This window comes from Pleurodeles waltl, chromosome 4_1 (genome assembly GCF_031143425.1).
Source record: "Pleurodeles waltl isolate 20211129_DDA chromosome 4_1, aPleWal1.hap1.20221129, whole genome shotgun sequence".
NCBI classification, from domain to species: Eukaryota; Metazoa; Chordata; class Amphibia; order Caudata; family Salamandridae; genus Pleurodeles; species Pleurodeles waltl.
The window spans coordinates 459,344,364-459,632,721 of NC_090442.1; the positions used below are offsets into that span (position 1 = coordinate 459,344,364).

The window sequence follows — 288,358 nt, forward strand, 5'->3', positions numbered from 1 at the left end:
TCCAAAACAATGTGCCCCATTCCAATGTGCCCCACTGCAATCCAAAACAATATGCCCCACTCCAATCTGCCTCACTCTAATCTGCCCCACTTTAATCCGAAACTATTTGCCCCACTCCAGTCTACCCCAATCCAATCCAAACTAATCTGTCCTTCTTAAATACACCCACTCCAATCCAAAACAATCTGCCCCACTCCAATCTGTCCCACTCCAAAATAATACACCCCACTCAATTCAATCCCTCTTACCGCAATCCAATCCAGCCCACTCCATCCCAATTCTCTCCCTCCAATCCACCCCACTCCCATCCAATCCAATCCACCCCACCTCTGTCACTCCAATCCAAACCATCCATCCCAATCCAATCAAAGTCACCCAATTCAATTCACCTCACCCCATTTCAATCCACCCCACTCCCATACCATTCACCCCAACCCAGTCCACCCTACCCCAGCCCGATAACTCCCATCCAAACGCTCACCGAATCAAATCCACCATAATCCAATCCATCTCACATTTCAAACCTCCCCAGTGCAATCCAATCCACCGTACTGCACCCAATCCACCCCAATATACCTCACTCTAATCCACCCCACTCTACTCCACTCAAATCCTCCCCACTACCTCACTCAACTCCAACCCACTATACCCTACCCACCCCATTCAACCCCACTCTACGACACTCTGTGCCACTGAACCACTTAACTCTACTCCTCTCTAATTCTATGACACTCTGCTCCCCTACTCCATTCCACGACACTCCAACAAATCCACTCTATGACACTCTACTCCCCCACTCCACTCTGACACTACACGCCACTAACATTTGGCCGTACTAAACAGCAGCCACACTGGTGTACAACATGGCAAAACACATTGCCTAAACCAGTAGTTCTTGTATCGGCAAAACCTATAGGCTTTGCCAATGCTTGTTCTTTCTTTGTGATTGTGTCAAATTATCCTGTGACGTATTTATTTCACATAATGTACTATTAATTTTACAGAATTGTACCAAAACACTGTCTTCTAATTTTAAAGGGGATTGAGGAAAATACATTAATCTATTCAGTGGCTTAAGTGCACTGTGTGTGACTGGGAAGCCTGGGTTCAAATCCTGGATTCACTGCACGACTAAATTGTGTGATCTAAGTCAATTCAATTAACTTTGTGTTTAATTTACTTGATAGCGATATTTGAGAGCATTTTCAAGTAATTCAGTTCAAGATGGACTGTGTACAAAAACGCACTTGTATGTTTTATTAGCCTGTAATGTTCCACGATCCATAACAATAATATTGGCCATGATGTAAGGTACACCAGATAATTAGTTCACTGTGTTCACTCATGGTTTTGTAAAAAGGGAGGGTTAATGAATGTTTTAAAGTTCATGTTTAGAAATTTCACTTCATATACATGTAAATATTGTGATATTATGTACTAAATTGAAACACTACCGTATGTTTTTTAAAGATTTTATTGTTGTATGCCAAAAGAGGTTGCATAACAGGATAAAAGCCAGGTAAGTAGCAACAAATTCCACCATACATTTACAGAAGAGCAGTGCTGCACTACATACACTTATGAAGAGTTAAGACGTAATTTTTGAATTTTTCTGTGTAACAATCTGATCCATAATGAACTGTCCCTTCACCCCTCCCCTTCCCAGTTGACGTTGCCTTGCCTATCAGCATGGCGAAGCAGAGCAATAATCCCTATGGAGCTTAGAAGAATGTGTTCTAGTGGAGGACAGTGTGTCAGCGATAGGCGCCCCTAGATCACTGCCTTGTGTAGTTGCCTAGATGTGGCAAGAACAACTAGTACATAGAAACTAAGAGTGTATGTGTTGGGTGATTTACAGGGGGAGAGATATTGTCGTTGGTGCAGTCTTTAAAGCCCTCCACCAAAATATTCCACTTCTGTACAATAAAATAGTTTCTCAGACCTGCTCATTCCTCTCTGTGTAACAGGGTGCTGTCAGTTCGAAACCAAGAGAGCGACACCTTGGTCCAACTTACCCCAGTCAGAGGAAGTGAATTCTTCCAGTGCAGTGTGATATTGAGTTCTGCTAAAAGAAGAGCCAGGTCAAGGAACTTGCTGGAGGGTTTCTTGAACTTAGGGCGGGGAATATGCCCAATAGGACCATTTCTGGGGAATTTGTTAGTACACGGCCCATCATGGTTGACAGCACCTTGAGAACTCTCTGGCAGTATGAAAGAATGTGGGGCAAGACCAGAGCACATGAAGAAAATTGACATCTATTTGCATACAATAAGGACAAATGCACCTATGCCTCCCTGGTATATTTTGGTAATTCCAGCAGTTGTAAGGTAGGCTCAGTTCAGAATAATAAATTGTATATACTTAAAACAGAGCAGTGGGATAGTTCTAGGACTTTTCCAATATTTTAGCCCAGTTCGCATCAAGCAGAGATTTAGCCATGTCACTCTCCCAGTTAGTAATGTTTCCCAACCTGCATGTCATAGGTTTTAAAATGTTTAGAAACAAAATCAAAATGTTGCTGTTGCTTTCTCTCCAAGAAAGATTGGGTACATTTGGATAAAGCAGATGCCCTTGAGACCATGCCCAAGGGCATTAATTACTATTGATCAAGAACATCATGTGCCACTTGAATGTAGCATTTTGAGAGGCAATTACATAAAGACCATAGTGAATAAATAGTGCTATGCAGAAAATAGTAAATAAATGTACTGATAAAGTTGTCTTCTTTAATTGACTTTTGTCCTGAATTTTGACCCTTTGCCCTGAATTTCTGTCCTGAATTTAGACACCTTTCCTTGAATTTAATACAGTCCTGTATTTGCCTCCATACCAGGTGGCCACCCTAGCACAGAAGGAGCATGTATTCCTTACCAGCCTTTGCTCTTGCTGTTAATGCGGACAAGTGACCACTGTTAATCGTAAATGCAATCTACGGAGAGTTTTCAAAAATCGTGAGACCTCGGTCATACACACATGCGTACACAAGTGGGACCTCACTGTAAACTGCCCTCTACAGATGATGAAAAGAGCAAAGCTGTGTTAGTCAAGTGGAATTATAGACGGCATTTTTGACCGGGAGCAGTAATGTTAATCGAATTACTCCCTCTAATGGCAATCATTGGGCCCTGTCTCAAAACAACTAGATCATCAATTCTGGCTCTGTGCATTAGGCGCGCATCCATACACAGTAAATGAAAAAAAATCAATACTTTAGGCTGATTGAGCTGGTGCTTTGCAGTAATCCAGTGCTGTGGCCATGATTAAGTGTGTGACTTTCAAGTGTTCTTCATAGTCCAAATATAGCTTAATTACTTGGATGATTTGTAGACGGAACCGCTGACCAAGCAATCCGCATGTCGAGAACCAGTAACATTAAATATGCCATATAGTGAGTAAACAAAGGTTATAGTCGGCACATATCAATCACTTGTGGTCCACAATGCCACGGTAAAGCCATAACCGATGATGTAATGAAGACAAGCCGGCTTATGCTTCCCTGCCATGACACAAACAGGTCGAGGCACTGAGGGCTGCGGTAGCTTAAAGGGTGGGGGCAGGAGGAAATTCTGCCTCACGCAGCCTCAAACTAAAAGCTATGACATGAATTATAAAACTGTGATTTTTTTATTTTTCAAGTACTTCTTCCTTAAAACATGATACATGTTTTTCAAGTACATATTAACAGAAAGGCGATAAGTAAGTCACTGGGTGGTCCAGCACAGTGTGACATAAGGCCTCGTGTAAACAAGGGACCAGGTAGTAGGCAGAATGGGTGAGTGATAACTGAATTTGTCGAGCCAGAGAAGGAGACAGTTTCCATGCTGTTCATCATCTATGGTAGAACATCAAATCTCCTGCTTCTGGGTTGAAATGTACTCATTCAAATATTTGAAGTCTATAACACCAAAGAAACTCTTTTAAAAAGTAGACAAGTCCTCAAAAATGATCATTCGGAAATGCACGTTCTGCAACCCAGATGGTGGAATTACCGCTTTAAAAGTACTACTGAATGAAAGCCCAGAAAAAGAAAATGAGAAAATGAAACAAATAGCAAAAAGATACATTGGAAAGCAAAAAAGGACTTGTCCTCACGCATCAGAATTCATACAAATGCACGTTTATATCTGTTCTCACAACAGGTGAGTCCTTTTCATGCGGTTTCCCTACTGATCTGTGCCAGGATACTATACACTGCTATCACTGAATTTAGCAGCACACCTTTTTGTAGTGCTAAACTCAATTATCTATCTAGACAACCTTCATCAATAAATAAACCACAAGATAGTAACTCCATGCTCACAGTATTTCTCATAAATGTAAGATCCCTTTGCCAAAAATAAATTACACATTTTAGAACTCGCTGACTCTCACATGCCAGATGTGTTATTTTTAACGCAGACATGGCTAAAGGAATCATTTCGGCCTGGTATAGCGATGACCTAGGTCAACGTCTAGTAACTTCTCCGGACCTTGGGACAGTGTTCGCCTGTGTAATTTTAACCAGGTTTGAAAGAAAGACAATTTCAAGCGCATTAAAAATATTCATACCATGACAGATATTTATCATTTATCGATCACTAGGGTTGTAGATAAAATGGCCCCAACTCGTTGCAGTCAAGTTCCGACCAATCAAGGAATATAAAAATAAAATGCAAAACATTAGAAAGAAAATGGAGAAAAAACTATGAAATGGTTATCAGAAGGACTTACAGGACAGGTATCATAGGTTACAAACAACAGATTAAATCAGCAAAATCCTCTTATTATTCTTTGATAATCATAGCATTAATAAAACCCTCTTGTGAACTATTCTCGATAATTAAATAACTCAGGGTCTGATTACGGCCTTGGTGGATGGAATATACCACCACAAATGTGACTGATATTCCGTCCGCTGTATTAAGATATCCATAGGGTATAAAGGAATCGTAATACGGCACACAGGATATTCGTCCGGTTTGTGACGGAGTAACCTCATCTGCCAAGATCGTATCCAGGCCCTCAGGCATCCCTCAGTTGAAACCAACATGCTCAAACCCTCGTAGCTCGGACATTCGGCTACCTTTTTTAAGGACAACCCCGGCTACACACATTCTCCTTCAGCTACTGTGGGACAAGAAAGACCGTCACAGGGAAGTACTTTTACCCCTCTTAGTGACAAATCGTCCAGGAACAGTTTGGTAACCTGAGGACCCTTACGCCCACCCCTTTCCCCCACCTTAGATTTCAAATCGCACCAGTGACAAGACTACACTGATTCTTACTAATATATGTACCCTTTCTTTATTCTCCTCAGTGTCGCCAACTTTGAAAAAGGTCACAATCACTCCTTTGCTGGAAAAATCTACAGCTGATCATGCAAAACTATCCAGCTACCGGCCCATATCCATACTTCACCCTTCTAGCCAAAATCCTAGCGAAAAAGGTTATTAGACAACTCTCCAGTTTTTGGAGGCATTCTCTGGCCTTCATTATACACGGTCTGACTTTAGAGCAGACTGCAGTACAGAATTAGCATTACTTGCTATAACTGATGATATCAGGCTGATTTTAGATCAGAGCAGATTGGCTACTCCGGTGCTTTTAGGTCTCTCAGCAGCTTTTGTCACTGTCCACCAGATCACCCTCATCTGCAGGTTAGCGGAAGTGTGGGCATGTCAGCAAGTTTGGAAGTGGTTCCACTCATTCTTACCAGGTACAATGCAAGCTGTTAATCTTTGACCTGTTCGAACCAAGCCTTTTGCCATAGGTTGTGGTGTTCCTCAAGTTTCTGCCCTCAGTCCGACGTTTATATGGCCCCTTTGGGCACTATTTTCTAATCTTTCAGCTTTAGGATCCTGTTGCATGTAGATAACACTGAAATTGCTGTTACCATAGCCAACAATGACAAGGCCACCAAACTGACTTATTCAATGTATGCCAACCAATTGCACACTGGATGTGTACAGTTGTCTGCAACTTAATAGTAGAAAGACACAAGGCCTACTATCTTGTAAACAGTCAGTTAACTGGTCTCCCCTACGGTGACCTGTAGAATGCCATGTTCCTGTCTCCTCTGGCGAGAATCTTGGTATTTGGTTTGACCAGCAATTCTCTTTTGAAACCCTTATCAAAAAGATCTCTGCCACATGCTTCTTGATTATGAGGATGATAAAAAATATAATTTGGACACCCGTAAAATGATAATGCAGACCCTCATTATGTCCTGATTGGGATGGAAACTGCTTATTCCTGTGAGTATCACAATATAATACCCAACATCTGCAGATTATCCAGAACTCTGTGGCTTAGATTTTTCACTGATATACCTCAACAAAAGTCCATCCGAAAAACATTTAAAGAACCTACCCAGGCTACCTGTTAGCATACAAATTCTCTTTAAAACACTCGTTTATGCTCTAAGAGTAGTTTGGAAGACAGGTCCTATGGAAATCAGGAAACCAAAATCATTCCCTGCACTCATGAGGGGTGCTTTGTGTTCTTCTGCCGGGCAAAACTAGGCAGTTTCCCAGAATCAAGTGCTCTAGATCCGGGGGCAAATCTTTCTTCTTTCTAGCTACCAATTCATGGAATTTGTTACCTCTAAAGTGAAAACCACCCAGAATCATGAAAAGTTCAGGAAACTTTTGAAAAAATAGCTTCTTGGTCTTCCTCTCTTTTGATGAATGTAGGCTCATTCAGTCCTTTCTAGCACTGAAATACATAACACTATATAAATGGTGTTCATTCTTTTATGGTATCTTGTCCCCAATTTGCTATTCCCATATAATTCAGTTACCTGCGTCAAATGTATCTCACCCTGAAGAGGGTAACCAGAATGTACCCAGAGACAAACCCTAAATGCCCGTGGAGACTGTGTTCACAGGCTGACTTCAACCACATGGTCTGGATCTGCCTAGAGATCGCAAAGTTCTGGGCTAACACAGTAGCACTGGTTGCGGAAACAGTGGGTAAAATGCTGACAGCAGACCCAATTTCCTGCTTGTTGGGAGTGATGTCAAATTTGCCATAAAATTGATAGATCTAGCCCATGTCCTGACTAAACAAGAGATAGCAAAAATCCCCTGCAGCTCCCCTGTTGGAGTCCTGGCTGTAAGACATCCACAAATGGGCCACATCAGAGGTTGATGTATGGCTCTCTCTACAAGCTAAAAAAATTAAAAGGCCCCCAAGAGATGCATGGGACACATACCTGGAAGCACTGACAGCTAAAACTAATGAGAGACCGCCGTTAAACCTCCAGGCGAGTCGCACCAACACACAACCCACAGCAGAGATACACTAGGAACCACATTTTGGGGCACCCCAACAGGTCCCTGCCTAGCTGTATATGTCAGGAGACTGCATCACTTCCCCATCCAATACCCTCCAACCTCCCCCTAAAGGCTGCCTCCACCCACCACCCCCCAACGAAAAAGGGACATACCAGTCAGTAGAAGATGTAACTGACAGCTCGGTGCGCAATACCCCAGTAGCGAATACACACATACACCTGCCCCTGAAAATGAGGGATGAAGAATATCTTGTGACACAGAACTGAGGCAAGTAGGACTGTGCCGAACACCCACTAGTTAGCCTCCTCAAAATTACTAAAGTTTTAAGTTGAGAGGTTGGGGTCCTGTTTTTGGTTGTAACTAAATAATGACAAGTGACGGCCTTCTACCGACTACAAGACAAATGTAGGCTGGGGGCCTGGGAAATGGGCACACCAACTATGAGAACTTGTACTCGATGATGTCACAACGGCATGTGCACTAATGTAAAGAGTTGATGTCGTACCAAATGGTCTTTGTAAAACGAAACAATAAACAATAATTTGTAAAGAAAATATTTATTCTTACATCAGATGTAAGAGTCTACCATAAAACCCTGATGGCCACCTGGTGAATTCAGGCCTACATTTGCCAACGTATGCCTTCGAACAGCCATTTGCTATAGAGTGGACACCCATGTACTCATAATAAGCCACTTTGTTTGCCCGCCACCCCCAGTCTAGAGATAGTTTTCAGGTAAAGTGCTGACCCAGGACCGGGATCATAAACTTGGATTTAGCTATATTCATCACTGAGTGATTTGTCCTGCAAAGCATTTTCAACCCCTTCAGAAGACCACGCTACACCAATGGTATCCTAGCCATGAGAGTGGTATCATGCACAACTATAAGCAGAGGAACGTATCCACTATTCATCACCACTGCACCTATTACTGCTCTGCCTAGCAATCAATTTAGTTATTTTATATATAAACTAAACTGCAGGCTGCAAGAACAAAACCTTTGACTTACCCCACCAATGAACTGGAAGCCATCAGTCAGTGTGCCAATTCTACCATATTACTCCTTTATCGCATTAGGCATATGCAACTCCTAAAATGTAGGGAGACGAGAATCTTCCAATACAATGCATGGCACTTTCGTCCATTTCAGGCATGCTACATACAAGCCAAGATCATCTGGGGGTTTATAAATGCCAACCCAAGCAACATTTTGCATTATAAATTTCTCTATAACTTCAGAGAAACATTTGTTGAGAGCTGCATATGCAGAGTAATGGTTACGTAACTATCCAAATGTTTATTTTCTGCTGAAATTGAGAAATTAACATGAAGTAGGATTTCCAATACAACTGCATGCTTAAATCGTAAACAATTCGGATGATACCTTGGAGAAATGAAAAATACAACAAAGGTCACAGAAGAACATGCAGTAACCACTGATTTATAACCTTTCTCATTCTTGCATTTCTAGGATTATTATGTACTCTTCCTACCCTATTTAAATGTTGTGGTATTTTACACCCTACCACCTGTGCTAGGAAGTTGTTCCTTGCAGCGCAACTGTCAGGAAATCCAAAAAGCAATTCAGTCTTGATTTTCTCCTGGACCCTCTTTGAAATTATAATCACTTGCCTTGCTTATTTTAGGGCATTGTTTCCTTAACAACGTAGGCATTGTCAAAACACACTTGTCCTGGAACGTCTTCTGGTAATCTCATCTCCAGTGTCAATTTGTCAAAGTTAGTACATTTAACCTCTTGTGGTAAAACATTTAACATTCTTCTATGTATGTTGTGATCTTTCAATGTAACTCTAAAGGCATTTCGTCTAGAACAGGCCACAATACTCTAGACTTCATAGAATACTGTGACCTATCTCATGAGGGCCCTTTGGCGCAAACCTTTACCAAGAAGAGGGGAAAGGAGACATTTTGGCAGCTGAGTCAAGATGATCAGGTTTTGAGATGGGTTGAGAAACACAGTGACCGCAAAGAGAGTGAGAAAATATTTAAGGTGGGGGAGGTCACATTGAGTATATTGAGGATCAAGGGGCTCCTTGGAGGATTTGCTCGCATTTCCCTGTGCCACTTTCAGGGTTGCCTGAGAGCGAGCAGTATGCTGCTGTGGTGGTTGATGTGCACGCTAAATGGTTGCAGGTAATTTTTTATCAGGGATAGTACCACTTCTAGCACCATGAGGATACTGAGGAGTTTGTTCATGAAGAAAGGGTATCCCTATTACTTTGTCACACACAATGGTACACTGCTGATCTTGCATGAAATTAAGGCATTGATAGAGGTTTGTGGAGAGAAGCATAGTAGAACGGCACTGTACAACCCTCAAGCTAATGTAATGTTTGCGAGGGAGAAAAAAAGACTGGCAGAGAGAGCTAACTAGCTGGTGTAAAAGGGGCATATGGAAAGCTGTGGGAGATACGAGTGGGTTTTTAGACAGTGAACACCACTACAGTGTTTTATTGATGGGTAGAAAGACTAGTATGCAGCTTGTTTCAGCCTAATTAAAATGTTTGATCAAAGAGTTTGGAAAACATGCTGAGAAAGAGTAAATGACAGAAAGATGTGTGAAGACAGGTGATTTGGTGAAAGTTAAGTTGGAAAGGTATGGTTTGGTGTTGTCCACGTTTTGAGGTTCATTCAAAGTGGAATCTGTTCATTGTAATTATATGGTGTTGGGTGTGGGTAAAACTGAGAGGGGGAGAGTTGAAATTGTCCTATTAATGAATGAGGGTTTGGGGCCTACACAACAGAGGGTATCGGGGGTGAGCATGACGAGGAATGCTGGTGGTATTCAGTTGGCGAACTGAGAAGTGATAAAGTGTGTCTGGCAAGAGGTGCTGAAAGGAGAATAGTCCATACTGCCCCAGTAAGGGTTGTTGATTATCTATGGGGCTGACTTTATTTGGTTCACCGGAGCCTTCCTCTTGTTTCGCAGGGAAAGTTTGGTCTGGTCAATTATTGAATGTCGTGAGGTGACAGAATTTGTGGGTTCTACAGTATATTTGCTTGTAATGAGGGCCGTTCCGTTGGTATCACTTGAGAGATGACCGGCACTATGGTAACACACTTAGCCTCAAGTTTAATACAGTATCTTGCTTATTGTGAACGAATCAATCCTCTTTACTACATTTTGCTGCCTGGATATATTTCTGGGCAGAAGGCTTGCACCTGAGTTACGATAAAGCCTCCTTATGTTCCTTGGCCAATGTGTTCTCCCCAAATACTATCACCGTGAACCCATCTCTTTGCTTTCACTGCAAGAAACTCTTTCCTAAAGCCATTGTTTTCACCCTTCAAAATTTGCAAGCTGCTTTTTGTATTCTAAACGGTTACCTCTTAGCTCCACTAAAATGTTACCAGTAAAATCACTGCATAAAAACTAATAATCGTGGTCCGCAACAAGCCACGGCCTTCTCACCTGTATGATGTTCATGTTATACCATTCTTTGAGGCCTGTTACCTATGACGTTCCAATTCACTACTTACTTTTGATACGTCCTTCGCCACCCAAATGGTTGATGTAGACCCAGGCAATATTTAAAGTGACAATAGCCGTATTTCATATGATTTGTAATACTTTACATCCAAAGCCATTCTTGGAATTGTTTTGACAGGACCGTCTCTTATAGAATCCATGCTGCGCAATCATCTTAATCCGAACTATTCCATAATTTATCTATGTTCTAAGGGGAACAGTGAGGTACCACCTCGAATTGTTGGATGAGTGGTAAACAAAACAAAATATGTTCTCATTATTTTATTGTATTATTCAATCTTTTATTTTGACTAAAGCATATTATCCGGTTTTGGCCACTTTTTTGTTGAGACAAAAACTGAGAAAACATTGCAAATGAGGCCCTGGGTGTTTAGAACACCGTGGAGGGTTTGTGTTTATTATGATTATAGGCAGCTTGCCAAAGCCATAATTGCTCAGGGACCTCTCAGTGACTCATTCCCAGAGATAGCTCTGCAAAATATGCAATTTGAATCAGAGCTCGGATGGAGGGAGGCAGAAACAAGGGGATCTCTGACAGGGCTTTGTGTACAGTGAAGATGTCACTGGTTTGCACTAACGGGAACCCTAGCAGTTCCAAGCAGCAACAAATCAGACAGATCACCAGGCCTAATGGGGAAACAGAACTAGTCATGATTCAGCATTCGTTAAAAAGACATATACAGATGATGTAGGGCTTTATTTAGGGTGCCTGTTGGCAACTATATGGTTAATAAACAAGTTTAAAGAGAAGCATCAATAATGGTTTGCAAGTTTGGAAGTATTATGAAACTGTAAATTCTAATCTTCATGTACATATGATAAGGAGAATCTACACTATTTTCCGAATTCTTACAAACTATTATGGATGCTTATGTATAACTTGTTAGATAACAGTACTTAAAAAGAAAAGTAAGGCCAGGTAGTTCATTTTTTAGGGTCGAGCCTGCGTTGCATGCGCTCACGCATGCGTATCGCAGCGAGACGCTTTAGTGCTTAGAAAAGGGCTCGGAGCCCTGTCGATGTCACGTCAGTGTTTTTCATTGGTTTGTGGGCTTGCCTAATATAATCTGCTTGCTTTTATTAGTCGAAGGTATGCATACGTCATGCCTTTTCCGGTGGCTAGCCCTCCTCGAGCGCATCGACCAAGTACAGAAAACATGCGAGGCTCGCTGTTTTCTGTCCGGCTCGTGGACTACTTTTTCTCTAATTTACTAGCCCGATTTCGCTTGGCAGAAGTCGAGCGCTTTACATAGTTAATTGCACTTTTTCGGGTTACGTACATAAATGCACTTTGGCCGATAGGTGAAAAGTCGGGTTAGGAGTTTACAACGCTATCAGCTCTAACATGAGCAAAAGCGCGACCCGTTGCATTGCAAATGCTTGTTTTGCTTTGCATACAATAATGCTCTGTTCGGACTCTAACTGATTACGAATTGTTATACTAATACTGCAGCACTGCCCAAAGTCTTAAAAGCTTTACCAAGGGCGGACGGTCCATGGTTGCACTGGAGCTAATAGCAGCTGGACTGGCAAGCTTTAAAGGTTTGGGGTCTGCTTTTATGCTGGTTTAGAGACACTTCTAAGCAAATTGTCACATTTCCCAGAGACATAACGCACACCCCCTGCAGTCCCTGCTGTACAGGGGTGGATGGGAGCCCACACTTCAAGGGGATCTCATTCGGCCTAAGGACTATCAATGTCTGTCACATATGGGAGTCCCTCACCATGGTTTGCAGGAATACCTAGCATTTTGCTTTACTTATCTTCAGTAGCAGTCTTTCTGGTGGATACTCTATCTAACCCCAGCTTCCTCACTTGTAAATATTCTCCAGGCCTCAGACGGGGTCAGAACTCTCTTAAAAGAAGTTCTCCTGTGTGGCAATAGGTGGAGGTGTGCAGCTCTGCACCAATGTCATTCTGCCCAAAAGTGACGAGGTGTACTGCATGTAAGTGCCACTCATGCACGCCGATGTCAGATTACAGGCAGACCATGCCCTCAGATGCAGAGGCCTTTAGCAAATTGGATGTATTCAGCTCTCTAAAATTGTTACCTTTTTAGGTGGAAAAGTTTGCAGAACGAGGAGATGGGAAGGTTGGTCAAGGATCTCCGGTAAGATAGAGTATCCACCAGACATATTGTCACTGAAGGTAAGAAACTCGTTCTTCTGATGCATACTTTTAACTGCAGATTTTTCATTTTGCAGTAACTGCCAAGATGAAGGGGCTGTGAATTGGCTCATACCAAAACGTTAGCATGAGTGAGCGCGCAAAATGCCCCTCTCAATGGACCTCACTGTTGAGACTGTAGTGCTTCCTGAACATATATACTGATGCTCACAGTCAAATGAAAAATGTCCAGGACAGGCACTCTGCTTGCTAATGCAATGGTAGCAGCTGTGGAGCTGGTGGATGGAGCCTGCAAACATGCTGGAGGCAGATACAAAGAACAATCCTTTGAGAGTAGGTCTATATTTTCACTGATTCAGACAATCCTAGAAAGAGCTGATAGTCGACTCAATGTGCCTTGGTATGATCAATGTAACAGCTTATTGGCCTCTTCGGGTCTAAATGATGGAGTCAATCTTCCTTATTAGAGGGATAAGGTGGAGCAAAGAATTCCATAAGAGTTTTAGCCTGCCCAACATGAAATGGAGTGACCGCTTTTGGTAGGAAGAAAGCTTGGTTTCTCACACCAACTTATCCAGGAAGAAAATAGTATAAGGCAAGCTGATAGAAAAAGCTTGCAGCTCATCACACATTACAGCAATGAAAAAGATTGTCTTTAACATCAGAATTATCAAAGGACAATTGTTCAACAGCTCAAAAAGAGTGCACATCCAAAAAGTGAGAACTAAGTTCCAATGCCACTGTGACATCACAAATGGTTTTGGTAGAACAAATTTTGCAAGTCTTTAAAAAATCCAATCACAGATGATTTAAAAAAGAAAGGCTGATCTAGCAACCACACAAAAGTTGGAATGGCAAATAAATATCCCTTAGCAGTACCCCAAAGCAAGTCCTTGCTGGACTAGGGAAAGAATAACAAAACCTCAGACAAATTTGCTTGCAATAAGTCAATTTATTGGGTGCTCTCCCAACACAAATTCGTCCATCGACAAGCATACACTGATTTTGTGGTGGGGAGCCTCACTGTCAAGATACATCAGTGATCTCAGGATGAAGGTTGAAGGAGGTCAACTGCCACTGCCCAATCTCCAAACATAGAGATGCAGATTATGCAGGTATGGGTGCAGCACCCTGCCCTCCTCCAGCAACAGAAGATCCTCCTGAAGAGGTAGCTTGTTTGGACAATCTATGCTCATGCCCACAAGTTCTGAGTACCACACTCTCCTAGCGCAATCCAGTGTCATTGGGATGACATAGGCCAGGCTTGTTAGGTGAGATATTCACCCTGTTCAAGCAGGGACCAAAATCCTAGTCAGGGTAAGTCCCAAGAAAACCTAAATTATCCTGTGCTCACCCTCCAGTAGCTTGGCACAGAACAGGCAGGCTTAACTTAGAAGGCAATGTGTAAAGTATTTGTGAAATAACTCATGCAGGGAAAACACTACACAAAAACTCCACACTAGGTTAGAAGAATAGATTATGATTTTATAAATAAAATAAGACCAAAACAACAAACATCCAATACAGAGATCCTAAGATATGTAATTTAAAAAATGTAGGTGAAAATAGCGCATTGAAGCTCAAAGCACTCACTGTGGTTATCTGGTCGTGCTGGACTGGGACAAAGTCAAAAGTTCAGGTCGACTGCGATGGAGTGGGGGCCAGCCACAGTGACCCAATTGGGGTCATTGAACACAGTACTGTAAATCCTAATGCGTGGTCTGCATGGCGTTAATTTGCAAGGCTCTGTGTTATCCAGCGTCGGTTCTGAGAAGCTGTGCGGTGAGGCTTTGAGGAGCTTGGTGTCACTTTGCATTGATCCCAGGAGGATGTGCGGTGAGGCTTTGCGTCGCTTTGTGTCAATCCTAGGGAGCTGTGAGGTGAGACTTTGCAGGACTTGGCATCACTGTGCATCAGTTCCGATGGGCTGGCAGCTGCGTGGGTTCGCGCTGCCCGGCATTGAGTCCGGTGAGGCTGGTAGCTGCATGAATAGGCTTTGCGTTGCTTCACGGCAGTTCCAATGAAAACCACAGAAGGTAGAGCACCTTAGGCATACTTCCAAGGCAGGGTAGACTCACAGCTTGTATAGTCCAGGTGGAGATGTTTCAAATCTTTGATGTCCCTGAGACTTGGGAACAGGAGGCAAGCTAACAAGCTCTTGGAGATCACTTGTGGTGGGTAAAGAGAGAGAGTCCTTTCAGCAGAGTCAGGGAGCAGCAGGCTGCAGGGCAACAAGCAGAAAAGCAGTCCAGTTGAGTCCTTTGTGCAGCACCGCAGTCCAGTTGTAGGTCCAGAAGTGGCTAATTTGATGGGGTCAGAGACCCAGTACTTAACCGTTTGGGTGCCTTGGACGAGGTGATATCGTCCAAGGCACCGGTTCCCGGGTGCCTTGGGCAAGATCACCTCGTCCTGCACCCGGGAATCCGGGGAAGCGCTCCCCCCATGGGCCCTCCACCCACACCCCCTGGTCATGAATGGAAGGGGAATCCCTTCCCCTTCCACCCCTGCCCACCTCCCCCCCAGTGACGTCAGCGCTCGATCGCATGCTGACAATCACAAGGCCTCCTCCCATTTCTCTTCCGATCACGTGGAGGAGGCCGGAGAGGCTTCAAAGGGAAGGAAATGAATTTCCTTCCCTTTGAAGTCTCTCTGAGCGTTTCAAAAGCCGGATTGTAAAGAAATCTGGCTTTTGAAATGCCAGACACCAGGAATTTATTTATTTATTTGGAAATTGGCATAAGGGAGCGACCCCTTGGGCAAATTTATTTTAGGCCATTTCTGCTCCCCCGGGGGCAGATCGGCCTATTGTTATTAGGTCGATCTGCCCCCGGGGCGGCAGAAACCTCTAGGCGCCAGGGCAAAAAAAAAATTGTGTTCTTTTTTTTGTTTGTTTTTTCAGAGATGGGGAGCGACCCATTAGGCAAGGGTCGCTCCCCTGGGGGACAAATTGTATTTAGACCATTTCTGCCCCCCTTCGGGGCAGATCGGCTGATTTTAGGTCAATCTGCCCCCAAGGGGGCAGAAACAACTAGGCACCGGGGATTTTTTTTTGCGCCAATGTCACGCAAGGAGAGCGACCCCGTAGGCAAGGGTCACTCCCGGGAGGGGGTGGGGGGGCAAATTTATTTAAGGCCATTTCTGCCCCCAGGGGGGGCAGAAACCTCTAGGCGCCAGGGCAATTTTTTTTGTGTGTTTTTTTGTGGTTTGTTTGTTTTTTTTTAGAGATGGGGAGCGACCCTTTAGGCAAGGGTCGCTCCCCTGCGGGGCAAATTGTATTTAGACCATTTCTGCCACCCTTGGGGGCAGATCGGCCGATTTTAGGTCAATCTGTCCCCAAGGGGGCAGAAACAACTGGGCACCGGGGATTTTTTTTTTGCGCCAATGTTACGCAAGGGGAGCGACCCCGTAGGCAAGGGTCGCTCCCGGGGGGGGGAGGATTGGGGGGGGGCAGAAACCTCTAGTCGCCAGGGCAAATTTTTTTTTGTGTTTTTTGTTTGTTTTTTTAGAGATGGGGAGCGACCCATTAGGCAAGGGTCGCTCCACTGGGGGGCAAATTGTATTTAGACCATGGGCAGATCGGCCAATTTTTGTTAGGCCTATCTGCCCCCATGGGAGCAGGACCACTTAGGCACCAGGGATTGGTGTGTGTGTATGCGTGTGCTTTCTTTAGGGAGGCAGCCCCTTGGGTAAGGGTTGCTCCCCATGGGAGCACATTAGTGTTGGCCATATCTGCCCCCCATTAGGGACAGATGGGCCTATTTTTGGAAGGCCCATCTGCCCCGAGGGGGGTCAGAAAGTCCACCAGAGGCCAGGGAAGTTTTTTTTCCAAAAATAAGAGGGTGTGGGTATGGCCATACCCCCACCCCAAATAAATGGGGCCAAAGTTGTTCTGCCCACTAGTGGGCAGATTGGGCAATTACCCCTGATCCACACCCCGGGGGGGCAGAAAGTCTACTAGATGCCAGGGAATTTTTAAAAAACAAAAAATATTGGGGTGGTGGCTACCAACCAGTATGGGCCTGGTTACGCCCCCACCTCAACTGAAGGGGGTAACAGTCTTTCAGCTCTCCTCCGCACTCTAAAACATCTTATCCCACAGCAAGCAAGAAGGCATTTGATTATTTTGGGTTTTAGTTTTACATTTGGGAACTTGGCTTACTCTCAAAATCGTCCCACTTGGAATGGTGAGGGCTCCACTTTATGGACTTTGGGACGCTGCCATGTAGAAAAATCCACAAGACCTAGACACATCTGAAAGCTAAACATCTGGGTGTTTCCATGGTGGTGTGTTTCACATGCACCCGCACCATTTTTGTACCCACAATCCCCTGCAAACCTCCAACTTTGCTGGAAATCACACATTTTCCCCACGTTTTTGTGATAGAAGCTTCCGGAATCTGCAGGAATCCACAAAATTCCTACCACCCAGCATTGTCTCATCTATACCGATAAAAATTCTGCTGCACTTGTCAGCCTAAAAATGTTTTTTTGCAAACTGCCCTTTTGGACCCCCTTTGTTCCCCCTCAATATCGACATGTTTTTGGCTCTTCCCTTTCACAAGCACTTGGCCCACCTACACAAATGAGGTATCATTTTTACTGGGAGACTGAGGGGAACATTGAGTGGTATGAAATGTGTCCCAGTGCGGAGATCCCACACAGAAATGTAGGGAAAATGTGATTTTTTTTAGCTAAATTTGAGGTTTGCTGAGGATTCTGGGTAAGAAAACATTGGGGGATCCACACAAGTCACACCTCACTGGACTCCCTCGGGTGTCTAGTTTTCAGAAATGTCTGGGTTTGGTAGGTTTCCCTAGAAGGCTGCTGAGCCCAGGACCGAAAACGCAGGTGTCCCCCTGCAAAAACAGGTAGTTTTGTATTTGATCATTTTGATGTGTCCACGTTGTGTTTTGAGCCATTTCCTTTCGTGGGCGCTAGGCCTACCCACACAAGTGTGGTAGCATTTTTATCGGGAGACTTGGGGGAACGCTGGGTGGAAGGACATTTGTGGCTCCTCTCTGATTCCAGAACTTTCTGTCACCGAAATAAGAGAAAAAAGTGTTTTTTTGGCCAAATTTTGAGGTTTGCAAAGATTTCTGGGTAACAGAACCTGGTCAGAGCCCCACAAGTCACCCCATCTTGGATTCCCCTAGGTGTCTAGTTTTAAAAAATGTGCTGGTTTGCTAGGTTTCCCCAGGTGCCGGCTGAGCTAGAGGCCAAAATCCACAGGTAGGCACTTTGTAAAAAACACCTCTGTTTTCTGTGAAAAAATGTGATGTGTCCACGTTTTGTTTTGGGCCATTTCCTTTAGTGGGCGCTAGGCCTACCCACACAAGTGAGGTACCAGTTTTATCAGGAGACTTGGGGGAATGCTGAGTGGAATTAAATTTGTGGCTCCTCTCAGATTCCAGAACTTTCTGTCACCGAAATGAGAGGAAAAAGTGTTTTTTTGGCCAAATTTTGAGGTTTGCAAAGGATTCTGGGTGACAGAACCTGGTCAGAGCCCCACAAGTCACCCCATCTTGGATTCCCCTAGGTGTCTAGTTTTCACAAATGTGCTGGTTTGCTAGGTTTCCCCAGGTGCCGACTGAGCTAGAGCCCAAAATCCACAGGTAGGCACTTTGTAAAAAACACCTCTGTTTTCTGTGAAAAAATGTGATGTGTCCACGTTGTGTTTTGGGCCATTTCCTTTTGTGGGCGCTAGGCCTACCCACACAAGTGAGGTACAATTTTTATCGGGAGACTTGGTGGAACGCTGGGTGGAAGGAAATTTGTGGCTCCTCTCAGATTCCAGAACTTTCTGTCACCGAAATTAGAGGAAAAGGTGTTTTTTTGGTCAAATTTTGAGGTTTGCAAAGGATTCTGGGTAACAGAACCTGGTCAGATCCCCACAAGTCACCCCATCTTGGATTCCCCTAGGTGTCTAGTTTTCAAAAATGCGCTGGTTTGCTAGGTTTGCCTGAGCTAGAGGCCAAAATCCACAGGTAGGCACTTTGAAAAAACATCTCTGTTTTCTGTGAAAAAATGTGATGTGTCCAAGTTGTGTTTTGGGCCATTTCCTTTCGTGGACGCTAGGCCTACCCACACAAGTGAGGTACCATTTTTATCGGGAGACTTGGGGGAACACAGAATAGCAAAAAAAGTGTTATTGCCCCTTGTCTTTCTCTACATTTTTTCCTTCCAAATGTAAGGCAGTGTATAAAAAAGACATCTATTTGAGAAATGCCCTGTAATTCACATGCTAGTATGGGCACCCCGGAATTCAGAGATATGCAAATAACCACTGCTTCTCAACACCATATCTTGTGGCCATTTTGGAAATACAAAGGTTTTCTTGATACCTATTTTTCACTTTTTATATTTCAGCAAATGAATTGTTGTATACCCGGTATAGAATAAAAACCCATTGCAAGGTGCAGCTCATTTATTGGCTCTGGGTACCTACAGCTGTTGATGAACCTACAGGCCATACAACCAGAAGAGTCCAGCTGACGTAACGGTATATTGCTTTAAAAAATCTGACATCGCAGGAAAAAGTTACAGAGTAAAATGTGGAGAAAAATTGCTATTTTTTTCACCTCAATTTCAATATTTTTTTAATTCAGCTGTTTTTTTCTGTAGGAAACACTTGTAGGATCTACACAAATGACCCCTTGCTGAATTCAGAATTTTGTCTACTTTTCATAAATGTTTAGCTTTCTGGGATCCAGCCTTGGTTTCTAAGCTATTGTGGTCACTAACTGGAAGGAGGCTGAAAGCACAAAAAATAGTAAAAATGGGGTATGTCCCAGTAAAATGTCAAAATTGTATTGAAATATTGGGTTTTCCAATTCAAGTCTGCCTGTTCCTGAAAGCGGGGAAGATGGTGATCTTGCCACCGCAAACCGTTTGTTGATGCCATTTTCAGGGAAAAACCACAGCTGCATTCTGCAGCCCTTGTTTCCCATTTTGTTTTAAAAAACTAAATTTTCACTGTATTGTGGCTAATTTCTTGGTCTCCTTCAGGGGAACCCACAAAGTCTGGGTACCTCTAGAATCCCTAGGATGTTGGGAAAAAAAGGACGTAAATTTGGCGTGGGTAGTTTATGTGAACAAAAAGTTATGAGGGCCTAAGCGAGAACTGCCCCAAATAGCCAAAAAAAGGCTCGGCACAGGAGGGGGAAAAGGCGTGGCAGCAAAGGGTTTAAACCCACATGTGTCTTTGAAGATGGGGTAGACTTCAAAGAGTGGTTTTGAAGTGCACCAGTTCTCCATTCAGTACAGTCCCTGTCTGCCAGGAGATCTGTGGGGGGTAATCAGTCCTTTGTGTGGGGTCAGGCCACTACCCTACACAAAGAGGGTAGTGGCCTGAGAGCCTCTCCACCCTTCCTGCCCAGGAAGACAAATCAGTATGCAGATGAATGCAGATGCAGTTGAGTGTCCTGTGTCTGTAGTTGTCTGAATGCACAAAAGGAGCTGTCACCCAGCACAAACCAGATGTGGATTGGAGAGGGGCTGTAAGGCACATAGAGCAGTAAGAGAAGAGAAATGCCTACTTTCTAAAAGAGGCATTTCTAAAATAGCAATGTTAAATTTGACTTCACCAGTAAATAGGATTTATCATTACCATTCCAAAGATATGAAACATGATGTAGCTACACCTTTCTGATCAGGAAATTACAGCTAAAACGTATATTAGGGAATCCCCAATGCTGGCCTATGAAAGGAGCAGGCCTCACAATAGTGAAAAATTACTTTGGGAGTCTTCAACTACCACGACCTGCCTTTTAGTACACTGCACCCTGCTTTGTGGATCATACAGGGCTCACCTTAGGGGTGACATATGTGATAGAAGGGGAGTTTAAGGCTTGGCAAAGGGTTTTAAATGCCATAGAAGGGGAGCTTAAGGCTTGGCAAAGGGTTTTAAATGGCAAGTTGAGGTGGTAGTAAAACTGCAGATCACTGCACTGAGACATGGTTAAGAGGCTACTTATGTGGGTGGCAGGCTCACTAGTAGCATTTAATGTACAGGCCCTGGGCACATACAGTGCTCTTTACCAGGGATTTATAGGTAAATTAAATATGCCAGTTGGGTAGGAGCCAATGTTACCATGTTTAGGGGAGAGAGTACACGCACTGTAGCACATGTCAGCTGTGGTAAAGTGTGCAGAGTCCTAAAATCAGGAAAAACAAGATCAGAAAAATGAAGGAAGGCAAGCAAAACGTTAGGGGAAGACAACCCTAAGGCTGTCAGGTCTAACATGGATTTTCTTGATCTTTTGAACTTGGGGCAGGAGAGGCAGTGGAGGAAGACATTCAGGAGTCTCAAGCGCCACTCTAGATGTAAGGCATCTCCAAGAGAGAGATGTCTTGGAAAGTCCAGCACGCAATAGTGCTGATTTTGTGTGTCCTCCGTGGTGGCAAAAAGATCGAGCCTTGATTCTCTCCATTGCTGGAAAATACCCTGCACCATCTGTTGGTGCACTTGCCATTTGTGATCCGCCGCTGCGTATGTCCACCCCTGTGTTTAAAGATCCTGCCAGTTGGTTTTACCAGCAGAGAAACTGCCTTCCAGGGGTACAGAGCTTACCCACTCAGGGCCCTAGACTCTACCCCACATTCCTTTTCCACACAGTTGTGGTGCTGTCCGTGAGCACCTGTACCAGCCTTCCTCTGATGGTAGGTAAGAAGGCCTTCAGCACTAAGTGAATCACCCTCCACTGTAACAAAGTAATGTTGAGTCTTACCAGAGACCATAGGCCTCTGAACTCCACCTCTCCTAGATGGCCTCCCCAACCCAGCAGTGATGCATCAGTATCCACCATCATCAGCTCTGGATGGGGTAAAGACAGGGAACTGCCACTGACCCCATTGCGCTCCAGTAGCCACCACTTCTGCTCTATTGCAGTCTCCTCAAAAATCTGGATACAATTCAACAGATTTCCTTGATGATGTGCCACTAGAGTTTGAGATCCCATTGCAGAGCCCACATGTGTCATCTGGTATTTGTAGTCAACCAAATGCAGGAAGTGTCTTCACTAAGATCCAGAACCGATGCTAAAACATCCAAATCATGGCCAAAATGTCTCTCTCTTCAGGGGAAAAGGCACAAAACCATACTGTATCCAGAATAGCTCTGATGAAAGGTAGCATCTGCGAAAGAGTCAGTTGTGATGACTGTGGCCAGCTGATAGTGAACTCCAATGATATTAGGAGGTTCACCATCATCTGGGGGTTGTTGAAGACTGTTTGGGGCAAGCCCACCATCAGCAGCCTGTTGCTAAGGTAGGGGAAGAAGGGTACCCCTGACCTCCGAAGGTGTACTGAGATCACCGCCATCGCTTTGGTGAATACCCGAGGGGCACTGGTGAGGTCAAAGGGGAACCACTATTCTGGAAATGGCCCTGGCCCTCCATAAAAGAAAGGTAGTGCCTGTGAGCCTCCTATCCTTCTTTGGCAGAAGGAAGTAATAGGAGTAAGACTAAGTTGCTACTTCTGAGGCATACCCTGTATATGGCCCCTTTGAGCAAAGCAGCCTGCACTACTTGCTGCAAGATGGACATGTGTTCATCGATCAGCCCCTGTGACGATGGTGGAAGGTGCAGTGGGGAGAGGAAAGAAATGAGTGGGCATAAACCAAATGGACAATTCGAGGACTCACTTTTACTGAGGTAATGGCTTGCCACCAGTAGAAAAAATATTGTGCCCTTCCTCCGACAGTGTCTCTGTGTCAACAAGGACACCCTTAAGATGTTTTGCACCTGCAGCAGCTGTAGTGGTAGAGGACTGAACTGCAAATCGTGCCTGCAGTCCTGAACTCGGACTTCAGGAACCTTGGCCCCAACCATGAAAGAGCTAGAAGACCTGCTAGACTGGAGGAGAAGTTGGGCATTGGCAAAATGGAAAACCTCCACCATGGCCACAAAAAAGGTGCAATACTCCTGGTGGACTAGTCCTGTGGCCCAACCCAGTAGGAGCCAGGAAAGTGTAAAATGTATGCTGCATGGCCTCGCTGAAGGCCTCTTCGCCAACGGAATAGAAATTCAAGATGTGCTGGGACCGAACTGAAAATCGGCTCCAATGGAGATTTGGAGCGAGACCAGAGGGCACGTTGACAACTTGTGCCCTCTCTGGAGTGAGAGTGGCAGGAAGAGGGCAGTTCCCACTTCTCGTGCTTCTTCTTTGACCTAAACCAAAGACTTCGACCACAACTATTATCTGCCACAGGAATGATTGCCGGAGCAGGAACTGGACCTTCGTTTCAACTATGACTGATTGCAGGGTGGAGTCTTGTGTTCAGTGATGTAAAATGTGGCCTCACGGACCTTTGGGTTCTTCTGGGAGCAGTTGTTGCAGACCTTAGCATTGTGGTCTGGACCCAGGCCCCATAAACAGACTTGGTGAGGGTCTGCCACATACATCTGTTTATGACAGCCTCTACATGTTTTTAACTCTGTTGTTTTTGGGTGGGGGGCATTTTCCCTTGCACTCTGGAAATGTTGGAAACAGGCTAGGTCAGATGACCAAGGATAAGCCGCTGATCGATATCTGGAGGTACAGAAGGAAAGGAACTGAGGTCAGCACCCATGGGTGATGTTCATGTGTGGCTTCACTCATAATCTCCAGAGTGGAAAGTATCAGTGTGCGGGAGAACTTTTCTTACCTCATGAAGGGCTTGTCAAGGAGCATCCAGGCGTGGCTGCTTGAAGCTTCTACCTGTTATGACTCACTTTGAGCAGAATTAACTTGAGGCCGAAATGTGACGAATATATTTTTAACAGAAGATGGAGAATAGAGTCTGAAAACGCATTAATATGGTTTATCACACATCCTGCATTTTTATACAATACTTAGAGTAACAAAGCTCTTTTTAGTTCTAAAGACATTCAGCTCCTCGCTTTCCAATGACAGACTGTGGTAGCACTTGTGGTGAAGGGGAGTATGAAAGCCACTGCCCTGCTCATTTTGACACGTGATATGTGGTCAGAAAAGCAGAAGGCCGGTATCTGCTGTAAATTAGAGTTTGTAAGAAGCATGTCACTGAAACATGGAAGCAGAAGACATGCAAGATGATGTGCTTCTGCTTTCTGAAGGATTTTCAACGAGCAAGTCAGAAGGTTAAGAAAAGGTATTACGTGACACCTGCATAGAAAGAACCCTATGTACATGATCAATGAGAAGCATAGAAGAAATACTTTGTATGAAGAACCGAAGCTAATCTATGCACTCCATTATTTAGCAGCTGCTTCTGCACCGTATTTAAAACGTACATGCATGGACTAGATAGATGTTTGCGTAATTGACAAAGTCTTGACAAAATCAACATATTGTAACACCTCTGAGGCCCTGTTTAGGAGTAAGGAGGAATTCCATATGCAGATTCCCAGCTACCGGAATTTCCTTCCCTGGTCAGTAGTTCTGCATGCAGACAGAGAATTGCCACTCAGAATTCCACAGGGATATAATACTCCCATAAACCTCCTCCTCTGAGCAGGTGGTAGATACACGTGGGGTCTGGGAAGGTAGGGGAGGCAAAGGGAAGAATAGACATGGCAGAGGGGAGCATTGCATAGTTCTCCATTGCTAAAGAAAATGTTTTTCAGGGACTGGAGCACGAGTCTTGGCGGCTGTATACGATTTTACTGGCCGCTAATAATAAAAACTGGTAAAACTGGGTCTGCTGTTTCCATCTTCCACGAAACTGGGTCTCGGAACACTGGGCCAGTTGTGATCAGGCGGAGCAGATTGTCAAACTGTAATTATGCTCCACCCGACCCGTAATCGGGCTGAAGTGTGCAGCACATCAACATAAAACGCAAGACCTGGGAGCACAGTAGCTCTGTGGAGCGTTTTCTATTAAAACACTTTGCTGCAAAATTGTTCTCTTTGTAATAAAAGGCATTCTTGTTTGCCATTTCATTTCTTTGGATCACAAACTTTGACTTTGCTAGGGCTAAGAAGAAAGGTTCAGTGCACTTCTGTGGCTGTAAAGACACCGACAGGGTCGGATTTAACAAACAATAGGTCCAGACACCAAAATAAACGTCCCCCACATTAGGGAAGCATATAGTTAAAAAGTGGTAATATATGGGAAATAGCCAGCAAAAACCAGCACCCCTGGCCATAAAACTGGCCCAAAACTGCAAAAAACGGAACTGATCTGTCAGATCAGGCCAACCCATCAGGCACAGTATGTTTGCTCTATAGGCCCTAGTAAGTATAGAATTCACGGAGGAGCATCACACCTCCCACTTATACGTATATTTACATTGCTTTCGTGCAGCACTTTCATCACACATTCAGGTCAAATCAGAACTATTATTTAATTCAGTCAATGCTAATGTGACCTTTAAATTAAGATGAACTCACACCTGTGTAGAGACCATGTAGCTACTGAGAAGCTCCACTCACTACGTTAATTCAAAAACGCAAAGAACACGTATTTAGTTCCAAAAATAAACACTGTAAATAATAAAATTGCATACTAAAATTCATCCACAATTTACAATGGAGGATGAGCATTGTGGAAGATCTTGGAGTAGAAAGGTTTTTCATTAATCCCATTAGAGAAATATATTGGAATTCTGGTGCCTCAATAAGGTTGGCCTGGTGGAGAATGCTCGTAGTCGTTTGGCATCCGCAAGGGTCTTAGGCAAGGCTCTGTCCTTGTACTCTCCCTCTTCACTCTCTACATCAAACAGTTCGAGAGGTAGCTGATTTCAACGTGCAGGAACATACCCCAACTTGGAAAGGGTCTCATACCATTGTAGGTTAATGAAAAGAGGTTTGCTCGTCACCTGCTCTCACTCTCCCAAGGCACAACCACTTTCATTTGTCATAAGGAACTAGGGCTTTTCCTCTTGGAGGACAAAATACAGACTCATGTATTCATGTTGTGGCATAGAATCTGGAACAATGAGGCATCAGCATTAAATAGCTCGATCACTGAGGACTGATTGTCTCTAGACTGCGGTCTTGAGATTCCTTGGTTGAGGGAAATTAGGCATATGGCCACAGCCCTGTCCAGACAGGTTTTGTTTGAAGACCTTGCAACTTTATCTTTGTTGGGTAAAAGGACAATTCCAGATATGTGTTACACATTGTTTGGTGCAGCATGGTGGGAAAAGGCCAGATCTTTGCCTTCCATTACTTCCTACCTTTTGCTGTTCCCTATCAATGGTCCCCAGCCTTTCTGGCTATTAAATGTACAGCACCATCTGCACTTTATCCTCCTGAGGTTTAGATCAAATCTATTTCACAGGTTAGTCTCCTTTCCATACTGTAATAATTGGGAACGCCATTTTGACCCATGCCCCTGTTATCAGGTCTCCCCATAAAGCACTTAACATATAGGGGGTCATTCTGACCCCGGCGGTCTGAGACCGCCGGGGCCAGGGTCGGCGGGAGCACCGCCGACAGACCGGCGGTGCCCCGCAGGGCATTCTGACCGCGGCGGTTCGGCCGCGGTCAGATGCGGGAAACCGGCGGTCTCCCGCCGGTTTCCCACTGCCCCGCAGAATCCTCCATGGCGGCGGAGCGCGGGATTCTGACACCCCCTACCGCCATCCTGTTCCTGGCGGGACTCCCGCCAGGAACAGGATGGCGGTAGGGGGTGCCACGGGGCCCCTGGGGGCCCCTGCAGTGCCCATGCCAATGGCATGGGCACTGCAGGGGCCCCCGTAAGAGGGCCCCACAAAGTATTTCAGTGTCTGCTATGCAGACACTGAAATATGCGACGGGTGCCACTGCACCCGTCGCACCTTCCCACTACGCCGGCTCAATTCTGAGCCGGCGTCCTCGTGGGAAGGCTGATTTGCCCTGGGCTGGCGGGCGGCCTTTTGGCGGCCGCCCGCCAGCCCAGGGCAAATCCCAAAATACCCTCAGCGGTCTTTCGACCGCGGAGCGGTATTTTGGTGGGGGAACTTCGGCGGGCGGCCTCCGCCGCCCGCCGAGGTTAGAATCACCCCCATAATGTTTTTCTGTAGTTTTTATTGCAAACCCCAATCTTCCATCCTTAAGCCCCCTTTGATTAAACACTCCATTAGACAATGCTCACAGAACAGACACTTTACTTCCTGCAACGTCTTGTATAAAGCCAGCGCCCCCTGCTGCCAGTCATTGCCAGGAGACCTCCACAAGCCCCCAAGGCCCCATGCTCGCAGGACCCAGGCTTCCAGTGCCCTAGAGCACTGTGCTGTTTTTTTCCTTCTCCTCCGGCTCTGCCGCTTCCCGTCACCTAGAAGCCCCTCCCTGAGACTTATTTAATGAAAGGTGCAGTGCGGGCGAGCCACTGGCAAGCCCTTCTTCACCTGTCCATGCCTGGACCACTCCCAGCGCCAGGAACCCTGGTCCTCCACACTCTTGGGGATACTCTGCTGGCGATCTCCACACGCTGGCCCCTTGACGAAACAACTGCTGCCTCGCATCACCTCACTCCACAACGGCATCCTTCACTTGCACCTACTGCCGGTTCACCTCCATCATAGGATTGACTGCTACCACAACAACTGCCACCATGCCATCCCTGATGGTAGAAACCTCGCCTGAACCACTGAACTGTCTCCTAATCAATTCCAGATCCCTCTGCAAACACGCCAATGAAATCTGGGACACCATCTCTGCCCTCACCCCCGATGTGACCTTCATTGCAGAAACACGGCTCAAGCCTGCATCCACCCCAGACATCACCACTGCTACACCCTTCGGTTACAAGATGAAACACTGTAACTGCACTAACAGACATGGAGGTGGCATCCCCATCATTCTCAGAGAATCAATTGGCTGCACCACCACTGATGACGACACCACAGTGTTTATGGAACACATGAACTTTCAGCTTTGCCGCGACGATAAAACCACCATCACCTACAGACCCCAAACCGGCCTTAGCGATACCATCACTGAATTCATCACCTCGCTCCCCTTAGAATCAGAACACTACCTGTTCCTGGGATACCTCAACTTCCACCTAAACGACCCCACAGGACACCAATGAGACCAACCTCCTCGAATGACTGAACAACCCAGGTCTCAAGCAACTTATACAGACCCCATGTACAAGGCAGGACACACCATAGACCCCATCTTCACGTTCAGCAACAGAATCAGGTACAGCCACACCACTGAACTCACCTGGTTGGACCACTCCATTGTGCAATTCACTATCACCACAGAACCTCCAGTCACAGTTGGACTAAGGTCACCCAGCACCAATGGAAAGACACCCTCAATGTTGTCCAATCCATTGTCACCCCAGACATGAACCAGGCAGTAGAGAACTTCAACTCCTGGCTCTCCAGCGCCACCAACCTAGTTGCACCCAACAAACCAGCCAGAATGCACAAAGCGAAGAAACAAGCCAGCTGGTTCACCCTGGATCTCAGCAAGGCGAAACACAGATGCAAGCAACTGGAAAGAAGTGGTGAACCAGTAGGAACAACACTGACCGAGCCACTTTCAAGACAGCCTTGAACAACTACCCCGCCAGCTCAAAGCCACAAAGCAGGAGGCCCTGACACACCGGATCAGGACCAGCGCCAACCAAACCAAGGAACTCTTCACCATTGTTAAAGAGTTTACCTGCCCGTCAGCGACAGACAATTAGCTCCCCCTCACGGGAACTGTGACGCCCTTGCCGACCACTTCCTTAACAAGATAGCAAACATTTACATAAACTTTGATCCCCAAACCACCGACCCCCCTCAGCATCCCTTCCACCACACCAGCCTTCCACCCACTCACCGCATGGGAACAACTCAGTATGGCAAACACAAAAAAGCTGATAAACTCCATCCACTCTGGCGCACCCACTGACCCTTGCCCCCCACCGATTGTTCATCCTCGGAAGAGATGAGATCAGCCACCAGCTTTCCACCATCCTCAACACCTCCATCACCACAGCCACTGATCTGAACATCTGGAAACACATAGACGTCAGACCCCTCCTAAAGTAAGCCCAGCGAACTCCAAGCCTACCATCCAATCACCCCTCTCTCATTTCCCACAAAAGTCCTAGAGAAAGACTTCAACCTCCAACTCACTGAATACCTGGAGAAAAAAAAACTACTGGACCCCTGACAAACAGGATTCAGAGCCAATCACAGAACAGAGACAGCCCTGATCACTGCAACCTATGACATCCGCATCCTTCTTGAAAGAGGAGAATCAGCCACCCTAATCTTGCTCAACCTCTCCGCAGCCTTCATCACCGTCTCCGACTGCACTCTCATCAGCCAACTGCAACAGATAGGAATCACCGACGGCATGCTCAAATGGATCACCTCCTTCCTTTCAGGACGCATCCAGAGAACCAGTCTCCCGTCCTTCACCTCTCAACTCAAGCACACCATCTGTGGTGTCCCTCAAGGCTCTTCCCTTAGTCCGACCCTCTTCAATATAATGACACCACACAAGGACATCATCAGAAAACATGACCTCAACACAGTCTCCTATACCAGTGACACCCAGCTCATTCTCTCGCTCTCAGCGGACTCCACCACGACCAAGACCAACTTCCACAACTATATGAAAAGCGTCTCAACCTGGATGACGAACAACTGCCTGAAGCTTAACACTGACAAAACTGAAGTACTGATTTTCGGCAGACAACCCCCCCCTCTGGAACGACTTGTGGTGGCCATCAGAACTAGGACCCACCCCCCACTCTGAAAGACCATGCCCATCACCTCAGCATCATCCTGGACAGTGATACATGAAACGCCAGGTCAATGTGGTCACTTCATCATGTTTCCACACCCTCCGCATGCTCCGCAAAATCTTCAAGTGGCTCCCACTCTGCACCAGGAAAACAGTGACGCAGGCACTCATCACCAGCAGACTGGACTATGGCAATGCACTACACGTCGGCACCAGCGCCACACTCATGAGAAGACTCCAGGCGATCCAGAATGCAGCAGCCAGACTCATCTTCAACCTGCCCAGGGGGATCCACCTCACCCATCACCTCAAAAACCTCCATTGGCTACCTATCCAAAAAAAGATGACTATTCAAACTCCTGACCCATGCCTACAAACCCTCCACAACCTAGGACCCTCCTACTTGAACCACTGCATGAACCTCCACCGATCCCCCAGAAACCTATGCTCCTCACACTAAGCCCTCACCCAGAAACCACTCATCTAATGCTGCTGCACAGGAGGTCACTCCTTCTCCTACCTCGCCACCAAGTCCTGGAACGCCCTCCCTTCCCCCTTCGTACCTCAACCTTGCTGACCCACTTCAGAAAGGGACTCAAAACCTGACTCTTTGACTGACACAGCCGCACAGCACCTGGATATCCGCTAGGGTGAGAAGCAGTGCTATATAAATACGGACTGACTAAACAATTGGAACCGTATATAGCTATTGCAGGTTGGTGATTGAAATCAGGAAGCCTATTGATCATCACTCTAAGTGAGTTGCCTGGATTTATCCTGGTTCTATTGGAGCACATAGCAGATTAATTTAGTTGAGGTTTTTTGTCTTTCCTTATTTGCACCCGCTGTTTGTCAAATGTGTTTATTCGTGCAGGAGGGTTATGAATTAGCACTTCCACGTGTACCGAAAATATTTTAAATCATGATGTTGCATCTTCCATGACATTTGTACTTGACTTACCATCTCCAATACAAATGTCTAAGTGAGTCGCCTACAATTCGTATTTTTGTAGAAATTATATGTTACAAGTAGAAATATCACACAACATTCCACTTGCTTATTGTTTGAGTCAAGTTTCATTTGGCACTAGAGGTCATGCAAAGCTATCTCGTGCTACTTTAATATAGCTGGCATTGTGTGGAATCCTATGGGTGTTTTCACTTTTCCCATCCCATTGCACCTCCTTTACATTCATGATCAGGGGTTTGGCACTACCTGACGCAAAGCTACTTAGCCTTGTGCTTGTGCCAACTTTCAGCAGAAAATACATTTTGAGTGGAGACGTTTATTGATGCGGATTTTTTACCCTAATGGGTCACGTAGTACCCTGCAAACTCATGGTGATTCTGGACCAGGGTTGATTACTTAGAAGAGGTTACTTTGAGTACCATCATATCACATGCCACCGTTAGCACCCAAGAGCACAGCAGAGAGCATAGTCTCAAGCTGAATTTGCTGTGAAGCAAGGAAGAACTGCACAGAATATTTTAGACAGATGCGATTATTCCTGTTCCTCGAGAGCAAACGTGGAATAGGAACTAAATGAATTAAAACAATCCAGCCTATTTAAAAAAAAGCCAGGCCCAAAACCTGTTGGTTCCATGATTGTGGTAGCTGAAAAAGACGAACAATCTGACACAATATGCATGTGTGTTGACATGTGCCTCATGGAAAAAAGCCACCAAATGAGGGTAGCCCCTCAACCCAAGAACAGACGACATGTCACCTGATTCCACTGTAGCAAAAAGGTTCACCAACCTGGATATGAATGTAGCCTACCACCTGAAGAGGTTATACCTTTATTTGAGGTAAATCACCACCTTTTCTATACATATTACTGTGGCGTAGTGGAAGGGGATTCGTCGAAACATCTGCACTGAGGGCTGCAATATACCTTATCCTTAGCATGAAAAATCATGTGAAGTGAGTTTCTGCTGGCTGAGAAAGACTTTGGATTGAGCATAGTGTATTTATGACTGCTAAATGCATGTAGACTTCAATTCCTCAATGGCCATGCAAAACGCCTGTTAAGAGAGTACTCCAAAATGCCAAAATGAACGCATGGTCCAGATTTACTAAAAGTTGGACAGCGCTGTATTGTACAAAGGGTTAAAATTATGCAGTGCTGTTTTTCCAAAAGGGTCACATGGTGATAATGTCATTGGCTACACTTGTGCAGAACCTCCTATGGCTATGACTTGAGTTTGTTGAACAAGAATGGCAACATTCTGGGGCACACCACAAATGATAAAGATCATTACTTTAGGCTGACGGTCAACCTCCAGAGATTGCAAGGAGTTAGACTCAAAATAAACTAGGCAAAATGTAAATACATGAAGCCATGCTAGAAATTGGCCACATCCTGAAAAGAGATAGATCTGAGGGAAGTTGAAAACCTGAAAAAAAGTTATCCGAGATCAGAGGTTTTATGGGCATAACTAACTTCTATGGTATATTCTTTTCCCTTCTGATTAGTCATACAGAATTACTAAGGCAGTTCTAGATGCCTGTCCAGTAATATCAGACACGAGAACATACATCGGCCAAGCTAAGAAAACCAAACCTGTTGAACATTCCGATGCCTGTGGGTTTGCAGCCATTCTGCTTCTAGAAGATGCTTAGCTCTGGATATGCAAGAACAACCTTGTCCAACTATGCAAAGGTAATTCTTGATAGAGTTAGGAGAGAATGCCGTTATTTGGAGTGATCAACACTTCTACCTCAAATCGTTCCCTACAACACAAACTCGAGCAACAAGCAGTGTTATCCAACAAAAACGCTCCTCTGGTGTTGAATAAACAAGTAACATTTGTCTGAAGTGCTCATAAGGGAAATAATGAACTGACAGTTAAGCAGTGGTTCATGCTTCCAGTTCCCTCTGCCTACAGATCCCCAGTGTTGTACCTGGTGAAAGTGAAGGTTTTGTTTGGGTGTGTGAAGGATCTTCTCATCTGCCCTGCTTCCTCCTCCTCCTTCCAGGAGTGGAAGAAAAGGGGGTGTCAAGTGACCAAGAAAGAAAAAAATCAGTTTAGGAATGTTAGCAGTGAAAGGGAGAAAGAGGCACGCAGATGAGTGAGTAAGCAGAGGTACAGTGGACAGGCAGAGGCAACTGAGAGAAAATAGCAGATGTAGGAGAGAAATAATCAAAGGCACAGATTTGAAAGAAATTGGCATACGGATACCCATATGTAAGGCAAAATGGCATTAGGATACGCATGGGTAAGGCTGATCTCACAGAAAGACAGGTGAAGGAAAATGCTGTAGCAGAGTAAAGCTCAGGGAGAGAAAGGAAAGCAAACAAAATATATTGGCCAGGGCAGGGAACAGCAAATACACACCTCCCTCAACGGTAAAAAGAAATTCCCAAAGTCATACACAATCATAAAGTTTAAGAATTACTCCACAGCGAAAACAATAAAATCCTAAGCCAAATCTCACTCGTGGAGGTCTCTCTCGGGGTTTTTGGAGAATGGCTGTTAGACAGAAACACACATTAATGACTCAGATGCAACGCCACTCACAGAACACCCACAAGCAAGCATTTATAAAGAAACTCCTTAATGTACAGAAGTACAACTACCACACACTAATCTGGACTCAAACCTATAGATGCATTTATCACCCTTCCGTTAACCACTACATGAAGAATTTATTATGTGTCCCAAGAGCTGTCAATGGCAGGACGGGGTGCAAAAACACAAAGACCCACTGCTCTTTTTAGTTGACAATGAGGACATTTAGAATCTTCTCTAAGTGTTTAATCAACTACGTGCCTGTGTGCATGGTAACATTCACAGATCATACAATAAGGTTAAATCTTATATTTATCAAATATTAGAGATAACGTGGCAATTTGTTATATAAATGGCATTGTCCAGTTTCTCAGCCCAGTGCCTTGCAATCGACATCGCCAATTGCTTGAACAGAATTATAGGATACTTGGAAACCCGGACCATGAAAGGAAGCAATTAATAACTGGGCACAATGCCCTAATTACATCGGGCATGATGCCATTATTACATTCATGCCCTTTTCTCTGTAAATGGAACCTTAAAGCTGAAGATATTTAAATATCTTTACTTGGGGATTCTAGTCTCTTTCTGGACTTTCATAAAAGACTTGAAAGTCCTCTGTTGAACAAATTGGTCTAATCAGATTGCTTATATTCAGAAACAGGTTCAACATCCACTGAACAGGTATGAAGAGGTTCACAACTGCATATACATTTGAACACTGACATTGTCATCATATATACAAAAAGTCACAATTAGCTCCTAAAAAATACCAAGCTTGTGCATAGTATTTCCATCAAACGCATGCTTTGCCTGTTTCTGCGTTCTCTAGCATAGAGTATCAAAAATATAATTGAAGAAGGTGAAATCTGAAGAACGGAAGACAACATGTTTTTTAAAGTTCAGTCATTTATTCAATTTTGAAGTTAAAGCACACTACGCAGTGAGAGACTGTCAGTAGCATGGGGGAGGGTGAAACAGGGGAGAGAAAGTAGGGGTTTGGGTGACGGAAGAAATGACGAGTCAGTGAATGTAATGAGTAAGTAGGTTCAGTAGTGAGAGTTGTAAATTGCTGGCGGATTCAGAGATGAAAGTGAAGGTTCAGGGAAAAAGAACTGTGATGCGGAAAAAGGGAAAACAACAGAACTTGCACTGAAAGCGCACATTGGCTAATAAGCGTTGAAATGTCTGTTTTCACTTACTTTAGCATCTTTGGTTTATTGCATCATGCAACTTTTATGTGCTAGGAATCCTACACTTTGGATAATTGTGCAAAAAGCATGTTTCCTTTACTAGTAAGCAAAGTGGAAAAAAGAGGTGGACCTGTTTTACGACGTACTCTCCAGCAAAACATCACAATAACCAACAGTGTCATCAACGTTCAAAGAACTGAAGACACAACCACTTGATTATACAAGTCTTTTGATTTATTATTAGTTTATTACAAAATAAATCTTAATCCAGTTTCTGAAAAAGTATCTGTGTCCCATAATTAAGGTAGAACTAGCAAAACAGAGCAGTATTATTATGCAATTGTCCAGCTGAAATAAATCAATTCTGTTTCAACCACAGTGAGAACAGTTCATTCAGTATAATCTTCTCAACCATAGTGTAACAGTTCATTCACTTTCAATTCCTCAGCCAATTATTCATTCAATAACATTTCCAAAGCCAACATGTTTCATCAAAGATTCGCTCCGTCAACACATGCTCTTTACATGATCCAATGTGCAGAAGTGTAGAGCACGGGTTGACATTTAAATTCTCTATCACTTGCTCCCAGGGGCAAAGGTTTAAGGGCTGTTGACCCGATGCTGCATTGGATCAGATGTGAATTGATCTTGAGAGCATATAGATTGGTGGGTCACACTCAAGACCACAGTCCTCTATACACTGACAACATTTTGTTACTTATAGCTGCTGACCCATGCCAAGATGTTCCACAAGTAATGGCCATGTTCAAGGAGCTGGTTCAAATTCTGTGTTTAGGGTCAGCTGCAGTAAGTCAGCTGTGGTAAGTCAGCTTTGTTTCTGGTCCAGCATTGCTCCACATGTCAACCGGTGCAGACAACCTCTTTGGTACTGACTGTATGACACTTTAAGTAATTGAGTATGGAAACGACCACTGGCATGGGATGTTTCATGGAGCTCAACCTCACAACGTTTTTAGACAAATTCAGAGAATATGCTCAGCACTGGAGTGCCCCTCCTTCTCTGTTGTATAGGGTGGCACTATTTAAAATGGGATCTCTCCTAAAATTCCTCTATTGTACCGAATGCTACTTACTGTGCTCCTGACAAGGGTGTAACAGAGGCCCCCACAGCCCTTGCAATGAGGTGCCCCAGGGTTCATTGTTTTGGAGGGGGCCCACTCACCCTGTAAGCCATGCCATTGCATGCCTTGCAAAATGCGTGCAATGGCATGGAATAAGAAATAGTTAAATGCTTCAGAAAGGTACTCTGTTTACCCCCAGCAGAACCTGTAGCATAGGGGAAGTGGGGCGGGGGGGCGTTCAGGAGGTCTCCATTGAGCCCAAGACCAATGAATATATGTGTAACCTGGCAGACACCGGGGTCCCTCATCACATTCTGCAGTGGGGGGTATCATTTTGAATTATGGCATTGATTCCTGGTGTACTTCTGAAAATTTGATGCTGCGCTCTATACTTTACTGTAGGGGCCTTATTACTGTATTGCTCAGAGTAAGATGGTGGTATTTATCTATCTGTGAAGCAATTTGAGCTTTCTAGTCTGGTGGTTGTAAATGAGTGGGTGCACTCGGCTGGATAGGTTGAACATGTGATGCTTGAAATAGCAGTCTTTCTACACCACATAAAGAAATATGATTGTCTCTCATCTGCAATCGTAACAGAAATCAAGGCCTGGTAAATCACTAGGAAATTTGAGGGGTAGCAAGACAAAATCACTCAGGAACCTCTTCTTTAGTTTGGAGAGGTACTGCAGGAGGTCTTTGGGTTGGGGGACTAGAGAGCATGGTATTTTTTTTAACAAGTGCTTTTATTTGGTTTTTCAGCAATCAACAATAAACACACTGGGCCTCAATTCATAGGACCGCCAAAGCTGCTGCAGGCAAAAGACTGCCAGTAATGAAGGTTTTTTGCCTGCCATAATAGGAGTGTTCTGCTGGGCCAGCGGGCAAAAACATAATTTTTGCCTGCTGGCCCAGCAGAACACTCACCACAACATTGACGCCGGCTTGTAATTGAGCCAGCAGCAATGTTGTGGTGCGTCAGGTGCAGCAGCACCCATCGCGCATTTCACTACCCGTAATTCGGGCAGTGAAATGCACGATGGGGCTGTGCATGGGGCCCCTGCACTGCCCATGTCAAGTGCAAGGGCAGTGCAGGGGCCACCAGGGGTCCCAGACACCCTCATTCCACCAGCCTTTCCATGGCGGTGCTTATCACCATGGAAGGGCTGGCGGATGGGGACTAGTAATCCCCAGGGCAGCGCTGCCCTGGTGGATTACAACCGCCGGGACTGCCAGGCTGAAGGCTGGTTGCAGCCTGGTGGTGTCGGCGGTTTGACCGTGGTGGTTCCGCCACGGTCATAATGGGGCGGTCGGACTGCCCTCTCTGCGGCGGTCCAACCGTCATCGCGAGGCCCATTGATTGCTCAAGGGTTCCATAGTGTCATCTTGAGTGTCCATGTGACAGCCACATCATACAGGAGGAGGAGAGGTCCAGGATGCGGGCCTCTGCGTGCAACAGGGGGCCCAGGGATGCAGCCAGGCCACATAGGCGATTCAATGGTAGCATGTATAGACCTTGTTTCTAAGGGGAAACAAAGTCGAGTGAGGGCTGGGAAGGGGTTGGAGACCAGTGTGCTGCTCGATGTGTATTACAACCGCCGGGACTGCCAGGCTGAAGGCTGGCTGCAGCCTGGTGGTGTCGGCGGTTTGACCGTGGTGGTTCTGCCACGGTCATAATGGGGCGATCGGAATGCCCTCTCTGCGGCGGTCCAACCGTCATCGCGAGGCCCCCTTGATTGGTCAAGCGTTCAATAGTGTCATCTTGAGTGTCCATGTGACAGCCACATCATACAGGAGGGGGAGAGGTCCAGGATGCGGGCCTCTGCGTGCAACAGTGGGCCCAGGGATGCAGCCTGACCACATAGGCGATTCAATGGTAGCATGTATAGACCTTGTGTCTAAGGGGAAACAAAGTCGAGTGAGGGCTGGGAAGGGGTTGGAGACCAGTGCGCTGCTCGATGTGAGGTGTAGTCATTGCCTGGGTATGGGGCTCGAATAGGGCTTAGTCATGCCGACAGTGGCAAGGTTAGAGGGAGAGAGAGAACCCATGGAGGGGAGTGTCACGGACATTTGGACAGAGGGGAGCGGTCTGATTCTGAAAGGGCTGTGTCACAGGATTCATGGAGGCACAGTGTCATCTCAGGTGAGTCAGAGGAAGTGGTTGAGGAGGGCGTCCCATGCAGGGGAGATGGGATGCCTCCTGATACGCCAAACCTTCTCAAACTGTAAGGCTTCGCCTTTGGCCATCCCCCACTGCCATGCTGCTCCATTCCAAGCCCTTAACCTGGGAGGCCGGGGCAATCGCCATTGATAGTGTGCTTAGTGAGGAGCAATGCAAGGCTAGCAATGCGTGCCCTGACCACCATGCGCTTCCCATGTTTGAATATGCTCAGGGTGCAGGCCAGTGTCCTGTGGATTGTCTGCCAGTATGCAGAGAGGTTAGGAGAGGACAATCGCATCTGCTGGAGGTCAGCCGAAAATTCATGGTATCATTGGAAGCCGAGGTGGGTCATGGGGAAGAAGCAGTTGAGCCGATGCAGCGTGAGGTATGCCTTATAGAGTATGGTAAATTGGATACTTTGAAATCAGGCATTGCAAGAGACTTGGTGAGGGAAGTCAAATACCCTATCCCATTCAGAATCCTGAAGCACCAGCCCAAAATCTGTGTCCCATTTGTCTCTGGGTGATGTGGGTGGGGTCCCTGTATGTTCTTTCATTGCCTTGTAAAGCCAAGTGATGAGGCGCCACTCTGTCCCCATGGTTAGCAGTGATTGTATAACTGAGTGAGTGGGATGCTCGGTGTCTACTATGGACCATTGGGTGCAGATAATGTACAGCATTTGGCAGAATTGCAGGTATTTACTATTAGGGTGCGCAAAGTTGTTGAATAAGTGGTCGATGGTGAGGAGTTAGCCATCTATTAATAGATCGCCCACAGTGGTATGACAGCAGTCATGCCAGAGTGTATTGTCTCTGGATGAGTGAGAGTTAGGAGGGTGCGGAAGACCCTGCAGGGGGAAAGCACAGGCTTAACGGGACCCCATGGCAAGCAAGGGCTAGCACCTGCCAGATACATTTATGTGGAATAGCCACTAAATGTGGTAGTTGCCGGGAATGGGAGTCCTTCCTGGGTAGCAGGAAGCCCTTGAGGATGGTGGGAGTGAGAGTAAGGGAGCCCGTGTCTGCGCATGTTTCAGGCAGATCACGCTGCTCCAGCCACCACGAGACACATTGAAGTTTGGCTGCCAGAAAGTTACCCTCAAACGAAGATGCGCCTGGACCGCCACTCTCCACAGGCAGCTGTAATTTCTGTAGGGCTATGCAATGGGGTTTATTGCTCCAGATAAGGTGTCTGAACAAAGCATCCAGATCTTGAAATAAACCGTGAGGTGGGACAATGGGAAGGTTGGCGAAGTATTGATGAAGGTGGGGAAGCATGATCATTTTGGAAATAGCTGTTCAGGGATGTGAACGTCCACCAGAGGTTGCCCTCCAAGAGGTCTACGGGAGCATGGTATAATCGCAACCCAAATATAGCACGGTGTCACCTCTCCACTCTAGTCGCCGCCCACCCAGCCAAACCTTGATAACTGGCAAAGAGCCCAACTAACTAGTAGTCTGGTTATGCGCGCAAATGAATGTAGTGTGGTATAAATGGGGGAAAGGTCCTTACGGACATCTCAAATGCAAAGGAGTAGGTCTGTGTAGAGGAAAATCATGTGGGTTTTGCCATAAAGTGGGAATCTCCAGGCCTCCCTCTCTAACCAAAGCCAGATGGCTAGAGGCTCCATTGCAAGAGCAAACAGGGTGCGGTGGGTGGGGGAGGAGGGACAGCGCTATCTGCCCCACTCCCCTGAGAACACTCAAGAGATCAACTGGCCCAATTAGACTCTAGATTTGGGGGTGGTGTACTGCAGTCACATATATGCCCAGGGCACCAACCAACCCCCAGGGTAGGCAGCACCTGGAAAAGGGAATTACAGGTTTCCACAGTCTTTTCTGTATATAGAATACAGCATGCCACATAGGAGAAGCAACGGGCTGGGCCATCATGTGAAAGAGGCTGTATGTATTTTTGGAGGTACACCACCCTGCGACAAAGCCATTTTGATCAGGGTAGACCATGGTTGGTAATGTATGGGCATATCGATCGGCCAGTATTTTCCCCAGGATTTTGTAATCTGTACCCAGTATAGTGATGGGGCCGTAGGAAGCGAGGGTAAGATCCAGATCTGGCTTCGGGAGTGAAGTCAGCACAAATGTGCATTGGTAGGAGTAGGCCCTTGACATGCAGAGCCTCCTTGTATACCTCGGCCAGGCAAGGGGGGAAAAGGGAGCTGAAGGCATTGCAATATTCACTTGGGAGACCATTCAGGCTGGGGGCTTTGTTACTGGCCAGGATACGGATGGCTTGCTTGGTCCCCTGAGCGGGCCTGGCGACTACACAAGTCACATGCTGGCTTAAGGCCTCAGAGGCAGGAAGGCCGTTGCTATCTTCATCCGGTGCTGCCCCGGCCATCAAAAGTTGCTGCGCTTGGCTCCAGTTGATGCCCGCTGCTCCCTCCGTGCTCTGAGAATGCAACTAGGGTTTTGTTGCATTATAATAGTGTGTGTTCCTTAGACTAGTTAGGAGCAGATCTTAGAGGTGTTTGCTGACTTTGAGCTGGGACCTTACCATACTCTGCTTATTTCTACTCTCCAAGTGCCAAGGCTTTATGCCTATGCATTCTTATTTGCTCATCAGAAACCTTCATTTGGTTTTCTGAAGCTAACACCGTAACTTTTATTGCTTAATTTGAATGTCATTCTTGCATAAACCTTCTTTTCATTTAGATTAGGGATTTTACTTTGTGAAACACATGGCTGCATATTCTGTGTTCTATTCGTAATTCCTGCCAATGTGCTATTTTACCTTATTTTGAACTATCACATTTTTAGATTACTCGAATCTGTAATATTGATTAAAATTTGAAAATGTAATGAATTAATGATTTAATTTAAACTCATTTGTTAATAAATTTATTTTAAATTCACTTCAATTCTCCTTGTCATTTCCTGTAAAGTCCCAATTGGTCTTTACTATTTACTGTTTATGGAAAATAATGTAAACAATAGCTCCTTATCTTGTCTCCTTGTTGAGTAACAACGGTCCATACGGTCAATGGTGGGGTTTGTATGATGCTTATACCCGACGTATGAAATACAAAAATCCCCACTCCGGCATTAGTTTGGAACACATTGGCCAGTATCAAGGTTTTACTTTAACTCTATGTTTTCAAATCAGGTTCCTGTTTTGTAGGCTTTGGTCTTTACATTTTTGTGTGTGACTGCTATATGTGCTTTCACTCAGGGAACATTTAAGTACCAACCAGAACTACAGTGTCTGTGATGTTATAAAGGAATATTGAGGCAGGAAATGACTGAGTTGTCTGTGACAGTCAGTGTGAGGCAGTTGAGAGTGAGGGCTAAGCTGAAGTTTGTATGGAGATGCACACAGGGTCTCTTATTGAGGGAAGTTTGGAAACATAAACCCACCCGTAAATCTTGCCATGGACAAGTCAGTAGAGGGATCCATGGCTCCTGAATTAATGAGAAAACTTGACAGAATTCAACTCTTATATCAATGTGGGGCTGCAAGGTGAGCCATAGACTCAGTTGCCAGGTTAACAGGTAAACCAATGAGATCCAGAGTCCGTGAAATTAACAAAAGGTATTATCCTTCAGCTGCTGACTGACAAGTCAACATGTAATATGAAAACTATGACAGAAAACATGGAATAGCATTGTGTTACAGAGAATATCTGACTACCATACCATAGAGGAGAATTATTATTAGCTGTAAGTTGTCTCGAGAAAATAATGTCATGAAGGACAAAGGAAACAGGGAAGGGTTGGTGAACAGAGAGCTGAATGGTTACATTTAAAAAAAAAAGATTTCTTGTGTTTTCTTAAGAGATACTAACCACAGAAAGACAATCTTCACAAAACAAAAGTTTCGTTATGGAAGCTCTTGTCCTAGTGACCAGTGGTTTATATTATATTTTTAGGGGAATTGAAATAGAAACTAACTTCAATGTGTGGTCCAAGACACCGAAACAGGGTACAGGTCTAGTTAATTTTCAAGGTAAAATCGTACCCGACTTAAATTAAGCTCTCAGGAGTTCACTTACCTTAACAGCATTTGTCTAGTGCCGATAACTAAGACTTGAAAGTGTTCAGTGTAATTTCAGGCCAGGTGTAATAGCGCAGTAAACCACTACTCACCACCACCGATGTGTAGGGTGGCGTTAGAAATTGGATTGTTGGTTGACAGGGGTGTGAGCCCGGGCCAAGGAGCAACCATAATCCTTGTCAGGGTAAGGCACAAGTCAAACCCAAATTTACCTGTGCTCAACCCTCTAGTAGTTTGGCACAGAGTAGGTAGGCTTAAGTTAGAGTCAATATGTAAAGTAGTTGTGCAACACTTCAAACTGTAATAAAGTGAAAACACCACACAAAAAGGATGCCACATCACGTCAAAAGCACAGCTCTTGCTTTAATAATAAATAAAACAAGAACAAAATGACAAAAATACAATCATTAGAACAGGAGATATTCCAATTTAAAGGTTTTAGTAAAAACAGTGCCAAAAAGCACAAAGCACCAACTGCGGACAAACCCACAAATGCAGGTTGACTGTGATGGAGCACAGACCGGCTACAGGGACTCAGTTAGGCCAGCTGAACAAAATACATTAAATCCTGGTTTACGGAGCGGTGCAAGGCATCGCACCGAAGATGTGTTGTGCAGCCGAAGTGATGCGTCGGTTCAAAAATGTGGAGAGGCTGTGATGCAAGGGTCTGTCTTGTTGTCGAGGATCCCGTTGATGGGGCTTGTGATGTGGTGTCCGGCGTTGAGGATGCAGTGCGATGTCAGAGCGATGTGTCAGTTCTGAGGAGATGCGAGTCCGCAATGCGGAGTCCGTCATCATTGTTAAGGCTGCCGTTGATGAGGGATGTAAGGGCCTACATCTAGGACGTGTCACACACTGGCGGGTCCAAAGCAGATGCAGGATGTGGCGGCACTGCAGGTCTTTGCGACAGGTCCAATCCATGCAACAGAGGAGGTGCAACAGTCCGGGTTGCGCGCACAGCAGAGGGGATGCAACTGTTCTGCTGGATCCATGTAGGCTGGCAGATCTCTTTAGGCTCACTTTCAAGGCTTCAGGACTGGGGTGGCACCACTTGACAGGACAGATTCACAGATGGCTGAGCCCAGGCGCAGATGCAAGGTTGTTGTAAGCCTGTTATGTCCCTGAGGCTTCAGATTAGGAGGCCAGCCAATTAGTCCGTGTAATACCTCTGAGTTCAAGAGATGCAAGTTCAGTCCTTCTCACCCAGGGAAGAGGCAGGAAGTCAGGACAGCAGAGCAGCAGTTCCTTTAGGGAAGTGGTCCAGCAGAGTGGTAGTTCTTGTAGAAGCACAGCTGTCCTTCTTCCTGGCAGAGTATCCACAGGTCTAGAAGTGTACTGAAGTGGTGGTGTCTAAGGTCCAATATACATACAGTTGTGTCCTTGAAGTGGGAAGAAGCTTCTAGAGGCATGCCTTTTCAGTGCACAGGTATCATGCCTTCCTGGCCCTGGCTCTAGACTAACTACCGGGGGTATGCAGTCCCTTGTGTGGAGGCAAGACACAGCCTATTCAAGTGTAAGAGGGGCTGGGCCCAGCTTCTCCCTGCAAGTGATAGTCCATCTAGTCTCACCTAAGCTCCCCATTGTGTGTGGCTGGCTAGGAGGAAAACACAAAGCCCAACTGTCACCCACACCTAATCATGTGACCCAGAGACAGGCTGCAGGTACCAAATAGCTAAGGGAAGAAAATGCCAACGTTCTAAAAGCTGCATTTTCAGAATTGTAATTTAAAATCCAACTTCACCACAGGTTAGGATTTTATATTGTGACTCCAGAAACACCAATCAAAAGTGTTTCCATTTGGGAATTGCACTTATAAAATCTAATAAGGTAATTCCAATGTTATTCTATGGGAGAGGGAGCCCTTGCAGTAGTGAAAAACAAAGTTAGGAGTGTGTCACTACCTTAGCAGACCTGAAACATGTTTGTAGTGCTACTTAGGTGGGTGGCACTGTCAGTGCTGTAGGCTCACTAGTAGCATTTAATGTACATGCCCTGGGCACAGGTAGTGCTACTTTACTGATGACTTACATGTAAATTAAGTGTGCCAGTTGGGTATGAGCCAATTCTACATGTTTTAAGGAGAGTGAACAAGCATGTTAGCACTGGTTAGCAGTAGTAAAGTGCACAGAGTTGGCAGTGGTAACGTGCGAGGTCTGAAGGCAAAATGTTCGGCAGAAAACCAAGCTAAGGATGCCAGGTGGCAATCTAACTCTTTGTGTTCTTCCTATGAGGAAGGAGCATATCCAGTTAAGGGATTTGGATGACGGTGCCAGGAGTCTTCTGACAAGTGTGTGGTGAGAGACTGTGTCGATGGCTGTGAAGAGGTCAATGAGGATGAGGCCTGTGGCCTATCCTTAGGTCCAGTATGGTTTGTATGTCCTCTGTGGCCGCGATGAGTGCAGTTTGGTGCTATGGTTACTTCTGAATCCTGATTGGGTGTGGTCCAGACAGTGTTGTAGTTTGAGGTGGCTGGTGAGTTGTTTGTTGATAACCTTCTCCCTCACTTTGGTTGGAGTTGCTCAGCCCCTTTGGATCAGCCAATCTTTTTTTGAGGAGGGTGTTCACTGCTACAGTAAGCGAGCAATCAAGAAAGCACAATTGCATCACAACTGGACTCAACTGAACCCCCTTTAAGAGTGCTGATATAATCCAGAAGAGGTTCAACCATCTTGGATTGGGAATAATTAAATAGATAATTACTTAAATAAAAAGAAAAATGTGTCCAGTTGAGGAACCTTCAGGATAGGTTTAACAAAAAGATTCCTAATGGAGGGTTTACAGGGTTTAAGCATGCTCTGGTTTTTGTAATGCTCTCCTGCATGCAGCGCTACTGAGATCACAGCAAGCAGGAAGGAAGTCACTATAAAATGCCCTGGGTGTGCTCTGTCGAGCCGAGACTTGCAAATGGAAGAAAGAAGGCCCCACAGGCTTACAGACAGATACTAAAGCTGGCACGCGGCTAGGAGTCAGTAAAGGAGAGGAGCTGTGGCCGAGGTAATACAAATAGACAATGTGATTGAAAATAAAGTTGTGTATGATGCCAAATGAAACTCCAAACTACCCCTCTGCAGTTATATGTTGTCTCTCCCTCCCCTCCTCAAAGAAAACAAATACTTTTTCTGCTGCTTTGATCAGCACCACAAAGACTGAAGTGTCATGGGGGCAAGCATAGCATGACCTCACTGCCCTCAATCCCCAAAAAACATACCTAGTGTCCACCACATAAACCGTGGTACTCTCTCTTCCCCAAGTATATATTTAAAAAACTGTCACAATAAATAGAAATCTCACTTTCCGAACCCAGCCACAAATTAGAAGTATCAAAAAACAAAGTGATGGATAAAAACACTTGAATTAATCTCAGCCACTGCTGATCACTCGGGCCACATTCCAATCCATCGTTTTTTGCCCATCATGCCACCTTAGTTTGGACCAAGCCATATCCAAATCAGCCCCCACACTGCTCTAATGGGAGCAGTCCAGCCCAACTTGCAAGGCCAGGTCCTCCCTGAAACGGAATACAAGTAACCCAGGACTGGTTACGTCCTTATTATGGGCTCATTAGCCAGGTACCCATCACAGTTAGGGCATCAAAATTATAGCACTGGGTTGCTTGTCTTCAGGGAGGACCTGGCCTGGCAGTTCAGGCTGGACTGTTCTCATGAAGAGCAGGATGGAGACTGGTTTGTATATGGGTGGGTCCAAACAGAGGTAGCATGGCGGCCGAAAAATAATGGAGTGGGATGCGGCTGAGTGACTACCAGTGGCTGAGATAAGTTCAAGCATTCGAGCCGTCATCTTATTGCTTTTGCATATGACGGCCTAAGTTTGCTGGGTATGTCTGGACATAGGTTACTGGTTCACTGTGCCATTGGAACCAAGCTATACCTGGGTAAACAGCCCTAATAAAAGTACAACTGGTCCTGGATGACTTGTGCTCCAGTTCAAGGACCTGGTCTGACAGTTCGGGCTGGACTATTCCTATGAGGAATAGGGTCAAGACTGTTTTCATATAGTTAGGTCCAAACTGAAGTGTCATAGTGGATGAAAAACAATGGATTGGGATGCAGCTCCAAGCGATTGCCAGTAGCCAAGATTAATTCAAGCATTCCATCCACCTTGTTGTTTTTCCAAAATAAACTCAGGCACTTGTAGCTTCAATATTATTTGAATTTGATATATTTGGAAACAAGCAATCTTTGGTTCACAGTAGAAAAGGGGAAAGTGTTATCGTTATGGAGTTTTTTGTAAGCTGTACCTTGAATATGCCATTGCATTTGATTGTTAAACTACATCTATTACATTTTAATGGTGTGCTAACACATTTCACCTAAAATGAGTAGTGAAAGGCCAATATCAAGGCATGAAGAGCTTGTTATTCATGCATTTCAAGCTTGAGAAAGTGGTTTACTTTAGGTTTTTACAGTGCAGGACAAGGATATTTGTCATAATGCCAACAAAGATCTGGTCAAAAATGAATTTTCATCAACAAATACAGTTCACTACTTAGCAAGAGAAAGGGAAACAATTATTTATCACAATATCACAACTTCAGACCTAAAAAAATTAAAGTAAACCTGCAGCCTGTTAAAAGATTAGGAGTCTCACTTATCACACTTCAATACACTACATCTCAACAATAGGAGGCTCACTTCAATAAACTACATTTTAATAGTTCTATTTTATAGCACAAGCTTAACAGATGTAATAAAGAGGATGCAAGGGTAGCAAAGGCCCTATCCTTCCACCCTCTATAAATGTTTGAGAAAGTGTAGAACTTAGACTAGTCTCAAGGCATTCGATAGGAGCAGTACAAAAGCGGCCACCCAAAATGAAAGCTTACAACTTGAAAAAATCCATTGCTATAAAACTAACAAAAAGTGTCCATTTCAATAACATTTCTCTCTATTCTACTTCCAGTATTGCTTGCTTACTCCTATGTATTGAATGCAAGTAAATACTGAATTTACAAATTATTATCTGACTCTCAGCATACACTACTGGGTATGGAGGCCAACCCCAGAGAGTTAGAATAGTAGCCTTTTATAGATACAACTTTGGGCTAGCAACGGGGTGTTCTTAATGCCCAATGTCCACAACCCTAGCAATGCCTTTCATTTATCTGCCCTCTCCAATACAAAACAAGCACTGGAAAAACCAAAGCATCTGGCACGCACTATGTGAAAATCTCAGTGTAGAGTTACTTGGGGAGACGTAGAAAGTGACCAGGCGAGTGCAGTGACAGGACTGTGATACTGGAGTGTGAAACCAGGGCTAAAAATCATCCTTTTGCTTTTGATAGCTCTGCACTGGCTGTGTTGCAGTAAGGAACTACTATACTGCAACACCAAAGCAATGATGTAAATCAATGACAGAGTGTAACCATCAACGAAATGGCACAACCCTGTATTGATCACATTAGCACTTGCAACAGACCACTGAATTGGCCTGTAGCCAGATCCTGGAGAGTACTCCATGTCCTCCTATTCTCCCCATTAATACCCTCCCTTCACCCACCCCCAAGTACAAGACGACGACCCTGGCATCATTCTACTCTTCGACACCTGTCTGTACATTTTTCTTCCTTGTCTAGAGTTGTGCTCTCTGCTCTGCCGCTGTCAGAAGCAGCAATGCACAGACCAGCAGCTCGGTGAGAGCTGCTCCTGAGCACAGTCTTCTTTTCCTGGCCAACCTGGATGTGCACAGAGGCGTCCATTTTTTCACTGCTCCAACAGCGTTCTTTTAAAACGGGTTTCAACACCACAACTGCAGATAAGAGGCTTGAACAAGAGCCATACACAATAGGATTGTGCTTGTTCAATGTTCCTGTGGCCCTACTTGTGTCCACTGTAAGCCTGACACGTTCCCGCCAACACCGATACAAAAGCCGTGGTGTTATATTCAGTGAAAGACCCATGATTATAAAGAAACAACAGATCCCTTGGGAGTAATGTTAAGGTTAGGCTTTTATGGCCACACAAATCTAATTCACACCCCTGTATACTTCAACAGTTTTTTAATCACTGTATGGTCATGTAGTGTATGAAAACATTTGCAACAGGTGCTCCAAAGGATGGTGCAATGAAAGTGATAAGTGACACTGGTGACTACAGTGTGCTGGTGATTTAAAAATAAACAATCCACTAACAATGCTAATTATTGTAGTATAATGATGATGAAAGTACTAAAATATTCAGATACAGCTCCATCCCTACAGTTTTGTTTTTGCTAGTCAATTGGTTGTTGCATCAATGCTTTGACTCTGTTTAATTTAAGGCAGTATCTTCATCAAGACAATAAATGAAACAGACCATTGAAATAAGAATTCCAAAAAAAAAAAAAAACAGGTACCTTGTCATCTAGGCAAAAAGGGGGAAAATATTTTCAATTATTATGGGTATCTTATAAGGAGGAATCTTGCCTTCCAACCACTGAAATAATCTAATGGAAGTTCTCTTGTAAGGACAGTGATTTTTTGCAAATCTATTAACAAAGATAAGAAATCTAGAATTAGGACAAAACGGGCCAGAGAGGTTACAAACGTATATCATGTGTCCCTGTCAGTTGGAAATTTGTTGTGCCATCTGAATTGTTCAGCCAGCCAGACAGAAAACATCAACCTTGCACATCAGAATGCTTGTGCCTGGAATAGGCATACTGTCAAAAAACAAACATTAACACCAGGATACACATATTTTATCAAAGATTGTTACCAACAAACACATGGCCCTGGAGCAGGAATAATATGCATGCATAGCGGGGATAATATGTGTAGTGTTGTGAGATTATGTGCGCTAGGATCCTAGCGGTTCTGGGCAGGCTCAACAGAGGAATTAAACAACTTGCTGAGAGTTGAAAAGGTGTGGTTATTAACAGTTATGACGTAATTAGAGTGCAGTGTGTGATCAAGCACTGGGGAATAGATATCTGTTAACGTGCTCTTCGTGTGGTGTGTTCATTTGCATGTTCCCTGGGTGGGGAGGATGCCACAACTGGCGATGAGTAGGGGTATGTACCCTGAAGAAACAAGAGTACTCTTCCTGAGAGTTTGCAACGATACAGCAAACTGCTTGTGTGTCACATTAGCCCAAATCGATAAGAAGCATTTTGAAATTGGAGTGTGTGAAGTCATAGCCCCACTTCAGCCCATATACGGCCCTTAAAGAAGTTTTAAGGCCCTGTGGAGGAGCGCATTCAAAAAGCCCACCAGAATCCGTTGGTAATGCAGAGAGAAGAATTCTGTGTCGCACCGTAACACAAAGCCTTCATTGATACAAAGCAAAATAAGGCAGTGACAGCCAGGTATGATGGAAAAAGCTAAATGCAATAATGATCAATGGTGAGAAACTGAACCATTACCCACCGCCAAGAAAGATGATGATGATCTAAGACCTCAGATCGGTGGTGACGGGCCAAATGCGAGCACACGGGCAGTGCTTGTAGAAGTTACAAGTCCAGGTGAACGACAGCAGCCATCTGAACAGCATATGCTCTCAAATGTAGTAGAAAAAAGAGCAGAGTACGATGCAGCTAGATTTCTGAAACCACCACCTCTATTCGGCACCGCCAAAAAACAAAATATTGGCACCAGGTGGACCGCAAGGATCAAGATGTATGATAACTTCAGAGATGCCTTAGAAGAAGTAGATAGTAAGAAAATGATTAAATATTTAAAGAACCTTTCCGGGGACGGAGTAAAAGAAGTGCTGAAGAAAATCTTGCAGACTGATGCAATATTGTATTGTCACATAAATGAAACATTGGGTACCAAGATGCAGAATGTCGACTATGAAAGGTACATTTTCAATCGAGTGAGAAAGCAAGCTGGTGAAACGATGGATGAGTTTATTGAAAGACTCGATGTGCTTATCAAACACAGTAAGTTTAGTGAATTTAATGATGAAGCCATACGCTCCAGAGTCACTGATGGATGTCTTTCAGAAGACGCATGTTGAGAGAGACGCTCAGTTTTGAGAAAATACTAATGGCTGCAAGAGCGATGAAAGAGCAGATCAATACGTTGCATATATGGATGTTGGGAAAGCAAAAAATGAATCGGTGTTGGCCATGAAAAGCAAGCACTAGTACAAGGTAGATACACGCAATTAGACATCTTCAAAGAAGAAAAAGTTGTGTTTCATTTCCTCATGAAGGTAAATGTCCATCCATAGGACAGACAAAAATTGCAGGAAAGAAATGATTCCTGACCCAGATAAACTGCAAGAACACGGTCAGCTACTTGCCCCTTCACAAGATGTCACCATGCTGCAAACCTTCTTAGGCATGGCCAGTCATTGCTCAAGGTACAATTGTGACTTTGTTATTGTGAGTGCCCCATTGTGAGATCTGCCAAAAAATCCCCTTTCCAGTGGTCTGCTGAATGTGATCAAAGCTTCAAAAGAATAAAACATGTGAATGAAAATGCAACCAAGATGGCCTATTTTGAGCCCAAGTTACATACTGAGACCACAGTTGATGCTAGCCCGGTGGGGCTGGGGATAATCCCTGCTCAACATAATGGTCATTCAAATGCACAATGTGGCCAATGCCAGTCGAAGCCTGTCTGACACAGAACGTGCCTATTCTCAGCCAGAGAAGCAGAGTCTGGCTGTAGCGTGGGCCTGCCAACATTTTCAAGTGTTTCTATATGGAAAATGTTTCACTATCATTACAGACCACTATTTTTGGAATCCAGAAAGCCAAAATGCCCCCTTGCATTGAGAGGTGGGGGGTTGCGACTGCAAGAGTATGACTATACAACTGTACCCAAGCCGGGTAAAGATCAGAACCCTCCTGGTTACTTTTCACAAGTACCACTACATCATCACAGTGCAAAATCCAAAACAAGTGAGGAATACATTAACTTCATTGTGCGGTCCAGCATGTCAGCAGCCCTATCGAGTGAACAGATTATTGCTGCTACTAATGCCGATGACAACTTGTTTATCCTTGAAGACATCATGACAATGTTGAATTTCAAAAAATGTTAAATGTACAGGATGAACTGTCCGTGACCAAGGAAGATGTTGCATTGAGAGACTTGAGAATTGTCATACCCGAGAGCCTAAGATAGCAAGTCAGTGCACTAGTCATGAAGGACACTGTGGCATTGTAGCCACCACAAGAGCCCTAAAAGTCCCCGTGTGGTGCCCGCACCTAGATGAGCAAGTTGAGAGGGAACTAAAACAGTGCCATCTTTGGAACTGCGTTTCCCCTAAAGTGACGCAGAATCCATTGGCCATGTCGGACCTTCCTACACAGATTGGGAAAGAGCTGCTGTTGATTTCTTTGTGCCCTTAGGAAATGGACATCATTTCAAGATAGTCATTGATGAATATTCATGCTTCCCTTTAGTAGAGGAGTTACCATTAAAAACCCATGACAAGGTCATCGAGAGGCTGGATGACATCTTTGCAGCTTGGGGGTATCCTCAACATTCTCAAATCTGACAGTGGTCTGCAATTCAAAAGCGAAGAATTTAAAGAGTTTCTAGTCAGACTAAATATCAAGCATCAAAAAAAGTACACCTCTTTGGAACCAAGCCAATGATATTGTGGAATGATTCATGGGTAGCCTAAAAAGGGTAATTTAACTAGCATTGTTCAAAGGGGTCGATTTAAACCACATCCTGTATCAAGTCTTCTGTGCTTATTGTTCATCTCCTCACTCCACAACTGGTGAGAGTCCTGCCACCTTGCTATTTGGGGGAGCCATTGGACTCAAACTGCCACAGTGGTCCGAGGCTTGAATAGTGATAAGCTTTGCGTCACAGATATTTCCCGAAAGTGCAAGATGAAAACATATGCTGATCGGCATCGACAACCTCAGGAAACAGTCTTCGATGAAGGTGACTGAGTCCTGGGCAAGACGAAACAAAAGCAGAAGACGCTCTGTCTGCTGACGATCCTCTAAGGGTTATGACATGCAAAAGACGCACGATGACAGCGCATCATCCCAGAAAGTCCATCACACAAGACTTGTTACACCTTAAGCACCTACCTCGACGTTTGTCAACTCCTGCAATTATGAATGAGGCTATCTCACCTAACTGTCCACATCAAGCATCAGAACCTGTGCCATTGGTCCACAACCACAGTGAAACTCAACCAACTCATACCACTCTATCTGGCCATCTTGTGCAAGCGCCTCAACCACTTATTGAAGAAATATGAGAGTGTTGTTTATACTTGTTATTTAACGAAGGGGGAGAGATAATATCGTGAGACAGTGTGAGCTACGACCCTTGTGGTTCTGGATGGCCTTAACAGAGGAATTACGTAACTTTCTTGGAGGTGTTATGGTGTGGTTATTAACAGTTATGATACAATGCAGTGTGTGATTGTATGCTGAGGAATAAAGATGTCTGTTACACAGCTCTGCATGTGGCGTGCTCATTTGCATGCTTCCGGGCTGGAAAGGGTGCTACAATATGCATGCTGGGCAGGCGGTGGGCGGCTGGAGTTGAGCCAGAGAATAAGACGGATCCACGTGTGCTCCAGAAGAACTCTTACACTTATGGGTGTTGCCAGCTGATGAGAGCGGCCACGCTCTTTTATTACTCAGTGGTTAACTGCTGCTGAATTACGGTGGTGATTCATGAAGTTTATGCAACTGTTTGCAAATAAAGGATACTATGCCGTCTTTAGGTTATGTCTAATGACTCTGCCTTTGCTATCCACGATACTAAGGGGAGCCCCCTCATTACACTAACCTCGACCCCATCATTGAGCAGCCGAAGGGGGCAGCTGCAGGGAGTGCTTGTAGTGCTCCCTGAACGACCACGCTCGCTGCTACCACTTCATACCATGCCTGATAGGTACACCCCCCCTTCCCTCAGCCACAGCCGCAGGATAAATCCATATATCTATGGCTGCAAGCTAATCGTCCAAGGATTTTCTTTTACAAAGTATCATTGTCACGCTTGTTAGTTCTTTGTTTTTGGTATAATAAACCAAAACGACACTCCGAGAACGGACTGGGTGGGTAAAGAAACGCCAAGGAATTGGTAATGGTGTATTACTCCTGACAGCCCTGTGGCACCCCTTCCGCTGACTAACGAGAGTCCCACTTCGAGTGACCCGCTCACATGGGGCTGCCCACTCCTGCGCTGCACAGTGTTTCTCCGGCAGGCGGAGCTTCCCTCCTCGGCGCCGGAGTCCGGATTTTTCAGGAGCAGGCTGGATTTCAGGAGCCATCATCAGCAGACAGCAGCACGTCCGGGGGGAGCTAAAAAAAACACCCTACCGGGGTAAAATGCACAGCTCGCTGCAGCCCACCCGTTAACACGCACTTTCCCCTGTGCAGGAGAAGGCATATACCACGCAGCGAAGATGTAGAAACACGTGGGCGAGGCCGTCACGGTTAGGCGTGGCACTAAAGCCTCCACCGCAGCCGGTCCGTCCGGTGAGGCTGCGTAGAGTGAGTGACACTCCACCCGGCAGGTCACCTGCCCCGCGAGCCGGGGAGTACTCCCTGGTGGGGAGCACACAGCCTGGAGCTGCGGCTCACGGGCGGCTGGGCCGTGCTTTTTGGGAGCGGTGCCGCGGCCTCTTCCGGAGCAGCAGGGCGGTGTCTTCTGAACAGAAGGGGCGTTCTTTAAGCCAGACATTTGTCTAACCAATCGCGGGGTCCACTGGGACGAACCGCCACAAAGACCCTCCTCGATCCACCCCGTGGCCTGTCAATCACTGAAATCAGCGTTGCGAGTACCCCCGGTCCCCTCTGCTTCACAGATTGAAGTTGGGTTGGTGGGAGTCGGCAGCGAGTAGGGGCAGTCGGATGCTTTAAAGTCTCCAGTCGAGAGTGGTAAGTTTCATGTTCGGGAAGCCTCGCCTTATTCAAATGTATTGACACGTTGAGTAGGTGGCATTTTTAAACCATTAGTCAGGTACCTGTATTAACATTTTGAGTGCTCATCCTTTTGTAATGTTTTTATTTTGTAGCCCAGACTTTTGTGTTGTCATAACATCGCTTGTCACTCGTTTTAAAGTTATTTCTATTTGGATTACAATGCCTTTATTAGGTGGTGTTGCATACTTTTTCCTGCGGATGCGCTCGTAGTACTGTTTTTCATATTGGTAATAGGCTGCGTTGCCTTTTACATTGACGGTATTTTGGCGCCATTGGCTATGCATCAAAAGTCAATCCTTGTCCATGTCATTGGGCATTTAGAGCTATTTTCTCTTTATTGTGGGTCATCCCGTGTATGTCTTTCTATTGTAGGTGTTGCAGTGTGATGTCTTAATTTAGCAGGTCAGGCTTTTGGAATGTTTACTTACTGTAGGTCAGTTAGCGGCAGTAGCTTTCGTGAGGTAGTGGTGTTTGCTTATATTGTGGGTCAGGCAGTAGGCTCATGGTTCTATATAAATATTGTCTTTGTATTGTAGTTCAGTAAGTGATGCTTTTGAACTGTAGTTATCTGTGTCGTTTTGTACTGTTCAGCGCATGGTATATTTATTTTGTGGGTCAGTCACATATATTCATTCAGTATTGTAGACCGTGTCAATGGTACCCCATTCTAAATGGAAGGTCAGGCACTAGTAACAAGATGCGGCTCAGTATTGCCCAGACATGGCCGAACGATTGAAATCAAAAGCTGCAAAACATACGCCCCATGATTGCTCTGACTATGACAATAGATGGGCGCGCAGCCCGCACTACCTATTTAAGTATGCAGGAGTGAATGCTAAGGATTGATTCAGCCAAGAACATGTTGCGTCTTGGCAGACAAGGTTGTATACATTTCCTGTGTCGATCTCTGCTGATTGCTAAGCCTTATGATTGTTAATCACGTTTTGCATTAGAATTCACCATAAAATGCCCCATTGGGAACGGAAACGTCAAGCCATTACGTTACTTAGTCTCCTTAAAAGTGCACAGTCGATTTGGTTTCTTTCGCAGACATTATTGTTTTCTTCCATCCGTGTGCACTTCTTTAAGTGTTGTTAACTGGTTCTGCAGCAACTTTGCATTTGTAGTCTCTTGGCTGGTTGATAACCGTGTCTGGTAACAACATGTTTGTTTGCTGTGACGCATCTGCTAAATGTATATACATATTTCATTTGTAAAAAGCAGAGGATGGCTTCATGGGACAAGTAAAGGGAAGTAAAAAAAACTAATGTAATCACGAATTATTAAACGTGCTGTAGGTACGCATTTGTGTTCCTTAGGTTTAACGTTACTCTGTCTTGTGATGCACAGTGGTCGTTCCGTTGCAGGGATGTGCTGTTGGCGTGGCTTACTCTTTGGCAACGACGGAGTATGAGGCAGCCCTGAATAAGGCTTTTGAAGGAGAAGCTGGGTCTTCCCCGCAGAGTATTTGCATACCAATACCTCTTGCTTGGTGCCAGAGTTCTGTGTGAAAGCCCCTGTCAAGTTCACCGAAACTGCTGGCCTAGAACAGGACACGGTGAATACACAACTTTCTACTGTTGGGACACAAGAGCTGAATGATTTGAATGAAGGAGGGAAACAAATGGCCTCAGCCATAAATGGAATCCATAATACTTACAAGGACTTGGGCTCCAGCGTGCCTTGCATCCCATGGCATGCTTGCAACATAGTGGGATACTACATTTTGTTGCATCAACCATGGTCTGCAAAAAGTTAGCCTGTCAGACACTGCAGCACCTTGTAGTTGATTGAACTTTGCTCCTGCCATGTCTAACGTTGGTATACCACCAGTTGTTGTAGTTGTGTTTGGGTACGTCAGTACATTCCAGCTGGGTACTGTCATCGTCTGCTGCCACAACGCTGCTCCTGCTCCAATTTAGGAAACAGTTGATAACTCACCTCTTTAAGGAACACTGCATCACAAATTACCGACCACAACTCAGCAGTATCTTCTTTTACTCCTCGACTTTACCCTTGCAAAGCTAGTCTGAAAAGTCAACGGTTGAAAGAGGTGGACACAAAGACCACCGTAAGTATACTGGAAACAATAGATCTGTTAAGACCACTGCATTGTCAACCTAGACCTAATGATAAGATGGCTGAAGAGATTTCCCGGGGCTTTATCGGGTGAATTTTGAGGCCGTAAAGTCAGGTATTATATGATGCAGTGTTTTGTGAGCCGTCACAAAAGCTTTAAATAGGACTCTGCCATGAGAATAGGTAGCAATTGCAGTAATTTTAAGGTGAGACTAGCATGCTGACATTTAGACAAGACAGCAACCAGGCATGTTGCAGCATTCTGTAAGTATAGGTGATAAAGCCATCCAAAGAGGTTAGGGAGAGTAAATTACAATAGTCAAATTTCAGCTAAAACTTTTACGAGTATGTTTGACCTGTTTTAGTTACAGACAATGATGCATACATTATGGCTTAGTACTGCACTACTATTTAGGTGTACGGTATTAAAATAGCGCCAACCTGGCCTAGTACATGGTTCAAGACTATGGCTATCATCTATTGTTTCAGCCCAAAGGAGTATTTTACTCTCACCTAATGCTATTAGCTGTTTTGCTGTTCCCTTCCCCTCCAATGGAGTCCATGCATTTTGATGCATGAGGAACTACTTTACAGCTCCCTGTCTCAATCTGTCATCTCTGCATTGTTTACATGTGCACAAATGCACACTTGTGCGCACCTCTTTTCGTGCATCAGCATGTGAAGCCCTAGCCTATTTGCTTTTTCAGTGTTAGTTTATTCAGCAAGGTGCCAATGCATTTTGTCTATGCAGCGAAACCTCTCTTTTCTGGTTAATTGCATATGTGTGCTTTATAAATAATAACACAATATGGTTATAGAGATAATTCCAAAGGTTTTACAGAGGCCACGCCTTAACATAGCTAGATTTTCACAATGCTATTTGACTTTGTTGCATTACTAAGTGCTTATAAAGTGATCAGTATTAGATAGGTATGTGAGGGAAGCCTGCCTTTTTATATATTTTGTATTCCACAATGCAGTATTTTGCTTTTTCTGCACATCTCCTAAAATAGACAAGCCAGATTTTTCTCTGTCAGGTGTTGCCTTCTTCCTTTAAGTTTCGACCTGCATTCCTCCTGGATGATGTGATGTACATAGGAGAAGGGAACAAGTGAGAGCGTGCAGAGGAGGGCTGGAGCTCCTCTACACAGCAGCCAGGTATGGTTCTTGGAAAGATGTATTCATCTGAAACTTAACAAGTGTGAACCAGTATGGCTTGTTTTAAAAGAGTGATAGAAGCATGATGACGCACCTGAAAGCTTATTTATAGGCCTTGGATGTGCGCAGACATGCAAACAGGCTAGGCAAGCTCCCAATTTACCATATGTACGGGAAAGGTAGTACTTTTGACTTTTTATGCGGTGCACCCCACAAACCAAGCTGTCTCTTGGTGCTTTTTTGCACCTCATCATCAATAACGCTTTACATTTTTTGGCTTCTGAAAGCTCGAAAGACTTGAGTAGGCCTGCTTGATTTTTGAAGTTTCATATAGATTTTTCCTGAGCTGTCCTGCCGAGCTAACATCAATATTTCATTAAGTTAAAACGTTGTTGGGACTAGTGATCACAGAAACACGTATCGTTTTATTTAATATCTACCTAAGTCGAAGTGACTGCTTGTGAGCGGCATTTCCAGTAGTGACAGCTCCAAACTCAGGGTTTGTGTGTGGCCACTGTCCTTGTAAATCTGCACATTTCAGATCAAGTAACCTCAGAAATCCGTAACACAGATCAAGTCCTAAAACAGAGGGCAGTTGAACTTCCAATTATGTATCCCGGATGGAGAATCTGGGGCCGGGGGCATTTGATAGGAGCTTTGCCCATTCTCTTCCCTATCTCAGTATTCACTCTGAGGTATTGTCTTCCTTGCTGTGACATCTTGCACAAATATCACCCGCTTTGCACCAGTGAGCCTTCGCACACATCTCATGTCCTCGTGCATAACTCGTGTGACAGCCGAGCATGTGCCCTCTGGATGTGCTTGCCTTTTGTCTGGGCAGCTTCTGCTTTTCGTAACGTGACCCGGGGCTGCTGTGAGTGACTGGAAGCAGCGTGGGAAATGTCTGATTGGGAGCAACTGCTATTCGCTAGAGCTCCCAGTTAATTAACAAACCAACCAATGCGCGCTTAGCGTCGAGCGCTTCTTTACCAAAGGAGAGCAACGGGATTTGTGGCAGTTAGCCGCTAGATGAACCAAAACGATAAACACATATTTCTAGGTTTACTTTTCATAAGTTTACATATAATAAACCAGTGCCCCTTTATCATTTTCTCTAGGAACATATTTAAACGTATTTTACACTTGTACTGTTGAAATCACGCTTTTCCCCAGTTGTGTAAATACTGACACCCTGATTTGCAGTTTTGAAATGTATTTGTTCTTACCAGGCAAGATGGTGTAACATTTCACCATGTTGGAGATCGTGGACGGCTCTGGTGGGAATGTATGGGGTACAAGTTTAGTGGTGAACTGGAGTAATGTGACTTTCGTTCAGAAACCCAAGCAGAAATTGTTGAGTACATTATAACCCCTTAGTCCATTATACACTATGAGTATAATGCCCTCCGCATAATCACTGGAGTCGCCAGTTCAGTCTGCTTCTCTTTGGGCAATTTATGAATAGCTTCTCTTTTGCCTGCTATCATACTTAGTATACCTGTTTTGCCTACTTAGTATTGATTTGTAATATTATTTGTCTGTAAATTATTACCATACCTTTGTTACTTAAAAACAATCACAGGACTGTTGCCGTTGGGCTACTCCTAAAAGCCCATTATCAACTTTATTACCGTTTTCCACAGTCAGTTTTCAGGCACCAAGTGCTTTGATTTCAAAATCTGGGGTAAATGCAGGAAAACATGCTGGGCTGGTGGTGTCAGGGGTATAATTGCTGAGAGCACACCCAGGGGTTCGTGGATCAACTTCTCTAGGAGCGTACATAAATATTAAGGATCCTTAACCTGGCTACGTTAATTAACTTGATCCACTCGAACCACATCCACTCCTCTCTCCACTAAGAACTCCTTGCAGATCCTAAATACTTCAGACCTTCCCTGTAGCAATATACATTCCTCACCACATTCTGCGCAAGACCTCCCCTGCTCATCTGAACTGGGTTCGAGGGAGGCGAAGTCGACATGCCACTTGTTGTAGAAGAATGAGATACCCACAGAGAGAGGATAGCAAACTGGGTGAGATGTGTGGGGCAGACATAAAGAGGAGAAAACACAGTACCTTCTACTTTGCTGCGCCTGACCAGCATCCGTGAGCAGCTGGACGCCAGTACCACTGACAAATTTGTACCTCACATTAGCGTTGTGATCCACCATTTCTTTGCTTATTTAGGTGTAGGGCATTTCTGAATAATTCACTGTTTTTGCTTTCTTTTTTTTATTTTTTTTTAATGTTACTTTACTGTCTAATGAAGGCCCCCAATATAGTAGTATCCACAATATTCCGAGGCCTGCAGTCACTTGACAGAACCTGTTCATTCATTGCAGGCTGTTTCAAGAATTACATAAGAGAGCAGTTTTGGGAAACGCAATGTCAGTAGGAGATCAGTACACTTAGTGCAGCTACTGTCATTATTGCCCTACCAGCTCTATGGTAATGAATCACATACATGGCAGAGGCGTAGAAGTGACATTTATTGAAGGAAAATAAAGTGACTATGCACGCACAGTGTTGTCATCCATGATACTGTTTCAGATGTTTCAGTGATGTTATCAGTGATGTCATAGACCATTTCACGAGTGATGATGTAATATGTGAGGTAATTACCAGAGCATGGAGAGGGGACTAGTAATAGTTACTTGAGGTAACTATAACTGGTAAATTTCAGTGGTTTTGTTAGTTTAATACCATGTATTAAACTGCAGTTTTCCCCAAAATATAACATCACTTTAACCTTTGGTTTTTTTAATAGTGATTTTCTATGTTTTGTAACAAATTTAAAGTAAGATCTAATTACAGTTCTTAACTATAATTTCACTTTAACCTTTGCTTTTTTTCAGTCAAATTGTTATTAATATTTGTTTTTTACGTAAAGATGTCCTTTACTGTGCACGGTGTAGGTTGGGCACAGGATCTGGCCTTTGTCAAAGCCGTGCACCCAAGTCTCGCATGCGTGCTCGGCTGACTGTGTGATGCAACAACATAAAGGGTGTCATTTTAGGTAAGGCAGACATATTGGGTTTGTCAAAGGGACAGTGGGACTATTAACCTTATTATGGAGTCAGCACATCAACATATATAAGGAAGCCCTATTATGCTTGTCAAAAGTGACCAATAACTATAATCAAATGTATATTTGATAAATTCTCACAGTGCAATGTTTAACAAAAGTGTCTCTTAACATTTTGTTTTTTACGTTATTTAAAAAATCAACATGTTTTTCTCATAACGGTATACAAGCCACAAAATGCAGCCACATAACCCACCACAAGGGGACCCTACACTCCAACTGAAGGTCATACAGCTCCAGCTAGGTGTACTCTAAAAAACATATGGCAATCTCTGCTAGGGTTGTGGATTCAGTGGCCCAGAAGACTTGCTCCTTTTTTTTTTTTTAAATGTTGCAGGTGGAGTTGTTGCACTTCCTGCAGCCTCCCACAGCATAAAAAAAACATGGCTGGTGATGTCTTTGCCCCTTCTAGGGGCACCACCAGCAAGAAAATATATAATTTACAAATGCCCTAGGGCATTATGGAGCACTCCTTGCCAGAGCAGTGAATATTAAATCAGCCTGTCCTGTCATTCATTTATTATTGGTTTTTGTTATTTTTTTTATTTTGTGACTACCCCGGTGTCAATCTGGGAGACACGCCATTTTTTTAAAAAAGTTGTGCGATGCGGGGTCCACTGCACCTGGCTCCCAACAGGCACCACAGCCGACACCTGTAGTGGGAGCCGGCATTGCCTGTGCCAACCAGCACCATACTGGGTGCTGGCGGGAGTCGTCTCCATTACTTTGTTTCTACCTAGACAGGAGCAGCATTTTTGTGACCCCTGGCCTGGAGAGTGCAGGCAGGGTAGCATGCACCCTCCCGGGCAGGGAACTGCAATGTCTTAGTGGCTAGGATCCCTGGGACATTGCGGTCAAGCTCTGGGGATGAGGTCCCTGGAGCTGATCTTGGGGCCCCGCGGACGCTCTCGCTAAAAAAACATACACACTGGCCTTGGGGGGGATGGGGCCTCCTTTAGGCTTGCAGAGGGGGGCTGTGTGCCCCCTCTGCTAATAAACAAAAAAACAGATGACCCAAGGGATGGGGTCCAGGGGCCTCAATGAGGCACAGGCATGGGGCTGTGTTATCCTCTCCCTGAATTATAAAACAGTCCCAGGGGTGGGGTTCCTGGGACCTAATAAGGCTCACGGTGAAGGGGCGCCCTCCCCCCCCCTTTAAAAAAAAAAAAAGGTGGCCCCAGGAGATGCGGACCCTGGGGACTAATAAGTAGATGTTCTTTTAGTTTTAGTGGTTTTTGCCATGCTGACTCCTGGAACCACTTTTCCTAGAATGTGAAGCAGTATGTAGCCTCCTAATGCTCAGTCACCCTTGCTCTTGTATGCCTGTGCCACGGGTACTCGGTTTCTGTGTATCTCGAAATAGGTTTCCTAGGGAATGCTTACAGTTGAGATTTCACGAACATTAAAATAGTGTTGGAAGATGGATATGTATTACATTTTATTTTAACTGATTACTTTTTCTTCCATAGAAATTTTTAAAAAAGTGTTACACGCACACCTTTGAAACGTGGGGTCAACATGTTTATTCTTAATTCCTCCTTTATACTTACTGTGCTAAATTCTACCCATCTGTCAGAGCGAAAACCATACATAATCTTACAAAGTTAAGGTAAAGATGCATTACCTCTCTGATGTCGCCAGTGTACGCATTTAAATTATTTTTAAGATGTCTTTTGATATTCAACCTGGAAAAAAAGCCAAACCAATGCATGTTTATAGTTCATTTGTTTTTAACGATGCATCAAATATCCTTCCCCATAACACGTGAGTGTAATAAAATCAACTTGTGAGCCAAGTGAAAGAAAAGGGTAAGACCTCAGTTAACCACCCTACTCAAAGGGCCCCACAAAACATATTTCCTTTACCTCCACGCCAGTGTCTGTTTCGTTTCATTATGCCGCCCCTCCAGGCTATGCTCAAGAGAGTCATGAAATGCAGGCTGACTGGATTGATTGCTTCAATTGTGGTCGTGCATATTTGCTTACTCATTGATTTCTACGCCGCTGGGAAAGCTGTTCCCTCTGTAAACTCTTATGCATTTGATACCGAAGATTCCAAAATGTAGGGCCCAAGGTAAACCATTATATGAAATGATATCGGCTTGTTTACTTTTATTTGGTATTTCTACGTAGCATTGCGATGCATGTTTTTGCCCATCGGTTTGAGAAATTAGCAGATTACCACTAGACCTACATGTTGAGTATCGTAATACAGGTACTAGCTCCATATGGTCTGCCCTCAGCGTTGTGTTTTTTAAAGTAGGAGCAGAATATATATTTTGGAGTAATCCTTCACTACAGAGATCTGTGTTTGAACATGTCACAGATTCAAATCCCAGCGAGTCCAAAAAATTATGTTACCGGAAAGGCAAGTCAGAAAAGTGCTTAGGTAAATGCCAAGGATTACTACAAATTTTGCACACATCATATGTTTGAACGTTGCTTTGACGTGCTTCGAGCCATGGAGGGGTTTATTATCTTTTGAGGGAAACAACCTCAAATTGAAGAGTTCATTATTAAGTCACTGACAACTGGCTTTTTGAAAGGTTTTAAATCTGCAGAGCTACAGCAAATCCAAAGGATTATAGCACCTGTCAATTGATTGACTTGCTACTTATGCCCCCCAAAGAGGTCAGATCACTTAATTTTAATACATCCTTTGTTGCTATTACAAATTGGCAGGAATGTTTCGAGGACTGTACCTGTGCGTCATGGGCCTCACGTATGCTGGATCCATCGTGGTAGAATGGCGTGGTGCAAGAGTTCATATAAAGATGCGTACACAGCCGCTGACATTGTTGGTCATCTTGACCTAGTATGTTATTCAAGAATGTTTTCAGATTTTTGTTGCATAAGCCAAGTAGTGGACAGTGTAGGTGTCACAGTCGGTTTACCTTCAGTGGAAAAATCTAATCTGAAATTCTGGCTATTTCTGCCCAGTGAGCATCCCAATAATAGAAGTCTTGTCTGTGAATTCAACATGCTTTCAAAGTGCAAAAATGAACGGGCACCACCTTGGACTACCTACTTTGCAAAATATTGTGTTTCAGCAAACATAAAGGCTGTGCGATGAGCAAATCACAGTGCTTGGACAAGAAAGGCCAACATTACGGTGTTGTGACTAATGGGGGGGGTTATTGCGAGGAAGGATACCTGGCCTGGAAGTTTGAGCAGTGTTAGAAATTGGGTCTCTAAATGGCAGAGGTGTACACCCTCTCCAAGCAGGGGCCACAATCCTAGTCAGGGTGAGTCACAACACACCCTAAATTGTCCTGTGCTCACCCTCTGGTAGCTTGGCACAAAGCAGGCAGGCTTAACTTAGAAGGCAATGTGTAAATTATTTGTGCAATAACTCATACAGTAACACAGTGAAAACACCACAGAAAGTACTCCACACCAGTTTAGAAGATAGATAATATTTATCTTAATAAGATAAAAACAGTAAAAATCCAACATTCACAAGAGAAGATACACATTTTTAAAGATTAAATGTAGTATAGCACTTAGAAACAGAGTAGCTCTAACTGGGGCTACCACTGCGTCATGATGGAGTCGCTTCCAACCGCCTGATGCCACTCGCCGGAAGTGAGGGCCGGTACCGGAGTTGCACTGACGCTGAGTACAGTACCTTGGAAACGATGAGGAAACAAAGACGTTGCACAGTTTTGGGGAGGTGAGGTGTCACTGAAGCTGGTGGGGCTTTGGTTCCTTATTGCTACTGGGGAGATGAGGCATCGGTTCCTTACAGCTAGGCAGGGGAGGTAAGGCTGAGGCATTGGTTCCTTATGGTTGCAGGAGTTGATGTGGCGTCGGTTGCGAGTTCTCTGTTCCATAAGACCCAGCGAGGTTGGTGAGTCAAGCTGTGAGGCGCCGCCCGCCTTCTCCGGGTTGTGATCACTCCACGGGGCCACAGGTGCTGTGGCAAAGTCGGGTGCCACGGATGCCTTTGACACAGAACTCTGTACTCCCGCTGTGGTGGGACTCGGAAGCGCTGCAGCGGCTTCGGGTCTGAAGTCTTTCTGGGTGTTGGTACACTGGTTTCTTCTTTGTTTCATCAGTACTCGCTCCCAAAGGTCCAGGAATTGGGTTTAGCAGCCCTTGACATGTCAGGACTCTCGGGCAAGAGAGCCCAGATGCTGGCGGAGGAAGTATTTGGTGTCCCTGAGACTTCTCAACAGGAGGCAAACTTAGTCCAAGTCCTTGGAGATCACTTGTTGGGTAAGGCAAAGTCCTTCCAGCAGAGTCAAGGAGCAACAGGGCAACAAACAGAAGAGCAGTCCTTCCATAAAAGCAGTCCAGCTGAGTCCTTTAGGCAGCACTGCACGCCTTTTGACAGAGTCCAGTGGCAGGCCCATAAGTGTCTGATTTGAAGGGTGGGGGGTGGGGTCACTGACCCATTTTATACATCTAAATGTGCCTTTGAAGTAGTGAAGTGCACCAGTTCCCCCTTTCAACCCAGTTCTGTCTGCCAGGGGAATCTGAGGGGTTATCAGTCCTTTGTGTGAGGTCGGGTCACTAGCCTTTAGTGTGAGAGCCCTTCCACCCTTCCTGCCCAGAAAGACCCATCAGTATGCAGATGAATGTAGATGCAGCTGAGTGTTCTCTGTTTATGGTTGTGTGGGTGGAATGCACAAGGGAACTGCCAACCAGCACAGACCAGATGTGAATTGGAGACAGGCTGTAAGGCACAGAGAGCAGTAGTGTGCAGAGAAATGCCTACTTTCTAAAAGTGCCATTCCTAAAATAGTAATGTTAAATCCAACTTCACCAGTAGGCATGATTTTTAACTACTATTTTAACCATACCAAACATGACAATGCCACTCCTTTCAGATCAGACATTACCACTTACCAGAATTGGAAATTCCATTACATTCAGAAGTATGTAATGAAATTTTCAATGCTGGCCTGTGAAAAGAGCCGGCCTCACAATAGTGATAAAACGACTTTGGGTGATTTTCAGTACCAGCATATGTAAAACCTACAAATACATGTCCTACCTTTTGCTTACATTGCACCCTGCCTGTGGGCTACCTAGGGCCTACCTTAGAGTTGACGTGTCTGTAATAACAGGTGGGTTTAAGGCTTGGCAAGCAGTTTTAAATATCAAGATGAATTGACAGTGAAACTGCACACACAGGCTTTGCAATGGCAGGTCTGAGACATGGTTAAAGGGCAATGTTATTATACTTGTGGGAGAGAGCACAAGCTCCTTAGCCCTGGTTATCAGTGGTAAAATGTGCAGAGTCCTAAAACCAGCAAAAGCAAGATCAGAAAAATGGAGGGGAGGCAGGCAAAAAGTTGGGGGAAGACCAACTTAAGGCTGTCAGGTCAAACAAGTTGGGATATTCCTAGTGAAGAAAGACTAAAATTGATGTTCTTGTGGCTGGTCTCTGTTTGTAGTGGCATGGTGGGTGAAAAATGATAGACCGAAATGCAGCCCAGGTAATACCCACTGACTGGGGTTAATTCAGGCATTTCTTCTTGTTTGTTGCAGTAGATGCCCTGTTTTTGTCAGGTATAACCAGACGTGAGACCTTTCCTTATGCAGCTTCAGGAATCAAGCTCTAGCCCTCATAAGGCCTAACCCTGCCAAAACCCATCTGGGATTGCATGTCTTTCCATCTGGCAAGGTTCTAGCCTGGAAATGTGGGCTGTATTGTTTCTGTAGGAGCAGGACTACGGTTGACCTGCATATGGTTGGTCTCAGTGTAGAGCAGCGTGGTGGGTGAACGTCACTGGAATGCGGTCACCAGTAGCTGAGATTAATTCAAGCATTCCTTCCATAAGTTTCCTGCAGTTCCACCATTTCAATTGTTTTTTAAATAAATGTCACTCTGCCATTGTTTAAACCATAATTATGAGTTTTCAAAAAACTTTAATTGTTCCTTATTTAAAGAGCAGGTCTGGTAACTTTTTGCAGTCATTGGTGTATGTCTTCTGCATGATTACTCTGCAGATAGTCGAGGGTATAATGAGTTACAAGGTTGTTTGATATCTAGTTCTGTTTTAGTCGCTGTGATGTTCTTGTACTCGTAGTTTAACCATTCTGGTGCTGTTGCTCAGGGATATACTGAGTGGTCAGGTTGTATGTTAGCGAGGTCTGTTTTGTGCAGTTGCAATGTTCTTGTACTCTTTAATTTAACTAATTTTGTGGTCACGCCAAACTCTTTTGTAGCTGACAGTGGCAGAGTCACTTACGTCTGACGTGGCAATTTGTGTGTTGTCTTATCTTCCAAGTTTTATTTCCGATTAGAGTAGTGTTTTTAGTGTCAAAAATGAGATGGCCAATTTTCACGTGCCACAGGGATAATATACTTTAAGTCACGTAGATTTCAAAGAGTGTTGGTGAGTATCTGCATTTGGTCACAAAGGTTGTGGCCTTTTTTCATGCTAGCCTTGGTGTCGGAAGTACTGGGTGCATACATTAGGTATCTTCCAGTTTGTCTTGATAATCTTAATTTCATTACGTAGTCACTACGGTCATGGAATCATTTTTCGGTTTTACTTCAAGTAATGTTTTTATCTTGCAAAGGGCTCGTGTTGGTGTACATAAATCTCTTCTTTGATATGTACATTTTCAACTATAGATTGAAGGGTTGCGTCTTCAGAGATGTATTTGGAAGTTGACCTACAGTTTCTCCTGTACCTCAAAAATTCTTGGTCAGTAAATTCTCACAAGGAGTTTGTGGGTAGAATTGAAACAAGAACAGCCAAATCTAGGCTTTTGATGAAAAGTGCGGTTTAGTTTGCCACTTGCAACATAACTTTTCAGGTCTAGGAAAGGCATCCTTTATTGTTGGTGCTTGTAAATTTTAGATGGTAGTCATAGCAGATCTTGAAGAGTGTCATTCTGCCATATGCCCCGAATGCCATCAATTTATTGTTCCCAGGTTTTCACTGTGTTCTTTTATGGGCTATTGTTACTGCAGATGCCTGGGGTTTCAAATTGGGCCACACACATTTTGGGAGGTTTCGAGCAAAGGTAATAGAGATGCCACCCACTTGTCCTACAAGCTGTTCCTAAAATTGAAAAGGGTTTTTATTGTGTGCGATTTCAGTGCACTGCATTATTAACATAGTTGTATCATAAAACAATGTGAAATTCCTCTGTTATGGTAGTCGTCTGAAAGGAATCTATATAGGGGCTTCTCCACTCAGAAGGACCAGTGTTTAAATTTTAGGGGCAGAATCTAGGTCTTTTGATGTGGTTCATTATCTGTGTGGAACTTTAAAACCATGAAGGTACGGTGACCATGCTTAACATCAATAACCATGTGCAATAAACCAAACCATGTGTGTTTATAACTAGGCAACCACTTTTTCCTAATGTGGATGTTATTATGCAATTAGAATAGGTATTTCAGTACACTCTTATCTGTTGACCAGTGTCACATGTTTGATTCTTGTCAAGGGTCATTTGATGCACTGCGTGGCCTGCAATGTTTTTTGTATAGAGGAAGATTATGCAACTCAGGTTTAACGGAACCATTTCCCGTTTGTGCTGTGAGCCAAGCCCGAAACGAGTGAGATTAGTGCAGAATAATATTTACCTACCTGTGGCTGGTGATAAGCTTGTGATTCAGCAAGTTGTGATTCAGCAAGATGTTGCACATCTCCAAGGTGGAACTGTGCTATTACAGCTGGTGTCCAAGTTTTGTAGCCCTTCTATTCCCCATCAAGGTCGAACTCCTAGATCTCGAATACCTAATGTGATGTAATAAAGTTGAAAATATTTTTTGGGTTTACTCCTGCATCCAAGTAGTGCAGTGCCCCTTTGTAAATACCGTGGAGCCAGTGAATGCACCCGGATGTAACTGCGCCACGTTTTGCTACATAGGCTTAGACCACTTTTCTCCTGTGTGTGATGTACTTGCGTTGTGCTAGATGCATGTTTATTCGAGTCCATTCCTTCGTTCTCATTTATTCCATTACTGCAGGCTAATACCATTAGACTAGCCAACATCTGCATTTCAATAACTTCTCTATTCTGCTTGCCCTTCAGGACATAATATAGTTTGTTTCATTTTCTCCAAAAATACAGGGCTGGAGTTGAAGCAATAAATAACATTCTTAAACTACTCAAAGTAGGCCTCAAAATAACCAGGATAGCAGTGGCAAGATGTCAGATGTTGCTAGTTGACAACTTATGAACATCCCTGTCAGACCTCAGTTGACGCAGGGTGACCTTGAATTTGCTACACTCTAGTTCCCGGCATCCCATCGCAGTACTTATATCCATATCAACCAAGATTTTGAAAACGATGTTGATTTTAGGGGACCATAGATCTACGTCGGTCTCTTCTTTCATCTCTGCTGTGTCCCCCCTACACTGGAACGGTCTCAGTCATTTATCCCTACCTCAGACAACAATCACAACTCCCTTCAGCACCCCTCAATTAGCACAGGCGTTGACGATAAAACTAGACATTTGGTGTAATTCTAACAAAATAGTAACTGTTCGGTAACATATCCCAGCGTATTGACTGTCGCCTGAAAACGTCTTGTCTTGTCTTTTTTTTTTTTATGTTTTAAATTTAATTTCCAACCATCTCTGGAAATTTGAGACCAACAACACTTTTCAGGGAAGTGGTGATGGTATAAAGACTGCTTTATGATGACACCTGGAATTTGTAAATAAGGTAGCAATATGTGAACATCTCTTCGTTGCAATCCGACATATTTTAATTGTATGAGTTTGTAGTTATTTCTTAGTGTCCCTGGAGTGATTTATAGTCCGAAAGCATTGATAACTGTATCATGGAAGTCTTTTATGAGTGGTAGTGTGTTACTCGTTGCAGGCGTGATTCCCCTTAATTGGATAATGATGCAAATCCATTTTGTGTTTTGTGGGTGTTTTTTATTTTTCATTTTTTGCACGAAGAGCGAGCTCGGGTTGAAGTCAGCAGCCTTTAATTTTATTGCAGATATTTGAAGCAATAGAACATAATTCTAATACTGTATCATGCGGTAGGAAAGAATGTCAAAAGATTACTTTCCTTTTTTGTAATGATTGTGTTAATTTGTGCTCCTGAATAAGGATTTCATGGTGCAAACTAAAAGCATCCATCTGCAGCAATCCTGTCTTCATTCATATTGTTTTCTGTTTATAGCAATCACCAACCCCTATAAATCTCTGAACGTTATGTGCATTTGCTCAAAAGGTGTTGCATCCTTTTAAACCATGCTGTGAGAATGCATGAAGAGGTCGACTAGCACTCAGTCAGTGTGATGCTTCACATCGCCAATCAGATCAGCATAGGTTTACCTCTCCATGAAGAAGCCGTCTGCTTGCCTCATCCCCGACAAACTATTGCCCCGTATCCCACCTCCTCTTCTTCTCCAGGATATTGGTGAAACTAGTTTTCTTTCAACTCGCCGATCATCCATCGGCTAACAACTTACTTGGATCCTACTAATCTGGATCCCGCACCGTCCCTCCACTGAAACAGCTGTCATCGCGTGGCCATCCTACACTCTGCGTACTAATGCTCTTCAACCTATCCCTTGCCTTTGTCATGGTAGGCCATCCCTCTCTACTCTCCAACCACGGATACATCTTTGACCGACATGAATCTAATCGAATAAAGCAAGTGTGAAACGTTTATTTTACCATCAGTACGGTAGTCTTTTCATAATTGGCGTACACAAAAAAACAATCTTATTGTCCCAGTGAACTAAAACATGACTGTGGAGGGAAATTCACAATGCTAGAAATACGTGAGCACGTTATTTTATGTTGTATTTTTATATAAATGTATATTTCCACAACCTCACTTGGATAAAGCATTAATTTAAACATTTTCGGTGACTCCTCAAGTTGATAGGATTTCCCCATCTTGTGTTCTGTAACAATAAACGGAAGTTCTCCTTCAGTACATTAAGTAATGTACTGATTTCTAGCAGTGGTAAAATATGTTATGGCAGACTGCAAAAAATGGCCCACAAAACTCTGTCCGAGTGTCTTATAAAGTTCTTGTGAATATCTGGTTTTGGGAATTTGTGCAGGAACTCACTGTCTCTCTGGACTCGTATCTCTCACTTACTCTGCACAATCAGAAAGACATACTCTCCCATGGTCTTTGTGCAGAGTCGAGCTGATTTTCATCAGTACTGTAAGGAATCCTGGAAGCTCACCTGTGCTTCTATAATCAGTGAGTATACCATTCATTCAGACCTTCTACTGGAAGGATTGGATGACACAAAAATGGGACCCTGGACCCCATCCATGAATAGTATGTGAAGACATTCCATAAGTCTTATAATAAGCTAAGCTCTTGTTATGTTTCTGGTTTTGGGCCTCCCAGAATCCATGACAGTGCTATAGATTCTGCTGATTCTCCATTCTTTTCCCAACTGCTATTCCAGTCCTCGCCAACCAGTCTTGCTCTACATTATGAAGTGACATTGTTGGCCTCTTCCTGACAGCTAAGGTGTTACCTGCTCCATTACAGCTCCGTGCATACAGTCAACCCAAGATACTCCAAATGAAAAAATGCTGCCTCCTGAACTCGTGCAACATTGTAGCTGCATAAAAGCCAAGCCCAGGCAGTGTATAAACATAAAGGCTGCACCAAAACCTTTGTAAATGCTTTCATGTACAGCAATTCTGTTGTGTAGGAAAATTCTGATGAATTTTTATGTACCTGGGTTGATTCTCTATGGGTTCTTAGAAGGAATAGGAAGAACTTCTACCGGTGTGTGAAGTAGAGAGTGGTTGCTCAGCATGGGCCTTCAATACCATGCATGGTAGGTATCTGAACTTGTTTATTTGGCTGTATGCAGAAGACCCCATCGGCACTTTCAAGGCTTCACTGCAAGTTTTTTTAAATGATTATTAGTGTTACACTAATGCAGTGGTTATCATTGTTTGTGAGTGAATTTTCTGTGCATGCCTCAGACCCTATAGCAGTTCAGTAATATTTTTTGATCTAAGGAGGTAAAACGTTACATTGTTATAGGTGAGCAAGTAAAGGCATCACTATCTGAATCTCCTAAGAAACTGCCTCCTGGGATGATTCCTTGCAGTGGTCACATTTTTCAAACTCTTGCTTGATCCAGTCTGCCATTAGGCAGTTGCTGTAACTGCACTTGAGTGGATGTGCTAGTGAGAGTTGGGGTAAGGGTGTTGATGCCATCCCATTTGCTATAGTTTGTGTCTACTTTTGGTATACACTGGTGGCAGAGCAAATTGGTTACCAAGGTTAGACACAGGATGACCAGGGCAAGGCACCTAATTGAGGCATGGTTTGGTGTGAACCTGGGCAGATTAAAGCTGTAGCAGGCCATCTTAGTCTTCTTCACCTGCATGGCTCTTGTCTATCCCCAAAGTTTGACTTTCCACCCACTCTCAGTTCTGGGTTATTTTGTTTGTATTATCACACGAAGGGAGAGTATCGGGAGTGATCCAACCCCACACTAACTCAAATTTCAGCTAGAGACTGCAAACACACAAGGTGTGTGGGGTGGTATAAGAGAGGACAGGTATCTTGTGGCCTGTGCCAAATGCGCCGGTTGAGCGTATAATAAGAGAGGATGTATGAGTGTGTAAGGTGGCTAGACCTTTAAAGGAGTTCCCTTAACGGACTAGGTGGTCTCACACACATTAAAGTGTCATGTTTCATCATATGACCACCTAGCCCCACCCAGGAAAGATGGTACTACCTGGGCGGACTCAACCTCGTTGTTAAAAGAACTGCAGAGGGAGTTCTGAAATGTAATCTTGCTGGATAATACAAGGGATCCAGATAAGGGTAGTGAATAATAAAATTACCTTACAAATCACCTGTTTTCCTAAGAAGTTTTTAATGTAGGTGTGCGTAGATAAGAGTAAAAATGGGGATGGAGACTCCTTTGAGTACGATGACTCAAGGGGGTCTAAAAACTGAGGACCAACATGTTTCTGCCCACACTAAGAGCCAAAAGGTCTGGGGCATTTATCAGGGTTGTGGATCCCTAAGGGTGGGGCGCAAAATTATATGCTCATTAGGAAGATAAATGCTAAAAATAAAAAAAAAATAGGCCTACCTGGGGAAATTCAGGTGGTAAGGCTCTGTGGAAAAAAGGTGGTTAGCCTCTGGTCTGGGACCTAATGGTGGGGGATGGTTGCCCTTTGTAGCCACACTTACTCCAAAGGCAGCAACGTGTTTGTGCACCTAAATGGCCCGTGTCCCAGCCGCTCACATTTGGAACAGGCCACAAGATACCTGCCCTCTCTTATTTTGTTTATATTCATTTATTTTTTTTAAAGTTCGGAATGTGGATTGCTGGACTCCATTTTAATTACTACTGAATATTATTCTCTAGTGTTTACTTCAGATTTGATTTGAACAGTCACATCATTGGCAGAAATATATTTAGCCTTTAGTCTTAATTAATTTTTTTGACTTTGGTGCCAGGATTTTGAAGTCCTTTCTTTAATTTCCAAAGCTTATGAAGGTGAATTGGAGGTTGTGGTTGGCCTCTTACACCTCCATGTTGTCAACTCTGAAGCGCTGCCATGCTTGCTGGGGTAAATACTGATGTTCCCTCCTGGCTGGTTTCAATGTTACAATAGTGGGAAGTTTCTTTCAACTCAACATTTGCTTTGCCAGAGCTTCATACGTGGTGTGGAACCTGATGCGGCGATGTTGAAGGTGAGACTAGAGCTTGCGTGTTATCCATTCCAGGCCATTTATTTTTCTTTACAGAATTAAATACCTTCCCCCGCTACAATTTTTTCTCCTAACCTTGTGCAGTCGCAACATCAATCATATGCTCAATTCATGTCAACAAAAGATATATTCTAGGAAAACCGCAAAAACAACTAATCATATTCTAATTATTGTTGTTATAATTTAGCAATCATTTTTGTGTTATGTTCTTACACCATAAAAAACAAACATTGTAAACATAGGGAAGAAATATATAAAAAAACAAGCTACTGCATTAGCTTTTAAATTCGTGCATGTCCACCAGTTGATATCAGTGTACCATCATGAACTGATTTATCATGTACAATTGTTCAGTGCAAATTACGTGTCGCTTATTCTACGCCAACATGTTTTGGTGGTGTTAGCACGCCTGGTCCTTAGTAAGTCAACTTACAAGGGGACGCGTGTAGGCCGGTGAACCTTTTAATTCGCATGGAGTATCCTAGCCATGTAGTAACCAATGTTAATCAATAATCAATATACGAATCAATAATCACATTAAAAAAAGATTAATCTTTAGTTAATAATGTCAACATTTCTTGAATAACAACAACTCAATATACGTTTTAACAATTTTTATTTCCCTATTAGATACAATACTATTCCATACCGTTAATTCAAACTTTATTAATCAGCTCAGAATTAGTTCATTAATGACCACCAATAACATAGTCTAATCAGAACGTAAGAAACATGTGCCCTTATGCTTCAGCATAAGCCAACAAAGATGAATATATCAGCATTGATAACAGAGTTCAGCAATCAGTTCGTCAATCATTTGTCACTCTCAACGTCATCCAAAGGAACCCTACCTAACCCAGATTAGCATTAGCATGTGGGACTTCATGCGAAAACAATTTTAGAATATGAATTTGGCAAAACATCTAACTAGGAGAAAACTATTTAACAGCGCAGTTGGTACCTCGAAGAAAAGGCACAAAAGTTAATCAGACATATTGTCATAGCTATCTATCCATGGAATGAAGCAGCAACAAAGTCAGTCTTCGTCTTCAGGTCATCAATCGATCAGCAACGCATCAGGCTCTCAGAAGTTTGAGCCTGATGACAAAGTCTTGAATCGCATCTTCTGACATCTAGCACCTGCAGCAATTCTCCCCTCTCATCTGACGTTTTATCCCCTGTCATGACATTTTATTAGAGTTTTCCAGTCCATTCCTCTAATTCGTAATTGGTCAATTAATCACCATATGTGACTCTACCCAATACATTCAATTCTACAAATCTATGAATTCTAATATTTCGTCGCTCCCAGTTTGTAGATTGGTTTACTGTACGATGTCCTCACCATCAGGCTCATCAGGTATCGAAAACGTTGCATCTTCTTCTCCAGTCAGTGTCTCTATTGTTTGAGTCCTGGGAAAGTACATCCTGTCTACTCTACTCAGTGTATTTATCAATTTGATTCCATCATCTCCTGTTCGTCCGTCCATTGCAGAAAATTCTATCTAAGCAGACTAAAGGGGCAGTTCAACATCTCAGCTTCTCTACAGTGCACGGTTATTCAGCTCCTACATGAGGCCTGGCAAAACTAGGCCACAACTTCGGCTAAGTTAGCTCTACAATATAATGTAAAATGAACATTATGCATCTCACTATGACATATTAATAAATATTTATTATACATTTTCATTATTTTTGCATTTTAGTAATTTTTAGTACAACTTGTGGACATTGGTAACCACTCTTTGTGGTCACATTTTCAAACATGCAGATTAATTTTTCTACGTTTATTTTTTTTCTATCATTTTCTTGTTAATCAAAACGCATAAACATTCATTAATAATTTTAATTAGCGTATCTGCTTCAGCAGTGGGAAAGGTTTTTCTTGAGACGATCTTCCACAGGTGTTACAAGTTTGATGTTCTTCCAAGAAAAATTGTTTAAAATCACACGATTTTGTATACGCCGTTTGTAATATTGGTATTCGTGTTTGTGGCTTATGGATGGGAAAGGCTGAGGGCCCTGCCCCACAACCCGCAAACCTGAGCTTAGCATGCTGTGTGACACACCAGTGTCTCCTTGCATCCTTCACTCTGCCTGTCTGCAGGCAGCAAGCATTCCCCGCATGCTGTCCGCTTGTGCATAATTCTTCTGAATATGCCTTTGCTTCATCTGCACATCATTTTTCTTCACGCTTTTCAGTACATTCCCTTCAGTGTGGGATCCCTCGGCCCCAAGGTAGTCAGGACCGGAGCCATTAGTGACGCACAGGATGCGTTAGTAGCCCATCTGGAAGCAGCCAGGAAGTGCCAGCACCTGGATTAGCCGAATCACGACAATTTGCCGTGAAGATGAGACTTTTCAAGGCACCAAGACCATTCGGGTGATTATTGGAGCATTTTCCGTCCCTATCTTTTCATTTCCCGGACTGTGCCAACCCTTAGTCTCAGTACCTGAGGACTTTACAGTGCAGCTTCATAGTGAGCAAGGACAAAGCCGAGTTACATACAAATCACAATACATTTCATGTTTCTTATGTGGCTAATTTAATTTCTATTGCCTGTGCAGAACTGAACTGTTAGACGTAAAATAGCTTGCATCTGTGGTTTTCCAATACTACCTAAGGTATGCGAATTATTATTTGATGTTAATTTCCATATTTTTTATGCAAATCGTTTAATAGCTCGTTAGAGATATGTTTTTCCTAAGGGTTTTTTTGCTAGTTTGCATGACATTTAATACAGTTGTTAGTAAGCCCTAACTAAGGAAATGTAGTGGGTGAATTGATCCGCGCGCGCCGGCTGCGCTGGTTTGCCAGAGCTGTCCTTCCTTTAGGTTAGTAGATGGGAGCGTCCCTGTGTGGTCATTCACGTCACAGGCGTGGCTAAAAGAGCAGAGCGAAAGCAGCCCAGTTCAGCGTGATCGATCATGCATTATCTGTCTCAAAGTCAGGACTCTCAAAATAATGGTTTTTATTGCTCCTTGTAGACTTTTTTTTAATTACATTTTTTAAGTAAACGGTTTTGCGGATCAGAGTGTGTAAGATATAGTTGTGCGGGGTTACTTTTTTCGTATTTTATCGCCCGCGTGGCATGCTGGTACGTGTCGTGAGCTGCCAGTTAGCAGGTACGGCAGGCTGTGCGTCCGGCCACCTTCGTAGCCCAGAGAGCCGAGCCCTGCATGAGAAGGCCTTGTCGGAGGCCCGGGAGTTGATTTTGCCATTTAGGAGAGCACATGTTGCTAGAGGGGCACACATTTCCCCTTGTATGTCTCAGGACCTGCAGTGTCAACTGCTATTTATATCTTCTGTTTATTGTGGGAGAGCTGCCTGTTGAAGGCGTGAATAAGGGAGCAGCAGTCAAAATGAAAATCATTTCCTCTGAAGTGCTTTGTTTCTTAGTGGTGTGCATGAAAGGAAAGGGATGTTGTGACTTGAGTTTTGGCAACAGTGGAAGCTGACCCCGTGGTCAAGGACTGGTCTGCTGTGCTTGGACTGGCCGACCTCGGTGGGCGAGGTCGGGGTGCTTGTGTGGAGAGTAGCCCACTGCCTGGGTGAGGAAGTCTATTTACATGCTCTTCACATACTCCTCTTAGGATAGCTTGCATTTTCAGTTTGGTTGGTGGTAATGATAATAGCAAGTATTGATGACAATGATATTGTTATGCATGGCTCTGTCATTTACACCAGATTGTAAGTCTGGTATCTCCCTGTGTGATGTAGCACCAGTTGATAACAAAACTCATAAAGGACTTCCAGGCCAGGCTGACAGGACTCTCTAATAAAGAGCTTGTCCGCATGGTGCTGCTTGGACTGAAAGCAGAAAGCATAGCTGGAGGAGAGGGAAGGTGAGTTGGTCAACTTTTCAAACTATGTTTGTGATTTGCCTCACTTGGTTGTCTCTTCCCTTCTCAGGCTGCACCCTCGTTTCTCAAATACCTCACACTCATTTCTCTGGTGATTCTCTACTGATGGAAGAAGTGGGGAGAACATTACAGATTCCTTTAGCTCATGAGAAGTTCAAGTCTTAGAATTTATCTGCAAGGATTAGGAATCAAACAGAACAAGAATTGGCAAAGCCACTAAGGTCTTGACTTGGGACTGTTATGCATGCACTATACCATAACACAGGTGCCAGTTTTTTTTAATTACCCATGTGAGATGGTGCAATACATTTAGAAAAGAAACCAAATAGAAGTAAAGGCGCTTTAAAGGTGGTTGGCGTGGCAGGAATTTGCTTCCTGGTTCTCAGTGAAAAAATAAATACCCAGCTAAAAAAAAAAAAAAGAGACTGCTGATGGATGCAGCAACACTGAAATGGGTAGGCTATAGGGGGCAGCATCATTTGGAGGAGAAGCACACATGACATAGTGTTGGACCTGGCTTTTTGACAGGGACATCCCCAAACTTTTTGCCTCCTTCCTCCTATTTTTTCTGACCTGTTGTTGTTGGCTTTTGACCTCTGAGCACTTTACCACTGCTAACCAGTGCTAAAGTGCATATGCTCTCTGTGTAAATTGTACTATTGATTGGTTTATCCATGATTGACTATTTAATTTACCTGTAAGTCCCTATTAGAGTGCACTACATGTGCCTAGGGCATGTAGATTAAATGCTACTAGTGGGCCTGCAGCACTGGTTGTGCCACCCACCTCAGTAGCCCCTTAACCTTGTCTCAGGCCTGCCATTGCAAGGCCTGTGTGTGCAGTTTCACTGCCACTTCGACTTGGCATTTAAAAGTACTTGCCAAGCCTAGAACTCCCCTTTTTCTACATATAAGTCATCCCTAATGTGTGCCCTAGGTAACCCCTAGAGCAGGGTGCTGTGTAGGTAAAAGGCAGGACATGTACCTGTGTAGTTATATGTCCTGGTAGTGTAAAACTCCTAAATTCGTTTTTACACTACTGTGAGGCCTGCTCCCTTCATAGGCTAACATTGGGGCTGCCCTCATACACTGTTGAAGTGGCAGCTGCTGATCTGAAAGGAGCAGGAAGGTCATATTTAGTATGGCCAGAATGGTAATCTAAAGTCCTGCTGACTGGTGAAGTCGGATTTAATATTACTATTCTAGAAATGCCACTTTTAGAAAGTGAGCATTTCTTTGCACTAAAAACTTGTTGTGCCCTTCAATCCACGTCTGGCTAGGTTTAGTTGACAGCTCCTTGTGCATTCACTCAGACACACCCCAAACACAGGGTACTCAGCCTCACTTGCATACATCTGCATTTTGAATGGGTCTTCCTGGGCTGGGAGGGTGGAGGGCCTGCCCTCACACAAAGGACTGCCACACCCCCTACTGGGACTCTGGCAGACAGGATTGAGCTGAAAGGGAACTTGGTGCATTTCTTAGAGACTCTTTGAAATCACCCCCACTTCAAAGGCACAACTTAGTATAAAACAGGGCCTCTGCCCTACCTCATCAGACACTTGCTGGAGAAGAAACCTGAACCAGAAACTACATCCTGCCAAGAAGAACTGCCTGGCTGCTCAAAGGACTCACCTGTCTGCTTTCTCCAAAGGACTGCTGTCTTGCTGTTGCCCTGCTGCCTTGCTGAACTCTTGTCTGGCTGTGAAAGTGCTCTCCAAGGGCTTGGATAGAGCTTGCCTCCTGTTCCTTGAAGTCTCAGGACCAAAAAGACTTCTTCCTTTCACGTGGACGCTCCGTGCGCCGAAAATTTCGACGCACAGCTTGTTTCGCGGCGAGAAAAACGCCGCACACCGACGCTGATCAACGCGACGCCCTCGGGACGATCGAAACTTCGACGCACAACCTCGCAAGGACAAAGCCGCCCGACTTCCAAGGAGAAATCGACGCGACGCCCACCGTGAGTGCGAAACTTTGACGCACGGCCTCGCAAGGACAACGCCGCCCGACTTCCAAGGAGAAATCGACGCGACGCCTGCCGTGAGACCAAAATTTCGACGCACGGCCTCGCAAGGACAACGCCGCCCGACTTCCAAGGAGAAATCGACGCGACGCCTACCGTGAGATCGAAACTTCGACGCGCAGCCCCGCAGGACGACGCGCAGCCGGAAAATAAGCAGGAGAATCCACGCACAGACCCGGGACATCTGGTAATCCTCGCGATCCACAAAAAGAGACTGTCTGCGCGCCGGAAAACGACGCCCGACTTCCCCGCGTGGAAAAGAACGACGCAAGTCTGCGTGTGCTGAGTGGAAAACGACGCACACACCCCTTTTTCCACGCATCTCTTCTCCTGTGGCCCTCTGAGGAGATTTCCCACCAGAAACCAGGTACTCTGTGCTGAAAGACCCTTTATTGCTTTTTAAAGACTTAAAGACTCTTAATATCACTTTTCAGTGATATCTTTACAAATTCGTATTGCAACTTTGATCGTTTTGACCTACGATTATCCAGATAAATATTCTATATTTTTCTAAACACTGTGTGGTGTATTTTTGTGGTGTTATACTATGGTGTTGTATGATTTATTGCACAAATGCTTTACACATTGCCTTCTAAGTTAAGCCTGACTGCTCGTGCCAAGCTACCGGAGGGTGAGCACAGGCTGATTTTGGATTGTGTGTGACTTACCCTGACTAGAGTGAGGGTTCTTGCTTGGACAGAGGGCAACCTATCTGCCAACCAAAAACCCCATTTCTAACATTGGTGATCAGCGGTGAGGATAGGACTTGTGTTTGTGCAGTGACATACAGTAGCTAAGTATTTCACTACCTACCCACAGTGGAAGGTCAACTTGATTTTTCATCTTTTTTTGGCTCTTGGTTCTCTGATGTCCTCCTGGATATACTATTGATATTTTGGACTTTGGATTTTGGTTTTTGCTGATAAGATCTTATCAAAATGGGATTGCTTACCTACTCATTCTTTGTTCGTACTGACCACCTCACTAAGGCTGACCTAAGGAAGCTTTGCAGACAATGGGGCCTTCCTGTAGCAAGGAGATCTACTAAAGCGGAGATGCTCCATCACTACATAGTCTGGGGGGAGGAAAGATGGGCAGAGAGAGAGGCAGCAAGAAACCAAATGACTAAGTACCCCTCAGATGAGGAGGAAGACTACTCAGATGAGGAGGAAGGCTACTCAGAGTTGGACAGTGACCCAGAAATAGATGAATGGCTCCGAAGTCAAAGGCGACAGGAGCAACAATTAGAGGAGTATCTTGCAGAGGTTGAGGCAAAAAGACTTTTAGCCCTGGAAGAAGAAAAGATTGCAGCTCAAGAGCTGAGCTGTAAAGAGCTGAAACTGGAGGCCGGAAGGGCTGAGTCCAGTTCAGATGGTGGCAGCAAAAATCTTGCATCTAGTACTGCTGAAGAAGGGCACAAGCCCAGAGATGTGGTGCCCAACTTGAAGAAGGGAGTTGACACACCCCAGGCAGTTCAAGGGTATGAGGTAGTTCCCGTTATGCACAGGGTCCCTGAGAAGGATTGGGGAACTGGCACAGGGAGTCATATTCCTACTGGGGGGAGGGACACTTTACTGACTCTAGCAGAGAGTGACAGAGAAAAGGGTTCCCCCCTGGTGGACGTCCTGGATATAGAGTGTAGAGACATCCCAGAAGAGTTTGGGTTGAGTGTCAGGGACAGACAGAAACTGTCTCACCAGTCTCAAGAGGGTGATGTAGAGTGCTTTTCCAAGGCTGAGTTACTAGGTGGTTGGGTGAAGGGTACTGTGGTTAATACATGTGAAGGGCAGAGTGATGTAATTGCTGGAGAGCATATGTCTGGTCCTTATTTTCCAGAGCTACGCCAACACCAGGTGGAGTGTGAGTTCTCTGACCCCAGGGAACTTACAGTGGAGGCAGACTTTTGGGTGAGTACCAGAGAGTCTGAAGAGGCATTTGGGGGTGCTCCTGAAGGGAGTGGTCTAGGTGGGTTCCGACCAAGTGAGGTGGGAGAGGATTGTAGTGTCCCAGGTAGGTCTCAGAGCCTAACCTGTACCGTAGGGCCACCTTTTGAGGGAAGCCCCGCAGTGTCAGAAGAACTTGGGGGGATGACTGTAGACAGCATCCCAACAGTTCTGGTGTCTGGCAGTACCACTCCTAGTGAGGGGGTGCAGAAGTCCAGACATAGGGTTGAGAGGGGGTGGCAGACCCCAGTGGAGGATCTTGAAAGTCAGGGATCAGCTCTGAGAGCAGAGCCCCCCAGGAATGACCCAGGTGAGACCGTTTCTGGTTTGGGGGAAACCCAGACTCTGCCGGATGGGCAGAGGTCGGGAGACCTGCGCCAACCAGACTCTTGTGTGGCCCTTGGGGACGGCGTGTCCCTTGTGGGGGGTGAGAGTGCCCCCCAGGAAGTCCTGGCATGCCAGGCAAAGATTCAACCTCAGGGTGGTGACTCTGGGTTGGATAACCGGGTTCAGAGGTTAAACTTTGACCTGGTGGGGGGTAGATGTGCCCCCCAGAAAGTCCTGGAATGCCAGGCAATGGCTCAACCTCAGGGTGGTGACTCTGGGTTGGCTTACCAGGTGAAGAGGTCAAACTCTGACCTGGTGGGAGGTAGGTGTGCCTCCCAGAAAGTCCTGGGGTGCCAGGCAATTGCCCAACCTCAGGGTGGTGACTCTGGGTTGGCTAACCCGGTTCAGAGGTCAAACTCTGACCTGGTGGGGGGTAGGTGTGCCCCCCAGAAAGTCCTGGTATACCAGGCAATGGTTCAACCTCAGGGTGGTGACCCTGGGTTGGAGAACCAGGCTCAGAGGTTAAACTCTGACCTAGTGGGAGGTAGGTGTGCCTCCCTGAAAGTCCTGGCCTGCCAGGCAATGGTTCAACCTCAGGGTGGTGACTCTGGGTTGGATATCCAGGTTCAGAGGTTAACCTCTGACCTGGTGGGGGGTAGGTGTGCCCCCCAGAAAGCCCTGGTGTACCAGGCAGTGGTCCAACCTCAGGGTGTTGACTCTGGGTTGGATGACCAGGTTCAGAGGTTAAACTCTGACCTGGTGGGGGGTAGGTGTGCCCCCCAGAAAGTCCTGGCGTGCCAGGCAATTGCCCAACCTCAGGGTGGTGACCCTGGGTTGGGGTACCAGGCTCAGAGGTTAAACTCTGATCTGGTGGGAGGTAGGTGTGCCTCCCAGAAAGTCCTGGTGCGCCAGGCAATTGTTCAACTTCAGGGTGGTAACTCTGAGTTGAATGGCCCAGTTCAGAGGTTAAACTCTGACCTGGTGGAGGGTCAGTGTGCCCTCCAGAAAGGCCTGGCGTGCCAGGCAATTGTTCAACCTCAGAGTGCTGACTCTGGGTTGGATACCCAGGTTCAGAGGTTAAACTCTGACCTGGTGGGAGGCAGGTGTGCCTCCCAAGAAGCCCTGCTGTGCCAGGCAATTGTCCAACCTCAGGGTGTTGACTCTGGGTTGGATGACCAGGTTCAGAGGTTAAACTCTGACCTGGTGGGGAGTAGGTGTGCCCCCCAGAAAGTCCTGGCGTGCCAGGCAATTGCCCAACCTCAGGGTGGTGACCCTGGGTTGGGGAACCAGGCTCAGAGGTTAAACTCTGACCTGGTGGGAGGTAGGTGTGCCTCCCAGAAAGTCCTGGTGCGCCAGGCAATTGTTCAACTTCAGGGTGGTGACTCTGAGTTGAGTGGTCAGGTGCAGAGGTTAAACTCTGACCTGGTGGAGGGTCAGTGTGCCCTCCAGGAAGTCCTGGTGTGCCAGGCAATTGTTCAACTTCAGGGTGGTGACTCTGAGTTGAATGGTCAGGTGCAGAGGTTAAACTCTGACCTGGTGGAGGGTCAGTGTGCCCTCCAGGAAGTCCTGGCGTGCCAGGCAATTGTTCAACTTCAGGGTGGTGACTCTGAGTTGAATGGGCAGGTGCAGAGGTTAAACTCTGACCTGGTGGGGGGTAGGTGTGCCTCCCAGGAAGTCCTGGTTTGCCAGGCGGTGATCCAGTCTGAGGGTACAGACCCTGGGCTGGAAGACCAGGTTCAGGGTGTCCCCCCGGACCTGGAGGGAGGGGCTACTGATAACAGTGCCCCTACCATGTTGTCTTCTGAGGAGGCCACTCCTAGTTGGAGGGTGCTGGACCCCAGAAGGGAGGGCAGGGGGAGGGAAGCCTCACCCCGGGCCCTAGTCCAACCTGAAGGTACAGACCCCAGGTTGGAGGGCCAGTGGCAGGTTAACAGCCCTGCACTGGTGGAGGAATGGTACAGGGCGACTTCTGTAAGCCCCCTGGCCATGTTGGACTCTGGGGGTACCGCTCCAGGAGGGAGGGTACAAAGCCCCAGAGGGGAGGACCAGGTTCAGGCTGTCATCCCTGACCTGGTGGAAGGGAGAGTGGTTAAAGGGTGCCCAGCACCTGGGGCTACCGCCCCCCACTCTCCACAGCCACAGTGGTTGGAGAGCTTTGAGAGGCCTGGGGCCTGGCTCTCATCCCTGGCAGCTGTCAGTAATCACTGTGGCTTGCTGTCCGGGTGGACAGAGTTATCCCTGGGGAGGGGACAAGTGTCCCACCCCGGGGATAGAAGGGGCAACACCACTGTGTTGGTCCTGGTGGTACTATCCTGCTCCTGGGATACATCTGTGAGCAATGTAAGGTTAGGTGCTGCACAGATGGGATCCGCAGGAAAGGAGAAAGGTTCCCCATGGATGGGCTTAGTGGGCCCTGAGAGTATGGACAGAGGGATCCAATTGGAGTCAGGAAGGCGAAGAACTGGAGCATGCCCCTGCTGTTGTGGGCCTGGGTCCTTGTTCTGTCGCCTCAAACAGGGAAGTACATCAGGATAGTGATTGTTCTCCCCTGGCTTTAGGCTGGTGGGGGGTCATGTTGGACCTGGCTTTTTGACAGGGACATCCCCAAACTTTTTGCCTCCTTCCTCCTATTTTTTCTGACCTGTTGTTGTTGGCTTTTGACCTCTGAGCACTTTACCACTGCTAACCAGTGCTAAAGTGCATATGCTCTCTGTGTAAATTGTACTATTGATTGGTTTATCCATGATTGACTATTTAATTTACCTGTAAGTCCCTATTAGAGTGCACTACATGTGCCTAGGGCATGTAGATTAAATGCTACTAGTGGGCCTGCAGCACTGGTTGTGCCACCCACCTCAGTAGCCCCTTAACCTTGTCTCAGGCCTGCCATTGCAAGGCCTGTGTGTGCAGTTTCACTGCCACTTCGACTTGGCATTTAAAAGTACTTGCCAAGCCTAGAACTCCCCTTTTTCTACATATAAGTCATCCCTAATGTGTGCCCTAGGTAACCCCTAGAGCAGGGTGCTGTGTAGGTAAAAGGCAGGACATGTACCTGTGTAGTTATATGTCCTGGTAGTGTAAAACTCCTAAATTCGTTTTTACACTACTGTGAGGCCTGCTCCCTTCATAGGCTAACATTGGGGCTGCCCTCATACACTGTTGAAGTGGCAGCTGCTGATCTGAAAGGAGCAGGAAGGTCATATTTAGTATGGCCAGAATGGTAATCTAAAGTCCTGCTGACTGGTGAAGTCGGATTTAATATTACTATTCTAGAAATGCCACTTTTAGAAAGTGAGCATTTCTTTGCACTAAAAACTTGTTGTGCCCTTCAATCCACGTCTGGCTAGGTTTAGTTGACAGCTCCTTGTGCATTCACTCAGACACACCCCAAACACAGGGTACTCAGCCTCACTTGCATACATCTGCATTTTGAATGGGTCTTCCTGGGCTGGGAGGGTGGAGGGCCTGCCCTCACACAAAGGACTGCCACACCCCCTACTGGGACTCTGGCAGACAGGATTGAGCTGAAAGGGAACTTGGTGCATTTCTTAGAGACTCTTTGAAATCACCCCCACTTCAAAGGCACAACTTAGTATAAAACAGGGCCTCTGCCCTACCTCATCAGACACTTGCTGGAGAAGAAACCTGAACCAGAAACTACATCCTGCCAAGAAGAACTGCCTGGCTGCTCAAAGGACTCACCTGTCTGCTTTCTCCAAAGGACTGCTGTCTTGCTGTTGCCCTGCTGCCTTGCTGAACTCTTGTCTGGCTGTGAAAGTGCTCTCCAAGGGCTTGGATAGAGCTTGCCTCCTGTTCCTTGAAGTCTCAGGACCAAAAAGACTTCTTCCTTTCACGTGGACGCTCCGTGCGCCGAAAATTTCGACGCACAGCTTGTTTCGCGGCGAGAAAAACGCCGCACACCGACGCTGATCAACGCGACGCCCTCGGGACGATCGAAACTTCGACGCACAACCTCGCAAGGACAAAGCCGCCCGACTTCCAAGGAGAAATCGACGCAACGCCCACCGTGAGTGCGAAACTTTGACGCACGGCCTCGCAAGGACAACGCCGCCCGACTTCCAAGGAGAAATCGACGCGACGCCTGCCGTGAGACCAAAATTTCGACGCACGGCCTCGCAAGGACAACGCCGCCCGACTTCCAAGGAGAAATCGACGCGACGCCTACCGTGAGATCGAAACTTCGACGCGCAGCCCCGCAGGACGACGCGCAGCCGGAAAATAAGCAGGAGAATCCACGCACAGACCCGGGACATCTGGTAATCCTCGCGATCCACAAAAAGAGACTGTCTGCGCGCCGGAAAACGACGCCCGACTTCCCCGCGTGGAAAAGAACGACGCAAGTCTGCGTGTGCTGAGTGGAAAACGACGCACACACCCCTTTTTCCACGCATCTCTTCTCCTGTGGCCCTCTGAGGAGATTTCCCACCAGAAACCAGGTACTCTGTGCTGAAAGACCCTTTATTGCTTTTTAAAGACTTAAAGACTCTTAATATCACTTTTCAGTGATATCTTTACAAATTCGTATTGCAACTTTGATCGTTTTGACCTACGATTATCCAGATAAATATTCTATATTTTTCTAAACACTGTGTGGTGTATTTTTGTGGTGTTATACTATGGTGTTGTATGATTTATTGCACAAATGCTTTACACATTGCCTTCTAAGTTAAGCCTGACTGCTCGTGCCAAGCTACCGGAGGGTGAGCACAGGCTGATTTTGGATTGTGTGTGACTTACCCTGACTAGAGTGAGGGTTCTTGCTTGGACAGAGGGCAACCTATCTGCCAACCAAAAACCCCATTTCTAACACATAGCAACTTGAGGGGGGAAGCACACGAGGGTGTGACAGGGAAGGGTGCTGGTGGTATGCAAGAGAAGAACACAAAGGAGACAGGTGGAAAATATGTGCACTGTTATGGAGTGCTTAACCAAAAAGGAAAAAAGTAGCAACTGAAATAAAAGCAGTAGAAGAAGGACACAGTTATTGAGGCTGTACTCCAGATGGTGGACAAATGCAAGAAGAGGAAGGAAAGGCCATGCAACCTAAAGGATAAATAGCAAGCAAATGAGTGGCAATAAATCCACCTATGGTAGGCTGTGGGTGGGCTTTAAGCCAGCTGTAAGCTGACAGTAGGCCTTTTCTCATTCAGACAGCTTGTGCTGCCTGGTAGGCGAGACCTAAAAATCACTGGTTTCCTCTGTGAGAAAACTCATCAAAATTAGGTCCGCACACATCTGTAGTAAGGTTTTTTTTTTTGTTTTTTTTTATCCCCTGCCTCTGTCAGACCAGGGGATGCCATACTGATAGCCCACAACCCTGGCGAGTTTTGCTTTACTTAATTTGAAATACGAAAGATTGTAATGGCTTCTGCTTGCAAAGGAGCACATTGCTCGTGGCCTAAATGTGTAAACGCGCGTGAAATCTCACATCGTCTTTGCGATAGATAGTAGAAAGGAAGTTGAGAGCGTTTAGATACTTTTTTCCCCCCAATCTTATCTGTGACGTCCTGAGGCGTAGTGTGTGTGTGATCTGGTGCCAAGAATAGTTTGTGGGAAAACGCTACTGGCAGAACACTTTCAGATTTTGAAGTGTTTTTCTGGTTGGTTCGTTTTTCCCAACATTCTGTTTCCTGCCACAGTAAAAACAAGTCAAATTAAAACCCAACTGCAGTTGCCAGGCATATGATAGCTGCCTGAGTTTCATTTTAGCCTTTTATGGCCTTCTTTTCGGCGTTGCTAGGAGGGAAAATATGTGGGTACGGTTGGCGCAGCTACTGGGAAAGGCTGCCTTCTAAAGGGCTTGGGATCGGGCTCTCCGTAAATGATTAATTTGCGAGGCTCGGTTTGCGCAGTTTTTCTTGGTATCTGTGTGGGACGGTGTCGAAAGGACAGTTGTGTAAAAGGCGCTTTTGCAACAGCTGACGAAAGTGCGCTTTCGGCCTTCTGCACACTTGTAAAAGGTACGATGTGTATTAGTACAATGTCAACAAAGGGCGCTTCCGAGATGTATCATTTGTTGACATTTTTATTGTAAATTCTCCATATATGATATGCATATAGTCATATTTGCCTGCCAGTACGTTCATTCACGGACTGACCAGTTGTTCGACCTAAGAACCCCCCCTCCCCCCCCCCTTCATGTACTGCTGGGTTTCATATTCCTTGTATTTTCTCTAGATTTCTATATTGACCTTGTGCAGTACACACTTTATCGTGCATTTAATTGTAGTTGCTCGACAGTATTTGATCGGACCGGACAGTTTCAGTCGCGGTGGGTTTGTTCGCTTTGACGGAGATTGACGACCATCCGACAAACACTGCCATGAACATGTGTTTGTGTGCCTCGCCATTTCTCTAGAGAAGAATACCCGGTCTTTATCTAGTGTGTATGTTTTTATCTCAGGATGAGAGAAAAATTAATAAATTCAGGGTTCACAACTGTGAAATATCATTTTTCTGCTCTGATACGATATGTCGCCCACATCAGAAAACAGAACACCTCACTTATTTAAGCTGTTCACAAGGGTTATCTCGCCTGCATTTCCACAGCGGTTTAGTTACACCATGTGTAGTGATATCACACGCTCAGACTCGTCGATGACCTAGAAGGAGATGACATCGCTCACACTTTGAACTCCTTACCGGGGTTTGCACATTTTTCATTATGCGCATTACTTGACTGGTAGCCTGTGCAGCACTTCATTGGCGCAGTCTGTGCTTTTGAAAACAATAACGAGATGAAAGCTTTTAGCTCCTGCTGCCTTTTTCCCGGGTTTTTTTCAATGAACCTCAGTACTTTGCTGTTGGGATAGACAGACAATGCAGAACGTTTCGTTTGGAAGTGTCATGGGTATCATTTCGAGTTGGCGTGCAGGAAGTTGAAGGGACTCGACTGCACCTCTAGTGTGAGGCAAAAAGGATAGGCCGTGTAAGTGATTACACCAAGGATCGCATTTTCTGTGCTTAATTGGGAATCAGGAGGGGTGGCCAGCTCAAAGGGACTGAAGTATAACTAAAGCAAGACACACCTAGTTTGACTGCATCCAGCGATTGCCTGATACTGGGCAATAAGAGTTTTGTTGATTACCACTGCCACCCTCCAGTGAGTTAAGGTGAATTTGTGTGTTGTTGCCGTACATTTCTTTCCAGGTTGGCACCTGTGAGGACTAGGGCATACAGTGTTTAATAGTGTGGGTAAAGACATCAGCACAAATGGTGTCTTTAATGGTGACCGAAAAGATGCTCTTTTCACTGAGTACCTGTGAGAGAACAGGAAATATTCTAGTCAGCTTGTTGTTGCTGTTTTTTTATGGTCTGGCTGGACAGCTCAGCCTTTCAGTTGTGTGAGCATTACCAGAACAGGGCTTTCGCTCTGCCTACATGTGAAGACTCAGGAGTGCACGTTTTGATTGGGCAGAAGTTGTGTGGTTCCACAGAAAGCGGAGGTCCACCAAACAGCTGTGACTATTTTGTTTATTTATCCAGCTGCCTGAGTTTGAACTTTCAGTGGTGCACATGACATTTGAATCCGATTATAATGTCTTAGATTTATGATGATTTTCTCTGCAGCAGCACAGACTGGAGGAGGGAAGCCATTAACCTACATGGATTTTTAGTTTTGGCTTGACGTTGCAACTGTCTCTTGACCTTTTAACCTACACCAATATTCTTCTACAGTTCTTTGCTTACACAGAAATACACATTTATTCCCATGCTATCTACTTGTAATGCTTCACATTACCATACAACATTTCTTTAAAGCCAAATCTATTGGCACTGCCAATACTTGTTTGTTATGTTTTTATTTAGTACTCCCACAGTGTATTTGCTGGTTGGAATGCAGTGTTGTTTTCTTTTACCCTTCCCAACTTTCAAGGACCTCTTCCATGTAAAACCGACCCCAATGATCCCAACCCACTTTCAACTATGTTCCCCCTTCATCCACAAAGGAATTTTATTAGGACAATGTTTTTGAGATCCCCCACCAACCTCGTCTAAAAGTTACATGTCACTGCCGCCAAGCACTTCCAACAATGTTTTTTGCGACTTCAGTATCGGCTGCCCATCAGCTCTTAAAGACTTTGCTTTTGTATCCTGTCTCCCATTACATCCTAAGGGGCAAGGCACACAGCACTCTTTAAGGGCCAGTGAGACGGGCACAGTGGATGTGATCCTCATTCGCAGTTGCTAAGATATTACCTGCTCTACTCACTTAGAACACATGCAAGTGGCAGAGACAAAGCCAGAGGATGAGAAGGGATGGAAATACGTACATTATACAACTAATGATTTCCTTTTTGAGTGTTCTGGTGAGTTTAAGAGAACATTTTCTTCTTGGATGATTCTGACAAAAAAGCTCATTTTCATCTTCCACAGAAAGTCCTATCAAACAGCATTCTCTCTCTGTGTCTGGGGTAAAATCATAGAGATACAAAAGTACATTTCAGAGATCATAACTAGTGAGAGTGAAAATTCTTTTAGATACCATTGGGAATGTGAATTTCTTTCATTTCTGCCGATAGAGTTGGCCGAGTGAGATTCACATACCTCATTTGCAAGATCTGTGGTTCACACAATTGGATAAGGAAGCTCAGTAGGCCGTGTTCAAGCGATACAGAATTTGTTTGAGAGACAATGAAAAGGATGTCTGGTTGGAAGTCAATTCTTCACTAATAGATGCCTTTAATGAAGGTTAACTAATCTACATGAAAATTGTATATATGTAATCCTATTTGTAGAGCATGAGCTTAGCTAGAGAGTAGAGGAGCCCTGCACAAGTGTTAATGCTCTCAAGTATGTTTCAGAGGAGGTCGTGTAGAAGTTAGTGTTCCCTGAAGAGGTCGAACTTTAGTTCCTTTCTGAATTGCAAAGACATAGGAAGCATTCTGTAGTTGGCGGTAATCTTGTTCCAGTCCCTGGGTGCATAGCTGCAAAAGGCCCACCTTCTGTTTTTATTTTTATTGGACTTCTTCCTTTCTAGTTTGGCGATGCAGTAACTCCTAGTGTTGTTACCTGTCAGTGGAGGTTATTTTCTCCATCAAGTTTTCAGAGGTTGCTAGTCTGGTGGCCTTTTAGATATTTCAGCTTGCTTTGAAAATAATGTTGGCTTGGAAGTGGAACTGATGTAGTTCCTTCTATGTTTTAGTGATGTGGTCAAAATTCCACGGGCCTTTGATAGGAAATGTAGGGTGCCTTTTAGGGAGGAGGTGGGATGTCATGGTATAATGTGTTGTTGAGGAGGCCGTTAGCTACAGCGTTGTTCCACCAAGGTGTTAAGGCATTGTTTTTTTGTTTTAAAGACAGTTTCCTATAGCGCAGACTTCACTTTCTTCAGGAGAGCTGAAAGTTGTTTTATTTAACTGAAGGACAGGCTGGTAGAGATCCTGCAAACTGTATCACACATTCAGACCTTCTGCAATAAATTAGTGCCAGGACAGAATGGGCGGTTTCATTAGAGAGCTACTTTGCATTTCTACAGCAGTTGCGCTCAGTGTATAAGGGCACTAGGTTGTGGACCCTTCAAAGACATTGTGAGATTCTCATAAACATATCACACATAGTACTAACTAAATAGTTCCTGGACTAAAATGATCTGGCTTATGTGAGGCTAGAGCTTTGAGTGGAGGATGCATATGCGTACCCTTAATACATGCATGATAGATTTCCAGAGGCATCCCTATGGAAGCCTGCTGCACACCTTGGATAGTGCCATGCTTAGTGTTAACACGAGATTCGATCATATGGCCACCAACAGCAGTGAGGAAGGATGTCTTGGAGTAGGTCTGACTGGGAAGTTTCCCCGCCTCTGGGGCTCCAGGATCCATCTGGCTATCGGGGACAGAGAACCTTTGACACTTGACGGAAGAGCGCTAGGGCGCCGCACCAACAAAGGGCTGTCCCTCGCAAAGTGCTTCCTAGTTTCGTTGTTGCTGATGTTACATCTTTCACAAGAAAACGAACAAGTGTTTGTTTTCTTGTAAAAATGCAGCATCCTGTCGGCAGCAGAGGGGGCTCATCTGCCTCCATTTGTATTGCACATATATATCGGGCGACAGATGCACAGCCCAGCCTCACACATTTACAAAACATAGCTGAATGCTGCACTAGCCTAAATCAGTACAGCATGTCAGTAAAAGGAGATATGGGCAGGCAGTCATGCGTCCATATGCCCAAACAGAAGCTGGAATAAAGAAGGCGGGGTCTGCCTGCCTAGACTTCTGGGCTGGACAAGCCACTGATTTTGTCCTGGTACAGTGTTTCCAGCACCCTGTGGCATGCATAAGTGAATAAGACCCTGTGTGTAGGTAAGTTTCATGTAGCTAGTGTGTGCTTGTGTGCTTATCCTTTTGCTTTTTTGTGAATGTGTATGTATGTATGCACGTGTGCAACCCTGTGAGCGTATGTAGAATTGTGTCACTGGAATGGAGAGACTGGGCCTGATTTTCCTTTGCATGGCGCCATTTCAGGTTTTCTTCAAAGTGAAGTCCCAACTTAGCTGTCCTCATTCCTCTTACAGCAGAAGTCTCCCGGTTAAGAGGACTCAAGTGAAAGAGGGCCAGGCTTTCATTTTCATAAAGTAACCTTTCTCCGTAACAGACGTCTTTCCTGTAGAAGTGCACACACCAATGAGAGGACCTACCAGAGCAAAATAGCAAGTCTAGTCGGTCGAAGCCAGCATCACATGACTGGGCGCAGGCTACATCAGTGGCACAGATCAGCACTCAAATTCAAGTTCAAGGGAAAAGTGTTTCAGGTGTGGGATGCAGAGACCACGGGACATTCACAAGCATTACTAAATGATTGGTAGTACGCAGATGAGAGAGGACAGAAAATGATGCGTATACATCCTATGTATTTCCTTTCAACCCACACTTTTACATCATTCGCAGCATCCTTGAGGGCTTTTTAAATCCACTGATTTAGTCCAAGTAAGTCATACTTGGACAGGTCACAAGACTGACCGTACTATTAATGGCACTGCAGGACGTTCATGCCTACTTGTTATTGAAGTGCACAAATAGCCAGCTTGAGAACTCATGTTTGGCTCACTACTGCTGGCTACACTGAGAAATAAAATCTCCATGCAGGTCATAAAAAAGTAAATCATGATTTCTTGAACAGCTGGTTTCAAAGGGTTAAATCCATTCAAGGGAATAAAATCTCAACCCATTATTATGCTCTTATGCACGTGAAGAGAGCCCCAGGGTGGCAACTGATGCTGAAGAAGTGCACCCAAATTGTACTCATGGGTTCTTTACATTTACTGACACACTTTATCTTAAATCACTTCCCCGACTTTAGCCACGGACCACCAACTGTACCACCAAAGTTATAAGAGAGTAGTCTCTGAGAGTAACTTTAAAATGCAGAAATGGGCCAAGAAATGATTTTCAAGGTTTTTTTATATTTTTTTAATTTTTATTTATTTATTTGTGCAACGGTGTCTATATTCTTACTGGAGCGCCCGCGGGGGTCTTCTTCCCACCTTGGGTTGAGAAAACAGACGCGCTCTGGTCAACTGGATCTTTGGACTCAGTGAAGAGTGTGGTAATTGAATTCATTTAACACCGATCAATAACATGAGAAACATAAACAATTTTAAACACAATGACTAATTTGACCACAAAATCAAACTACAAACTGAATATAGTTTCAGAGCTTTATTACAACCACAAAGTTAGTGTAACGCAAATGGTGCGCAAAACTAAATTATGAACATGCATGAAAACCATAGGCTGACCAAAATGTCTAAAGAGATTTAGCCTACTAAATATCAATACTATTAAACTGTCCAAGAGGATAACACAAATTAACACAACTATAATATGAACATTAGAATCAGATTTCAAAGCAAATGATGGTGATATCAGTAAATCCATCAAAAATCAATTCATAACAGTAAGTTTTCAGGGCTGGGCCGTCCTTATCCCTAATACGAATCTGGACTTGCATGTTTGGGGACTGTGACGGGCCGGACTGGGCCTACCCGCACATCGCACCTACTTGTTCTGCAACTTCCTCTTTTGACCCGGAAGCACTTTCCACTTCATCCAATCACGGCTTCCCAGGGCCGTCCCGGCGGGAACCCAGGTGTTTAAAGGGCCTGCCACCACTTCCTAGGTTGTTGGCGTTTGGGAGTGGTGAAGAGGAGAGGAAGACGACCGACGGGAAAAAGGAGGAAGGCGTGGACGACAGGAAGCTCCGAGACGCGTCCAGCGGATCCCTGGGCTGTGCAGAGCCGATCGCAGCGTCAGCTGATTGCAGGCCGAAGGAGAACAGGAAGAAGCCAGTGGTCCCATCTGGGGACGAAGGAGACAGACTCTGGGAAGCAAGACGCGAGGGCCCGCCGCGCTTCAGGAGAAGCGTGGCAGACGCAGGTGCGTGGGGCCTTCCTGTTCAGGGTTAGGGATGACGGGAGGGGAAGGGATTAATGGGGAAACAAAAGGGTGAAGGGCACACTTAATATGAGGGCACACTTAATATGAGGGCACACTTAAAATGAGGGCACACTTAAAATGAGGGCACACTTAAAATGAGAGCGCACGAGTGAGGGTTGATGGAGGAAAGAAAAGGACGAGGGAAAGTGAGTGAAATAGACGAAAGGCAGAAAAGGAGAAGAGGAGATAAATAGAAAAGAAAAGAGAGAAGTTCACGGACTAATAGAAAAAAAATAAACAAGCACATCACTCAGAAATAGGACAACGAGGTACTGAGACAGAAGAAGGAAAAGAGTAAGGGCAGAGAAGAGATCAAGGAATCGCCTCTCTTAGGAAAAGAAGAGGAAAGAAAAGATAGTGGCGAACAGACAAAGCCAGAAAAGAGAAAAGGAGACAAAGACCAGGAGATAACGGAGTGAGACAAAGGGAAAGACAGCGGCAGGAAGAGACAGGATAGAAAACACGAAGCACTTACCAGGTTTATTCTTCTTCTTCCCTCATGTGCTTCCCGAGAGTCCTAGAGGAAAAGGAAAGAAGAAGAAGTCCATAAGGTCCTGCCAGAAGGAAAGACACAGAGAGCACGAATACAACAAGAACACCACCACCCATCACAAACCTTTCTATACAGTCAATAAAAGACCACTTACCTATAGATCTGGGAGTACCGAGTGATCATTAGCGGCCATCCTGTAACAGGGATGGACTAACACATGCGGCCAAAACAAAGAGATAAAAAACATTTGGAAAATCATCTAACTAGGGTGACTCACTATAAAAATTCACTGGTGTAATCATCTAACCAGAAAAGGAAGCAAGAAACCACATTAGATCATACCTTTCCTCATGGGACAGCAGACAGGAAGGATTCATGTAGACAGAGCGTTCAGTGTCTCAGCATCAGGACAGTGCATAACACGAATTGCACATAGGGCAGGTCAGCAGTTTAGAATTTATTGGGCATATTAGTACTGAACAGCATAAGTAACGGGACATATAGGACTAAAGTATGACTTATTTCTTCAGGTTAAGGGCCATAGGGATTCAGGAGAAGAGAAAGCAGCTCCACATCAAGGGTCATCAGCAAGGTACGACTGACTCGACTGACTAAAAATTTCAAAAGTCTCTCCCTAACTAGAAATAATCATCAAGTTCTGATTGGTTGATTGTATGGACTCCTATTGCAAATTAATCAATATCCAATGGTAACCACTGATACCATCAAGTTTGCAACTATTCTGGATTTTCTCAGGGAAGAAGCAAAGTCATCTCGATGAATTCCTACAGTTCCGCCAAAATATAACATTTATTTGTCGATTGCAACTTACAGTTCTTTCCCACAGCTCACAAGGTGATTCTAACATTTCTCATGCAAAATTAATAAGGCTTCCTGTCTTGTTCGACAGCTTGAACAAATACTGTTACATTTGTTATTTATCAATACATGTTCCCTGTCTCTAATGCAATAAGACATTCACCAACACGTCAGCAACCTAGAAATTAATTCGGGTTAAAGGAAACCGAATGAATCAGTACTTTTCCTCTACTACTGCAAAATGAATCTTCAGGCCTAGTCTTAGCTAAGAAAGCCTAAACACATTAATGCAATTAATACACATAAATCCTACTTCACACCTCGGAATTTGTAATTTGCAATTAATAACTTGCTTTGCATCTTTGATTCAAACATTATTTACAAAATTAGAGATGTTTAAGCATGTATTTACTTCTCTGCACACTTAACTCGTGAATAAATTCATGTAAATCAATATAGATATGATTAATTCATGTTTAATACTCATAATATACTTGATTTCTACTATTCTTCTAAGAATAATACTTATTATATTAATTCATGTCAGTAGTTTACTCAGATATAAATGCACAACATCTTTCATGGCAAAACACAATGTCAAATACGAACGGAGGTCATATTGTCCACCATAATTCAAACATGCACGTTTTTGCATTACATGTTAAGTTCTCTGTTATACTTTTAAATGAAGGTTTATAAGTCACCATATGATAAGTTCTATGCCACTAATGTAAAATTTGATCTCTGTCAGTCTCCTGTTTAATTATACTATGATGCAAATTAATCCTACGGCTAGGATAAAGGCAGCTGTAAACCATTCTACAGCTCGGATTTCAATAACTTTCCACAAGTGTTGACCTAATCCGTAGCCTAGCAGGCCTGTTCAACACACCTAAAACGATTAAGTTGTTCCCCTGTTTATTTCAAGTTATTCTGCTCTATCGCTCTCCACTTAAGAAAAGGTTGTTCGATGTGTAACTTGGCACTGTCCTTTGTTGTCAGATCACACGTTCAGCAGTTTATCCTTCTGAGTTTGATAGACTGGGTTCCAGGAAGTTGGCTAAATATGAACAGTAGCACTTATAATTTACAGTATTTAGAAACAGCAGACATGTTATGGTGTGCTAAATCAAAAGTAAGGTATACTCTAAATTAACCCCTTCGCAGCCAGGCCTTTTCCCCCTCAGGTGCCAACCCTTTTTTTTTAGCTATTTGGGGCAGTTTGCGCTTAGGTCCTCATAATTTTTTGTCCACATAAGCTATCCACGCCAAATTTGCGTCCTCTTTTTCCAACATCCTAGGGATTCTAGAGGTACCCAGACTTTGTGGGTTCCCTTGAAGGAGACCAAGAAATTAGACAAAATACAGTGAAAATTTCGTTTTTTTCAAAAAAATGGGAAAAAAGGGCTGCAGAAGAAGGCTTGTGGTTTTTCCCCCTGAAAATGGCATCAACAAAGGGTTTACGGAGCTAAAATCACCATCTTCCCAGCTTTCAGGAACAAGCAGACTTGAATCAGAAAACCAAATATTTCAACACAATTTTGGCATTTTACTGGGACATACCCCATTTTTACTATTTTTTTGCGCTTTCAGCCTCCTTCCAGTTAGTGACAGAAATGGTTGTGAAACCAATGCTGGATCCCAGAAAGCTAAACATTTCTGAAAGGTAGACAAAATTCTGAATTCAGCAAGGGGTCATTTGTGTAGATCCTACAAAGGGTTTCCTACAGAAAACAACAGCTGAAATAAAATGTTTTTGAAATTGAGGTGAAAAAAACAGCCATTTTTCTCCACGTTTTACTCTGTAACCTTTTCGTGCGATGTCAGATTTTTGAAAGCAATATACCGTTACGTCAGCTGGACTCTTCTGGTTACGGGGATATATAGGGCTTGTAGGTTAATCAAGAACCCTAGGTACCCAGAGCCAATAAATGAGCTGCACCTTGCAATGGGTTTTCATTCCATACCGGGTATACAGCAATTCATTTGCTGAAATATAAAAAGTGAAAAATAGGTATCAAGAAAACCTTTGTATTTCCAAAAAGGCTCAAGATAAGGTGTTGAGAAGCAGTGGTTATTTGCACATCTCTGAATTCTGGGGTCCCCATACTAGCATGTGAATTACAGGGCATTTCTCAAATAGACGTTTTTTTTTTACACACTGTCTTACATTTGGAAGGAAAAATTGTAGAGAAAGACAAGGGACAATAACACTTGTTTTGCTGTTCTGTGTTCCCCCAAGTCTCCCGATAAAAATGATACCTCACTTGTGTAGGTAGGCCTAGCGCCCGCGACAGGATATGCCCCAAAACACGACGTGGACACATCACATTTTCAGAAAGAAAACAGAGCTGTTTTTTACAAAGTGCTTAGCTGTGGATTTTGGCCTCTAACTCAGCCGGCACCTGGGGAAACCTAGAAAACCTGCGCATTTTTGAAAACTAGACGCCTAGGGGAATCCAAGATGGGGTGACTTGTGGGGCTCTGACCAGATTCTGTTAACCAGAATCCTTTGCAAACCTCATAATTTGGCCAAAAAAACACTTTTTCCTGTCATTTCAGTGACAGAAAGTTCTGGAATCTGAGAGGAGCCACAAATTTCCTTCCACCCAGCGTTCCCCCAAGTCTCCCGATAAAAATGGTACCTCACTTGTGTGGGTAGGCCTAGCGCCCGCGACAGGATATGCCCCAAAACACGAAGTGGACACATCACATTTTCAGAAAGAAAACAGAGCTGTTTTTTACAAAGTGCCTAGCTGTGGATTTTGGCCTCTAGCTCAGCCGGTACCTGGGGAAACCTAGCAAACCTGCGCATTTCTGAAAACTAGACACCTAGGGGAATCCAAGATGGGGTGACTTGTGGGGCTCTGACCAGGTTCTGTTACCCAGAATCCGTTGCAAACCTCAAAATGTGGCCAAAAAAACACTTTTTCATCACATTTCGGTGACAGAAAGTTCTGGAATCTGAGAGGAGCCACAAATTTCCTTCCACCCAACGTTCCCCCAAGTCTCCCGATAAAAATGATACCTCACTTGTGTGGGTGGGCCAGGTGCCTGCAACAGAAAAAGGCCAAAAAGTTGTAGAGATTGAGGGGATAGCACAGCGAGTTGATAAGCACATATTCTTCTTTTATACATCTTTAGGCTGACTCTGCTTTGGGGACCCACACAAGTGAGGTGTCATTTTACTTGGGAGACTGAGGGGAACGCTGGGGAGTAGGAATTTTGTGCTGGAGCGGTGATCGTACAAAGAAAAGTCAGGAAAATATGCTTTTTTAAGCACATTTTGAGGTTTGCAGAGGATTCTGGGTAAGAAATGTTGGGGGATCCACACAAGCCACACCTCCCTGGACTCCTTGGGGTGTCTAGTTTTAAAAAATGTCTGGGTTTGGTAGGTTTCCCTAGATGAAGGCCGCACCCAAGACCAAAAACATAGGTGCCCCCTCACCCCCAAACACAGGTAGTTTTGTAATATATCATTTTGATGTGTCCACATAAGTCTGTGATGTGCCAAACACTAAAATTGTGAAAAGAAACGCACTTAGGTTATGTGAAAAAGACCCCTCACCCACCAATCAAGTTGGTGGCATGCTTCATCATTGGGGTCCCACCTGAGACACCTAGCGTGTCACAAGTGTGCTGCAACGCCTGATTACAGCGGAGCAGGTTTTGTCATTTTTAACCACACATACTGGTTGGATTTGGTACGAGGGTGAGTGATGGTTCAACAGATCAAATTTTATTAACAAGAGATTTCACAAAAGTGAAATGCACTGTTGATAACTGAAAGGCCAAAAACTGAACCAATGACTCACAGCTCGTGAGCTGTAAAGCCATGGCAAGGCACCAACCGCTTTACGGTCCATTCACACACCTTTCATACATGACATGCACAAGACCATTCACGCTGCCAGCCACGGGCCCAGCACATTACAACACTCTCATCGACAGACAGCGGCACTCAAGGGACCATCACTTTCATACGCCCACATGCCCGATACAGCAATCACACCAACTGATGTGTGTGGACTGGCGTTTGGCTGGCACCGCCAGCCAAGCGCCACCCCACACACACCGCCAGCCAAGCGCCACCCCACACACACCGCCAGCCAAGCGCCACCCCACGCACACCACCAGCCAAGCGCCACCCCACACATACCATCCCTTTTTTGTTTGTTTGTTTTTAAACAACAAAGAAACCACTAATCATAAATAAGTACAAAACTACAAACACAAAAGCTCTAACTGAATACATGACTAATGCCAACTGTGAAACTGAACGTATAAAAATATAAAACAGCAGTTTACGCTCACGGAATTTCCCAATAATTCTTCGGTGTGTGGTAGCTCCTGAAACAGCCACCCACACACAGCCCAGGCTTTGAAGGACAATCAGGGCAGTACATCCTAGTCTCCTTCCTGATACCTCTTCGAGCACAGACTCTACATCTCTTAGCAGGAAAGTTTTTTTTGGCCGTGGGAGGAATGTGCTCAGCAAAGTGATGATCTTTCAATCTAGCCACATCCTCCACCACTGCTTCTCTAGGAACTCTTGCCTGTTCCAGCACAACAAGGCTAGCTATGATAGACTCCTGAAATTTCACAAATGTCATCCTTGACTCTGGAGAACTATCCTTGAACACAACAAAAGCATTAAAAGTTGCCAAGTGAAACAAGTGAACCGCTAATTTCTTATACCAAACATAAGACTTACGAGCAGCAGTGTAATGTTCCAACCTTTGATCTACTCTATCAACACCACCCATGTGCTTATTATAGTCTAAGATGCACACAGGTTTGCGCACTTCGGCAACCTGACCCCAAACAGCCACAGGTGAAGTACTCTCATCATGGATGCTACTTAGCATGTATACATCCCTTTTGTCTACAAATTTCAGAGCTAGCAGCTCATCATTCCGCAAGGCACTGCACTGTCCCTTCTCAAGTTTTTTTTTTTTTACAGACAAGCTCTCTTGGATAGCCTTTCCGATTAGAGCGGATTGTGCCACAAGCAACAGTGTCAACTCTAAACAACTCCTTGAACAACTGAACTCCAGTGTAGAAGTTATCTACTTATAAATAAAATAAATATTGGAATCCCTACCAGTGTAGACCCGGAAATTATAAACATATCCTGTACTACTTTCAAACAGCATATACAATTTAATTCCATACTGTGCCCTCTTGCTAGGAATGTACTGCCTAAAAACCAAACGACCCTTGAACAGGACCAAAGACTCATCTACAGATATTTCTTTGCCTGGAACATAGATCTCTGAAAACCGATCTACCAAATGATCAAGGACAGGTCTAATCTTAAAAAGACGGTCAGAATCAGGATGATCTTGTGGCAAGGCTAAAGCATTATCTACAAAATGCAACATCCGAAGAAGCTCATACCGGTTACGACTCATGATGGCAGGAAATATAGCAGTTGCCATCAAGGGACTAGTAGACCAATATGAAGACAGCGATGGCTTCCTTATCAGCCCCATCAAAAAAGTTATACCCAAGAACTTTTTCAACTCTTCCAGATTTGTGGGAATCCACCGGCTAGCTCTAGAGTGTGGCCTAAGTCTAGCAGCGTTGTCCCTCAAAAACTGCTCTGCATACAAATTAGTCTGCTCAACAATCTCTTCCAAAAATATATTGTCCATAAGCAACTCAAAAAAAGTTGACAGGCAATAAGTTTTCCGTATTAACTCGACACCCTGGAAAACCAGTAAACGCAGGCAACTGTGGCTGCTCCATGTTTGGTGCAACCCACTTGTCAGGTCTTCCAATGGGAAGCCTTTCAGCCGCTGGCTCCTGCACCATCGGCACATCACTGTCCTCCTCTAAAACAGGCCCTTCATCAGCACTGAGAGTGGCTTCATCATCAGATGATTCATCTCTGACAGAAAATTCACTTCCAGAATCCTGCACTTCCTCCTCTGCCTCAGATGCAGAGTCAGTCTCATATTCATGGTCCGAAGATGACTCAAAAAGCACACTAACAACCTGCTGAGCGGTCATCCTACGGCTAGCCATGATCCTTCCTACAAACATTAACTGGACAAATACACCACCAACAACCAGCACTGTTTAAGATAAGTAACAAAGTGTAGCTTTATCACTAAGAGTTATAAACTCAAAAACTATACTGCTCACTTGCCTGAAAAAGCTTGACTCACCAGCAACTACTCTGCACAGCCACAGCAATCACCAATGATATCCCACTAAAAAGAGAAAAAAAAAGCAAATTAGACATAAGACAACACAATAATCATTGTGCATAAATCTAAGGACAATTTCACACACAATCCAGCATTCAGTACACCACCTACAAACATGTCATTCATGCATGGCAACAATACTCACTTGGAGTAAATCGATTTACTTACCTAAAACATGCAACTACGCAAACCGCAGGACAACTACTGCCAAAACTGCAACAAGCCACAGCAAAGTCAGCAAAAGCTTTGAACTAGAACAAAAAGGAGAAAAACTGTTATTATCATAAAAGCAAATACTTCGCCAGTTGACAAACACCCCGCCACCAACCATTTTTTAATGTTCCCTTGTGTCTAGTGTTCTCTGCTTGGGGGAAGATGGGCCTAAAAAAAAATAGGCCAATCTACCCCCAAGGGGGGCAGAAATGCCATATAATATATTGCCCCCTTTGAGGGTGAGCCTTGCCCAAGGGGGGCAGAAATGACAAAAATTAATTGGCCCCCAAAGGGGAGCGACCCTTGCCCAAGGGGTCGCTCCCCCACACTAAAAAACAAACACACACACACATACAGAAATCCCTGGTGTCTAGTGGGCATTCCTGCTGCCCGATCGCATCGCGATCGGGCAGCAGGAATGCTCAGAGACATCGAGGGAAAGGAAAACCCTTTCCTTTCCTTTGATGCCTCTTTCAGAGGCATCCCCCCGCACGAAGGTGAAAAACTCACATTCTCCTTAGACGCGCTGGAAGCAAATGGCTTCCAGCGCGTCTTTCACCCTTTCATGATATCAGCGCGCGATCGCGTGCTGACGTCATGGGGGGGGGGGTGAAAGGGGAAGGGATTCCCCTTTCAGCCCTGGCCTGGGGGGTGGAAGGGCGGCCCTCGGGGGGTGCGCTAGCGCTTCCCCCGACGGCCAGTCCCAGGACGTAATGGTTACGTCCATGGCGCCACACAGGCGCTGCCATGGACGTAACCATTACGTCCATGGCGAGGAAGGGGTTAATGAATAGTACTATGTTTTTTGGGGCGGGAGTTTCTCTTCTAAGTAGTAATAAAGGTATGTCTTCCTTGTACAGAACCATGGCCCTTGGGCCACTGTGTACTTAGTTTATAGAAAAGACACTGGTGGGCAGCCAAGGCACTGCCATAGAGCTCATAAGGCCTGGTTAAAATATTATGATAATTTTAGTCAAGCTTTGAGCCACCATAAGAATATTTTTAAGAGGAGGGGACAGTGAGTGTACTGGTGCCATCAAAAAAGAGGAGCAGAGTAAGTAGGATGAGCACAAGCTGTTAATAAAGAAGGAGTCTTGTGGATGAAGTCATCTCCCTCAACATGCTAATATCTCCTCGAACTTCAGCCCTCCCCTTTCCAGTTCACTACCATTGTTAGCACAAATCTACCACAGTGGCTTTGCGGGACACATAGTGTTTGCAAGGAGCTAGATGTACTATTTCTTAGCCTAGTGATTCCTGTAATTCATATTTGTTGGAAATGGCCCTTTTTGCAGGGTTATCCCCAAAGTTTTTGCCTTCTTCCTCCTATTTTTTCAGGTCTTTTTTTGTTGGTTTATTGTCTCTGCGCACTTTACCACAGCTAATCAGTGCTAAAGTGCAACTGCTCCCTATAGAAATTGTACTGTTGATTGCTTTATCCATGATTGGCATATTTGATTTACCGGGAAGTCCCTAGTAAAGTGCACTAGAGGTGCCCAGGGCCTGTAAAGCAAATGCTACTAGTGGGCCTGCAGCACTGGTTGTTCCACCCACATAAGTAGCTCTGTAATCATGTCTCAGACCTGCCACTGCAGTGTCTGTGTGTGCAGTTTTGACTGTAACTTCGACTTGGCAAGTGTACCCACTTGCCAGGCCTAAACCGTACCTTTTCTTACATTTAAGGCACCCCTAAGGTAGGCCCTAGGTAGCCCCAAGGGCAGGGTGCAGTGTATGGTTAAGGTAGGACATATAGTAATACGTTTTATATGTCCTGACAGTGAAATATTGCTCAATTCACTGTTGCAAGGCCTGTCCCTCTCATAGGTTAACATGGGGGCTACCTTTAAATCTGATTAAAGTGTAGATTCCCTTTGGGAGCGGATGGACATGTGGAGTTTGGGGTCTCTGAGCTCACAATTTAAAAATACATCTTTTAGTAAAGTTGATTTTAAGATTGTGCATTTGAAAATGCCGCTTTTAGAAATTAGGCATTACCTCCCGTCCCTCCCTCGCCTTCCTTTTAAACCAATGAGGCCTCCCGCCTCCCCCTAGACCCTCCCTTCCCCTTTAAACCCCCCCCCACCCTGACCTCCTCCTGTTTCTTTCGTCTAGCCCACGCTAGACGTTTTTTTCTTTCCCTTACCTGCACGGCGGGGCCTGGAGGTCTTCGTTAAAGGTGCTCCTCGGGGTGCGGAGCTCCACGAGGAGTACGGCAGCTGACCGCGTTGGTAGGAGAGCAGCTGGGCTGCTCAGAACTACGCGGAATGAGGGCCGGCCGATGGGGTCGACCGGCCCTTTGTGGCTAGGGCTTTCATTTCCGGGTTACCACGCTACTGAGCAGCGAGGAGCTGCGGGATGGCGATTTTTGGGCTGAGATGCCAGCAATCGGCTGGTAGGACGGGCGTTCTGCCCGCAGTTTTATTATTTGGCCAGGAATGTGTGACCTTTTTGGGGATTGGTTTATTTCTAGGGGGCAGGTCCTAGTCACTATATATGGGGAGTGATTGGGATGTAAGACAGTGTTTATTGGATAGTCATGCCGAAGGTTCAGGCAAAGAGGCGTAGGATTGTCTCATCTTCCTCCCCTGAGGAGGAGGGTGCTGCTGGAGTTTCCACTCCTGGGGGCTCACAGTTACAGGATAGGGGCACTCCCCTCATGTCCAGGGAGGAGGTGCAGGAGATGATTGAAGTGGCTGCTACCAGGGCTCTTCAAGTAGGGGTGAACAGGACTGGTCACTCTAAGATTTCTCATTCATCGGCTGCTACAAGGAAGTCCTCGTCAGACAGTGAGGGTGATGAGGCTCCATCTACGTCATCTGGGGGTAAATATGTATCCAGAGAGGAAATGTGGGAAGTGATGGCACATGTTCGGGACAATTTGGGTTTCCCAGTGTTTCATCCTTCAAGCTCGGATTCTCACTTATTTCCTCAATATCAGACCCCTTCCAAGTTTGCCATGCCTTTCCAGGGACCTGTGAAGGATATGGTGTTTCGTGAATGGAAAGATGTGGATAAAGCTCAGGTTCCACGATTCCTGCAGAAACTGTATTTACTTGAGGGTGAGGATGTATTACCTCCTTCGGTCCGCCTGGATTCAATTTTAGCTACCCTGATTGGTAAAACGGCGGTAAATCCGGAGGATTGTGTGCCTACGGATGCCACGGATCATAAAGTGGATTCAGGTCTTAAAAGGGCATTTGCCGGTGAGAATCTGGCACTAAGGGCAGGTATATATTCTGCTTATGCGGCTCAGTCGTTGGTGCAAGACTTTGATAAGCTGGCGGTGGCTGTTCAGGAAGGTGCAGAATGTTCAGAGCTCCTGGCTGTTATGGAGCAACAGGCCAGATTGTTGGCGGATGTTTCTTCAGATGTGGTCCGTACTTCAGCGCTGGCCTCTGGGGCTTTGATTGGGGCTCGTAGGTCCCTCTGGTTACGTTCCTGGAAGGCTGACCCAGGGGAAAAGGCGGCCTTGCTGAGACTGCCGTTTGAAGGTCGTAACTTGTTTGGAGAGCAATTGCCATCCATGCTTTCCAAGGCGTTTAAGGAACGGAAACATGCCTTACCTTATTAAGGGGGTTCTACTTCTAATAAAGGGTGGAAGAAGCATTCCCGATCTGCTCCGAATAGGGAGGCCAAATCCTTTTCATTTAGGAAACAGCGTTTTCAGCCGCGTTTTTCTCCTAAGAAGGCTGCTCCTGCGAACCGGGGTGGTTTCAAGAAGGGGTCCTGACAATCACTGTGGGCCTGGCATAGGGCCGGTTGGGGGGAGGCTGAGTCACTTTCTTTCAGCTTGGGAGGAAAGTATCAACGATCGTTGGGTGCTAGACATTGTGGCCAATGGTTATGTCATCGATTTTGTGAGGGTTCCTCCAGATTCAGGGGTGCGTCCCACCCCTCTGCCTCCAGGGGGGGGTCAAGGAGAAGGGCATTATTGGACGGAGTAAGGGACTTGTTGGTCAAGGGGGCCATTTCCCACGTTCCACTGAAAGAAAGGGGTCGGGGAACTTATTCGGTCCTCTTTCTTGTGCAGAAAGTTTCAGGGGGTTTTCGACCAGTGCTCAATCTGAAGGAGGTAAATACTTGGATCAGGACAGGGCATTTCCGCATGCTGTCTCTTCAGACTATCTTTCCATTGGTCAGGCAAGGGGACTTTCTTGTGTCACTGGACCTGCAGGATGCTTACCTGCACGTACCTGTGGCAAGATCTTCTCAGAGGTTCCTGAGGTTTGCTGTGGATCAAGAACACTACCAGTTTTGCGTTCTTCCTTTCGGTCTGAAATCTTCTCCTCGGATTTTCACAAAGGTGCTGGCCCCCCCTGGTGGCTTTGCTACATGCAGAAGGGGTGTTTATTCATCCATATCTGGACGACATTTTAATTCATGCCCAGTCACGGGTCCTGTTGCAGAGACAGGTGGACCAGGTTCTTGGGGTCCTGCAAAACCACGGGTTTTTAATCAATTGGAGAAATCAGATTTAGTTCCGTCCCAGGATCTGGTTTTTCTGGGGGCTCGGTTTCAGACTCTTCTAGGCTTGGTATCGGTATCAGAGAAGAGATTGGGTGTGCTCCAGACCTTGGTCAGGAAGGTTGTATTACTGACTGCGCCACAAGCTCTTCTTTGGTTGCGACTGCAGGGTCATTTGGCATCGGTGATATTTCTGGTTCGTTGGGCGCGTTTCCATCTCCTATGCCTGATGACGTGGTTCTTGAAAAGGTGGACTCCGGGGTCCGGTTCTCTGAAGGACAGGGTTCCGGGGTCCAGATTGATTCGCAGGGAGTTGCAATGGTGGTTGGATGCAGATCATCTTCGGGTAGGGGTTTCTTTATCTCCTCTGAGGCCCGTGGTGGTGACTACGGATGCCAGCCTCTCCGGTTGGGGTGCGTGGACAGGGTAGGCTCAGGTTCAGGGGTTTTGGTCCCCTCGGGAGGCGAGTCGGTCATCGAATTGGCGCGAATTGAGAGCGGTCTTTCTGGCTCTGGTCCATTTCCAGGGGTCCCTGAGGGGGACGGCGGTTCTTATTCGGACGGACAACTTAGTGGCCAAAGCTTATGTCAACCGACAAGGAGGGACCAGGTCAAGGGCTCTGTTCAGTCTAGCCAGGGAGATTTTTGTGTGGGCTCAGGAGTGGGTTCCTTCTCTCAGGGCTACGTACATTCAGGGGGTGGTCAATGTTCTGGCGGATCTTCTAAGCAGGGTGATTCCTTCGTCTCAACTTTTCTCCCTCCGGAAGTCTCTGTTTCTGCATCTGGTTCGGCTTTGGGGGCTTCCAGTGTTGGATGTGTTTGCGTCCGCAGAAAATGCGAAGTTGGATCGCTTCTGCTCCCGGTTTCGGTGTCCCCAGGCCTGGGAGGTGGACGGGATGTCATGTCCTTGGCCGAGGGGTCTGTTGTATGCATTCCCTCCGTTTCAACTTCTCAGGGCTTTTCTGTTGAGGGTGAGGGATCTGGGCTCCAGGGTTATCCTGATTGCACCTCTTTGGCCGCGAGCGAATTGGTTCCCGTTGTTACGGCTGATGGCAGAAGGGAGGATGTGGCCTCTGCCTCTTTGTCCATCCCCCCTGGAGTTTCCTTGCCTCTCAGTGGTGTCGTTGAGGAGGTTGCACTTGACGGCCTGGAAGTTGAACGGCGGGGCTTGACGGGTCTGGGGGTACCTGTAGCGTTGAGTTCTACATTGTTGGCTTCCAGGCGGCGTTCCACTTTACTTTCCTATGGTAGACAGTGGCGGGTTTTTTCTTCTTGGTGTTTGAATCATGAGTTGGATCCTGCCTGCGCGTCTATCTTTGAGGTGATGCAGTTCCTACAGGACGGTGCACAATTGGGTTTGTCAGTAGCATCTCTGAGGGTACAGTGGGCGGCGATTCAGGCATTCAGAGGTCCGTGGCGGAATCTTCAGGATGAAGGGCACCTGATGCCTAGATTCTTTCAGGGTCTGGTTAATTTGTTTCCTCGCCCAGTACGTTCCTTTCCTTCCTGGTATCTTTCTTTGGTTTTGGATGTTTTGACAGAGGCCCCGTTTGAGCCACTGGGGGACTGTGATTTACGCCATCTGTCTTTGAAGACGTTCTTTTTGGTAGCCATTACTTCGGCTCGTCAGTTAGGGGAGTTGGGGGCATTGGCCTGTTCCTTTCCTTTTTGTAAGGTTTTTCCCGATCGGGTAGTTCTGGTTCCGGTTCCTTCCTTTATTCCGAAGGTCAATTCTTCATTCCATTCCCGTCAGGAGGTGATCCTTCCTTCATTTTGTCCTGATCCCTCCTCAAAGGAAGAGGTCCGTTTGCATTCGTTGGATGTACGCAGGGCTTTATTGGAGTACCTGCGGGTGGTGGCTTCTTTTCGTAAGGGGGATTCGCTTTTTGTGAATTTCGGTCCGGCACGTAAAGGTGAGAAACCTTCCACGGCTTCCTTGAGTCGGTGGGTGAGATCTTTGATTCTGTTGGCCTATTCCTTGAAAGGGGTAGTGCCGCCTCAAGGGATTCAGGGTCGGTCTACCAGAGGTATGGCGGCTACAGTGGCAGAACTACAAGGGACCTCCGTGGTGGAAATTTGCAGGGCCGCCACTTGGGCTTCACCTTTGACGTTTGTGCGTCATTATAGGCTGTCGGACTTGGGTAGTTTGGAGTCGGTATTAGGTCACCGGGTCTTATCCTCTATGAGGTAATAGGGGTAGGGTGTTTTGGTGTCCTTGGGGCAGGATATGAATAAAGGTTCTTGCAACTCAGTGTCCGTCTCCTGTGTTTTTCTTGCTATGTCTCATTGGTTTAAAAGGAAGGCGAAGGAGGGACGGGAGGTAATGCGTCCATTTTCTTGCGATAATGGCATTACTCCTAGTCCTACTCCCTCGCCTTCCTTTTCCGTTCCCTCCCGCCCTCCCGGTACGGACTGTCCGAGTTGCTGCTTGGGCTTGGTTTTTGTACAGGAGGAGGTAAGGGTGGGGGGGGAGGGGTTAAAGGGGAAGGGAGGGTCTAGGGGGAGGCGGGAGGCCTCATTGGTTTAAAAGGAAGGCGAGGGAGTAGGACTAGGAGTAATGCCATTATCGCAAGAAAATGGACGCATTTTCTTGCTTAATCCATTCTGTGACTCTGCCTGTTTGTGGATTCCCTGTCTGGCTCAGTTTGACAGTTGGGCCGGTTGCACTTCACACTAGACAGTGGCACAAAAGGAGCTGGGGTGTGGTCTGCATTTCCTGATGAGCCATCTGTGCTAGGACTGTGCCTGCCCTCACACAATGCCGTCTCCAACCCCCTGGTGAGTGTCTGGGGCCCGGCCTGGACAAGGAAGGATCTTGCAAACACTTGAGACTTTGCTTTGTAGTTTGCAAACTTCAAAGGCAGAACTGGGTATAAGAAGCAGACCCAAAACCCCAGACTTTTAGAATCTTTCGAGAATCAAGAGGCACCTCTGCCCAGGAGAAGAGCTGAAGGAGGAGTACTGTCCCTTTGCTGTGCTGCTTTGCTGGACTGGCCTGCAGTTGCTGCTTCTGCCTGAAAAGAGTGCAAAGGGTAAACTTTGCTGTGTGTCCTGCTTGAGAAAATTCTCCAAGGGCTTGGAGTAGAGCTTGCCTCCTGTTGGAAGTCTCAGGGACACCAATGACGTCAGTTTCCTCGACCTGCAGCACTGGGAACTGTGTGTTTTGTGCTGTCCAAGAGGAGAAACCACTGTGACAACGCCGCTGTCCTGCACCGTGACCTGCTGACGCCGCACGGAGTCGCATTGCCCTGCTTCGCCCAGCGACCCTGGTCTCACCGCCGCCGCCATCGGACGACTTCACCGAGCTGCTGCTAACACCGCGACCTGTGGGCCCTGCACTCCGGCGTCACCTGCTGACACCTCAGCCTGGGCATCCCCAATGACGTCGCTCCTGCTGACACCGGCGCCGCTGCCTGCACCGTGGCCTGTGGACACTGCTCGTGAGGAGCACGAAGCACCGTCCCGTCCCGCAGCCCCGGTCCACCGACGCCAGCACCATCGGCTCCAGTGTCGTCACCAGGCATCCTTGCCTGCACCGTGGCTTGTGGACACCGCTCGTTAGGGTCATGAAGCACCATCCCATCCCGCACCGCTGGCTTGGGCATACAGACGACAGCGCTTCCCCAACGACGACACCGCTGCCTGCACCGTGACCTGTGGACATGTCACATTGCACCGCCCCGCTTCACACCGCAGCCCTGGTCTACCCGACGCCGCTGGACGCCATCACCGAGCGGTTGCCTGCACCGTGACCTGTGGGCACCGCACGTCGCATCGTCCCGCTTCTCACTGCAGCCCCGACGCCATCCCCGCCAGCGCACCTGACTTCATCAGCCCGGAGTTCGATCCCCCGAGGTGCGCGACTTGAAGGGCCCGACGAATCCTGCACTGACTCCGGAACTGACGCCAGCGATGCCGCTCCCTGGAGCTCACCGCGAGGATCACAACGCCCTACGAATCCAAGGTACTGTTTGTGGGTCTTCCCGACACCACAGCTGGCCCGCAACGCCGAGGCCAGTCTGAACTTTTGGTTTTGTTGTTCACGACGCCGTGATAGCCCCAGGTGGAGTTATCGACTTCAAGGAACTGTATTGTTAAGTACATCTTGCAGCATTCATATTTTTATTACTGTGTGTTATGTGCAAATGCTTTACACATTGCTTCTGAGATAAGCCTGACTGCTCGTGCCAAGCTACCAAGGGGGTGAGCAGGGGTTATCTGAGCGGGTATCTCCCTTATCCTGACTAGAGTGAGGGTCCCTACTTGGACAGGGTGCAAACCAACTGCCAACTAGAGACCCCATTTCTAACAATATCCCTGTCATAAAATGAGCGCACTGTTCACATTTGTAGCTCTGCAGAATCACTGATTGGTGTTCGCCGATAGTGTAGTATTCAAGTCCACCAATAGGATAAACTAATTTTTGCTGTTCCTAATGGAGGCTGCAGGGCCTAATTTAGGAAAACGATTCTTACTGCATGTTGTTGCCACATAAACTGGTTCTGAAGGGTCAACGTAGCATAAACCTTGAGCTGCTTCACATAAGGATTTATTGATGTAAAATCTCCATTCATGCCCAAGAAAAATATGCCCTGGATGGGTATTAACTCTCTAAAAGTGTGTATAGGTGTAGTCCATCAGTGCTACATTTATCAGAAGAACTTTAAAATTCTCACTTTCAGTCGCATGTTTGAGGGGCAGTTGTTCTGAGTTTGTAGGTGCCAGTAGACTGATTTTCCAAAATAATAAAAGATTTAAACCAGAAAACTCTTGTTTTGGCTCTAGCTGCTGAGTGGGGGTACCACCGAAAATGTTTCACAGATCAGCTGGCAAACAGATATTCGGCCTGACTAATCAGCTTTTCTTAACTGCCTCTAATACATATGGCACTATAAGTAACTTTTTTGTACTATTTTTAAATATCCACTATTTGCTATCGTTTTAAACAAAAAATCCAGGTCTTAAGGAGGGAGGGTAAGTCCCACAAGACATGCAGAAGGGTAAGGCGTGGATGGTATGTCATAGTATTTGAATAATTCGCTAGTGCCCTTTCAGAACCTTTAGCATTTTTACCTAGTTTAAGTGACTGCTGTGCTAGAAAATGCACCCCTTGGCCCTATTTATTCCCAAAAATTCTAAGAGGCGAACCTTCCCAAACGTTTCTCCCAAAAAAAAAAAAGGCCAGGTTTGTTCACTTTACTCACTTTCTCACTTGAAATGAACACTGTTTACGCCCCAGCAGTTGCACAGTTCCCCAGCAGCCACTGCTTGACGGACTGGAAGGGGGAAGGCAGGGCTAATTCACACCTTTTTGTCGCGTAAGTGAAGTGAAGTGGCCTTTTAGACCCCTCAAAGTAGTACAAGTCCAGTCTTTGCTGCTTACAGAGGCCCTCTTCCTCTGCCTGCTGCCTCCACCATTTGCAGCCACCCTATTCTACATTGCACCAGAACCCGATAGAGGTTTAATTGATACATTACATCGTGGGTGATCTAAGTGAGTGGTGAAAGATCTCCTGCAGTTCTGTGGCAGGAAGGAGACCTGGGGATGCCTCATCCTCGTTACGCTTCTCTCAAAAGCCTAGTAGCATTTTGCCAATGTCCTTTTAAAAGAAACAGCTGCTCATCATTGCAAAAATAGAAACATTCTGCTCATCTGCTATTCCAGCTCTCATTGTCAAACGCTTTATTGTTTCAAAATAGTTAATGCTGAGCATAGTTTTTGTCCGCAGGTAATTATGGGCTCTGCCTCTCCAGCCCTCTCTAGAAAATGTTCAACTTAATCTGAGCCTGCGCTAATTAATTTATATTCATGTATGTATTGTGAGAAATTAAGACCGAAAGTCTGTTACTATTTACATTTTTTGTAAGCTCTGTTTTACTTTTTTTCCCCAATTATTAGCAGTCAGGTTATTTAAGGCGGGCCAACACAATAATTTTACTCCAGGTGTGGTTGTGGAGAAGTTTCAGGTAATGGCAAAAAAGCAAGGCAAAAGGGAGTGACCATGAGCCCTTGCCAAGAAAAACACCTGGAGATGTTGTGCGAGGAAGGCGCCCTGGAAGACCGAGTCTGGCCTGGGCCTATGAGCAACAATCCAGAGAGCAGCTAAGAGACTTTACCTGCAGACAGTCGCTCACCCAGTGGCACGCACCTTTGCCTTAAGTTCTCACCAGAGAGCTTTTCTGTCTTGCTTCAACCTTGTCCTATAGTACATTCCACCAATGAGAGAGAGTTTGTCCGGGAAACTAAGAAGAGCCTCTTTCATTCCCCCCCGCTTTGTGCTGCATTGTGTTTCCTTACGCAACCCCTACCCCTCACAGTTCCTTTGCGCTTTCACTTTTCTTCCAGCACCCCATCACCCTTTCCATTGAATCCTTTTAAACCTCAACCATAGGACAATCTGCAAGCCAAAGACTGCACCGCAAAACCAAAGCTACCTCTTTGACATGACCTCAGATTTCGTGAAGTGAAGAACTCTGGATACCTGAAAATCTATTTCTGGAATGTTTTCATGCAGGGGTATTCTACCTCACTAATGGAAAAATAACCTTTTATATTATTGACATTTGTATAGTGCACACTCTGCCTTTGGTGTGGTATTTGTAGCCCCCAGACCGATGTCATAATCATTATGAAGCTAATCTTGATGTTGTATCCAAAAATAGAAAGTATTCACAATATATTAAATAATTGAATCCACTGTTCACCTCATCAGCTTTGCAGGTATTACTTGAGTGTCAAAATGAGTTGACATGCTTATCTTTCCCGAGGCAATAGGTTGGAAGCAGTATTTATGATTCATAGTAGTTTGGCTGAGACAAAGCCAATCAATGGGACTCTGGCTTATGCACCCCACACTAAGCCAAGACAGGTGACCTATACCCTGTTCCTGTGGGAGAAAAGGGGTACTCCAAAATTGAGAGACAACAAAATGTTCCTCAATCAGATTTCCCACAATTTAATGGATCAGAGACAGTGTTAACCCCAATTTCATAAGGCAATGTGTCCCCTCAATTAAGCTCCTCCCAAAAATCGGATTCAGAAATAGATTTAATTAAATAATGTATTAAATGGTCCCAATCAATAATTGAGTTCTAGATCAATGAAAAGGTTAAAGGGTTTTATTACAGAATACAAAAATAATCAGTACAGAGTTAATGCCATTGAGGTTCCTGAATGTAGAGTTAAAAAAAAAAGTATGTACAAATCGGAAATTATTCTAAGTCTCACTGGGCAGCAAAATCAAAAAGGCATCCGACAGCATTCCAAGTAGAAGAGGAAAGTCTTCTCATTCACCCCAAAATCGTCTTGCATAGAAGATGAGACCTTTTGCAAAATCATCAGGCCGTGAACAAATGTATAATATCTTCAGCAAATCAGAGCACAAGAAAGCATACGCGTTATATTACCTTAGCAACTGACTCTAGCCCATTACAAGAATCATTTTTCAGTACCCTCTGTTAATGTTTTTTCCGGAGCCGTTGTAGCAAAACAAGATATATTTACCATGTCATGTTGTTTGAATAAATAGGTCTCAGTGAAGAAGTGGAAGTCTTTGCAACATGTTACGAGATACAGTTGAACTGGGGAAGTTTATTGCAAGCAGAGGAAAATAACAGTGGAAATATCCTAATTCGTTTCCACGTGACAGTGTGCTGCAGAGCTTGTGGGGGAGAGGCTGGGTGCTTTGGGGGGTGGGGGGGCGACAACACTGAATTAGTGACATAAATGACTTAGTTTATTAAATATAGAGTTTCACACAGAAATGTGGCCTAATGAACCTACATTTAGAAGCACCCTTCTACACATCATAGGAAACTTGTTTCAAATGCAATTATATTAAATCAGTCTGTACTAGTGGAAACAAGTATAAAATTACTTTTTCTCAATGTTAATAATTGCATAAAATTAGAAAATCAAAAAATTATGTTACATCCTGAAATATGCAAGGGGGGAGGTCTCCTCATTTAACTTGCCCCAAAACTGTAGACTCGTTCCTTCCAGAGATGCTCTCATTTCTTTTTTGTTTTCTTTGTTACTGCAGAGTCTGCAGAAAAACTATGATTTTGTGAAACATGTTAGCTTCTGGCACTCCTTAATCCTGTTGGGTACTGTGAAGTAACCAGACGGTAACATAGGGTGTGAGAGATTGAATTGTGAAAACTGTGAAAGCCTTTAATTTTGGCTTTCATTTGTAAAGATGTGATGGGTGAGGGCGACTGTTCCTTTTGCCCTGCACAACCCGTTATGCAGAGCCAGACTGATTTTTAGGGTTGAGCCTGCGAGTGCGTCTCGCTTGCGAGACTCTCTTGTGTACAGTAAAGGGTTTGAAGCCCGCCTATCACTTAATATTTGAGGGCTTCCCGTCAGTCTTCTTTATAGTCACCTTAACTGGCCTGGTCATAGGTAACGTCATTTTTGGTTGCTTCTATGGAGCACTGACCAAGCACAGATTACTTGAAGTTAATTCTGTGCCCGTCCGCTGCTCCGGACTTAATTGAAGTACTATTTCTCACCTACTCCGGAGGCCTGATCCTCCCTTATTTTATTTATTTCCAGTATTAGAAGCGAGCTTTGTCAGAGTTACACACCCTCAATGAATTTTGCAGGCAAGCCTTGGTTTCAGTTTCCATTTTTTAACATTTCTTTCTCATACATTTATCTGTTTGTGGTGTCCTCTTATATCTTCCGTCTGTTGTCTCGCCTGTTTCTCGCCTCTGGTCTCTAATTTGTCTCCCTGGCTCAACTTTTTTCCAACCTCCTTTAGAATTGTTTTCTTTCTCCTGTCTCTCTTTTTTACTTTGCTCTTCAGTCTCTCTCCATTAAGTGCACCTCTTTCCCTCTCCCTTCTTTATCAGTGTCTCTATAATGTTTGTCCCATTTCTGTTCACTGTTAGGTTTCCCCCTCTAGTTCACTGTCCTTCGTCTCCGTATTCCATGCCTAGGGGCAGGAAGAGGGGTTTGGCAAGTCCACTATATTGCAACAATAAATCAGAATTGTTGCAACTTTGTTGCTTTCTTCCAAGGACAATGCACATACCAGGATGCAGCTAGACAGCAACAAGTACTGTTTATTATTGATTCCAGTCACTGCATCGGTGTACAAGGGCCACCCTCTAGCCGTCCATCATACCTCTGGCCCACGATTAAATCAAAGACATTCGGCAACAAAACAGTTCCAAGACTAAGCGCATGCTTAGCATGACCCTGAGTATTGGGAATACCCAGTGTTTCATTTGTAATAGAATATGTGCTGGGGCCCTCGTCAGGAGGCCACTGCAGGTTTAACCACCTATTGTCCCTGCCAGTGATGCCAACGACATTACCCACACAACTTCTATCCGTAGCACTCCTTCACAGGTGAGAATTTAGACTATTCCAAGCCCCCAAAGCTATATTAATGGCTTGGGTGACGGGAACTAATCATTTTAATGTATATTCAATTAATAAACAGTTGTTCCTCAGCTCATCTCTAAATTACACAGACAGCGCCACAGTGTGACAGACTGCCATAAGTCTTTGTGTTCACATTAAGTGCCAGGGCAGCACACCGAAAATCACCAGCTCAGATTAAGCACTGGGGATGCTTATTTTACATAATCATCTATGTGAAAAACAGCTTTTTTTATAATGGTAAATACATCCAATAAAGGTAAAGCATCCAGCGCTACTAATAAATGTTAGTGTTGCACATATCTTTTAACATTGCAACAATCAATACCCAACACAGTAGTGACTATCACTGTTTCCTTCTATATACTAGTGTTTTATTTTTAGAAAATAAGTGGTCCCTGAACATCAGTTTGTAATTTCCATCAAGTACCTATACAGATGCCTCACGTAGATACATTTTACCTTTACAATCCAGGTATTACCATGTCATGCATGGAGGCATTCTAAAAGGGCAGCAATGCCAATAATGCTCATATTAGGCCAAGGATGCTGAAAATATTTCCGACCAGTAATATGCCAGAGGGCAACAAGTTTGCCAGAGGAGGTCACAGTTATGGCACTGATGCTTACAGAGTGACAAAGATGTATGCCATGATTAGATAAAGAAATTCCAAAATATGCTATGTGTAACTATTATAATGCCAGGGGCCACACTTTCCCTCCAGCCCCTTCAGTTGCACTCTCTAGTGACTCCACCATCGCAAGCTTTTCTTTGTGGATTTATATATATGTATCTGTGTGTGTGTATATATATATATATATATATATATATATATATATATCCACACACCCAAAATCTCCATGTGCCCCTCCTAGAATAAACATATACAGCAATGGGATAAGGCCCCTATAAAGCGATATAGGAGTTGCCAATAGGTCTTGCCTATTCAAGATCTACTGGCTTTGTCAGTGATTTTCTTTAGCCATGTTGTACAAAACCGCGGCTGCTATGCAGTATGGTTGAATGTGACTTTAAAAAAAAAAAATCTCTATGACACTTTCAACGCTGTACGCGTCAGCACTTTTTCTCTTTTTTACTTTCAGCCATGTTGCACAGCTGTACAACGCGGCTGGAAAAAAATGATAGTCAGTAGATCGCCAATGCTTGTTTAAAAGGTGTCTGCTCTCAGGTGACAATAGGTGGCAGTGTGGAAGTTGTCTGATGAGTCTCCTTTTGGATTCTTTAAGCATGTTAAACATGCTCTTCAGAACACTGAACAACATGACTCCTTTGTCTTTTTATTCCCACGACACCTTATTTTTGCTGAGGGACAAACAGCTACCTATCTTTTTTACAGTGGAGCTGGGATTTGAGCTAAGTTGGCTATGTAAACCGTGGTGTAAGCATGTGAACTTAATGCTACTGCTCTTCAGTTCACCTCCCATGTATCCTTGGTCATATTAGAAGTGGAGCGATTGAGACCCAAAACCCGTTTTTCGACGCCACGAAAGGGCAGTTCCTACCATTTACACCCCACTATTTGGGAAATGATTGTGCAAAAAACATTGTGTTTTCAATGTGTGCAGTTGAACATAGTGCACCGTTTTAATGCATATTTATCATCAGAGGGAAACAAAAGGTAAATATTGGGCTAATACAATCCTTAGGTCTCCCTAGGGTTCCTGTATTATAAGAATGGCTTACCAGTTATTGTATTTATGTTGTTTAGTGAAGCCCTTCTCTGTGGTTGGGCTAAAAGGCCAACCCTTCGCACACCAGTTCTAAACTATTGTTGGCAAGGAATGCACAACTTTTCACGGCTGTAGAAGGCCACTGCTTCTTAGATCGGTGTATGAAGGCGCGGCAGTGCGACTGAGAGAGCAAACTTTAATACCTATTGTACCAAATATAGGAGAAAGGACTGTGTTTAGGACATTTGATTTTTACCAGCGGTTTTTTATCAGTGTGTCACTGACCAAAGTATTGCTCTGAAGCAAAATCCCCTTGCACGAAAATATCAAATTCATGAAGGTAAGATTGAAGGGAGCATGTTGGCAGCCAGGGCACATGTTCCAAGTGCTACGTCCCATCTCTTACCTCCCAGCAAGAGCCTTTCCTTTTCTAAACGCACCCTCCACGTCCAGCATGGAGGAGGACGCCTCGGCTAGTTTTGCATCCTCAAAGTTCAAGTCGTATCTAGTGTGCTTCAAACTACCTGCCTTTCAGGTGTGGGCTTAGTCAAATCGTTTTCTGCCTCACGGACAGACTGGGAGACCCCTTGATTGCCATCCGGTGAGTGCACTGTAATAAAGTGCACATGACCTCCTTCCGGGCATTATAACTATGCTGAATGAACTCTTTTTCCTTCACTTTCTCCATGAGTGTAGGCCATTGAGCCTCGTTACACAAAAAACAGCTGAGCGGCATTGGCAAACATGGCCAAGGAGAGGTGAAACACTTTGCCCCTACAGGCTGTGAAGTTGTAAAGCTCCACTGTGAGCTGTGGTAACATCCTGCTGCTGTCCAACCTGTCTGAGTAAAGAACAGACAGGAGGGTGAGTTGAGGAGGCCGACCGAGCGTCCCCTCAAGTGTGAGCTGAAGCTCTGTGATGGAGACTTTGTTAAATTATTTTGTTCTTCGGGCCTGGTACTTATTCATAGTAAGCAAACAACACAATTGCTGTGTGTACCCAAGATAGAGGGAAACGTGTGTATCAAGCAGATGCTAGTTCACTATTAACCAGTTGTGTCAAGCTAGGTAGACCGTCCTATAAGCCATCTGATTGTCCAAGGCATAAAGAATGCCTTCAGAACTATTTGATCAACCATGACCTTAGTGCACGTGATGTACACAGGCCACATTGGCTTCTTTAACCAACTTCAGCTTTCGGAAGTAACAGTATCTGCTTCTGCCTCTTGAGAGACCTTGTGTCCCAAATGAAAATACACCTCCCTGATTCCTAAGCGATTAACCAATCATAAGGTTTTTCTTTAAAGAAATGAATTTATAATCTTATTATACAGTACAAGCTCACAGGCATTCTGTTATCTTTAAGGAGGTAACTAGAACTAGAAAGTAACTAGAAGTAATGAAAGCGAAATCAGAATACATCCGAATTTTACATTGAGTTTGTAGATTTAGAAGGAAGGCGGGTACTTTGCCTGCCACGATAGTCACAGTCTTCCACATCCACTGGTATATTTTGAGATCTACAGGTCACAAGTTTAAATCTATGCCAACTCAGTCGTCCATTTTTCCAAAGTCGTAAAATTGTATTACTGCTAAATTGGAAATAATTTCCAATCTATTTCAGTGGCAGTGCTTTGAAAGAGCAGACGTGCAGTACTAGTTTTACTGCATCAGTTATTCGCTATTTAAGAACTTTTAATCAATTCTAACTGTTAATCTAATATTCTTTTTTGGACTGATTGTTGCACGTTTTTATTTAGTTTTCGTAACTTTTTTTCCTTAGTTATTTCAGGTACTTTAGAATCATAGTACTGCCACACAGACGTGTATAATCCAGAACATTTTATATTTCGAATTTAAAATGGGCTTGGCACACCAGAGCTGATGTTTGTCTGAACTGTTGACAGAAGACTTAAAAAACTGTGTTCTACCTTGGTGAAATTTTATATTTACTTTCCATCTTGTTCCTTATTTATTTTTCAAACTAGAACTCCTATAACAGGTTTGTCTTGTGGAAACAAGATTGAGTCACGCGTGAAGCGAAGGCCACAGCCATAAAATATATATAAAATGTAATTCGGCCCACATGACTTTCTGGCCCTCCTCAGAGGGACGGACAAGAAGCTGGAAGAAGCTAGGCCGATGCTGATTCTCGAGCACCTTGCCATTCGCATCTCTACATCTTTAAAAGCACCCCCTTTTGGGAAGGATGTGAAACAAGATTAAATGTAGATTTACCTGTGGCCCTTTACTGTGCTGAGTGCTACCCGTCTCATCAGAGATTAGGCTAAAACAGATTAGTCCTCCCAAATAGGATTAAAGCACGTAGTGCTTCTCTGGCACCGCTGTTCGCGGTAAATAAAAGCCGCATTAAAGCCTTTAAAATGGCTTTGCTTGAGAAAGTGACCCGCGGCCTCGCTTTCACTGGTGCAGCCGACACATCAAGTGTACATCCCGGCCCCCGGCGCGTCTGGAGTGCACACGGTCCTGCCTGTTCGGTTGCCATCATTTCCATAGAGGTTTTGTGTAGAGTGTGCTGGATGGAGTAGGGCATTGAGATGTGGGGGAATTCCTGACGCCTTTGTATTGTTAAGGGTCTTAATTATAAAACAAACAAATATGGCATTAGATGGTAGGTTTTTCAGAAACTGGAAATAAGTCGCGGTCAATATACTGGCACATATTGACTTCGTCTCGACAGTTCGACTGTTTAGAATTGAGTTCATCTCTTTACCACTTGCCTGCTACTTCTGCCTGCTGTGGTTTGGGCCTCGAGCCTGGCTGTCACTTGTTCCGCTGTCGCAGAGGGGCGCAGGAGGGGCCCGCTTCTGCATAAGCGACCTGGCTAGCTACCGGGACCATAGAGTGGGTGGGAGGCGCTCTGCTGCTGCTGCTGCCTGCCTGCGATGACCTCTCCTTTGGCATTGTGTGCCTGGCTCCTGAACTCTTCGGCCTCTTCGGACCCCAGGACGCAGGCAGCTGCTTTACAGGGCTGTGTTCGCCTCTTTGAGCTCCATAAGTCAATCAAAGACCGGAGCGCTGGTTCTGATTAGGCATTTTATTTAAAGAAGGGTTTTAGGATTTCGTTACTAATGCTGCAGGCATGAAAATGTTTCTGCACGTTGTTCGTAACTTGGTCCATAGCGTACCTAATACATTTAAACGGACTACAAACTACTATAGTATATCTATAGCTATTTGTATCTAGTTTTGGCCACAATCGTATTACCCAATAGCACATCATTACTCTATCTTTCTTTCCCATTTGATGATGTAGTCAGATGGATAAGGATGTGTCGAACAAACTGTCCATTGAAGCCCCGGTGCTTCAGTCCTCTCATCCGTCCAGTTTGAGTGTGCGCTTAGAAGCAGTCTAACGCAGAGTTAAACACTTCAAACAGAAAGTAGATTTAATTTAGCTTTAAAGCCTTTCCACACGGAATACTAGCTAAGCCATGTTGTTACTGCTCCAAAGAGTGAATCCTCGTGCAAACAGAAGGAAAGTAGGACTACAAACGTAGGATTGTGACAAAAAATAGGATGGAAACGTGTTTCTGTAGGTGTCCAGCATTATTACTTTGTTCGATTGCAGGCAGTCCACTTCTTCAGAACTTGTTTTAATACCACTAACTTTTCTAGGGACTCTACAATGAAGACCCCGAACCTCCATGCCACTTACCTGCATTGTTCCCTTGAATTTTGGGGAAAAAATGACTGTGTTGAGAGGAAGATGTAATCTGTACAATTTATGTTAATTTAAAATGAGGAAATTATTATGTTCAGCGTTTTCAAAATGACTCTTCGTAGAATATTCAAAACGTTTTACAATTAAATCAATGTTTATTTTACTTAAAAATGTGGACTTTCTCCATTCCTCTTTTTTCAGAAGCACCATTTACTTTGAATATTTGAAACGTTTCCCTTTTTCTCTATATAAAAGTATACCTTTTGTTTTGTAGATATTGTTATTTTATTATATATTCTTTACTGCTCCCCATTCACTGGTGCATGGTAAAACCTTTAGCTGCGGTGTGTAGGTATTATTGATAAGTTATGACTGCTATATTTAAATGCCAATCCTTCCCTTCCAGTTAGTTGATTTTTTTACTTCGACTCATGACTAACCACATTTCGAATAAATTGTCTGAAATTGATCCAACCCAGCCCACTTATTGTTCCTCTGTTTTTAGGTCTCGTCCCACAGTGCAGATACGTGCATCGCATATTGTTTCTAATATACTTCTAGTGGGCTTTGGGTCATCCCCCATCACATTGAGGCTTTGTCAGTCGTGTCTAGGATTAGCCATGAGAAGCATAGATCTTTCACCTCATGCTGTTGGCTGTTTGCTGTATCATTCTGTCTCCTACAAAGCAGTTCCGTTGCAGTGTCACATTAATAATTTAACTCAAATATGCATTCTACATTAAAAGCAATATTTGTCTTACTTGTAGCTGCAGCACTCCACTGCAAATAGCCAAGGTACTTTCTAAGTACTCATGAATAGTAATGCCTGTACATATTGAAGTGCCTTGTCCTGCTTCATCCATACAGGTGATGGACTCGGAACCACTGATAATGGCAGTCATCGTAATAACTCAGCATGGACGCATTTATTTAGCCCAAAAAATTAGCTCAAATTATTAAAGTAACAAAAGTGAATTTGTATATAATAATGTTGAAGCTGTTCCTTCTCTATGATCTGCCTTCCTCAAAAAAAAGGCGTAGTGGAGTTTTTGCCATTGTCAGTTTTTGTTTTGAAACTCTAAGGGAACAAAGCCATTAGATCTGGCATTGGCTGAAAGCCCTTTGACTGTCAGTGCATGTTTTGTTTTGACATGGGTTTTGTAAAACGGTTTTTGTTGCGAAGGCTGACTGTATTTAAAAAAAGAAGACTAGCTGAATCCCAAAAAACAAATTGCTATTCTGTGTGGACCTGTAGAGTTGGTGTCGGCCCATTTTTTTATGTGAAACATCTGTAGGGACCTTGTATTGTCGTTTTCAGTTGCTCTGACCTTGTGGCAGCTAACTGACATCTGTAACAACAAACCGGGGGCATGTGAGCTGAACTGCTAAAGTTTGGCATTACAGAAAGTTGACATTGTGGTGTTTGGCCAGATTACATCAGTTTTATGCTGCAAAAACACAGCCAGTGCTTTTAAGGTCGAGCGTAAGCGTTCAACCTCGTGTATACTTCTTATGGCTTAAAGCAATTTCAGTTGTTGGTTGCAGTGTTCTTGCTCCCTTGTGGTCATTTCTGCCTTTTTCTCCCTCCTTTTTCTGTTTCAGAGCAGTGACCAACTACTGGATTATTCCACTTTGGTTTCTTTATCTGTTGCTGTGACAGACTCTTGTTGTTAATTGTTATTTCTATGCTGCTCCTCTTTCACTGTGGGTGTTTTAGGCAGGTAGCTGCAGCAGTCTGTCCCTCCCACCTCCTCCTGCATGGCTGACATTTGTTTTGGCTTTATTCCAGTACTGTCCTCATTTACCTCTGGCTCCTAAAATAAGCTTATTTTACAAAAGAAACACCCGGTCCTTTAGCTCACTACTCACGACAGCAACAATATGCCGTTTCTGGTAGTGTGTAGCTAAACCTAGAAGCAATGATGTGAAACCTGATTAGCCTTGTATCACATCTTGAGTCCCTCTCTAGGGCCCCTCTCTGCCATCACTCAACATCGCACATAGGGCATTGGTTATCTCCTTTATTGGGGCCATAAATCTTCTCAGGCTGCTCTGCTGTTGAAATGCAGGCAAGAATGCTTGCAAGACGTTTTATTCTGTTAAAATAAAAACAAAAAGCTTTTCCAGCCTTATTTTCCCATTTCTGTCCAGACGTTTACACAACGCAAGGTAGTGCAGTCATCTCGTTCTTCTCAAGGGATTGTGGTTTCTGATGTAAGTATCCATCAGTGACAACCAAAACATGACAGAAAAAGACAAAACTATGAGAGAGTTGACCAATTTATGTGGCAAGAAAAGTCCAGTTCTGAATTTTCTTTTTTCTTACCAAAAGTCTACAGCACAAACTGCTGCTGTGGGGCCCTCGTCGGGATAATGCGGGGCTGTACCTAGCGAAGAGGAGGCAAGTTTCTGCTATTTCATGAAGGTTCTCCCTTCTTGAAAACCAAATGCATTTTGGCCTTTTATCAAGTCAGCAGCAGTTTTGAGGAAGAAAGTCTCTCAGCAGGGTTTTATCTGTCACCTTTTACAGCCTTTCCTCTTTTGCATTTACATATGTCTTTTGTTTGGAAAAATAAGAACACCCTTGGGGTCTTCTGAGTCATGTGGACTGTGCGCCTCACTTGCAGTTGCCACTGCTTCTTTGGAAGAAATGCAGATGTTTTGGTGCGTTTGTTTGTGCTGAACTTTGAAGTTCACCCCATCTGAGCAAATCAGAGGCATCCTGCTTCTGGAAGATATGCCCCTGGAAAACACAGCTTTGATTAGGTGCCTGCTCACTTGGAGTTCACCAAACCTGCAGCAGAAATGTATTTTGCACGCTTACTTGTTTATAGCAGATGTCAGGGTGAGGCTGAGTTAGGAATGTTATCAATGTAGTTTGTGTTGTGATTTGTATAGTGCCACAAAAGCTTAAAACTGTGTGAAGGGAGTTTGTGCACTGAATATATTAAAATGGAGACAGAATATATTAAAATGCAAATGTGAAAAGCATGTCTCTGTAAGAACAGAAATACATATAGGTCAGTTAGACTAAAGTCACAGGTGGCTTTTCAATGGCTGTAAGGAGCGGTGCGAAATAGTGCACATACCCTTGAGTCTGCACTACACAAATAGTTATGAACAAAATATTCAGTAACCACAGTGCGAACTATGTCTGATTTGTAGTTGTATTTCTGTTTCTTAATAATGCAGTTCGCACTTACCTAACTTCATGTTCTCCGCTCGTCATGTGGCATACTGCATTGTGACTCTTGATACAGGTTGCACAACAGTTAAGTTCACTTTTTCAGAAGTCTGTTAGTTGAACTGCATTGGGAGGGATCTTGTTTGGTCTTGCAGGCCATTTTAGTTGGACCATAGCACAGCCATGCACAGTGCATTGAGTTTGATGGTCACCAGTTTATAAGTGTGAGGATGTCGCTGGCCATCGAGGTGGAGAAGTAGGCTACGGCTTAATCCTCTAGATCTGCATTAACCCATCTCTGTTATTCACGGTATTAAGGTGACCTGTCTGAACCCTACAAATGGTTCTATGGGTGTAGAAAATCTAACATCTAAAAGGAGCTATGGGAAGTAATAAGCATTCATTAACATGAAGGGTTACTAAAACAAAGACATGTAAAAATAGGTTTTCTAGCATACAAAGGTTAACCCTCCAAAGGGAAATTACAATCCGGGTCATACTGATTATTCAAGGGACCTAATAATGCATTTAGTGGTAAACAAATGTGTTAAGTGACTTTATGATTCTTTTTCTTCGTTGAATAAACTTAGAGGGCCAGATCGAGAAGCCAAGGGATCTACTCAGTTTGGTCATGGTTGGCCTACTGAAGAAGGTTGCCTTCAAACTTTGGAACATAAATATTCATGTAGTTAGACTTGCATGGGAGCAGGTTGTTCTTTTAACACTGTCCAGACTCCCTGATTTGCTTGCTTGGTGCTTCTGGGAAAAAATACTTGAAGTGAACATGATTTGAGTGGGCAAAGACATGCCATACAGTTGAAGCATGATGTAGGATGCCAGCTTAATGTGCCTGTTGCTCTCACTTTTTGTTACAGCATTTGATTTGCCGAGTGAGCACCACAAATGGTTTTTGGTGATTGCAGTAGAAGATAATATTTCAGTCATAGTTTTTCACAAATTATTTTAAGTACAGTGCTACCAGTTGAAACCCTGCAACAGAGTTTGTCATACGTCATCATCAGTCTCAGGCAATCTGTTTTTTTCAGCAAATGACAAGCTTTTGAGCTCAGGCACTCAAGAACATTTATTTAAAAGGTACCCAAGCACATTTATTTGAGTCCTCAACTGAGGAATCGCCCTTAGATTTCCCCTTATGTAACAGCTTCTGAGAAATGGGATTCAGTGAAATATACTGAATTCCATCCCGGGCCCTTTGTTGATGCATAAGTTTTCTGAAGATAAAGCAGATACTTTGAAGACCAGCACTATTTTTTAAGTCTTTCTTTTTTAAAGATATTCTTCCTCTCTGGCACAAGTTATCTTACACAAACATAAGCAGAATTATTTTTCAGTTTTCTCATGCCGTGACCCAGCATCAGTAACTAACATAAGTGTGTGTGTGTATATATAACACCTAGTGGCAGTCACCACCAGCTCTAGTTTCTATAGAAAAGCGTTTTTTTGTTTTGCTAATAACTTTGGCGCCGTTTAGGGAATCTTCCCCAAATTTTCCCAAAAATAATACGACACTCACTTCAACATCTGTCTGGAAAGTTTTGGGGTGATCATTTAAATGGGGGCAGAGAAAAAGGGCGGTCCTAAAATGCTTTTTTCCCCCCATGCATTTTTTCATAGGGATTTGGGGCAGGAATAGGGCCTGAACCACTGGACAGAATTAGACCAAATTTGGCAGAAAGGTAGCTCTTGGTCTAGAAAGTGACCTTTTTAGGTCGAGCATTCAAGCTCTTTGACCTGTTGCAACCTATCTGTGGGCTTTTAACCGTGCCCACCACACGCCCATCGCTATCACTTGTTCGGGACTTGCCTTTCGAAAATCCTTTGTTATCATTGGTAAATGCTTTACGTTTGTTCTTCCTTGGGGCGGTTTTGTTACTGCCTTGGACACTGACACTGTTACATGGATAATTGCACTTTTGCGATTATCCATGTAATCACTAGTGCGAAGGAGAGACATAAAAAGGAAAAAGAAGTTCACTTGCAGTCAAACTTATCGGCAAAAGTGCAGTAAACCATGTAACAAGGGCGATGGCCAAGGCAGTAACAAAACCTCCCCAAGGAGGGACAAACGTAAGCCATTTACCTATGCCATCAAAGGATTTTTGAAGGGCAAGCCACGAACAAGTGGTCGTGATGGGCGTGTGGTGGAATTGGTTATGCTCGCCCTAAAAAGGAGAAAAAAGACAAATCGTTATGCAGCCAGGTCCCCAAAGGACAGGCAAAATGGCTGTTTTTAAAGTTAATATAAAAAGAGAAAGGAACTATTTTTAGTTGGATATGAACAATGTGCAGTGAGGTTTCTCCAGGTGAAAGGAGAGCAGTGAGTAAAAGGGGGCTGACCCATTATCTCCTGCTGTGTTGGGCAGAAGTAACATGTGAATGACAATTTAACAGACTAGTGGTGAGCCTGATTGATTGTCACTCTGAGTATGCTTGTAATGTATACTTTTTTTTCAGAAAAGCATTTTTTTTCTGGTGCGACAGCTAATGCAGACTCAAAGGCCAGACCTTATAAGGCTCATCTTTGCATGCAAGTCATAGTTATGTAGTTCCTTTGCTGCAAAAAATAAAATCCTGATCGATAAATGACTTTGGAGGGAAAACGTCTCCTAATGGGATACACATAGGAGTTGGGGGCCCTTGCTATGTTTGGGTAGCTCATTTGTCAATTGTGTTGTAGAGTTTTTGAAAAAGCACAGTGTAACTAGTACAACCATTCACGTTATTTATACATGAACAATTCGACTGACATGTTTATACAGTATCAAAATAGGAATAGAGCAGTATTTGTATTGCCAGTGTGCTAATTTATAGTGTACCACCAGTATCACAGTTTTGAAATTGGGCTCATGATTATCAATGTTTAGCTTTTTGTTGAATAATATTCAATTACAGGTAACCTCGAGTGGACTGCCCAGCTTATACAATTCATTTGTTGATAGGGGCTAGTTATTGCATCTCCCTTACAAACTCCTAGTAGGGGACAGTTTTATTAGTCACTGGCTACAAAAGTTTTAAAAGACCCTATTGAATGTCAGTTGTTATTTAAACTGCCCCCCTGTTGTTCATTCAGTGTATTTTGTCCCTCTCTGCATGTATGAGGTTTTCGTAGGGACCAAGGTTCCTGGTATCAAACGCCTGGAAAGAATGGGGAATGCTTGGACTAAGAGAATGGTTAGCATTGCGTGTTTGAGACATACCTAGGTTATGGGATGGCGTGCTTGGTTTCGGGCACTGTTTGTAATAGAAAAGTTTCAAAATTAAAAATGGTACAAGACTTGGTTAAGTAAGGTAAGCTTTCTAGAGCAGACTTCATCCGAAACTATGAAATGCATTACAGGGAGATGGGAAACCTATAGATTTAGTCATTGGCTGAAACTTTGTGTAGCATCCTTCCAGTGTTGGTGGCATACCTTGTGCCTTGGTTTATTCCTCTCCTCTGTAGTCGATTAGTTCCTGAGCACTCTTCACGACTTGATGCTTGGTGCACTGTTGCTGTTTTGGCTGTGTCGGCGGGTTTCATGGACACTTCATTCGGTCACTGTCCTGACATAGTTCGATGGTGTGCCTGCTTAAAACTCCAGAACTTCCAGCGTTTGTAATCCTATCTAGTACAGCAGGTGTCACCAACCAGTCGATCGTACTACAAACTTTGAGCTGCATTTCGTGATTTCGTCATGGTAGAATTTCAATCCTGGGTGTTCTGAGGTAAAACCTGTGATTGCTGGCGGGTATAAATAACAGCTGCTGCACATCTGATGGCCCTTAGCTAGTGGAATTTCACATATATGGAGGAGTTCTTGTTGGTTTTGTGTTGAAATACTCATATCTCATATATGTGTGTGTAAAAGTGTATGTGTGTGTGTGTGTGTGTGTATATATATCTCAAAAGTCTAAACAGTCCTCTCATAGCGCGCTTAGCAGCTGATGTGGACCATTTCCCTGTGAACAATTTACCATCCAAACGAAACAGCAGTACTCGCAGAGACTTAATACTTGTTTAATATTCGCCAGAGCAAACCATCACCGATAAGTTTTGACTATCAGTCTTGATCACAGTATGTATGTATATGTATATGTGTGTGTGTGTATTTATATATATATAATATATATATATTTTTTTTTTTGGGTGGTAAAATATATATCCTCCTAATTCACAGCAAGCCGATGCAATACTCCAAATCAAAGGGTGTGTCAGCCAGTCTGAGTCCGCTCACTCTGTGTAAACTCAAAAACCACAATCCTTCCTTGCATAAGAAGAAACGTTGAAGCTTATAGGGTGAGGCAACAATGTGCATTTATTCCGTCTTGATGCATCATGAATTTATGCTATGTGCGTTGGTGTTACTTATTACGACAGGAAATTTGTGTATATACGTATTATAATTCAATCTCACCCCCCCCCCCCCCCTCACGCCAAAATGTTTTTTCCAGGACACAGATGTAATGAATTTAAAATCACAGGATATGGGAGCATTCTTGACATGATTTATGAGGTATTCGCTATATTTGATTATGATGTATTTAGTTTGGTAAGGACATCCTGTGAGAATACTTAGTTCTACACACCATTGGGCAGGTAGATGGGATGCAACTTTAGCCTCTTAGACTATATTGTCATTTTGTTGCTGGATTTACACCTGGATTTACACCATACAACCTATTTAAAAGTGTTCCCATGTGATTTGTTATCGAGGTAGAATTACAGACATTAATTCCACTCCGTTTTTGTATTATTAGTTTGCCTAAGCGAGGTTTATGCAGGTGTGGTTCCAGGGCCAGTCAGGCCTTTTATTGCACCGGGGGCTGGTTTGGAAAGCCCAATGCCGCTCCTGGTGATTGACATTGTCCCAGCTCATAAGGTTAATTGCAGCGGGCATGGGGAGGCTTGAAGGAGGAGGGAGGATGCGATTGGAGAGGAGAGAAGGAGATCGAGTTGAAATAAATAGCACGTGAGAGTGATGGAAACGTGGCCGATTGAGCATTTTTGCCAGGGAAGCTCTCTAGCCCCCCCCCACCCCCCCCTCCCCCCCCCCTCCCCCCCCAAATCAATGCCTTTATGGTTAACAAGGGTGCAGCATGGGGCGTCCTCGGAGAGTTAACATTCAGTATTTTTGCGTCTCGATGGAGGGCGCACTCTGTAGACCAATTGGACTGTAATACAAAGTTGTACAATTCCATGAGCGTTCGTCGACCTGCCAGTTTTCTAAATTCTAAAGATAGTTACCACAGATGAGACTGAGCTTTCTTGTACTATCAAGATGCTGCCGCTCACTTCCGCCTGCTCGTTGTCCAGACGTGCACATTGAGACATTCAGTTCAGTTCGAAGAAGTCGTGTAACACGATTGCCTTGCTTCGTGCACATTTGCTAGCCATCTGTGCGTTTGAAAGAAAGCTGGGTTTTAAATATCTTTTCAGTTGTTCTGACCCGGGCTTCTTAAATTAATGTCTGGAATATTGGCAAAAACTAATCCCATTTCCTTAGCGGCCAGGAGCTTGGCTGTGCCATTGGCGTGTTGTTACTTTGAGCATTGCCAGTGCATGAGATCATGCACTTAAAATCTGGATTCAGTACATCAACCTGTGTGGTTTCTTCTTCGAAACGTAAGTTGCTGGCTGATGAGGTGGTGTTACACATTCATTTTTGAGGTTTAAGGGTGTGACATCTTCATCATGTTGAAACATGGTTTCCTGTGAGCTTCCTAGATGCAAGACTGAGGTTGCCAACGTGACACGTTTCCAGCATTTTCTTTATGCTTCACATCTAAAGTTACGGTGTAATTAATGTAGCTAGGATTGTTTTAGGTTTAGGAGTTCTATATTTTTGGATTTTGTTACATATATACAAGTTATAATTTCCTACCAAAGTTTAATAGTGCTATAAAAGTCATTTCTATTGTTAAGCAACTATATGCAAATTCTCTGTAATTTCTGGGGGCATAAAAACCCTTCCTAAACTAATCTACCCCACCAAAAACGCATACATTAACATCCCTGAATTAGTTCACAAGTGACATGATGGTTTCGAACCTAATTATCTACTTGCCAAAATGTCCTGGCACTGCCCCGGTTGGTCAGTCTGCTTTGGGGTTTAGCTGTTAACAGTGCCCTAGGCCCCTATAAGGGGAAATTTACCACACATCCTTTGCCACACAAGTCTTTACCACGCATATGCCTTTACCATGCATATGCCTTTACCATGCATATGCCTTTACCACACATGCCTTAACAACAAATGGTAAGTATATATTACCACATATGCCTTTACCACACATGCCTTAAAAACAAATGGTAAGTATATATCAGGTAAGTGTGTGTGTATATATATATATATATATGTGTATATATCTCTCTCTCTCTCTCTCTCTCTCTCTCTCTCTCTCTCTCTCTCTCTCTCTCTATATATATATATATACAGGGAGTGCAGAATTATTAGGCAAATGAGTATTTTGACCACATCATCCTCTTTATGCATGTTGTCTTACTCCAAGCTGTATAGGCTCGAAAGCCTACTACCAATTAAGCATATTAGGTGATGTGCATCTCTGTAATGAGAAGGGGTGTGGTCTAATGACATCAACACCCTATATTAGGTGTGCATAATTATTAGGCAACTTCCTTTCCTTTGGCAAAATGGGTCAAAAGAAGGACTTGACAGGCTCAGAAAAGTCAAAAATAGTGAGATATCTTGCAGAGGGATGCAGCACTCTTAAAATTGCAAAGCTTCTGAAGCGTGATCATCGAACAATCAAGCGTTTCATTCAAAATAGTCAACAGGGTCGCAAGAAGCGTGTGGAAAAACCAAGGCGCAAAATAACTGCCCATGAACTGAGAAAAGTCAAGCGTGCAGCTGCCACGATGCCACTTGCCACCAGTTTGGGCATATTTCAGAGCTGCAACATCACTGGAGTGCCCAAAATCACAAGGTGTGCAATACTCAGAGACATGGCCAAGGTAAGAAAGGCTGAAAGACGACCACCACTGAACAAGACACACAAGCTGAAACGTCAAGACTGGGCCAAGAAATATCTCAAGACTGATTTTTCTAAGGTTTTATGGACTGATGAAATGAGAGTGAGTCTTGATGGGCCAGATGGATGGGCCCGTGGCTGGATTGGTAAAGGGCAGAGAGCTCCAGTCCGACTCAGACGCCAGCAAGGTGGAGGTGGAGTACTGGTTTGGGCTGGTATCATCAAAGATGAGCTTGTGGGGCCTTTTCGGGTTGAGGATGGAGTCAAGCTCAACTCCCAGTCCTACTGCCAGTTCCTGGAAGACACCTTCTTCAAGCAGTGGTACAGGAAGAAGTCTGCATCCTTCAAGAAAAACATGATTTTCATGCAGGACAATGCTCCATCACACGCGTCCAAGTACTCCACAGCGTGGCTGGCAAGAAAGGGTATAACAGAAGGAAATCTAATGACATGGCCTCCTTGTTCACCTGATCTGAACCCCATTGAGAACCTGTGGTCCATCATCAAATGTGAGATTTACAAGGAGGGAAAACAGTACACCTCTCTGAACAGTGTCTGGGAGGCTGTGGTTGCTGCTGCACGCAATGTTGATGGTGAACAGATCAAAACACTGACAGAATCCATGGATGGCAGGCTTTTGAGTGTCCTTGCAAAGAAAGGTGGCTATATTGGTCACTGATTTGTTTTTGTTTTGTTTTTGAATGTCAGAAATGTATATTTGTGAATGTTGAGATGTTATATTGGTTTCACTGGTAATAATAAATAATTGAAATGGGTATATATTTTTTTTTTGTTAAGTTGCCTAATAATTATGCACAGTAATAGTCACCTGCACACACAGATATCCCCCTAACATAGCTAAAACTAAAAACAAACTAGAAACTACTTCCAAAAATATTCAGCTTTGATATTAATGAGCTTTTTGGGTTCATTGAGAACATGGTTGTTGTTCAATAATAAAATTAATCCTCAAAAATACAACTTGCCTAATAATTCTGCACTCCCTGTATATACATATATATATATATATATATATATATATATATATATGTGTGTATATATATATATATATATATATATATATGTGTTTTTTAGGGTTTAGGGGTGGGTAAGTGTATTTGGGTGGTAAGGGTATCTAAGGTTTAGGGTTAGGTAAGGGTATTGGGTGGTAAGGATATTTTTGGGGTTTAGGGTGGGTAAGGCTGTTTGGGTGGTAAGCATATTTTAAGGTTTAGGGGTGGGTAACAGTATTTGGTAGTGATGGTATTTTTAGGGTGGGTAAGGGTATTTTGATGGTAAGGACTTTTTTTTTAGGGTTTAGGAGTGAGCAAGGGTATTGGGTGGTATGGGTATTTTTAGTGCTCAGGGGTGGGTGAGGTTAGGTTTAATAAGGGAATATATATATATATATATATATATATATATATATATATGTATATATATATATATATATATATATATGTATATGTTTAAAAATAGGGGTTTCACTTACCTGATATATACTTTTTATTTCACTGTAAAGGCATGCATGGTATGGAGCTGGTTCCTCCCACCAATATATATGGTATAGGCATAGGCATGATAATGGCTTATGTGGTAAGGGAATTGTTTGGTAATGGACACGTGGTAAAGGTACGTGTAGTGATAGAATTAGTTGTCATGTCATTCACCCAGCCTATAAGGTGTGTGTTTCTGGAACTGACTTCCACTACATCTGATGGAAAACCAGGAATAAATGGCTGCCTTTTGTCTACCTGACGCTCCCTTCTTCCTTGATGGCCCTGTGAAAGATTTGTTGGTTTCCATGTTACAAATAAATTGAACTAAATACAATAAACTAGTTTGCCTATTTTAATTGCATTACCTCGCCTCTACAGTCCTAACATTATATACATTCAGTTCTTCTAGTTTGCCTATTTTAATTCCATTACCTCGCCTCTACAGTCCTAACATTACATACATTCAGTTCTTCTACCAATGTCACCATCAAAGGTCGTAGTACCTAATTCAAAATAATGTTGTTCACCTAGTTCATCAAATTGTCATAATTAAGGTCATCAAGGTGCCCAGCTGTTATCAAACACTTTGCCTAATATATAGCCAGACGCTAGTCTTAATATTTGTGTGTTGAACATGAATTGTCTCTGAAGCACTTTCCGAAGATTTTTAACTCTCTTCTCCTCTCTTTTGTTTTTTAAAACCAAATTACTCCAACTTTGTTCTGCCTAAACAGTTTCTTGATCTCCCCCTCCCCCCAAACTCCAGTCCTGTCAAAGAATATTGCCTTGGCAACAATAAAATACTTTTTGGAGCTGGTTCCTCCCACCAATATATTTTTCCCCTACAAGCTCTTCTGTTTCTTTTACAGATAACTGACACTACTAAATTCAGTGACAGTGGCAGCAGAGGAATGAGGATTGGACAAACATAAGTCTGCTCCAACCCGGCAATAGCATTTTTAAATCTCCTGCCGACTGGGAGCAGACATGCCTTACTTGCCCGCGCTTCTTCAGGCAGGGAAGGCATTTTTGCTTCTGTCTGGTGGGATGTGTAAAAAAAAAAATGCTACTGTCCGGTGGGAGCAAACGTACGTTTCTCTGACGGCGCTGGTGGGGGCAGGAAAAGTACTGTGCCCCGGGGGGTGCCTCCCTGGGGCACAGTAACTGAGCCAGTGCACTCTGACCTTTTAAGACTTGGGGATGTAGAGGGTATGCCCCACTCCAGTTTGTTGTTGAATTTGGCTCCGGGATATATTTAGGTATTGAACTGGAAGATTCTTCAGTGGATATAATGTTTGAACATTTGGGTCCATAACAGTATACGACCATCAAGTCTTTCCACCAGGCATTGTGCAAACAATATAGAGTGTGTTTATGGTTGTTGAACAAGTTTGAGGAATCTTTGGCTGTTAAAGTCCTTTTTAGATCCTGCCTCTCTTTTGGTAACAGGCCTATGGTACCCCAAAAAAGGCTGGGGTTTGTGCCCAAATCTTGCTCATGGTTAGATGGCGTTTTTCTGCTTTATTGCCCTGCTCCTGATTGAATGATTTCCCTCCATAATCTTGCATTTGTCCTGCCAAAGAAGCATTTCCATCGCTGTGTTTGCTTGGATGAGTTGTAACCTTCTGCTGCTGTTATCCGACCGTGCATTTCAGTGCGTAATGGACCATGTTCTGCTTCTTTGTCTCTTCCGGCTCCACCTTTCTTGCCTTGCTTTCCTTGTTAAAAAATGAACCTCCACCTACCCATGTGCTCCATCCATTGCCTGCTGCTGTATCAGCACAAGGCCATCTTTGAATGTCATTAATGCCATACCAAGAGGGCCTCCAATGCCTACACATGCAAACAGTCAGCGGCCATTTTGCAGTACTTTCGTAGTAAGAAAAGACATTCCAGTATGGCTGGGGTGTGTGCAGATGAACGGCAACTATCCTGAAGTATTTTTTTATTAAAGTAAAAGAAAAGAATATTCATGGATGACCAGTAAGTGTGTGCACAGATCATCTATAAACACATCAGCCATCTTAGAATGACTTTTCCTAAGCTTTAGGAGCAAATTATTCCATGATAGATGACCATCCGAGGGTTTGCGTTGTGACATAGGCAAAGCCAGTTGTTCTGAACCCTGGTGTCACCAGCTCAACTTATTGACTTTGCTAATGCTTACTTAAAGGACAGTGCTGTTATTTTTGTTTTGAAACTCAAGAAGTGTGTGCCTGCCTGTAAGAATTTGCATATTCAATAACTTCTGTCTCTACCTGCATTCTAGATGAAATTGTTTTATAAAAGGCTGTTGTGGAAAATGTATTTATCATCAGCACATCGCCTGTGGTATTTTTGTCTCCATTTTCTTTATATTGTGTGTGTAGGTCTTTCAAAAAAAAATTACAAACTTCGAGCTTGACAACCTTGTTTTTTGAATCTTTTTTCAAACAATATAGGTGCTCTGCTTCCTGCATGCTTGTGCTCGATAATGTGTGAAATTGAATGCACAGTAAGTTGCTGGAGTTTAACACTTTGCAAAGATTTGACATTTAATAACGTTTAAACATACTATAGTAAACGGGCCCTGTGAGAATGGATAACTAGTTTCATCTCTGCCTCATTGAGATGCATCAGGTGTTGTACACTTTGATGCATACTTGTTACTGTGTGCTTACAGCATAGAAGAATAGTGCAATAATGGCTGCTTTCAACATGTGCTAAGAAACCACATCTTCACCGCTCCCTCCCCTTTTGCTTGATGATGGTCTTCATTTCACAAAAGTGTAGCATTATAATATGCCTGAAGCTGAGCACTCCTCACAACAATTCCTTTTTATTCCCTTTTCTTTGAGTCCTTCAGTTGTTCTGCCTCATTGAGAACAGTAAGTTCATGCTGATCACATGAGGAGTGTGTAGGCATTTTCCTACTCAGGAATATGGTTTAAACAAGGTCAATAAATCTTTTCACCCAGCATAAAAGTGTGGAGATATAAAGCGTCAATTTCACAAGTCCGTTTAGGATGAAAGTATGACCAATGTTGCCACACAAGGAAAACTCCAGTCTGAATTATGGTTAAGGGGTTTATTACAAGCTCAGACTCCAAGTCATGTATGCAATTCTCAAGGCAAAGTTATAAAGATACAGAATCTCCATAGGATGACCAAGGTAATGAAAAAGATTCAAACAAACTAACATCAGAAGGACTAAACATTCAACAAAAGCAATACAAAACATCAGCAGAATAATATGATGTACAAAAAACAAACTCTGTTCAGTTCTTTTAAGCATTTAGACAATTCAGAAGTCATCTAAACTTAACTGACTAGAGCAAGGTAACTCCTGACAGATTAGCAAGTAACAAATTAATATGTGCTGGACGAGAACACGTGAGTAAAAAGGAAGAGTACAAAAAATAATTTTGTAAAATGACATCTGGAGCAAAAGGTAACTAAAGTAGGCAAAAAGGGAAAGCGTCAGCATGTCAGAAGCTTGGTCAAGTCGTCTTCTTGGGTTCAGGGAAATAATTTCTAAGTTTCAGCAAGCATTTCAAGGAAGGGGTAAGGGTAGAGAGGACTGCACCTCTCCAAGTCCGAGGGGTCCAGCCGCTAGAGAAAAGAGGGGAAGTCTGACAAAGTCCTACTGGGAATCAGTATATTAAAAGTATATTAAAAGTTTAAAGTGCAATGTGATTTGCTAATCTATTGCTCCGCGTGACTCAGAAGGTCGAATTGTCCAATGAAAGTCAGTCATGCAACATAGAAGTGCAACATCAGTGAAGATTCCTTTACCAACATGTAGATGCAATCCATTTTAGCTCATCCTTGCCAGTTGAAACAAATGGATACATAGTCCGGTTCCACAGTTTCTGACTGTACAGGGCTCAAGTTTAGTTTCTCAGGCTCACTCTTTGTAAAACAATAGGGCATCTATTACCAAGCTTGCACTAATTGGGAACAGAGTCTGAAAGAAAAGTTCATGTTAGCAAGAATGACTAAACATTTTTCTGCATAGTTAGGAAACAAGGCCTTTCAGGCCTCCCATAAGACTATGCAAAGTGAATTAAAATGCATCAATCAGTTATACAAGTAGTGCACACATATAACATTTAAATAATAAATTCAACATTAATAGGAATTGTCAGTGGTTATGTTACAGTATATATAAACCAAAATAACTCAGTTAATACATTGCTTTAAGTATGGTGCAGAACTGCAATGTTCAGCTTTTGCAGGTAACATTTTAAACATTACTCTCTTGAAATATTTAATTGTTTTAGCGTACACTATCAATTAACATAATAGAGGTTCACACATAGTTGGATTAATTGATAAAACATCAAGTCTAAAGGCTATACCAGAACACTTTAGTTGAGTAACATACAGAGAATGCACATTAATATAGGCTTTCAGTGCACCACTTTACAACAAATCTATTAGTACTTCGATTAACAAAATGCATTGATTGTCACGTATAAATGATTACTCTGACGTCAGGGGTAGCAATAATATTTCTGCTACATCAGGACCACAGTGCATGAAACGGAAAGAGTTTGTTTAATGGTTAAACAACCATGTGTTTTGCCACGCAATCTGGTTGACTTTCTTGACCTGCTGCTCTAAAGTCTCTGACTTGCAACTGGCTTTGAAAGTCTTTACTTAGATGTTTTATGCAGTCTTGAGTTTGCAGCAGTGTTTACTTGGGATAATATTTATCCCTACACTACTTCCAGTCTTCCACTGCTTGAAGCAGAACACTGTTTATCCACCCTAGTCTGTTGCAGCGAGGTTAAGAATAAGATAGGAAGTTGCCACAGTGCCAAGCCAACAAACAGTAAATGTTGTGGTTTCAATCAGCTCTGATCCCTGTTAATCATCTAACCACAGCAGCCAGGTTAAAGAGTTGAAAATAAAGAAGAGTGTAAAGCCCACAGGTTGAAGTTAGAAATTAAAATGTTCAGCAACATTCAACATAGTGAATGACTCTAACATGGCTGGGCTCCAGAATGATGCACATATCCTTCATTTAAAGTATTTTGAATTGTAGCTCAAGCTTGGAGCTGCTGTCTAAAGATGCTTAGAGTACTTGCTAAGAGACCTATGCTACACAACCACTCGAAGATATGTCAGTGTGCAAGAGTGCCTAAATGATTCAGCCAAAATAATTATTGAAGGCTTACAATGTTTGGCTCACAATGCCTGCAGTGCTTGTGGTTCACCAATATTTTTTAAATAAATTTGTCTTTTGCATATATTGAACCTGTTTAGAAAACCAACAAAATGGTTTAGAAATTGCTGCTGTTCTTTGACTTTTGAGACCTCACAAGTCTGTTCTCTGGACTTATTAAAATTTTGAAGCAAGTAATTTAACTATTATCTTGTCGTACAGCATAGTTACATTGGGCTTTTAGAGGATTTCAGATGACCTTTAAAATCTTTCAGTTGTGAAAATTGCTATGACAATGGGGGTTTTATTCCTCTCCTATAGTATTCCGTCAGTGCATTTTTTTTAGGGCAAAAAAATTTAACATGTTAAATTTTCAACCAACACACTCTCCAAATCTTCATGATGGAACTGGAACAAGATCTCAGAACTATCCTGGTCTTCTGAACTCCTACACAACCAGGACTGACACAACAACCACCTCCTCAAATCCACCCCCACCTCCAAGTTCAATACCTGCATAGATACCCTAGCTCTTCTCAAAGCCCAAAAAATCAATGAGAACCAGACCACAAGAATCTGGTACACATTAGAGCCCATGCTCACCAAACGCCACTGCAAACAACTTGAACACAGATGGAGACAAAATCAGAACACTGACGAGCACCTACAAATCCACTCTCAGATGGTACCATCAGCAAATTCTAGCCACCAAACGCGCTACGCTTACCAACCACACTGAAGCAGCATCAACAGCACTAAGGAAATGTTTGCCATAATGAAAGTTTTCACTCATCCGGTGGTAAGCGCCACCATAGTAACCCCCTCAGGACCTCTGTGGCTAGCTGGCTCTATTCTTCAGAAACAAGATCACCAGCATCTATGAAAACTTTGACCCCCAGACTGGACCCTTGGTGCTCTTTTGCCTCTCTCTACCATCACCCAGAGGACCACCCTGACCACCAGGCCCACCATTACCACCCAAGAAACCACAACATCCATGCAGTCTATACACTCTGGTGCTCTCACCTCATCTTCTTCAAATGATTGGACCCCATCCTTACCCCAGTCCTAAATGACTCAATCATCTCAGCTACCTACCCAGATGCCTGTAAACATCCCACAGTATTCCACCCCTAACTGCCCCCCTCAGCAGACACGAAGATGCTAGCCAAGTACCCACCTAGCTCCCTGCGACCCTACCTGGCAAATGTCATGAAAAAGATGATAAACACCTAGCTACCTACTTCACTGATAACCACTTCCTCGACACCACTCAAGCTGGAATCTGTTCTAACCACAGTAAAGAGAATGTGATCATCGCCACCACAGACAACAACTGAATGATCATGAACTGAGGTGACACTTCAGCCCTCATCCAACTAGATCTTTCTGCAGCCTTCAACACTGTCTTTCTCCCCATTCTTATCCAACAACTGTATAAGGCCGGTTTCCATGGTCCCGCACATTAGGAATTTGCTTCTTCCTGACAGGTCACATCCTTCATCTCTGACACCTTCAACCTTATCTGCAGATTTTCAAAAGTATTCTCTCTTAGTCCCACTCTTTTTAATGCCTACATGACCCCACTTGCCAGCATCATGCATGCCCACAGAATCAACACAATATCCTATGCTGATGACAACCAGCTCATAGTCTCTCTCTGACAAAATGCCAAACACCCAGACCAATTTCTGCGCCTGCATAACTGAAGTTTCCAGGTATCTGAAAACCAACTGCCTTAGGCTCAACACAGACATGATCAAAGTAGTAGTCTTCAGCAAAGACATCTCACTCTGGAACTCCACCTGGTGGTGTGCCGAACTCTGACCCACACCACTCCCGGCAACCCACGCAAAGAGCCTTGGACTAGTAATCGACAACCAACTGTCCTTAATTGTCAAGTGAGTACAGTCTCCTGCTCCCACACCCTCAAAGTGCTCAAGCACATCTTCAGATGGCTCCCCACCAACACTCACAGTACCATCACCCAAGCCCTCATCACCAATACCCTCTATGCTGGAATCGACGCTCCACTGACCAGAACGCTCCAGACCATACAAAATTCTCTGCCTCCCACTGTGCACTCATCACCCCACACCTCAAAGTGCTCCACTGGCTCCCAGTTCACAAAAGAGCACTCCTCCAACTCCTTACTTACACACACAAACATGCAAACCCTTGCACAACATTGCGCCCCCTGCACATGTAGAACCACGTCCGGCAGTTGTGCCTTCTCCTACCTTGCTCCTAAGCCTAGAACGACCTGTCCCTGCACATCAGAGCCTCCTCCTCAGTTTTTGAATTCTGCAAGAAACTAAAGACCTGTCTCTGCAGTCCTGATCCTGGCGTGATCCGTACATTTCCTGCTTCAGTGCCAGGATACCCTCTGGGGTGAGTTATGCACTTTACAGCTGCGCCCAACATAGCACAGCTTAAGTCTTTGCAAACAACTGGGATACTGCCGAGCAAAAAGGGGAAGCCTTCTGAGGTAGCGAGTTTGCTGATGGGTGTGTGGCTCTTGCGCTAGTATATATACAAGTAATATTCTGTTACTGTACCTTGTGGAAGTAGGTATTATTTCAGGGAATAATTTCCAGAATAGCTTGCTCTCTTATGAATGTGTTTTTTTTTTTGTTTTTTTTTAATTACACATACTCATTCTAGTTGGGACACGCGAAAGCTTTGTGTTTATCGTTAATTGTGCTTTTCATGCTCTCATGGGGGCGAAGGTCTGTGAAACGAGGGTACATGTGCCTCGTTCCTTTTGAGGCATCTGTATCCGCGTCCCTTTTCTGTAGCCAGTTGTCTTTAAAGATCTATTTGCGCATGTTTGTATTTTTACTTTTTAACTTGGCCGGGAGACAATTGGTGATACGCTAGGGTGTGTACAGGAAAACGATAGGCAAATGGAACATATGTGCGATGGAAGGGCCTACAATCATCTAAAGCTGAAGGAAAACAGGATCCAGCGGGACAGGCTTCCCCAAGGGGTCATGTGGAACTTCACAGCAGACCTGCAGATAAAACTCCACTTCCTTCGGAGTCTGCCAGAGTCCAGATGTTCTGCGGCTGAGTCACTGCAAGTGAAGGGCTGGGTTCAGAGGCTCACAGCTGCATCTGCAGGCAGGATGAGGGTCCCGAGAGGTGTCACGGAAAATGTCCGTTTGTGATGATCTCTTTACTGTGGAAAAACGAGCCCTGGAAAACAAGGCACAGATGATAATGAGCCAAACCTAACTCTGAAGTGACATTTTTCTGAGAATCTTTCATTTAATTGCATAACCACGGTCTTGCAAATACAAAATAAAAATTGTGTTCTACCCACACGTAAAATTAGTTTTTAAAAAATAATAATCACTTATTAGAATCTTATCATATAAAGTTTTTTTTTATTTTTTTTATTGGAACCCGCGGCAGAAGTAGCGAATTTCATAGCACTGTAAATTTACAGGGGATAATGCTACATTCGGTAGTAGTATTGCTATAGCACAGCACACACCACCACCGAAGCAGTCTCTTGGCGCTAAAAACAGTTGCAAACGTTCTGCCATTGACCTTGATTCAGAACGTTATTGAGCTGCAAAAAAAATAACTTGTTTGCCCCGATTAATGATACGTCGTTTATCAACCCAGAAGCATAAAAGTCTGAGGCTGCCCGGTTAAGATCAATATCTGAGACTTGTAATTTGCCCCAGATCTCTTCAGCGGACGACAATCCACTATTTAATTTGGTGCTCAAAATGGAGCACTCCCATCGGGTGAGCATCGGGCTCGTTTTGTGGGTAATAATTGCTGTTATTAACCAGCCTTAATGATTTTTCAGCATTTCGATGCCACTTTCAGCCGCTTCCCCTTGCCTTCTGATTTTACCTCTGTTGCTCCACCTTAGCGGGTTTAGAGACCGAATCATTTTGCTCCAGACACAGAGTGGAGATTGTTGCTACAGTCCCTGTGAAGAACACTTGGGTGAGACTGATGGCTCGGACGAGGAAGGCCTGAAACGCAGGAGATCTTGAATGAAGTACAGCAACAGACGTAATGCGGATAGGAATAGTGTTAAAGCAGGACCTGGAGGAGGAGCCCTGGGAAGGGCCTGTTGCTTGTCGGGGTACTCGCTGTACTAGAAGAGTCTTGAAAGGGTATTAAATAGTATCAGTTTGTCTAGTTTATCCTGTGACGAGAAGACAGCATGTTAATTAAACAAAGAGAGTGCACCCCTTACACGTTGCAGAACTGTATTGTATTTCAATACTACCCACGCTGTTCACACGACCTGGGGCACTTTACGACAATATCCGGGGATAGTGGAGCTGCATAGAACTGGTCTGTGGTTTCTGTGAACTAACAGGCGAACCTAGGGCCGCTCTGCTCACTGGTTAGAGGGCTACCCCATGGGTTCCTCCAGGCTTTTTGGGGATTCCCTTGTATTATTGGTATCTTTATGCAATCCCTGCTGGCCCTTTTTTCGTTTCACCTACAGTATCCTTCTCTATGGGGCAGTGCTTAATTTGTAAAAACATAAGTGCCAGGGCCCTCGTCAGGAGTTCACTGCAACTTGGACGAACCATTGTCCTTGCCAGTGACAATTGACGTTGACAATTCAGACTACGGCAGGCCCCCAAAGCTATAAGAATGGCTTTCTCAACAGGTATTAGTGATTTTTAAGGCATGTTGTTTTTCCTATCTCTGTATTAGACATACATCTCCACCATGTGGCAGACTGTCATGAATGCCGGTGTTGACAATTAATTTGCCAGTAACCACTGGCTCAACTTAAGCACTGGTATTAGGTGATATGCAACACTTGATTATTATTGGTATCGTCAATCCTTATGTTAGTAATTTGTGTAGGTGCCTCTGAAATTAAAACCTGGATGGAGGAGACGTAGTGACAGCTAAACAGGGACAAGACAGAGCTTACCTTGCTCTGTCATCTGTGGTCACATCCCTACCAGAATGAGACCTTAACGATCACTCTTTGCATCACCTTATGCCTAAACTCTAGAACACCCTTCCATTGAGGCTCTGGATGTTGGATACCAGTTTGGTCTTTTTGCAAGGTTTGAAAAACTTTAATTTCTGTGACTTTTATGTGTCTGCTGTTCCTTTGCTGCTAATTTAGCACCAGGACACTATTTGATGTCAGTGTGCCTTACAAATAATAAAACAGATAAATATAAATAAGATAAAAAGCCTGGGGGCCTGGTTGGACAATACTTTGTCTACGTAGGCCCAGGTGAATTATAAAGTAAAAATAATTATTTGTTCTGTCAAGCCTTGTTTTTTTTTTTTTTTTTTTTTTTTTTTTTTACATCTTATTGCTACAAATGTGCAGCCCTTGGTGAATTTATAACTACGCTATTGAAATGTGCTTCTGCAGCAGTTTACTAAAGGAAGCCCAGTCCGTTTCCTGGGGCTCAAAATGGAGTGTCTCAGTTGGCCCTGGGACTAAAGAAAATAGCTCATATGTAGCCAGGAGATCACTCCATCTGCAACTAGTGGTGCTCAGAATACATTTCCCCATACTACTCTCCACAAATGTTTTCACTCGCCAGCCCTAGCTACCTGAGCTGCTAGGTAATCCCTGTGTCTCCAAGAGCTGCCTTTTGTCAGCTGTCAGAATCTCTTTCGCTGCTCCCCTTCAAACTTGTTACCTTTGGGAGGCTGAAAAATTAGGTTCTCTGCGCCCATCTCTGGAATGCTTTCTCTGTGGATAGCCAAGTGGCCACCGATTTCTATTCCTTTTTTTTTTTTTTTTTAAAGATATTTTTATTGTATTTTAAATAAGAACACAACAGCTCAATCATGCAGAATCACACAACAGATAATAGTGTCCCGTGTAAAACACCAGTACACTTTTGCCCTCTCACCTCCAGCAGTGCTCCAGCACCCTTTGCACCCAATTCAACTGCGAAATGCTATACAACAGAGGCGACAAAAGTTCTTCATGCAGTTAAGGTGGTCTTACATCGACCTTGGCCGCTAATTTTTCAACGTACACATCCCACATTAGCCGCACAGGTGCACAGCCCCCCCACGACCTTAGTAACGTCAGCATATCAGCCTCTGCTCTAGCCCACTTCAATAAATCCTTAGTCCTTAAACCAACTTCCAGGGGTGTGTCTCTTAAACAGTAGCAGTGCCGCTTCCACAAATCTACATTTCAATCAATTGAGTTTGGTCCGAGTCATAAGCCCCAGCAGGCAGAGCTCAGGCGTACATGGGACCTGACAGTCCCCTGTCTCTGAGGTGATGGTCATCACTCGCACCCACACCGGCTGTAGCGCAGGGCAGTCCCAAACCGTGTGGTAAAATCCCACATCTGCCCACCTGCAGAATACGCAATCCCTGTGTACTCCTCCAAACGTACAGCGTATGCGATGTGGGGTGAGGTATGCTTGATGAACTTCCCTAGTTAAGGTCCAAAAAAAGGCTGTAAAGTATCCGAAAAAAGGAATGTGGGGGACCACTGGTAATATGGTAAAAAAAGTATAGCAGCCTAGGCAAGATTTACATCTTGGCTATCACCATCCGCCCCACTGATGAGAGAGGAAGGGAAGTCCAGAAAGGGGATGTAGCTCCAGTTCGAGCTCAAAGCCTTGTCCAAGTTAACTTCAAGCAAGTCATGCTCTGCATGGTAATCTGTACACCTAGGTACTTAAATGAATAAAACAATCAAATAAGCCTAGCTTGAGGACTCCGGTTGCTGGCGGGCAGCATCATCCTCAAGAGAAAATGACAGGACTTGGCTCAGTTAACATGAACACCCAAGAACCTCCAAAAGGTATCCAGCAGAGCCTCGAGCTGGGGCAGTGTCACTCCTGCGCCACATAAATAAACCAGGGTGCTGTCCACGCATAGCGAGACTACATGCCGACCACCCATCACCCAAATCCCCCCATTCAAGTGCCCTTTTGCGGAGTAAACATGCCATGAGTTCTATGGTCAGCGCAAATAACAATGGAGACAGCAGGCAACACTGCCGGTGGTGCCTCTACCAATTGGGAAGCGATCCGATGTGGTTTTACCCGTCTTATCTCTGGCCAACGGTGATTATAAATGGTCCAAATCCACCCCAGGAACCTGGGACTCACACCCATTTTCTTTAAGGACTGTCAGGAGGAAAGGCCACCCTATTATATCAAGTGCCTTTTCTAAATCAAGTGACACAGCGAGGAACTTCGCGTGAAGGGTGGCAGCATCACTCATGAAACTAAGCAGGTGACTTATGTCCAAAAATGTGCTCCTGTCAGGGATGAACCTGTTCCTGTCTGAGTGGAACAGGATCCCTATCAACGGCAGCAACCTTTTTTCGCAAGGACCTTCTCCAATAGCTTACAGTTCAAGTTTAGGAGGGAGAGAGGCCCATACAATTTCACATCCATGGGTTCATGACCAGGTTTAGAGAGCACTACAATCGAAGCCTCCTGGAGGGATTCTGGCAGGAGTGCAGATTCAAGTGCGTCAGCTATAGGTGCCTACCTGTACCTTGTGTTTTGTTGCGTTCTATCTGGGCTATAGTCACCCGAATTTCCTTTCTTTGAAGCGGATCATTCAGCTTGCTGCATTAGAGCAGATATATGCAGGGTTTGTCTCAGATATGTCCGCATTTGATCAGCAGGCTAAGCGGGTCCCTGTGAGTATAATGTGGTGTCATATTCACTGAAGGCCTAATTTATAACCGCACGTGATGTGGCCTCAACCCTTTTCGGGATTGGCTATCATTGCTATGGATCTGTGCGGTACACTCCCCCGCAGTAGCCATTCCTTCACCCTCCCAGATCTGTCACCCTCAGTAGTCCTGTAGTCCAGCAGTCAGACGGGGTGAAAGTTCTGTGTCTGCGCAGCATAGAGCACCCAACTTCGCAGCCATGTCAGGATGGACAGCCAAGTCATTTTCCAGCCGCCTCTTTCAGTTCAGTGCGTGGCTGTACATTTCCCCTTAATCACAACCTTGAAGGCCTCTACTTCAACAGCCTGGACTGTGTTTACCCCCTCATTATCCATGAAGTAATCAACAAATTGAGTACCAATTGTGTCCCAGAAGGGTGCGTTGTGGAGTGCCTCTGGCCGAAGTCTGTACATGGGTATCTTGGCCCTACACCTACACCTGTGCAGTGTCATCTTGAGGGGGTTATGGTCTGAGATAGTGTGGGCTAAATATTCCATGTTGATTACATTCTCTGACAGTGCGTTAGTGCAGTGAAACAAGTTGAGCCTTGTGTGCAGTAGGTGCACCAGGGAAAATAAGAAATATTCCCTGCGCAACTGGTTTCGTACCCACCACATGCCCCACACGTGCGTATCATGTATCCAGCACTGGAAGAATCGCAAAGCCTCCACACACGTGGCTCTGGGTAGCGACGGTGTCGAACAATCAACGGTTGTATCGAAGACGCCATTGAAGTCGCCCCCACCATATGCGCACGGTGCCAGTGAGTCATGCAACAACAATGGGGTCTTGAGCTCCAGGAAGCCAGACAGGTCTGTGTTAGGTGCATAAAAGGACATTATACTCAAAGAGCCATCATCCGGCCACCCCTCAAGGATGACACAGCGTCTCTCAGGGTCTGCTTTGTTGGCATGTCTCTTGGAGGCATGCAATCTAAATATTGTGGTGCTTAAGGTAGGTCTAAATCACATAACGCTTGTGTGGCGTGGCCATGCTTCATTTGTTTTGTGTCAAAATGTTATATCTGGGTATTAGTGGTGCAGTTAGTGCACCAGGGAATAGATAGATGGTCGTGTTGTCAGACATGGATGTGCTGTTATGTAAATAAGGAGCACCCTTGGTGGCCGGAATCCCACCAGCGCCCTTCGGGGTGGAGTTGCAGGCCCTCCCCGCTGCATGGTAGCATGGGACCATTCCTGAGTGTGCACCTTGCTATTCTGTGATTACTAGAGGGGGCAGTGTCTGAAAGTATAGCTCTGCTTATTGCGCTATGAACAAAGTAAACTTTATTAAACACAACCCCAGTGAACTCTCTCCATGGGATGTCACATTAAAGATGCAATGCCATGTAACAGACGACAAGACATGAAAAGGTAAACCTCTATGAAGAAGGTAGTCCCATCTCCTTCAGGGCGTGAAGGGGTTGCTGTCCTCATTCACTAGAAAGGCCCAGGAACAACCAAATAGGCTACACTCCCCTCCCCCTCCCCCCTCAAAGCTCGCTAGGCATGACAGGCAAACTGCCACATTGTCAGACCCTCATACCCCACCAGGAGAGCCAGGTGCACCGCTGACCATCATTCCAGGGATATCTTTTGCAAGTCTGAGAGTGAGGGTCTGTCCAATCCTCTGCGAACCGTCCGAAACGTGCGCACATGACAGTGTCAGAGTCTGACCTCTGGTCCGAGTCTAGAGCGGTCTCACTCCAATCCAATTCACCTCACTCCAATCCACTTCACCTCACCCCAGTCTGATCCACCTCAATCCAGTCCACTCCACCCCACGCCAGTCTAGTCCACCTCACCCCAAAGCAGTCCACACCAATCCAACCCAACCCACCTCATCCCAGTCCAATCTACCCCACCCTAATCCACCTCACCCCATTTCAGTCCACTCCACCCCACTCTTATGCAACCCACTCAATCTACTCCACCCTGCTCAGTCCACTCTTCCCCAATGCAGGGCGCCCCCCCATCCCAGTTCAGTCCACCTCACTCCAATCCGTCCAGCCTACCCCACTCCAATTCACCCCACTCCTTTCCAATCCACCCCAGTCCAACCCACCCTAATCCAATCCACCCCACCCCATTTCAGTCCACCCCACACAATCCACTCCAATCCAGCCTACCCCCACTCCAATCCACACCACTCACTCCAATTCACCATACGCTATTCCACACTACCCCACTCTATCCCAATCCAGTCCACCCACCCCACCCCAGTTTAGTCCACCTGACTCAAATCCCTCCAGCCCACCCCACCCTACTCCAATCCACTCCACTCCAATTCACTGAATTCAGTTCAGTCCACCCACTCCAATCAACCCCACCCTACTCCACCCATCCATTCCTCCCCATCACAGCACTCACTCCAATCCAAACCACCAACCCCAATCCAATTCACCGTACTCCAATCCACCCACTCTACACCTGTCCAATTCACTCCACGTTACTCCAGTCCGATCCACCCCACTACCTCAACTACCTCAATCCATTCCAACCTACTCCACCCTATTCCACCCCACTCTACGACACTGTCTGCCACTGAACCACTGAATTCTATTCCACTCTATTCAATGACACTCTACACCCCCACCTACTCTGTCACTCCACACCACTAATCTTTAGCCATGCCGAACAGCACCACACTGGTGTACACAGTGGCAAAACCCATTGCGAAAGCCAATAGCTCTTGTATAGGAGAGACCTGTTGACTTTGCCAGTGCTAGTTTTAGGAGGAGTTCTGCTGTGCATGTGACGGCAACAAGCCACAGACATGGGCACCCATTGTACTAAACACACTGGTGTCGGTGTGTAACAAATAAGGATGCTTTTTCAAAAATTAATTTGTATTCCAGCAGATCACTGAAACATCAACACTGTGATATCAAAAGTGTCATGTACTGCCTGAATTAATGGTCTCAGTAATGACAATGCCAATTGAATAGTTTACTATTCTGAAATGGAATGAAATGGAATGAAAATACTAAGCAAAAGACCCACTTTTTGGAGCGTAGAGACTCTCCCAAGTTATGATGATGTTTAGGACAAATAAGAAACAAAGTAGAGGTTTAAAAATGTTTTTTTTTTTTTTTTTTTTTTTTTTTGTAAGCAAAGGTATGGAAAATACACTATAAACTAAAAAAACAACATGTTTCACGACAAGGGCATTTAGTCCTTTAGAGGTGTTCAACTCTGAGGAAGCGACGCACTAAAGATTAAGAATTCAGAATCCAGACTCCCCGTAAAGCATGATTAATGCGCCACAAGCAGGAACAGAAAGGTGTGTACTAGAAATGAATGTAATTAGAGAGGAAGGTTAAGGTCGAAAATCAAAACAACAGAAATAAGCAGAGTAATAAATAAATAAAGATTACTTGATATATGTTAAAGTACCCTCTGCCGTACATTATAAGGATATTGCAAGTCACTGAGGAGTTCCATAACCATACAAAGGAAAAAGGCCAAAGGCGGAATTCCTTTATAATGTTAAGGAACTCCGAGGTGACTTGCAGTATCCTTGTCATGTATGCCAGGGCATACATTGTCCCATATAATACATGATGACACGATCACCTTTCCTATAAACAAGTTAAAACCTTGGTGCATAGCTCTTTCATGTAAAAGAGCAAGCATGTTTGCAAACTTCAAGAATAAAAATAAAACCTCTAGTGCAAAATTAAATGCATCATAAACCTGTTAGATATTTATTACAAACAAATATTAGAAACTGTTCAATCCAAGTCAGTTTAAAAAAAAAAAAAACTGCAGTTGCTCGGAATGCATAGAAACATGCAGAAGGATTCTAGCTTTTTTCTAACTGGGTGCAAAAATAATCATGTTCTTGTTGTTTGTCCTTTTAAGCTAAAAATATACAGCAGAAAAAAATAGCAACAGTCCATTTACGTTGCTTTAAACAGCTGCTTCAATTTTGCTCGTGACCTGATCTGTCTTTCACTTCGGCTGCTAACAACAGGCATTGCAATGTCAAAACTCAACTGTAATAACTTATAACAGTTGACTTCTGATATTTTTTTCTTTATAGTCAGCGACTAAGTGCGCTACAAGATGCTGATTATTTAAAAAACAAACAAAAAAAAAACAGAATTTATATAAAGGAATGTGCTACAAAACATTTTTTAAAATTATTTGCAAATAATGAAATAAACCTTTGGATAGACTATCAGGACATATATCACCACTTGTAACATTCAACAGACAGTCATAACAACAAGAAGAATCTATCAAACTAAATGTGATTTAGGGTAAACTAAGGCAGTCTCAAAGGTGTACCATATAGCCCTTTAAAATATCAGAAAGTTGAGGCTGGAATCAATGATCTATTGGCAAATATATTTACGCCTTCTTTTTTAATAATGTGTAAGAATTGTATAAGTAAAAGGCCAACACAGTTAGATTCTAGAGGTTCATTCTAACTCCGAGTATGAAACGATCAAACTCCTTTTAATATGTTGTTATGGCAAGACTTGGTAGATGTATGGGATAAATATGGAAAGCTGCTAGTATAATAAGAGAAGAAAGGGATATTTGTGATAACCTGATTAATTATGTTTTACCTAATGCAGTTGAAGAGGCTTTAATAAAAAAAAACGGATTCCTTATTTCAGTGTTTTAATTGCGCTGTAAGCTGTATCAGTTGTAAATTGGAAATCTAAAAGGTATAATAAAATCAAATTGTGGCGGGATTAGCATGTGTAGGGAAAATAAATAATTTTAAGATGAGATTTAAGAAATATTTATGGAGCTTACAGTTCAGAAGGTTAAATCAACAAAATATGTGTAAGTTTGTTGTTTATATGGGCACATTAAAAAATAATAATACCTGTATAGACTGCCAACTTAATTTTTAAGGTCAAGATTTTTTCAATAGTAGGTTAGATCAATTGAATGTCATTGGTTAGGTGGCATAATACTCTGGCAGAACCATTGTTGATGCAGCATCAAGATCACGTTGGGGGCGTGGTAATATTTACAGTGGGCCCAATTTTGACTGCCATGTGCACGCCAAGCTACATGCTGTGGCAATTTTATGCTTAACGGATTAAAATGAAACTTTAATGACCAATGCAAGCTAATGGGTTTAAGAACTGAACACTTGTTTCAGGGAATGGTAAGCCTTGGGTCATGGCTCAGAACTTCTATTGTTTGTGAGGAAAAGTCAAGTTGGGGATTGGTTTAACATGTTAACTCTTTTTACAGTGAGGGGTGACTAAACACTGTAATATAGTGCTTAATGTAAGTTGGTAGGTATTAGTCCAGAGTCAAGATTTGAGGTTCACCACTTGTAGAGTCAAGGATTTCATTACTCACTCTATCTGTGACAAACAGTCAAGTTGGAATCAAGATATAATCGCAACATTGCTTATAGTAAAAATACAAATGATTCTTAATTATAAAGATGCAAAATGTTTGTTCAAAAATCTACAATTAATTCGAGAGCATAATCACCAGTTTCTTCTACAATCACTTCTAGTAGACTATTTGTTACCATAATAGTGAAAAACTGTACAGAAATATAAAAAATGCCTTATCTAAAACGTTGAAGGGTTATTCAGAGAACCACTGCGAGTCCTAATAATAATCTTCGATACATTTTAAGTGATTTTTCAAAATGTATTTAGTTCATCATCAAAATTGTAGCCATGAGTCGTTGATTTTAACTTCTAAATCAAGAAGCTTTCTATTTCTTTAATACGTTGTTCTCTATTTCCACCTCTTCCATAAGTTTTGATGGTACAGATAGCTAGAACAATTAATGTCGCTAATTTTAGTTTTACAATCTGTATTCTGAATATGTGTAGACACTGGATATCGAAGGTTCCAAAATGCTTCTTCTATCTCTCTTTGACTGCCCTCTCGGTAGAGCCAACATACATCTTGGAGCATTCACGAGTAATTACGTAAACACAATAATTAGTGTTACCATTTAAGAATTCAGTAAATTCATGATCTCTTGTTGCATCGGAAAATGTTTTATGTTTTCTATTGTGTAAGGACAACAAATCCATCTGCCACATTAGTAAAAACCATTGAGATTAGGTATGGTGGTCATCATTGAAGTTGTTTGTGAGTATATTATTAGAGTCCTTGGGGCACAAAATGTTGCTTTAGCCAGTTCATTGTAGATAGTGAGTACTTGCTCCAAAAATCTAATACCATCAGTTCTGCAGCAGAGCTGGCAATAAATAGTGTGGGGAGCCCACACGAAGTCTGTAGATTTCGCCTTTAATCCTAATACGAAATCTGTGCCTACCACAAGCCTAGATGTTTTCATAAATATCCCAGCTGCAGTGGTCACTTTGCTTTAATGTCCTTCTCGGGTCACTGTGCATTTACTTGACGTTGGTGGTAGAGTGCGGCCTGCGGGTGCTTCCCTGTGGCCTCCATGCCTGGAGGAGAAGCTGAATTGGATGAATAATGGAAATGTCCCATTTGTAGTGTCTCTGCCTGAAGCCTGCTCTTTAATGCTGTTCACTTACCGACCTTTTAACTTGCTGTTTGGAAGTGAGGCTGGCTGACTGGAGGAATACTTTTCTTTCTAGTCTCAGCGCAGAACGTTTTTAAACATGTGATGTTTATTTTCCAGTTTTATGTTTCGACATCTCGTCAGAGACTCTGAAAAATGACTCCACCCCGGCATTATTCCAAAGCCAGATGAGTCTGCTCTTTTCCTCATCTCTTTCTAGACTGCTGGCGCTTATCCCTCCAGGTCTGTGTTATTCCTTCCGGTTTCCATCTCTTGCTAAAACTAGCGTAGGCATGTCTATAGTGCCATTGTGGAAGCTGTTTCTGAAACGCGTCCTTATTGACAGCCGTGTGTTTGGCACACACAAAAGCAGCTGTCCGTGACCGCCTGGGTGTGAGTGACTGCATTCACAAGCACTCAAGTGTGTGTGCGAGATGACATGGGTGGGTTGTGTGTTTGTAAGTGTCTGTGTGGCCATGACTGAGACAATGACTGCATGTAAGTGACTGCATGCATAAGTGTGGGTATGTGACACCACATGCTTGAGTCAGAATGCATTCTTAATTGCTTGGTTATGCGTTGGAGACTGCAAAAATACAGCATGGGTGAGTGAGAGAATGGGTGATCTAACGAGTGACTGGGTCCGTTTTTGGGTGACCCTCGTGAATGAGCGAATTTGTGCAGAGGCTTTTTTTTTTTTTTTTGTTTTAAGTCCAACAAAGTTTGAACGTAGCACTTGGTTAACTAGGGGCATTCGCAGTATTTGTAAGTAATAATCGGTAGAGAATTAAGTTGTTCTTCTAGTATATGTTTACTTTTCAGGCGTAACTTTTCATTTGAATGCCCAGGTTTGTTGTAAAGGCCAATTCAGGTGCTTTTTAACAGGGTTTTTCATGCAGCAGATGTTTTGTGAATAACGCTATAACACATGTAAGAGGCCCCATCTTGCTGATGGTCGTTTAATCTACCGTGCAGTTTGTCATGAAAACCGCAATGCAAGTAGCCGTGTAAAGGTACACCTGTGATCTTGTAATCTAGAAATATTGATATAGCTATGCTAATAATGTGTTAGCTATTGCTTGTTCTGCACAGTCCCTTTTAAGAATGGCGCACATTTCATGCAGTACGACATTTGCGAAGAACGAATTCTCCTTCTTAATAGCCACTTGGGCAATGGAATAGTGGGTGTGTAGGAAACTTCTGGATGGACAGTAAGCTTAACAAAAAAGCACTAGCAAAGACAATAAGCCAGCATTGTCCTTCTAAAAGAGAGACCTTTTGGGCTTGCCAGTTCTTTCTCTTTTTATCTTTAAAAAGTAAAAAAAAAAAACGGGAATTGGGTTGGTGGTGGGGAGTGGGTAGGAGATGAAGAAACCCAGAGGGTGGCAGAAAAGAATGCAGGTGGACGAGAAGGAGAAGAGAGAGACGACAACGGGCAAGCGCATGAACAACAGATGGCAGGGAGGGATCAGGAAGCAAACAGGTAATGAAGTATGGGGAAGCACAAGGCAGGCCTCAAAAAATCATAAATATGTTACTAGACCTGCAGGTCGAGTAACTTGAATAATCTACTCGACCATAACTGTAACATACTTGGCCTCTAAACAGGTCTTAATTTGTATGATCGTAGTCAAATATTTTAATTTACAGAGTCGACTTTTTCTTCATTGTCACATATCCGTGTACCTTCAAATATGTGAGCTCAACATTTCTGCTGTACAAAAAAACATCCTTGTTTGGTTAAATAGACTAAAGGTTTGCTCTATTATGAAAAGAATGCAGCCCACAAATAGGGAACACATGATCCTTTACTTGCCTCTTAGTTTACTAGTAGCTTTGCCATCAGGGCAGGAGTGTTTCTCAGTTTGTTTAAACATGCACTTTTAATAAATATATATTGAAATTATGATGTGGTTGACACTGTCATTTACAGACAGAACATTTCCAAAAAATGTCCAAAAACCATCTCACTAACTTACAGCTTTACTGATAGAACTATATTATGTATTAACAATCTTTGAGAATCGGGTTGTAGAAAACATTTTATTCTTTGCATATAACCAAGTAAAGTGTTCGTTATTGCTCTTCCACTTTATGACTGAATAGAACACCTGTTCTTTGTCAACTCACCAAAAGGGGCACCAGTAGGTCATAAAAATAGCTTGACCTGATAAAATATGACTTGCCATAGCGAGAGGGCAAGTTGATTTTTCAAGGCCTGCAAGGACAAACAATTCAGTGATTGGGAATCTCACGGACAATGGAGGCAGGCGCATACGGGGAAGCAAACTGACACCAAAGGGTGGGGTGGATAAGCATACAGACAACTGATGGGGGTGGGAAAACAAGAACACAACAGAAAGGCAGGCAGAGATGAAGCAAGAATGGCAACAGACGGAGGACAAGGAGAGAAACACATGGGCGAAAAAGAGTACCATCAAGTACATGAAGGAGACAGCTGGAAAATGAATGCACTTTTGTAGAATGCTGAACCAAAAAGAAAAAAAAGTAGTGTCTGAAAAGGGAGCAGTGGAAGGACACAAGTAATTAGTCCATACTGCAAGAGAGGGACAAACACAGACTCGAAGAGGAAGGAAAGCCATTCGAAGGTGCAAATAAAAAGCAAGCAAATGAGTGACAGTAAGCCCAACCATTGGTATGCAACGGATGAGCGCTAATTTCACTGTAACGTAACAATATGTCTTGCAACAGACAGTACATATGCTGTCTTAGGCAAGACCTGAAAAGCATTTATGATTCTGCCAGATCACATACATTCAATAGAAGATCAACTCTTAAGACATCACTAGGAATTTCCAGGTTAAAAGTGCCCATTCAGGAAAGTATATAATCCCCCCCACCTCCCCCACACCATGGAAAAAACTAAATTATAAATATTTTTGAAAGTAGCAACACTTGCGAAGAAACTCTTTGCTAATGTTATTTTTATATAAAAAAAAATACAAGAGATGTGTATAATCTAATGTGCGAGAATCATCTTCTTGTGCAGATCATTTAACTTGCCGGTATGAAAATGGAAGCAATATAGGAAGAAGAGGAAAAATGAATGTCAAATAAAAATATGGAATGCTTTCCCTTGCTTCATGGATGACAGTACTAGCGAAAATCACATAAAGAATTGAACCTGATTCTGATTCTGCTGTGCTTCGGGAAGAGCTAAAAGCAGAAACTGAAAACCAGTGGAATAGCGTTTCTTGTATATTATGGCATGCTGACTGCTTATCCAGCTAGCACCAATGTCAAACTCCAAGGACTCCTAGATAATCAAGTGATTGGCTTCTGTAAAACCTTTGGGAAAAATAATTATTTTCGCCTAGTCTCTCTAGCTTTTTAACCATTGTGTTCTGTATGTTTCGGGTTAGGAATTAGAAATATAAATTACTGGTTTTATACTTAAGTGAAACGTTTGATGGCTTTCTCTGATATCCTATCAAAATATATAAATCCCTTGTGAAATCTAGCCTTGGTTCTAGAACCCCATTGACTATTTGTAGTATTCAATGATCTAAGGGTTGATGGGGACCTTTTAGTTAGTGTTAGTGTTTTCTTTTACATATGTGTGCGGTGAATGACAAAGTCATATTATATGGTCCTCCTACATTCTGCTTCACCACTACTTGTTTAGAGTGTGTGCCGTAAGGCGTAGGCCATTGTAGAGATACACCTCAGTCATACAGATGCTAAGTAAACTTAGGCATGCAGAGGAATTTCTTAAGCTTTCTTGCTTCCCTTCCATACCATAGTAAATAAGGACACCCTTCACAATTCATCACAGATTATCTACTTTAGGCCCCTTGTGGCTGAAGTCGGCGATGAAGAAGGCTGGTAATAATAAGCTGTGTCTTGTCCCACACTTGATGGAAATGATATTGATAATAATCTTTGTTGATTAATTGTGTTCTATTTGACATGAAAGACTAGAACCGCCTCTAAGCTTGGTTGCGTAAAACTCACTCCTTGCTGTAGGAAGAGGATAGCGTTATGTTATACGTGCAGTCTAAGACCTCCAATAATTCTGAAATTATCACCAGAGAGTTGTTGCCACAAGTGAAAGGACTAGTGTTCTTGGTTGCTGGCTTGGAAGGTTTACATTCCATTTAACACTTGGTGCCCACTTAAATCGTTGGTTGACTTATTACGCTTTTGGTGATTGCTCAGGTTCAGAGATTCATTTAATTCTGTTTTTTTCCACTTGTACCGGTCTTCTTTGCTGCAGAAGATTGCTTTCTGCAAACGCGTAGAGGCAATATTTCTGCTGTTTTGACCCACAGATGGTCAACTTCTCACTGAGTTAGTACGCCTTAAGTGACGGAGTTTCTGTTGCGCTTTCATTGGTTCTCTTTACTTTTCTATGAGAGTTGGCGCACGCACCACAGTGGCACCATTTGCTAAATTTGAGGTTTTTTCAGGGAAAGGAGAGAGGATGGCTCTGTGTGTGTGTTTTTTTTTTTTTTTTTTTTTTTTTTTTTTTTTTTTACAGGGCGTACATAAACACATGGATGACTTTGTCACCATGAGTTTGTGTGTTATTTGTCTCTGAGTCATGAGCATGTCAGAAGCAAAACTAGCTTTTCTTTTGTTTTTCTTGGCTTACTTCAAACCCACCTGTGTGAATCATCTGTATTCTGTATAGAGTGTTGTGGGCTGACTGTGCAGTATTTTTATCCATTGCTATGATTTGACACAAACAAATATTGGTCCTCTATTGTTCACTGAGTCGCAGTCACCCAGACTGCGCAGCCGTCTAGTTCGTTAAAGACATTTTTGGGGACATTCAGAAAGTTAACCTAGGAATGCATTCTGCCCGTTGCTTGCCGTTAGCTTTGTGGTTTGTAATTCACATTTTCTTGCTTCCCGTTTGCTGGTTTCATTTGTTTTAAGCAATCCTGCTTCAGTTCATACCTTCCCCAGCCAAAACCTTAATTACAACATCCTTCAGAGTCTTCCCTTTCTGTAAAAAGGCTTGAAAATCTTGTTCTTATCTCATCGCTTTTGGTGCGCATTCAAAGACCAAGGTCAATCCGAGGGTGCCTGTTTACTTTTCATTCTCTGACTTCAAAGTGAGAGGCTTTATTTGACAATCTTGCTGGAAAGGTGAAGTTTTTTTTTTTTTTTTTTTTTTTTTTCCCTAGCAAAAACAACAACATTTAAACGAGCTGTGTCAGTATTTCAGATTATATCAGAATCAGAAACACAAATGCAGCACATTTTTTGTTATTTCTGAAGTGTGTTGGAAACAAGTACTTTAATATGATCAAATAGTCACTCCACACCACTGCACTCTACTCTACACCACTCCACTTTACACCACTCCACTCCACATCACTGAATTCTGCACTACTCCACTCTGTGCCACTCCACTCTACAGCAGTTCACTCTACTCTGAAACAATCTTCTCTGTGTCACTGCTGTCTGTCACTCTACTCCACCCTGTTCCACTCCACTATATGCCACTGCACTTTACGCCACTCTACTCTTAACCACGGCCCTCTATGCCAATGCACTCTACTCTGCATCATTGTACTTTCTACCAGTCCTCCCAACGCCACTCTTCTCCACTCTACACTCTGCACTCTGACACTCTACTTTCCAACGCTGCACTCTGACACTGAAATCTGTGCTACTCTACACTACTCCACTGCACTCTGTGGCACTCAACTCTACTCTGTGCCACTGCCCTCTGCATCACTCAACTCTTCGCTACTCCACACCACCTTGCGCCACTGCCCTCTGCGCCACTGCACTCTACTATATACTACTCTAATCTATGCCACTGCATTCTAAAATGCTGAATTTTACCCTGATTAATTCATTGCCACTGCACTTTATGCACTATACTCTGCAACACTCTACGCCAGTGCAGTCTACACCACTCTACTCTATGCCACTCTACTGCACTTTACTACACTCTTTGCCATTCCACTATAGGAAACTCCACCCCACTCTCCTCTATGCCATTAACTTTTAGCCCAGCTGAACAGCAGCCCAGGGGTGTACACCATGGCTAAAACACATTGGCAAAGCCAATACTCTTGTATAGACAAGATGTATTGTTTTTCACAATGCTTGTTTTTTCTGTTTAGGTCTTGCCTACAAGAATATTTTACCTATTTGTTGTTGAAGATGTATTATGTACATTACCATTACCATTACTTAAAAGTAGTCTTTAGTTGACTTATTTTTTGTCTGATTTGCTTGCTTCTTATTCAACGGCTTATCGCCCTCTATTGTATGTTTATTTATTTAATAATACAGTCCATTTGATTGATGTCTAGTATACCTCAATGGATCCACATCGGGGAACTACCATTTTTCTTTTAACACTGCATGGGAGTGCAGGTGTTTTCTTGCTCTCTCCTGTTTGCAGCTGCAACGCCTCAATATCCCTGCCCTTGCACTCTGTGTTGCCCATGCAGCTCCTTCACTGCTCCTCTCACTGGTCACTGTTGCTGTTTTCCAGCTGCTCAACAGTGCTTACGTTTCCCCCCACACTCTCAACCATTGCTCACACCCCTTTCAGTCTTTTATGCATATTTTTTGGGGTACTGCCGGCTGTTGCCGGAGCTGCCTGGCCAATCCTTTCTAAATAAGGCACTTTAGCACAATTTACACTCCAGGATGGGTGTCTGCCATCTTGAAACGGTAAAAAAAAACAAATCGTCCCCACAGCAGCATTAGGCATACCTGCTCGTGTGTGTTAACTTGTGCGCAATTACGTCATCACGCTGGGGGCTCTCGTGGCATGACGTATCGATGTGCTGCATGATGACCCACGCAGGCGCGTACTTAATCAGACTGGGTTGTTTTGTCGATGCTGCTCAGCATTACCATAGCCATTTGTATCGTTTGGCAATGCTGAAGAGCATCAGCAAAAACCAGTGGCAAAGCCAAGAGGTGAGACCCATTGGCTTCGCTTACGATACTTCTGTTATGCTGCTGATTTAGATATAAAAGCATAATGTACAATTTTTCTATGAAGTGATTTGACAGTGTCGGCGGTAGTGTGCGGTGAAGTATATGCAGGGTTTTTTAAGTCGGTGTGTATGCTTATTAGGAATACAAGCCTGTGGATTTTTTTTTGGCTTTGAAGACTTTACGTCCCGTATATCAAGTTGAGAAAACCAAACCAGGGTTCACGGTATATTGTATCCTTGAAGCAGGCTCCGCGATCGCGCACTAATCTGCTGTGCACATTCAGTTCCTATCCAACAAGATTTCAAATGAATCCAACACGACTCGTACCCTCATTCATTGAATGTAATTTAAGTTACTGAACAAACAAATGCTCTGGTTGTTTACATTGTAGCTGCTCTGCTATCCTGCCAGCTGCCACGTAGAGAACAATAAGCCATTTCTTTTGCTGTCCACTTTATTAGATTTATCCTAATTTAATTGGTTTGATTCGATGACCTTACACGCTGCATTGGGACTGCTTGATGGCAACGGTGTGCCCTGGCACTGCTGCCCAAAGAGCATCTTGGTGTGATTGATGGCCTAAAAAGTACATTGATTTTGAGAGATAAATGTATTTCTTGCAGCGGTGACCTACGGTGGACCTGCAGCACTTTCCTGCCGAAAGAGGCGCATAGGTTAGCTGACGGTGACGGTGTTCCCGTTGGTGCTCGCAGCATGAGCGCCCGCTCCTGGACCTACACCATATACCACCGGTGCCCACTAACATCTCACCACCAAGAAGTAGTCTGAAAAGAAACATATGAACGTGACGAGGAGTCTTAATCTAGTATTCAAAGTTAAAATAGGTGGCTGGATATCGAAATGCTGTGAGGCAAATCTGGGGTGTAGAAACGAGTGTCTTCTCGTGCAGCAGCTGTCCCAGCCGGAGTCTGGGCTGGCGACTAGCCTTCTGTTCCCACTAGCCATCACTCTCTCCCTAGACCCCCACGGCCAGACTGTTATGATGAATGTCCGTGTCCTTTCTCCGTCTAAAGCAGAACGCATTCCCTCAACCAGAGTGACATGCAACGGAAAATACGTTGTGGTGAAGAAGTATTAGGATGAAATGGTCACTATAGCTAGTTGGATAACGACGCACAACTACATGCCCTTAAGCCTGCATAAGCATTGTGCTGACCTGATTGATGAAACACAGCACCTAAGTAGGAGTTGCTGACCGCAAAATTCCCAATGAGGGATATAGTTCTACCACACAAGCAAATTCCTTAATGAGTATAAACCCCTGCGGTCTTGCGACTTTCGAAGGGAAATTATCTTTATCTTAAGGTAATGTGTGTTTGTTTCCATGCTGTGTGAGACCAACAGAATGGTAGCGATTTAAGGTATATTTGAAATAGATTATATTTGTTTGTAGCCATCTTTTGGCTATAAGCAAATATCTATAATAGAAGAAAATATTGTCAATTTGTGGCATTATTAATGCACGTCCATCTACTTTAGGAGCACAGCGCATATTAGATTGCCTTGTTCCTTAATATCATCACAAGGTTATTGCTCAGGATGCATGAAGGCCTCATCTAGTTTCTCGAATCCTATATATCCTCTTTTGATTAAAGAAACAGGATCGCTGGGCCATATATCTACTTTGCCCCATTGCTTGAAACAGTGTTCCGATCTCCCCATGTTTATCTGCTCATCTTACATAGTCTTGTCGGCATGAACACATATCTTCTGTTCACTAGTCTTGAATATTAACTCCACACTATAACAAACTAACAGTGTAATAATAAAATGTCACTGCACTCCCATCTTAATTTTCACAGCACCTAACTTGAACCCAATCCTAAACCATATAACCCCTATTCACAAAAAAAAAACCATAGTCTTAACTTACCGTGATCCAGCCCGCCAGACCAAAATCGTCAAACATTGGACACAATAGTATTAGAATAATGCATGTGACCGATCTCATCTGAAGAGCACAATCTTTTTACTTAAATTCTAAATAAAAATAATGTCACTGCAACTTACCACTAACACTAGGATTCCATAGAATCGTGCTACTTGCAGAAAAGCGCTTCAGCCCGTCATATTGAATAGTAAGTGCTATATGAATACAATTTGAGTACAGTGTACAAAGGCATCACCCATGTAACTGAGGTCAGCAGGTGCATCAGTTATGCCTCAGTGTGCGTCCAGTGGTGTTGCAGTCACCTGTCTTGCTAAATTTGCAGGTGATGATTATTTTTTTGTTTTAATTTTTGAACCTCGTAGCATGGATGCTTATGTGGTTGAGTAAATAAACCTATAGCTGTTTTTCAGATTAAGCAAGAAAGTCAGTTGCTGTGATATTTAATGGGTCTCAGTGGAGATTGGTATAAATGGTGGTCGGTGGAGGTGTATCAGTGGAATTTGCAGACTTGATTTGTTTTCAGTTACTGCAAAACAGACAACTGAATTTTCTCAGCCCCACTAAAAGTCATCTTAATTCTCAAACATCCGCATATTAAACTAACCAATTGAGTTCATTGGTGGCTGCCACTGGACAGGGGTGGCAGGATGGGGTGCGACAATATGCGGGATTAAAACAAAAAAAAAACAAAAAAATTAAAAAAACACTTACCTTCGAGAGGAGAGACGCTTTTGTCTCCTCTCCATCCTCGTCCTCTTCCTGTTCCTGGGTGCACGCAGGCTCCCAGCCAATCACAACGCTGCTGTCACTTGCATGACAGCAGTGTCGTGATTGGTCTCAACAGCCTGCTTCGCCGCTCAGAATGGGAGTGGGAGCCTGTGCATGTTCTCCACTTGGCTGTGCAATACATCCGGATAGATAACATGCAAAGTGTGCATGTCTATTTGGCCGGCGCAACACGGTCGACCAAACAGACATGTGCACATTGTGGTGCATAGCCCTCCTCCGGCCCCTCCATCCAGCCCTGCCCCACCCCTTACTCCCAGGAAAAATAAAATGATAATAATGTAGTGTACGTTACCATTTTTATTTTTCATTTTTCAAAAATCCAGCGGGACGACGCTCCTCATCCTTAATGGAGGGAACTGCCACTGGAGGAGATTTTGGATGCTTTTAATTACCGGACTAAACATCTACTTCTACAATGTAACAGTACAACCTTGGGCTTGCTTTCCTCTTGGCTACACAGCAAACATAGATCCTCATTTTGTTGTAATTGGGTGTGAGGGACTGATAAAACATATATTATTAGAGCCTCGGTATGAAGTTTTATGAGATGTAATGATGTAGCATTAGGGCATTCCTTTGAACATGAACAGCAAACTGTCAAAAAGGGAACATCTTAAAAACAAGTTTAACTTACAGAGTATTCTTGGGGCCTGGGCATTGAGAAACTGCAGCCGTTGTGAAGAGGAAGTGACGGTTCCCTGCTTGCAGTTGGAGGTTGGGTAACATATTGCGAATGTTTCTTCATTAATCTATCTGTTTCCATCAGTTCCTCTGGTTCCTTGTATTTGGGTATGGAAGGGATCGTTATATGCTTGTACGCATGCTTTTGACATATGTCTGTGCTCAAGACGTTTGAAAACAAATCTGGAGAACTCAATAATAGACTGCAATGTGTCTTAAGCTCGCAAGCTGCTCTTCGTCGTAGAAACCGTAAAACAGTTGTAGGTGCTGGTGTGCTCTAGAAAAACACACGTTTTAGTCGTGCATGGTCTCGGACTGGGGGCCTTTGCGATCAATCAACGGTGAGGCCCAAGTGGCGCCGGCCAATGTTAAATGCAAATATTTTCAGTGTGCGTTTCGGAACTCTGAGGTTTCAAAATACCTCCAGTCGGGACACAGACATGCAGATATGTTTTATGCCCAACAAGCCTTTTCCACAGGTTACCTGTTAGGACATGTACTTTGTATTGGACCCCTCTCAGTCCTGCTTATTTATGTCATCTCTGACTGACCTTTGTAGAAGTCATTCTGGGTCTTGTAGTCCAAAGACAGCTTCCCTACTTTAATGTATCCGAAACCATTGACATTCCCATGTGTCGCTCCATGTCGTGGCGGTGGTCACAGCTGAAATGTTTGTAAGTGCCATGAGGAGACTGAGCCTGGGGCAGAAGTGGTCATGCCTTGATGGCAATGTAAAAAAGAGGGGGAGGCCAGAGGTGATGGTGCCCCGTGCTGTCCTCTCACCACCACAATATCTGCTGATTGAACAATCATTTCTGCTTCCTTCATCGCCTCGCATGAAACCGACTGTCGCCAACAATAGCGTGCCAGGGTTTCTGGTGGTAATGTTGCTTGAGTCCATATGGGAGAGGCTTACTTTGTTCTTGTTTGTTAAAATGGTAAGCAAGTAAAGTCGGCAAGGTAGAGAGACGTCTGCATGATATCACACCAGCCCTGCTACCTGATGATAGTACTTTCTGATGACATAACTGTGGCTAATGTTCAGTTCTTATGTCTCAACTGTACTTTTTCCAGTATTTTCAGTGATACCAGCCCATGCTAATGTTTTGTTATTGTGGGGCATATTGTCACACCTCTCTTGCTCTCGCTATCTCCGCAAAATTATTACTGTGTCATGACCTTGTGGGCAATTTATAGTGAGTAGATGCTGGGTATCACCCGTAGACCTGCGGATGTCCAGCATCTGTTGCACCTGCTTCAGCTGCCTATGCCATTTCAACCCTCTTAGTGGTGATCCACCTGCTGGAGGGCCGATAACTGCAAGGTGTCAGATTGCTTCCCCCTATGGGGAAAGGGCTTTCCAATGTACTTTTCCTGTTCTTGTCAAACAGTGAAACGCCCTCCTCCCACAAAAAACTCTGAAAGGAAGCTCCTGGTTATTATTATTATTATATATATATATTTTTTTCAGAAACAAACGCCTCCACGGGTGTTTGTTTCTGCAAATCAAAAAAGTGTAAACACACTTTTACTGCCCATTAACACTATTGCACCAGACACACTAGCTTCATTCGTGTGGATCAGCAAAGAGAGTGCTTCTAGTAGATACACTGGCACACAGCACTGAGAGGAGGTAGGGTCTTATGGGGGCATGGCAGGGAGAGGCAGTCCCTGGACATAACAGTAGACCGGCATTGGAGATAGAGTGGCCAGGGGGCGGCGTATATGCCGGTCACTGAACAAAAACCTGCCTCCTCATGTTTGGCAAGTTTATAAAACGGGAAAGGGAACTTAACTCTACGGATTATCCAGAAATCCAGAAATGTATTAGAAACCCACTATATATAGAGGTTTCCAGCTCACCTTGTGCTCATTTTGTGATAGTGGCAGTTCATTTGGTGTCCTTGCCTCTATCATGTGGCACACGGCGGCGCGGTGTGTTGGAAAGCCAGTTGCAAATTAGTTTCAGCAGGCACAGGGATAGATAGTGTTTTCACAGGGATAGTGTTTTTACTAAAATGTAAAGTGGAAACTTGAGCTTTCTAAAGAAGGGTGATTAATGAATGTGGGTGAAAAAGAGACTGCGAAAGCAGTCAAATAAATGCATTCATCGAATTTCCTTTATCCCGAAAGAAAATATAGCTATGGTTGTTTTTTATAATGTTTAAACGTGGCTATTACGTTAAACATTGCTGAGTGAGAAAAGTGAAGGCAGTATGCCTGACAATTCCATTTACGTAAACACAGGAGATCTACGATCTTCCGCATTTCACTGAACTTCAGTATTCTTGGCTAGCCCCAACTAGTTAAATCCACATGGAGAGTTGACAATTAGGGCGTTTATTGCAAGTTTTTAAGCCAAATCCATCTCTAATACAGTTTCTGGTGATATAATGGTACAGTGCTTCAATTTACCACTTGGTGTCCCCATTGGACAGTGAACACAAATGCCAAGGCCAGCCAAAACCACATTATTTTGTCTTGCAAATGCTTTGGGTTTCAGTCTTTTACATGGGTGACTTCAATGCAAATCCGTCTCTAAAAACGTTTGATATAATTGATTCCATTATCCCTGCACGCGACATTTATAGTATTTTTAATCTGTTAAGTGGGCCTTGACTATTAATTTAAATTTAAACAGTTGTTTGAAGTGAATTAGTGACTTGCTCAAATTGTCCAGTTAAACAAATCTCTAGAACAAAAAACATTTTTAAAAAACGAATTGTATGTGATTAGCTCAGTAGTATGATGTAACCTTATTAAGCCACCACTGAGGAATTTGAGGCCCCTTATTTTGAGCATATCGTTTGAACCATAAACCCATCAACCTGGATTACTCTTTTAAACCGCACCTAATCACGTCAACTAGGCAGCAAATAATATTGCATTGAAGTTCCATGCTCCTGTCTTACCAGCAATAGTATTCGTTATGTTACTCGTTTCGAAAAAAGGAAAACATTTATAATAACGTTTCTGCCACAAGTTGCAATAAACTAGGTGACGGTTCAGTGCGTAGGAACAAGGCACAGCTGAGGGCACTGAATCCTCGTGGCTTTCTGTAGGGACCTGCTGTTTTGAATGTGCACTCCTGGCCCTTTTCTTGGGGGACACAGGGACATTTACATTGGTGCTTGGATTGGTTTGCACTGAACTCACAGACTCGAATGTAGATGATGTCAAAGATCAGCTATTATTTCACATGACACAATAATTGATTAGTTTCTCACTTTCATCATTTACAAATGAACAATTTCTGGTTAAATTGATTTAAACAGCACACAAAATACCTCAATTGATGTATAAATATACTGTGAAATATCAGTGAACATTTCCGATTCATTAAAAAATGCCAAGGCGAGATGGATGGCGGGAAAGCACTATAAACCACCTTGCAGTGGTGGGATTCTCTAACAGCACAAAGCCAAAAACAGACTCCTGGGAGCTACTGTAAAATAGTTGGTAATCGCAATTTACTTTAAAATAGACCTATTTCTGGAAAGTGGAAGTGCTGCATCTCCGAATTGCAGAGCTTAGTGAAAGAGAAGTAGATGTGGGACTAGCGCGACAAAGACAACTGATGCATACTGCAGTTTTAAGTTCATGCAGGGTCCTGCAAGGAGATACTGCAGAGCCGATATTAAACGTTAGTGTTTGCTTCAGTGCAAAACAAAAATAGTGTTTTTTCTGGTGAAGAAACGCGTCTGTTCACAATTTATTCCCAAACTGAACAGCACCCCAAAATAGCGCTCAACAAATCTGTGATTGATTGATTGGTTGAAAGAATGCTTCTGTCATGTGTACGACTCGCCTACTGTTAGTTTGAGCACTGCACAGTTGCCATGCTCCTTTTTTGCAGTCAGGCTTTCTAGTAGCTTTGAGACTGGATTTATCAGTGCATGGCCTCTGATAATTCAGGTGCTAGTTAACTACAGCAGTACTACCAGAGTTAGGTCACATCTTGTGTTCGAATCTTAGCTTTATTGTTGTATTATGTTTCCTGGTCTGCTGATGTGTTTCAAGGGCTCTGAGGACAGAACATGTGAGAGTTCCCTCATGAATAGACTGTGCCATGGTTTCAGTTTTAGCTGAAAGGCCGCTGACTTTCTACCAAAGAGGTGTGTCATTTGTATATTAACGTTGAGATATGTAAGCATGGGAATGTAATGGCAAATCAGCTACTTGCTAGCATTTTTTGAAAAAAAAAAATCCTTGCCCACCGAGAGTGGGCTGCTTTCTCGTGATGGGAGGTCTATGGGGTTTCAAGTGCTAGGGGCAGACTCACATATGAAACATAAGTCCACTTTAGTTCTGGAGAAAAACAATCATGTAAATCTGCTGTTTTTAAAATCCTGCTAGGGGCCACCAGTGGCTGCATGACCCTAATGTCCTCAGCCAGACCAAGGCAACGGGGCTATCTTTGGCTGTGAACAAAGAGAGGTATGTCTGGACATATTCTTGAAAACACTGCAGATGGATACAGTGGGCTCAGGGATCTCACCAGTGACTTTCGTTATGGTCTAGAGCAGTGGTCTTCAAACTTTTTAATGCTGCGCCCCCCCAGTTGAAAAATAAAAACTATTGCCCCCCCCCTCAGAATTTTTCACAATTATTTTAGAAATATGGCAATGTTTAAATATGTCTAAACCTATTTAAACATTGCAGTTAAGTACTGTTACCTTTTTAAACCTGCAATAACATGCTTCTGCTTAAAACAAGGCATGTTATCTGTATAATATTTTTTGGGGCCAGAGATTGGCGCCCCCCAGTTTGAAGACCTCTGGTCTAGAGTGATCACAATGTAGAAAATCCCACTTTTGACCTACTGTTTTCTGATCCAAAGTCTCTAAACTCCACCTCATCACAATCAGACCTTTAGGACATGATTAACTGTATAAAAAATGTCAAGCTAATTAATTTAAAATGCAGGTCCATTCTATGCCGGAAGCCATCTACTACTCAAGCTCGGGGTATTCTCTGAAACAGGAAAGTGTAAAACCAAATTGAACTACATAGAGTGCTAGTATATGAATTATAACGGACATAAAATCACTTTTGCTGCAAATAGCTGACAAATAGTCTCTTTGATAATAATCGGCTGGTGATCTAGGAGAAAAAAGAAGGAATATTATGACTGAAATTGAGGGAATGAGACCAGAACAAAAAATCTTTGTGAAGTTGATGGAGTCCTACCTGCTTCCGGCCTGTCGTCTTACCATCACAGAGTACCTAGCAGTTGCAGTCACGGTGGGGATGTGTCTCCAAAGCCCATTCAGCAGTATTGGTGAGGGTCTCATTAGTGGCTGGCATTGTGACAATGTCTCCCCCCACTCCTGCAATGTCTCCACTGATATTTTACTGCTACATCACATGTGCCCCTTTCCTGGTCAATCACCAGCTGTCTTCCTAAGTGCACCAATTTGAACATCTTTCCCTAAATTGTTAAATCCTTACCTTTTTGTGTTTCGGGCATAAGTGCCGTTCTGTTATGTTACGTCTTACTCTACGTCTCTAATGCTAAGCACACAAGGGATGAAGACTTCTGCATTTTCTCGTTTGGCTTATTTCAGTATTACACTTAAATAGACTTCCTTGTAGGGAATGTGTCTCCCAGACACATCTATGATTGGTCAGTCAACAGCTGTGCTCTCATGTGAATTGTTTCTGGTTTGTGTGCGTTGTAATTTAAAACAAGCTTTTGCTAGAATACAGCATTTATTATACCTGGTGAGATATTGATGTGCCCAGCTTGTAAGAGGGAACTACACTACACCTGTCCTAACTTTGTGTTTTGTTACTTCTTATTTTTTCTCCATAGGAATAGTTTGCATATGCTGTAATTCACTGTGTTTGTGTTGGAAGAAGGCTTAAGTGCTGCTCACGTCAGCATTCCTAACATGGATCAAACGTTGATAAAATGTTTATCGCTTTTGTGTAAGCTAATTTCTCTCCTAGTAATATTCCATTCTGTGACTGTGTACGCATGATCCCCTTTGGCATGATATGAGAGTTTTTGTATCGAGTGACTTGGCGGGGTGGATGTTGCATTTATTGAAGTGACTGTTTTACAACTGTTTCATTGTAGTGTCAAAACATGCCTTGTTTGTTTTGTACAATCCTGGTGATAAGTTGTTTTAAAGAGAATCTGAATATTGGGATCCGCCCATGTTTAGGACAGGAGTCAGTACCACTCTGCCCTAAGTCTGAAAAGAGAAGAGACAAAAGTCTTCAGTGTGCAGTTTACTTTCCCAGGCACGTGTGCCAGCGAAATGTGTGAAGTCTCCCTCCCCTTACTGCAGTATTTAGTCAGTCTTTGTACGATAGCAAAGATTATGATAATGTCATTCTCTTGGCGTACACCCAACAGACCATGGAAGTTGACAGCAAGGCGTAATGAAGCATTACATGCAGGGCTACTCATGCCAGATTTCCATTCTTCATTTCATTTACAAGCCATCACAACTCTTTGAGGGCAGCTTGCTAAATGAACGCTAAAGAGAACTTCTGTTTCTCTTTTTCCGCCCCTTATATTGAGCAAAGTTGAGTATCATGTACTAGTTGGTTTCTTTTTTATGTACGTATTCTCAAGTTAATGATCAGGGCAAAGAAAAAAATCAAAAGATTTATTTTTAATGATTAATCAGTTTGGTTGCCACTTCAGATATGTGTGAGCTATCCTGAACCTCTGACTGTGGTATGTTATCGAACATGCACCAAATGACAATACTAACCTGTTGTTTTTACCATGTTCTTTCTTAATATTGTTGAAAGCAAGTGAAATGATGAACTGAAGGATTTCACTTTACAGAGCAGTAGTTTATCGGTGACGATCATAGCAAACGCCATCATGAATATGAATGGAAACGTAAGATAACCTTTGAAGGGGATTAAGAAAAACACAGACTGGTACAGCATGCTGTCCAAGAAAGTTTCCATGTACAATAACGAGCTTAATTAACAACAGTATGCCCAATATGCAGTTTGTACTACTGTAAAGCCAATTGTTATGGTTACCAAAATCAACAGCAGTGAATTAATGGGTTAAGAGGTAAAGGCTAAGTCTGCAAATAATTCAGGCCTTCAAAAATCTATTAGCCCACTGGCTATAGCAAGTGCGATTTTATCAGGTCAAGCTATTTTTAGGATCTGCTGGTTGGAGTGAACTTGAGCTGGAAAGGAGCAGATGTTTTGTTCATTCACAAAATGAATAAGCAATAAAGATGCCTATGCATCTTGTTATACCTTGAAACATTTGCTGTTTGTTCAAGGACCAAGGGCAAATGTCAGTTTGTCTGTTTGCTAAGTGCTGCTTATCTAAATGTGAAAAATTGTGTTTACGTTTTATGTTGAGCGCACTAGCGCTTTGACCTCTTGTAATTATTGTGAGCTTTTAACCACGCCCACCGCACGCCCATCACTTTCACACATTTGTGGGCTGGCCTTTCAAAAATCCTTTGTTATCATTGGTAAATGCTTTAAGTTTGTTCCTCCTTGGGGCTGTTTTGTTACCGCCTTGCAGACTGCCCCTGTTACATGGACAATTGCATGATTGCCGATACGTTTCATTGTGAGCGAACTTCTTTTTCCTTTCATGTCTCTCCTTTGTGCACATGCTGCTTTCAATCTGCTTGCTTATGTCAACTGTTTGACATTTCACTTGAATTTATGTGGAAAGAAAAGTTGTGTTAGAAATTTACAACTCTAATAGCTCTTACTCGAGCAAATGCGAGACCCATTAACTTCAAAATGCTTGTTTCTCTTACTGTAGTTAGAGGATTTTGTAAAGTGAGCTGTCTTTCAGTCATTGTGAAACAAAAGGCTGTAGGATGTCAATTTGTTTTCTAGCACACAACATTTAAAAAGCTTATAAATAAATAGTACAGATATTTCAAAATATATCAGGAATTACAAATGCGCTTTTTTGAGTAATTCTGAAGTGTGATGCAAAATTTTAAATAGGAGCTAAACAAAATCAGGACACTTTACTTGGGGATGTTCAAATGACATATTTGCAGGAACTCGATTTCCAAACGTCACTGTTTGTACACTATATAGTCTTATCAGTAAAGCCGCGTCACTTGGAAATTTTTTGGCGATTTCAATGTAAAATGTGCTGACTGGAAATGACAGTACGCTACCACTTCATGGTTCAGCTACGTATTCATCAATAGTGATAGTTTTGATCCATGATTACAGAAACATTCGTGCCCCATCCTGATGACAATGCTGTTAATGAACTAAGAGCCGGGCCACTGTAATTATGCAGCAGGAGCGGGTTGAGTAAATTATGCGGCAAGAAAAGAGAAATTATGCAGCATAATGCACCACATTTTGCAATAATATTACTTCATTATTTTGTCATTTTTAAACTTGGTAACACTCTCTGGGCTTTGAGTGCAATTTAACGTCCAAATATAACAGTAAAAAACAGCAGGGTGACCAGTCCAACTTTGCAAAGGGTCTTTCACTGCGTGGCAACATGTGCCGTCACATATTTAGTAACTTTTGAACCGTTTGAAATAGAAACAATTTTCTTTTGTTAAAATCTGCAGATTATGCATCAGATGTTGGATTATGTGGCAAAGGTGTCAAACCTATAATTCTGCAAAAATCACAGCAGCCGCACAATTGCATAATTCCAGTGGCCCTGACTAAGAGGCAATTCAGGGCTCATGTGTATCCTATATGCAGCTAAATTTGTATTATATATGGAGCAAACATTTAGTCTATTAAACAAGTGTTTTTTGGACAGCAGACTACACTTACATATTCAACATACAGATATCTTTTGTGATAATGAAGAAATTGGCCGCTCAGTTAATTTAAATATTTGCCTAAGATTACATAATTTAAAACCAGTTTATGGGTCAGGCGCTTTACAGTTGGGTCGAGTTTCTTATTTAAGTCATTAGTCCTGCAGGTCTAGTAAAAATTTTATGATTTTTCAAGGCCTGAAATTTGAGTAGTTGGTTAAGTTTGACACTAAGGGGCTTTTTATGACTTCGGGGAATGGAAAAGCTTGTCTGCTGAAGTCCCAACGGGTAGGTTGCCACCAGTGTGGCAGCCTCCCCACCAGGCCCATTATGAATTTCCCTCTGGGTCAGCAGGTAGAAACAAAGTTTCTGCCTGCTGGCCCAGCAGAAAACGGCCTACAGCATTCTCTCCGGCTCATAAAAGGGCTGGCAGCGATGCAAAGCAGTCAAACAGTGCGACAGGGCTGGCCAGGGAGGCCCCTGCGCTGCCCATGCCAAGTACATGTACAGTGCAGGGGCCCCCCTGGGGCACCCTCACCCCGTCTCTGCCAGCCTTTTCATGGCGGGGTTACTGCAATGAAACCGCTAGTGGAGAAGGGGGTCGTAGTCCCTAGCGCAGTGATGCCCGGGTGGATTAGGACCGCCAGCATCGCCAGACCGTTGTGAAGTCGAAATCTGGAGGTGCTAGTGGTCCGGCCTTGGCGCTACCGCCGCAGTCGTAATATGGCACTTGAACCACCGCATTGGCGGCAGGCCGCCAGGGACGTAATGAGGCCCTGAGTGTTTAAAGATTTCCAGGTCGCCTCAGTGAACCCTGCCTCCCTTGTCATGCCAAACCTCCAAAGCAGCATTTTTGGACTCCAGTTTGGAGAGGGTCATGCGTCTAATGACAACCAAAAAAAAAGTACAAACACACTCCTGCCTGTCTCCCTTCTGCCTACTCCTTAGTCCCCAAGCACTGACAAGTACGCTATCTATTCACATGTGGCACTTTCAATGATTTCACCAGTTCAGGGGGTGCAACCACTGCTTAATTTTACATGGAGGGGGTTCTCCGGCACTCATTTTTGTGGACCAGCACTTCTTTTTTTTGCATCAGAATTTAACCCAGACCATGAGAGATAAAAAAAACAAAGGGAAAAGACGAAGGAAGAGACGACAGAAAAACCATCACAAAGAAACAAATCAAGAACATGCAAGAGTGAGATTTGACACCCTCACTGTTGTTGGTGAATAAAATGAGGCAGCACACGGGGCCTTTGTTTGTGCTCATAAGTCGAGGGATGCTGCTGCTGTTTGCATGACCTTAATGCAAGAGATCTGTGCACTCCTCTGGAGATTGGTTGGTGCCCTGGGGCCCAGCTTGCCCATGCCATGCCAAAAGCTGTGCCTGATTGCAGAGCAGAAATTTGGGCACTGGCACTCACTCTTTTACAAATTATAATTAAAGATAAAAGCAGTGCCTCCCTGGAATGGCATGCGAGGCTCGCTTACTAAATGGACAGGTACATTCTCACACTCCCAAACTACTGTAATCTAGCCGTCCGAATGATTGTCTGTAATGAATGAGGTTCTGGAGAACTGTACACTAAAGGACAAAAGCCACCAGTTCAGAGGTGATGGTCAGTCTGTTAGTGCTGTTCCCAGTCCACTTAACACACCGAGCTCCTAATCTTAACTTGGCTCCTTCCAGCAAGCTCGGCTTCTCCACTTTTTAGTTTCGCCTGCACTCAGTTGTGCTGTTCTTGTGCTGTACTTGTGTAATGTAAAGACAAGTCTTAAAAGGTGCTTAGAGCCCACCCATTACTTACCATATGTTGGCTCCCATGTTGGTCATGTTTCCCTACTTTTTATTGGACCACGCCTCCTCCTTGCTTTGTGTATCTCTGTTGTGGAGCCTGGACAAAGTACTGCTTCCTGCCTGTGTGTGTGCGCCTGCAGAGGTACTTCTTTATTCGGTAGTGTAGCAATCCATCAGAATACATTGTTTTACAGGCTGTCTGCCTGCCCTTCCCACCCCCGCCCGCATTAGGTGATGCTTGCCCTGTTACTCCCCACTACCTTCCTTCCATCGTTGCTTGCTCCCTTTGACCTCGTGGCTTTCCTCGTCCTCAGATTCCCCCTGCCCCCAGACCCAGTCACTGCTTTTCCCTTTGTTACTTGCAGCTCCCCCATAGCCACCTTCAACTGTCCTTTATTGCTTGTTACTGTTTGGATGTCTTTCTCATAACATTTTCAAAATTTGTCTGTCTAGGGTCCCTGCACTTGGGTTATTGAACTGGGGGAACAACAAACCTGATTTCACCAGCTTAAAAATCCAGCAGGTAAAATGACAGTGGGAAAGTCTACATTGTAGTCTGAGCCCTTTCCGTGACCTCTGCTGAAATCTCAGATAAGGCATGAGCAAAGGCCAACATTCTCCACTCTTTCATTCGCCCTCCTCGCCATCTCCCTCTACCCCTGCCTTACAACACACATTTCCACAGTCCACACCTTTACCACCTGTTTAGAACAAATGATAAGTGCATGTGTTAAACCTTCCCCCCCCCTTGCAGTATACCATCTGGTAAATCAGGCCCGCACAGTAGTTCCCCATTCCTTGGGGCCTAACCCATAATTGCACAGTACTGATGGGTTGTTACCGCAACAATACTGGTAATTACTGATGTGGCGTGTGCATTCCACCAGTACTGTGCAACTTATAATCAGGCCCTTGTGGGCTACTTAAAGTGGACAATTCAGAAAGGCTTTGTGGGGTGGGGACAATAATGGGGTTGAGAGGGGTGTTCCCTAGCTTTTGTCACTTCCTCTATTTGGAAGACACTCTACTTGTCCTGTACAAAATACAATGGTATTTTTAGGAAGGCTCTTAAAATGTATCTATTTTATTGATTATCTGCATATATTGCACCTAATAAGGAACAACTCAACTCCTATCTTGCATGTATAGATTTTCAAAATATTTAGTGGATGCCGTAAAGCACTAAACTCATGGTATTTTTAGAAGAAATCGAGCAGAACCGATGATGATGAAGCATTGTCACATGATGGAAATATCTGATATTTAGCCCAGCTATTTGACGCCTGATCATATAATTTGTCCGACTAGAGGCATACCTCTGCCTCCTAAGGCAAACGTCTCTATAATCAGCTTCTCAGAGTAGTAGTAAGACTGGCGTAGAATTAGTTTTAAAGTATGGCTTGTGTGGATTTTCTTAGGAATGTTATGAAGAGGGAGTACACCAGCACCCCCTTGTGTAAGCATTGCATCACTGTGTTGTCTCTTCAAACTAGTGTGGTTTGCCAGCAAAATGTTTGTGAAATCTAATTCTGATGTTGAACTGAGCCTGGGTCTGTCAAAAGCACCATAAAATCAATATTGTGTATAATAGGTGACCAGTGAAAAAGCATTGCACAATTAAAACACTACTGTGTGCACAACTTAACCATGTTGTGTGCCTGGTGTCTCACTTGTGCCCCATTGCGCGTTGTCCCTTTCTTACCCAAGCCTGTCTAATTGCAATAGTTAATATGGATTTTGAGGAAAATATGGGCATTTTTCTCAAATACATTTTGGAGAAATTTAAGTACAAATTTTGCAATTTATAATGCACAATGCACCCTGTAGGATTTAAAAACAACACTGAAACTTTATGCGGTGCAGGTTCAGAACAGAATTAAAGGCATGGTTGTTTTTTATTATAACATATGCTATTAAGAGGCGTGTTTTCTGTTGAAGTGACCTCTTTGCAGGACATTGCCCATCAGCCCCACATTCTATGTATTCTGGAGTTTTAAGGAACACTTGCGTCCACGGCTGGCTTTAGCGCTGGTGGCGCCCAGCTCAACAGTCTTTTTGGTGTCACTCCCCCTCCCCCAATGATATCCATCTCCGTGAACTCCCTCTCTACCACTGAACAACAGAGCGCCTTTTCTCTCCATAGCCTCCCCTCCCCCCCCCCCCCCCCCCCCAAAAAAAAAACACAGTTCACTCACGCTTAGTTTTGGGATCTGTGTGGTACATGTTCTTTGCAGCAGGCACTTTAACCCTCCACGTCACTAAATGATAAATCAAATCAACCACTAGACAAAATGTGATTTCTCTCACCAGTAGGGACATTAAACACCAGAATTAGCTAGACATGTTTATTGTTGCCTAAAAACCGCTGGAAGCAGAATCACCCCCCACCAATGTCAGTGCAGGTGCAACTACATTGGTTGCACCGCTGTAAAGCTGGTCCTGCTTGTATCTCATGCACGCAGGAAAACCAAGCATTGCAAAATTATTTCAATACAACATTTGTTTTGCCTTTTTCTTTAGTCCTGTCGGCTGTAACTCTGTGGTCTTATGTGAAACCTGCTCACTGTGGAGTTTTATCAATAACTATTTTATTTCGAATTAGAATAGCACCGTTTTTGAAAGAGTAATGAATAGCAGTTAATATTGCCATCTAATTGGCACACACTTATTCAATCTCAGGCAAAGATGAATTAGTAATACAAATTGAGACTGGCTAGTCACACTCCCAAAATCAGCACGATAACCCAATAAGTTCAAAAGAGTTGTACATGGTGGGCCTCAAATGAGCATATGTTGCAACTTCCTGGTGAGCAGACAGAAAGCATACCTTTGGGTAACAGTCCAACAGGAGGGCCGAACTGAGGCTAGAATTAAAATAATGTCAATGCTCTGTCATTTCACAGATGGAATTTTCTGAGAATTGGCAAAAAGGGCCGTCATCTTGTAATAGCTTGGTGAAAACTGATTGTGATGTACTTTATATTGAAATTTGTCAAAGCTGCTTTTTAGTTGACAAATCATTCATTGTCCTTTTTAACCCTTCCCATGCTACGAATGTGCTGGAGCCATCCACCAAAGCAAAGCTCTGGTGCTATGGTTGGCTCCAGCACGTCCTGGCATGAGGGGCAGGAAAACCTTCTGGTGCCAGCACCAGAGGGACTTCGTGTTTTCTGTTTAACTCCAGGCTGCTGGGACAGAGCTCCACCAGCAGCTCGATGCCTTTTTTTTTTTTTGTGTGTGTAATGACGCTGGGTGTGCATGGCACACTGACATCATTACGTTGAAAGTGAAATAAGCCTAGTGGCTCATTTCACTTTCACTGAATTAGTGCTCGTGGGCCTTTCTCAGTCCCCAGATCACCCATTTAGACGAAGGAGGTATCACTGGTAAGGGCAGAATCTGCCTTTTCCAATGGGATCCTTCTCTAGTGGATCCCCTGCTTGAGGATCACTGTAAGAGGGCCAAGCAGGGATTCAACCCAGTAGACATCAGGGACTATTTGTGATGAAGGAAGCCCTCCCCCCCCCCCACCCCTCGTCAATGGGCTACTGCTTTTTCTAACCCCCTCTATTCCTCCCCCACACCCTGCCTCTCCCCCTCCCTGGTCCAAATATCTTTCGGCCCTTCCCTTCGGGCAGATTTAAGGTGATTATCTCAAATCTCCCCCAGTGGGTGAGGGTTGGGGGGCGTAGCCCACTTGCCACCAGGGTGTGTGTTTATTTATTTTTATATATATATATATATATATATATATATATATATATATATATATAATTTTTTTAATTTTTTTTTTTTGTAGAAAAAAACACCCTCAACAGTCGTTGTAACCCACAAGGCAGATAGGACTTGTTTTCCTCTAATCCCGCAGCAGGGGGATGAACAGAAAGTCCACTAGATACCAGAGATTGTTTTTACCCCCCTACAATGATTAAGTGGGGTGGCCTACCCTTGAATCGGACCAAATGTCCACTCCACCAAATAGCCAACAGGCCTTGTGTCCTGCCAGAGACAGATAGAAAGTGTTTACCTCCAGTCAGCCCAGGGAGATTATTTTTTAATTGCTATCGGTTGTCAGGATTGGGGTCTAGACACCTGGTTGACCCCCCACCTCCAACATGACCCCAACAGTCTGCCCCCCCCCCCCCCCAAACGTTCCCAGAGATAAAAGCCAACTAGACACCAGGGAGATGTGTTTTTTTTCTTCAATTCCTGCTTGGTGCCAAGACATCAGGCCATGTCCCCTCTCCCAAAATGCTTTTAACAGTCTATCTGCGTCCTTCTCCCAGGGACAGATAGGAGGCCATTGCCTCGAGTATTCCCCTTAGGTTTAGAAAGCCAACTAGACACAAGGGAGTTTTTCTCTGTGCCATATAAAACAAGCATTTGCAACTCAATGGGTCTCACGTTTGCTCGGGTTAGAGCAATTAGCGTTGTAAATTCCTAACTGGACTTTCCTTGCCGCATACATTGAAAATTAAAAGTAAAACCGTTGACATAAGCAAGCCAATTCAAAGTGCCACGACCGCCATGAGCGTGAAAGAGACACAAACAGAAAAAGAAGTTAGCTCGCAGTCAAAAAGTATCGGCAAACGTGCAACTATCCATGTAACAGGGTCGATGGCCAAGCCATTAACAAAACTGCCCCAAGGAGTGACAAACGTAAAGCATTTACCAATGATGATAAAGGATTTTTGGAAGGCAAGTCCATGAACGAGTGGTAGTGATGGACGTGCAGTGGGTGTGGTTAAAAGCCCACAGATAGATTACAACACATCAGAGTGCTGGCACGCTTGACCTAAAAGGGGTTGGAGGGGGTTTAACCACAATCTTCCACAGGAGGGGGGGGGGGGGTAGAAAAACTGCTGTGCCCATCCTGGACTAGGAACAAAGTGCAATCATTTTTTTTTTTTTTATCTTTTGGGCTGACAGGCAAAAATCAAACCAGGCTCAGTAAAAGCCACCACATAAGACTCCCATTGACCTGAGTTTGATGCTTGCCTGTCACTGGCACTAGGCTCAGCCACGTAAATGGGTAGAATTGTTATCATGACAAGTGTGGAAACACTGGGTGGTAGGGATTTTGTGGATCCCTGTGGTTTCTGGACCTTTATGTCACAGAAATGCAAGGAAAATGCACAATTTTAGATAAAGTTGGAGGTTTGCTGGGCACCTCGTTTAAGAAAATATTGTAGGATCCATGTGAGGCACACCACCCTGAACTCCCCTGTGTGTCTAGTTTTCAGAAATGTGTACGTTTAGTAGGTGACTATGGGTGGCCGCCAGGCCCCAATACCGCAGCTACCCCCCATAGCAAAACAGGCCATTTATTAACAGGAAATATTGATGACTCTACATTGTGCTTTGGGCCGTTTTGTGTTGCTGGTGCTATGCCAGTATGTAAGGAAGAAGACAATTTGAAAAATGCCCTCTAAATCACATGCAAGTATGGATACACACAGGTTCTGAGATGTACAAATAACCCCTGCTCCTAGTCTCAGTATCTGGTTACATTTCAGACATACATAGTTGTCCTTCATACCCATTTTTTACTCTTTATATTTTATCATGTGATTTGCTGTATAGTCGATATACCATTGTAAGGTGCAGCTCAGTTGTTGGCTCTGGGTAGCCAGAATTCTTGGAGAACCTACAAACCCTATCTATCCCTGTGACTAGAAGGGTCTAACTGACGGAACAGTATATTGCTTTTGTATAGAGCGCAAGAAGTTGCAGATGAAAACATTGTCAAAAAAGCATTTTCAATGCACTAGGTCTTGCATTTGTGAGAGTTAGAGGTATTGGTGCTGTAAATGATAATGTCTTTTACCTATTTGTTTTTGTTTGGAGTGTAGTGGATGTAAGCCAGGTGCCACAGCAACCCTCACAGGCCTGTGGTTGCAGGAGATAGGACACAACAAAGACCGCCATCTTGGGATTGTCTTCCTCATTCCTACAGACTGGCGGTGATATTATACACAGGAGTCCAGAGGGTGATACGGAAGCGCTCTGTGCCTGTTACAGTGACTGTGGGGGGTATTCGAGGTGGGGGCCTCTTCAAACAGGAAGCAGTGCTATTAAAGCACTGTTTTAGACAGCGCTTTTGGAAGTGGCATCTGCAAGGTCGCAGTAGCGTTGAGGGGACTGTCAAAGCCATGACACCAGTGAATACTGAAAGGAGGAAGTTATAGAGTTTGCTCAACTTTTGTACCCTATGATAAGGTGTTCTTCTCACTGTGGCACCCTTGTGTTAGCTTCTTTGCACTACAGAGTTAGGAAAATGGCTGCCTCTACTAACTAAACTCTATTTGGAGAGGCCCAATTTACATCCAAAGGCGCTAGATGTTTTTTGGTATCCAGCTTGAGGTCGTGAAGTGCTTGGGGTCTGGAGTCATGACTCCTTTTCCCCCATTTTGGAGACAACGCCATCTTCTTGCCTAGAACTAACCTATGTGATTGGTGGGTGACCCTCTGGAGGTTATCAAGAGCACTTGCTATCACCTAGTGTTAAGCTCTACTCAACTCAGTTGGTTAATGCATCCACTGCAGAGGTCTTGACAGAAAGAGAATGTCACAGATTACAATCCTGACCCAGATTTCTCAGCTCCTTAGCTTGGCAAGGTTGATGTAAATGAATTAAAGCAACTTTAGGAATGGCAGAACCTGTATTACCAAGCGCTATATAAAAAACACGAGTTATTCACAGACTGAACCAGCACGCACAAAGAACCTAGGGGAGAGAATGTGGCGTAGGGGCCAGAGCTGCCGACTTTGGAGCTGAGGAACACGGTTCGAATCTTAAACTTAACTTTCAAATGTTACAATAAACTTAAGCTTCAAATCAATTGCAATCTAATAAAATTGGGGAAAAAACAAGAACAGTGACCTGAAATGTTATTTTAAATACATGCGCAGACAGGAAGGTGCACACATTGTATTCTTTCAAAGAATGTAGCTTTGGAATGTGTAAACGCGCAGTGGAGAGTCAGTGGTGTCGTGGGGGTGCCTCTGGAGGGGATTCAGTTGGGCGTAACTGGCCTGTCCCCCGTGAGCCCCACCACCAGGCAGTACTTACGACACTGCTCTGCCTGCACTTGTCAGCCTGATGCACTTGCAGCAGCTAAATGCTGCTAGGTGCGCTGCAGTGGCAGGTGCTGTGCAGTTGATACCATTGCTCCAGTGCTGCCTAGTCAAGGAGAAGGCCACTGGGCTGCAGACGGCAAGAGCAGTGCATCTTTCACAACATGGGTTACTAACTGCTATAACCTGAGCTGTGTAAAAGAAACACACACAAGCAGCTGCTGTGCATGCAGCATCTAAATGCTGTTGGGTGGTGTTCGCACACTGCAAGTTGCTGATCCGGAATTCTGGTAAGTGGTTTCCCAGAATTTTAGTCAGTGGTGGGGGCAGCTTTGGCCAGACATGCCCAGCAACCAGGCTCCCACCCAGTGCAAAGGGCCAGCTCTCCCTGGTGACGAGGAGTAGGTGGTTCTCCAAGGCCACCTCTGTATGTGCAGGTTAGTAATAGCACCTTGGAGACCACGAGTCCCGTGACAACTACGAGGAGAGACCACCACTGGCAGACTGGACTGTTTTTTTCCCCCAATTTGCTTATTGCGCTGTCTACAAGAGCTGCTGGTGCAAAGAGCTGAACCCCAACTCCCCAGCAGGGAGCACGATGCCACCGCAAGCAGCAGGCAGGGTTGGTTCTATTCTTTAAAAACAGCCATACCAATAAGCCCTAATTTATAATGGTTCTTGTAAAGGTTGAGCAACATTGTTTTAACCAATTCCACACCAGGTCCCTTTCTGACTTATGCAAGCAGTGGGTGGTCTTAACCCCCAATTTATAGAACAAATAACCAACTTTGTACTTTTTTCTCGCGCATCCTCTTTTTAGATTACCCATTTTTTTCTCCTATTAACCAATTCGTTTTCTGCCCTTCTTTTCTTCTACGTCACCCTCTTTTGTTCTTTTTTTCTTCCTTGCCGTGAGGTTCTTGCTCACGGCCTATGACTCTCTATCTTGCTTGAACACACCTGCTTTTGTATTTTGATTTCTCCCCTCTCACTTCTTTGTTCTTTTCCTATCTGTCCCCGACTAACTTCCTCCCATATCCTGGCTACCCCACTTCCCCATATCTCTACACTCATTTAGTTTACGTAGAGAAGCGGATAGATGTCCTTTCTTGTCACCGGTTTCTTCTGAAGGAGAGTGGGAGTATAGATGACAAGATGCCCGATGCCACTACTGTAACTGACAATGTAGGGACACACTTCCAAGTGGCTGACCATTATTCCGACACAATACCTACAAATGATCAGACCCGAAGGCCATCCTCTATCAACTGCTCTCAAGATTGGCCTTACCAATATTCCCAGCATGATGTCGGCATTACAGTTTGGAATCCCACCACAGCCACCACTCAAAGTTATAACAGTCATTTCATACCGTAATGCCGTCTGGCTCTTAACGCAACAGCAGTTTGGAAGCCCATACATAAAATGTTATACTGTGGAACTACAGGTTCCAGAATGCAGAGTGCTGTTGGGTACCAGGTAAGGGCTGGCTGAAGGTTTCACTTAAGACGCTGGGCGACATAGCAGTTGGCGAGAAAGCAGTATGTTGCTGCTGCTGAATCCAATCTCTAATAAACCTGCATGCTGCTGTGAGATATTTTGTGGGAATTACCTGACTTGGGAGGTTGGTGAGGGAAGAGGCTGCAACCGAAGAATAGGATGTAGAACATTTAAGCCCTGAGCAAGGAGAAGAAAGAGGAAGCAGAGAATGGCAGGTACTCCAGAGACATGGGAACTTGAGCGAAGTATTACTGAATAACTGGCAGCACTTCCGCACTCCCCACGGGTCTTCCTTGCTGCTCCCATTTCCAGAGCCCCTTAGCGTTTCTTCCTTGGTTAGTAGACCCCACAGACATACCTCAGTGCTGCTTGGTAGACGGCAGCGTCTGAGCTGTTTCGCAGTTAAGGTTTGCTGTTATCTGTAATGAAGAATCATCCATACCGAAAGTAAAGAGTATTTTATTCGTTATGTAGCCAGCAGGAAGTAGAACCACCTCCTTCTTAGCCTCTCTAACCGTCTCCAGCCCCGTGCCAACATTCCATGATGCCACTGTGACCTCATGCATGTTGCCACGAGGCTGGATAACAATATCCATTATAACATATCCCCTTTCTTTCCTAAATACAAATACTCACAAAACCTAAGAATACTTATCACATTTTCATGTTTACAACAGTATATTCTGGTGTAAAAGTTAAATGCTTTACTTCATTACATAATCTTGAAACTTAACTAGCAATGTACATGTTCTGTGCACTCTAGTCTCTTTTCCCATAAACTCGTCTCCTCCTGTTACCACCTCCAATCCTTCATTTGCCACCCTTATGTTCCTCCCACAACCCGGTATATCTTTGTCGTCCATCATCATAAAACCCGAACACTTAAACTCCTCCTTTTTCCCCCACTTGCGTTGATCTTGCATGTTCCTCCTTGTTTGCAATACAAAGCCACTCTCGCTTGTTACATTTTTGACCATTCTTTAACACCACATTCCAGTCATGAACATCACTCACTTCGATGAGGTCCGAATACTGTACTTATTTGAACCACAGCCTCTTCCACCCAATTTTATTTTTACCCAATCTCCCTTGGTTATCCTGCCACTTTCACTCCTTCATTCTCTTGTTTTATCTCACTCCTCTATCCACTGTGGAGTCATTTTTGTTTTGGGTTTTCTACCTCTCATTCTCACAAAAGCAGTGTCGCCTGTCGCACCATTCTCTGTAGTGTAATACGCCCACACTAAAACTTGTTTGACTGATATGGGGTCCAATATTACCCGTAAATCATATTTCTGCACCCACCCTATAATGGCTGGGCCATCATTTGATACATATACTTTACCTTCTGAGGTCCTCCCTCTAAATTCAAATGATGCATACATGAAACCCACTATGTTGATGTCTGCTTCCCCATAACGGTTCAGCTCACATCACTGAGTTGTAACTTTATTTCAGGCCATACCCTATTGAATACACTGGATGGCACAATAGAGTACATTGAGCCTGGATCTACCATCAACTCAATTTCGTTCCTATTGATTTTAAAATTTGCCTTTGGCCTGACAATTTCCAAACAGTCTTTACTCTTAGCTATACCATTAGCCTCCTGTAAAGTCTGATTCCTTGCTGCTCACAGCCTCTCCTGCATTTTTTTGTTCCTGCATTGAACAATCGGCTGATCTCTAATCATCTGGTCAGTCATATACCCAAAATCGGATTTCAACGCAGGTTCTCTCAAACGTGTCACAAACTGGTCAGTTGACTCCTCTTCTTTCTGTGGTTGTGTATAGAACTTATGTCTCTGCGTGACAATATTGACCTGTTTGCCAAAATATGTTTCTAATCTCTTCTTAGCTTCCACATACGGATTTTCTATTCCCTCGCCATCTGTGCCGTTACCCACTGGTAAATATTTAAAGATGTGTTGACCTTCCTTCCCTAAGGCGTTTAGCAACAATGCCCTTTTTCTTGATGGCCTGAATTGTTGTCCATCTATGGCCTCCAAATAATTCTCAAAGTTCAAAATCCACTCCTCCCACTCAATCTATGGTGTTCCCGCCTGTTGTAAAAACATTAGAGGCAAATTGTATGCCTTGCGCACTGCAACTCGCACATTCCATGTTGACCAACAGTGCCTGCATAACTTAGTTCAATACCACTACTCCCAGCTGCTCCCGACTGCTTTCTCCTTGTTATAATGAGCTCCCTTTTGTCTTTTACTAGTATGTATTATTTACTTGTAGGTGTACGTGTCACTGTTGCAAATAGGTAACACACATCCTCCTCCCTCCACCCCCACCATGGCCGCTCCTTTCTTTTATACAGGTGTGCGTATCACCATTGAAACAATAAAAAATGCAACTTGTGCGTACCACCATTGAAATGATGTAACACACCACCAACGAAATAAGGCTGTAAAATGGTGGCTGATGCTCGAATGGGCCATCTCACGTGACAAGGGAGGGGAATCCACCTCACTTAAGATGTCGGCCGACGCTGCAATGGGCCACGTCACGTGAAGGGCGTCAGTCCTTTCTGGCCCAGGTCACACGGAAGACGTCTCCAACGATCCCCGCTCCCAAGAGCTCTGATCACTTTCTCTCAGTTCAGCTGGCAGCTCTGCTCCAGTTCGCCGACAAACCTTCGAACCGCCAACCTCTTCTGCTCTGCTCCAACGACGCAGCACAGCTCCACCTCTTCGTTGCTGCACGCTCTGGGGGTCTGGGTTCACTCCACGCTTGGCTGGAGGACAGCTTGTTGCCACATCTGTAATGAAGAATCGTCCATACCGTAAGTAAAAAGTATTTTATTCGTTATGTAGCCAGCATGAAGTAGAACCACCTCCATCCACCGCCCTCCTTCTTATCCTCTCTAACCGTATCCAGCGCTGTGCCAACATTCCATGATGCCACTATGATCTCATGCATGTTGCCTCGTGCCTGGATAACAATATCCTTTATAACAGTATCCTTAACCAATCTGTCTCTGGAAGACAGTCCTATTGAACACTGACCTCAGTCCCTCCTTTCCTGATTGAGTGACTGTACATGCTCCAGCAATAAGAGGCATGCACCTTTGACTTGATGGTGCAAAGCCCAAGTGTTTCGCTATTAGCTGCCACTAAGTTATTTTTAATTGTTCAACACCTCTAAATTGTTGACCGTACATGTGCAGTGAATGCGATGCAGGCTTCCTGCCATAGTCCTCTTATGGTAACCTGTACAAGGCAGTCTGTCTAAGCAGCAGATTGTAAGTAGTTTCGCACTACTGATGGTTCTCTCCCAGTAACAGACGGTGCTTACTCGGGGAGGAGAAGTGGCGGGTATGTGGAAGCAACATTGGGGACTGGGGCATGGAAGCACAAGGTGGAAGGTGGGACAGTCCAAAAGCAACACAGTAGTTGGGGAAGAGCAGCAGCGGGCAGCAGAGAAGGGTGCGGGTTGTGGGAAGCAACACTGTTGAGCACACCTTGAAGGAAATTGGTAGAAGCAGATGTTCATCACAGCAGCAGTGCAGGAATTCATAAGGACACAAAGGAGACAGCTTGAAAACACAAGTTCACTCATGGAGTGCTTAACACGAAAGAGAAGTTATTCAAAAGCAAGCAGTAGAAGCAGCGAAGGCAACCAATCAAAAGAGATGTAAAGAGGCAACACTATGGCAGCGACAAACACAACATTGACAGGCTGAGACATGTATAAGAGGCAGGAAAATGAGTGACAAGGAAAGCTAAGCAATGGGCGGGCTCTAAGTCCCTGCATATGCTTGATGAGCCACAATATGTCTTGCAACAGACTGTGCTGTCAGGCTTCGATCTAAAATGGCACATATTGAAATAACTGGTGACTCATTCATTGAAGGAGGGTTATGTGCACTTCAGATAATAGAGTGGACTGTAAGACTGGAGGTGCTTCTCACATTTCTAGGAAAGTAGTTCCATCTTTATTTGCCTTATACTGAGTGTTTCACACAACCCAATTGTCCGCAAACCCCAGTCATAGTAGAACATTGGAGATAGGACCCCTTACTAACTGCATGCATGGTGCTTAAGTGCTGTAACAACATTCTGAGTAATACCTCCGGGTCAGATGGGGACAGGTGTAGTTTTTCTTGCCAAACAGTATGTTAGCTATAGAATTCATCCTTGTGTGTAATAAAGTACTTTTCTTTTTGCCAGTGTTTGTTACAGTGGTGAGGGCCTGGCAGTTCCCACAACAATAAAGTGTTACAAAAGCCATGTCAAAACAAGACATGCATTGACAAAACCAAAAAGACTCACAAAAAATGTTGGATCGGTTGGTTATGCCAGTGCTTTTTTATTTTCATGCTTCCTATAATCATGTTGAAAATGGTTACACTGATTTTCCATTAGGAATATTTTTGGGAAATACTAGCATTTACCAACAAATTTTACAAAATGATGCTTAAAAGAAATAGCACCTAAAATGTCATAGCAGCTAAACGTTTTTTTTTTCCTACTTGTTTTTTTTTTCTGAACATTTTATTTTGAAAGCAAATAATCATCACTGTTGCTTACAAGCCTCTGCAAACATTTGCATCTAACCAGAGAGCATTCTGGGAGCATTATACTTTGCCTCATATTATTAAACGTGTGTACATTTTTCCTTACTGGAACCACTGTCAGTAGTTCAGTGTGACCTTAAAACGTTTATTTACAGCGCTCACCCTAATAATGAAGGCTTTTCATTAATGAACCATAAGTACAAGTTTGAACAGCATTAACTTACAAACACATATTACCTCAACTACAGACTGTTCCCATCTCAGTAAACTGGCAGCCAAAGGGTTTGTGCTGCAGTGAGTTGGGCCTACTCTTGTCCCTAGGACAAAATAAACATGAAAACGTGTTGCCCTTGGCCTCAAACAATATGTCCCAAGCGTCAGGTGATAGAAATTCCACATCCCTGTTCTTCAAACAGGGACCCACTTGTAACCCCTCATTGTTTTCAGGTTTGCTGTATCTGTTGTGTGTATGTGTCAGTTGGGTAAGTTTGTAGAGAGTCAAAATTAATTTTTGTATGATTTTAATTTATTTTTTTTGCGTTCTCTTCCATAACCACACAAATGACTGTAATTGACAAAATATCAGTTTCAAAATCTCTCTAAAGCATCGGCAATTAACTCTCTTTTGATGGGCACAGTTTTCCTCATTTGTGGAATGTGAAAACCCTAGTTTTGTGGATGGTTTGTTGCAAACCATGCTCCTGGCACTTCCTTCTGTACAGAAAGTGCTGGAATCGTCAGCTTAGATACAAAATGCAATGAGATTTTTAAGATATTCAAAACAAACAGATAAGAAGAAACAATTACATATAACAAGTTTAATTTGGATATCATTTGTTTGAGTTTTGTTGAATACACATCTGGATTTTGTTATTCAGTAGACTGAGAAGGTCATTTCTGAGCAGCACTAATATCTATTGTGCCCACCAAATTAATTGGGAAAGCTACTAAGGTTTGGGCTTGGCCCTAAGAACCAAAGCAAGAGCCAAGTAATAATCGAGTTTTCAATGACTGTTAGATTTCCGACGACAATCCGCCTGACTACCTCGGTCCTGATTTCTGATGTTTGCTGGTCAAAGACCAGGTTGTCTCTGAGGATGAAGGAGTAAGGAAGGGGATCCTCTCGAGCTGGGTGTGGAGGGGCTGGGGTGAGGAGAGAGAGAGAGCACTAGAGTGAACTTGTTCACTTCCCATGGGGTGTGCCCCCCAGGAATGTTTAATGGTATTTCAAACAAGGTACTCAACTCAAGTGCTCTATCAATTGCAGAATAGCCCTGAAGGATTCCACTCTTTCATTGAAGGACCCGCCATGTGAATCATGTGGATATTTTTCTGTTCCAAAGTAGCCTCAAGAAGAAGGCGGCTCGCCTTGTAATTGGGGTCTAGAACTTAACTAAATTCAAGTCTTTGGCCTGAGCTATGCGTGAAACTGCTTTGGCTGTCCCACCTAATCAAAGCGTTTACGTGGTCCCTCCAAATGTGTGTGTGTTTATATACGCATGCACAATCCATATCTGATCATTTAATATCTTTAAACACTTTGCCTTGGAATAGTAGAACACCTGGTGTTTCTTCCGAACTGCTTCCGGTTAATACATGCAATTTACATGGTATACCGCTTTGAGTGCATTTGACAAATAACAGCAGGTGACGGGTACAGGTAGTTGCCAAATGCAGTGAGGTTGGAGTTTTACTTCATGGGTGACGTTGTTTTGCCGGAAGTTCACCTTTACTTTCTGACCCTTGTTTACCAGACACAAACGTTCTCAAAGCTTCCACAGCAGCAAGTAGCGTCCGTGGCCTTGTAAGGCGTTCTTTTAGATGTGATTAATGATTAACAAGCGGGTCCTTGTCCCCGGCGCGCCGTTCCTCTCGAGAACCGATTCACAAGACGGTGTCCATAACTGCGAGCCCTAGTGCCTCGACGAAAACAAAGATCCCGACAGCTGGTCTGCAGTGCTTCGTGAAGCAGGAACCCCAGGACCATGTCGGAAGTGCTGTGGTATTCGGATTCCCAAGAACCTCTCGGTATGTACTTAACTAACGTCACGATACCACTTCTACTGACGCTGCACGCCTCTTCGTGGACGACGTACTTGCTGCCCAGCACCGACCAGGTGTACAACTCAAACTGGTTTTTAGCTCACGGGTTCGGTCTTACCTACAGTTTAGGTCGTACTTTCATGGTTGGCCCACAGGCCTAGATCTTTTATCCATAAGAGCTTTGTTCACGTATCAAAACAGAGTTTTAAACGTGAAGTTGCGGATAAATGCAGATTATGTGGGGAGGTGTCACCTACAGCACATATGCTCAGTGTCGTAACGAAACTTGAGGCCCCCTGCAAAGTACATGGAGGGGCCCCCATCCGGACTCACTCCGAGCTCTCAGGCCAGGTCACTGTGCTTGGGGTCCCCTGGAGCTTGGGCCGTCCCAGCACCTCGGAGGCCTTTCTTACGCCACTGCATCTGCTGCTTTCACATAACGGGTCCTGTGTATATCTTGAAACGTTTTCATACTGAAAACGAAAATACGTGTATTTGTTGACTGAGGCATTGCATTGAAGAAACAGAATTCAGTTGCCATTTCGCGGTGTTTTCTAGGCTTCGATAACTAAAATATTGACGTTTGCTAAAATAAGCGACAGATAAAGTAAAACATCATCTGAGTCTTGCAGGGCACGATATTTGTGGAATGTCACAAGGTAGGAAATGCCTTTTACTTCCCCTTTCAAGTTTAGCTATGCTGTGACAGCAGTGTCGGATCTCAAGAGACTGATATGCAGCACTTAAATTGCGAACGTGGCTGCAGGTGTTGGCACCTGCACTAATTTTTGGAAACTGGAGCGTATTTTTCATCACCAGACGTTGGCTCAAAGGGGGTGAGGGAAAGGCAGGAGAGGGGCAAAGAAAGGGAAACAGCGAGGAAGCAGTACTGAGATAAAGTGGCAAAGTGTAGGTTGGTGGATGAAGGTGGCACAAAGTGGAATCCAAAGTAAGCAGACTTCATATCCAGCAGACCTGCAACAGGCCCCGTAGAAAACGGAGGGCCCTTAACCTTAATGTTATTATCATTATTAAAAATGAAGAGACGCTGATAGGTGAAGGTGGTGACAGTGCTGTATCGTCCAGTTTAATTACACTCTGTTTCGCCATCGATAATGTTGTAGGTATGCAACTGATATGGATATCAATAAAGGCCCTCCTTAATGACCATTCGATGATAAATGTAGTAAACAGGCCTGTGCTAAAGCTGTTGCAGGAAAAATGTAAACATAGCTCTAAAGGTGCATTTCAGTTGTCATGCAGGCCTATTAGAATGTTAGGTGCGCTTACCTCGTTTTTTCATTTATATTGCAGAGCCCTGCGAACATTGCGAGCCATCATTTCTTGAAAGGAGTATTATGGCCGAGCCAGACTATATTGATTCGGACAATCCCGACTTGATTAGACCGAAAAAAATGGTCAATCCTGTCAAAATTTCCAGAAATCATCAAGACCTCCATCGAGAGTTACTAATGAACCAAAAAATGTAAGTCGGAAAATATATATTCGTACGTAGTTTTAATGTTTGCAAAGTGTTACACACCGTTTTATTTAAACTCGTTTTATTTTTCTAAACTCAGAGAAAAACAGGAGCTGAAAAATGTTCCGTATGTTCAGATGTATTAAACTTAGTTTAGCAAAGTCTTGGTTTTCACAGTGAAAATCAATTAAGATGAATATACTCGAGTGGGGGAAAAAAAGCAGTGGCAGTTGGTTTCCCTTGAAAATGGCCCGCATGCGTAAGATTCTCCCCCCTCCACCCCCCCTCCCTGTATTTACATAGCGCAAACTTGATCTCTCACAGTATTCAATCGCTTAACATGATGCACTCACATGCGCACTCAAAGACCCGCTCAGACACTCTCATTCACAGACCTACTTAGACACTCATGCAATCACAGACTAACTCAGACATTCAGGCACCCACTCACGCTCTTACTTGCCCACTCACAGACACTCACACATCTACTCATAGACGGCCTAAGGTAACTATAACTCGCACCCTTGCCATGCTCTGATGATTACCCCAGATATTGCAGCACTCATAAGTTTTATATGGTCAATAAAAATACAAATGAAACAGCAGTCAGATTATTGAACAAAAAAATGTGCATGGTGGGGGTGCTAGTTAGATTTACCTTTGGGTGTGAGTTATAGTTACTTGAATTAACTCTAACTGCTGAATTTCTATGGCTTAGTGCGAGTAAATTCAGAACCCAACTATAACGTCCCTGTAATCTTTGTTTTTTTAAATTGAATTTCTATGTTTTTTTAAAATTTTTATTTCCTATCTATAACGTCCCTGTAACCTTTGTTTTTTTCAGTGAAAAAAGTGTGTGTGTGTGTGTATATATATGTATATATATATATAGATATAGATAGTGCTGGAAAAGGTGTTTCACACAGGAATGTACAGAAGCCTCGACAGCCCATAGCTTTAGGCCAAAATTAAACTTTGTGCATATGGGAAGTTGTGTTGTCAGGCTTCTACTTTCGTTCAACAGACCTAAGAATAAATGTAGAATTGTTAAGGTACTGTTTCAGCATTGTATTTAATTAAGGGATATAGGACCATTAATTGCAAGTTGGCCCTTTGTTCAAAATATTGTCGAATGACTCAGATGAGAGAAGCTTAATGCTACTGCTGATTATCAAGTGTGTGGGGTTACGAAATTCATCTTCTAAATATGGTATGTTTTGAGCTCTAGGTATATGAAAGTGACTGATTATCAAGTGTGTGGGATTGCGAAATTCATCTTTTTAACATGGTATGTTTTGAACTCTGGGTATACGAAGGTATAGCTGTCAGAAGAAGGGAAAGACAAAAGTATAGAGGAGTATAGTTGGAGCAGTTAGTAGTTGAAGGGTTGCCTTAATGATGTTTGTTTGTTTGTTTTATTTGAAAAGGGCTTGTTTATGATGTTCTTTGTTTTACCAGGTCGGAGTTCAGATATTAAGCATTGTACATGTGCATTAGGTTAGAGGCCTCAGGCCTGTTCTGGAATCGCTCAATGCCTTTCTTAGTAAGGACAGGTTCAAAATGCTCGCTCTGGTCCTATCCAACTTGAGATCCAGGATGGCATCCTTGGACTTGTAGGATGTGTACTTCAATATACTTGTTCTGCAGCCCCACAGACGTTGCTGTGGTTCATGGTTGGTCAGAAAGACTTGCAATTTACAGTTACCCTAAGCCCCATAGGTATGGACAAAAGTGATGGTGGGCGTTGCTGCCCAGCATCTTGTGTTGTGATTACACGTATTCTTGTACCTTGATGACTAGCTAAAGGCAGGTTCTCCTCCGGACGACCTTGGAAGGCCTGACCTAATTTGGTTTCACTATCAACAAGCTGTATTCGGGGGGGCGTGGCCTGGGACCAATGGAGCTGCACGCGTAGTGCGGCGCTCTCGGACCACAATCCAGGCCCGAAGCTTAAATCCTGCCATAATAACGACCGGAGGTCTTAAAAGTTGAAGAGAAGGGATCGGAGAATATACAGCACGAGTAGAGACCGAGGCGATACATTTTGGGGCAGAGTTTACCAAGAAAACTCCCCCCGACAACTCCGCGGCTGCCGTGACCTAAAATGGCGGCCGCGACAGAGCAGTGAACCCGCTGCAGCCGCAGTCCGCGGCTGGGAAGGTACGAAGGTCCCGTGGAGGTGAGGGCCCCCACATCATTCGTTGGAGGGTACTAGGGGCTCAGACACCTTCGCCACAAACGGCGAGAGCAACAGTATGAAGCGGAACATCAGTGAAAGTGGCATAGCGTGGGGCCTTTGGGCCACAATCCAGGCCGAAGTTTAAATCCTGCCATAGTGACGACCAGAGGTCTTGGGGATTGAAGAGAAGCGATCAGAGAATATACAGCACAAGTAGGAACCGCGGCGCCCCACCCTGGAGCAGAGATCACCCGGAAAGCTCCCCCCGAAAACTTTGCGGCTGCCGCAACCCAAAATGGCAGCCGCGACAGAACAGAGAGCTCGCTGCGGCTGCAGCCCTCGGTTGTGAGGACACGAGGGTCTCGTGGAGGTGGGGACCCTCACGCCATCCATCGAGGAACACAAGGGGCTCAGACACCTTCACCACCAACGGCGAGAACAACATTACGAAGCGGAACATCAGCGAATGCGAGTAAGGTGGCGCCCTCAAGCCATAATCCAGGCCCGAAGCTTAAATCCTGCCATAATAACGACCGGAGGTCTTAAAAATTGTAGAGAAGCGATCGGAGAATATACAGCACAAGTAGGAACCGCAGCGTTCCACTTTGGGGCAGAGATCGCCCCAAAAAAACTCCCCCTGACAAGTTTGCGGCTGCCACAACATAAAATGGCGGCCGCGATGGAGCAGGAAACCAGCTACAGCCGCGGCCCTCGATCCATTGAAGAGCGCAAAGGACTCAGACACTTTTGCCACTAACGACGAGAGCAACAGTACGGAACATCAGCGAATACAGTGTAGGGCAGTGCCCTCGGGCCACAGTCCAGGCCCAAAGCTTAGATACTGCCATAATAACAACCTAAGATCTAAAAAAGTTAAGAGAAGCGTCTAAGACCTGTTACAATGGTAAAACCAAAAAAACAAGACAAATCACCAGCGGGGGACTCCCCGCACACTGAGAATCCACCCCCAACGCCCGCCAGAGAATCGCAAACGGGGCACGAACAACAAGAAACAACTCTGGACACTGTGCTACTGGCCATTAAAGATTCCTGGGAAGCGCTTGTGCGTAAAATCGATAACCTCACCACAGATCTTTCCCTTTTGCGAGACGACCACCGTAAATTAAAGGAAACTGTGGGTTTGCACGAGCCCACGTTGACAGGAGTGTTAGCGGGGCACAAAGGCTCATCCTCCGAAATTAAAGACCTGACCACCCGGCTGAAAACATTGGAGGCAAGGGCGGAGGATGCAGAAAACCGAGCCCGACGGAACAACATCAGATTAGTGGGGGTTCCGGAGGGGGCGGAGGCCTCCGCAGCTAATATAGAAGTATTCCTAGAACAGTGGCTCAGAGACACGATAGCATCAGAGGGCTTCTCACCATTCTTTGCGGTGGAACGTGCCCACAGGATCCCTGGCGGACCACCTCCACCAGGAGTCAGACCACGGCCAATAATCGCTAGATTACTCCACCACAAAGATAGAGACTACGTACTGTCACAATCCCGCCAGCTAGGTGAGATTCAATTGGATGGCCAAAAGGTTATGATATTCCCAGACTTTACGAGAGAAACACAGGCGCAAAGGGCATCCTACATCGCAGTAAAACGAGCCATGCGTGAGCATGGTATAAAATATGCCATGCTCTTTCCGACAAAACTCCGAGTGGAATACGATAACAGAACCCACTTTTTTCTCACACCTCAGCTGGCGATGGAATGGCTTGAATCGCTGAACATCCACTGCAGAGCAACCCGCGACCGGACATTCCGAAACCCCGGGAAGAAACGTAGCAGATCCCGGAAAAAGACCACAGAAGCGGCTCCATCGAAACGTCAATCACAACAGGAGATGCGTGATGCAGTGGAAACAGCAGCAGCATTAAGCGGGGGAGACTTCCACACACGCCGGACCCCAGATGCTACATCAGACGTTGACTCAAACTGCGAACAGTCCTCAATATCCTCCCAGGACACTCTCGTCGGCTTGCCTTTGATCACCCCCAGGAACGGCGGACGAGATTATTTGACCTCGCTAAAAGAACAAGTTGGCAAGTGAGCGGACAATTGTGGGGGAACCTCAATCTGTTTAGGGACATTGATAAGACCCAACCGTAAATATAGAGCTATAGGAACCTAGATGTCGTTTCTTAACCGGCACATTACATATAATCGGGCCTGGGGGAGGGTCCGGGACGCTACCTCTTGGTCTCTGGCACGACTCCCTCCAATAGGTTGATAATTAGGATTACAATAGTTGTAATGGTTTGGACGGGGAGAGTTGTAGGTACCGGTCCTGGGGAGAGGGAGTTACAAAGGGGGTTTGATTTTGCTTGTGTTGTCTTCAGGGTTTATCAGGCAGATCTATCTCGCAGCCCAAACCGTTCACACCTTAGATTACGAAACTCAATAGGTTTGTCCAGTAGTAGTAATAGAGCGGTGTTAGCGGAACGCCTCCACACCCCTCCCTAAGCTATGACCACAGAATACAAGATAATCACATGGAATGTCAGGGGCCTAAATAACATGTCCAAGAGGTACAAAGTTCACAGCTTTCTTAAACGAAGGGGAGTGCACATAGCTATCTTACAAGAAACTCACTTGTTGGAGCAGGAGATCAAGGCCTTGAAAAAGTGCTGGAGGGGACAAATATTCACCACTAACCACTCAGCATTTGCAAGGGGAGTGTTGATATGGATCAGACCAGGCGTTCCATTACAGGTTCTTCATACCTTGATCGACACTGAGGGGAGATACGTAGTGATTTCTGGTAGATTGGACTGGAGAGAGGTAACTCTTGCGGGACTATACGCCCCAAATCACGAAAAGGGAAAATTCCTAGACAGATGATCACTGATCATGAGCACACTTCTCACTAGCACTACATTAATTGGAGGAGACTTTAATTGTGTAGTGGATACCGCAATGGATAGATCGCACCCACCATTGTCACAATCCGTAACTCATAAAACAGCACTGCACTTCCAGCAGTGGCAAAAACACTGGCAATTAACGGATTGTTGGCACAAACTTAATCCCCCCCAATAGAGAATACTCTTTTTATTCAGCAGTTCACGACCTGCATGTACGACTGGACACCGTTCTGGCATCTCCAGAGGTGCAATCTGTGGTGGCGAAGGCCGAGTATCTTGGCCGCACCATCTCAGATCATAATCCCTTATTGATCTCTTTGGCCTGGTGCGGCGAAAGACCTTTGATTCCCACTTGGCGCCTGAGAGCAGAGTCACTTGAAGACGAAGCTTTTAGAACCCAACTGGGCACGCAGATTACGGAATTCTTCGAGAACAATGCTGGAACTGCCTCGTCCAGATCTGTTGAATGGGAATCCTTTAAAACAGTGATCAGGGGATATTGTATTAGCACTACTGTGGGAGTACGGAAAGTGCTAGAGACAGAACTAACCGATCTTGAGAACTCCCTTAGGGAACTCGAACGTAAGCACCCATCACAACCCGACCTCTCAACACAACTAGAAGAGACAAGGACTAGAATAATAGAAACTAACACTAGATTGTCATGTTGCGATTACAAACAATTCTTGCAGAAGCAACATACAGAGGGCGACAGAGCAGGTGCCCTACTGGCATGGCTGGCCAAACCGCCCCAACTTCAAACCATAGTGGTGGAGTTAGAGACCACCCCGGGTATAAAAGTATATGGACAGAAGGAGATCAATACCACCTTTCTTAAATATTATTCAGAGCTGTATGCGCCTCTCTCCGAAGTACTCAGCGACGCTCAATTACAAGATCTGGGGAACCTCAATCTCCCGGCATTGAAGGGGGAAGATAGAATAGCCCTGGCGACTCCCATATCACTTAAAGAAGTAAAGGCTGCAATCCAGAGTATGGCAAGGGGCAAGGTACCGGGAGCAGATGGTCTCCCTCTGGAGTTCTACCTTACATATCAGGACTCATTAACCTCCCAGCTCAGCATCTTATATGCAGAGGCATGGAATAACAACAGCTTACCTCCTTCCACTACAGAGGCAATAATGATTCCCCTTCTGAAACCTACCAAACCCCCCACAGAAGTTCGATCATACCGCCCACTATCAATTTTGAACTTAGATTATAAAATACTAAGCAGGGTACTAGCTAATAGACTTCTACCATATATGTCCTCATTAATCCATCAGGACCAATCGGGATTCATCCCAAAGAGAAGCACTGCCCAAAATATCAGTCGATTGATCTCACTCCTTCATGCCCTACCCCCTGACGCAAATAGAGCAGTAATCATCTCGATAGATATCGAAAAGGCTTTTGATAGCCTACGATGGGACTACCTAGAACGAGTGATGCTGCAGCTAGGACTAGGAGAAGGGGTTGTCAAATGGACGAGGCTTCTCTACACAAACCCCACAGCGAGAGTACGCACTTGCCGTACAATATCCCCTTCCTTTGCCATAGGTAGGGGTACAAGACAGGGATGCCCGCTTTCACCTTTGCTTTTTGCATTGGCAGTTGAACCTCTCGCCCAATCAGCTAGGTCCCAGAGGTTCTACGAAGGCATTACAATCAATGCTTGGACGCATCATATTGCTCTCTATGCGTATGACATGTTACTCTTCCTCCGGAACGCAGAGACCGATCTACCAGGAGCAATGACAATGTTAGACAACTTTGGAGCCGCATCTGGACTCCGGATAAACTGGGGGAAGTCTTCCATTTTTCCAGCTGCTAGGGGTATCGAAGAACCAATGGACAATCGGGGTCTTCCGTGGTCCCCGTCCACATTCAAATATTTAGGGGTCAATATCTATCACTCCGCTGAGGATTTACTAGAAGGGAACATTCAGAGCACAATTAGGAGTATCAAAAACAGCATGATATTCTGGCAGACACTCCCGCTAGCGGTTACTGGGAGAGTTGCACTGATTAAGATGATAGTGTTACCTATAATGTTATATTATTTTGCAACCATCCCACTCATTATACCGAGGGTGGTATTTAAAACAATTTCGTCCTTGATTACAGGATTTATATGGGGAACCAACAGACAAAGGATAGCATTGCGCACCCTCCAGAGAACAACAGCAGAGGGTGGTTTGGCTGTTCCTGACTTTGAATTATACTATTGGGCGAGCCAACTCCAATGGCTGGCGCGATTCATCAGAGTACCCCCAGTGGGGGAAGCACTGAGAACCCCTCTCCACTGCCCCCGTGATAGAATTCTGGGCATTCTACTAAACCCCAAGAAACAGAATAAAACACTTCCGATAGAATGGGAAGCATCACGTCACTGCTGGGAACAATACCTAAAACGAACACACACCAGAACACCGTACTCGCCAGAGGCCCCCCTGATCTGTATAGGAACCGTCACAGGAAATCATGTAATAAGGGGTATCACCCAATTCATGGCACTTCAGATTGACACCATAGGGGCTCTATATAATAACGGGAAACTGTGCACTTATGCAGAACTGCAGGAAAGATTCCAGATACCACCAGGGCTGTTCCTAACCTTTAACGCAATTGCTAGGACTCTTCGTAGACAATGGGGTACAGGATTAGAAGAGCCCCCCAGACATAACACCTGTGACCAAATATGCACTATAGGAGACCAAGGGAAGTTGATTTCAGGGATATATACTAACCAGCATATGTCTTCCCTTAAATAAACTTAAGACCAAATGGCAGGGGGAACTGGATGTTACAATAGATGACGCACAGTGGACCAGAATAACCACACACATATATACAGTTTCCAGAAATGCCAGGTTTAAATTAATAAACATATATGTTTATCACAGAGCTTACTTAACCCCCTATAAAATGCCAGCTGCCCCCGATGTGCAGAACTAGCAGCAGGGTTGCTGCACATGCTCTGGAGTTGACCACTAATCGGGGACTACTGGATGGGGATATTTGAAGCACTCTCCACTTGCACGGGCAGAACATTATCCCGATCAGCCATGGTGGCGGTTTTGGGAGATTTCCCTCGCCCCAGCAAGCATAAAATCACAAACCGATTCATAGACCTGGCTATGATACTTGCAATGAGAGAAATAACTTCACACTGGAAAGATCCGAAGGGACCACAGATAAATCGTTGGAGAAATGCATTAATCAAATGGGCGGAAACTGAAGGGACAGTATTACTAAGGGAAACATTCAGGGGCCTGGGAACTAGAGACAATGCTCAGCACTGGAACATGATACTGGGGAATTTTAGAACACCTGACACTTCTAACTCTGACGCGGAGGCAGATTTACCAGAATCAGATCATGTATAATTGATCAAGACATTCCTGTTGAAGATCGTACAAGATACCAAATAAGTGATTCATTTGTGAACCAAACAAATACCTCTGTATAATTGATGGGAAGTGCGAAAGGGGAGAGGGAGGGGGAGGGGGAGTTACAAAAAGATGGGAAGTTATTTTGTTTTTGTATGCGTTTCATGCAATTATAAAGCAATAAAAGAGATCTTAAAAAGAAAAAAAAAAGCTGTATTCCATTCATTGGGCACTTTTGGACATGGTGGGGTTCAAAGCCTTTCCTTTTCCTCATCAACATTCAATACATGATCCACATGTTTCAGGACCAATCCTCGTTCTCAAGTGAAAATGGCTTTGTCTTCTTGATCTCCTAGCCTTGTGTATCCTTGTCGAAATTGCCAGGAGGCACGTGCCCTTCCTCCATTAAGGCTGCCTCGGACTCCTTTCAGATCTCCTAACAGATGGCACAGGATATGTAGTGGTGGCTGGCAAACACCAACCTGCAGCAGGATGGTATTTCACAGTGGTGACAGACCTGTTGCTGCTGAGTTGGTGGGGGCATCTGAAGGAGATAGATGATAGAGGCCTCTGGCCTCTAGTGGAGAGCCAGCCCCATATTAGTCTTTTATAGCTTCTGGCGATCCGTCTGGCCCTGAAAGCCTTTCTGCCATTCATGAAAGGTAGGCTAATCTGGTGCCGATTCTTACAACACAGCCCCATGTGGTATTGCAACAAGCATAGGGTTGTGGATTCCTGTGCTAGTAGGCCTTCTTGATGTGGATGGAGCAGCAAAACATCTCACTGGTTCCCAACCACCTTGCGTGGTCCCTGAATATCATAGTCTGCAAACTGAACTTGCGTTGTCTGGTAAACCATGTGGGGCATATCCACTCAGTAGGTTATGCCCTGGCCTAAACTATCTGCCAGCGTTGAATGCGCTGTATCACCAATTCTGTGCTTTGAAGTTACTACAAAGCTCTCATTTGAAGAAGCATTCTAAATGGAATAGAAGGAAGGTTCCCATACCTCTCCTGCTTCAGATTAAGGAAGATCAAGACAGACTGGGGCCAGGTTCTACTTAATGCCCCAAACTGGGACAGGAGAATATGGTACTCGGTGCTTGAGACTGAGCATTTCTCCTTCAGTCAGACTTCCACTTCGGGAGGACCTCCTGACTTCGCATCACGGCAGGGTTCCACGTCCAAGCCACCACAACTTACACCTCCATGTTTGGAGACTGAGCAGAGGTGGCCAACTGTGTCTGATTTGCAGACCAATGTGGTCGATGTGTTTTTTGTGATCAGGTGCCCTTCCACAGTGTAAATCTGTGCTGGGCACTGGGACAAAGGTATTGCTTGTTTGTGGTCTCTGAATCAGCAAGCTCTTATAAGCTTATCTTTCTGATGTCCTTCTTTCAAGACAAATTGGTGCAGAGGACCCTGGCAGCCTTCTGATCTAAGGTGGTGACTTTCTAAAGTGTTGGCACAATCACTGCCAGCGTGTGTCACCTCACCCCTCGAAAGAGAAGGCATAAGAAGAACCCAGGTTTTTGCATCGACGACAAGACTGCAGTATGTACACGTGAATTTCCTCTATATCTCGTTTTCTTTTTACATCACAAGTACCTTTACTTCTCAGCTTTGAAGGTAAGTAGTTTTTTCTCCCTCTCTCTCTATTCCTCTCTCTCTCGCTCTGCCCCACACACACACACACACACACACACACACACACTTATTTTAAAACGTATGTACATATAAACACGTTTGTAAATATCCGTGAGTGTATATACCTCATTTGAATTCAGAAATAATTATTAGTTGTATTTTTTAAATAACTTGAAGCGTAAAAATTTATGTAATTATGTTTAGTAATCATTATTTTGCTACTAGCAATTTTTTCATATTAATTTCGAAGAAACTATGCATTCCTGAATCCTAAAAACTTAGCACCCCAAAAACTAATACCCATCCTTGAACCCTAAAAACTCCTTACCACTCCAAAAAGGTACTCATCCATAAACAGAACTTTCTTTATCACCCTCAAAACCTCTCAACCCTGAATTCTAAAAAACCCTTGCCACTCCAAAAATGTACTGATTCCCTGAAACCTAAAAACTTCTTATACCCAAAACGCTACCATTTTCTGAACCCTAACTAAAAACCCACATATCTTTAAAAAAGACTGAACCCGAAACTTATATCTGTCAACTTTAATTTTAATTAAAATACTATTTATTTAAATTTAAATTAATTTTTAATAACTAGATGTAATCGACAGTAAAATACTATAATAATCATTATTTGTACATTTAATTGATTGTTTAATTTCAATAAAAAAATTTTTTTTTAAATTATGTATTATTAAACTCGTTAATTAACTAAATTTAACTATTAGTACTACAATTAAATGCACGTAACCTTAACAGTATATGTGAGTATGTACATATTTTTATATACATATATAAATACAATCAGTCTTGTGTGTCTATATGTGTGATTGTGTGTACACACACAAACACTTGTGTGGATGTTTGGAGTATTGTTAAGATTGGCTGATTTAAAGATTTAATGCAGTAGCTAAGCTGCGAAGTAAAAACCTCCAAAGTAATGGTTGTAAAACTTAACTGAGATGTAATGGCTCCCGATTTAATTCCAACACAGTAATGATTTCCAACGTATGGCCTGTAAAGCCATGGTAGCAGACCATCTAGTCCTTGTCTGAAGAGGAGAAATAGGTTATTACAGGTCTACCTCGGAAATATCTACTTTACAGTTTCTTTTTCCTACGTGCTCTCTCTCCTTCAGGCAATTTTTTGGGATTTCTTTTCTTTCAATAACGCTCTTACAACCCTGGCTAAAAAGGACCCTCGCATTTTCAAAGACAGTCTTCTCTGACTGATACTGAAAGGACGTAGTGATTGATTGTGACCAGAAGCCGTGCGTTATAGAACTTAGGATGGACGTTTTAATACCTGAGCATGAAGATATGCTTTCTGAGAAGGCTAGTGAAAGGCTGCTTTCATGTGCTAGGCTCTCACCAATTAAGAGATATGCTATTCAAACAAGAAGTGAGACTCTGTAAGGTAGTGTGCTTTAAAAGGAGTAGCCTGAAACTTCAGAGGGGTTAGGATGAATTTGGCTTTCATGGTGGGCTTGTACAGAAACTTTGGCAGCGGCTTTTCTCCTGCTTGCTATTCTTAGGGAACAACAGGTAATCTGAAGGACAGAGACTTTTGGTCCGGGTAAATAATGACATTTTGTTTCCACTGTACCTTTATTTACATAGAGTTGCCATGTGTTGCCTTGAACCCCCTGAAAAACAGCGAAACCGCCAACCTTCTAGATCCATCTCTACTTATTTTGGAACAATGTTGGCAGCCATATTGGTAGTAAAATTGGCCATGTGCTTGTCTTTTTTTGGTTTCGACTAGACAGTGCACATGCTGACTCTGCGAGACATATTTACATACTGTGAGCTAACAGCCTGCCCATAGCTTACCATTTTTTTAGCTCCAGCATCGCTTTCATTTACTTCATCCCCATATGTTACGCCATGAGGGCTTCATTTAATCTTGTGTTTGGCTCTCTCCTGGTGCATGGACCAAGTTCTTGTGTTCATCGTATGCTCCCGTTTTTGGAACTACTTTTTCTTTGTGTTCAAGCACTCCATATGAGTGCTTATATTTTCAGTCTGTCTCCTACATCCCCATCCATGTAGTTTCTATTCTCTCCCCCACTTCCCCCTCCTATGTTGGTTCTTTTTCCTCACACCTCCTATCCTGTATTCTGTGCCACTGCACTATACACAACTGCCCTCTACTCTGTAACACTCTACACCACTGCACTCTACACCACTCTGCTCTTCTCTGCACCATTTTATTCTTCTCTGTACCACCCTACGCCATGCACTCTGTGCCCGTTCACTCTGCGGCACTCTATGCCACTCTACTGTGCACCACTCTATTTAAGCCACTGGACTCTACTCTGAGCCACTGCACCGTACTTTATACCTTACCGCTCTACTCTTGGCCACTGCACCCTGCACTGCTCTACTCTGCACCACTCCACCCCACTGCACTCTGCTCTACGCCACTGCACTCTACACCACACTATTCTACCCCACTGCACTGTATGTCACTCTACTCTATGCAACTGCACTCTACTCTGCACTACTGCACCGAATGCTGCTGAACTCTATGCCACTGTATTTTACACCACTCTACTGTCACCACTCCATGCCACTAGACTCGACTCGACTCCACGCCACTGCACTCTGCTCTGCACCACTCTACTCTGTGCCACTGTTCGCTAATCTACTCTGTACCACTGTCCTCTAGGTCACTGCATTCTATGCTGCTTTATTCTGCACCACTACACATCACTGCATTTTACAACACTACACTTCATGCCACTGCACTCTACAACACTGTACCCTGCACCGCTCTACGCCACTACACTCTACACCATGCACTTTATTCCAAACCACTCTACTCAAACCCATTGCACTCTACCCCAGTCTACTCTGCACCACTATATTCCACCCACTCTATGCCGCTTCTCTCTATGCTGCTGCACTCTACTCTGCACCACTGCACTCTGTGCCACTCTACTCTGCAGCATTACATCATATGCCACTCTAATCCACTCTGCAGTACTCTACGCCACTGCACTCTAGCCACTCTGCTCTGCAACACTATATTCTGCCCCATGCACTCTACTCTGCACGACTCAATGTCACTCCACTCCGTGGCTCTGTACCAAACTCTGCACCTCTGCACTTTATGCCACTGCACTCTACTCTGCATCACTGCACTCTACGCCACTCTTCTGCACCACTGCACCCTACACCACTCTAATCTACTCTGCACCCCTCTGCTCTATGCCACTGCACTCAAGCCACTCTGCTCTGCACCACTGTACTCTGTGCCGTTGCACTCTACTCTGCACCACTTTGTCACTGCACTTCATGCCTCTGTACCAAACTCTACACCACTGCACCCTATTCTGCATCACTTCAAGGTACGCTACTCAACACCACTACACCCCACGTCACTGCAGTCTACACCACTTTACTAACTATGCCACTGCACTCTGTGCCACTCTACTCTGTACCATTCTACTTTATGCCACTGCAGTGTTTGCCACTACACTCTATGCTACTCTACTTTACACCACTCAACATCCCTGCAAACTATGCCACTCCAATGTATACCACTATACTCAACTGCACTGTATCCCAGTGCACTATACCTCACTGTACAGTACTTTACACCACTGTACGCTGCTCTGCATCACTCTACTCTGTGGCAGAACACTCTACACCTCTGCTGTCTACTGTACTCGATACAACTCTGTGCCACTCTACTCTGTGCCACTCCATACCACTTTACTTAGTGCCACTTTACGCCACTCTACCCCTTTCCACAAAATGCCACTCTACTCTACCCCACTTCCCTCTACGCCTCTCTACTCTAAGCCACTTCAACCCACTCTTCTCTAAGCCACTGCAACCCACTATATTCAACACTACTTTATGCAAATCCGCTCTACCCCACACCACCCTACTCCACACTGCAGTCCAACATGGCTAAAAGACATTGGCAAAGCCAGTCACCTGCGCGTAGGGAAAACCTACTATCTTTGCCAATGCATGTTTTGTTGTGACAACAATGACACTTATTCCCCAATTCTCATTGCTTATATTTATTCCTCATATAATGATTCCATAGTTTTGGGAGCAACAACAAACTTTCTACTGTTTAACAAAAAAAACCTTAACATTTGCCCCAATATCCTGTGTGTCTGTTGTTGCACCAACGCTTATCTTTTCCAGCAAATACAAACAGATGTGTGGTTAAAAGAAAGCAAAACTGTTTGATCTACTCAATAACAAAAAGTGATACGATATTTCATGTGTCAAACTTATCATTACCAAATAATTTTCTTTCAACTTCTTTGTGTCTTTTCTATTACAAGTATTATACATTTTAGCAATGCAAACGTGAACGTCTGTCCGTGTGTTATGCATTTCTGTGCCATCTTCCAGGTATCTTATATTCAGTTTTGAGTTCTCAGTCAGTTTTGGTCATTGGTGTTTACCTTCCAAATGTATTTTTCTGGTATGCTGTTTCTGTTTTTATTTGACTCTGTAGTGTTCCATTATTGCATTTTTAGTTTTGTTTTCAACTACTATTAGTTATCTCACACATGGTCTCGTTATTTTTAGGGGCATTGCTCCTCAGAACAAACCTGAATTACAAAAAGTGATGGAGAAGCGAAAACGAGACCAGGTGGTAAAACAACACAAAGAAGAGGATGCACAGAAAAAGAAATCGGACTTTGAGATTGAGTTACAAAAACGACACCAGAAACTGGAGCAGGTGAGATGTATAACAGCATGGCAACTATAAAGGTGTTGTCATGGTGTGTGATTGACATTGTGTTAAGCCAGCCTTCACTTCATAAGAACTGGTTAAAATATTCACATTTGGTTAGCACACTGAGCCTTGCGTTGTCTGGACAAAGTAGTGCGTGGATTAATTAATTGTTCATACTTTTGGTGGAAATCGATGATATTGATTGCCCTAAATGCCAGTATTAGCAGCACAATATTATGCACCCCCTGGCTATCAATGAAATCAGATGGCTGACTTGTTGGCTCTCCATTAGGCTCTCATAAACTTCCTGTTTGCTGATGATTTATTGTGGGGAGGACAGCCAGTGGAAACTAGACATGGTTCTTAGAGCTTTGCCTACTTTCTGACCACTCATTTTGCTTTCTTCATGATATCTGAGTTCATAGCGCGTAGGTGCAATGCCAAGAGTAACAAAGAGCAAATCAGACATAAGTGCTATACCTGTCTGTCCACAGTTGGCATCCATGCTGGGTAGCTATGTTCATTTTCTATACAATAGAAATTCAATCCTATGTGCAATTGTCTGACACAGTTGCACACAATCAGTGGAATTTCACTACCACCTCACAATTAAAAAAAATAAAAATAAAAAAGTATGCTCTACTCCAGTTAAGGTGGCATAATGTGTGACTAAGCATCACTGATATTGATTGATATTGATTTCAAGAGTTTTAGCTGCAGATTCCTCACATTTTAAATATTTCCCCAGGAGGCAGACTGGTTCTGGAAACTTCTCAGCAGTACCTCTGAGCACCAGTATGTAGCGCTGTGCAACTTTCACCAACGCCGTTGTGCTCCAGAAATGACATGCAGGGCCTAGATAGATGCCACTCCTCCATGTTGACATCAGTTCTTTTCTTTCCGTGATGCGGATCTGGAGCTCTCACTCGTCTATCTGAGACATTTTCCTCAGAAACTTTGTTTAAATATTCCAGTGTGCAAGGAAATGTCCCCACCAAAACAACATGTTTTAAACTTTGTAGGGGCTCCCACAAACAAATGTCTCTGACAGATCCCCATCAGGTGTGCCTTGGGTCGAATCAAGGCTCTTGGGCCTGCAGTGACTGCGCATTGATGAACACAAGAAGGCTTCGCCACAAGATCGTTCCAAGTCGAAAGGTTGTCCCCGTTCTCAATCCAGGAGTCGATTGAGCTATTTCAGAGGTCGGTGTTTGTCGAAATCAAAATTGTCCAGCAAATCAAAGAAACATAATAAATCAAAGTGAGACTTGCCCCCCCTCTTGGTGCTCTTGTTCATCCGAGTGGCACCATGGCTCTCTGTTTCACTCCCGGAGTTATTCGACTTCGGAACCGATCTTTCAACTGGTTCGGGCACAACCTGAGTTTCCCGTGCCGTCCGCCCCTCCAAACCAGATGGAAGAGTTTCACGAGGCCATGCTCCGACTCTTGGAATCTTTGCCGACTCCCTCTGACTCTCCTTCGGGCCCCAAGGGGCTGGTAGACCTATCATCTGTGGCACCACCATTGGGTTTGCCCTCTGCACCAGTTGATGCCTGTGAGCCAGTCACAATGAATCTGGTTCTGGTTTCAACCTGGAACTTTGATGCTGGTGCCCAATCCATTGATGGCAGATGAGGAAATACTCCAACTGTGAGACTGAGCCAGTCCAACCTCGGCCGAGGCACCACCACCACCACATTGAGGAGCCACTTCCCTCAGTTCATCTGCTGCCTCCTCTTGGGAGAACACATACCCTACACTACCTTTTCACACAAACTCAGACAATAATTATGATTGAGTGAGGAGTTCAACAAGGATGACTTGCAGGAGGCCAGTGGCCTTGATACCTCCTTAAAACAGAGTTAGTAACATACACCACCGCACTCAAAACAGTCCATATATAAATCAGTCTTTCAGTTGAAAACAGTTGAGAAATGATCCTTTATTAGAAGGCATCAGCATAGGTCCATTGAGTGATCAACGTTCCTTAACCACAGCCATCGTACTCAGTTGGATGAACATCTTTGCATAAGCAAGCCAACATGTGTTTCGTCACAACAAGTGACTTTTTCAAGGTGGCAAAGTATATACAAACAGTTATGGTGGTAAATACCCTATCAAAGAACGTTCGGGATGATAGCATGTTAAAATGGAGTGTGAGAGTACAAATGGTGAATCATGCGTCAACTGAAGAGAAAAGGTGGTAAGTTGCCCATATGCCAGTAAGAAAGGGAAGTAGTGAGAGAGATGATCATAAAAACACACCTAATATATAAGTAAGAAAGTCAAAGAACTCAGTGTCCGCATACCCTGAGTGAGATAACATAGTAGTGATGGCATAGGAAAAGTGTTCTAAATAAAATATTGTATTAAACCCCATCACCAACATCAGGGAGTTACCTAGAAATGGTAATAGTGTATCATAGTTGAGAAATGAAGAAAAGCATACCTCAAAGCAAAGGCGTGGTACACAAAGTACCAAATGTATGTAGAAAGAAGATGGAATATGCTTCAGAAATATGGTTATGAGTAATTCTTACATGGTAGTCACAAAGAAGAAAAGTGGCAGTTATGTGAGACCATAAGTCTCAAATCTGTGAGGGAACAAAATTCCAAGTAAGATTTGAGACCGTAAAATATCTATAAAGTATACAAAGATTATAAAAGATATGCAGGACTGGTGGGGACTAAATGTGAACTAATTAATTTATATAGATGGCAAGTGTTATATAACTAGTAAGCACAAGTATCTTAAAGTGCAAAAAATAGGGTTAAATGTACATGGAAAATGTTTTAAAAATGATTAGCACAAGGATCTAGGAGTGCAAAATTAATAGTGAACCTAGTAACCGATCGACAAATGAAGTGATGGCTTTTGGTGCAATCCAATATTGTAGAAAACAAACGGAGGGCAAAAGTAGGCACATTGTGGAGTTTCCATTAAAAATAACTGAAAGCACAAGCCAGGAAGCTGTGCCTCAAAACTGCTGTAATGGCGGTATGAAATACGAGCGGCAGTCATAAAGGTAAAATGGCCTGTCTTAGAATGAAAAAGTTAATGGAGAAACCAAACAGAAAATGTGTTTAAGTTAGCTAACCTCGTATATGCTAAGGAAGACAAAGCGGTCTGTCTTAAAGTGAAAGTCCATGGAGAAAACACAAATAATATGTTAATAAGTTAGCATACCTCAGAGTACATGCTGAGGAAAGTGCTGGTGTGGAGACGAGTGAGAGAACGTCGGCCATGTTGATGAGCCATTTTAAAGGGCTCCATGGGCATGGACATAGAAGGTGTGGGAGCAGAATGAGGGAAGTCAGAAATGGCAGCCATTTCGGAGTGTAGTGGAAGTAACCTGAAAAGAAACAAACAAAGAAAGAAGGTAATTATTGATTTATGTCAAATAATTAGCATGCCCCTGTACTACATGTAGATGAGCGTGCTTGCGTTAAGATATATAAATATCGGCCATGTCGGTGAGACTTAAAGGAGCTCATGAATAAAGAAAAAAGGCAGAAAATGGTGAAAGAGAGAAACAAATATCCTAATCATATATAAAGTATAGTTAAGCATGTGTGTTAACTGGTGATAATATTGAGGTGTATAAAGAAGGGAAAGCCAAGGGGAGGGTGGGAAGTGAATTGAAACACAATAGTAATACCAATAAGAAGAGAATTACGTAGTGTGAATACCATAACAACCTAAGTCATCTGCAATTCCTAAAGCGCTATACAGGATAAACATAGTAACAGCAATGTTGAACCAGGCTTAAGAAAGGTAAGCGGGGAAAAGTATAAAAATAAACATGTAGAGACAGACCTGTATATTGCCACAATTAAAAGCTTGAGTATGAGCAAAATATATGGCCTAAAGAATTGTACACAATGCAACAGAGAGCTGTAAGTAACATAACTAAATACAAGTACCAAAAGAGAAAAAAATGGCTTTAATATGATGACATAGTAACAACCTCCAATATGAATAATAAAGAGTTAGTGGAGAAATGAGAAAATTGTTACACAGTCGGATAGTATTCCAAAAAGAAGTTCTGAAAAGCATGTATATATACAAATCAACACAAACCAAATTAATTGAAGTATGTAGTAGAGGAAAACATATAGTTCCCTGTCCACGTTAAGGCCCAGATCTACCGCACAAAGTTTGATGATCCATTTGGCTTCACATTTTCTAAGCTTGGCGACCAAATTACCCCCTCTAACCTCACTGGTGATGCACGTGATGTCATGGAATCTGATCCCTAGAACCTCAGATTTAATATGTGCTGAATTATAATGGACAGCCAAATGATAGTTAGGGTGATTATTCCTAATGGCTCTTGTTCTTGAATTCGTTCGTAAGAGGACGAATAGTACTTCCCATATAGATAAGTCCACATAAGCAAATGATACAGTACACCGTGAATTTACTGTTACAATTAATAAACTGTCGTATTGCATACATGTGTGTAGACTTATATGAAAACGTAACCAGTTTGTCAATGGCAAATTGACAGACATTGAAACACGAGCATCTAAAAAAAAACGCAAGGTTGGGGCGGTAGCCAATTGGAAGATTGATTATATGTGTTCATCTCAATGTAACTGGGTTATAACTTATTCCTGAGTGTCTGACCACGGCTGTAGATGATCTGGGGTCTCTTATTAATGTATTTATGTAGTGTCTTAACTAGTAGCAAAAGATGCCAATGGCGTTTGAAAATGCGATATACTGCATGACTTTGTAGGTTAAATGCAGTAATCATAGTGATGTGTCTATCCTTAGGCTTTGGACCGGCTCCCTGTGTCAAAAGGGATGTACGTGAGGTATTAAGAATTTTAGTTATGGCTTTTGATGTGATTTTCTTTTTTTTTTTTTTTTTTGGAGTAGCCTCTCTGCAGGAACCGTAATTCAACCAATGCCAATTTCTGCATAAAGACGTTTCCATCACTACAATTACGTTGTATTCTGTTAATTTCACCTAGTGGAATGGCATTGATCAGTGAAGATGGGTGAGCACTAAGAGCATTTAGTATTTAATTACAAGCAATAGATTTCCTAAACAGTTTAGACATAATTTTATTGTTTTCATTATATAATGTAAGATCAAGAAACTCAATACTGTTCTTATTTCTGTGTTCTGTAAAGCACAGTTTGTAGTCATTATTATTATTATTAAGGGGTTCATATAGTGTTTCAAATTGTTCTATGCTACATGTCCAGATTATGATAATGTCTTTAAAAAATCTCCCCCAATATAAAATGTAGTCAGTAAGACCATGGGGGCAGGACGTCCATAAGTGATGTTTCTCTAAATGACCCATGTATAAATTTGCATATGATGGAGACAATTTAGCACCCATAGCCACTCCCTGAATCTGCTTATACCAAGCATCATTGTGTAAAAACACATTATTTCCCAGGACCAATTTAGTCAATTCAATCAGCATAGTGGTATGCTCAAAACGGGTAGCGTCTCTATCTGAGAGGGAGGCAGTGAGTACTGAGATGCCCTTGTCAAGTGGAATGCAAGTATATAAGGAGATAACAATAAGTGTGGCGAAACAACACTCAGGTGTCCAGTCAATGTCCTCCAGTTGGCAAAGTACATGTTTAGTATCCCGAATATATGAAGATACATTTTGCACCAGGGGTTGAGATAAATATCTATAAATTCTGAAATATGATCCGTGGGTGAGCCTATCCCAGATATGATAGGTCGTCCTGGTGGAAACAGACCAGGTTTGTGTACTTTAGGTAAAATGTATATGCATGGTGCACGTGAAGTCATATTGAGCATGTATTTGAACTCTGAATCAGTAATAATGCAAGTATCTCTCCAGTAGGTCAGTTTGTCCTTGATCATTTTAGTGATGAAAATTAGAGGGTTACCACTAAGTCTAGCATAAGCTTGACCATCCTTAAGTTGTCTGTCTGTCTCATTAATGTAATCACTGCGATTCATTATAACCACATTAACCCCTTTGTCAGATTCTCTGATGACTATGTCCTTATTGTCAATTAATTCCTTAAGAGCCTTAAATTCCTCATTGGTGAGGTTAGTATATATATTGTGGTTCTCATGGCTATATTTATCCTCCAAATGGTACAAATCTTTTGTGACTGTTTTGTAAAAAAAATATCAATGGAGTTGCCGAAGGTAGCACAGCTATGAATGTTGATTGAGGTCGGAGACCACTGTCCTTAAAACAGGTCCTCTTTCATCGCCTGGTCCATCCACCGAAGAATCAGTCTCCTACACCATGGTGATCTGTAGGACGGGCAAAGTCCTCAGTCTCCAGGTCCCCATCTTGGAAGTTACAACTAATGTGCTGACGGAAGTCCTCCAACCGGGGCAAGCGCCTTCTTAGCCCCTTCTGCCATTCAATGACACAGTAAGAAATACCGTATTGTGTACCTGGGCTAAACCTTCAGTTAATACCAGCTCCCTCCTGGGATGCTTTTCCCATGCCTTTTGGGACTTGGTGACTGAAGTCCGCCCGGTATCCCTGAAGGTCTCTGACCTGTCGTTGCCCAGGTCATTCAAGATGGTTTTGATTCACCCAAGTTCGCAATTTTTTGTAGCTTGGGCATCACCATTCCCATCAGGCAAACCATTGGCACCAGTGTTGTCAGTTGCCACCATGGGATGCTGTGATCAACCTGGTTCTTGGGCGATGGCCAGTCCTCCCTTATGGACATGCTTTTTTTTTATAGGGCTCGTCTGTTTGAGGACAAGGCTGATTTTGCTTTAGAGCGATTCAAAAATAGGAGGGCTCTCAGGTATTACCTGCTCCATCTCATCAGCAGCACCAACCCTAATGTTTCGTTTGTGGCTTTGATAGAGCTGTGCCATACTGCCAGCCTGTCCAGCCTCTGCAAGGAACCCAGCAGTTTTGCGGTAGATACCATGGTGCCCACCGTCTCACCGACAGTCAAGGACAACAGGCCGCACAGCCTACTGCCACCCCTACTGCCCCACCTGCAAAACCTTTTTGGTGAGCTCTTATTCGAGCACAGCTACCTGGTGGAAGGCAAGATCCAGTGATTTTTACCGGGTTGTTAAGCCATAACTTCAGACAGGTGAGTCTAGCAGATGCTCTCAAATGATATGATTTTCCTTTCTGTTGTTCTCTGCCACACCTTCCACCATACTAGCCATGACTGACAGAGGACCATCTTTTCTTTTTGGGGCACAAAGTACAAGCCCTTTTGGCCAGTGGGGTTATTGAGAGGATACCTGCACCAGAAGAAGAATGTGGTTGCTATTCCTACTACTCTCTGGTGCCCAAGAAGGATGAAAGCCTTTGTCCTATTCTATTCGTGCATCCTCTCAATTTCTTTCTCTGCCAGGACAAATTAAAAACACTCACATTGACCTAAGTCTTGTCTGCGCTTGACCATGTAGACTGGATGGTGGTATTTGACCTGCAGAACACCTATTTCCATATATCCTTGATTGCAGGCCCATCGTATGTACTTGCAGCTTGTGGTGGGACAGGAGCATTTTCAGTTTGCTGTGCTCCTCTTTGATCTAACCAGCACCCCTTGGTTGAAGGTGAGCTCACCCCAGGCAGTCGACAACCACCTCAAGACTGCGGTGAACCTCAGGTCATGCTTTGGGTTCACTGTCAATGTGCTGAAGTCACACCTGACTCTTTGTCAGATTCTCCCCTTCATTGGTGCCATTCTGGCCACAGTTCGGTTTCGTGCCTTTCCTCCAGGAAAGAGTCCAGGACAGAATCCAGGACATTCAGGCTGTGATCCTGATCTTTCACCCTCGGTTGTGGGTTTCAGTGAGGTTGACTCCAAGGCTATTGAACTAATGGCCACCTGCTGATCAAATACACCTATGAGTAAGATGCTGGTTCAGGTGCTCACAGACAACACCACCTCCATGAAGTACTGCAACAAAGAGGGCAGGGTGGGGTATAGACCTGGTGCCAGGAGGGCATGCACTTCTGAAAATGGGTGGATTACCAAGGAATTTTCCTGGTGGGGAACCACCTGGCAGGATTGTGGAATGCCAAGGCTGACTTAGCCGTTACTGACTAGTAGATTTCAAATGGCAGTTACATCCGGAGATGGCCAAAGCTCTAATCCATGAATGGGGAGGACCTGTGCTCGGTCTGTTTGCTACCACCGAGAATGCTCAATATCAGCACTTCTGCGCATTGGAGTTTCCAAGGCATCTCTCACTAGAAGACATATTCTGCCTCGAGGAGAGCATAGCTCAAGACTTGCGTATGTCTTTCCGCCAGTACCACTCCTTCCTTGAGTTCTCAAGAAGATCAGAGTGGAACACGGAGAGTTTGGTATCCAGAACTAATGGGCATGAACATTTGTCCTTCGATCGGTTTGTCCCTCCAGGAGCATCTGCAGTCGCATCAACAGGGCAGTGTTCTGTACTCGAGCCCTCAGAGTCTCCACCTTAGCGCGTGTAGATTGAGCAGTGAGAGCTGAAGACCTTTGACCTTTCTCCAGAGGCGCTTAGATGTCTTCTTGGCAGCTAAGCGCCCCTCAACAAAAACTGTATACACCGATTATTGGGACATATTTGTGGTGTGGTGCGATTCATGGTAAACAGACCTCCATACAAGTAAAGCTGTCTAATGTTTTGTTGTATGTGTTCGCCCTAGCCCGGCAAGGCTTTACTATAAGTATGGTCAAAGGGCTTTTTACCATTGCCAGATGAGCCCTTATTGTTTATGCTTTTTTTGATAGGTTTACAACAAACCTTTCTGCCCTCTCCTTTAGTCATGCCATAGTGGGACCTTAACTTGATTATTACATTTCTAATGTGCACTCTTTTTGAGCTACTTCACAGATGCCCCTTTTGGCTTCTCACTCTCAAGACGGTGTTCCTCTTTGCCATCACCTTGGTGAGTGAGTGGGTTTCAGGCTCTGTGTCAACCTGCCATACACCTTTTTCTTCCCAAAAAACTGATTTTACGAACACAGGCATCTTTCTTGCCTAAAGTTGTGGTGCCGTTTCATGTCAGGCAAACTACCATCTTGCCGACGTTCTATGCTCCGCCTCACCCATCTAAGGAGAAAGAGCAAGGACTCCATCCCTTGTACCCCAAAAAGAGCTCTGAGGTTTCACATAGATCGTACCAAACACTGGATGGATGATGAGCTCTTTATGGGGTTCTTTGGAGCAAGAAAAGGTAAACCTGCGCAAAAGAGAACCATCTCCCTCTGGATCATGCTCTGCATTACGATCTGCTATTCCTGTACAGCCTTGCCTTTTTTTCGCCTCTAGAGGAACTGCATACTCATTCTACTAAGGCCAAAGCTGCTTCTAGTGCATTTGTACACGGAATCCCTGTCCCGGACATCTGCCAGGCACATACGTCTGACATTAGACAATCAGAAAGGGGCATTTTGCCTGCTTGATCTTGCAAGACTTTTTGGTTTGAATCTATTCACAGACCCTCGTCCTAGTAAATAGTGCTTTGGTATATATTCAAAATGTGAGGAGTCTGTAGGTAGAAGTCTCTATCAAAAGAACAATTTAGTTACTTTCGGTAATGCTTTTTTTGATAGACTCTATCTAGTTGCAGATTTCTCAGCGAACCTCCCATCCTCCCCGTTCTGTGAGTGGACTCTGACTTTTAATAGGATTCCAGGTCTAGGACGGTGTAAGCTGATTACATCAGTTTGCTTTTGCAGGCCAAGTGTTGTGGGGGGGGCACGGACCCTCAAAACCATATGATGTCAGCGCGCCGGAGTGGCGCCTATATAGACCCAGCGTGTCATTTCTTGAGTGGAACAGCATCCATCTTTACAGATCTTCACAGTGCTCCCTACCAGCATGCAGAGGTACTGATGAAAAGTTTCCGGATTCAGTTTTGACACCTGGGAAAACATTCAAAAGGTGAAGAACCTGTTTCTAGACAGGGCCTCAACCAAAGGTAAGTAACTTGTTTATCAAGAATACTAGTTAGACTTGGAACCCCGTCTTGTGGCTTCAGTTCGTGGCATGTTAAAAATTATTTGGACTAGCCAGTACGTATCACCCATGAAACCTATTGGCTTTGCCAGCGCTTTTATTCCCTAGATAGTTTGTCTGGTGTCGACCGTGTAATGATTTTTCGTAAAGAAATAGAATCATTTAAGCATGGCCTCCACATATTTGTGTGTAGGCATGATGGCCATTGTTGACTGATTTTTCTTTCTCTGTAAGAAAAATAACTACAAGATGGCCGCTGTGCACACAAAGGTGCTGCAGCCCTTTTTTACTTTATTTTTAATGTGCCCTCCTCCAACATGGCAAACTGCTATCTTGAAATGGTAAAAAAAAGAAAATAATGTCGTGCACACGTGGCGTGGCGTAAAATGGGAAAAAGGCAAGTGGCCTGGTAGGGAACGCAGACAAGAGAATCATTCATTTATGAACAAGGGGCTAATCTAAATCACACTCTTTGTTTCTAGAACTGTAGACATAATTTGGACAATAGAAAGCTAAAACTGTCTGAAGACCTAAAAAACAATGTGTAGAATAATTAGGACGGATCCCCATATTTCCTTCCATTTCTATAACACTTCACAGCACTATTGAACTAAAAGTGACTCAATTTTCTTTGTTCATCCATTACTGATGTTGCCATAATTCCCAGAAGGTATAGGGGCTCTGCAGAAAGATCCTAAGGAGCAGTAATCTTGTCAAGCAGAAGCCGAAGATTAGGAAAGCAGTACTTAAACGAAAGGTGACAAGGCTCAGAGATAGGGTTTCTGTGGCTTTAAAAGTATAAAACAGAAGACCCATAGCAATTCTGTGTGTGTTTTTATGTTGGTATAATATGCGCACATGGCGTTGGAGTATAAATGAAGACCCTAAACACAGAGAGACACATTGAAATCAGCTACTTATTCAGCTGAAAAAGCACAATTCCATCAACGTACACGTTTTCATCGCAGAAAACCTTCACACTTATACTTTACCCTCCCCCGCACATTTATCCATACAGCAAAATGCACACACCTCAAAATCCACACACCTAGATACTGTCATCCACATAAAAAAGCTTCACAATGATGAACATATGAAAACATTCACATGCAGGTCACAACCAAAGCAGATGCCTGCACACAAATTCTCCACACATATATATAGCCATCTTTTCATATACCCTGCAAAGTCAGAGATCCTCACAACCATAAATATCGCCCACATGCATACAGACATACAACAAGATCACGCAAGTACACACTGTCAAACGGACAAAAGAATGCACACTTTCAATGATGCACAAGGTGTGAATGTTGCAATAGAAAGTCCCTCACACTCATTTTTGAGATGGGCCTCGAGGTTAGCTAAACAGTGGATTTTATAATGAATCGGAATGTAGCAGAAAATCGCTTTACTATTGAGTAGTGTTTGAACCATGCAAACTTCAGGGCCCTACTTGCTATCTTCCAAAATAATTGAATGGAAGGTATACTAACTGTAAATGGTGATACTTAAAGTCTTGCTAAATAATATACAATATTTATAACAAATGCATAGTTATAACTCTCACACCGCCCCCTGTTTTAAGAAATGCCTCCTGTCCTTTCCAGGGCGTTTTAATATACGTTGTAAGCTACTGATAACTAATCAAATAAATCATAGGGTGATGGCGAACAAAGCTAAAAGTACTGCTCTCATATTTCTGACGCAGTTAACAGTATGGTAGAAGACAAGACGGTATGTTGTGTCACTGAACATACCGTCTATACCTCCATTCCATTCCATTAACTGTGTGTAAGAAAACAGGTTTTTTTGCAGGTTTCACCCCAAATTTATGTCCCTTTTTGGACTATTAGCTGCTGGTTTTCAACTCCGAGAGTGAACTGCCCTCCCGACCTCGATGACAGTGTAGTGTTCTTTCCTGTGTCTAAAATATATGTTGAATTGGATACCCCAACTGGGCATGTGCTGACTCACTTATAAGTCCCTACTATATGGTACCCAGATACCATGGGCATGTAAGGCTGGCTGTCCACACAAGAGCTTCAATACTGGTTGTGCCACTCTGTGTGACTAAGTGAAAACACTACTTGCAGCTTCCATTGCAGAGTGAAGAGACTATGCATGCACTGAACACCGACTTTGCCATTACCACTAATGACAAAGTCCCCTTAAGTCCTTTAACTATATATGTAAGTCTCCTCTAAGGGATGTATATTTAGCTTATGGAAAGGAGCTGTATATTGTTAAGATAGACATATATTGTTGATATGTCTATACAGCAAAGCCCTAAATTGTTGGTGGTTGCTAAGGACAGTTAGGTAGCCTTATAAGGTAATTGCTGAGTTAACGGTTGGCACTCCAATACGTCTGACAGAGGCTAATTAACCCTCTCATGTAAGGTATCAAATTAAAGGGGACATCAATTGTGACTCAGTGGTGCAGTTGACATTTATGTCCACTTTAATACTGCCCACTTTGCGAAACTTGCTATACTTTTACCCAGCTAGTCCAGTGTCTTCACGGGGACTGAGACATGTTTCTGCCGGCCTAGGGGGTAACGTGTGAACAATCCCCAGACTGAGAACAAAGGCTGTTGCCACACTGGAGGTGTGACCACCCCACCTACAGGCTGGGCTGCAAAAGGTGTTAGCTTGAAAGGCAAGCTTCAGAGGGTGATGCCGAATTTGAAGGGCCGCTGTGACAGTATTCCTGCACAGGAAGCTTTGTTTCCCCTAGACAGTGTAGAGCCAGGGTCAAAGGAGGGTAAACTAGTTTTAGAAATAGTTTTAGATGGGCTTGCTGCTCCTGTTAGCCACCTCAACCCCCTCCCTCCCATGAGTGGGCTATGGAGGTCCACACACTACACGTCAGCCATGTTGGTTGTGGCTTGCAAAGTGCACTCTGGGATAGTCAGATGCAACACATCACTGGAACTGTGCCTTCAGGTAGGAGGGGATCTACTAGCCCAGTGGCTAGTAACCGTGTTGTCCCCTCTGCGCACTTTACTGAGATATAATAGGTACCCCAGGCACCCAGGAAGTTTACACTCACTGGATTTGGTCCATGGACAAAAAAAAGACCAGACTACACCCTTTTGAAGTGCACAAAGAGTCTGCAGAGCCGGATCACCTGCACCTGGTGCACTATGGGCTAATGGAGTTTAGACCTTTTTCTGCGTGCCTGGCCCGGAGAAAAGTTGATTCCCGGGCCTCAATCCACTGCAGAGGCTCCAAGGATCAGGTGGATGGTCCCCTGGAACCCGCTTCTGGGACACATTGGCAAAAAGAGCCCAAATCGACGAAGTGGTAGCCCCCGTGGAAGTTTCACTGCTACCAGTCGCTGGGCAAAGGAATTGGAGATTGCCAAAGCCTGCACCCAAGTAAGCTGGTTCTGTGAGCGCTCTCCCAAGACTGGATTCGTTGGACTACTAGGACACTACTCCCCAACAAATGTTTACACCGGGAACTGCTGTGCTGCACTAACGAAAGGTCTGCATTGGCAGCCCTTTGACCCCTGCATAGAGGGCTTCGTTGGACCCTAAGATCTGTGGCCGGAGTCACCTCCTACTCTCCTGTGGATGGGGGACTCGACTGGACTTTACCCCCGTGGACCACAGCGAATCTGGAACTTCCATTGAGCATCGCTCAAAGTCAAGATCACTCCATAAAAGTCAATGGCGGTTGCCCTGTAAAGTTTGGAACTTGCTTCCAAGATGTTCTGGTGACCAGGTAACTGTCCTGAGTTTACCAGACTCCTAGACCTTCATTATGTGGATTTGGTCACCCAACTAGGGTCCGAGTTGCCAAACTCAGTGTAACAAAAGTTTTACAAAGTTCTCAAAGTTTTGATATTGTATTCATGGTCTTCAAGTAGACATAAGAAAGGCCTCCACACAGCTCATTACAAAGTATTTTTATTCCGCCATCACAGGAATCCAGTCAGAATAGAATGTTGACATCTGATAGTTGTGGCATAGGGGAAAACCAGTACCACAGAGAATAAGGGGGAGTGGAAGAAGGGAAAGGAAAAGAAGCTGAGAGGGTAGAACCTAGAGTAGACTTACCAGGTTACAACACATCTACTGGCTTAATGATGAAAGTCTAAAGGAGAGGAACCAAAACTTCACAATATACTGCTTGAAAAGCAACATTCCAAAGTACGTAAACTGTATCCTAAAGTCTGTAAAAATCACCCCATCACAAAACCCTTTTGCCACCCAGGGGTTACACATTGTCGAACTGTGTTCTCACACTTTTCACCCTCTTCCACCAGGTTTGGAATAGGTTCTCTCAGTGAGTGGTTTTGGGGATCACAGTTTACAATTCTATCCATACCCAACATTTGACTATTCTCCAAACTTGGTCAGTCTTGACAGGTGAAGAGAATCTACTACCATCCACTCTCTGTCCCTTTTGTAGTTCAACTCGAACTCAGTCTCCTTTTCTGAAGGATGATTTCTTCACACCCTTCACTCTGTTGTACCTATCCTTGAACTTGGCTTTTAGAAATCTTCTCTGCAGTGTCAGACCTGTTCACCACCACAGATCCGGCTTTATTTATCCATGAAGCTGTGATTTTAGTGCGAGGAACACTTCCCTTGAGGTAAGCTAAAGGAGATACTCCTGTTTCACTATTGGGTGTTGTACAATACATTCATAGGGTTTCTTGTATAACTTTGTTAGCAGGCACCTTCAACATCTCAGCTTGTTGCAGACTCTTTATCATCTTATTTATCCGTTCCATTAACCCATTTGCACGAGGGCAGTAATGAGCGGTCTTGATGTTTATTTGACCATTCATCCCAGCAACCCTTTCGGAATTATTACCTCTGGGGTACCCTCTCTCTCTAAAAAAAAAACTAAGTCTCTTAAAAAGGTGATAAAATTTGCCATATTCATTTGATGTACACATTTGGCACTTACACAACGTCAGTGGTAATCAGCAAGAATGATATTACATTTTTCATCCAATGTTCTGAGATTTAGTGGACCAATAATATCAAGAGCAACTTTGATCCAAAGCTCGTCGGGTATACTCACTGGATACAACATAGGCTTCCTTAATTGGATAGTTTATCACTGTTACTACAACTCAAACAATGCTTCACTATTTCCTCCACCATAGCATCCATGCCTGGTCACCAATACTCAGAATGTACATTACTCTTCATGAGGCTTCTGCCTAAATGGCCCTTATGGGCTAGATTAACAATCTTTTGTCTCATTCCTTCAGGTGGAATGATCTTGTTCCCATGACACACCACTGAGTTAATGATACTTAGCTCCACCTAACGCCCCAATACTTAACTATTTCACTAGGAAGCTCCTGGTGCCTTTGTGGCCATCCTTTTTGTATTTGTTTAATAAGACCTTCGATTTCTTTATCGTCCTCCATTTTTCTGTACAGTCCCTTTTCTTCACCCATAAGCTATTTATTTCCAACACTACTTCTTTCTTTTGGGATTCTTCTGGTGGAACTGTGTCTAAGGGTGCCTGTGACAGGTAGTCATCAACCACATTCTGTGGACCAGATACATATTGAATTGTGACATTGTAACACTGTAATCCTAATGCCCAGTCTGAAATGCGAGGCTTGGTCCTTTCTGACCCCTTTGTGGTAAAGCATGCACTGCACTAGAGGTTTAGGGTCAGTTTTAATAGTGAAAGGAATTCTCCAAAGGAAAAATCTGAAATGCCGTACAGCCCAATAGCAAACTAGAGCCTCTTTTTCCACTACAAATTAATGTCTTTCCGCTCTTTTTTTGGGCACGGAAGGCAAATTCTACAATTTCTTTAATGCCATTGTTTATCCGGATGAGGCTGGCTCCAAGTCCCTTATTGCTAGCATTGGTGGACAGTACTGTGGGCTTTTTGGTGTCAAATCTACCTAGGTAAGGATCCATAGCAAACGTAGCAAAAATATTCTGCTAGTCCCATGAAGGATTTCAGCTCTTACTTGTTACTAGGGGCTACAGACTTTTCTATTGCTTACACTAAGTGTAACTTTTGTTTAACACCATCTTTAAAGATATTGTGCCTCAAATACTCTACTGAACCTATTCCTATATGGCATTTCTCTCTTGATAGTAAGTCCTGTTTTTCTGAGTCTCACTAGATCTTCTCTTTAGGTCTTCTTGTGTTCCTCCTTGTTTGTTCCATAAATCAGGATATCATCCTGGCAGCACAACATGTCCCCCCCGTACTCCCACACACACGTTGCATAATTCTGTGAAAGGCTGCTGCCGCTGAGGCTAGCCCAAACGGTATGCGTATATATAAGAACACTTTCAGAGGGGTCTCAAACGAAGAGAGGTGTGTAGAAGAGCGGTGCAGCTCCACTTGGTGATAAGCCGACAAGATATTGTAGGACACTAAAATCTTTGATCAGCGTAATCTCATTTTTGCAAGGAAGTGGGGGTCTGTCCGCCCAAATATTTGTGTTCAAATCTCTGAGATCACACATAACCTTATCTCTTTTCCTGAATATTTAGTGACAGTCACTACTGAAGCTAACCGTTGTGAACTCTCAGGAGGTTCTTTTACTCCTAACTCCAACAGTCCATCCAAGTCTTCCTTGAGAGCTTTGTGTAGCAAGTGGGGAATGGGTCCACATGTGTTTTGTAGGTTTAGAGTGGGCATTTAAGTTGATATGATGCTAGTAGTCTTTTAACAATCCCAATTTGATTGTGAAAACATCAGGAAACTCCTCACAGATTCCCTTGCCACAAAAGGAAGAGTCCACCAAAAGGACAGGCTGTGCACCATTGGGAGCTAATTTAATTCCCAATTCCCAATTCCTTTTGGTGACGTCACCCCAAGAGGTTCGAACTGTTCTTTGTTACATAAACATATCCAACTGTTTATCCCTAGCAGGGGAATGGGATCTCCATTATACCTTCCCCGTTGAATTTTCAGGGTTTTCCAATTCCTTCTGCCTGTCAGGAAATAGTGTGTCAAATATACCTTTTTTAAGTAGTGTATATGGGGAACAAGATTCAGCATATATTGTAACACCTTTGTCATCAATATTAATATCACAAGAAAGGAACTTGACTTTAACTTCTCCATTTTAAAGTTGGAAAACCAGGTTCCTGTCTTCCTGGGGAATAGATTCAATCTATTGAATCTGTTTAACACTCATTGCTCTGCATACTCTAGAGAAATGCCCTTTTTTCCCCTAAATTTTCGACAACACTCCTCAGCTGACATATAACATTATTAGCCATATGGGTAACACTAACACATTTATAACACTTACTTTTATCTGTATGAGCTGTGTTTCTCCCTTGTTTCTTACTTTTGACATTTTCCTGTTTGTTTATTACATTAACCTTCAAATTAGCTTTTGTACTGCTTCTCATCTATTTCATGCAGTTTGTTGCATGTTCTATGCCTATATCAATGTCTGTTTCAGTTCTGGATTTTTAGTTAATAGCTTCTCCCGCACCCTCGTATTATTTGTGCGTCTCACCAGCTGATCACACATCAGAGAATCAGTGAGTGCACCAAACTTGCATGTATTCTAAAGTCCTCGCAAGGCAGAAATGTATGAGGTTACCTTCTGATTTTTCCCTTTTACTCTCCCCAAAAATGAGTGTCTTTCTAACACCATATTTATCTTCCTGACGAAATGTTCTTGCAACCTATTAAAAATAACTTGGTAAACATCTAAATGCGAATCACTATCATCCTCCTCCTCTTATTCTAGTGTTTCTGTCAAGTTTTATACGTTTTTGTACCTTCCACCCCCAAATTGTGCAGAAAGATATGCTGTTTTCTGACAGGCTTAAACTTTCCACCCCCAGAGATACGATTCAAATAACTTAGTCCATTGTTTTCAAGGAAGGTTAGGTTTGCCTAAATCATTTAAGAATGGAGTAGGCAGTGACATACTTGCAGCTGCCAAACTGAATAAAGTAAACAACTAAAATATTTTCAGATACTACAGATGCTTCCAGAACTATATTCGGTTGTAAAGATTAAATATAACACTGGCAGTGTATGCAAACAAATTGCCACATTCAGTTAACAAATATTATAGTACTTTACATGAATATTAAAGATTTCTTTTATAACTTATATTAAGTGAAATATTATTGTCAAGGATTCTGTTTCCCCCCCCCCCCACCCCCCACCCCCCCCCCCCACCCCCCACCCCACCCCCCACCCCCAATTTTCCCAATTGTCTTAAAGTGTCATTCCTAACAGACGGTTCAAATTTCCCAGAACTCACTCAGTACATTACCGGTATAGGGATACTGCCAAGACTATTGCAGGTAAGATGACGAGGTAGAAGGAATTTGAACAGCCTCTCCTTGAAGTATAAGAATGGATGGCAGGTACTTCAGAAATTATATCTGAAAGTTTCAGTTAGATAGCACATGTGTTCTCCCAGAAGACTAATACTCTGCTCAAATGTGAGGCAATTTTTTGCTGGAACACTTCTTGCACTCTGGCAAGAGTGAGAGGATAACTGCGCCCAGGGGTGTATACTGAAGCCAGTGCAAGGCAGTGAGAGGCCACTCAGGGTGTCGCTGAAAGCAAGAAGTGGAAGATGAATCAATTCCGCCCCTCTGAGCAACAAACTCCACTCCACCCCATGAAGTAAAAGTATGGTGAAGCAAGACCCGCACAGGCCGTTTCTGAATTTTCCCCTGAAGCGAATGGAAGATGAAGCGGGACCCACCCAGGCCGTCATAGAACATATGATGGACCGGAAGAGGAAGCCTTTGCCTGTCTTGGACAACACTCGGTCCGCGTCACTCCCAGCACACAATGGAGTCATCACAATGATGCACTCTCCAGTTTCTGTTTGACGAACTGTGAGCGTATCACAGTGTGACACACAGTCAACCAGGTGCCACATTGAGGAGACCAGTGCACTCTCTGTTCAACAAACTGTGTGCGTATCACAGTGTGACACGCTACCCAATGAGGTACCACAGTGAGAAGGTATCAGCAGCGCGACCCTTAGGCGCTTTCACTAAGTACTGGTGACTGGAAACAAAATCAGCAGCAGGTGGTCAGAAGGTAAATGCTTCTCCACCACACAAAAATGCAATACTTGACTGGAAAAAATGTGTTGTATTCACGGTCTTCAAGTAGACCTAAGAAAGACGTCCACACAGCTCATTCGGCCACGACATCTGACAATTGAGGCAAAGCTGGTAACCAATACCAGAGAGAATTGGGCAGGGGGAAAGAGAAGAGAAAAGAAAATCAGCAAGTGGGTAGTATCTAGAGTAGATTCACCAGGTTACAACTTTTGGCTTGTCAATGCTTGTTTGTGCTTGATGTTAAAGTTTTTAAATACTTTAAAAATTAATATCTCTGGACTTTAAAAAATCATAAAAATATGCCCTATTATTATACATTATTGCTGCTGTGTCTTTCTTGTTTAATTACTTTCTTATGTAGTTGTTTCTTGTTGTTTAAGTATTTACACATTGTTCTTTTGCTAAGCATTGCTGTTCTGTGCCCTACCTACCTAAGGGTTGAGCTGAGGGTTCTGCAAATAACTCTGACTGGACCCCAGGAGGTAAATGCGAGAGTTCTGCACAACAAGGCCTGTAGCCTTGCCATATAGTACACCCATTTTCTTACACTGCAGCTGGGCACAGATGCCACAGCAAGGACTTTTTTTTTTAAGGTATCACCTGGTATCATCTACCAGACAGATTTTAGCTATATGTAGGCAAAAGCCTCTTGTGGGCCATATAAAAAAGTACAGTGCAGTTAGAGCCTGCCTGTTGATTAACATCGGTTGACTTTTTTCTCATTCTTATTTGCTTGCTTCTTAATCTTTATAGATTTGTCCCACCCTTGGAACATATCTACTTTATCGTCGTTTTGATTAGTTCACTTGTATCCTTCCAATGCTCTTATTTAGAGAGCGACTTTTTTCTTAAAGCCCTTCAAGAGGGTGCATGTGTTTTCAAATTCTCTCATTTGTGTGTTGCTCCCCCCCACCAAATAAATGTCCCTGTGTTCCATGTTGATCCTTCCTTCCCCCACTTATTATCCTCCCCTGTATGCTGTATTTCCATCTAAAAGCCACCCTCCACCATATGAGACTGGTGCTGCTTCCTCCACCTATGACCACATTAACTATTTTTTATTGACATCTCCTCCCCCCCCCCCCCCCTCCTTCATTGCTCCCCCACTCATTGGCGTCCACAAAACTAAAATAGAATAAGCTTACATTTTTTGGAATGCCGTGCTGTGAATTGTAGGGCCTTCTAATGCATTGCGGTTATATAATGCCAGTGGCTGAAAAGCGGGCTGCTCTGAAGGTGTTTTCCACAGAGCTGGCAGAGGCTCCATAGCTGCAAGTTCAGCAGTTATACCACCTCTAAATGATGTTTGGCAGATGGGGTACCTGACGATTTCTGGTTAACTTTCAATTCCAATTGAGGTCTTTAGTATGAAACCATTCCAAGGTACCAATAGCGATTAGATTTTTATCACAGTTTTATCAACAATCCTGGAAGTTCTGCTGGCAAGAACACAAACTGCAAGGGTTGAGAATCTTTTCTCACCAGAGTTGGGGATGCTAGTACCCTTTGTGGTCACACTGTACCCCAAAAATTTTACAGCTCAATGGCACTCCTATGAGTTGGGTGGATCAGGGACAATGTTAACCTTAAATCGTGAAGCAATGTGTCACAGAGACAACATCATTTCAAAATACAATCAAGAGCTCTGAGTACCAGAGAAGAATTTTGAAAAACCATGGTGTAGTACCAATTTTGAAAAATATACAATACATAAATAGTAAAGAGTGGCTGTAGCAAATCTCATTTAAAATGCATAAAATCATTGCCATAAAGGCTCTCAGTAATGGGTACAATGCAGAATAAAGGCATAACCAAATAGACAAAGGGCCTGATTTACAAGTTGGTGGGAGGGATACTCCGTCACAAACTTGACGATATCTCATTCGCCTTATTACGAGTGCGTTGTATCCAGTGGCACTTGTCATATTGTGGACAGGATATTGTTTATGTTTGTGACAGAGTAACCTATCCCCCTAAACTCTAATCAGGCACGAAGTCTCAATTGTGCAACAAACCTAGTAAGAAATCGTGCAGCATCTCTAGTAGAAACCAAAAAAGCTCTGGCTCACCCCCAAATTCAAGGGTTGATATAGCTATTTAACCTATAAGAAAGCACTGAAACTGCAAAGTCACTGCAGTATGAGAGAAGAATTGCATTTTCAAGAAATCAGACTACAGAATTTTACATTGACACATAACACTGCCAGTTTAGCATAAACTCACTACATGAATATTGATTCAGCCCCTCTGATGTTTTGAAGTCTTTAGGAGCAGAGGTCATCCATCAACTTTCCCACTCAGTGGAACAAGATAACCCCAAACACATGGGTGCTGCAAACCACAGCTTAATGCATATGAAGATTATCTTTTTGTATTGCTGTAGGTAGTACAGTCCCTAATCAGCAGTTGACTAATACAGGCTGTATAGTTTGAGGGGAAAAAACACAAGGATCATATTTGACCTATTTTCTTAAATGAAAAAGAATGGAACTTTGAGTCTTGCTTGTACTAGTATTAAGCTCACTAAACTCTTCTGTAATGTCAACACAATTCAAGATTGCCACATTTACTAGATAGCAGGAAGGCAATTTTTATGGTGGTCAGCAGCCTATATGACACATACTTCCCTATAGTCATGCACACTGTGCACAAACTTTTGTTCTGCATTGTACATTTAATATATTTTCAGTTCTGGATAGTGGTGGGCAGTTCTTTACTACAGTGTCAGAAGGACAGATGCAGGACAGTCAGACTATTTTTCTAGGTAAAATTCACAGTGAATGTAAAAATAAAGACCAACCCAATTCCAACTTTAAATAATACATTGAAAGTGATACAATCATAATACAGCCCTTGGCTTACCAGACTTCAGGGTGGTGGCAAGTGTGGTGACAATTCAGAAAAATATTCCCTGTTGCGAGAGGTGAGATTTTACAGCTAGATCTGTGATGATGGCATTGTGCATTTAATTAGTATAATATACCGGGTTACATTTCAGATCCCTGCAGTTACTGCTATAGAGCCAATTGACAGATAACTAGGGTTTTGGAGACGATTTGGGGGTTTTCACTGAAAACATTTACAGAGTTCTGCAGTAGTGAACACAAAAGATTCTCAAAAGGCACTATCTCTGCAGCAGTAATAATATTTAATTCCGCCTCCTGATGGAGATCTCATAAAGGACATAATGGAACTGGGCCTGTGGTGTTCACAAGACATGAAACTGCACATCAGTGTATTGGAACTAACAACAAGAAGTATAGCACTGAAACATTCCAGGGGCACAATAACAGTGTTGTGATGATCCTGATACAAAACAATTGCACCATATGAATTACTGAAACTAGCAAGGACTCTGTCTCTTTGGCTGTCATTGATAACTCTGAACAATGCTTAGTGTTAGCAGGAAGCTCACCAGAGGTCTTAAATGATCTATCAGACATGCCATATCAAAAATATGGAAAACAGAAAAGTAGGAAATATACGCTAAGACTTTCTAAAGTATAGACGTATTTGTAACAAGCATAAATGTCTGAATGTTGTGAGAAGGTGCCTCTTTTGACATGGTTATTTCTCCTCATTTTGCCTGGTATATGATGTGGATTCTAAGTTGGTAGTGCCCAGGGTCCCCGCTAACCAGTTCCCTGGGCCAGATCTCTTTCCCAAAACTGTGGTGATGCATTGGCACAGTTGGCAACACCTTTAGTTGCCACTATAAGTCCCTAGTAAATGGTACTTAGGTATCCAGGGCATGGGGTACTAAGGGTAGGTCCCTGAGGGCAGCAACCCAGATTGTGCCACCCCCAGGGACCCTGCATCCAATTGCACCCAGTACTGCCATTGCAGGCTGAATGTCCTGGTGCAATCCTAAAATGCAAACTCGACATGGCACACAGCCTGTGTGACCTGTCCACTACACAGTGCATGCAATATAGGTAAGCCACCCCTCTGGCAGGCCTTCCAGCCCCAACGCAGGGTGCACTATACTGCATGTGTGGGCATAGGTGCATGACCAATATGCCTCTAATGTGTCCTTGCCAAACCTGAGACACAGTAAGTGTACAGAGCAGCAATTTTGATGCATGTTCTGGACACTGGTCAGTTGGTATCAAACAACTCAGAACAATGAATCCAAACTGGTACCAGTATTGGATTTATTGCACAATGTACCCAGGGGCAACCTTAGAGAGACCCCTGCAAAAGCTTATTAACCCTGGCATGGTTGTTGGTCGGTCAGAGCCAGCCTGCCACCACCGGACAAAATTCTGGAACCATGGGTGGGAGCCCGTGCTCTCTTGGTTCAGAAAACAAAGCCCTTCCTGGGCAGAGGTGTTACACCTCCTCCCCCAGGAATGTGCACAGCGCTGCCTGCGAGCTCCAAAAGGCTTGCCGCCTTTGAAACTCTACCTCAAGCCATGCTGCTAGTAGCAGATGGCTGCTCCCATTGCAAACCTTCACTTTTGGCGGGAGCAATGGCAGGAAAATGCTCAAAGGACAGGAAGAGTGGCCACCCCAGCCTGCACAACCCCTAAGATGTTGCATGTGAGGTGACCCCTCCATATAATTTTCCTCCATCGTGAATGGTAGGAAAATAGCCTATCGGGTACAGGGAAGTGACCTCTGCCCACAGGAAGTAGTAATGTAGTGGGTGTACGCACCTTAAGGTAGATTACCCATTGGTCACTACTAGGAATTCCCAAAATGCCCACTAAATGCAGTATTTAATGGGCACCTCTAGCCCTGCAGATCAGATTCTAAGGACACAAGAAGACCCAAGGCTCGAGAACTGCAGTCCTGCTGCACAAAAAAAGGTGCCAAACCCTGCCTGCTGCACCCAGGACTCGACAATCATCGCTGAGGGGTTGCATGGACATCGGAAGAACTCTACAAAACCCCAGAGGACCTCACCCCTTGTGAAAATCGCCAAAGATCTTCAAAGGCATCAGTCCTTGCAGCAAAAAGCAAAGACAAGTGAAGTCCAGCACACTTACCTGACCCTGACCAAGGAACGAGACAGAGCAGCCAGACCAAATTCCACTTCACGGACCCAGAGGACAAATCGTCCAATGTGCCAAGTTTGATGGCACTACACCCTCCAGTGGCTGAACCGTGCTATAGCCAGGGATAAAGGACCCCCAACATCGGACTCCCAGAAGACAGTCCATTCTGGACTCTCCGAGGACCAGAAGCAAGCTCCTGTTGAGGGACTTCAGGACAAGTATGAATCACCCCCCAGAGTGGCTCTGCTGACCTGCAATCCACCCTCAAAGTGACCTGGTTCCAAGGGCACTTTGGCACACAGCTCTTTGATCACCTATCTGCTCTCTACCAGGCCTGGGCCCTGCACTGGAGAACCAGCTGTGCTCTAAGGGTCCCCCAACCCTTGCGACCTCTACACTTCAAGGGGACCCACCGGACTCACCATGAAGTCTGCCTGTGCAGTGCTTTTCCAAGTGGTCACCAGCAGTGTTCCTGCACCAGCTTCATGGACTTTTCAACAGCTGCTCCCGCAAAAACCGGGAGCCGCTGAACTTCTCCGGGTGGTCCACAGGACATCTCGACAACCAAACAATGAAAGGAGACATTGGTAAATGCATTGCCTGATTTTATATGCATTTAAAAAGTTTTCTCCCATTCCTATGGTGCGTAATTACACACAGAAATAAGATATTTTCAAAAGTTTGAAAAATCAGAACTTGAAAAGTACTTACTCGATTTTGATGTTCTTGGTCTTAAAAATTATATAAAAATCTGAAGTCATTTTGTAAATTGGTCTCAAGTTATTTTTTGCAGTGTGGGTCCACATTTATTGATACTGTGAGTGCAAAAAATGCTTAGCATTTCTCCAAGATTGGCAGAACTGCTCGACCAAGCTGCCATAAAAATTAGAGCATTGGGTGGTCTAGTTTTTACCTCCATAAACCAAGGTGGGTTTGTTTGGACTCTCTGCACAGTGCACATCATTTTTGTACACTACATAGAGAGTCAGCCTCCTACAAATGTTACAACAAGATACGGACAACTGCAGACCAAGGAGAATGTTCTGTTGATGAAATGGTAGTAGGTACCTACATAGATAGGCTTTTCCACCTACACCTCTCTATACACGTGTGGTCTGGCATGACGGGCAATCTTTAATAACAGTGATACAATTTTCACCATTTTTGGACTGTAAAACCTGGTTTGTGTATCCAAGATATTGCCACCTTCACACAGGAATCGGACTTTGCAGAGCTAATTCCACAATTATTCAGTCACTGAATAACCTTTATGCTTCTATTTTCGTTGGTACCTCCACTAATGAAAGGTGCATCAAAGTATTTCATTTTTTTCAGACAGTATTGTTAAAATTAATGACAGTATTCAACATTTCTAGTACACTTTCTAAACCTTGAAGTTTTGGGGCTTCCCCAGAAAGGAATCTTCTCCAGAAAGGAATCAGTTTGATTTGTCAGAAGTCTCATCTTCAAAGGTTCTATTTATCATTACATACTGCCCTAGTTGCACTTCTCTATTTCTCCTAATTGAGGAGTGTGTTGGTGGCTACTTCCTATTACTTCTTATTTTGTTATCTGCTTCTTTCAGTTAAGAAACAAACCAGATTTATTGAAGCAGATTCCCAAGGTGCACTGGTTTAGTGCCAGTGAAAAGTAGGGAGGGACCAGGATAGCCCAGGAGATGGGGGAGGTGGGCAGGAGCATACTAGGAAATATTTTTATATATCTGGGAAAAGGAGGGGGGTTGAAGGGATGAATGTTGTGCGTGGATGACAGTACACTAACTTTGTCATCCTATGTAGGTGGAGGGCAAATGGAGATGGTTGTTGGGGTTGGTGGTAGGAGGCCAGGTATTATATTTTATGTTTGGTTTGTAAGGGGGAGGAACATGATAAATGATGATGTTGGGTGGTTGACAGACAGATTTTTTAATTTGGGTAGGGAGTGGATAGTAGTACAGAGGTTGATCACGTGGGTAGCAAGGCACTAGAATTAATACAGAGAATGGGTGGATGCAATGTGGCTATGTTATCTGTGGTTTCTCTATGTCTCCTCTACAACTACACAGCTGATGAAAGCAGTGGGAGATGAAATTGCAGAGCTAGACATAAAGTTAAATGTGGGTAACTGACTAAGGGGGATGTTTTTTACCACAGGCCTCTGAGTGAGATCATAGACAACTCTAACTTCGCTCTTGTCTGTTTTAAATCACTCAGAACCCCTTCATGAAAAACATCCCCTTTATTCATAGTTACCCATCTATGGTATATTGCTACATGCTTTTTGTTGTTTCAATGTAATCCTTAATTATCAAAGCCATCTGGCCTTTAAGTATTTGTTTTTCTGCTGTCATGTTTTTATTCATACTATTTTATTATTGTTCGTAACAATAGCATGGCATACAATAAATGAGAAAATATGGGTACTAAATGTTTCATAAGAAGAAGGGTTGTAATGTATGCTGGACAAGGAAGTGTGTGATAGGGATAAAAAAAAAATCATATGGTTTAAAGTAACATAACTACAAAGAAAATCACAGTGCATTTTCTAATAATCTAATAGGTGGACAATGTTACATAAATGTGTATGGCTGAAAGGACCTAAACAAGGTTCATCTAATGTTAACTCATTCCCACCAAGCATAATATGATAAACTGACTAAAGATTTCTAGTTAGAATAAATTGCTTTAATCTACAGTGCCATAGAAGTATCAAATAGTTTACTTTCATCTTTATGTTGTACAATAAATTATTTCAAATTGGATTTAGGCAAATTGTTTCTGAAACCGAACATCCAAAAAGTGTCACAGATGTAGAATACAAAAATCCTGTTTCCAGCATTTAGGAGACAAACTGCCTAGGTTTAACAGGAGTGTGGAATTTAATAAAATATTTACTTGTCCGTGGGACAGGTTGCTTCTTAAATCTACTTGTGATGTTAAAAAATCTACGTGTCCCTTTGTTGCCATGTACAGCGGCAGCAAACTGTCAGCAATCTCATTATATAAGAGCTCTGATAATAACCCTGGCATAATCAGAGAGTCCAATACTATAGTACGGCTTGTAGTAGTAATGTCAAGCCCTACTATAGCAATTTCCTTATTTTGCCACCTTTCAGCAGGTCTACATTTGTGGGTTGGAGGAGTCAGTACGCAATAGTTCCTGGGCTGGAATGCCCTTGAGTCTGTGCAAACGTACTAACTTGCATGTTTTAAGGATTTTCACTATCTTTTCCCATACTGAGAAAGTTTATACATATCCAGTGAAATCTAAATGCAGTCATACGTTAGCCGCATTAATTTTTCACTTAGTCTTTATTTACAACTCCTTAGAACTGTTAATTATGGGGCTTTTTCAAGGCTTAAATAAGTATGTTTGTTTCAGAAATCATAAACATTTAGGCCCTCATTACGACTTCAGCGGTCTTGCAAAAAGACCGCCGAAGCTGCATGCGCCACAATACTGCCAGTGCTGGCGGTATTGGTGGCTCCCTATTTTGACATTCCTGCTGCCCTGCGGAAAAGTCCCTTCAGCATTGCAGCCGGCTCATAATAGAGCCAGCGGCAATGTTGATGTGCAGCGGGTGCAGCAGCACCTGTCGCGCATTTCACTGCCCAAAATTCGGGCAGTGAAATGCACGATGGGGCTGTGCCTGGGGGCCCCTGCACTACCCATGCTAACTGCATGGGCAGTGCAGGGCCCCCCAGGGGCACCCTGAGTCCCCTTTACCGCCAGCCTTTCCATGGCAGTGTTTACCGCCATGGACAGGCTGGTGGTTGGGGATTATGACCGCCTGGCAGAAGCCTGACGGTCAAGTGGAGGGGCCGTAGCCAATGCGCCACGGTCATAATAAACTGGCGGAACACCGCCAGCCTGTTGGCGGTGTTATCGCCAGTGTACCGCCAGGGTCGTAATGACCCCCTTAGTTTTCTCTGACAATTCACATGCATTCTTGGCATTATTGTGCACAGAAATATACTGTGTTAAGGTGTAAAAAGAAGAAACTATATATGTATACATTTAGCAAAGAGGTTGTGATCTTCAAAATAAATGGCGGAATATAAACTGTTTATCACAGAAATATACAAATGCCCATAACTTTATTAACACGTTTGCTAGTCTATGATCTATATAGAGGCATGGATACTGTTAGTCATAGTTGAGTTGAAAGAAGTTCCTTTTACTGTTTCACTTTAGATATGGTCTGTAAAGAAGATACAGTTAGTCCATGAATTATTTTGAACTTTTTTGGTGTAGTGTTGGCTTCATGGTAGGGAGTGATGAGATTTTACTGAGAAAGGATGAAATATGATTGATATTGTCTTACCAAGAATCTGTGGGAGCAAAAACTAGTAAACTGGATGGCTGTGTAATTAGGCTTGAGCCCGCATTCTTGTTCCAGTGTTGGCCATAGCCTGGGTGCTTGTGGCCCTGGACCATCATCACTTATTAGCGTAAAGAATTGTCAACCTTAAAGAGGTCAGATTCTATTGTGAAGGTAGTTCATCAGCTGTTTCTGTGAAGGAAACTGACCTTATTAGATAGTAGTATGACTTAGACAGTCATGTTATATATGTTTGCTAAATTAATTCACAAATCCAAAAGGTTACTAAATTGGCCATATATTTTATATTTCTGTATTAAGTTCTAAGTTTTAATATCTGATAATGGTTACTCAATGGTTACTCATGGAAACTTTCCATATCTATTATATCTATGTCCCGGTGATACAACTTCCTTTATGGTATCAGGTTAGTAACAAAATGTGTAAAATGTATTTGACCATAATTGTTTTTGTCCCAAAGGCCATTTGCTATTTAGTTTAAGACTACATAGTTAAGGTGTGATGTCCTTCATTGTTGCAGAAGGTTCATTTTCGAATAGCAAGAGTTTATGTAATCCTGAAGAGCTATATTTAACATTAAAGTTCAGAAGCTTGATAATGTGCGGTCAAGTTACATGGGAACTGAATATTGAAAGTGGAGGAGTTGGGTAAATCGTGGAGCTAGTTGTAATGTGACATTGGGGGTGAGCGGATATCATGGATGGTAAAGTTACATGGATATATTTTCTTCATAAACATACTAATTTCCCGTGAATATAGGAATTAGGCCCAATTTGTTGGTCTCAGATAAAGTAAGTGAGTTGGAGGAAGTGGGAGTCTGTGGGGGGGCCTAAATTCTTCTAGTACTTTGTTAGGAAAGCCTTTCCTGGTCAGGCATTATATAATTATATATAATCCAGAAAGGAGCTGTGGGATAGGTGTTGTGACAGAAAGAACTGAATGCTATGGATGGGATTAATTAAGAGATGGGAAAGTTGTTTAATAACAAAGATGCCATGGCATTGTCAGTAAGGTGGTTCCTATAGCCTTTTCTGTACTAAAATAGTATTGCTACACCTTCAAGAGAAAAATATATTTGTGAATATCTGAAATTTGTGTTTTTCCAGTGATAATCAGTGGTGATGGTTAGTTGGAACAATTGGTGGCTCGTTTGAATCTAAAATATGGGGCATTATTACATGGTCAGTTGTCTGGGGAAAACAGTTCACTCTTAAAGTGATACTCCAGCGAAAGTGGTGCAAAAGAGGTTGTGAATACAGCTCTATTCAAGAAGGATTCTGGCGGGTGTCTTTGAGAGATGGATTAGTGTAGGAAAGGTGTTTAGCATATTTAACAAAGAAAATGCATAATGTTTGCATTGGTAGTGTGTTTTACCCTGGATAATATCTTCATTTGGCATGTCATTTCAGCTTGAATATGAAAAACATCGAACGGAAGAAGAGCGGGAAAATGCTCCTGAATTTGTCAAGATCAAAGGAAACTTGAGGAGAACAAATCAAGAAGTTGCAGAAGTATATGACTCCTAAAGCTACTGCATGAATAGACTGCCGTGGTTCCAGCTTTGAAAGGAGAAATGTTTCTGAAAATCAGCATGGCCATTTATATAGAGATAAGGGTAAATGGGTAGATGGTGAAGAAGCATCATGAAAGAGTTCATCAGAAGGTCCTCACTATTCTGGAATCTCTATCGACTGATTGCAGTGTACATGAACAAATCCGCCAAATTTAAGACCCAAGAGGATGGACTATGTGATGTGCGATGATGAACATGGCATCATCAGTCAGAGATAATGACCTCTTATAGATGCAACAACAGAGCAAACGAAAGATGTTTGGTGTTGCACAATGTGCCTCCTTTTTTAACCCAGTTGAGTGCAAACACCATTGTTTTTGTTAATGTTTTTAGGAACGTCACTGTGCATTTTTTCTTTTTCAAATATGAAAGTTTCATCTAGGAAGATTCTGAATATTTCATTTTTAATGAGGAGCATGTATTCTTTAAGTCTTTGTATATGTTTGTCATTGACAGTAATGATAGAAATATGTTAAGGAGTTTTTATTTCTTTTCAGCTATTATTCATTTGATAAATGACAACTGCAATGGCTCGCAAGTGCTAACGATTTGGGTTCACTGGTCAATGAAAAGGCAATTCTCCAAATATTGGTGCCTGTACTTAAAAACCGAGGCTGCCCAGGATTTTCTGAAGTTTACATTCACATAAACGATGTTGTCAGAAACATGCTGATCAGTACTATGATTGAGAGGACAAATCAAGGTTTCTTTAATTTAAATACAAATACCCCAGTAAAACAGTGCACATTGACCTGTTTTAAATACTTTTTTCCCTTTTGTGTTGATGAGGTTTTTGTTTAACATTTTGGTGTGCCCTGGTGGCAAAGACACATTTCTAGTATTTTGTATTCAGAGAAAAATCTGAAAATTCCATAGACCTTACTACTAATTTGCACTGACAGAATATTCCTTGGCACATACTTCTCAACGTTTTTTTAATGCAATCAATCAAAGCAGAGACAATGACCGTTTTACTTGACCATTCTTTTGTTCCGCCAGTCACCGCCAGCATTCATGCGATTGTCTCCAAACAATATTTAGGGTTCCCACTAACATAGTACTTCTTCCTGGCACGCACCTCAATTTCGATTTGATTACAGTTGGCCATATTCCACATACTTTAGCATTTCCATTTCTTGGAGTATTCACAAGAAAACATTTGAGACACTGTACTTTACATTTGAATCAGTGATTGAATGATGACATTGTAGGGCTTATACATAAGATCTTGGGCAATTGATAGTGTAATGTAACAAACTGCACGCTTCATGCACTCATTCATAATCAGGTTGTGTTAAAACGTGGCACTGTATTTTAAAGTATCACTTTGGCTTGGTATTAAGGATTGTACTATTATAATTACGGAATACAGTGCCTGATGTATTAATATGTGTATTTATCCCTGCAGACTTGAATTTTTTTTGTAGGCTAAGATGTAGATCGTGCATGGGTGTATGGATGAAATACAGTAGTCATGCAGCAGTTGAAAATCTTTTTTCCAGGTGCCATAATAAAGTCATGTTTATAGCTTTTAGTGCAAAAAGGCATACATGCAATGGAAATCATTTGGATTGTTGGTGTGTGTTTGCAAAGTGAATTTAGAAATGTGATTCTAATATCAATCTTGCTGTCCCTTCTGCAAAACTTGAATACAAAGAAGGCTTATTAGAAAGGAAAACGAGGCCCTTTGTTTATGTTTAGGTTAGTTTTGTAAACATGCATGTTGTGCACTTTGGATTACACTGCCTGGAGAACATTTCCAGTTAAAACTACACTTTTTTCAGCACATAGGAGCACCATGGTAGCAGGCAGGCTGCATACAAACAACATCAAAAGATGCCATAGAGTTACTCGGTGTGTTATGAACTCTTCTGACTATTGAGGTGGTCCTTAGTGCCATTCTCTCAGTTTTCCAAACGTGTCCTGTGTTGATGTCTCCATGGAAACACATCCAAAGTCCTTAACAGATATATTCACATGAAGAGTTGCCTTTTATTTTGTATTAATACTTTACTCTGTTTGGTAACCCTATTAATGAAATAAACGAGCAGAACAAATGAGAAAGTCACACTCTTCCTCTGTTGGAGCTATAGTATCCATTTTCAGATTTACTTTTATTTCCTCAAACACAGAGTTCTAAAATACTTGCCTTAACTATTCACTGTGTACAAGTAGCCCAATGATAGACTGTGTGATTGTGTTGTTACTCTTGTTTGCACCTTGCGTTAAAACTGTTAGGTTTTCACAAAGTGCTGAAAGTTGATTTTAAAAACTAGCAGGTGACTTGTAATCATACTGTAATTGCATATTTGTACTGTATCGAAATTATTTTAATCAGTTTTGTCTTGTGTCTGTTGTTTTTGCATTAGCTCGAATTAGGTTAAATACTAGTTAGAAAAGACACCAGTGGACTATCATAATGTTACAAAAGGCCTTACCATTACATGTTTGATAATGTTTATATAAAGGGAGTATTAATTGTTTTGTTTTCATAATTTAATATGTTTTGTATCTTCTCTTGTATAAATGTTTTTAACTGAACGTATTATAACAATAAGGGTAGAATACTTGGAACCAAAGTTACATTTAATAAATCTCCCACATGCTTGTCCTAAGGTGTTTTTGCTCTGTGTTCAAGATAACATAGTAATATTTGACGCTGAAATGATTCTTCCCTCCCCCCAGATCGCTTTATTTGTTTTTTCACTAATCATTTCAATCCCCCTTTCAAAGTTTGATTAATTTAAACAACTAAATAGAAATCGCCCTCAGATTAATGGACAATTGTACCTAGAGAGAATTCTAGCTACAGATTCCTTACCTTGGAATTATTCACAAGCATCACACTGAATCTGGAAATTCTCCTGCACACCAATAGGTGGCCTTGTTCGGCTCCTTGTTGGCATCGTTCGCACCAGAAGTGACTTGTGCGGTGCCTATATTAGTGCCATTCTAGCGCGTTTACAACATTTCTTCTGTTTCCGTGCCAGTCAGTTTTTTTTTACTTTTGTTGAAGGCTTTTTTCGAGAAATCGTTTCTCCTGGTGTGCGAGGAATGGCACCAAAAAAACCAATGGATTTTAAACCATGGGGTGCCTGTCACTGACATATCTATGACAGACCAGCTCTGTCACCATGACTCCAAGGCCTGTGAGGACTGCCGCACCATGACCCTGAAGATGCTGAGGGGACGTTCCCTGAAGCTTCTCGCCACCCGGCAACCTTGCAATGCTCTTAATCACATGGAGGGTCCCGGGACCACTCCCGGACCTGCTCCCGACAATCCTCATCCCAGTCGATATCACCTGAAATGTCAGACAAACGCAGGAAGTTGTAGCCTTGCCAGGACTTGGGCCAGCACAGCTCGAGGCCTCTCTCCTTTGCAGAGTCTGCTCCTGGGTCCAGTCTGTGCCTCCCAGTATTTCCCAGAACTGGAACTATCCTCCGCCCAACTCAAGGAGTTCTGTGAGGCCATGCATCTAATATTCGGGAAGCCTGACCTCTCAGGAGTGCCTTCAGGCCCACAGGTTCGGAAGGGCTCCTACTGGATTCCCGTCAGCAGGTTTGCCCTTTGCACCAGTCGGGCTCCATGGATCTGGTGTTGGATTTGGAGGGACTCTATCCATGAGACCACCACCTTCCATGGAGCCCGCTCCAGTGCTGCTGTTGCAAGCACCACCAAAACTCCACAGTGGTGCCAACCCCATCGTCATTCGGTACGGAGGGCGGCTGAGGTCCTGCACCATCAGTTCCCCTCGTTGGCAGTCACGATGAACGTATTGACGGAGATGCTTTAATCAGGAGTTACCCAGTTCTAATCTCTTTTTCTATTCAACAAAGCCCTTAATGATGTCCTACTTGGGACCTGGTCACTACCAGTTACACCAGGACCTTCTTCGTCTTGGGTGTGTGGCCTTGACTAGTCCCTGTACTGTTGGCCTCACTGCTGATTGAACAGTCCTTGGGACACAGGTTTGGGGACGAAGGGTTGGCTGTGGTGTTGTAGCCACTGCAGTGGGTGACTTTGATGTGTCAATGTCCAGACATCCACTGGGATCTTCATCCTGGGGAGGGCTGTCTGTCTCTGGCATCCTCTGCAGGGTGGCAGTGGCAGGGTTACCTGTGGATTTAAAGGGAGAGAGTTACATTGTGGTGATGTACTTGTTCGTATCATTGTGTGATGCATGTAGTAGCTTGACTTGCTTCCCAGTGATGGCAGTGACAGATGCAGCACTGCAGACATTGTTTGCGGGTGCCGGATTGTGACATTGTTTCCATGTTCCGTTGAGGGTTGAGGATAGTGGATGGTATTGCTGGCATTGCCATGACTGGAATGCAGTCAAAGCATCCAGTTGGGGTTGCATGTGCTTTGGTTTTCGGTGCAGGTGTCCCACTGTGAAGTGGCACTGTCATCTTTTGATGTGTAGGGAGTGATGTATTGCGGGAGTTGTAGTTCTTGGCATTGTGATTGGTATCTGTGCACTAGGGAGGAACTGTGTGGGGATAGTGAAAGTCAGGTGGTGTGGCTTGCAGGAGAGGGGCTTGTGGTGATTGGGGGGGGTGCAGAAGTGTGAGATGGGGTGGATTGGGGAGTGATAGGGTGGTGTGGACGCATGCTGTCCATGAGTGGTTGGTGCCTGGCTAGTGTTGTTTACTTACCAGTGTCGAGTCCTCCCCTGATTCCAGTCAGGACCTCAGGTTCAGTATGGCCAAGACCTTCTCCTCCCACAATGTGAACTCAGGGGGAGGTGTAGGGGCCCACCACCAGTCTTGTTAATGGCAATCTGCTGACGTGGTGTCATGGAACGCACCTTCCCCCTAACATCTTTCCACCTCTTCCTTAAGTATTCCTTTGTGCGTGGATAGGTGCCCACTGAGTTGACCCTGTCAACGATCCTCCGCCATAACTCCATTTTCCTGGCAATGGATGTTTGCTGGACCTGTGCTCCAAACAGTTGTGGCTCCACCCTGACACTTTCATCATCCATAACCCTCAACTCTTCATTGGTGAAGGGTGGGTGCTTTTGTGGGGACTTGGTGGTGGTGTAGTGTTTTGGGAGGGGTGTTATGCGCACAGTGTGGTGTTTGAGGACTGATGGTGGGTTTGGGGTGATTAGGTGTGAAGGTGTGTTGTGGTGTTTGTGTGAACTTGTGATGTGTGTGTTGTCTACTGCGTGAAATGTGTATGTGTGCCTATAGTGTAAAAGTGCTAAATGTGTGTATTTGCGTGCTGTCGGTATCTCTGTGTGTGGTAGTAGTTGCAAAGGATTGTGTATTGTGTGGGTTTGTTTTATAGTGGTGGGTGTGGGTATGCGTGTCAGGTGTGGGGTATTCATACTGTCCAATGTGGTGTTGGGTTCTTGTGGTGATCTTTTGTGTGCTGCAGTTAGCACTGCCAATGGTTTTCCGCTGTGCAACAACTGCTGTGCTGATTTGTGGATCGTTATATGGAGGGCGGGATGTTGTCGGTGTGGCGGGGCTGGTGGTGGGATTGTTTCTCTCCTGCCCTCTGTCGGCCTGGCGGTGTTGGATTTGTGGCTGTATTTGGGCGGCCTTCAATTTGTTACTCATCACAGATGGTCTTTTGGTGGCTGCCAGCGCAGGGGTCTTGCCAAAAAACCTCCAAACTCATAATGACTTTCTGAATTTCTTAAGGGACTTAAACATCTTTTCCCTCAAGACCATTCAACATGCCCCAATGGGGTCTCAATCTGGTCTTAACAGTTCTCATGTGGAGCCCCTGCACAACTTCCCAATTCACCTACTCACTGTGAAAACAGCTTTTCTGGTGGCCATAATATTGGCCAGGATGGTCAGTGAACTACAAGAACTTTATATAGCTTTTTATCCAGGCAAACTGGTACTGAGAACCGGTGCCTCCTTCCTTCCGAAGATCGTGACACCTTTCCATGTAGTTCAGATTAACATCTTTGCTTAGTCTCACACTTCTTTTTGAGAGAGAAAGAGAGTTCACTGCCTGGACCCAAAAACAGCATTGTCCCTGTACCCTGTACCTTGATCCTACTAAAGAGTACCAGGTAGACGATCAGCTGTTCATTGGGCATGTCGGGACAAAGAGAAAGGCCGTGCAGAAACAAACCATCTCAAAATAGATAATGCTCTGCATAAAGTAAAGCAAAAAACAACCCGCTGAGGGCTTGCATGCTCATTCCACCAGAGCCATGGCTACATAGGAGGGAAAAGGGGTGGATGTCCCAGACGTTGACTGTCCTTGATCAATGGGTGGATTCAGAATACTCTGATGTCCTTATAGTGCATTAAGACTTGGTCAATAAAGTGAGGGATAGAGCTGAGTGATTATATATAGGTCCAATATGATCAAAATCAGTAATCCTAGGTTAGTGCAAAGTATTTTTTTTAGTTTTTCTTATATTTAGGTAAGGTTCTAAAACAAAAACCATAGTGCGTAAGAAACAGCCAACACATGTTTCGCCCCTTCTCAGCGCGCAGGCCTGGGTCATTCTCAAGGCGTGGAATACAATTATACAGAGAAGTTCAAATGAACCAGCCAAATAGTTTACTGGCCCTCAAATCCAGTTACGTTGTCGAAATGTGGTTCATACTACAAATCTAAAAGTTATCTCACAAATCTCTATGTAGGTCAGCGGCGTCATGCAGGTTTCAGGGGGGGACAAAGAAGCATGACGGTCCCAGCAGTACAACCAGTGTGTTAGCTTCTAGAGTCCCTGTCCTGGACATCTGTCAGGCAGCAAAATGGGCGTCACTGCACACGTTCACCAACGTTATTGTCTGGACAGTTGGGTCTGTCGCATTGGACATTTTGCCTGTTCGGTCCTGCAGGACGTTTTGCTCTAATCTGCTTGCCGACCCACCTGCATGGAGGTATTGCTTGGTTATTTATTTTAAGGTTAGGAATCTGACGCTAGAAATCTCTATCAGATGAACAAGTTACTTAGCTTTGGTAACACCTTATCTGGTAAAGATTTTAATCACCCTCCCATCCTTCCCACTCTGTGAATTGATTTCTGTATAGGATCACCAATCTGAGGATCTTAGCACTGCACACAGGTGTATCAGCATTCTTCGTGGCTTTGCGCTTCTGGCTTAAAATGCTGCAAAAAGAAACTTTCTGCGCTCTATACACCAGGCATATCACTTCCAGCATGTCAGATGTGGAGCCGAACAATGCCACCTACTGGCGCACAGGTATATTGCTCAAGAATTGCCACATCCTGTCTGATCCCTGGGGATAATTCTAAGGTATATAATTTGTGGCTAGATAGCATCTACTAAATAAAGTGTTGCTGCAAGGAAGTAACTTGATCATATTTGCACAACAATTTCATTTAATTTGACAAATAACAGGAAATAGTGATCAAATGCAGCACGTTATCAAGGAATACAAAATGAGGCCATTAGCTAACAACATGGTTTATAGGTAATTTGTTTTGGTTTGTTCACACACAATACAGATATGTAACAACACAATGGCGCTACACCTGTTCAGCCCCAACTGGCCCAGTCCTCTGACTAGGTGTGCCTTACGTAACCCCCCCCATACTCCAGAAGAAGTATGCCTCTATGGCTGGCACTGCAATGCTGGGGTATTCTTGGTGTCGCATACCCTCCCCAATCGGGCATCACTCTCCCCCACATGTTCATCCACCCTAGTGTACACCATCTGAGCCCAACTACCCTAATATTCTCAACTTTTACTGACAGCCTTTAATTATGTAGACTTCCCGCTCCACGAGCTTTCAACGTTCCATGCCCATTTCCAGGTCCTGAAAGTGTGTGTGGAGGGGTGTCCCTTTGCCCTGTTTTTGGGCTACATCTCACTTTGCCACCAAGCAGTACATGTTTGCTAGTATCTTCTGATCGTGTGAGAGATTGGAAGGTCCCCACATCCCTAGTAGCGCCAGTCCAACTAGCAGGTCTATACTTCTCCCAGTGGCTTCCCTCAACAATTCAGTGACCTCTTCCCAAAAGCGGCATAGCCTCAGACAAAGCCACAGCGTGTGACATGGTCTGCCCTCCAACCCACATCTCCTCAAGTAGAACACATCTCTTGCTTTCCCCATTTTATACAGAAGTCTCCTTGTGTTGTATGTTCTGTGAAGAATTTTTAGTTGGATCAGGCGATAGTGGTTGCATGTGGAATATCGATTGCCTAAGCAAAGAAATGCCTTTAACTACGAAGTTTTAACAACTACTATGTCGTAACAATGAATGCCTTTACAGCGAAAGTCTTGGTCCAGGGCCCCTCGGCCGCTTGTGCCCCGGGGACCCCATTCCATGGGGCCTGACTAATTATTAGAAGGGGAGGGGGCGCTGTGTGGCTCACCTCCCTGGGCCTATTTTGGCCCTCGGACCCCATCCCCCAGGGCCCGGCTAATGATTAAATTAAATTTGGTGTAATTCCTTCCAGCGGTTCCGGATGTAGTAGTTTTCAAAATCCCTTTAGGAAATTGTATGGGGAAAATGTGGTTTCGGACCCCTTCATTTTCTCGGCCCCCCGCTTGACGAATCACCACTTTCAAGGCAGCAGCTGAAGTGAGTGGCATACTAATTTTGAAAAATTAGTGAAGATTTGTCAAACTGCGCCAAAGTTATTGGCAAAACAAAAAAGCCTTTCCTATTTTAACTACTTCCTAACTATAACTACCTACTGGCAGTCGCCAGTAGGTAATATAGATAAATGTTTATATTTACCCATATATATATTCACTTAAAGAACCAAAGGTTACAGGGATGTTCTAGTTAGGCTCACATTTTAAACGTACAAAACCAGAGAAATTCACCAGCTATGATTGGTCGGGGGCTACCCTGGTGCCGGGGCCAATGTTGATATCCTGTGTGCCTTCTCTACTGAGAAAAATCATGAAGGTCAACCATGAAGAACTGTTTTTGCCAGCCAGTCCTCCACCAAGAGTTTTACATTTGGGCCTTCTTCCCTTTCTGGGACCCCCACCAGTCTCATGTTATGTTGCCTGGCACTCCCTTCTGCATCTTCCCGGCAGCTGTTCCTCATGAGGTCATGAAGTACCGGGTGGATGGTATCTAGCTTAATTTCTGTCTCTTTAACTCTCCGCCAGCTTCTCGTGATCATTGTACAGCAGTCCAACCTCGATGACCACCGCTACAGTCTGGGCCTCAAGGGTCACTTAAGTGTCTTTAATGGCTGCCAGGATCGCCATTGTATGGGTGGCCAAGGAAGACCCCATGTCTTCTGTATCCAATAGTCCCTCCATGCCATCATCTGCCATTATGCCTTGTGCCTTACTCTTCGCTACCCTGATCTTCCCAATTGCAGCTCCAGCAGGTCTCACACAGCAGCCTGTTGCAGGATATCCTGCATACGTCAGTCCTGGAGTTGATGCAGGACCTCAGTTCAATTATGTGTTCATTCCTCCTTGGCTGGTGAGCAGGAGCAGCGAGTGCCACCAGGCCACTTACCCACAATGGCTTTCTACCCACAATGGCTTTCCGTTCCCACTTCAGCACCCCACATGAATAGTATGTGTGACCCATAAGGGGGGAAGGAAGGTACGCCATCCCGCTGGACATCCCCCAAATACCTTGAGCCTAGGCGCCCTGGAGGACTTAGGCCTAGCAAATCAGTTCTAGTTGGGGGGTGGCCCACAGCACATCCCCCCCTCTCTCTGCCACAACTATTCGGCATCCACTTGTTTCCACTGACTCCTTGTCCTCCTGTGTGTTGGCCTTGCTCTCTCAGTTACAGAGAGGCTCTTCCCCTATTCTGAGCAACTCAGGCTGGAGACATCCACTCCTGGACCCAGGCCCTGCCCTCAGTGGTCTGCACTGTGTCTTTGTGGCCCGCTGTGCTTCCTTTTCGATCATCTGCAGCCCCTCAGTGCTGTGGGTATAGCTCTTGATTCTTCCTGGAGAGTCAGAACTCTGCTTGTGTCCTCTGCTTCCCGGGGCCACTTCACAGCTCTTCAGCTCTGTAAGGATTTGTGCCATGTGAGGGCCTGCCACGCTGCCTCTTCACTCAACTGCAGCCCCTCAGTGCGGAAGGTGGAGTGCACAAACCTTCCCGGAGGTTTATACCTCTGCTCACATACTCCGCCCCCGGTGCTGCTATGTGGCTTGTAAGTTTTCATCTTGGCCACATCCTGTGGCACCAGCACAGGGCTATTCCAAGGCACTGGGCAGTGTCCCCCTCTGTCCCCCCCATCCCAGAGAGGCTTCTCACCCTCGGCACTCCGTGCCACGGATCGGTGTAACACCCCACCCCTACCCCTGCCCCTCCCCCCCCCAGCGAGAGGGTCCTCGTTCCGCTCAGGAGAAATGACTCCAGAGACCTGCACCGGTAGGTGCTCAGCAGCACACATCTGCTGCCATTGACAGGTAGGCCATGCCCCACTGACAACATTGTTAATATCTCTGAAAATATAGCCAAACTGTTACTTACTACTCCATGATTTTTATATAGGGGTAAAATGGCATTTTCATAGGCTTTTTACAGCATTAGAGATTACCCACTCTCACTGAACAATTTAGTAGTCTAGTGTTCTAAAGATTTCATATTTTTCCATGCTTTTTCTTTCTTTTTTGTTCCATTAATTTACCTACTAATGATGTTTCACCCCCTAAGCAAGGGGTACATGTGACTTAGGCCCTCATTACAACCCTGGCGGTAAATCCCGCTTACCGCCGTGCAGAAGACCGCCAACATACCGCTCCGGCGGTGGAATTCCGCTACAGCTATTACGACCCACAGCTCGGAATCCGCCATATTCCAGCCACCCACACAAGTCCGCCACACCAAAGGTCAGTGATAAACTGGTGATACCAAAACCGACACCGTCATGCCAACAAGAATACGCCCACACTATCACGACCCACGAATCCACGCGGCAGACTTTCAACCGCGGTATTCCATTGGCGGTACACACCGCCACGCTCAAAATACACACACATCTACAAAACACAACCGCATTGGACAATTCGAAATACATACACCTGATACACATACACATACACATACACACACACACACCGCACCCACACACCCAATCCAATATAAAGCACCCACCCACATCACCCACAAACCTTTATAACCAAAATTCTGAAAGAAGGCCAGAGAGAGAGACTACCTAACAAAACACCAGCATCCACAGGCACACAACACCATCACTCACACAACATCCACGCACCTCAAACAACACACAACAAATCCCCTCACACATCACAACACACACCACCTCACACATCACCCACACCACATCAAGGCACCTCAATGACACCCCAGGTTCTCTGAGGAGGAGCTCAGGATCATGGTGGAGGAAATCGTCCGGGTAGAGCCACAGCTATTCGGATCACAGGTGCAGCACACCTCCATTGCTAGGAAGATGGAGCTATGGCACAGAATCGTCTACAGGGTCAACGCAGCGGGACAGCACCCAAGAACTAGGGATGACATCCGGAAGAGGTGAAACGACCTACGGGGGAAGATGCGTTCCGTGCTCTCCAGAAACCAGATTGCTGTACAGAGGACTGGCGGTGGACCCCCACCTCCTCCCCCACAACTAACAACATGGGAGGAGCAAGTCTTGGCAATACTGCCTCCTGAGGGCCTCGCAGGAGTCGGAGGAGGACTGGACTCTGGTAAGGCACATCTTTACTACCTTATCCCCCCAACCCCACCTGCATGCCATCACATACTCCCACCCTTACCCTCACACCCATCACCCCAACAACCCACAGATACCCCACCAACACAACCCACACATCCCAAAACCAAGCCCTGCATGTAACACCAATGCATGGACACCCATCACCCAAGCATGTCCACTACAGATACCCACACAGACCCCAAACCAATTATCACACAAGGACCTAGACAAGAATGCAAGCACTGGAGTACAGGGTCACTCACCCATTGCACACGATGGCACACACAGATGCAATAATCATGCCTTTACAACCCTGCAGGACCCCTACCCAACGTCACCGGACAGGAGGTACCAGACATATCCAGTCCCCCCACAGAAGAGACCCACAGTGATGACAGCAGCTCTGCACAACTGGATCAAGATGACCAGCCCGGCCCATCAGGGACCTCTGGACAGTCTGTTCCCTTGACACTGGCAGAAGCCACCACAGAGCCTCCCCCTCAGGAAACACCAGCACAGCACCCACCCAGCGGGCCCATCCCTCTGTCCCCAGGACTCGTCAATCAGCAGTGTGTCCACCACTACAGGAAACCCAGGCAAACCCACCGACCCAAGACAATCAGGGACCTTGTGGCAGTGGTCACACGGTTCAGGGGACAGAGGAACATGAAAACAGGGGAACTGGGAGGACTGCTGTGCGACAGTGGGAGGACAGGCCTAGGGAACCCACTCTCCACGAGGCCCTCTCCAACATCATGGGAGTGTACCATCATTCCCAGGAGACGATGGGAACGGTACTGGCCACGTTTCAGGAGACCCAGCGGCTGCAGGAGGAACACTATCTGGGGAATCAGGGAGGAACTGAAGTCCATTATCACCACCCTGGTCACCATTGCAGGGGTGCTGCAAGACCTTGTCAACACCAGGAGGGACACTGTGGCACAACAAGGGGCCCCTGACACTAGCCTGGATGATGAACAGCCCTCCACCTCCGCCGGCGCTAGTGGACAGGAGGCACCGCCACCCCCTGCAGATGGAGAGCCACCCCGCAAACGGTCCCTGAGATCCAGGAACAAAACAGAGAACATTGCCAAGACCCACGCCAGGAAATGAGACCCCCCTGAATGTCACCCTTCTGTCCCACTTTGTCACCCTGTCCATCCATCAACTGCCCTTGCTCCACTTCCTATGCCCCTTTGGACAATGCACCTGTGCCATGGACCTTCCTCCACCATCACCCCTTCCCATTTTACAACCCCCTCCACGTATTTGCACAGAAATAGACACACTTCAATCACAAAACAATCTGGAGTCAGTCTGTGCTTTCACAAATGTGTAATTGCAATAACTATGGAACATAGCAATGTCAATTTAATTGTTCACATACCGATGAAACACAGCTGTAGAGCTGGAGGAAATATAGCAGAGGGCACAAAGTGGGAGCCACATCTGTTAAATGGAAAGGCAAAGTGACAAGTCAGGGTCCATACACTGAGTGAAAATGACAAACTTACGCTAGCTCCAACAATAGTATGAGATGTGTGAGGCAGTGACATCTTACCTGTGTCTCACTGGAAGTATTGCTGGATAATGTTGTTTCTGTTTTTGATATCCTCTTCTTCTGCCTCCTCCTCTTCTTCACTGTCCACAGGCTCCACAGCTGCCACAAGACCACCAGCTGGACCATCCTCCTACAGAAAAGGCACCTGCCGTCGCAAAGCCAGATTGTGCAGCATACAGCAGGCCACGATGATCTGGCACACCTTCTTTGGTGAGTAGTATAGGGAACCACCTGTCATATGGAGGCACCGGAATCTGGCCTTCAGGAGGCCGAAGGTGCGTTCGATCACCCTCCTAGTTTGCCCATGTGCCTCATTGCAGCGTTCCTCTGCCCTTGTCCTGGGATTCCTCACTGGGGTCGGTAGCCATTACAGGTTGGGGTAACCAGAGTCACCTGCAAATATCGAGGGACAACTGTTAGACACACACTAACCCGTAGGGACAACCCCAGACAACTATTCACACTGTATAGGGTCCTTGTCCTCACCTATTAGCCACACACAGTGCCTCTGGAGTTGCCCTATCACGTAAGGGATGCTGCTATTCCTCAGAATGTAAGTGTCATGCACTGAGCCAGGAAATTTGGCATTCACATGGGAGATGTACTGGTCGGCCAAACACACCATCTGCACATTCATCGAATGGTAGCTCTTCCGGTTCCTGTACACCTGTTCACTCCTGCGGGGGGGTACCAAGGCCACATGTGTCCCATCAATGGCACCTATGATGTTGGGGATATGTCCCTGGGCATAGAAGTCACCTTTCACTGTGGCCAAATCCTCCATCTGGGGGAACACGATGTAGCTGTGCATGTGTTTCAGCAGGGCAGACAACACTCTGGACAACACGTTGGAAAACATAGGCTGGGACATCCCTGATGCTATGGCCACTGTTGTTTGAAAAGACCCACTTGCCAGGAAATGGAGTACTGGCAGGACCTGCACTAGAGGAGGGATCCCTGTGGGATGGCGGACAGCTGACATCCGATCTGGCTCCAACTGGGCACACCGTTCATGGATTGTTACACGATCAAGTCTGAAGGTGACTATTACGTGTCTCTCTTCCATTGCCGACAGGTCCACCAGCGGTCTGTACACCGGAGGATGCCGCCATCTCATCACCTGCCCCAGCGGACGTGCCCTATGGACGAGAACAGCGAGCAGAGAGTCAGCCAACACTGAGGTATCACAAAATGTCATTTGCACACATTTATTAATCCGCAATGTGCCTGTTACTGTGTGTATGCAAGGCCTACATTGGTGTGACGCAGTTAAAAGTAATGCCATGTGGCCCCCTGAAATGGCGGCTGCCTGACCTGTAAGGTGGGACAAGGGGATATGAGGTAACTGCGCTGGCGTTGTACACCGTCGCGGTAGGCGGTCGAAGACCGCGGCGCAATCCTGCATTGGTTAACATTGGACCCTATGGGTCCCAGGAGCCAATGACGATGTACGCCGGCGGTGTCGGTACGCACCGCCGCGGATGTGACCGCCATTTTCTGTCTGTTCCCTCACTTGATACCTGACCTTCAACAGGAGAGGACCTACACTGCAAGTGCCGCTGTGACCTCAGTCTGGAAGCGACAATGGCTCATGTTTCTGGGGAAAGGGCCCCTGCCTTCACTTCGGAGGAGTTGGAGAAACTAGTGGATGGGGTCCTCCCCCAGTACACACAACTATATACGGTCCTACAGACGAACAGGTGAGTACACTGAGAATGCTGCATGGGCAATGCCTGTTTGGAGTGGTGTGGATTGAAGAAAAATGGGGAAGGGGGACAGAGGCCTGCATGTGCGGACAGTGAGTGTTTGTGCGTCAGGGCAAGGGTGGGAACGTGGGCCAAAGAGGATGACGGTCCGGACGGGTAAAGATTTTCCTTTTCCCCTGTACTATTGCTCTAGGTCAGCGCCCCCCCAGAAGAAGGATCTTTGGCGTGCCATCTCCAAGGGCGTCCGACCCTGGGGGTCCACCACAGACGGAGCACCCACTGCCAGAAAAGATGGGAGGACCTTTGCCGCTGCAGCAAGAAGACGGTGGAGGCCCAGCTGGGGATGGCCTTCTAACGTAGGAGGGGTGCCCATCGCACCATGACCCCCCTGATGTTCCGGATCCTGGCGTGGCGTATCCGGAGTTGGATGGGCGCTTGAGGGCATCACAGCAGCCACAAGGTGGTGAGTACACTATCATTCTGCTGACTTTGCGCACATTACAAGGTGTCTTGGCGGGGGAGGTGGGCAGTGGGTTCCCCTAGGCCAGGGCGAGCTTTGTAGGCAAGGTCCCTTGTAAGGCAGGCTCTGTGGCACCCCAACCCCACTAGTGGTTAGTGCCATCTACACATAGTCAGGCTCCTGTGCCTGCCAGGTGTGCAGCCATCCGGCTTAGGCCTTGTACCCCCTGGGCATGTGATAAATCTAGGAACTATAAGTGCATGGCGTAGTGCAGAAGGCTGCTGTGCCCCCCGCATCAACAGGTACAGCCGGCACCCCCCCTACCAGCACCGCCCTCCCAGCAGCCCCGTGCCCGCTCACCCAGGAGGGTGGGCATCTCCTTCGCCCAACGCACCTCAGGCCCTGCCCCAGTCAGCCCTGCTGCCCTCAGTGAGGAGGCTATAGACCTCCTGAGATGCCTCACTGTTGGGCAGTCTACCATTCTGAATGCCATCCAGGGTGTTGAGAGGCATTTGCAACAAACAAATGCATACCTGGAGGGCATTCATTCTTGGCAGGCAGCCCAACAGAGAGCATTTCAGGCTCTGGCCTCAGCACTGATGGCAGCCATTGTCCCTGTGTCCAGCCTCCCCCATCCAACTTCCCCCACCCAGACCCAATCCCCTGTACCTCAGCCTATCCCAAGCACACCATCAGACCAGCATGCACACACATCAACACACAAGGGTGGCTCAGGCAAACATAAGCACCACACATCCCACAGGCACTCACACAAGCATCATACCCATGCACACATACCAACATCCACTGCCTCCACTGTGTCCCCCTCCTCCATGTCTCCCTCCTCCCTCCCAGTCTCATCTCATCTCACACCTGCATGCACTACATCCTCAGTCACTACCTCCATCACCAGAGCGCCCATCACCACACACCGCTCACGTGCACTCACCATGCCCACTACCATTCACACATTCCCAGTGTCCTCTCCCAGTGTGTCTGAGCCCTCCTCCCAAAGTACACAAACGCAGGCACACACACACCCAACAGCCATCCACCTCACAAAATCCTCCAGCCCATGCACCTTCACCCAAATTCAGCTGACGTACACCTCCTACAACCACTACCTCTTCCTCCACTCCCAAACCCCCTCCATCTACCCGTCCCAGTGCGTCTAAAAAACTTTTCCTGGCTAACATTGACCTCTTCCCTATACCTCCCCCCACCCCCCGTCCTTCCCTTAGGGCCAGGCTTTCCAGGTCCCAGCCCAGCACCTCAGCCACCACATCCCCAGGGACAGTGGTGCTAGCATCTGCTGGGTCATGGAGTGCGTCAACCATCAGGGCTGCCAGTGTGCCACGGAGCGAGGGCAAGGACATTCCGCCACCTGCCAAGGTGAAAAAGGTGCCCACATCCCGGAGGGAGAAGCCGAAAACACCTGCCATCAAGGGGTCAGGGAAAACAAAAGGGGATAGTGGCAAGACAGCTGCGCCACCATCAAAGGTGGGGAAGGGCCAGAAACTGAAGGGCAGGTCAGGAGAGGGCATGGTGGCACCGACTGAGGGACCAGTGCCACACCTTCTGTCCACGTTGGCGCCAACCTGTACGGCGGAGAAGACCACCACAGAGCCCGCCGCCAGCACCGCTGCCACAGAGCCCGCCGCCAGCACTGCCGCCGCAAACACACTTGCCACAGACCCCGCAGCCAGCACCGCCGCGACTGACACTGCCGCAAGCACCACCAGCGGCCCCGCGACATCCTGCGCCAGTGGCACCACTGCAGGCTGCCATCCCCAGTGGTCAGTCGTCCAAGGCTGGTGGTGAGTTCCAGGAGCCTGGGCAGCTTCCATGAAGCATCACTGTCATCACAATTGTCACCTGCATATGGAATGCGAAGACGCAGCAGTGTGGGGTATGTCTCTGCCTCCATGGCGTATCAAACTACCTGCATCTAGGCAATCTCGTGGCACACACACCCAGGCGAGTGTATTGTTGCGGCCACAATGCACGTGGAGCACTCTGGGCACAAATCTCCCTCCAGAACCAGTGGAGTATCTTATCCACTACCTCGGTCCTTGGCAGGATGAAGCACTCTGGGCACAAAGCCCCCTCCAGAACCAGTGGAGTATCTCATCCACTACCTCAGTCCTTGGCAGGATAAAGCACTCTGGGAACCATGCCCCCTCCAGAACCAGTGGAGAGATACATCTACTACTTCAGTCCTTGGCAAGATGAAGCACTCTGGGCACCATGCCCCCTCCAGAACCAGTGGAGAGATACATCCACTACCTCAGTCCTTGGCAGGCTGAAGCACTCTGGGCACAAAGCCCCCTCCAGAACCAGTGGAGTATCTCATCCTCTACCTCAGTCATTGGCAGGATGAAGCACTCTGGGCACAAAGCCCCCTCCAGAACCAGTGGAGAAAGGCATCCACTACCTCAGTCCTTGGCAGGATGAAGCACTCTGGGCACCATGCCCCCTCTAGAACCAGTGGAGACTGTTATCCACTTGAGAGACTGTGGTTTGTACTCCCCAGGATGCAGCAGTGGGCAACCCACCCACTGGAGAGACTGTGGCTTTGTACTCCCCAGGATGCAGCAGTGGGCAACCCACCCACAGGAGAGACTTGAGAGACTGTGGCTTTGCACTCCCCAGGATGCAGCAGTGGGCAACCCACTCACTGGAGAGACTTGGGAGACTGTGGCTTTGCACTCCCTAGGATACATCAATGGCCATGGAGCCCCCTCGTGGAGTAGTGGCGTCGTGCGTTTATCTGGCTGAGGTGCCCCCTCTCCCCCTGAGGTGCCTGTTTATTTTCGATTTGATGCCCCAGCAGTGTTCTCTCCGTTTCCAGTCAGGTATCTAGTGTGGCCTCGCCCATGCATTTAGGGCCCAGTGGTCCACGGACAATGATTGGTGCACTATCCAGACTTGTGTAGTTGGTGTACATAATATATACTGGATTTTGAGTTTTGACTGATGGATTTTTTTGTATTACAATAATTTCCTTTTGTCCTTGCGTTATTCAAGGGGGGTGGGGAGGTGTATGTGTAATGTTGCAGCATGTGTTTGGGTGTATGGTGTTGTGGGTGAGGGTGGGGGTGTTGCGTGTGTGTGTCACTCTCTTTTCCCTCCCCCTCCCCTGTGTTGTCGGTGCAGTACGCACTGGGGTAGTCGCCACCGTCGTTGGAGCTCCCGATAGAGGAGCAGGAAGACCATCGCCGGCAGGATCTGCAGTTCGGGCTCCATGGTGTCCTGGTTCCTCGTGGGGTGTGGAGAGGTGAGTGTTTTCCCTTCTGTGTACTGTTTCCGCCGTGTTTTTATTTGCGTTGGTTCTGCCTCGGAAAAGGTGGCGGATAGCTGTGTTGTGATAGGGTGGGCGGTACATTGTCTTCCGCCTGTCTGTTGGCGGTGTCCGCCGCGCTGTTTGTTTGTACCGCCGTGGCGGTCGGAGTGTTAAAGTGACTGTCTATGTTGGCGGTTTCCGCCACGGTCGTAATCCCATTTTTTTTCTCCGCCGGTCTGTTGGCAGTATTACCGCCTCTTTAACACCGACCGCCAGGGTTGTAATGAGGGCCTTAGTCTTTTGTTTAGTCATTTTCTGAGACCTGACATGGTTACCATCACTGGCAGTTTCGCGTTCGGTGAGTAGAGAAAGTGGAAAGGAGTCAAACCATAACACATGTTTAGTCTTCTGTGTTACAACACCTTCCACGGGCAGAGACATGTTGAGAAGTCCTGGGGTGGCTTTGGTTCATGCAGTCTTTGGGGGCTACTAATATGCACCCCCATTTTCTACAATGGTTAAAATCAGTGTTTTGCGCCTGGTGGTGTGCTCCACACACCAGGACTGTCTTCTAAGGGCCGTCTGACCCTCAGAATTTCTTTGCTAGCTGTTTCGGCTTTCATCTGCCCTCCTGTCCACCCCTTATTGTCTCCTTGCTTGGGCTGTTCCTGGCAGTAGTTCCATGGTCTTCCACAACAGATCATTCTCCATGCCTGCACTTCCCTGCCACCCAGGCTCTGCACGCCTTGTAGAGTGACTGTATGCAACAAGATTCTGCAGTGATACCTCTTTGGGCTCTATAACAGGATCGGTTCAACACAAGATCAGGGGGTTCCCACATGCTCTACATTGATCCTAGGAGGGTGTCAGGGAAGCCAGTGTGATCATCCCAGGAGAATGTCCACAAAGTAGTGGGAAGCAACCCCCATGTTTTAGAGGGGTTCTTCAGTTGTTGCAGTCCTTCCTCTGTTCTTCCATTCCTCTTCTCAGCTCTCTGAACCTAAAAAGGAAGTTAAAAGGAAAGTGGAGATGGACCCGTACTCACCCTAGAGGTGCCACATCATCTCATTAACCTTTAGTGTCGTGTCACTAACAGGAATCAATCTTCTGCCTGTCCTACTCTCTGTGTAGATTAAAATGTTGGTTCAGAAGAAATGGAAGAACATGCTTCTCAGTTCCAATTTTTGCTCACCTGTACCTGCTGATTCCCTTCTGAACACTTCAAAAAGGCCTTATTTTAGGAAGTAGGGACTGTAGTCTGAACACTCCTACTGTAAGGTTGTGGGTGCAGCCCTTCCCTAGATTAACTAGAAAGTGTAATGTAATGACTTCAGAGATTCCATTCTCTAGTCGAAGGTGCTTTATCCTTCTGGAAAGGGCCTGTATCTCCAGGGGCATTTGTTCTGCCAGCTGGTACAACAGAGTAATTTGCTCAACAAAGGGAGCTCAAAGGATGATTGGGAATAGCTGGCTCCTTGAAATAGGTCATATTATTAAGTATTTTAAGGATTATAGCTATGTCAAAAATACGTTGTATTTGGATTTTGCGCCAAGTAATTTACATAGCAGGCAACAATGTTGACTGTTTTATCATCTTCCTATCTAGAGCTACACTTGAAACTAAAATTAACATAAAGCATACTGAAAAAATTGTGCATTTATAAACATTACCCACACCTACCTTCCAACCAAGACCTATTAGTGATTTCTCCCTCTCTATCATAACCTGCCTAACTCTCCTTCGTTGCTTTCTTTTATTTTAATTTTGTTCAATAAATCTTTTTATTAAAGTACTCAAATGCTCAGATTACAGTTCATGCCAACATCACAATATGGATAATAAGTTGCCTTTAGATGATAAGGGTAGAGTATTTCAAACACATATTTCTGTTAGTTGGTGTCCTTTACTGTTCGTCTATCAATCCATCATTATACATAGATCTTTAGAACCCGTGCTCTTTCTCCGTGCTCCGAGGAGTTACCCAGCCTTACCCTGTGACATGCAGAGTTCATAAACCTCTGTAGCTACGCCAGTGGGACCAGATTTTATCGTATTTCTTGGTACAGCCCCTACCTTTAAATCTCCTGTTCGACTAGGTGACACCAATCTATATCAAACTTCCATTCTCTCACCGACGGGGATTCACTCGCTCCCCATACTTTAACTATGTCACTTTTGGCTACTCCCGCTGCTAGCCTCAACCATTTTGTTTGGTGTCTTGGCCAATTTTCCTCCCCTGTGATATTTAGAATGAGCTAACTGGCCTCCAGTGGCAACTCCAGGCCTGTCACTCGAGTCATCACGGCTGCCACCTGGGACCAGAAACCCTGGATGATTGGGCAACTCCACAACATGTGAAAGAAAGTCCTCCCAAGGCCACAGCCCCAACTGCATAGATTAGAGTCCCTGCAGCCCATACGGTGCAGCAGGGAGCTGGAATAGTATGACCTATGCAAAAGCCTGAGTTGTAAAAGGTGAAATCGGGGCCTGGATCCCCGCTTCACATGGGCTCTGTAGAGCTTCCTGCCAGTGATGGGCCCCATGTCTCCTTCACAGGCCTCTTGGAGTGTACGCAAAGCATCTGGGATATTATTCAGTATCTTGTTATATATCACTGCTACTGCCTTGTTTGGGATTGGCTCCAATAACAGTCTGTCCTCTAACTGGGATGCGTCAGGGGGCGATTCACCTTCTTTTATGTGTCTCCTTAGTGCATGTCTCAACTGCATATATCTGTATCTCTCCGAGTCTGCCATGGAGAATTCAGTACGCAGCTCTTCAAAAGAGATACAACTCCCGCTCCTCTACACATTTCCTAGCCGCTCTATGCCTCTGAGACTCCATCTATTAAAACCCCTCCGCTTACCCAGTTCACTCAATTGGTCACTAGTCCAAAGTGGGGTTGCGTTCGTCAGTGTGTTTTCCCAGCCCAATGCCTTTGTTGCCTCTCTCCATGTTTGAACTGTGGCCCGGTTGTGTGGGGAAAGCCCCACCACCCTTTTCTTTATGTATAAGATTTCTGCGTATCCACTTTCCTCCACAGCCTCTCTATCTATCCTATACGCAGGTTCTTGACTGCTGGCAGATACACACTCACCCACAGTGGCCAACTGGGACACCCAATAATAGGCCCGAATATCTGGGATTGCTAATCCTCCGTCAAAGACCCCTCTCTGAAGCTTATGTAAGGCAATACACGAGCTGCCCCTGTCCCAAAGAAGAATTCGCAATTCGCAGTTAATTTATAACTCCTTCGGTACTGGATATGGAGTATGTTGTAGGACGTATAGCAGTCGAGGGAGGGTCTTCATCTTGAATAGAGCTGCACGACCCATTAGGGATAGCGGGAGCTTCCGCCAGTGTGACACATCGTTTCGCAGGCAATCTAATTGTGGGTAGAGATTTCTCTTAAGGAAAGCTTCTGGACTCTTTGTGAAATATATTACCAGATATGTAAACCTCTCCTCATTCAGGGGAATCCCACAGCCGGGCGGCAACGTCTGTTCTCCATCAGTCAGCGGGAAGGCCCAGGACTTATCCCAGTTTATTTGATATCCTGAATACCTTCCAAAGGAATGTATAATATGTAATAGCCTCTCAATGGAACGGTTTGGTTTTGTGACGTGTAGTAAGATATCGCCTGTGTAAAGGGAGATCCATGCTTCACATTTGTTCCCCTCTCTGATTCCCCAAACTAGTGGATCTTGTCATATCCACGCAGCTAATGGCTCCATCACCAGGGCAAATAGGAATGGGGACAATGGACATCCCTGTCACGTGCCTCTGTAGCGAAAGGAGCGCAATATTGCCCGTTGACCTTAACCCTGTCCCTTGGCTCATGGTAGAGCAATCGAACCCATGAACAGAACTCAGTGCCAAATCCCAGTCTAGTGAACACTGCAAAGAGGAAAGGCCATTCTATGCTATCAAATAGCAACAGTACCATGGGCGCATCCGCGTCCAGTGCCTGTGTCGTATGTAGAATCCCATAATCTTCTAAGGTTAAGTCTGGTGCTCCTATTTGGCATAAAGCCAGACTGGTCCGGGTGCACCAAACTTGTTATTGGTAACTGGAGTCTTTTACTCAGAATTTTCGCCAGAACCTTCGCTTCTAGGTTGATTAATGAAATAGGCCGGTAGGACCTACACTCCATTTGCGGCTTGCCTTTTTTGTGTATCACTACAATCGTAGCCTCCCTCTGGTCTGGTGGGAGGTATCCCACCATTTTGGCCTCCTGAAACATAGCTAGCATATGTGGGACCAGTATGTTGGCAACACATTTATATAACTCAACTGGCAAGCCGTTAGGGCCAGTTGCCTTGCCCGATTGTCAGATCCTGATCCAATGCTGCTCTATCCTCTGCCGATAAAACCTGAAGTTGAAGGTCTCCCAATAGTTCCCCACACTCCCTTTCCGTGTGTGCCGTCTTGAAGGCATAGATCTGCTCATAATATGAGGCGCATGCCTCCGCTATCTCTGGGCCAGTGGTGAGGCTCTTTTCTTCCTTACCCCGCAGTTTTGCATCCCAGTTGTGACCCATATCCCTCCTCTCTAACCACACTATCAGTTTGCCAGTCTTATCACCCACATCATATAGTCGTCTCTGCACTGCCAGAATGTATTTCCTAGCTGCATTTTCGACCAAGTCCATGAGCTCTTGCTGTTTGAGCCGGAGTCGATGACATTGGTCTGCAGTCATTTTGGCACTCTGTCATTGTTTTTTCCCAATCTGCGATCTCTCTTTATTTTCTTATATTTAATTTGGTTTTCCTGGTTTACTCCCCCAATTTCTGCCTGTGTGTGGCCTCTTAAGACTGCTTTAAATGCTTCCCAGAGGGTTCCCGCTGAGACTACTGACCCTACATTTTCTTTGCAGTAGTGTTCCACCCACTCTTTGAGCTTCCCCTGTAGTTTGCTATCCTCGAGGTGCCATGTGGCTATCCTGGGAGGTAAGGTCTCTTCTTTCGTGGAACCTTTTAGTCTGACAACCACTGAGGAATGATCTGAAACGCCCCTTGCCAAGTGTTGTGCATCATGGAATCTACCTGCCTCTGCCCAGTGTGTGAATAAATAATGGAATAGGCTGTTATGTGATGCTGAAAGTGTGTATACTGTCGGGCTTGGGGTTGTGGTCTCTCCACAGGTCTACTAATCCCATGGAGTCTGCGAATGATCTCAGCTGACTCACCGAATCTGCAGATCTAGCTCCAGTCTGCCTGTCACATCCTGGTTCCATGGTGTCATTCATGTCACCCCCTAATAGTAAGGTGCCAACTGGCAGTTCCAGTAGTACTGTTCCCAGAGCCGAAAAAGTTTCATCCTGTAGCCTAGGTGGCACATAAACTGAGCAGATATTTATTGTCAATTCCAGGTACCAGTCTGAGCCACGAAGTGGCCTAGTGTGGTCAGTCCACACCCGGCCTGGAATGTACGGTGTGGAAGTTTTGAGTAGGATCCCAACTCCCCTTGAATTAGAGGTAAATCCCGCGTGAGCAAGTAAAGTGTATCCCATTCAGTTCAGTGCCCTATATTTGTTGCCTTTTAGGTGGGTTTCCTGTAGTAAGACTATATCTGGGGCTTGGCGTTTAAGATATTGTAGTACTAACGTACGCTCGATCTTGTTGCCCAGACCATTGACGTTCCATGTCATGGCTGTCAGCTGCCCTCTGCTATTCGTCTCCATGGCATGGGTGTCTGTGCGGTGAGTAACCCAGGCTAGCATGACACTGGAGCACCTCTGTCCCTTCCCTCCCTCTCTCCTCTCCCATCCTTTCAGGCAGCGAGGTTGATCCAAGCAAAAAACAATAGAAAATATAAACAATGAGTAGTTCCCAGTAAAACTTCCCCTCCCTGCTACTCTGCTTAGTAGGCTTAGAACTACCCCCCCCCCAACTTGCAGAGCACCTGTCGCCCTTTTCCTAACATAATCTGTACTAAGGGTTGGTTAGCTCTGCCTGTAGTAACTAAGAACTTATTACTGAGGTGTGTGAACCCCTGGAATGTATAGTCTGTGTGCCAACTGGTAGATATCTACATCATGTGGGTGTAACTAACACACTGTGCGTATTGGGAAATGTGGTCGCCTGAACTCAAGGAGGCTTCAATCCAGTGGGGTATCTCTATCTCCCCCCACCCCATCTTGTCTTATCTTTATTACACATCCTCCTGGGGTCGTTCTCAGTCTTTTTCTGTCTCTACATCTTCTGCACATCGCGTTGAGGGCCCATCAGATCTTCAGATGTCTTGGTAGCTCCTCCCTGTCTCTCCTCATTGGGGTTGGCCGACTTTCTGCCAGCCTTCGATCCAATCCCATGCCTCATCAGGTCAGATAAAGAACCAGGATTTACCCTCTGTGATTATCTGCAGCCACGCTGGAAAAAGCATCATATATTTGATTTCTCTTTTACGTAGGGCTTTTTTAACATCCTCAAAGCTACGTCTTAGATTTGGGATCTGGCATGTGAAGTCTGGAAAAAATCTAATTTGAGCATTTTCGTGGAGCAGGTCCCCATGAGTACGTGCTGCCTGTAGGTTGGTGTCTCGATCTCTGTATTTGAGAATCTGTGCTATAATTGTTCTCTGTGGAGCACCTGGTTTCGGTATTGGGATCGGCGCCCAGTGTGCCCTCCCCACCGAAAAGAAGTTGGAGAGTCGCTTCGGCTGAAGTTTATTAAGAATAAGATCCTCCAGGAAGAGATCCATACTGGGGCCCTCTGCCCCTTCCGGCACACCAACCACCCTGATGTTGTTTCTTCTTGCTCTTCCTTCCTGGTCTGCAAGTCTGGCCTCCATGACTGTCTGTTGCTTGGTTAGTAATTGGACATGCTCCTCTAGCTGCTTAGACATGGACTGTAGGGCCTGGATATGTGTTTCAGCTCTGTTAACCTTCTCCGTCATCTTTTGAACATCTGCTCTCAGGAGGGAGACATCTATTGTCACCACGTCAGGCTTTGGTCCCAGTGTCTGTTTCAAATCTGAGATGGCCACCATGATTGTTCTTAATGAGGGTTCCGGTGTATCAATGATGTCAGGGGTTGAAATTCTGGGTGTAGCCAGCACCCTCAGTACTGCGCACTTGTCCATTTTATTAAGCTGTGTCTGAGTTTGGCCCTTCGGTTTGACTGTGTCTACTGAGGTGTTCCAGTATCTCGTAGCAGAAGCTGAGGCCAGGGGGTATCCACCTTTTCACCCCAAACGCCTGGGGGTCGGGGGGCACATTGTGATCCAAGTCTAAAAGTTGCAATGTCCCCCAGAAAAACGTAACCTCCTCTCCACTATCGTCTGGATGTCCTCCACCTCAGACTCTTGCCCAACCCTCTGACCCAGCTACCTCTCCGTGGGCCCTTCTGGCTCAGCCTTGTCCAACCACTGACTTTCCCGTCATCTTAATCTCTCGTAGGGAGGTTCTGATCTTATCTCCGTCAGTTCGCTGTTTGGATGTCGGACTCCCCCATTGTATCTTCCTTCTCCCTTCAGTCTTTTGGGGGATTCAACGGGGTCTCTCACTTCTTCGTTGCAGAGGAGCTCCTCTTGTGTGGTCTCGCCTGTCCAACTGACGCCGGCTCTCAGCTTGGTCTGCGATATCTCAATTTGCCACCGCGTTCTACCACCGGATTATGGGTGATAGTCCGCCCCTCTTCCACTGCACTATCTCCAGGATAGCTCGCACCCCAGACTCATGAGTAGGGCCGCGCCCTAGTCCATGATACTGTGCCCACCCACTGGCTCCCCCTTTAACTCCGTCGCTCCCCGGCTGTTTGGATTTTGGGCTCCCCCACTGTACCCGGCTTCTCCGTTCGGTCGTGCGGGGGATTCTCTGGGCACTCCCACCTTTCGTTGCAGTGGAGGCTCTTCTGATGGGGTCTCGCCTGCCGGGCTGTTGTTTGTCTGTCGTCGGGTCTCAGCTCGACCTACGATATCTCTCCATTAGATTTGCCGCCTCAATCTACTACCGGGGTGAAAGACTTCTCACCTTTTGCCGATCGTGGAGACCGGTCAAGCTGCTCTCCTGAGTGGCTTTTCCCCACTCCTGACTCCGCTGCGGTGTGCCCCACTTCCATGGTTGCGCCCACGGCCTTGTCTCACTTGTCTCCCATCTCAGGGAAGGCAGGATGGTTTTTCCCTTCTTTCGCCTCCTGCAGCTCCCCGTTGCTTCCACATGTACTGGCTTCAAGATTTGTACTCAGATGGCTTCGGATTTAGGCCGGATGGTGGGGTTCAGGATTTAGGCTTGCCGCGCTTTGTTAATGTGAGGCCATTTTTGTTGCGTGCTAAGCCGTGCCCCCTCCTTCATTGCTTTCTTGCACGCCCTCGCCTCCTAGATCTTTTCCAGCTGCTTGAATGCCTCAAACCTGTATTCAGCATTTATTGCTGACCACTCCTTATTTCATGGCAATCTATTGCCTTGTTCACTCCATGAAATCCATACAACACGTGTTATATTGGAAATCTTCTTTAATTACTTCTCCATAACAGGAAACATGTCTGCACAACACCGCAGCATCAACTCTTCTTCCTACAACCGCCCTAGAGCCCTCACCATGTCATAGTTCACCGAAGTTCTATAAGGCATCATAACACATCCCCTCACTTACAACAACAAAATTAAAATAAGAGGATAATGAACTAAAAGGTTAATGAATAAGATTATTTAAATAATATATGACAGATAATTGTACTAATCAACCCACAACAAAATCCTTCAACCAACCAGGTAATGCTCATTTTCGCTGAATATTTCCCGAACCATGAATATTACTAGAAACATCCCCCTGTGTTATTACATGATTCCCTCTGGACTCACTTCTGTTTCCCACCATAGACATTTTATCCACATCACTGCCTGGCACCATTTCCTGTTGTTGTGGAAAATCATATGACCTAAGAGGATCCCCTATATTCTTCCTTTCTATGTTTTCACTATCACTCCATCTGTTCAACTTACACAGAACCACCAGTTTCAGATTCCATACTTTACTATTTTCCAGTCTCACAGCATTTTGCAGCACCTCTACCACCTTTTCTGGACCAAAGAATTGACTCTCCCCCTTGGGCACCTTAATGGTTTCTTAATTCTCACCCAATCACTGACATTAACCTGAATATTTTTAACATTATTACAGGCATCATAATGTTCTTTGCTCTTGTTATGTTTCTCTATCACTTTTTTCTTCATTAGTTCAGGTGACCACACTTCCACAGTACTCTCGAACAACCATCCTGGTGTAAATTTACATCTAGGAATTCTCCCTCTCATCATTATGAAAGGAGACATGCCAGTTACCTCACTCCGGGTTACTTTATAAGCCCATACAGCTTTCATTACTGCAATTCTCCAATCACTTTCACTACTGTTTGACCTTTGAATGACTCCCTTGACCACTCTATTGAATCTCTCTACGGTACCGTTACCACTTGGATTATAAAGAGCAGTGGTCTTATGTTTTATACCTACCCTTTCAAAATACCTTTTTGCAGCATTAGAAACAAATTGCACACCATTATCACTTAGAAATACAGCTGGAATTCCTTCAGACCAAAATGTTTTGTCCAAAAATTCTAAAATATTGGCGGTATCTGCCTTTTCCAAAATTTCAACAACTGGCCATTTTGTGAAAAGATCAATTAATGTAATCACATACTCCTGTGCTTCTCCCACAGGTCCCAAAAAATCTACAGCTACAAATTCCTATGATTGTTCAGGAATTAGTCCTTCACTCATAGATGGTTTTCGAACATTCAATGTCTTCTCTGTTGTGAAACACACACCGCAATCACGGACATATAATTCCACAGACTTATCCACCCCAGGCCACCAGAATGACCCCTTCACCACTGCTTTAGTCCTTGAAATTCCAAAATGGCCTTCATGTCAAAGTTCCAAAATATTTTCCTTACTCTGAGTGGAGGAATAACTTTGCAACCCCTGAATATTATCTCCTTATCTATAGATAATTCTGATTTCACCTCCCAAAATGGTTTACATTCCTCACATATGAGTTCTTTCTTAGGCAAAACCATTCAACATGCATGCTATTACTTTCTGCAAAATCCCATCCTTTTTGCTTAACCCATTCTGTCTGTTTAATAGTTGATGAACCTGAATCATGAATTAAGGCAACCTTAAAGTCAATCCATGGGTCATCCTCACACACTTCTAAAGGACATGGCATTCTGGATAGACAATCTGCCACTAAATTGTCCTTACCCGGAATATATTAAAAGTTGTAAATATAGTCTTTCGTGTGTATGGATAACCTAGCTATTCTAGCTGAAGCAGTGACACTTCCCCCAGTAGTCAACAATTTAACCAAGGGCTTGTGATCACAACGAATCACGATTGGTCTACTCCACACAAAAGCACGGAAATGATCAAGTGCCCATACACATGCCAAAGTCTCTTTTCAATTGCTGGATACTTTTCCTCTGTAGAAGACAGGGACCTTGAAGCAAATACATTTCTTTCCACACCCATCTCATCCTTCTGAGTGAGAACCACATCTAATCCTTTATTGCTGGCATCAGTTGTTACATAACAATTCAACACAGGATCAAAGCTACTTAAACTGGGAACCTTTTATAGGTAACTTTTAATGTAACCGAATTCTTCTTCACACAAGGAATCCCAATAAAAATTCAGTTTTGTTTTTTTTTTAGCAATTTTCTAATATTGAACACTTTCCCAGCAAAATTTTGAACAAACTTAGCACAATATTCCGCTATCCCCAGGAAAGACCTAACTTCATCTTTATTAGTTGGAGCAGGTGCACCAGTGACAGCACTGATTAAACAAGCTTTAGGCTTGTCTCCATCTTCTCCAATCACATGTCCCAAATAAGTCACACTCTTCTCCGCAAACTTACACTTACTCAATTCTACAGTCAACCCATTGTGCTCGAAGGTATTCAACACTTTAACTAGTCTTTCATCATGCGCCACTCTGTTTTCCCCAAATACTACTATGTCATCTTGGAAAAATAACACACCACATACATTTCCAAATAATTTTTGCATGAATCTTTGAAAAACTGCAGTAGCAGATGCTAGTCCTAATGGCATGGGTTTATATTAAAAACAACCAAATGGTGTAATGAATACAGTTATCTTCCTAGATCTAGGTGTAAGTGACACTTGTTGATATACACTGGAAAGATCTATAGTTAAAAATCACATTGCTCCCTTTAGAGTAGACATCGTCTCTGTAATATTTGGTAAAGGAAACCGATCCACCAGTATATTTTTATTCACATGCCTAAAATCCACACATAACCGGATTTTTCCATTATTACGACATGCAATCACCACCGGAGAAATCCAATCTGACCATGGGTACCATCCTCATTTTATGAATCTTTGGATTTGCATCGTTCTTAAGTATTATGTCATGCTCAAATCCTTTCAGTAAACCCAACTGTTTGTCAAATACTTTGGAGAATCTTTTGACTATTTCTGATTTCACTGAGTTTCCCTCATCCACAACTAATACTTTCTCAATACTGTTCGGATCCAGACCAATATGTAGATTGGCTTGATCGTGCCATCCCAGGACTGATGGTTCATTCTTAGCTATATATAGTTTACTTCTTAAACGTCTGTCCTTGAAACAAAAATCAAACCATCTGTAACCTAAATGTTAATTTTTTCTCCTGTAAAGCTTTCTGGTTTAATATCATACTGAACTAGATGCATGCCATTTTTTGTACAAATTTAGGCCCTCATTCTGACCCTGGCGGTAAAAGGCAGTTACCGCCGGTCAGAAGACCGCCAGAAGACCGCCGCGGTAACCCGCCAGGGTCATTCTGACCCACAACTGCCAAACCGCCAAAAACCCGACCTCGACTGCAGGCCGCCACATCAGCGGTCAGCGATAAACTGGAGATGACCAAACCTCCACCGTCACGCCAACAGAAATACGCCCATGCCATTACGACCCACGAATCCACGCGGCGGTCTTTCAACCGCGGTATCCCATTGGCGGTACACACCGCCGCGCTCAAAATACACACACCTTTTCTAAACACTGCCACATTGGACAATTACAAATACACACACCTGATACACATACAAACACCACTCCCACACACCCAATACAATATAAAACACACACACCCACATCACCCACAAACCCCTACAAATCGAAATTCAGAGACAAGGCGCAATACACAGAGAGAGAGCACAGGGAACGCAAACTACAACACACACAGGAACCCAACATCATCCCCCACACTACATCTACGCACAAAACACCACACACCACTACACTCATCAACACAAACACCACCCCACACCTCATCCACACAACCCCATGGCACCCCAAAGACACCCCAGGTTCTCGGACCAAGAACTCAGGGTCATGGTGGAGGAAATAATTAGGGTAGAGCCCCAGCTCTTCGGCACACAGGTGCAGCACACCACAATAGCCAGGAAGGCGGAGCTATGGCAAAGGATCGTCGACAGGGTCAACGCTGTGGGACAGCATCCCAGAAATCGGGAAGACATCCGAAAGTGCTGGAACGACCTACGGGGGAAGGTGCGGACGATGGTGTCAAGACACAACATCGCTGTGCAGAAGACTGGCGGCGGACTCCCACCCACTCCACCCGAATTCACAGCATGGGAGCAAGAGGTCTTGAACATCCTGCATCCTGAGGGCCTCGCTGGAGTAGGCGGAGGAATGGACTCTGGTAAGTATAATCTCAACTACTTCACCCCCCCCCCCAACCACCAGCATGCCAACCCACACCCCCACCCTCACCCCTCACCCCCCAGCACATATCCTCCCTGCTAATGTCTCACCAGCACAACCCACCCAAACCAACACCAACCCCTGAATGCCAACACAAACGATGGACACCCATCACCTAAGCATGACCACTGCACATACCCCCTGCCCCCCCAAACCACCCTCACAACTCCTCCCACAAGGGAATGCCAGCACTGGGGGACAAGGGCACCCACAAATCGCACGCCATGGCACACACAGAAGCAATAACCATACTCTTTTACCTCTGCAGGAGTCCAGAAATGTCCATCCCACCCCCAGAACAGGCCCCCAGTGATGACCGCAGCTCTGTCGACCTAGAACCGGATGACCAGCCCGGACCATCGGGGACCTCTAGACAGTCGGTTCCCCTCAGGCAGCCACAGGCCACAGCAAACTTACCCCCCTCTGGAAACCCCAGCACAGCTCCCACCCAGCGGGCCCATGCCTCTGTCTCCAGGACAGGTCAAGCAGCGGTGTGTCTACCACTACAGGGCGCCCAAGGCAACCCACCACCTCAACAACAACAGGGACCTGGGGGCAGTGGCAGTGGTAGTGGGCACACCGTCCAGGGGACAGAGGCCCAGGAACAAAAGGGAACTGGGAGGGCTGCTGTGCGACAGAGGGAGGACAGGCCTAGGGAACCCACTGTCCAAGAGGCCCTCACCACCATCATGGGAGCGTACCACCACTCTCAAGAGACGATGGCGACGGTCCTGGCCAGGTTCCAGGAGGTCCAGGCCATGCAGGAGGGCCAGTACATGGGGTTCCGGGAAGAACTGCGCAGCATCAGTTCCGCAATGGGTACAATCGTGGTGGCACTCAACCAGATTGTCACCACATTGCGGAACCATGTGGCCCCCCAATGGGCCCCTGCCACTAGCATGGAGGAAGAACAGCCCACCACCTCCGCCGGCGCTAGTGGTCAGGAGGCCCCGACACAACAGCAACGGGCCACCCGGACCCCACCCCCTGCAGAACATGAACCACCCCGCAAGAAAGGCCTGAGACCTAGGAAGAAGACAGAGTAGCATGTCAAGACCCTCGCCATGCACGGATCCCCCCGGATGTCATCCCACTGTCCCACTTGAACTGCCCCTGCTCCACCTTCCACAGGCATATGGACAATGCACCTGTGCGAACGAGAGTCTGGACTCTGCCATGGACATGCCTCCACCATCACCCATCACCCTTTTTGAACTATACACCAATTTTTGCACTTCAATAAACACAATAATTGCACAAAAACCATCAGGAGTCTGCTATTTATTTTTTTAAACCAAATGTATTCGATATAACCACCAAAAATTTCAAATTACATTGTGATGACAACATACCAGTGTCACACAGCGGTAGTCCATGGGGAAATAAACCAGAGGACACTCCGTGGGGACCCGATCACTGAAATAGGAAGGCAAATTCACAACAGAGTTACCATACATTGGGGTGAAAGGTCAGACAGTAGAGAGCCAGTACTGTTACAGATAAAATAAAATGCAGGAGTAGATTCTTACCTGTGTGTTACTGAAAATACTGCTGTATCACTCTGTCCCTGTTGTCTGTGTCGTCCTCTTCCTCCTCTTCACTCTCCGCAGGCTCCACAGCGGCCACAACCCCACCATCTGGACCATCCTCCTGCAGGAAAGGCACCTGGCGTCGCAAAGCCAGGTTGTGAAGCATGCAGCAGGCCACGATGATATGACAATCAATCAATCAATCATCAATCATAGTATTTATAAAGCGCGCTATGTACCCGTCAGGGTTTCGAGGCGCTGGGGGGGGGAGCGCTGCTGATTTAGCGGTCGAAGAGCCAGGTCTTGAGGAGCCTTCTGAATGTGAGGAGGTCCTGGGTCTGGCGAAGAGATGTGGGGAGAGAGTTCCAGGTCTTGGCGGCGAGGAAGGAGAAGGATCTGCCGCCGGATGTCTTGCGCTGGATTCGGGGTACGATGGCGAGGGCGAGGTTGGCGGATCGGAGTTGACGTGTTGGAGTGTAGAAGTTAAGTCTGGTGTTGAGGTAGGAGGGTCCGGTGTTGTGAAGTGCCTTGTGAGCGTGGGTCAGGAGTTTAAAGGTGATCCTATTGTCTACCGGGAGCCAGTGGAGTTCCTTTAGGTGAGGGGAGATGTGACTTCGGCGGGGTATGTCGAGGATCAGTCGGGCGGAGGCATTTTGGATACGTTGGAGTCGTTTGATGTCTTTGGTTGGGATGCCTGTGTAGAGTGCGTTGCCGTAGTCCAGTCTGCTGCTGACGAGGGCCTGGGTCACCGTCTTTCTGGTTTCTGTTGGAATCCACTTGAAGATTCTGCGGAGCATTCGAAGTGTGTTGAAACAGGAGGAGGAGACGGCGCTGACCTGTTTGGACATGGTGAGGGCGGAGTCCAGGAAGAAGCCGAGGTTTCTTGCGTGGCTGGCAGGGGTGGGCGGGGGTCCGAGGACGGAGGGCCACCATGAGTCGTTCCAGGCCGAGGGAGTGCGCCCGAGGATGAGGACTTCCGTCTTGTCGGAGTTGAGTTTCAGGCGACTGTTCATCCAATCGGCGATGGATTTTAGTCCCTCGTGGAGGTTTGTTTTGGCGGTGAGCGGGTCTTTGGTCAGGGAGAGGACGAGCTGGGTGTCGTCGGCGTAGGAGATGATGCTGAGATGATGTTGGCGGGCCAGTTGAGCGAGGGGGGCCATGTAGATATTGAACAACGTAGAGCTGAGGGAGGATCCTTGGGGGACGCCGCAGATGAGGTTGGTGGCTTTGGAGCGGAAAGGGGAGAGACGGACTCTCTGCGTTCTGTCGGAGAGGAAGGATGAGATCCAGTGGAGGGCTTTGTCTTGGATGCCGGCTTTCTGGAGGCGGGTCAGTAGGGTGCGGTGGCAGATGGTGTCAAAGGCGGCTGATAGGTCGAGGAGGATGAGGGCTGAGGTTTCGCCGTTGTCCATTTGATGTCTGATGTCATCTGTGGCGGCGAGGAGAGCAGTCTCAGTGCTGTGGTTTCGTCTGAATCCGGATTGTGAGGGGTCCAGGATGGAATTGTCTTCGAGGAAGTGGGTGAGCTGAGTGTTGACGATCTTCTCGATGACTTTCGCTGTAAAAGGGAGGAGAGAGATCGGACGGAAGTTTTTGAGATCGTTGGGGTCGGCCTTGGGTTTTTTGAGGAGGGGTTGGATTTCTGCGTGTTTCCAGCTGTCCGGGAAGGTGACAGAAGTGAAGGAGAGGTTGATGATCTTGCGGAGTTCGGGGGCGATGGTGGCGTTGGCTGAGTTGAAAACATGATGGGGGCAGGGGTCCGTGGGGGAGCCTGAGTGGATGGTGTTCATGGTTGTTATGGTTTCTGCCTCGTCCACGTGGGTCCAGGCGGTGAGGCGGCAGTCGCGGGAGGAGACGTCGGGGGTGGGGTCTGGCGGTGGACCGGTGTTGAAGCTGTCGTGGATGGTAGCGATTTTCTGGTGGAAGAAGGTGGAGAGGTCGTCGCAGAGTTTCTGGGAGGGCGGGATGTCGTTGGAGTTGGCTTTTGGATTGGAGAGTTCCTTCACGATGCCGAAGAGTTCTTTGCAGTCGTGGGCGTTGTTGTTGATGCGTTCGGTGAAGTGGGCGCGATTGGCGATGCGGATCCGTTGGTGGTGTTCGCGGTTGGCGTTTTTGAGGGTGACGAGGTTGTCGGGTGTGCGTTCTTGGATCCATTTCTTTTTGAGCTTCTGGCAGATGCTTTTGGAGGTGGTTAGATCGTCTGTGAACCAGGCTGGTTTTTTCTTTCCTTGGATGGCGGTGGGTTTCTTGAGAGGGGCAAGGGTGTTGGCGCAGTCGAGGATCCATTGATGGAGGTTGATGGCGGCTGTGCTCGGGTCGGTTGCGTCGGGTGGAAGGTTGTTGATGAGGGTGCTGGTCAGTTGGTCTTGGGTGACTTTGCCCCAGCGGCGGTGGGGAGGTAGCTGGATGCGGTGTTGCTCTGTGGTTTTCTTATAGGTGAAATGGACGCAGTGATGGTCGGTCCAGTGGAGTTCGGAGGTGTGGCTGAAAGAAACGTGGTTGCTTGAGGTGAAGAGGGGGTCAAGGGTGTGTCCGGCGATGTGGGTGGGCGTGTTGACTAGCTGGCGGAGACTGAGGTTGAGGAGGTTGGAGGTCAGTGATGCGGTGTTGACGTTGTTGGCATTTTCCAGATGGTAGTTCAGATCTCCCAGGAGGATGTAATCCGGGGAAGCGAGGGCGTGGGTGCTTGCAAGGTCGGCGATGGTGTCGCTGAAGGGGGCTCTTGGTCCTGGAGGGCGGTATATGAGGGTTCCTCTGAGGGTCGTGTTGGGGTCCGTGTGGATCTGGAAGTGGAGGTGTTCGGCTGTCCTGAGGGTGTCGTCCGAGTGGGTGTGGATTTTGAGGGTAGCTTTGTGAGCGATGGCTATTCCGCCGCCGATTCCGTTGGTTCGGTCTCTTCTGGTGATTTTGTAGCCGTCCGGTATGGCGATGGCGATGTCCGGAGACGAGGAGTCGTTCCACCAGGTTTCGGTCAGGAAAGCCACGTCAGGAGCAGTGGTGTCGAGCAAATCCCAGAGCTCGATGGCGTGTTTTCGTGCGGAGCGGGTGTTGATGAGGATGCAGTTCAGGTGGTTGGGGTTGAATGTTTCAGTAGTTGGATTGGTCGTTCTGATGCAGGAGAAGTTGCAGGTACGGCAGGAAAAAGGTCCTTTAGTGTGCTTCGGGGATGCTCGGCAGCATTCAGTGGAGGGGCCGGGGTTGAAGGCGCGGAGTTCGTTGATCGAGTAGCGGATGCGGGGGGCGCGAGGGCCAGGGGGTGTGGCGCTGGGCGCGGTCCAGGCGCGGACGGGCTTGCCTCTGGCGCGCCAGCGGCGCGCCCGCTGCGCGGACGCGCAGCGCCAGCCATTAAGAAGGGAGGGGGGAGGGAGGGAGCGCCAAATGGGGGCGCGAGGGGGGCGGGGCCGCAGGGAGGCAGCGGCAGGGAACGAGGAGCGCACAAGGGGCAAAAAACACTGAAAACGAGCAAAACTACAAGCAGTTACAATGAGAAAATACAATCAGAAATACAGTCAGAAATACAATAATGGCACAATACACGATCGGGGAGACAGCAATCAGGGGGGCACAAAGGGGGCAGAGGCGCCAGCGGCGAGGCGCTGAAAAAACGAAAAAGCCAAAAAACACTTACAGGACGGCGGAAGCGGCACACGGGTCAAGTGAGCCCACTAGCCACCAGGGATGAGGCGCAGGAGGATGCCTGCGGGTGGAGGAGGGCCTCGAACACGCAAACGGCAGCGTGCTCGTGGGACAGAGGCAGAAGGCAGCAGGTTGGTGCTGCGGTCGTGGGGGCGAGCTCAGGACCTGAAACAGGTCAGAGTTCGCTCACTCGCGACGCGCAGCGCCAGCCATTAAGAAGGGAGGGGGGAGGGAAGAGCAGCTGGGAGGCGGGAGGGAGCGCCAAATGGGGGCGCGAGGGGGGCGGGCCGCAGGGAGGCAGCGGCAGGGAACGAGGAGCGCACAAGGGGCAAAAAACACTGAAAACGAGCAAAACTACAAGCAGTTACAATGAGAAAATACAGTCAGAAATACAATAATGGCACAATACACGATCGGGGAGACAGCAATCAGGGGGGCACAAAGGGGGCAGAGGCGCCGGCGGCGAGGCGCTGAAAAAACGAAAAAGCCAAAAAACACTTACAGGACGGCGGAAGCGGCACATGGGTCAAGTGAGCCCACTAGCCACCAGGGATGAGGCGCAGGAGGATGCCTGCGGGTGGAGGAGGGCCTCGAACACGCAAACGGCAGCGTGCTCGTGGGACAGAGGCAGAAGGCAGCAGGTTGGTGCTGCGGTCGTGGGGGGCGAGCTCAGGACCTGAAACAGGTCAGAGTTCGCTCACTCGCGACGCGCAGCGCCAGCCATTAAGAAGGGAGGGGGGAGGCGGGAGGCGGGAGGGAGCGGCAAATGGGGGCGCGAGGGGGGCGGGGCCGCAGGGAGGCAGCGGCAGGGAACGGGGAGCGCACAAGGGGCAAAAAACACTGAAAACAAGCAAAACTACAAGCAGTTACAATGAGAAAATACAATCAGAAATACAATAATGGCACAATACACGATCGGGGAGACAGCAATCAGGGGGGCACAAAGGGGGCAGAGGCGCCGGCGGCGAGGCGCTGAAAAAACGAAAAAGCCAAAAAACACTTACAGGACGGCGGAAGCGGCACACGGGTCAAGTGAACCCACTAGCCACCAGGGATGAGGCGCAGGAGGATGCCTGCGGGTGGAGGAGGGCCTCGAACACGCAAACGGCAGCGTGCTCGTGGGACAGAGGCAGAAGGCAGCAGGTTGGTGCTGCGGTCGTGGGGGCGAGCTCAGGACCTGAAACAGGTCAGAGTTCGCTCACTCGCGACGCGCAGCGCCAGCCATTAAGAAGGGAGGGGGGAGGGAAGAGCAGCTGGGAGGCGGGAGGTGGGAGGGAGCGCCAAATGGGGGCGCGAGGGGGGCGGGGCCGCAGGGAGGCAGCGGCAGGGAACGAGGAGCGCACAAGGGGCAAAAAACACTGAAAACGAGCAAAACTACAAGCAGTTACAATGAGAAAATACAGTCAGAAATACAATAATGGCACAATACACGATCGGGGAGACAGCAATCAGGGGGGCACAAAGGGGGCAGAGGCGCCCGCGGCGAGGCGCTGAAAAAACGAAAAAGCCAAAAAACACTTACAGGACGGCGGAAGCGGCACATGGGTCAAGTGAGCCCACTAGCCACCAGGGATGAGGCGCAGGAGGATGCCTGCGGGTGGAGGAGGGCCTCGAACACGCAAACGGCAGCGTGCTCGTGGGACAGAGGCAGAAGGCAGCAGGTTGGTGCTGCGGTCGTGGGGGGCGAGCTCAGGACCTGAAACAGGTCAGAGTTCGCTCACTCGCGACGCGCAGCGCCAGCCATTAAGAAGGGAGGGGGGAGGGAGGAGCAGCTGGGAGGCGGGAGGCGGGAGGGAGCGGCAAATGGGGGCGCGAGGGGGGCGGGGCCGCAGGGAGGCAGCGGCAGGGAACGGGGAGCGCACAAGGGGCAAAAAACACTGAAAACGAGCAAAACTACAAGCAGTTACAATGAGAAAATACAATCAGAAATACAATCAGAAATACAATAATGGCACAATACACGATCGGGGAGACAGCAATCAGGGGGGCACAAAGGGGGCAGAGGCGCCGGCGGCGAGGCGCTGAAAAAACGAAAAAGCCAAAAAACACTTACAGGACGGCGGAAGCGGCACACGGGTCAAGTGAGCCCACTAGCCACCAGGGATGAGGCGCAGGAGGATGCCTGCGGGTGGAGGAGGGCCTCGAACATGCAAACGGCAGCGTGCTCGTGGGACAGAGGCAGAAGGCAGCAGGTTGGTGCTGCGGTCGTGGGGGGCGAGCTCAGGACCTGAAACAGTCTTTCAGGACACACCTTCTTTGGTGAGTACATTAGGGATCCACCTGTCATATGCAGGCACCTAAACCTGGCCTTCAGGAGGCCGAAGGTCCGCTCAATCACCCTCCTAGTACGCCCATGGGCCTCATTGTACCGTTCCTCTGCCCTTGTCCTGGGATTCCTCACTGGGGTCAATAGCCAAGGCAGGTTGGGGTAACCAGAGTCACCAATTAGCCACACACGCTGTCTCTGTAGCTGTTCCATCACATAAGGGATGCTGCTATTTCGCATGACGTACGCGTCATGCACTGACCCTGGGAACTTGGCATTTAAATGGGAGATGTACTGGTCAGCCAAACAGACCACCTGGACATTCATCGAATGATAACTTTTTCGGTTCCTGTACACCTGTTCATTGTCTTTTGGGGGGACCAAAGCCACATGGGTACCATCAATGGCACCAATGATATTGGGAATGTGTCCAAGGGCATAGAAATCACCCTTCACTGTAGGCAAGTCACCCACGTCAGGGAAAATGATGTAGCTCCGCATGTATTTCATCAGGGCAGACAACACTCTGGACAATACCCTGGAAAACATAGGCTGAGACATCCCAGATGAAATGGCCACTGTAGTTTGAAAGGATCCACTAGCCAAAAAATGGAGCACTGACAGCACCTGCACTAGAGGCGGAATCCCCGTGGGTTGGTGGATGGGTGACATCAGGTCTGGCTCCAGCTGGCCACACAGTTCCTGTATAGTGGCACTGTTGAGTCTGTAGGTGAGTATGACATGTCGTTCTTCCATTGTCGACAGGTCCACCAGCGGTCTGTACACTGGAACATTCCTCCGTCTCCTCGCAAGTCCCAGCGGACGGTGCCTAGATAGGACAACATGGAGCACAGAGTCAATCAACCCACAGGTAAGTTCCCACAGCCTGCACAGTACACGATTCTCTCTGGATTGAATGGCTTGTATGAGTGTCGAAGCAAGGCCTAGCCATGTGTGACGCAGTAGGAATTAAGCCATGTGGGCCCTTGAAATGGCGGCTGCCTGACCTGTGAAGTGTGACAATGTGAAGTGAGGTCATTGCGCTGGCGTGGCGGTAGGCGGTCGAAGACCGCGGCGCAAAGCAGCATTGGTTAACATTGAACCCTATGGGTTTCAGGAGCCAATGACGATGTGCGCCGGCGGTCGCGGTACGCACCACCGCGGGCGTGACCGCCATTTTCTCTCTGCTTAATCACACGAGACCTGAGCATCCACGGGAGAGGACCTATACTGCAAGTGCTGCTGTGACCTCGGTCTGGAAGTGACAATGGCTGCTGCGACTGGGGAAAGGGCCCCCGCCTTCAGTTCCGAAGAGTTGGAGAAGCTCGTGGACGGGGTCCTCCCCCAGTATGCGCTACTCTACGGTCCTCCAGACCAACAGGTGAGTACACGGGGGCCAATGCATAGTGGGCAATGCCTGTGATGAGTGGGGGGGATGTACGATGGAGGGGAGGGGAGCGAATTGCGAATGCATGGCACGACAGATGAGAGCATGTGCCACATGGCAAGTTTGGGGAGGGGGGGCCACTCACATCGAGCATGCAGAAAAGTGATGATGTTTCTTCTCCCCCCCTGTACATGTCACATAGGTCAGCGCCCATCAGAAGATCGATATTTGGCGTGCCATCGCCAAGGACGTCCGGGCCCTGGGGGTCCACAACAGACGGGGCACCCACTGCCGCAAGAGGTGGGAGGACATCCGCCGCGGGAGCAGGAAAACCGCCGAGGCTCTGCTGGGGATGGCCTCCCAACCTAGGAGGGGTGCCAGTCGTACCTTGACCCCCCTGATGTCCCGGATCCTGGCGGTGGCCTACCCCGATTTAGATGGGCGCTTGAGGACATCACAGCAGACACAAGGGGGTGAGTACCAGCACATTCAGCTATATTTGCGCGCAGTGGAGGTGCCTGGGTGGAGGAGGAGGGCTGTGGGTATCCATAGGCCAGGGCGATTTCTGTAGGCTAGGCCCCTCCGTGAGGTATGGTCCTGTGCCCCCGCCCCCCACCTCTGTAGGGTGCCTAGTAACGCTATTCATGGACCTGTGTATTCTGTGTGGGCAGTTGTCGCACATAGGCTTGTAGGGCATGTCCCAGTGAATGAGTAGTGTACCCCAAGTGCGCAGCGTAGTGCAGGGGGCTTCTGTGTCTGTCCTCTCCGCCAACGGTGTCCCCAATCCATGCACTCAACTTGTCTTTATTTCTCCACCCCCCCCCCATTTTCTTTATTTTTCTGTGAATGTGTGCATTAGCATCATCAGACAGAGGAGAAGTGGCATTGGCGCAAGAGGGAGCTGCATCTCACATGGCCCCGGAGGGCCATGCAACTGACTCCGACATGACCAGTGAGACGGAGGGCGAGGGGGGCTCCACCACGGGGACCCGTGCAGACGTCAGTGACACCGACACGTCCTCGGATGGGAGCTCCCTTGCGGTGGCGGCAACATCCGTGCCCACCGATACTACAGGTACAGCCGCCACCCAGCGCACCAGCTCCGCCCTCCCAGCAGCCCCTCAGCGTTTGCCCCGTGCCCGCTCACCCAGGAAGGTGGGCATCTCCTTCGCTCCAGGCACCTCAGGCCCTGCCCCAGTCACCCCTGCTGCCCTCAGTGAGGAGGTCATTGACCTCCTGAGGACCATCATTGTTGGGCAGTCTACCCTTTTGAATGCCATCCAGGGTGTGGAGAGGGAGGTGCATCAAAGCAATGCATACCTGGAGGGCCTTCATTCGGGTCAGGCTGCCCATCAGCGATCGTTCAACGCACTGGCCTCAGCACTGACGGCAGCGATTGTCCCTGTCTCCAGCCTCCCTCTTCTAACTCCCTCCACCCAGTCCCACTCCCCTGTTCCTCTGCCTATCCCATCCACACCTACAGACCAGCCTGCACACACCTCAACACCCAAGGGAAGCTCATCCAGACATAAGCACCACAGAACACACAAGCATTCACACAAGCAACATACAGATGCAGACATGCCAACAGCCACTACCTCCTCTGTGTCCCCCACCTCCTCGTCTCCCTCCTCCCTCCGACGTCTACACTCACACCTGCATGCACACCACCATCAGCCAGTACACCCATCACCAGCACACCCTCCATTACAGTCCGCACACGTGCAGTCACCACCCCCACTGCCATGTACACATCCCCTGTGTCCTCTCCCAGTGTGTCTGTCACCCCCGCTTCCAACCCACACAAACGCAGGCAGGCACCCAACCAACAGCCATCCACCTCACGTCAGCCTCCAGCCCAAGCACCTGCACCCAAAGACACCAGACTTGACTCTCCTACAACCACATCCTCTTCCTCCACTCCCATACCCAATCCAGCTACCCTTCCCATTGCTCCGAAAAAACTATTCCTCTCGAAAGTGGACCTCTTTTCCTCACCTGACCCACCCCCTCCATCTCGTAAGAGTTCCCAAAACACCTCAGCCACCACCAGCCCAGCAACTCCCAAGAACGTCGTGCCTGGTTTTTGGAGTCCGCCCTTTCCTTGGGCAGGGACATCGGCCAGCAGCAAAGGCACAGCCAGCCCCCCCCCTGGGAAGAGGAGCAAAAAACTTAAGGGCAGGCGCGACAGGCCTGATACGCCTGCCCCCAAGGAGGGTAGCCTTGCACCGTCACCTGCCACATCGGGTAAGGGAGCCAAGGGCCACGGAGAGTCTGCCAAGGAGGGCAAGGGCAGCAAAGCGCAAAAGGCAGGGAGCAGCCGACATGGCCATGAGGGCCCCACCAGCCCCATTCCGGGGGTATCGAAGGAGACCCAGGGCCCCAGGACTCCATCACAGGAGGGCCCCGCAACGGAAAGGTCCGAGGCTGACTGAGCGGGAAGTATTGGCCAGGTGTGGTTCACTCGAAACACAAGACAGGCACCGCTGAACTGGGCCCGCCGTGAAGAGCACCGCTGAACAGGGCCCCGCCAAGACAGGCACCGCTGAACAGGGCCTGCCGTGAAGAGCACCGCTGAACAGGGCCCCGCCAAGACAGGCACCGCTGAACAGGGCCCCGCCGTGAGAAGCACCGCTGAACAGGGCCCCGCCAAGACAGGCACCGCTGAACAGGGCCCCGCCAAGACAGGCACCGCTGAACAGGGCCTGCTGTGAAGAGCACCGCTGAACAGGGCCCCGCCAAGACAGGCACCGCTGAACAGGGCCCCGCCGTGAGAAGCACCGCTGAACAGGGCCCCGCCAAGACAGGCACCGCTGAACTGGGTCCCGCCAAGACAGGCACCGCTGAACTGGGTCCCGCCAAGACAGGCACCGCTGAACTGGGTCCCGCCAAGACAGGCACCGCTGAACAGGGCCCCGCCAAGACACGCACCGCTGAACAGGGCCCCGCCAAGACAGGCACCACTGAACAGGGCCCCGCCAAGACAGGCACCGCTGAACAGGGCCCCGCAAAGACAGGCACTGCTGAACAGGGCCCCGCCAAGACAGGCACCGCTGAACAGGCCCCGCTGTGAGAAGCACCGCTGAACAGGGCCCCGCCAAGACAGGCACCGCTGAACTGGGCCCGCCGTGAAGAGCACCGTTGAACAGGGCCCTCCTGTCAAGCACCGCTCCGCTGGGCCCTCCTGTCAAGCACCGCTCCGCTGGGCCCTCATCTCAAGCACCGCTCCGCTGGGCCCTCATCTCAAGCACCGCTCCGCTGGGCCCTCCTGTCAAGCACCGCTCCGCTGGGCCCTCCTGTCAAGCACCGCTCCGCTGGGCCCTCCTGTCAAACACCGCTCCGCTGGGCCCTCCTGTCAAGCACCGCTCCGCTGGGCCCTCCTGTCAAGCACCGCTCCGCTGGGCCCTCCTGTCAAGCACCGCTCCGCTGGGCCCTCCTGTCCAGCATTGCTCCGCTGGGCCCTCCTGTCAAGCACCGCTCCGCTGGGCCCTCATCTCAAGCACCGCTGGCCCATTGGCAGGCCCGGTTCTGTGTCGGGCAGGGCTTCACGAGGCACTCTGCCCACCATGCCTCCTCCATGACCAGTGGACTCTGTAATCCACCTGATGGACTGTGGCTTTGCACCCCCCAGGATGGCACAGTGGGCAATAAACCCACTTGTGAGACTTGAGAGACTGTGGCTTTGCACTCCCCAGGACGGCACAGTGGGCATGGAGGCCCTTCGTGGATCTGGCGTCGTGGACTCTTGTGGCTGAGGTGCCCCCCCTTCCCTTCCCCGAGGTGCCAGTATTTTATTTTTGTGATGCCCCAGCAGTGTTCTCTCCAATGGACTCGATCTCGTGTGTGGGCTTTGCCCATGTGTTGCTGCACATTGGCCCACGGACATTTGAACTTTGCAAAACTGTGCCGGACTTTTGCTACTTGTATATATATTTTTCTAGATGTGTAAAAATTCTTTATTTATTGCTAAGTTCGCTATACTTAATTATTGCTATAATATAGTTCTATTTTTACAATCATTGCCTTTTGTCTTTGCATTTTTGTTTTGGGGGTGTCACTCTGACTTTTTAATCTGCATTGGTGTGTAGGTATTTCGGTGGGGGTGAGGGTGGGGGTGGGTGTGTGGCGTATGTGTGTGCCCGTAACCTTTCCTCCTCCCCCCTCCCCTGTGTCGTAGGTGCAGTACTCACCGTTGTCGTCTGCGGCGACGTTCGTGATCCTGGAAGAAGAGCAGGAAGGCAATGGCTGGGAGGATGTGGAGTTCCGGTTCCATGCTGTCCTGATTCCGCACGGAGTGTGTCGAGGTGAGCGTTTTCCATTGGAAATGTCTGTTTCCGCAGTGTTTTTATCGGCGGGGCTCCCGCCCCGGAAAAGGTGGTGGATTGGTGAGTCGTGATAGGGTGGGCGGTACATTGTCTGCCGCCTGGCTGTTGGCGGTGACCGCCGCGCTGTTTGTTTGTTCCGCCGTGGCGGTCGGAGTGTTAAAGCGGCGGCCTGTGTTGGCGGTTCCCGCCAGGGTCAGAATTCCATTTTTTGGACCGCCAGCCTGTTGGCGAGTTGGCCGCCGCTTTAACACTGACCGCCAGGGTCAGAATGACCCCCTTAGTCTTCCAAACTTCCTCGTTAACTGATGTAAATGATGATCCTGAATCTGCAGAAATTCTTAAGGAAACCCCATCAATCGTAATGTTACATTCTGGTTTACCTTTAGTGCTTTTCTCTTCTATTTTCAGAATATATTTCTCTTTCATTTTTATTATGCTATTTGTATTTGCTGAAGATTCGTATTCATCTTCACTCATTTTTTACCTTCAGAAATACACTTCACTTTCTGTTCCATTTTTCTTCTACACACTTTTGCAAAATGCCTGACAGTGCCACACATGCTACATTTCTCTTTAAGAGCCGTGAAAAACTTGAAAAAAGCTAAATGATCCTTACTGCCACAACGGTAGCATTTTTTTTCATTATGAAAATTAACCTTGTCCTTAAAATTACCCTTCTTCTTAAAGTCATTCTTGTGAGGTAATATCTTGCAAATACTACTACGCTCCACCTCCGATTGTTCAGTAGCACATCTTCCTGAAATCTCAGCTTTATGTACAATAGCCAAAACATCTAACGATGAATCTCCATGTATCCATAGTCTCTCTTGTATAGCTGGATTGTTTGCATGCATGACCAACTGGTCTCTGATTAATTCATCATGCAAATTACTAAATTTACAATTGATGGTCAACTGTTTCAACTCTGCAACAAAATCATCAACAGATTTGCCTTTATTCTGCTTCCGTTGAAGGAATTTAAATCTAGCTATACCTATGCACACTTTTGATGCAAAATACTTAATCCAAGTCATTTAAAGCATATATGTACTCCTCAACGTCTCCACTTGTTGCAGCCTTTGGCATACGACAATACGTTTTCAGTCCTACGGGACCAAAAGAATGCAGAAGTATCCTTTTATCTACAGCTGCAATATAATTTTGAAAATACTCCGTCCATTCTTGCCATTGCATGGAAGGTTCATTTCGAGAAGCCCAGAATGCACGTGGAGGACTTATGGTGAAATTTTGTTGTGCCATTATAAAACTCCAAACAGTCTACTTAGCTAAATCAACTAAAAAAAACAATCTAAAACGATTCTCCAGGTACAGATAATATTGAATATATAAAATTGTGTGAATTAAGTGAAAATTCTCACCGGTTTCCTGTTAAATTGAGTCCATTTGTATAGAAATGGTAACCTGTACCTGCATACACCTTCACAGTCTTTCGATTTACACTTCGTCAATAAAATAAAAAATGGCTGCTAGGGTCGCGTAGGGTAACCCGACGTTGGGTGCGTCTCAAAGGTGCTTTGTTTAATTCCCTTGAGCTCATTGTTTCACGAGCACTCCAAACAATAGCAAACAATAGTAATATACTTGTTCCAGCCATTGAAGATCTGGCTATGGCTTTTTTTTTTTATTAAAGTAAGTTCAACAGTTCCCTTCTCACTTCTTCTCAATGAAAGAATGCACCCTTACTGTTAAAAATATAGGCCCTCATTACGAGTCTGGCGGTCTTAAGACTGCCAGACTCACGGTGGCGGTTGACAGCCGTTGTCGTGGTGGTCCGACCGCCACATTAAGACTGTGGTGGAGCCGTCACGGTCCGACCGCTGACACCACCTGCCGCCAGTCGATAGCCTGATGGTCAGTTGCAAGCAGCGCCGCCCTGGGGACTACGAATCCCCAATTCTCCAGGCATTTTCATGACGGTTGGACCACCATGGAAAGGCTGGCAGAATGTGGGTGTCGGGGGGCTCCCAAGGACAGCTCCATTGCGCTTTCCACTGCTCGAATTACGGGCAGTGGAAAGCGCAGGGGCACTGCTGCACCCACCGCACCACCACTTTGCCGTTGGTTCGATTACAAGCCGACGTCAATGTTAAGGCCCTCTTTCCCACCGGCCCACTGGGAAACTTGTAATAGGGCCGGCGGTGTTCTGGCTGCACTGGCGGTCAGATGGCAGTACAAGTTTGAGGGCCATAGTTTTTTTTTTTTTACCTTATATTTTTCCTTTATTTCCTAAGATTTGTTCCTCTGCCTCAAAGTTCAGTTCTTGAAAGCTTTTTTTGCCAAAATCTTTAAGAATTTTTTGTATTTTTTTTCCCGAAACTCATACACGTCGTCAGTTTCTCCTCTCGTCGCCAATAATTGTTGCCTTGTTCACTCCATGAAATACACACAACATGTGTTAAATTGGAAATCTTCTTTCCATTTCTCCTCTCGTCACCAATAATTGTTGCCTTGTTCACACCATGAAATCCAAACAACACATGTTATATTGGAAATCTTCTTAAATTACTTTTCCGTAACAGAAACATGTTTGCACAACACCGCAGCATCAACTCTTCTCCATACAACCCCCATAGAACCCTCACCATGTCATAGTTCACCAAAGTTCTATATGGCATCATAACACAATATTACCCTCTCTCCAGGCCAACCATCTGCCAAAGACTGGCAAAGCAGTCCCTGCTCTTCACACATTTCTAGGCTTCTTATCGAAGATCAGCAGCACAGGACTTTGACCATCCCTGACATGTATGTTGTTCCCTGTATCCTTCAACTTTCCATAAGCTGAAGTTTAAAGAGTCTACCAGCGGCATTTGAATTCTTATAAAAACCCAAATAAATAAACTGATAAGTTAACATAATCAGTAGTCATTCACCTGACCTTTACCTGCTCTACACAAATCATCTCCTTAACTTGCTGACAAACTCCCCTTTCTGTGCCAAGCTGTGCCCTCCAAAGCTGTTTTCTTTCGTACACTGTTCATAGTTGGATTCTGTTGCTCACTAAAGAAACTTGCACACCTCTTCTCAGTGTTTCATAAACCTCAACTCTCTGACCTTCCTGTGCAACCACCAATCTCAAAGCCTTTTGTTTCATTAACTCCATAGCCTTTGTCTTCCCTTCCTGCATACCTACAAACTCCGGAACTATCTACAGTGCCTTAGACTTCCAATCATTCTCGCCATCTTCCTGTCCCTTTCTCTAGTCTTGATTATGTACTGGTTTCTGGGAAAAGATAACGTTGTAGGAAAGTTTCCATTTGATGTACCAGAATGAATATGTGTTTTATGGGCATTGAATAAAGTGTAATGTATATTGGTACCATTTGGGATAACCAAAAAAAGCTATCTGCAGATATATAAAAGAAATATAGAATTACCTTCTAGTGGATCCTGCTGAGATGTAGCATCACAAAATAGCAAAATGTAGGCATTGCTCAGTGAAGTCCTGGAGAAAATTACTCAAAGAATCCCATCCAGGGGGCATGGACAGCTCTTCATAAAATTGCAAGCCACGTGAGTATATTTTAATTACATACAGTAATTTAAATGAGAAATTGTTGTCTTTATTTCAAGATACATTTATAAACTAGGTAATCACAAACTGGATAGTCATTATGTCATAATTTAAATTACCTTTACATTTGGGACATCCTACAGATAGTTTTCCAGTTGCAAAACATATACAAACATATCCCTTGCACATAACTTATTAAGGGTTATAGATGTGATAAAAAAGACATAAAAAGCCTTAAGATATTTAATCAAACAAGTCGTTTCCGTCAGCCCATCAAAACATTACATTATTTGTTATGGGAAACAAAGGTCAGTGCCCTCCAAAGTTTTAAGATTTGATTGGCTACAGTAAATGTTACACTAATGTCAAGTGAGAGCCACTGATGAAAAATAAAATGCCTCCCTCAAGAAATCATGTCCTTCGCAGAGTGAAATTTTCTCATCGAATCACATAAACCCTTTTGGGAAACAGTAGAGTGCTTTCGTACAGTCCTGGTAAAACTGGAAGTAGTACATAGGCCAGTGCCACGAGATTCAAAGACGAAATAGATTGGTGCAATTCAAAAGACCTACATGTATAGTAACCCCACTTGTTAACATCTACATACCAAATTAGTTCTCAGGTAAAGAATTCAGGAACTTGGCACAATGCCTCCATTAATAAATACAAGATTGAACTTCGAATGCTTCAACTTTAAACATCTCTTAGATTACCCGACCATCACATTTTGTCAGGAACTTGGTTTACCTATTTTGTTCCAGCCCCATAATTGACTGAGCCAGGTAAGCTAACTGGCCAGAGCTCCCTTTACCAAAAGTGTCAAAAAACTTGAGAACTGTATGTGCAAAAGTCCATCCTTTTTTGCTAATCTGAGGTAAGATCATTCTTGCATGTTTTCAGTAGACCATAAACAATGTTGAGTAATGGAGCCATTTAACCACTTCACTGGAATTTAGGCAGTTCCCTCCTTATCAGCTTGTAAATAAAAAAAACCTAGTGAAATGATTTATATTTTAAAATGTTTTAGTGATGGAAAGAGAAAGTTGAAGAGGAACATATTGGAGAAATTCTACAGAAAAACCCGTTTCACCCACAGGCTTTGAACAGTGGAAGAAATCCTGAGTAAGTAACTCGGAATTGTTGAAGTGTAAAGAAATAAATATAAGACTTTGTTTCACATACAAAACATACACCGACAAAAGTTGCATCTCATGTCGAGAAAAGTGAAACCAATTCCCACTGCTCGTGATATTAAGATAGGTAACGTCATTTTAATTATTCAAACCCCAGTACACGTTTGGTCACTTCTTTTTCTTTTCAAGTCACTAGGAAAAACTTCTACTGCATATAATGTAAAATATGCGGTCTTTATTACAAGTTAGTACAGTTATGCGCAAGGACGAAAGTGAGATATTGATTTGACTTATGCAGTGAAGGTTCAAATCGTTTAATAATAATGTTTTTGTCCAACTAAATGAGGAGTGTCCAGTGTAGGTCCTTGTGGTGACATTGTCAGGAAAATCATCAATCACATAAATGAGCTTCATTTAGATTTATTATGACCTCAATTATTTTATGTGACTATCCACAAAATCGGTTGTGGATCTGACCATTTGGGATCGATCACGTTTTCCCAAACCGTGGGTCGCAGAGGAATTGTTGATTGCAAAACAGTAAAACAGAAAGATGCCTTTACATTTTGTATTTATCTTTGCACATTTGCTGAGCTTCTAAAACCGAGGTCAAATGTCGGGCCGTGTCTTCTGACAGATCAGTTCTTTTTAACATGGGAATTTGTGTTTACTTTTCTTTCTCTGACTGCAAACAGAGAAGGTGTTAAAGTGAACTATGTGACAATCTTGCTGGTCTACAGGGAGTGTGAAAGGAAATGCTTTAGGATCTTATTTTTTTGTAACATACAACATTAAAATACCTTTAAATGAGTTGCACATATATTTCAGAATATATCAGCAGTTAGGAAGGCAAAAATGAACCGCACTTTTTGTAATTCTGAAGTGTGATGGAAACAAAGATTTTAACAGGATGAAAACAAATCAAGACACTTTTACTTGGTGATTCACAAATGATAAATCTATACTAAGACCCTATTTCCACAAGTTATTTGTATGTTAGATTTTTTATTAATAAAACTGTATGTCTGTGCAAATTTACTGGCCATTCAGTGGAAAATATGTAATGACCGTGAGCTACTGCACAATCCTTCAGTAACATATTTACAAGTGTGCTCTAAAATGCACCATCACCTACACACTAAACCATTGGCACTCTTGTACTGAATACATTTGTTACACTTTGTGTGAAGCTAGGATTTTTTTACAATCCCTATGACTTCAGTGATGTAACATGGATGTCAGCACATTCACTAGGAAAATTGTTCCAGCACCACTTGCGTAAGGGTGCTGAACTATGTCCCTAAGTCCAGTTTTAAAATAAACTTTTGCAAGTATTACCAAGAAAGATTCTGAGGCAATATTCCAGTAATTTATGCTGTGCTTGAAATAAAATGAATCTGAGCTAATATAATTTGGTGCTCATGTGAAGAGCTCCAATGCCCTTGGGCTGTGTTTGCGCTATGTGAAACTGCAAAATATGTGTATTTTTCAAAACCTATTACTTCTGTTTTTTGTTTTTTTAACAAAGATGTTAGCGTAGGTTACTTTCAGTATGTAAAAGGCAAGCCTGTTGGTTTTGTCATTAAACATGTTATTAACACATTTATATTTAACAAAAAATCAGTCTTTTGATTATACTCAGGCCACATCATGCAGCCATAAAACCAAACACAAGAGGTTTCTGCATTCCCAAGATAACGAGCAAAACCTCCCGCTCTGGGAATGCTTAAAAATATCAATACATTTCACTGGGATCATATTCTATAGAATAACATCAAGTCTCAAAAAGCAAACTTTCTTGACCAGGATGTTGCTTTGTGCCAAATTTGGTGTGGTTCCATTCAGCTTTTTTGTCTGTGTCTAATTTTTTGATTGAAAAATGAATGGAGGAAAACATGTTTTTGGACCACCCCTTTTTTTCTGCCCTCGCTTGATGGATCACCCCATCTGAACTAAGGCGGATGATCTTTTTTTTGGGATGTTTTGTGAAGATTTGTCAAACAGTGCCAAAGTTGTTAGCAAACCAAACAATGCTTTTCCTGTTTAAATGTGGTCCTAACTATGACTATCCAACGGGAAATATATATATATATATATATATATATATATATAATTAGTCCAAAATACACCACTAGGCCTTATTTTAATAGAAGAATTGATATGAGGCCTGAGCCCATGCTCTGCTGCACAAGGAGTTTTTCAAATTTGCTAAAACCACTGGTATTAATACCAAAAATAATCAGAAGCTTTGTGATTTAGTGAACAGATGCCACAGGCCACCACCCCAATGTGAAAAGTGTTCCAGCTCCTGTGCAGTTCACCATCAGAATCTTTTACGGACCGATCAGTATCTTGGCCCCAGTTAGATAAAGGCATCAAAAGGCGTGGTCAGAGCTGTGACATTTACAAACATTTGCTGTTAGAGAGGAATTAAAAAAGTGCACTTTTTTTGGTAATTCACAGCATTTTGAAAGTGTGTCCAAAGTTACAATATAAAAGTGTCCCCACCTGATGTCCATTAAAGCTAGATGGGTTGCAGGAGTTTGTTGTTCTAAAACTTTGGGTTGTGGTTCTAAAAAAAAGTTTGGAAAGCACTGCACTACTGTGCAGATGTCCATAATTAACAAGCATTGGCAAGCCAATAGGTTTGTTTATGTGAGATCTATTGGCTTTGGCAATGTTATTTTGTTTTTTAAAGAAATGCTGCACAGCAGCAGAGGATGCTATATAACATGACATAAAGTTTAGTTTTTTTATTTTTTATTAAAAAGCAATGTGACATGGCTAGTGTTCCCCACGTCATAGCGTCTTTTTTTTATTCTTTAAACCACGATGCAGAGCAGCCTGTGTTGCTGTGCAATTTGCCTAAAACATTAAACAAAGCCAAATAGCTAATTGGCTTTGTTTAATGTTTTTATCTGGGGGACTGGAGGGTTGGCGGTGCAGTGGGAACCATGAGTGGGGGAGGAGTCAACAACATATTGGACATAGTGATGAGGGCGGGGGCAAGCAACACAACGGTGTATATTATTTCTGTGTCACATATTCAAGCAGCAACAGGTATTGCAAGAGCACAATGTTGACAACTTTCTAATAAAAAATGTTGTCTCTACAAATGCAAGTTGTCTGCAAAGAGAATGTCACTTAAGGGTGCTTCCTTTATATCTGCAACTTTCAGGACATTTGTAGTGAATAAGTCCAACCTTTTACAGAGTAAATGAAAATGAACATTGAAACTCTTTATAGCATGCTTTTTAATTTCATCACACAAATGACTGAAGCATTATATAATTGGCAGACTCAACACACCATTACCATTTTGGATTGTCTTCAACTAAAACACTTACCTTACCCCCATGTATTTTGTCTCTCCTCTGCCACTGGCACAGCATTACTATGATCCGCAGTGTTTATGTAATATATAAGGTCAGCAGTCAATTCAGTGATATGAGGAACTTTGAGGAGAAGAGAATCAGCAACACAACAGGCATTAAGAGGAGGACTGATGGGGGCAAGTAACATGAGAGAGGTATATGGGAGGAGGGAGACAGCAGCAGCAACAACACAATGGAGGGTGGCGGAGTAGGAAAGCTCACTTGCTGCAGGCAGAAAACTTGTACTTGGTCCATGCTCCACAGCAGGGACAAACACTTGATGACCCAGCAGGAAGTACGCAGTGCGAAGGACGTTCAAGCCAACCTATGGTAAGTAATGGGCGAGCTCTAGCCCATTTTGAGTTCGAGCATAGCAGCGCGCATGCGCTGCTTTTCCGACATGTTGGTATGGTATCTGGGCTTTGAACAACGCCCACCTCATGCCCATCACAATCACTCGTTAGTGGGCTTGCCCTTTAAAAATCCTTTGATTACATTGGTAAATGGTTTACATTTGTCCCTCCTTGAGGGGATTTTGTTACCACCTTTGCTATCGCCTCTGTTACATGGCTAATTGCACTTTTGCAGATAAGTTTTAACAAACTTCTTTTTCCTTTTGTGTCTCTCCTTATCGCTGATGCTCATGGCAGCCGTGGTGCTTTGAATCGGCTCTTTTATGTGAAACTGTTTTACTTTTGATTTTCAAGTTATGTGGCAAGAAAAGTCCGTTTAGGAGTTTACAATGCTAATAGCTCTAACTCGAGCAAATGCGAGACCCATTGCATTGCAAATGCTTGTTACTCTTTTTTTGTCAACAAAAAATGTAATCGACTGCACATGTGCGCTGTCTCAGGCGAAACCTAATACAGGGAAAACCAATAATGAATAGCAGATAGGGGTGTGTGTAACTCACATTGAAACTGAAACCCAGTCAGCCCCCAAATTCTTCTTACATAGGTGCTGCTAACCACAGTCCTACGTACATAACAGAGTCAGTTTAAGTCTAATAACTGTATGTTTTCATTGCCCTTCCTTTATGACTTGATGCTGTGTGGACTTTGATTGCTTTGTCTAGTGATAGTATTGCGGTCCCATGTGACTGAGTCTCCGGCAATTTAGTTAACTGTATATTTCCTATTGCTATTTCCCTAATGCTTCTTTTTATTGCAAGATGGATATTTCCTTTTTAAGTTGTTTTATGTGTCTATAAAAATGTGTTCATAATATATTTTTGTCATGGCGATGATACTGCCAGTAGTGAAGTGTGTAAAACAACATTAAAAAGATTTTGGCTCTCATCAATTATTGTTTATTAAACATATTTATTTATCACTAATGTAGCTGCATCTGCAACTGAGTGCTTCACATGTAACAAACGCACAGTGAAAGATAGGTGCAAGACAAAGTTACAATAATGATAATAAAAACAAAGAGGGGATACAGGCTGTCATGGAGGTCCCATAGTTAAATGCAGTCTTTGGAATGGAACCTGAATAGTTGGGTTTTCAGTGTTCACAAGTTTAAAAGAAAGACATGAGAAGATTTGGTTCAGTGTTTGTTTGTGTTTTTTGCTTTTGTGATTTGTTGGATTATTCAGTTTGCTTCCAGTAGGTCGTTCATCCAGTACCCATACCTCTTTGTTTTAAAATAGCTGGTTAGGCGTAGGTGTAGGGCTTTGTAGGTGACAGGCCAGTTTGAAGTGAATTCTGTCATCTAGGCTAGCTAGAGGAGTTCTTTCATTTTTATTCTGTACCATTAAATTGTAAATGTACATCACAGCAGCATGACAGGATACATGTCTAGTGAGGGAGTGTGAGGTGTACATTTGCTGTTTATAACAAGTACGAACTAACAACTATGGTCTCTGTGTCACAGTAAGAGAGGTTATAGCTACTGCATGTCTGTCGGTAGGGCCTACGCTCCGTGGATCCAGAACGAGCTCAGGCAATTGATATTCTGGCTTCAGCAATTGAGCATATTTAATCCGCTGCTTGCTCATCTCGAGGCGTTTAGAGCTCTAGCAGCAGTGTCTCCCATGGAGTTGCTATTGGGTACTTACGCAGACTGTGTGCTGCTTCTCACCTAGGCGCCGCTGCTTCTGCTTGACCCCATTTCAGAGTCACGACACACCAGTGAGTTAGGCTTTCCAGTGCGTAGCTATCAACCTATGCACTATTAAGAGTGCCTATGTCTGTGAAGCGGGATGTAGCCTTTGCCATTTTCAGGCGTTGGCATAAACCCAATAGTGCTCCTTCCATTGCAGTAGACACTTTGGACCAGAATGATTGGGATTCTTCACATTCCCAGATCATGTCTGCTCCCAGCTGCTGGCATCGAGGGCAGGTCGATGAGGAGCCAAACATATGAGACAGAGTGGCAGGTGTGAGAGATGCTCTGTGAAGAATGTTAAATTGGATGTACTGAAACTTTGAATTTTGGAAGGCTTTTCCAGGGTATAAGTGTAGCTTCCCATTCTTTGTCAGTAAAGCCCCTATTCCTGTGTCCTTCCCATGCTCTGTGGAGCGCGATCAATGGGTCTTGTATTGTGTGTGCAATGGCCTGGGCAAGCCAGGTGACATCTTAGCCTGCCCCCATAAGGTGTAGGGGTATGTATGTGAGGATATTGGGTGGGGTCTAAATCAGTAATATTCCATAGCTGTTCCATCTAGTAAGTGGCCATAG

At 44.8% G+C, this 288,358-nt stretch overlaps 1 protein-coding gene across 6 annotated transcripts; it reads left to right on the forward strand.

Moving 5' to 3' along the window:
- Positions 1–52,657: 52,657 nt before the first annotated feature.
- FAM107B (family with sequence similarity 107 member B) lies at positions 52,658–235,728 on the forward strand. 6 transcript variants are annotated; one of them, XM_069228729.1, is made up of 4 exons: positions 52,658–53,310; positions 188,223–188,394; positions 203,040–203,193; positions 208,076–208,216. In XM_069228729.1, exons 2-4 carry the CDS (start codon positions 188,267–188,269, stop codon positions 208,199–208,201), a joined length of 408 nt encoding a protein of 135 aa, XP_069084830.1. In that variant the 5' UTR covers positions 52,658–53,310; positions 188,223–188,266; the 3' UTR covers positions 208,202–208,216. The 6 variants fall into 6 exon arrangements, with proteins under 6 accessions (XP_069084830.1, XP_069084832.1, XP_069084833.1 ...); XM_069228731.1 differs by lacking the exon at positions 208,076–208,216 and adding an exon at positions 232,950–235,728 and having other exon boundaries at positions 52,682–53,310; XM_069228732.1 differs by lacking the exons at positions 52,658–53,310; positions 208,076–208,216 and adding exons at positions 54,711–55,426; positions 232,950–235,728.
- Positions 235,729–288,358: the final 52,630 nt, after the last annotated feature.

What these genes read in the sequence shown, in the direction of transcription:
- FAM107B (XM_069228727.1), top strand. Translation starts at nt 186,851, where the DNA reads ATGTCGGAAGTGCTGTGGTATTCGGATTCCCAAGAACCTCTCG. An exon ending in TTACTAATGAACCAAAAAAT is followed by an intron (nt 188,395 to 203,039) that starts GTAAGTCGGAAA and finishes CGTTATTTTTAG; the next exon opens with GGGCATTGCTCCTCAGAACA. An exon ending in GACACCAGAAACTGGAGCAG is followed by an intron (nt 203,194 to 208,075) that starts GTGAGATGTATA and finishes TTTTTGGAGTAG; the next exon opens with CCTCTCTGCAGGAACCGTAA.